This window comes from Carcharhinus amblyrhynchos, chromosome 21 (genome assembly GCF_965287045.1).
Source record: "Carcharhinus amblyrhynchos chromosome 21, sCarAmb.v2.hapA, whole genome shotgun sequence".
NCBI lineage: Eukaryota > Metazoa > Chordata > Chondrichthyes > Carcharhiniformes > Carcharhinidae > Carcharhinus > Carcharhinus amblyrhynchos.
This window is the reverse complement of record NC_137344.1, coordinates 7,394,702-7,618,381: the sequence shown is the minus strand read 5'-3', so window position 1 is coordinate 7,618,381 and position 223,680 is coordinate 7,394,702. Positions and strand designations below refer to the sequence as shown.

At 41.4% G+C, this 223,680-nt stretch overlaps 3 protein-coding genes and 2 non-coding genes across 27 annotated transcripts; 3 read left to right on the top strand and 2 right to left on the bottom strand.

The window, feature by feature from the left end:
* Positions 1-6,535: 6,535 nt before the first annotated feature.
* Positions 6,536-18,650, bottom strand: kpna2 (karyopherin alpha 2 (RAG cohort 1, importin alpha 1)). The gene is made up of 11 exons (XM_080209420.1): positions 18,591-18,650; positions 18,092-18,199; positions 17,875-18,012; positions 17,692-17,774; positions 15,239-15,507; positions 12,299-12,393; positions 11,647-11,910; positions 9,118-9,351; positions 8,063-8,245; positions 7,366-7,515; positions 6,536-7,110 (listed from the first exon to the last, which is right to left on the bottom strand). Exons 2-11 carry the CDS (start codon positions 18,161-18,163, stop codon positions 7,021-7,023), a joined length of 1,578 nt encoding a protein of 525 aa, XP_080065546.1. The 5' UTR covers positions 18,164-18,199; positions 18,591-18,650; the 3' UTR covers positions 6,536-7,020.
* A 12,085-nt stretch (positions 18,651-30,735) lies between these two features.
* trnar-ccg (transfer RNA arginine (anticodon CCG)) lies at positions 30,736-30,808 on the top strand. The gene has a single exon. It is a non-coding gene; the product is annotated as a tRNA-Arg (tRNA).
* Positions 30,809-30,863: 55 nt separating this feature from the next.
* LOC145356608 (UPF0450 protein C17orf58 homolog) lies at positions 30,864-49,481 on the top strand. Of its 2 annotated transcripts, none has more exons than XM_080209422.1 (6): positions 30,864-31,102; positions 31,778-32,040; positions 33,504-34,166; positions 41,069-41,137; positions 45,068-45,259; positions 47,495-49,481. In XM_080209422.1, the coding sequence occupies exons 2-6, from the start codon at positions 31,968-31,970 to the stop codon at positions 47,707-47,709; spliced, it is 1,212 nt and encodes a 403-aa protein (XP_080065548.1). In that variant the 5' UTR covers positions 30,864-31,102; positions 31,778-31,967; the 3' UTR covers positions 47,710-49,481. The 2 variants fall into 2 exon arrangements, with proteins under 2 accessions (XP_080065548.1, XP_080065547.1); XM_080209421.1 differs by having other exon boundaries at positions 30,866-31,102; positions 41,069-41,146; positions 47,495-49,480.
* Positions 49,482-55,241: 5,760 nt separating this feature from the next.
* bptf (bromodomain PHD finger transcription factor) lies at positions 55,242-215,624 on the bottom strand. Of its 22 annotated transcripts, none has more exons than XM_080209383.1 (33): positions 215,135-215,624; positions 197,541-198,366; positions 165,254-165,477; positions 159,420-159,500; positions 143,305-143,520; positions 141,751-141,960; positions 137,548-137,745; positions 135,406-135,599; positions 130,175-130,530; positions 125,996-126,127; positions 122,735-122,864; positions 122,249-122,384; positions 119,561-119,797; positions 115,362-117,945; positions 102,287-102,411; positions 99,617-99,745; positions 98,235-98,385; positions 95,467-95,590; positions 94,177-94,432; positions 93,060-93,224; positions 90,931-91,082; positions 88,532-88,667; positions 85,632-85,867; positions 84,526-84,751; positions 83,478-84,118; positions 81,238-81,323; positions 75,966-76,185; positions 73,553-73,803; positions 70,397-70,570; positions 68,564-68,756; positions 64,954-65,038; positions 59,992-60,178; positions 55,243-57,303 (listed from the first exon to the last, which is right to left on the bottom strand). In XM_080209383.1, exons 1-33 carry the CDS (start codon positions 215,622-215,624, stop codon positions 57,291-57,293), a joined length of 9,564 nt encoding a protein of 3,187 aa, XP_080065509.1. In that variant the 3' UTR covers positions 55,243-57,290. The 22 variants fall into 22 exon arrangements, with proteins under 22 accessions (XP_080065530.1, XP_080065509.1, XP_080065511.1 ...); XM_080209385.1 differs by having other exon boundaries at positions 75,960-76,185; positions 88,547-88,667; positions 90,937-91,082; XM_080209381.1 differs by having other exon boundaries at positions 55,244-57,303; positions 75,960-76,185.
* On the top strand, positions 71,324-71,523 carry LOC145356724 (U2 spliceosomal RNA). The gene has a single exon (XR_013889197.1). It is a non-coding gene; the product is annotated as a U2 spliceosomal RNA (small nuclear RNA).
* Positions 215,625-223,680: the final 8,056 nt, after the last annotated feature.

The window sequence follows — 223,680 nt, the reverse complement described above, 5'->3', positions numbered from 1 at the left end:
ACTGATGCTGTGGTAATTGGCCAGGTTGGATTTGTCCTGCTTTTTATATACTGGGCATGCATGGGCAGTTTTCCATGTTGCCAGATAAATGCCTGTGTTGTAGATGTACTGGAACACCTTGCCTAAGGCCACAGCTCTGGAGAAAAAGTTTTCAGTACTATTACTGGAATATTGTCAGGGCCCAAAACCTTTGCAGTACCTTCAGCTGTTTCTTGATATCAATGAAGTGAATCAAATTGTCTGAAGACTGGCATATGTGATATGTAACTGTCTTTATGATATGTCCTGGGCCCAACTATCTTTAGCTGCTTCACCAATGACAATTGCTTTAGTCTTGTCTTTTTCACGGATATGTTGGGATCCGCAATCATTGAGTTTGGGGTTATTTGTGGAACTCTTTCTCCAGTGAGTTGTTTAATTGTCCACCACCATTTTATAACAGGGTGTGGTTGGACTGCAGAACTTAGAACTGTTCTGTTGGTTGTGGGATCGCTAACTCTGTTTATCACATGTTGCTTTCACTGTTTGCCATGCAAGTTACCCTGTGTTGTAGCTTCACCAGGTTGACACCTTATTTTTAGCTGTGCCTGGTGCTGTTCCTGGTATGACCTCCTGCACTTCTTATCAAACCAAGGTTGATCCCCCAGTTTGCTGGTAATAGTAGAGTGGGAGGATATGCCAGGCCATGAGGTTGTTGATTGAGGTTGAATACAATTTTGTTGCTTGTAATGATGTGTAGAGCCTCATGAATGCCCAATTTTGAGTTGCTAGATCTATCCCATTTAGCAGGTGCCACAAAACATGGAGGGTTTTCTCAATATGAAGGTGGAACTTATCTCCACAAGAACCGTGTGATGGTCACTCCCATTTTGATACTGGGCTATTGATAAATTTTATGTTTGAGGGAGACTCCTTTAAGATTGAGTTTTTCTACAAGCAGTTGATTTCCCTGGTAGGAATTCAGCTGATACTGGAAAGCAGAATAATTACTGATTTCAGCCAAGTGTTGATTTTGCAGAGGACTTTTGTTTACCAAAGAAAAAGACCCTTTTTTTATTAAAAGTAATGGAAAAAAGGATCGTAGTCATGAGATACTAGAGATGAGAGGAGAGATAGGTAGCAGAAAAAAACAATTTGTTGTTCAGTTGGTGACTGGAACCGTGAAAAAAGAATCTCTCTCTGAAAGCTCCAAGGATGTTACCCAAGTCTGAGCAAGTGTATCTGTGTTTGCTAACTATTTTTAAAGTAAGATTTAAGTCTAGAAGAAAATATTGCTTAATTGTCATTTCTTTTCATGTTTAAAGATTGTGCAATAGTAAAGGATTAAACTATTTCATTTTGTTAGAGATACATTTAAACTGTTATGAATAAAACAGTCCCTAGTTTGTTAGTGGAATTACTCCTGAAATGAAGCATCCTTTCTGCGCATTTATGCCAAAATAGAAAAATTGTTGGGGTCTAGTCTGACTACCTTGAGGTTCTGGTCTGGTACCCTAACACTCCTACCAATACATCTGAACAGGTAATTTGTGATCATAATGTAAGTTCTTCCTTCTTGCTGGTACTCTCACCACTTACTGCAGACGTAGTTTATTAGTTACGTCCTGAAGGACTCTGTCTATTCAGTCAGTCATGGTGCTCCAGAGCCACTCTAGGTGATGGACATTAAGGTCCCCATCCAGACTATATTTTGCGTCCAGTTCTTACATGGAAGAGTGCAGATTCATCAGGAGGGTCGTAGGTGGTAATCAGATTTCCTGACCAAATGCCATGTGACTTAATGAGGTCCAGAGTTGATAGAACAAAGAACAAAAGCTGCCCGGAAACAGGCCCTTCGGCCCAACGATCCCGCGCCGCCATTTTAACATTATCAGTCCCCCCTCCACCCATGACCCTTATCTATGCTTATGACATTCCACATTGAGGGAAAACTAATTTAGGGACAATTTATTTCCTCCAGTCAGCCTAATAGCACACCTTTGGGGTGTGGGAGGAAACCGGAGCACCTGGAGAAAACCCACACAAGCACGGGGAGAATGCACAAACTCCCACAGACACTGGCCCAAATCTATGTGTCTGCACAGCAAACAGTGATAGTCACTGAGCTGTCGTCTTGCCCAGCATCTGGTCCAGTTTAAGCGTACACTATCGACATGAAGTACATAAGAACATAAGAAATAGGAGCAGGAGTAGGCCATCTAGCCCTTCAAGCCTGCCCCGCCATTCAATAAGATCATGGCTGATCTGTCGTGGCTCAGTTCCACATTCCCGCCCTCTCCCCATAACCCTTAATCCCCTCTCTTATCAAAAACCCATCAACCCGCGTCTTAAAAATATTTAGCAAGGTAGCCTCCACCACTTCAACTGGCAGAGAATTCCAGAGATTCACCACCCTTTGAGTGAAGAAGTTCTTCCTCAACTCCGTTCTAAACCGCCCCCCCCTTTATCTTGAGGCTGTGCCCCCTAGTCCTACTGCCCTTTCTGAGCGGGAAGAGTCTCTCCACCTCTATCCTATCCATCCCATTCATCATCTTATATGTCTCAATGAGATCTCCCCTCATTCTTCTAAACTCTAACGAGTACAAGCCTAGTTTATTCAGTCTCTCCTCATAGCTCAACCCCCTCAACTCCGGCATCAGCCTAGTAAACCTCCTCTGCACTCCCTCCAAGGCCAAAATATCCTTGTGTAAGTACGGTGCCCAAAACTGCACACAGTACTCCAGCTGCAGCCTCACCAATGCCCTATACAGCCGCAGCAAGACCTCCCTACTTTTATATTCAATCCCCCTCGCTATGAAGGCCAGCATCCCATTAGCCTTCCTGACCACCTGCTGCACCTGCAAGCTGGGTTTTTGCGACTCATACACAAGGACCCTGAGGTCCCTCTGCACCGTCGCCTGCTCTCGAACATCCAAGAGCAGCCCTTGTACACCCCATCGCGTGTATGCCCCTCGTTGGACAACAAGGCAGACCAACTTAAAACCTGTGAATTAAAAGAGAAAAACATTAGTATCATTCCACAACCTTATACATTACCAGGGACATCCCAATGCTAATGAACCTTATTTAAAACAATCTCCTATCTTCTTCCATCTCCAACCCACTCATGTGTCTGTCTAAGTAACTCTTAAACAAGTCCAACGTGCCTGCCTCCACCACCTTGCTTGATAGAGCATTCCATACCCCCACTACCCTCTGTGTGAAAAACCTCCCTCTAATAGCCGTGTTATACCTCTCCCCCCCACCCTAAGCCCGCGGCCCTTCGTACTGTGCATTTCTAACAGAGGAAATAGCTTACCACTGTTTACGCTATCTATACCCTTCATAATCTTACATACATCTATTAGATCCCCCCTTAGTTGCCATCTTTCAAGGGAAAACAGCCCCAATTTGCTCAATCTTTCCTCATAACCCAGTCCTTCCATACCAGGCAACATCCTGGTAAACCTCCTCTGCACTCTCTCCAGGGTCTCCATGTCCTTCCAGTAGTAAGGCAACCAGAACTGGACACAGTACTCCAGATGCGGTCTAACCAACATTCTATACAACTGCAACATTAGACTCCATCTCTATACCCCTTCCAATAAAGGCTAACATACCATAAGCTTTCTTCACAACCTTCTCCATTTGTACTGCCACCTTCAAAGACTTGTGCACTTGCACACCCAGGTCCCACTGTGTTTCTATATGCTTTATAGGCTTACCCTTTATCGTATAACTCCCCCCTACGTTATTCCGGCCAAAATGCATCACCTCACATTTATCAGGATTAAACTCCATTTGCTGTATATCTGCCCAATATACCAGCCTATCTATATCCCGTTGTATTGATGTTGAAAACTCCCCAGGCAACTTCCTTCTGACTCCATAGCACTGAGCTACCATCTCTGAATGGTTATGTCATGTCTGGGTCTGCCCTTTCATGATGTCTGAGAGTATGACTAGTCAGGGCACCTATCTCTGGATGTCAGTGAGGACTTTTGTAGGGTCAATGCTGTTTCCTGTGCCAAGATTAATACTGGGTGTTGTGTTGTGTTTGGTTTCATTCCTTTTTGCAATTTGAAACAGCAGAATGACTTGGTCAATTTCAGAGGGTATTTTAAAGGGTCAACTGCCTTACTGTGAATTTAAACTTGACTGGCTGATTTGGTGGGATTCAAATCTGTCTCCAGCTACACAACTTGTATGTATGCTTTGATAACAAGATCAAAACAAAAACACCATCAAGTAAGATGGAAGTAGCCATTAGATTACCTGCATATAAACAGGTATTTTGATCATTCCTTTAATGAACTTTTGGGTAGTGTTTTGTATCCTCCACAACTAATTACAGAATGAATTACTTTGAAAACTCCAAGTTAGAATGTAAAAAGCTTTAAGGCCCAATTTGGGCATGTTATTCATCATGCTTTGATAAATCTTAAGTGTAATAAAAAGTCAATGTAATTTGTTTGACAGCAATAGAGTATTATTGTTTATATGCTTTAGTTGTACAGGATATTGAGACCACATCTGAAATACTTCAGGAAGCAGTTCACAAGGTTTACTATATTAATATCTGGAATGGACCAGTTGTCTCATGAGAAAACATTGGCTACAGAGTTGTATTGGAATTTAGAATAGCAAGAGGCAATTTGATGTAACCTAGGGAATCACTTTTTCCTTTTAAAGAGGGCTGAAACTTTCCAGCTACCTATGCCAGCATGATGATCTGGTCCTTCCAACAGCACACCCTTCCATGGGTTTCCTAGCAGTGATGGTGCATTCAATGGGAAACCCTATTGTCAATGGACCACAAGATCCTGCCACTATCCATTAGTGGGCCACCTCTGAAACACATTGGCAGATTGTAGGGATATAGGGGTAGTGTCTGGATGGGATTGTGATCAGTGCAGACTCAATGGCCTTTGTGCTGTAGGGATTATATGATGAGATTGCACAGAAAAATCCCAGAGGGTTAAGACAAAAAAATATTCTCTCTACGCTGCCTTCCCCCTGCCACACCCCACCCCTTAGTGGAACAGTTTGGGCATCTACCCATTATAGTTTAAAAGGATGAGGAGATCTGAGCACAATGTATAAATACAAGGGATTGATAACAGACCAAATGTTTCCCTTATGGGAAATCTAGAAGAGGTCCCACATATTAGGTGGAGAGATCAATTTAAAACTGAGAGGAGGAACTACTTGAGGGTGGTGAATTTATGGAACACACTGCCCCATAGCATGATGGAGCAGGAATTGTTAAATGGTTTCAAATAGGTATTTTAATAACAGGTTAAAGGGGAATAGGTGGATTTGAAACCAAGGAAAGATCAGTCATGATGGAAAAGGGCTTAATTGTCTACTTCTACTCTGTTACTAGGCCTTCCCTTCCTTAAAGGCAAGGAAGCAGAATCTTTGGATGAGACTCCCACTAGTTCAAATGGACAAGTGCCTTCTAATCTTTCATTCTTATTGTAGAGGGAATCAAAATACAGAATTTTCTCCAAGGTTGAAGCAAAAGTCCTGAGTGTTCTATAATTTTGCACTAAATCTGACAGCAAAAGGCTGAGGATACAAATTTTGTATGTCAGTTGCCAGTATCTAGACTGAAGCAGCATTGAACACAGCTGGGGATGTGGAGGAAAGTCTCAGGACAACTGAAACTGAATAAAAGCAACATTTAACAATTGAGGGGAATGAAGAAAACAATGTTCTAATCAAAACAGTAGGGCATGTGAGCAGTTGACTAGTCAAAAATCTTACTGTAAAAAGATTTAATCCATATTGTAAACCTGCCCCCTTTTGACAAAAGTTCATCAAGTCAACTTGAGTTGCAAAATTCAAGATTGTTTGGAAGTACTGAGGCTGAATAAGGGAAGTCAGATAAGAGATCAGTTACACTTGATCAGTTAGTCTGTTCTATATCAATTAGTTTGTTGGCCATGTAGTGGATGATAATAGGAATGGAACATGCCACTAAAACCACAGATCCCACCCACACCACCTCAACTGTTTCTGCACTAGCCAATGTCTTTGTATAGCAATTGGCATAAGTGGGCTCTTGCAGGGAACCCAGACTGCATCCAAATCAATGACTCAAATCATTCAGACTGGCCTGAAAATTCAGCAGCACCTCAAGAGTTCCATCTACATTATTGCCTGGTGTGTGATACAGCACACAAAAGGAACAATTGATTGTAAAAATTAGTCAGAATAGTATTGATTTGAGTACTAATTGCAGAACACAATATAGTGCTTTTAATGTAGATAAAGTCTGTCTTATGATAATCTACTCATTCTCTCAAAATGGTGAGATGTTGTATTCAAGACAAAAAAGCCCTTGCCATTACCCATTTTCTTAAACACTTTTTCCAAGCTCATATTAGTATCAGATTGTGATACTAAGAATTCTGGAGCAGTCAATTTATTAGCTGCCCCTGGAGTTACGACAATACTTGCAGCTATGTTTAATATATTCAGACTCCACTCAGTGGAGAAGGGTGAAAGCTAGCTCATGTAAAAAGAGGCTCACTTAGGCCTGCAAACTATTTCCAACATTTTGTCATGCTTCATTTGCATCTGGTTGCACCCACAAAACCACTACCTTGCAGGCTAAAGTTTAACATTTATGTACCAAGCTATCCCTCATTCCACTTCCTACAGAATAACTTCTTACAAACCATTCAAGTTTATAATTTGAAAGTGTGAGCCAAAGCACCTATCACAGCATACAGGCAAGTCTGAAACAACTAGAAATGCCCTTCTGTTCTTGGTTGTCCATTACAAATTAAAAACTCAACATGAATAGTTCCCCCCAAAATGCTTTATTAATTTGATTTCAAACAAACAAATATCAACAAAAGGCCTACTGTATTCATGTCAGATGGCAAAGATCAAGTATTTACATCAAAAACTGAACAGAAATTTTATACAAAATTTACAGAAGAGTATATAGCATTGAAATGCAAGTTTGACAGTCAAAACTAAAAAACAGGACATTGATTGCATGTTAAAAACTATTGAGAGAGAAATCATTCAAAAGTCAAAGGTTACAACAGGATTCTCAGCCTGGAATGTAAAAGTTTCTTCAGTAGCATCTGGTACAACGCTTTGGTCTTCTTCCACCTAAAAGCACAAATGCTGGATTATCATTTTCAGCAGAAAACTTAGTTGCATTTAGATCCAATTATACAATGAAATAACATAAGTCTTTCTATAAAAAATTCACATGAAACAAATGGCAGCTAAGGAGCACTTCAGATGGCAGCATAAATTTGTAAATAGTAGATCCTTGATGAAAGCATGATCAGGGAGGTTTCAACCCCACAACCAAAGTAGGTTGAAATCCAGTCCCAGTTTCAAAGTATTTCACCCACTTACCTCCTCAGAGAAGTATTTTTCTATCAGGTTCAGGGAAGCTTTATACACCTGTTCATTTTCATGGGATTGGAGAGCTTCAATTTTGTCTAGACCTCCACATTCTTCTATCATTAGACAAAGTTTATCTATTTCATTAACCTTTTCTGCAGTCTGTGGAGCAAACAAATAAGAGCAATGAAAATGAGAATCAAGATGCACTATCAGCACATTTGGGTTGTGAATTATGGGTAGACATTTCCTAAATTACTATGCAACTGGATGTACACTTCCAGAACATCCTTTTGCTCATTTCTGCAAAATGTCCTCCAACCTCAAAGCACCACATCAGTCAATTAACTGATGCAACTTTACAAGATTCTGTAGCACTGACAAGAAACTAGCTTACTATGAAGCAAAGTGCTATACATACATGCTAAGTTTTGTATTTCCAGCCATCTTTCATAGATCTAGACAAAACAATTTGCAGTGAAACAATCTATTTAATATGGAAGCAACCATTGACCTCAACAAATTGTCTTCACAATTGTCCCAGCTAGGAAATTGCAAAATGCCAGTTCTTGTGATTTCACAAGACTCAGTACTTGGGTGCAATTCCCTGTATTGTCCACTAAGAAGTTAGACACTTTCTACTCCATTTGTACAATCCCAAAAGTGGTTAGTGTCAATATTAAACATTATATACTGAAAAGAACCTTACCAGAAATATATTAGTAATAGCATCTAAAATAACTTGGATAGTTTTGCAGTCTTTGACTGATAGCAAAGCCAATAATGGCTCCACAACTCCAGATTGAACAAGGTAGATAATTTGTTGAATTGTTCCACCACTTGTGTAGTTTGTTACAGCCCAGACAGCTTCCTTCTGAGATTTAAAGTCACCCTGTGAAATAAAGTAATGAAGTTAGATAAGTTGCTATAAATGCTTTGCAATAGAGGCAGCATCTTCCTACACTACTAAAGGCAAGAATGTGGAGGCCAATTCAACCTCTTGACTGCAGAGAGATCAGGTTTTAATTCATTTGAGTGTGACCCAGAGTGACAGCTCACAATACTTGGATCAGTTAAGCTGCTTGCATCTCCAAGCAATGCCATTGTAGATAGCATGCTATGCTGCTGATAGTTATTGCAGTTATACAATTTTTAGTGGCTGAGTCTTGATGTCATCTCAGTCCAATAGAGGATGCAAACTATCCTGGAGTGGAAGGTGGGCTCCTCTCAACCAAGTTCCTGACTGCTTGCCAGGCTCAAAACAAATCAGAAGTGTGAAGTACCCACTCTGCAACACAAGCTAGATGAACAGTGATAAAATCTATCAACAATTTGTCTTTAAGTGGTAGTTGAGGGATTAGTGGCACACAGCAACTTGATTTTACAAGATGCATTTTCAAAATCTAGACCAACTAGTGACTGACTAAACTAGATAAGCCAAACCAATGTGGAATCATACATGTGGCATGGCTAATTTGCCTGTCAGTTTATATTGTAGTTAGTCTGACTGCATCCCAGTAAAGTGCCTGTGTCTCATTTCAGTCAGGCTTTATAACCATTTAAATTTAGACAGATGGGTCTTTGGGCTCAAGGTACATTTGAGTGACAGGATACAGAATCCAAAAAGGACAGTGTGGAAAATTGAAAGCAATGACATTTTAGAAAATCAGCTTGGTTATAAAGATCTTCCATTGCTTGAACTAGTCTATTATATTCAGTCAAGGTTGAATCACATTACTGATTATTCTGATTTTCATTACTCACCTTTCTAAGCAATTGAATGAGAGGTGGAATTAATCCATTGTCAATAACTGCTTGGATTTGTTCAGGCTTCCCAGCTGTAATGTTTGAAATAGTCCAGGCAGCCTCCTTTTGGATGTTGCTCTTTGCATGGACAAGCAAAGCATCAAAGTAGTTCAATACACCAGAGTCAATCACAATCTGTGTCTGATCATCTGTACCAGTCACAATATTGCCCACTGCCCGGAGTCCAGGAGTCTGAAAAAAAAACACACAGGATTCATAAATGAATTGCTTATATGCAATGCTAAATACTTCTCTTCCCCCACCCCTCAGGAAGAATCAGATCCAGTATTAAATTTACATCCAGGTCAAATAATCAGGATGTACCCAGTATTGCCAGTTATAGTCCCAAGACTCATTCTCAACATCAGCAATCTAATTTGTTAAACTTCAGTGTCAGGAGTTGTCTATGACAAAACTGACTGCACAAGTTTAATTGCAAACTTTAAATTAAAAAAAATCACTATCAACAATTTGTCAGTTCACCTCCAAGTCACTTATTTAGTAGACTGACTTAAGGGCTGCCAGGTTCTAAAGGAAGAAAATGGCATCAACTCCCAGTGAAGTATGTTTGACAAGTTGGAGAAAGGACCACTGAATACTTCATATTCCCATTATAACTACAACACCTTGACAAGTGTCACAAATCCAGCTGGGAGTGTCCAAACTTTGGAAAAATGTAGAGTTTTGTTTACAGGAATGGTGTAAGAGTCAAGTGCAAGACCCAGTGAGAACAGTTGTTGCCACACTGGGTATCTCTCTTCTTGGATCAGCAAAGATGAGTTGTGACTGCCTCCACTGGGCTGCTGTCTAGAAATCAGCATACAGGTTGCTAGCTGGAAAACCTGCCCCATTTCCTTGAAAAGGTTGCCAATTATAATCATTGTTTCCCTGAAGATTCTCTGCCCTGCTTCAGCTGTTTCTAAAATGGTATCATAGGTTACACTTTGGGTAGACAATCAGCTTTTTGGTCCATCTACAGCTGCTAATTGTTATTGAGATTCACATCACATCATAAGCTGCCAGTACATTACTGTTGAGCCTTACATCAGTGGTAGGGAAATTATTAGAGAGGATTCTTTGAGACAAGATTTATTCCCACTTGGAAATAAGTGGGCATATTAGTGAGGTGCAACATGGTTTTGTTAAAGGGAGGTCATGTCTCAAACTTGAATTTTTCAATGAAGTGATAAAGATGATTGGGGTAGGGCATGGATGTTGTCTACATGGACTTCATTAAGGCCTTTGACAAGGTCCCTCATGGCAGACTGGTGCAGAAGGTGCTGGGATCACATGGGATCAGAAGTGAAATGGCAAGGTGGATACAGAATTGGCTTGGTCAAGTTTTGGTAGCAGTGGCAGGGTGCATTTCTGAATGAAGGGCTGTGATAAGTGGCATTCCTCAGGGTACAGGTACACAGGTGGAGAAAGTCAAGAAGTTATACAGCATGCTTGCCTTCATCAGCCAGGATATGGAGTTTAAAATTGGCAAATCACATTGCAGCTTTATAGAACCTTAGCAAGGCTGCACTTAGTATGGTGACCAGAATTGAATACAATTCCATCAGAAGGATGTTGAGGCTTTGGAGAGGGTACAGAAAAAAATTACCAGGATGTTGCCTGGTATGGAGGGCATTAGCTAGGCAGTTGGAGAAACTTGGGTTTGTTCTCACTGGAGAAATGGGGGTTGAGGGGAGACCTGACAGAAGGCTACAAGATTGGGAGGCATGGACAGAATGAATAGTCAGAAGCTTTCTCCCCCCCCAGGGTGAAGAGTCAATTATTAAGGGGCATAGGTTTAATGGAGATGTACAAGGCAGTTTTTTTTTAAAAACATAGTGGGTGCCTGAAACTCATTGCTGGGGAGGTGATGGAAGCAGATTCAGTAGTGACTTAAGGGCTGTCTTGACAAGTACATGAATAGGGTGGGAATGGAGGGATATATGGTCCCCAGTAGGGAGTTTTAGTTAAGTTGGGTGGCATGGGCTGTAAAAGCCAACAGGCCCTTTGGCCCTCCTAATTTTTTGTTCTTCCCGACAACCCAAGAGTGACTTCCTAGGCAATTTATGATTGTTAACAGCACTAACAAACTTCGGATTGGATTTAATTGTTGCCAGTGAACAAGTCACCTGAACCAAGTGCTGCAATGCTTAATGCACCCCAGTAGCACATTGTAGAATCAGTTATGTCAATTATTATAGTGATAATGTGAAGTTGCCAGCATTGGACTGGGATAGGCACAGTACATAGTCTCAGATCATCAAGTACAACAGGTTTATTTGTTAGCACAAGCTTTTAGAGCATTGCCTTTCATCAGGCAAATCTGAAAGCTTATGCTACCAAATAAACTGGTTGTACTTCAATCTGGTGTCGTGAGACTACTTACAATTGTAGCCACTGAACAACTTACTCCAGCCTGTGCTATTTAAATTTTGTCAATGGTTAACATAGCTTGGGAGTTAAATTTCTCATTCTAAAAATTGAACTTACTACTATTGACAGTTCACATGATGCCAGCAGCTGCACCAAGCGTGGCACTACCCCAGTATTAACCACCACTTCAATGCGATCATTTGAGCCATCTGTTAGATAAGAGATAGCCCAGCATGCGTCGGTAAGAACATCTTTGTCATCATAGTGTAGAAGGCGTACAAGGGCTGGAAGAATCTGCTTTACTGCTTCCAAAGGTGGAGATGGATTCTTGTTACGACAAAGATTTGACAACGTCCAAGTTACATTTCGCAGATAACTTGACTGGAATGAAAGGAGATAGATATTAAATACAGTATGATAGTTAATCCTATGCTTCCTTTTGTTAAGGTGTTCATTTTAATTCAGTTACTTCCCCAGTGGAAGCAAACTAGACTATCCAGACAAATATATTACTGTGTCAGTATCCTAGATTGTATTGTAGGTCCACATCCACCTACACCAAGAACTGTTGCAGTTCAGACTCACCAGCAGGGCAATTAGGTGAACAGTAATGGTAATCTTTCCAATCTGGAATCATTGCCACAGTGCCAACAAGTGCAAGACATAGAACACATCTGAGCAGAATAAACTCATTGCTGCTTCAAAGAACAAAATGCACAGTACATTACACTTGATTAAGATTGATGTTATCACCACTTGTTAGGCTCACCGATAATGCAGATAATTCAGGAACAGCCAGTAATGCAAGTAATGGGTCAAGGGCTCCACACTTGACAACCAAGTCTCTATAGTGTGATCCATCACCTGAAACAAAAACCAGGTCATTTTTCAGATAAAACTGACCACAAGTATACAAAGAAAAAAAATCAAGCTGTAGTGGAGAATAGCCAATGTTGTTCTTTTGTTTAAGGAGGGTAGTAAGAATAATCCAGGTAATTACAGGCCAGTGAACCTTACAGTAGTAGGGAAATTATTGGAGAGAATTCTTCTGAACAGGATTTATTCCCACTTGTATTTGAGGCAACATGGTTTTGTAATGGGGAGGTCTTGTCTCAAACTTGATTGAGTTTGAAGTGACAGATAATGATGAGGGTAGGGCAGTGGATGTTTTGTCTACATGGAATTCAGCAAGGTCTTTGACAAGGTTCCTCATGGCAGACTGGTGCACAAGGTGAAGTTGCATGGGATCAGAGTTAAGCTGGCAAAGTGGATATAAAACTGGCTCAGTCAAAGAAAGGGTAGCAGTGGAAGAGTGCATTTCTGAATGGCAGGTGGTGGCAAGTGGCATTCAGGGATCAGTGCTGGGACCTTTGCTGTTTGTAATTTTCTTTTTGATTGAGGGAATTGTAACTGGTTTGATTAGTAAGTTTGTGGACAAAGGTTGGTGAATTTATTGATAGTGATGAGGACCAGAGGATACACAGTTTGGCAACTTAGGCAGAGAGATGGCAGATGGAGTTTAATCAAGACAAGTGTGAGGTAATGTATTTTGGAAGGTCTAATACAGATAGGAAATACACAGTAAGTGGCAGAACCCTTAAGTATTGATAGGCAAAGGGATCTGGGTGTACAAGTACACAGGTCAGTGAAAGTAGCAATGCAGGTAGAGAAGGTAGTCAAGAAAGCATATGGCACTTTTCCCTGGGTGGAAGAGTCAATTACTAGGGAACATAGGTTTAAGGGAGATGTACGAGGTAGATTTTTTTTTTTTAAATAGAGTGATGGGTGCCTAGAACTTGCTGCCAGGAGGTAGTGGAAGCAGATATGGTAGTGGCTTTTAAGGGGCATCTTGACAAATACATGAATAGGATGGGAGTAGAGGGATGTGCTCCTTGGAAGGGTAAGGGTCAGGCAGCATGGTCAGTGCAGGCTTGGAGGGCTAGGCAAAAACTGTTCCCATGAACTGATGCGACAGTGAATAAGAACAGATGAAGGTTTTGGTCAATAAATAACTTAAAATGCAGCAAGTAGTTACATCTAGCCAGAACACTGCTTGAGGGCAGTGGGAGAATTGTTTGCAAAATTGGGTTAGGCATGGATGGGAATGTGCAGATTGCCATTGGGCCAATTGAGTCTGTACCAACTATCCAGAGCATTTTATCTAGGTCCATACCCAATGATTCCCTAACCTACACATCTTTGGACACTAAGGAGCAATTTAACATGGTCAATCCACCTAACTTGCATATCTTTGTATGATGGGGGAAACTGGAGTACTCAAAACCCCACAGACATTGGAAGAATGTGCAGTCACCTAAGGCCAGAATCAAACTCAGGTCCCTGGTACTGAGGCAGAAGTACCAATGACTGTGCCACTAATTTTAGACTGAAAACTATAGGGAATAGACCAGAGGAAATGGGACTGACTGGAATGCCAAGAGTTGCCACTTTAATTGATAGTGACCTTGTACCATGAGGATTATAGTCAATTAAACCTCTTGCCAGTTAAAATTCAAGATGCTAACATAAGAACATAAGAAATAGGAGCAGGAGTAGGAGTAGGCCAACTAGCCCTTTGAGCCTGCCCCACCATTCAATAAGATCATGGCTGATCTGTCGTGGCTCAGTTCCACATTCCCGCCCTCTCCCCATAACCCTTAATCCCCTCTTATCAAAAACCCATCAACCCGCATCTTAAATATTTAGCGAGGTAGCCTCCACCACTTCAACAGGCAGAGAATTCCAGAGATTCACCACCCTTTGAGTGAAGAAGTTCCTCCTCAACTCCATTCTAAAAGGGGGGGCAGTTTATCTTGAGGCTGTGCCCCCTAGTCCTACTATCCTTTGAGCAGGAAGAGTCTCTCCACTTCTATCCTATCCATCCCATTCATCATCTTGTACATCTCAATGAGATCTCCCCTCATTCTTCTAAACTCTAACGAGTACAAGCCTAATTTATTCAGCCTCTCCTCATTGCTCAACCCCTCAACTCCGGCATCATCCTAGTAAGCCTCCTCTGCACTCCCTCCAAGGCCAAAATATCCTTGCGTAAGTACGGCACCCAAAACTGCCCACTACTCCAGCTGCAGCCTCACCAATGCCCTATACAGCCGCAGCAAGACCTCCCTACTTTTATATTCAATCCCCCTCGTTATGAAGGCCAGCATCCCATTTGCCTTCCTGACCACCTGCTGCACCTGCAAGCTGGGTTTTTGCGACTCATGCACAAGGACCCCAACACCCTACACTCGGTTCCCTCCTCCAGATCATCTATATAAATGGTAAATAGCTGAGGCCCCAGCACCAACCCCTGGGGCACTCTAGTCACCATTCGCCAATCCGAATAGCACCCATTGACCCCCACTCTGCCTCCTATTTGACAACCAGTCCTCTATCCACACTAACACCCTACCCCCAATTCCATGCCCCCTGACCTTCTGCAATAACCTCTTGTTTGACAAGGTACCTCACATCTAATGTAGAAGATGGTACTGTAGCAATGGAATACATCTACCAACTCTAAGTGATTTTTCATGCATCAGGAGAACCAGAGATCAGTGAATAGCCAACAATAAACCCTAATTTTCTCTCAACTGGCACACCGCCCCATCCTAGTAGTTAGGATTTCAGTTATTTATGGTCAAGTTGTTTATGGCTAATTTATGAACAATCCTCCTGCCCTCAAGTGTAGTTATCACCCATCAGTTACCTGCAATGTTTCCTAAAGCCCATACTGCTTGTTCACTGATGTGGGGATGTGGAGAAGCTAATAAGTTGATAAACGCTGGAATGGCACCACCATCAACGACTGCTTTAGTCTGATCAGAGGTTCCAGAAGCTATGTTGGTGAGGGCCCAGGCAGCTTCAAACTGGATGGGGCTACAGTTAAAGTTCCCAAGGAATCCTACAAATTTGGGGATGAGTCCAGCTTGAATGATTTTGTCAATGGGAGGATGTTTCTCTCTAGAAAGTAGTTTCCTAGAAAGAAAAAATTTAGATACTTATCATTCAATGGGTTAAGCATATTAAAACACAAGTTCAATCTTAAAAGAGAAGCAATGGTCCTATAACCAGCAGCTCTGAAAAGCTAGGTGCTATAAACCCATTCAAGTATGGAGTTGCTTTTTGAAATCAGAAGTATTCCTGGTTTTATTCCCCATCTTCATGCAAGCCAACCCAAGCTGTTACCAGTCCACTTTGGCTATGTGAAGATGCTAGCATTGGACTGGAGTAAACACTAAGAAGACTCAACACCAGATTAAAGTTCAACAAGTTTTTGGTCACAAAAGCCACTAGCTTTCAGAGCACTGCACCTTTGTCAAGCAAGTGGGAGTTCTGTTGCCAAACTGGGCATCTTAAGACAAACTCAATTCACAAAATAATGGTTGAATTGAGAGTCTTTACAGGTAGTCAAGTCTTAAAAGGTACACAATGAGTGGAGAATGTTAAACACAAGGTAAGAGATGTGTATTGTCTCCAGCTGGGAGCATTAGTGAGATTTTGCAAGCCCAGGCAAGTCATGGGTTTACAGATAGTGTGACATCTACCCAAGATCCTGATTGAGGCTGGCCTTGTGTGCAGAATTTGGCCACACAAAACATAACATCTCAAAGTTTGCAGATGATACCAAGTTGGGTGGGAGGGTGAACTGTCATGATGATGCAGAGATCCTTCATGATCTGGACAGATGATTGGGTGAGTGGGCACATCAACGTGAATGCAGTATAATTTGGGTAAGTGTGAAGTTATTCACTTTGGAAGCAAATACAGGGCAGATTACTACCTGAATTGTAGTAAATTGGGAGAGGGGAGTGTGCACTGGGACCTGGGTGTCCTTATGCACCAGCCACAAAGTAAGCATGCAAGTGCAGCAGACAGAAAAGGTAAATGGTATGTTAACCTTCATTGAGAGAAGTTGTGTACAGGAGCAGGGATGTGTTGTTGCAATTATACAAGGCCTTGGTGAGTCAACACCTAGAATATTGGGAGCAGTTTTGATCTTTTCTGAAGGATATTCTTGCTCTCAAGGGAGTGCAGTGAAGATTTACCAGGCTGATTGCAGGGATAGTGGGACTGATGTACAAGGAGTGATTGACTTGATTAGTATTGTTTTTGCTGGAGTCCAGACAAGTGAAGGGAAAATCTGAGATATTTATAAGTTCAATAGTACTAGATAGGGTATATGGAGGGTGATATTCCTCAGGGTTGGTTTGGGGCCAGCAGTCCAGAACCAGGAGTCACAGTCTGAGGATCTGGGATAGGCCACTTAGGATAGAGAGGAGATATTTTTTCCACCCAGTAGTAGTGAGCCTGTGGATCAATGAGTAGTTGATGCCAAAACACAATGTGTTCAAGCAGCAGCTGGGGCAAAACAGGATCAAAGATTACAGGGAGAAAGCAGGATTAGGTTATTGAGTTGTACAATCAGCCATGATCATAATGAATGGTTAAAGGGGTAAATGGCCTCCTTCTGCCATCAATGTTTCCATGTTATCAAAACTAGCAGGGACTGTCTCATGGTCAGTCCTATCCAGTCTTTAGACAGTATTTCTTTGCTTTAATTCCACAGGTCATTAAATGAAGCCATAGAATTACATTGTCTCCACTCCCCTCATGTGGGCAGTAAACTGAATGAAATTACTACTGATCTGCATGTAAACCTCGTGACCAGCTGTCAGTAGTGGCATTCTCAGCTCTGACAGGCATTTGCTTCAACTGTAGAAGGACCCGAGGCAGCTAGTGTTTTGTCATGGTAAAGTTAACTCAAATCAGAAACAAGCAGCATGCGTAGCAGTATACAAAATTATCAGCGCTGTAGCCTCCTGGAAAGCTATAATGAAAAACTAGTCGAGTATTACCAGAAATGTAATTGAACAGACCCATGTTTTAATGTAGAACCCTGTGAGTCCTATAACGAGTGCCTGAACTGCAAGTGACACTTTTTAATTCGTCTGAATGCACAATGAGCAGATTAGTACCAATTTTACATTCAGTACATTGTTAACTATTTCCACAGCATAATGGCCAATTATAAGAGATTATATTTGTGACACCAACTGCTTACGTTGGAGCTTTGGGTTTCACGTTAACTATTAAAACTGTAACATTTTAAAAGGCTTCACATTCCAACTACGGAGCGGGAGACGGTCAATCCATTCTTACCTAGCAGCCTGAGTCGCTTGGAGTTGAGTTTCCAAATAATTGCTCTGGAGGCTTTGGATTATTTCTTCCAAACTCATGTGCACCTGATATTTAATTAATGAGAAAAATAAAACGTTGAGTAATCAAAAGCCGATCCATTTAAATTTAAGAAAGTAACACGATTCTTTTTCGAGAAGACGATACCTGGATACTGTTTTTCTCCTGAAGAGGAGATACATTTTCATCAGGGAAACTGCTCACATTCCTCCTTTTAAATAGCTGGTCATCTTTTTTAGCTTTCCGCAGCTCGACGTTTGTTTCGATCCTCCTGCGTCGTAATTCCTTTGGAGTAGGAATGGAATCAATTAATTCACATGTAATAATCACGAAATTGCTAAAACTGCTGCAAATTACAACTTACGTTGGCGTCTTTACCCTTGTTCTTAAACTTTGTCAGGCGGGTGCAAGCGTTCTCGTTGGCCGTGGTTGACATCTTTCAGCGTCAAGTAACTCAAATCAAAAATCAACTCTAGACAGTAAAATAGACGAGAGTTTGATACACTGGCTATGCTTCAACCGTCAGAGAAGTAAGTTTTTTTTAAAAAAAGTTAAAAGCACTTCTGCGTCCTTTTATAAATCCAGTAGCCATCCAGTTGCAACATCAGTTTAAAGAGTTGCTTAGTTTAGCAGCGAATAGTTCAAAGCTAAGTGAGTTTTATGTACTTGTTTAAATTACTAGACAAAGATCTACAGACAAGCCACGTTTGAAGGGACTGCCACTTGAGACACTTTTACGAGAGTTGCAGCTTCGCAAAAGATGCACATTACAAATATATATATGACATCCAAGAGCAATAACTGAGCTAATATTAACATCAACAAAATACTGCAAGTAAAAAGTATTAAATACCAACAGTGACCTTGTAGCGGTGTGTGTCCTGACTGCACAGATTTCGCTCCAACAGAAGTGTGGAGCCGGGCCGCCACTCCAGCTATTTAAATTTCCCGCCATACCCCACTCTCATTGGTTCATTCGATTCAAAGCAATTTCTCCATTGGCTGATTTGAAAGAAGCTCAGGACGCGGTTGGCTGGATTACCTTGCCAACCGCGCAGCCAATCAGCAGCAAGATCGTAAAAGATGTTACTCCGAGCATGGCACCATCCCTGGAGGGTGGGGCTTTTTCAGTCTCTGTTCAATCTGCTTCCCTTTTCTCTTGTTCTTTCACGTGGAACTTTAAAAAGAACTATTGGTTTAGGAATATATAAATATATTAAATGCTGGAGTTGCTCAGCAAGTCAAAGGCATCATCCGAAAACATATCAAGTTTAGGGTAGCCGTTCATTCACCCGGTTTTCTGCCGGATGGTTCAGGTTTTCAGCTGATCAGGTTTTAGGCTACTGTTTGGGCCTAAATAATTTTATGTGCGGTATTTTGTGCCTTAGTAAACTTACGCCAAAGAAGCAAAAACAGAAAATGCTGGAAAATCCAGCGTTTGCTTCAGATTAGAGCATCCTTGGTATTTTGCTTTTACTACAAAAGTACGGTCAGGGGCCTATCCTTGCTTATTTCCTGTCTGCAGCAGTCTCAAACTAACTGAGATGCAAAAAACCCAGGAGTTAGACTTACTACCAATAAACCACCCCTTATCCCTCAATTGCAATTCAGATTTTTCTATTTTCCATCGATTCCGTCCAATCCCAGATTTTGTGTTAGCATCATTTCTGTTGGGATTCCTCATCGGGGTGCTGTCCAGTATATTTGGCCTCCAGCTGTGCTCACCTAAAGGCATGCTAAGTATAACCAGCTCTACTTCATCCACATCTCTATCCACTCCTTTACTTCCTTAATAAAAGCAAATTACTGCAGATACTGGAATCTGGAATCAGCTTTGACAAAGGGTCCTCTGGACTCGAAATGTCAGCTCTTTTCTCTCCTTTACAGATGCTGCCAGACCTGCTGAGATTTTCCAGCATTTTCTCCTCTACTTCCTTGCATTTGTCATATTGTTTGTCCAATATCCAGTACTAAGTGGACAGAAACTTCCTTCAACTAAATATTGGGAAAACCAAAGTCAATTGTCATCAATCCCTGCCATTAATGTTGCTTCAGTTGTACAGACTTGATTTAATTTGATTTATTTTTGTCACATGTATTGGGATATAGTGAAAAGTGTTCTTTCTTGCATGTTGCATAGATGCAACTTGCTGGTCATAGATACATGGAGGAAAAGGAATGGAAAGGACGCAGAATATAGTGTTACAGTCATAGCAAGGGTGTAGAGGAGGATCAGCTTGATATATAGTAGGTCCATTCAAAAGCCTGATGGCAGCAGGGAAGAAGCTGTTCTTGAATCAGTTGGTACATGATCTCAGACTTCTGTATCTTTTTCCCGATGGAAGAAGGTGGGAGAGAGTTCGGGGTACGTGGGGTCCTTGATTGTGTCCTGCTTTTCTGCGACAGTGGGAAATGTAGACAGAGTCAATGCTTGGGAGGCTGGTTTGCGTCATGGACTGGGCTACATTCACAATCCTTTGGAGTTTCTTGCAGTCTTGGTCAGAGCAGGAGCCATATCAGGCTGTAATACATCCAGAAAGGAGGCTCTCTATGGTGCATCTGCAAAAATTGGTGAGGCTCATAGGGGACAGGCTGAATTTCCTTAGCCCCCTCAGAAAGTAGAGACGTTTAGTAAGCTCTTGTAACTATAGTGTCAGCGTAGAGGGACCAGGATAGGTTGTTGGTGATCTGGACACATAGAAACTTGAAACTCTCAACCATTTCCACTTGGCACCTTAGCACTGCAGCCTCACAGCACCAAAGACCTGGGTTTGATTTGCTTGGGTTACTGTCAGTGCGGAGTCTGCATGTTCTACCTGTGCCTGTGTGGGTTTCCTCTGGGTGCTCCAGTTTCGTCCCACAGATGGAAGTCTTAAAAATGTGCTGACTAGGTATATTTATCCGAACAGGCGCCGGAGTGTGGCGACTCAGAATTTCACAGTGACTTCATTGCAATGCAATGTAAGCCTTACTTGTGACTAATAAATGAACCTTAAACTTTCATTTACCATTGATGCAGACAGAGGCATGTCCTTCACTGCACTTCCTGAAGTCGATGACTATCTCCTTCATTTTACTGACATTGAGGGAAAGATTACTGTTGCTGCTCCAATTCACCAGATTCTCAGATATGTCCTTCCTGTACTCTGTTTCATCATTTTTGAGATCGGACCCACCACACTGCTGTCATCAGCAAACATGAAAATGGAGTTGGATCAGAATTTGGCTACACAGTCATCTGTGTATAAGGAGCGTAGTAAGAGGCTGAGAACACAGACGTGTGGAACATCAGTATTGAGGATAACCGTGGAGGATGTGTCGTTGCCTATCCTTACAGATTGTGGCCTGTGGGTTAGGAACTCTAGAGGGAGGAACCGAGCCCTAAACTACGGAGTTTGGAGATGAGTTTTGTTGGGATAATAGTGTTGAAGGCTGAGTTGTAGTCAATAAACAGGAGTTTAACATAAGTGTCCTTGTTATCCAGGTGTTCCAGAGTTGAGCATAGGGCCAGGGAGTTGACGGCTGCTGTGGATCTGTTGTGGCAATAGGCAAACTATAGTGGATCCAGGCAATCTGGGAGATTGGAGTTTAGGCGTGCCATGACTAACCTTTCAAAGCACTTCATAATGATGGATGTCGGAGCCACTGGGCAGTAGACATTAAGGCACACTGCCTCGCTTTTCTTTGGTACAGGGATGATGGTCATCTTCTTGAAGTAGGTAGGGACCTCAGTGTAAGGAGAGGTTAAAGATGTCTGTGAAAACCCCCTTATTTGATATAGGCACTAAATCTCAGAAATGATATTGGTTCTAGAGGTGCTTCAACACAAGACTTAAAGAGTTCAATTCTGAGTGTTGCATAAACTTAGTTTGTATTCCCTCGAATGAGGGGTGATCTAATCATGGTACTTAAAATGATTAAGGAATGAATAGGGCAGATGTAAAGAAACTATGTGAAATCATAAATAACTTTTAACACAAAAGGAGATGGAAACTTGAAACTTTCCCCCTCAGAAGAATCTAGGTAGGCCTCTGGTAGGAAACATTCCTGGGGTTTTGATCACATGATGTTCTGATAATGTGACGCATCTGATCAAATGACATCTGGCACAGTTAATATAAAGGCAAGGTCCCCACTAATTGAGTGTTTTTGCTTCTGGTTTTGTGCCCACAGCTGCCATGGGAGAAGTTTGAGAGTGGGTGAAGAAGGAAGACCAAAGATGGGGAAGAGGGGAACTGAAGATGGGAGAATGATTGCAGATAAGAAACTAGAGATGGAATAGCTCCAATGATAAATAACTCACTAATATTGCACAGATAACTAATAGTAAAACTAATAGAAACTCTGGCTACGTCAATATTAACAGCTTATAGAATTAATATTAGATACAAGTCAAGTTTCAGTAGATCCACCCATTATTGCCACTAATAGTAATACTATGACACTTAGGTTCCCCTCAGAACCAAAAGGAATCATTACTGATATCCTAAAATAGTGCTAATAATGAGTGGAACTGCCTGAAATTTGACTTATATTTGAAAGTAATACTATAAGCTGTTAATATTGACCTACCCGAAGCTTCCCTAAAACACATAAAATATAGGCTTGTCATTGTCACTTTTAATAGGCTGTTTTTACTCCCTATACCGTTGAAATGTGGTTTGGAATAAGATTCTGTGTCAAGGTAAAGATTCTGAAGTGGGAACCTCTCTCAGAGTAAATTTTAACTTGAACTTCACATACCAAAACTGACCGACAGCGACCAACCTATTTATTTATTAATGTCACAAGTAGGCTTACATTATTAATGAAGTTACTGTGAAAATCCCCTAGTTTCCACACTCCAACACCTGTTCGGTACACTGAGGGAGAATTTATCATGGCCAATGCACCTAATCAGCATGTTGTTTGGATTGTGAGAGGAAACCGGACCACTCGGAGGAAACCCACACAGACTTTAGGAGAATATGCAATTTCACACAGATATTGACCCAAGCCATGTCCCTGGTGCTGTGAGGCAGCTGTGCTAACCACTGTGCCACCCCATAACCTGATCCAACCTAAAAAATTGCATTGTCCTAAATATAACTAGCACTAACATTTCCAAATCACTCCCTATGCTAAGACTCAATAACGGAGAATTTCATAGAGTGACAGAAATTGCGGCACAGGAGGAGGCCATTTGGCCTATGTGCCAATGTTGGTACTTTCTTCTGTAACTACATTACCTTCCCAGATCTTTTTATATTGCTCCTTTTCAAGTATTTATCCCCTTCCAATCTCCACCCAAGTCACCTCATGGTGACAAAGCCTCCTAATGATGTAATAATCCTCTATACGAGAAGTTTCCTATTCTCTGCATTGTTCCCGTAGGAATTCTTGTTCCCCACTTGACCAATCATTCACTGTTTGCCTCAGCCGTGTTCTCAGGTTTCATTCACCTCTTTGCTCCTGTCTGAGTATTGCTCCCACCACACTCGTGCCACTACTCCCAACTCTCCAGAAAATGCTGGTTTCATATCCACCCCATTTCCCAATCTGCATTTCTCTACCTTCGAAGCTCAAATCCCAATACTCCTTACTAATCTTTGGTATCTGTTTCTTTAACCCCTTTTTTTCTCCTCTCTTCACAACCATTCCTGCCTCTGTCTCTCCAAGCCAGATTCTCCAATCTCTCTGCCTTGCCTATTCCCTGTTCCCCACTTTCTCTTCCCAACCTCTATTCCCCACAGTCACATGCAACCTATTTCCCTCTCTCCTGAACCTCCATTCTCTCTCTCACCCCTTCAATTCCTGATGCCATTCTTTGATTCTCAAACACTTCCCTTAACTCCCAGTTGTTCACAGCATCCAAGGTCTTTGTGGCGGCAGCTGGTGACATCATGGAGCTGTAGGGAAATTTGTTGTTGTGCTGGGAAATTTGGGAGATCTATGCCCCATTCTGGGAGACTCACAGGCATCTTTAGACTGAAGTTTGAGGTCCATGAATTTTTTTAAGGATATCAATAGATACAGAGCAAAGGTTAATAAATGATGCTGAAATACAGGTCATACATGATCGAATAGGATGGTCATTGAATAACCTACTCCAGTTCAACTTAATGTTTATTTATTAGTCACAAGTAGGCTTACATTAACACCGCAATGAAGTTACTGTGAAAATCTTGCCACACTCTGGTGCCTGTTCAGGTACACTGAGGGAGAATTTAGCACGGCCAATGCATCTGACCAACACGTTTTTCGGACTGTGGAAGGAAACCGGAGCAGCCGGAGGAAACCCACGCAGACACGGGGAAAACGTGCATACTCCGCACAGACAGTGATCCAAGCTGGGAATTGAAGCCAGGTCCCTGGAGCTGTGAGGCAGCAGTGCTAACCACTGTGCCACCATGCGGTTATTAAAACATACAAAATCCTGGACAATAGATTGGGTGGCCATTCATCAAGTTTTTGATTTGATTTGAATTATTATTATCACATGTACTGGAATACAGTGAGAAGTATTGTTTCTTACATACTACACAGGCAAAACAAACCATTCATAAAGTGCATAGGAGAAAAGGGAAAAGATAGTGTAGAATATAATGTTGCAGTTACAGGTAGGATGAAAAGAAAGATCAGCTTATTATAAGACCATTCAAAAGTCACGTGGCAGCAGGGAAGAAGCTGTTCTTGAGTCGCTTGGTACATGTTTTCAGACTTTGTGGGGCATGGTGGTAATCAGCACTGCTGCCTCACAGCACCAGGGACTTGGGTTCAATTCCTGCTTGAGCGGCTGTTTGGCGGAGTCTGCACATTCTCCCCTTGTTTGCATGGGTATCCTTTGGGTGCTCTGGTCTCCTCCCATAAGTCCAAAAGATTTGCTGGTTGCAGAAATTGGCCATGCTAAATTCTCCCTCGGTGTACCTGAACAGATGCAGGAGTATGGTGACTAAGGATTTTCACAGTAATTTCATTACACTATTAATGTAAGCCTACTTGTAACACTAATATCTAAACTAAATTTTGTACCTTTTTCCTGATGGAAGAAGGTGGAAGAGACCATGGACTACTCTCTGGAATTGGTTGCATTCTTGGACACACGCATCTCCATTAAGGACGGTCACCTCAGCACTTCACTGTACCGCAAGACCACAGATAACCTCACGATGCTCCACTTCTCCAGCTTCCACCCTAAACATGTTAAAGAAGCCATCCTCTGTAGACAAACACTCCATATGCGCAGGATCTGCTCAGATGAGGAGGATCACAACATTCACCTCCAGACGCTGAAAGATGCCCTCATAAGAATAGGATATGGCGCTCAACTCATCAATCGACAGTTCCGACATGCCACAGCGAAAAACCGCACTGACCTCCTCAGAAGATAAACCTGAGATACAGTGGACAGAGTACGCTTTGTCGTCCATTACTTCTCTGGAGCAGAGAAGCTACGAAATCTCCTCTGGAGCCTTCAACATATCATTGATGAAGACAAACATCTCGCCAAGGCCATCCCCACACCCCCACTTCTTGCCTTTAAACAACCGCACAACCTCAAACAGACCATTGTCCACAGCAAACTGCCCAGCCTTCAGAAGAACAGTGACTACAACACCACACAACCCTGCCACAGCAACCCCTGCAAGACATGCCAGATCATTGACACAGATGCCATCATCTCACCGGAGAACACCATCCACCAGGTACATGGTACATGTTCTTGCAACTCGACCAATGTGTCTACCTGATATGCTGCAGGAAAGGATGTCCTGAGGCATAGTACATTGGGGAGACCATACAGACGCTATGACAATGGATGAATGAACACCGCTCAACAATCACCAGGCAAAAGTGTTCTCTTCCTGTTGGGGAACATTTCAGCAGTCATGGGCATTCAGCCTCTGATCTTCGGATAAGTGTTCTCCAAGGTGGCCTTCATGACACACGACAGCACAGAGTCACTGAGCAGAGACTGATAGCCAAGTTTTGCAAACATGAGGACGGCCTCAACCGGGATCTTGGGTTCATGTCACACTACCTGTAACCCCCATGACTTGCCTGGACTTGCAAAATCTCACTAACTGTCCTGTCTGGAGACAATACACATCTCTTTAACTTGTGCTTAACGCCCTCTCCACTTACATTGTCTGTACCTTTAAGACTTGATTAGCTGTAAAGACTCACATTTCAATCATTATTCTGTAAATTCAGTTTGTGCCTTTATATGTCCTGTTTGTGAAAAGATCTCCCACTCACCTGATGTAGGAGCAGCAAGCGCTCCAAAAACTAGTGGCATTTGCTACCAAATAAACCTGTTGGATTTTAACCTGATGTTGTAAGACTTCTTACTGAAGAGAATATGTCCACACTGCGTGGGGTCCTTGATTTTACTGGCTGCTTCCAGAGGCAGCGGGAACTGTAAATGGAGTCAATGGATGGGAGTCTGGTTTGAATGATGGACTGGGCTACCTTGTCAACCCCTTCCAGTTTATTGTGGTCTTGGTCAGAGCAGGAGCCACACCAAGCTGATAGGGATGCTTTCTATAATGCATCCGTAAACATTGATGAGAGTCGTAGTGGATGTGCCAAATTTCTTTCCTCTCCTGAGAAAGCAGAGGTATTCATGAACTTTCTTAACTATAGCATTGCTGTGGAAGGTCCAGGACAAATTGTTAGTGATCTGAACACGTAGAAAACTTGAAGGTCTCGACCATCTCCTCTTCATTCCCATTGATGTAGACAGGGACATGCCCTCTACTACATTTCCTGAAGTTGATGAAGAGCTCCTTCACTTTACTGACATTGAGGGAAAGATCTTTGCGCCATTTCATAACACTCTCTACCTCTTTCCTGTATTCCGTGTCGTCATTGTTTGAGATCTGACACATTAGTGGTATCATTAGCAAACTTGAAAAGGTAGTTGGAGCCGAATTTGTTTCCAGACGGTCCGGTTTTCAGGCAGACTATTCCCTGCTTGGTAATGGATTTGAACCAGGTACTTTATTGTCCAGTATTTTTGCAACAATCCAGCTCCTGAAAGCATTTAAAATTGAATTAATTGCCTTTAGGACATTAAACCGGCCTTGCAAAGATCCACAGATCTATCCAGGCAGGCAGTGGGAGAGAGCAGGAATTGGCTATCTATGTGAGTGTCCTTTAGGACACCCTCACACTGTTACACTACATCATATAGACATAGCTTTCCTGATTGAGGAGCTGCAAAGATGTCTGAGGAGAAACTGGTGAGTGCATTGGTAGGCACTCATCTGATGAAGGAGCAGCACTCCGAAAGCTTGTGCTACCAAATAAGCCTGTTGGACTTTAACTTGATGTCGTGAGACATTCAAACCAGTCTCCCATCCCAGTCCAATGCTGGCATCTCCACATCATGAGGACAAACTGTGCAAGATTGCTTAACCTGCTTAAGCTCCTCCAAGGTTTGAAAGAAATGTACAATCTCCCCAAACTTAGTTCATTCTAAGACATCTAGTTCATTACGTTCTTTATTTTATTTTGCAAAGGGCATATTGGTACTTGCATGTGTGTTAGCAGGGGTAGCTGGTATTCCTGAGGTCTGTCAGTGGTCACTAGGTACAAAGAGCAAAGAAGTGGAGCTACGATAAACCTGTGCAAATCACTGATTGCTCCAAACCTGGAGTATTCTGTCATAGTTCAGGAAGGATGTGAAAGCACAGAAAGTGCAAGACAAGAGTCACTTCATGGTCAAGGAACTTTAGTTATGTAGATAGATTGGAGGAGCTTGGGGCTGTTCTCTTTGGAGGGGAGATTTGAAAGCGCATTCAGAATAATGAGGGATGGACAAATTAGATAGGGGGAAACAGTTCTCGTTAGTAGAAGGATTAAGTACTAGAGAACACGGATTTATAGCAGTTGACAATATAATCAACAGTGACTTGGGGATCAGGGATTATGGGGAAAAGAGAGGAAAATGGGGAAAAGAAAAGTCATGATGTGGGTATGCCGGCGTTGGACTGGCGTAAACACGGTAAAAAGTCTGACAACAAGTCTGAAAACTAAAACCTGGTGTTGTCAGACTTTTTACTGTGAAAAGTATCAGCCATAGTTGAATAGCGGAGCAGACTTGATGGGCCAAGTGGCCTAATTCTGCTCCTATGTCTTATGGTCTTATAGTCTTATGACCTGAGTCATAGAGTCACAGAGTCGTACAGCACAGAAAAGGCTCCTTGGCCTGTTGAGTCTGCATCGACAATAACTGCCACTAAAGCCACACTAATCTCATTTTCCAGCACATCGCATATGCTTGAATGATATGATATTTCAAGTGTTCATACAAATATTTTTTAAAGATTGTAAGGTTTGCAGCCTCCACAACTTTCCCAGTTTGTGCTTTCCAGATTCTCACTACCCTCTGAATGCTTTTTGTTTTCTCAAATACCCTCTGAATCTCCTACCCTCACCTTAAGTAATTGACCTCCCCTTGTGAACCTCCTTTCTATCTCCTCTCATGCAATCACATCCTTCCTCTAGTGAGCAGGAGTACTGCGCACAGTACTCCTGCTGTGGCTTAACCAACGTTCTGTACAGCTCCGACATAACCTCTTTACCCTCATACTTTGTGCCACAATTGACAAGTGCCCCATATGCCTTCTTCACTACCCTATTCATCTGCTCTGCCACCTTCAGGAATCTGTGAATAAACATCCCAACGTCCATCTGTTCCTCTAAGCTTCCTCATGTCCAGCCACTCATTAAGTACTCCCTTGTCTGTTACTCCTGCCAAAATGCATCACCTCACACTTATCAGGGGTAAATACCAGCTGCCACTGCTCTGCGCATCTGACCAACCTGTCTATAACTTCCTGCAATCTACAATTTTCTTCTTCACATTTGACCACCTTATCAATCTTGGTGTCATCTGCAAACTTACTTATCATTCCCCCATATTCTCATCTATATCATTTATGTATATAACAAACAATAAGGGACTCAGCTCTGTTCCTTGTGGTATGCCACAGGACACCGGCCTCCAGTCACTCAAACAGCCTTCTACCACCAGCCTTTGTGTCCTAATACTAATAACACCAGGTTAAAGTCCAACCAGTTTATTTGATAGTAAACCCACAAGCTTTCAGAAACGTTGTTCCTCCATCAGGAACAGACAAAGGAACAGCGTTTCCGAAAGCTTGTAGGTTTACTATCAAATAAACTGGTTGGACTTTAACCTAGTGTTGTGAGACTGCTTATTGTGTTTACCCCAGTCCAACGCCGGCATCTCCACATCCTAATACTAAGCCAGTTTTGGATCCATCTCGCCAAGTTTCCCTGAATTCCATATACTTTAGCCTTCTCAATCAGTCTCCCATGTAGGACCTTGTTAAAGGATTTGCTAAAATCTATATAAATTACATCAACAGCACTTCCTTCATCCACACACTCGATCACTTTTTCGAAAATGAGAAAAATGACACAGGAAACGATTAGGACCTGGAATGCACTGCTTGAGAGTGTGCTGTAACAAATTCAGTTGTGGATTTCAAAAGAGAATTGGGCTATGCAGATGCTTCACATAAAATATTAACTTATTAAGGCATTGGCTGGACCTGCAGTAGGATTGAAGTTTTTTGAAATGAACACTTTTCCTAAGCAAAAGACACTGGCTTACAGTGGCTATCATGTTGCATTTGTAAAGGACACAACTGCTTTTATGGAGTCACAATTGCTAGTGCTCTTAGTGAGAGGCCACGTGACCTACCTCTGTCTTATTCCGTATGTTTATATGACCAGCTCTTGGGTGAAAATATACTGGGTTTTGGATAGTCAGAGAAACTGCCACAAGCATAACAGCCCTACCCCATCTCTCTTTCTTCTAAAACCTCTCTTATAAAAGTTGAGCTATTTGTGATATGGAAAAACACATCAGAAGATCTCATTGCTGCAAACTGAGTATTTTTATAGGAGAATTCTGAATCAATGTCACTGCCTCCAGTGAGAAAGTCCAAGAGCCACAGACTACTGTGGACCATGACCCTTCAACTGTAAACAAGCATCTGGACGTGCTGTCAATGTTGTTTTTCTGACTTTTTATTTGGTCAAGGTTTTAATATTTGATACTCTGCAGAACATTACTTCTTTATTGTGTGCTTGAGGAGATTGTGAGTGTTTTTTTTTGCATTAGTGGGTAGTTGTACATATTTGTACAATTTAAATCTTTTCTTTATACTTGCTGCATCCTAACCTTAAGTGAGTTTTAGCAATAAAATTAACTCATTACTTGTTAGCTTAAGGAACCTGTCTTATTTCTTGCACTGAACTATACACAGCTGGTGCATTCTCCATGATAATACCTTTATCAATCAGAGACCACTTGCCAATTAATCAACACTTCTGTATGCAGTAAATCATTGTTCCCTTTACAACTGGTATTCTTGTGAATCTTTGGTGATGATGTAAGACAAAAAGCTTTAACCCATGTCTTTTTTCAGCAATATTCAAATATATATTAAATTAGCAATTCACCTCCATTTTAAAATCAAACTCAATTATAACCAACTCAGGAGTGAAACACAGGGAGGAGCCCTGTTAACCTGGTCATGACAATTGAATATTTATGTGTACAGAGAAACAAATGCAGGACTATAGGGAAAAAAGCAGGGAAGTGAGGGGAGGTGGGGGGGAACAAGTCATTTCTCTCCAAGAGCTAGGAGCCAATGGGCCAAATGACCTCCTTCCACGTTATTTCCAGGTTATGAATCTAGTTTTTATCAGTGCTACAAATCGGCTTACAATGAAGTTACTCATTCTGTCCTGCAAGTTATGCAAGTGCCAATGTTCTCTCACATATACAAACGTGTTAGTATACACACAGCATCTGTATTGTGTGCTGGAAATTACAATGTATGCTCCAAGCAGTATTATTTGTTCCAGGCCATCGTCACTGCTCCGTGCAATATTATTCGCCAAATATCTCTGGTTAGCCACCAGAAATTGTGTATATTAGCACTGCCACGTGTATATGTCGCCCTGTCGCTACACAGTTTTCGTGGTGACCCAGTGGCCTAATGGATAAGGCATCAGCCTCCGGAGCTGGGGATTGTGGGTTCGAGTCCCATCTGGGTCGCACGGCTGCACCTTTTTGTGCTGTCGGCCCGCGTCCGCCCGGGCTGCCGGGCACCGCTGACTGAGCCGCAGCCTGCCACTGCCGCTGGCACCGGACCGGAGCCCAGGCGCTGCCGCGGCCTCGCACAGCCTCAAAACCCGAAGCCAAGCGGCGCTCCGAACGGAGAGAGCGTCTGTTTCGGGACGAGTTTTACTTGCGGTTTGAGCCGGGTGCCAGCAGAGGGTGGTAGTGAAGAGCAGCAGAGCGCAGCCAGGCTCCGCTTCCCTTTAACACAATGATCTCTCCCAGAAATAGGTGCATTCATTTTGGGGAGTGGGGTTGGGGTGGGGGGCCGGGGGTGGTGGTGGGACGTGGGGAAAGGGTCGCTCACTTTACGGGCTGGAACGCCGCCGAATGGAGCAGGATTAACCTGTTTAAACCTGAAATTCCCACCCGATGCCTGCTAGGCATCTCCGTGGCATCCTTTGTATGGATATTGTTCCAGCTTTTGTCTCCAGATTTCATTTTTAACTAAATTCAAGTTACAATTTCTCTGGTATGTTTGGTCTTTGGATTATTAGACCAGACTTCTTCATTACTCGTAACATACACCCTTAGCGATACATCCTTTATTGCGCATCTCTGAAAATCAGGGTTGCTTTCCAATTGCCAGTGCAAACAGGCTAAATAATTGTCAAACAAAATGAGTTGATTATGATATTTGTATGTGGCGTTTTACTGGAAATAGATACGTAATATTCCCGAATACTGTCGGAAATATATTGAGAGTTAGTTTTGCTGTTTACTAACTCTGAACACGGAAGATAGTATGACTATCGCAATCATTTCTTATAATGCAGCATAAGACGAATTCGTGTAACAATTAAGCTACTTCCTGACTATCAAAAGCTATTGAAAATCTATGATGTTTTGCTTCGTTTCAATGTCCTTCGTCATAAATGAAAGGATGTTTTTTGCATTGTCCAATAGAAATGACAAAAATGAGACATTCCGGTCTCAGAAAATTACTTCTGAAGTGGAAAACAGTGAAATTGGATCTTTTGGCAGAGGTTCATCCTGGACTGCGTTGCTGTCCCTTATTAGCATAGCCCAAGAAGGGATATAAAACCAAGGAATTCTCTCTCCTCCTCAGTCACTTGGTTTCCGTCCCAGCTTCAGAATGAATGGGATGTTATTAATACAGCTCTTCTCCATCGTGGTGTTTTCAAAAACTATTAACGCAAAAACTAAAGGTGAGAATAATCTTAGCCAATTTTCCAGACAAAACAAATTTATATCAACTTTACGATTAATAAACGTTGCTTTGGATTTGATATGTTAAGATCCGCAAGGATCCGCAAGTCTATACTGAAATGTTTAAGCTTAATTTTCTATCGAGAGCATAGGAAAAGAGAATTACGCGAGGTTTTTGAATAGTTTGCGAGAAAGTGAGTTGTGAAGGAAACTTTATATTCAAGCGAAATAATCTTGAAAAAAATGTGACGATGCAAATTCAATCAAAATATGTGGCAGAATCATTATGAAAGTAACACTTCGGCTGGTTTCTCTGTCTTTGGCAATGAAAACAATGCATAGTTATACCAGTGATGTATTTGATCATTCGAACATCTTCAACATGATGTTCGTAATTCCCGAAAGTGAGATTTGTCCAACGTGGTGCTTATTCAGTGCAGGTTTAGGTATCTCTTAGGATCAATGCATGGTCGGCATGTGTTAGTTGATTCCAACTAATACAATTTGGGAAGGGCTCCTGGTGGTCAGAGTCCAAAAAAATCTGCCATAGTTTCTGCACCTGTTATTATCCACTGATATGCAGTTAGTTAAATAGTCTACCAATAAGCACTGTCCAGGTTGACAGTTGAATGGGCTATTGGAGAAATGGGCAGTGCATGAAAATGTGGATCTTAAAAGAGTTAGGTGCGATTTCGAGGGGTATATGTTATGGGTAATAAAGAAGTTTGGACTAATAACCCACCAGAGAAATTGTAATTTGAATTCAGTTAAAATGGATTCTGGAAACAAAAGCTGGAACAATATCCATACAAAGGAGGCCATGGAGATACCTAGATTATTGTAAACTAACTGCTTCACTGCTGTCTTTGACAAAAGAAGCTGGAATAGTTCTCAGAGACCAACAATCAAAGGAAGTGTTCATTGTTCCAAAGGAGTTTGACAGAGCTGAGTTGAGAGAAATTGTTTCCACTGGGAGAGGGGTTGGTACCCAACCCAAAGGATACAGATTTAAGGTAATTAGCAAAAAAGCTAGAGGATAAATAATAAGAATTAATGAATGAGTTGTTATGATATGAAATGCACTGCCTGAAAAAGTGCTGAAACTCAAAAGTAACTTTCAAGGGGAAATTCACAATATACTTGACAAGGAAAATGTAAGCTACAGAGCCTTGGTGTAGGGTTAACTGGACAGCTCTTTACAAGAGGCAGCACTGGCACCATGGGCCAAATGGCCTCCTCCTTGGCTGTTGGGAATGGGGGGAGAAAACAGTGACTAAACTAGAAGACATGGTTAGCCAAAAGGTGGAAAATAGCAGTGGTTGTGGGCATAGAGGAAAGTTTTTAAAAAGTTCAGTAAATTAACTGTAAAATCAAAGTATTTCATGAATTTCAAAGTGCAACTGATGGAGATATCTCTGCACTTGTGTCTTTTACTCAGTATCTTGGTGTTTTCTGCATGTAGAGCTCACACCACAATTTGGAAGAACAGGTAGAGGATCTTCCTCCATCGGAATCCATTCAGTAAATCTGACAAAACTGCCACACAGGAATCGCAGTCGTCCCGAGTCCAATTTGCCAGCTCTTGATGCATTTTTTAAGAGAGAAGAAGCTCCTGTCCAGCAATACAAGATAAAAAATGAAAACGCGCACGCAGAGGGCAAACTCAGTCCCCTGGTTTTCTTTGAAAAAAACAGCAAAAGGAATGAGAGCACAGAGAGGCAGAACTACAAGGCAACAGCAGGAGAACATCCTCAGAGACAGGGAAGATGGCAATCAAGTGACCTTCGAGACTTTGTGTCTTCATTTCATCCAGATAAGTCCAAACTGAACAGGTCACCAACATACTACAGCCTTCTGGCTAAGAGTCTGCAGTCAAGTTCTTCAATGTATCTGACCCACAATTATCACCAGGGTGCCCGGCTTTACCATCAGATCAGTGCCACTCATCCTGTAACAAAACAGGGAGAAGGAGCTACATCACACAATCTGGATCCAGAGGAGAACAGACCCAGAAAAACCATTCGATACAGAACAAGTGATACATTCATAAATGGCATTAATTCATCATTTGTAACCAACCGTCACCCTTCAAGTTTGCTCTATCATTTTAACATACTCCGAGAAGGTAATTATTATCTTGTTATTGATGCTGATGTTACCAAGACTTTTACTGTCGTTAACCTTTCCCTCCCTGAAGATACTAACACTCTTTGGTACCATGTCATTTATGAAGCTGATTTTGAATGTTAACAGATCATAAGTTCCTATGATATAGGAGCAGAATTATGCTATTTGGCCCATCGAGTCCGCTCCACTATTCAATCGTGGCTGATATGTGCCTCATCCCCCTTTTCCTGCCTTCTCCCCATAACCCTTCAACCCATTACCAATTAAAAAATCTGTTGAACGCCTCCTTAAATTTACTCACTGTCCTAGCATCACTGCACTTTGGGTTAGTGAATTCCACAGATTCACAGCCCTTTGGGAGAAGTAGTTTCCCCTCAACTCTGTTTTAAATTTACTACCCTTATCCTAAGACTATGACCTCTCATCCTAGAATTCCCCATAAAAGGGATCATCCACTCTACATCTACTTTATCCACACCTTTTATATATCGCAATTTGATGTCCCCTCATTCTTCTAAATTCCAGAGAGTATTGGCCTAAACTGTTCAATCGTTCTTCATTCGACAATATGATCAATATATTTCCGAATGTCAGATTGAGTCTCATTGCATTCTCATCCAATATTCATACACTGAAACTTTACAGTAGATCAGCATTCAGCTAGGAACCCCCTAACTGATCCATTTTTTCTCTTCTTAGCCCATTAACATCAAGGCCAATTTTATTTTATGCCACTGAGTGAGATCAGATGACTCAGCACAGTGCAGAGGTTAAAACCTAAACCTTCCCAAGCTGCCTTTTAAGCGAAGCTTTAATTTTAAAATGGTCACCTTGTTCAGCCTTCCATGGCCTCACCCCTCTCTATACAGCCTCCTCCAGCTCTACAACCCTCTGGGGTATATGCGCTCCCCAAATTCTGGCCTCTTGTGATTCTGATTTTAATTGTTTTACCACTGGCTGCCATGCCGTCAGCTGCCAAATTTGTTCCTTAAAACTTTAACCTCTCTGCTTCTCTACCTTCCCTCTTTTAAGATATACCTTAAAATCTAGCTCTTTGACCAAGCTTTTAGTCATCTGCCCTAATATCGCCATATGTGGCTCATCGTCAAATTTGGTTTGATTGTGTCCTGATAAAAGACCTTGGGACTTCCTGGACATTAAAAACACTATATAGATATAAGTTTGTTGTTGGTGAATAATAAATGGACTGTCTAAGCCACTTGGGGGCATGTGAAGAAAGATCTATCTCAAATACACTGTGCTAGCAGTCTCCCACATGACAGGTACAGCTGAGATGTGGGTGGTAGGTTTTAAAGGCATCAGTAATTATATAATCTGATTGGGAGGGGGTGATCTGCATGGAGAGCCTTTGGATGTTGGGGTAGATGTGTCTCCAAGTAGAATTGTAGTTGTAACTTAAAAGAAAGGAAAAGAGAACTGTTTAATTTCAGCTTCTGCCAATCACAGATTTGAGCTGCTATATGACAATAGCTGAGAAGAGAGTGGTATATGCTCCTCCCATGGATTCTTCACACAGATCCACCACCTAGTCTGGTGGTAGTTGTTGACACGTATTGACCACTTAAAAAGGAAAAACAATTAGTTAAAAATGTCATTGTGGCTGTTTTGGAATGTGAAGGGTCCTTGGGCAATATTTATTCTTTTTTAATAATTTGTTAATTTAAATGGAAGAATGGCGGTTCTGCTTCTGACTCAGAAGGTTTTTCAGTTGCTGCTCCTTGATACACTGGGATTCATTCTAACCTCTCTCTTTGGAAAGCCTGGAAAAGACTTAGAGGTTGATTCTCCGAAAAAGTTCTTTGTTGAATTTGCTTGAAAACTGGAGTAAATCACGCTGTTTTTTTTCAGTGGGAGTTTCAAAATGAATCTCCCAAACTGTGCACTGAGGAGGGTGATTCATGGTAAAAAATACAGGCCTGTTCCCACTAAAGAGGCTGAAACCAGCATGATGAGCGAGCCATAAGAACATAAGAACATAAGAAATAGGAGCAGGAGTAGGCCATCTCATATGCGCACATCTCTGGGAGATCGCTAAACAAATCCTCCCAGCTTAAACACTGCTGGCCTCAACCCCTCTCCCCATAAACATTGGTGGCCCCGTCGCTGACCACCCCCCCCTCCCCAAAAGACATTGCTGGCCTCTCATTTCCCCACCTCCACCCCATCCCTCCACCCGCAGTCAAGCCACACACCCCACCACCGCCAACACCCCCCCCCCCCACCTCCTCCGACCCATTTCCCTACATTCTTGTGTTCCCAACCCTTGTGACTATGTGGGCCCATGTGGAGAGCAGGTAGGAGTCAGACTTGAAGGGCACGAGGGGCAGGATCCTAGTGTGTACAACAGCGAGATGTCATCATCATCCTCCAGCCTTCACCAAAGACTTGCTACCAGTGCCAGCCCAGACCCATTAACCTGTTGTGATGTTTCTTGAGGTCAGGGGGTTGGGCTGAGAGAGGGTGGAGAAGGATTGGGTGGCGGGCTGGGATTGGGTGTTGAAGGGTGGGGGTAGGCTCACTGAGGGTGAAGGTGGCGGGGGGGAGGGGGGGCGGGGGGAGGCGGGCTGAGAGAGGATGGGGAAGAAGAAGGATTGTGCAGATTAAGTGGCCAGCTTTAGGTTGTAAGGGAGTGGTGGCTGCAGCAGTCCTGGGGTGTGGTGGAAGGGTGTTGGAATCAGTCACTGGACGTCACCAGCTACATCAAGCGGGCAGCTAACACGGCCTCCCTTGTTGCCCTGCCGTGCCAGGCACCAGCCATTGCTGCCTGCCCTGCATCTTCCACCTCCTCATATGGCAAGTCGTCGAGGTCTACCTGGTACCAATCCTACCCCCACCGCCCCCCCCTCAGTTGGTCTCCCCGCAGTAGATGGTTATAATGTGTGAGACTGCAGGGCACCCCCCAGAACGGTCCAGGCAGCAGAATAGGCCTATGCAATGCTCTATTACGGAGCAAGTAGCACTCATTGTAGTGGACTTCTATCTTGGTCTCAGGCCTCCGCACTGATGTCATCAGCCATGACTTCAGTGGGTAGCCCTTGTCCCCCATGAGCCATCCCAGCAGCCTGGGCTGGTCCTCAAAGAATCCAGGGATGTCCACCGTCTCAGCATAAAGCTGTCATGGACATTCCCTGGTGGTGTGTACAGACCTACATGATGTTCATCCGGCAGTCACATCGATTTGTACATTGAGGGAATGGAACCCCTTCCTGTTAATAAATGGCTGCCCCTCACCTGGCGAGGGGCATCTGATACCCTGGCAATGGTGGCGAAGCCTGGGCCTCCTGCTGACCCTGTCCAACATTAAAATGGATGTATTGGCCTATCTGGGCAAACAAGGCATCTGTCCCCTGGTGAACACAGCTGTGGACTGAGGCCTAAGAAACATCACAAAGGTTGCCATTGGGTGCCTGAAGCGACCTTGTTGCATAGAAATTCAGTCTCGCTGTCAACTTAACTTCTGCTGGCAGCGGGTGGCTGCCCGCCCCCCCACCCCCCCTCAGGTGCCTGGGTGCAAGCACCTCACACAGGTGCCGGACTGTGTCCATGGATAGGTGGAGCTGGCAATGGCACATGACCAACAGTCCCTCGAATGATATTCTGGTCCAATACTGCATCCTCTTTCTTCTGGCCACCCTTATGGGAGACTGCTCTCCCAGCTCATGGCCATCAGCGGCAGTCCCCTGCTCTCCTTCCCGAGGCCTGCCACTGGCTGCTCCTGGAGGGGCCTCCCCACGCCCTCCATCTCCTGAGTCGCCTCCTCCTCCTCCTCCCCTTCCACTATCATGATGATCAGCTGTAAATCAATGAGCCCAGGATCCATTCTGCATGGTGGGAGTTAGAGAGAGAGAGATTGATAGATCATGTCATTGTTTGCAACTGCCCCCCCATCCCTCACTGGGTCAGCACCCCCCCCTTGTGGATGCAGGCAACACAACACAATCTGTGGCGCCATGCGTCACCTGATCAGGGTGCCTGCCATTGGCATTGTTAATAGTCTCACAACACCAGGTTCAAGTCCAACAGGTTTATTTGGTTGCTCTCGGAGTGCTGCTCCTTCATCAGATGAGATCTTCTCACCTGATGAAGGGGCAGCGCTCCAAAAGCTTGTGCTGTCAAATAAACCTGTTGGACTTTAACCTGGTGTTGAGAGACTTCTTACTGTGCTTACCCCAGTCCAATGCCAGCAACTCCACATCACTGGCATCATTAACAGGGCTGGCAGAGACAGGTTGGCAATGTGGCGTGACCATTGTGCTCCTGTGAGCCATTGCCATGAGTGTTACTTCAGCATTCCCTTCCAGGCATGTGCTGCAGGTCAGGGACACGGGGCAGAGACAGACTTCCTTTTAATCACAAGATGAGTTCCCATTCACTGCAGAGTACACGCAGTATTAGTGCCTGCGTTCACCCAAAGCATTCCTGCTTGGAGCACCGGCTGCCTGAACTGATGAACCCTCAAGTACTTCCCCTTTACCTCCCTAAAACCCCTACCTCCAACCTCCCCTGCACCTGGGGGGCTGCAGCTCCATAAAATGTACCTCCTTACTCCTCTTCAGTGCTGCCATGCAGGGTCCTGACTTCTATGCAGCTGTTGTAATTCCTGCCAGTGTGATATCACACCGGAGTTGGGGAGAGACACTAGCAGGGGCACAGATTCTAGTTGCAGACCCGCTAATTAGCTGGTCAGGTATGTAAAGGCACGCTGATATCCATTACACTGATTTTCAGCGTGGATCCGTCGATGCAAAAAGTTTAGGCTGGGAGACATGCCCAGCACCGGACGCCCAGCTCGCTTCACACAAATCAGCCGCCACTTGGATCTCCCAGCCCACTGCACTAAAATACTCAGCTCAGAGGGATGGGAGAATCACCCCCTTTTTACAAACCTGATGGCAACAGAAGTGACTGCTCTCAAGCCACTAGTGCTCTCTCTGAATATTCAGATAGAGGAGGAAGGGGCCAGTTTGCTACTGTAACAAGACTTTAGTGGGGGAGCAGTGGTGGCTTTGCCAACAAGCTAGACCTGTTGGAAAAAGAGGCCAGAATTAGAAGAAGCATTATCTTTTTTACTGCTTCTTTGTAGCAGGCTTTTATTTGGAGTCTCTTTCACCCTACGAGGAAACCAGTGACCTCCCCCCATCCTGCACTCCCATCCCAACCAGCCTCCCATCCATTGACTCTGTCTACACTTCCTGCTGCCTCGGCAAAGCAGCCAGTATAATCAAGGACCCAGTGGTGGATTAACTGCCACCTGGACCCCTAGGCTGAGCTTTAGTAAGGCCTCCTGATCTTGACCCCTGCCCTACCTTTTGTTGAATAGAATAAAGTGACACTAAGTGACGTTGGATAACTTATATCATTGTACTATGTATAATGTACGACATGTATAATATAAAGTTATTTGAATCAATTACAGCCCTTTTATTCATTTATTTTTCATTTTCTTTACATTTGTATTTTAAAAAGCTTCCGTGTTTTTTGGTTTACAAAAGTGTTGATATCACTATGTAAATTAACAGATCAAAGCATGTCTGATTCAGTGTGTGTGAGTGCCAGATGATTAAGTTTCTCATCGCTCATTGTTGAGCACAAATAGATTTTGATCCTCTTCAGTGCCAAAAATGAACGCTCACCTGAACAGTTAGTGATCATTAAGGACAGATAAATTCTAAAGCAAATGCATTATTTGGATACACCTCGTACAGTCAATCTCTTGTCAGAGCTCGATACATCCCAGTGACATCATCATCGGATTGTCCTTGAATGTACTTCTGAAAGTGGGCTACAGGGTATAGTTACGAAAATTTATTCACCCTTAAAAGGATTAAACCAATTTTGTTTTGTTCTGGACCCCTAGCCTAATGGTTAGTCCACCACTGCAAGGTTCTCAGGCACTCCAGACATTCTCTCTTCCACCTTCTTCCTTCAGGAAAAAGATACAAAAGTCTAAGGTCACATGCCAACTGACTCAAGATCAGCTTCTTCCCTGTTGCCATCAGACTTTTGAATGGACCTACCTCGCATTAAGCTGATCTTTCTCTACACCCTAGCTATGACTGTAACATTACATTCTGCACTCTCTCCTTTCCTTCTCTATGAACAGGATGCTTTGTCTGTATAGCGTGCAAGAAACAATACTTATTACTGTATGTTCATACATGTGACAATAATAAATCAAGAAAAAACTTCCCTGACTGAAATATCCCTTCCAGAACACACCATTTCTGTGAAAACCATTCCCCTTGGATTCTAACCTCCCACCGATCTGCATGATCAGGCAACTGCTTCCTGGCTTTTATAGTTGGGAAGAAGATAAGTGTCACTTTGATGATCCTTAGCAGCTAAAAATAAGCAAATCTGTCTGTAGCCAGTCCTGGGCAGCCTGGCCACACAATAGATGGGAGTTAAAATGGAGTCCATTGTCGTCACCTTTGAATGTTCTTCACTTGCAACTAGGCCAAGAAGTTCTCTCAATGTCTTGGCCAACATTCAACCTTCAACAATCTATCATCAAAATTGGTGATCTTGGCCATTTGTGAGACTGCACTTTGCACAAATTGGCCACTGCATTTGCTTTCAAAAGAACAGCGACTGCAGTTCAGAAATAGTTGATTGGTTATAAAGCATTTTGAAACATGTTAAATGCATGTAAGGTGCTGAACAAACGTCTTTCTTTGTTTTTCTGTGATAACCACAGTTTATTATGTGTTTGGCACTGCCATAAACCGCATGAAACAGTTAACCATTATATTAAGGAAATAGGGATGAGTTACATGTATGATTTTATATATAAAATGAAAATTGCAGCTGTATTTTGCTGTTTGTGAACTCTTTACCAACTCATTAATGGATCTGTTTTTTTCTTTGCCTTTTTCAAAGATTACAACAAAGAATTATGTTCATTTGAATGCAGAAAGGAAAAGAATGAAAGGGAGTTCTACTGCAACAGTGAGTTTGGTAAGAATAGACTGAGATTTCTGTTAAATTTTGTATAAAACATATATAAATTGTTATGGGGAAAGAATCTGCAGGCAAGTGTTCCTGATGGTGTCATGGTGATTTGGAATTAGTATACTATAGATATCAGATTTGCTTTGGGAGCCCGGTAGGATAATATATTTCATGGACTATTTTGAGTTTTGCTTCTTTGACTGTAAAAGTTTCTATAGATATGTGAAGAGAAAAAGATTGACAAAAACAAATGTAGGCCTCTTACAGTCAAAAACGGAAGGATTCATAACGGGGAATAAAGAAATGGCTGAGGAATTAAATTTGTGCTTTGCTTCAGTCTTCACAAAGGAAGACATGAATAATGTACCAGAAGTGCTGAGAGAAACATGTCTTAGTGAAGAGCTGAAGTGAATTAGCCTTAGTAGAGAATAGTTTTGGGGAAATTGATGGGATTGAAGGTGGATAAATCCCCAGGTCCTGATAATCTTCATCCCAGAGTACTTAAGGAAGTGGCCCTGGAAATAGCAGATCCATTGATGGTTATTTTCTAAAATTCTTTGGACTCTGAAATAATTCCTACAGATTGGAGGGTGGGTAATGTAAGTCCGCTATGCAAAAAGGTAGTTAGAGATAAAATGGGGAACCATAGTCCAATGAGCCTAATGTCAGTACTGGGGAAGTTGTCAGAATCAATTTTCAAGGAGTCATAACTCAGCATTTGGAAGGCAGTGGTGTAATCAGACAAAGTCAGCTTGGATTTACAAAAGAGAAATCATGCTTGACGAATCTATTGGAATTTTGTGAGGATGTAATTAATAGAGATGACCGAGGAGAACCAGTGGATGTGCTTTATTTAGACTTTCAGAAGCTTTTGACAAGGTCTCAATTAACAGACTACAATGTAAAGTTAAAGCACATGGGATTGCAGGTAACATCTTGAGATGGACAGAAAGCTGGTTAGCAGATAGGAAGCAAAGAGTGAGCATAAATAGAGTCTTTTTCTGACTGGCAATCAGTGACTAGTGGGGTTCTGCATGGTCTGTGTTAGAACCCCAACTGTTTACATTATATATTAAGTTGGGTGGGAGGGTGAGCTATGAGGAGGATGCAGAGATGCTTGAGCGTGATTTGGATGTGCTGAGTGTGTGGGCATCTGCATGGCAGATGTAGTGTAATGTGGATAAATGTGAGGTTATCCACTTTGGTAGCAGTAATAGGAAGATAGATTATTACTTGAATGAGTGGAAATTGAGAGAGGTGCATACTCAACGAGACCTTGGAGTCCTCATGCATCAGTCGCTGACAGTAAATGCACAGGTACAGCAGACAATAAAGAAGGCAAATGGTATGTTGGCCTTCATAGTGAGAGGATTTGAGTGTAGGGATAGGGATTTTTTTTGATTTTGATGGTCAATTTATGGGCCATAAACTATCCATTCAATAGAGTTTTGGGTGGATATTTTCATTCCATCTTCTGATGGATTATAGAAACTAACTGGTCTTAATTTCCACTAAAATCAATGGAAACAGAACCAAGGATGTTTTCTCTAATGAACAGCTGATTTGCATCCAGGTGGCAAATTGAACACAAACTCTTGGTTCCTTGCTAGACTGCATGAATAATACTTAAGCATATGGGAGATGGGGGAGATTTTACGTACATAAAGTAGGGATGATGTATGAATGACAACTAAGCATAGTATGTAATGGCAATGGAAATTGTATGATCCGTATTAATTGTATACAGTGGGAATCATTTTAAATAGCCCAACAGCATATACAGCAACAATGCTTATTATTTTCTGATCAAGAAATCTTGCCCAACACATCCCTGAGTTTCGGATATCGATTGCTGGTATGGATAAAGGGAGCCAGTTATAAATGAAGGTTAAATGGTTTGTTTTTCTACATGAAAGATATGTTGATGAGAATTAGCTATTGCACGTTGAGTTGAATCCTCACTCACATATTGGCTCCAAAAATAGGAGATGGTATGCTACCAAAATATTCAAGTGTCCCATATCTATTCTGTCTTTTTAAAATTTATTTGTTCACTTGGTTTGACACCTATGGGTTAAGAAAGTGATGGCTGAATGCCTGGTTGCTGCTAATGCCCCTTCTTCTTCCAATTACCCCTTCCACTTGAACTCTACCAACAGACCAACAATCACCAGTCCTCTTTGCATCTGCCCCCAGATTGTTAGGTCACTAAGTAAAGTTTATTTATTAGTCGCAATATTAATAGGCTTGCATTAACACTGCAATGAAGTTACTGTGAAAAATCCCCTAGTTGCCACACTCTGGTGCCTATTCAGGCACACTGAGGGAGAATTTAGCATGGCCAATGCACTTAACCAGCATGTCTTTCAGATTTGAGGGTGGAAACCGGAGCATCCAGAGGAAACCCATGCAAACACGGGGAGAGAACATGCAAATTCCACACAGGCACCTGGGGGCTGGAATTGAACCAGAGTCCCTGATGCTGTGAGGCAGCAGTGCTAACCACTGTGCCAATGTGCTGCCCCACTAATGAATAAGGCCCATCTCACTTATAAACCTATCATGGAAAATTATTTTGACATCATGGTGTGAATGAAATTTACCTCCTGAGTGATGTTGCCCTTCCTCTTATTTAAATCTTTTCACTTGCTGTACTTCCTACTACTGTCGCTATCTGAACTACCGTGATGGTGCTGTGACTCTTAACAAAATGTCGCTTCTCTCTACCACAAAGGCAAATGTACGCTCGACTGAGCAAGTAGACATTTGGAGAGGTGAACACTAGTAAATTCTTTGACATCATTCATTGATTCTGTAGCCACAAACTTAATAACCAAATATATGAGCTTAACTTAAGAAAGAAAATGAATAGATAGCATAAGGTTAGCTCTGTCCCAGGGAGGACAGTAAGTATGTTGAGCAGATTGCTCAGAAATACTGCAGAGGCTCATGTCAGCCAATTTGGAATAGAGATTGGATAGCTTTGGTTAGGGAGATGATTGAGGAGCCTTAGAAAGAGCACGAGAGGGGAACTAAGACAGGAAGAATATAGTGGGTTATATAGTGAATATATGGGGTATGTAGACAAGGGAATTAAGAGTTGTGGGGAGAAAGCGGGAAAGTAGAACTGATCCACTTCAGATCAGCCATGATCTTATTGAATGGCAGGGCAGGCTCGAAGGGCTAGATGGCCTACTCCTGCTCCTATTTCTGATGTTCTTATGGTGTGGTGTGGTGTGTACAAGGGGAAGGAATGTTAATATAGCATACATTTTTAGCTCAGTGGCAGAATTTAGAGGAAGGACAAAGATTCATTTTTGCGGATCCAGAATTTGCAAATGTGTTACTGAGCAAGTGCCAGGTCTTCTCATTGTTCCACACTTTTGTCCCCACCTTGCATATTCTCACCCTGAAAGCAAAAAAAATGTGGAAATCTCATGGGGAAATTGTGGTTTCAGCCTGCAGTGTACTTCTCTGTAGTTCACCATATAGTGAAGAGGCTCAGTTTCAGATGAAGCTCAGAGAGATATGTAATGCTCATAAACTACTTCATTTTCATGTATTAGTTTACAACATATTCTAAATCTTATGCAGAGAGAATCATGCATAATTACAATAGCAGAATGCTGGAAATTCATAGGTCAGCCAGCATTGGAGACAGAAAAAGAAGTTATGTTTCATCAGACACCCAAAACACTACTTTTCAGATGTTGATTGGTTCTTGGTTTAACTGCAACTCTTTCTGGTTTTATGCCAGGTTTGCAACATTCCTGCTATATTTATATATTTTTAAAATTGCTATTATTCCTTAATACAGACATTATGTAATTACATTATGACATTAATGTAGACATTAGAATTGAAAGTGTCACTGTGTGGTACCTCCACTCAATACTGCTTTCATGCAATATATTCATCTTTCAACAGCAATTAGTGGCATAGTTCATGACATTGTGAGCCTTGGTAAAGGACTGCGTCTGGTAACATTACTGGTGGACAGCAACGGATTCTACCGCATGAGTCGACTGTATGTTACGCCTGATGGATTCTTCTTCAAAGTTCACATTCTTGTTGTTGACACTTTCAACTGTAGAAGATCATGTCCAGACTTGAAGTTTGGTGAGTCCAGTATTCATGATTATTGTTGCACCACCTTTCATAGGGGCAGGAAGGCGTAGGAGAACTAGTTGCTTCAACGAGTTAGGTATATTCAGCTCTGAGATCCAGGTTTAAAACCATCCTCTCCATTGATAATGAAAATGACATAAAGTAAATTTCAGCTGTGCCAGTTCATTTCCAAAACTTCCCTTAATTTAACTGTAACTGATTGACTGTATCACTTAGGTCTCAGGACAGTGGTTATGGGAAATGCAAGAATGGTGCTAAAAAGAACAAAGAACAAATAAAATTACAGGAACAGGCCCTTCGGCCCTCCGAGCCTGCACCGACCAACTTAACTAAATCCCCCTACCCTTCTGGGGACCAAATCTCTCTATTCCCATCCTATTCACATACTTGTCAAGATGCCCCTTAAAAGTCACTACTGTATTCGCTTCCACTAACTCCCCCGGCAACGAGTTCCAGGTACCCACTACTCTCTTTGTAAAAAATCTGCCTTGTACCTATCCTTTAAACCTTGCCACTCGCACCTTAAACTTATGTCCCCTAGTAATTGACTCTTCCATCCTGGGTGAAAGCTTCTGACTATCCACTGTGTCCATGCCTCTCAATCTTGTAGACTGCTATCAGATCTTCCCTCAACCTCCATCACTCCAGTGAGAACAAACCAAGTTTCTCCAACCTCTCCTCATAGCTAATGTCCTCCATACCAGGCAACATCCTGGTAAATTTTTGCTGTATCCTCTCCAAAGTCTCCACGTTCTTCTGGTAGTGTGGTGACCAGAATTGAACACTATATTCCAAGTATGGCTGATGAAGACAAGCATGTCATTTTTCTTCCTTGACTACCTTTTCCACCTGCAATGCCACTTTCAGTGACCTGTGTACCTGTTATCCCAGATCCCTCTGCCTATCAATACTCTTTAGGGTTCTGTCATTTACTGTATATTTCCTATCTGTATTAGACCTTCCAAAATGCATGACCTCACATTTATCCAGATTAAACTCCATCTGCCATCTCTCTGCCTAAGTATCCAACTGATCTAAATCCTGCTGTATCCTCTGATGGTCCTCATCGCTATCTGCAAATCCATCAACCTTTGTGTTATCCGCAAACTTACTAATCAATCCAGTTACATTTTCCTCCAAATCATTTATATATATTACAAACAGCAAAGATCCCAGCACTGATACCTGAGGAACATCACTTGTCACAGCCCTCTATTCAAAAACACACCCTTCCACTGCTACCCTCTGTCTTCTTTCACTGAGCCAATTCTGCATCCACCTAGTCAGCACACCTCTGATCCCATGCGACTTCACTTTCTGCACTAGTCTGCCATGAGGGATCTTGTCAAAGCCCTCACTGACGTCCATATAGACAACATCCACTTCCCTACCCTCATCAGTCATCTTTGTGACTTCCTTGACAAACCCAATCAAGATCATGAGACACACCCTCCCCTTCACTAAACCATGTTGCCTCTCACTAATACGTCCACTTATTTCCAAGTGGGAATAAAGCCTGTCTCAAAGAATCCTCTCCAATAGTTTCCTACCATTGATGTAAGGCTCACCGGCCTGTAATTACCTGGATTATTCTTGCTACCCTTCTTAAACAAAGGAACAACATTGGCTATTCTCCAATCCTCTGGGACCTCCCCTGTAGCCAGTGAGGATATAACGATTTCTCGCAGCTGCACTTCTAAGGATAAGATCTGCGGCCGATTATTGGAGGAGAGCAGGAGGAGCTTTATTTGGAATATAGGTTTGCTCTAAGTGACTTGGGAACTTTTGATGGTATGGTATGCCCAAAACAGAAAACACTTAGTTCTCCAACACAAAAAAATCTCGTATTCCAACAGATACATCATTAAGAAAAGAGCATTTCTTCTCCATTTTCCAAAATCTGTTTCCTATGAAGCAAAATCCCATTAAGCACGCCTGTCAAAGTTTTATTGGCAAGTGGTTGTATGTGGCTATCAAGAGTGATTTCCAGCTGCCTGTGACAATCTTTCTTGAAAGAATGGCCACTTGGGAAATACACGAGTGTTCGTGGAAGCATTCCCAGTATCAAGCAATGCCTTCAAGTGTGAACAAAGAAACAGCAGTAGGCCTTTCACAATTCAGTTAGATCACAATTAGGAGAAAACTTGGGTCAAAAATACAAATAAATAGTGTGGGGAAGATCACACCATTTCATTAATATTCTTTCTCCGCATTTCATCTTCTCAGGTGGTAGATACATCATGATGGGCCTGATTTATCACAGGAGATACTCCCTACCCACCTGGGTCCAGGAACGTGTCTCTGGGAGACTGAAGCCAGGAGATGGACTGGTTCGAAGCAGCAGCTACGTGAGACGATATAACAAAAAGAGGGACCAAAGAGTCCAATTAGTGCGTGATGAGAAATGTGGAGGTGCCTTTCTCAGATCTTGGCAGAAATGAAGTGGGCCAGTGTGTGCTTTATAACAATAATAAAAGTAGTGTAGAATTGTTTGTGACTTTTAAAGAATGAAGCTGATCCTTTGCTTTTTAAATGCAATTTGCATAATGTATATTGTTTCTTATTAGTCTGTGAAACTCATCAGTTGGGGTGTTGAAATTGGTTTTAGCAGCTAATGGTAGAGATAGAGCATCAGTGAGGTTTTCTCCTCCTCATGCCACCCAGTGCCATCTGCTGGGAAACAAAACAGTCATGCTTGTACAGATGTTGGGTGATTGGACTTCACTTATGACATGTAGCACCAAGGCTCACAAATGGAAATGACCATAAATGCCATTGGTGACAATGAAACTACAATCAGAAAGAATCAACACTTTCAGGAAGTAAAACAGTTATTGAACAAATGGTAATCCAGTCAAGTATCATAGCATTTTAGTATAGTTGCAACAAGGATTTTCAGAACATGTACTTGCATGGTTTGCTATCTGTTCTGCTGTCAGAAATCCATCCAATCAGTGTAATTGGAGACAATGTGGCTGGTTCAACACACACTTTGTAATTTGCAAATCTGAAATCGCTCAGCTTTCCACTGCCCTTTTGATAATTGCGCTTAAAAAAATAAGAAAGGAAAAAAAATTTCCCAGTGAAAGGAAGAAGACATGTAAAGTGGCGACTGTGAGAAAGAAAGAACCATTCCTCTTCCTCTGGGAAACTGCTGTTTCTAGGAGATCAAAGCAGCTGGGATGGGTGCAACACGACTGTCTTTTACACGGAGTTGTTTATCTAAAGGCTGAGGTTTCAGGGTCCTCCAGCAGGTCGAGATTGTAACTATTTCCCCCGAGTCCCTGGAGATCCACGAGCAAATTTTCTCCATATGGATTGGACACATGAAGAATGCAGACTGTCAAAGGAGTGACCATTACTCAAATGCCAAGCAACAATGCTTTTTATAAAGGAGACATTAAACAAAAACGTGGAAGGAACAGTCGTTTTGAAAAAATATCTGAAATCAAATGTTTTATTTTTTCTGCTTGCAGTTCAGCTTTATTTTAAAGCAGTTCAAGTAAAAAGCCAATGTTTGTTGTATTTCAACTTCCTCCTCACTGCTGTCGAGCTCCCTACTGTTAGCTCCCATCACCATCTTTCAGTTACCAATTGGGGCTCCTCTTGTTCACAGCTGCTGTTGTCTTTCTGGGATTAGCCACTGAGTTGCTATTGAATGGAGGAGTATTGGTTACCCCCTGCTTCTTCCTTTGCTACCCTGCTGCTGTGGAGCATTCCACACCTGCAGAGTTCTTCATCTGACGATACACACAAATCTAGAATGCATCTGATGTGAAGTTAGACACGAGTGGCCACAGAAGCTCTTTCCCACGCTTTATTCATTATTGTTTGCTGAAGATATTGCTCCACTGACCAAAGTGGAACAGCTGGAAGAAACAGACACATCCATATGGTGACTGGTTGGAGCAAGTTAGCACAGAACATACCCAAGAATTACAAAACCCTGAATAGCATAATGGAAGCTACTGTACATTTGTCAGTTGATTGTTCATTGTCACATTAACCTGTACTTCTCTTATAAAACATAAAACTGAATATTGTGTTCCCATAGTTGATGGCTTCTATTGTAAAGCACTTTATGTGCAGATTGAATGAGGATAAGACTGAGGGAAGAGGAGGAGGCCATTCAACTTCAAGCCATTCTATTAAACCATTTTTTCTATATCTCAACTTTACGTACTAGCATTCCATATTTTTTAATGTACTTATCAAAGAAAAATATGTTGATCTACCTTCTTAGTCCCATTTTTCAAACTCAAATTTTCACTCAGTTACTGACACAATTGTCCATCATAGAATCATAGAACCCTGACACTAAGGAGCAACTTAGCTAATCAATCTAACCAGCACGACTTTGACTGTGGGAGGAAAACGGAACACCCGAAGGAAACCCCACAAATATAGGGAGAATGTGCACACTTAACACAGTCACCCAAGGCCGGAATTAAATCTGGGTCCCTGGTGCTGTGCCACAAGCTGTTTGTGAAAAAGTCTTGATCTCCCTTCATCATAAAGCACTCAACCCACGTCATTTTAGTAAATCTCTTCAGTATTTTCTCCATGGACCTGACATACTTTCTAAAATGAATGTCAAACTGGACATAGTGTTTTTTTAATATATAGAGTTCAGGTTGAAGCAATTGATGGCAAGGCATAGCTTCCATAGCTACTAGTAAGATGTTTCAGATTATGATAGTGCTCTCTCCAAGCTACAAAGTAATCCACAATATACTGTGCAGTGCAAAGAGGATGTGCAGAACTTTCATTCTATTTAATACACACAGCGGTTAGCACTATTGCCTCTCGGTGCCAGGGACCCTGGTTTGATTCTCAGTTTCAGTCACTGTCAGTGGGGAGTTTGCATGTTCTCCCCTTGTCTGTGGGTTTCGTCCCACAAGTCTAAAAGACGTGCTGGTTAGGTGCACTGGCCATACTAAATTCTCCCTCAGCATACCCAAACAGAGACCGGAGTGTGTGGCGACTAGGGGATTGTCACAGTAAATTCAATCGCAGTGTGAAAAATAAACTTTAAATATATGCATTACCAAACAGCCAGATGGGTCATACAGTTCAAACAGGCCACACATATTATTATGACCCTGCAGAATGAATGAGGGGCAGCTAGTGGACAAAAGGTAACAGCACTGCTGTGTCCAATTGTCTTCATAAACATAGCTAGCGTACCAGAAGAGGGTCTGCATAGTGATCAACAGCAGGAATCTTCATCAATTTTCCTTTGAACTATGGCACAACTGTAAAAGTGTTGACCAAAGATTAATCCTTTATAGCTGGTTGGCCTGGATCAGATGACTGAGCACAGACCAAGAACTGAAACTGGGACTTTTCTGGCTCAGTACCCTGTCAGATGAAAAACTTACACATTCCCAACCGCTGGAAAGTTCATCAAATGTTTTGAACCTACAAGGATACCAGCAGCTTATGAAAGGCGAGTGGTATCCGTCTGGCCATTGTGGAAAATTGCCATCCTGTCCTGTCCTAGAGAAGAACAGGACAAATCCAAAACGGCCAATTACCATCCTGTCAGCCTCCTCTCAAACATCAGTGATGGAAGGGGTTTTAACAGAGCTATCAAGCAGCACTTACTCAAAAATAACTTGTTCATTGACAACTCAGTTTGCTCCCTGCCATAGCCATTCAGTTCCTGACCTTGTTATGGTCATTGTCCAAACATGAACAAAAGAGCTGAATGCAAAAAGGTGAGAGTTATACCTTTAAGCACAAAGGAAGATGGTTGTGTTAATTGGAGATCAATCATCTCAATCCTAGCATATCTCTACAAGAATTATTCACATTAGTTTCCTAGGCCCCACCACCTCAGTGCCTTTCCTCCATCACAAAGTCAGAAGTGGGATGTTGGCTCATGATTGCTCAACATCCAACCCCATTTGTGACTCCTCAGATACTGAAGCAGTCGTAGAGCAGGCCCTGGACAACATTCAGGCTTGGGTTAGAGATATACAGCATGTAAATAGGCCTTTAGGCCCAACACATCCATGCTGATGTACTGTACTGGTCCCATTTGCCAGCGTTTGGCCCATATTCTTCTAAAGCTTTCCTATCAATGAATGTGTCCAAATGTCTTTTAAGTGTTGCAATTGCACTCACCTCTACCACCTCCTCTGGCAGTTCATTCCATACATGCAGCACTCTGTAAAGTTCCCCCTGAGGTACCTTTTAAATCCTTCCCCTCTCACTGTAAGCCTATGCTCTCTAGTTTTGGATTCCCCTACTCTGGAGAAAAGACCATGGCTATTCACTTATCTATGCCATTCATGATTTTCTAAGTCTCTTAAGGTAACCCCTCATCCTTATATGCTCCAGGGGAAAAAGTCCCAGCCTCTCCCCATAATTTAAACCCTCCAGTGCTGGTAACATCCCTGCAAATCTTCTCACCACCAACACCTATTCAAGGGTAATTTGTAATGGGCAATAAATGTTGGCCTAGCCAGTGAAGCCACATCCTGTGAAAGAATGAAAAAAAACACAAGTTAATCGCACAGTTGTTCCACTTCATCCTAATTTCCTTCAGCTGTCACGTGATACAATTGGGTAAGTGGACTGTGTGTTCAAACAGCAATGCTGTACAATAAGAGAATCGGGGAATAATCATCTCTGGCTGAGGTGGCATTATCCATAAAGGAGTTACGCTATAGCTTATTAAAATATTTGGATGAGACTAGTAAACCAATGGGAGAAAAACAAATGCATACCATCATTTTATACAAAAACTGTATAAATGCAACTTACCTTTTAATTACAAAACTTAAAATTGGAGCAACCCAAGGTGGAGATGTGTACACCACAGGGTAAAAGGACAATCACCAGCTGCTTTGTAAAGGGCAGAAAGTGTCAATTAAATTCACTTCTTTTCCCTCTTTGTATTAATTCAGTCATTCTCACGCAGAAGTAGCTGGGCCAATAACTAAGTGTCCCATTACGAGTTATACCTGTGTACGTCAGATACCCAAAAATTCTAAACTAAGTAATTTTAATTTTATTGCTAGTCAATTTTACCTTCTGTGGACCACTAGCTCACTTACTTCCTTGCTACTATTTCCCATTCTGTCAGTTAACTAAAAGTTAGATTTCTCTTTAAATCTTTGTTGGCTCACAGTACTAATCCAGCAACAGGAGGATTTGGTTAGATTCTCAATTATCAGAAGGGAGCATTTGGGATCATGTTCCCTTAAATGCGTAGTTAGTGACCCTTACCATCACATCTAACCTTTGAATGGATAAAAAGCTTGAGGTTATGACCCCCATTTCCTCCATCACTATTAAAGTGATTTAAAACATTTGAGCAGTTACAGTCTTAGAAATTATTACACTTTATGGGATTCACCTTCAAGATCAAAGAAAATGATACCCAATATCTGTTTGGAAACAGTAGTTCAAGTCAAGTGAAAATTGACTCAATGAAGTATTTTTCAACTGAGGCTTGAAATCATTCATCATGGTCCTTGTGTGCATTCTTTATTACAATAAGAGCCAGAGTATAAAATATTTTCCTTGTAAATTTCTGTGGAAACAACCCTTATAATATTTAGTCACTTCTAATCCTTTGCCACATTCTCCCCCCTCCCACCCCAAACGGTGGCTCATTTAAATGGCGCAATTGGTCAATAACTTATCTGTGTGGGGAGGGGGGGAGGGTGGTGGATGTGATGGACAGTGTGGACAATGCTAGGCTCTTCACAGCTTGTCATAGCTCCAATGTTTTAAACTAGCAATTAATTTGAATGCATTTTCTGCACTACTAATAATATCTGGATAGTATCATGAGTGGAACTGTACCAGTTCTTGTATAGGCTCATTCTCTCTCCCTGGGCGTGTGTTCCCACGTGCACCCCAAGATCTGACTAGGTCTCGATCACTGTTGATTTGTGTGAACTATCCACTAATAGCCCACAATCCCTCTTGTTACATTCCACCTCTAAAACCATTTATTTTTCCTTCTCTTTGAACCATCAGGGCATTCACAAAGACAAGGCAACCCAGATGAGGGAGAATATTAGTGGAAAGATAATAGAAAAAGGCTCAGGGATATTTGATTAACATATTGATTTACGTTGGAGATTTTTTTTAATGGCTTACTAAGGAAGGGAAAATAAATTTGATTCTAACATCGGGCAGCCGAAGGAACAGCAGATGGACCAATGGTTGTTTCCAGCCAGGAGATTCTCTGACATACACTTGCTTCCATTTCTCAAGCAGTCAATCAAGGCTATAAATCAATAGTATCTTCATGTTTTTATTCCATGGTGGTCAAATTAACATGAGTCAACAGAGGCTAGGAACTGAACCTATGCACCTGTATGCTTATTTACATATATTGTAAACAGCAACAGCTATTAACGGAACATTGCAAGGGCATAAAATACATACCATGGAAGCAATGACACTAGGAAGATACTGATATGCAACCCACAAATAAATGTGGTGGTCTGGTTGTTATGGTACTGCACTTGTAATCCTCAAATCTCAATAGGGCAAGTTTATGAAACAGAATTAAATAAATCCATGAAGTTGTGGGATAGCAGCAGAAAATTACAATGAAAGCTGGCAATAGCTTAAAAATCCAGAACAAATGGTTCAATACCGTTTGGGGAAGAAACTGGCCACCTCACCAGGCCCAGACCAACCACCAGCGATTGACTCCTACATGTCCTCATGGCAAAGTGGGGTACAACAATACAGAGCACCTGCCAATGTCACTTCCTTGCCAAGAACGTACACATAAATTATAGATAGGAACAGGAATGGGCCATTCATGTCCATGTACCTAATCAGTCAGTCACTCTAACACCAGTTGAATTGTATCTCAATTCCATTTACCATCTTTGCTTCACATTCCTCACCTTTACCTGAAAAGTATCTATTGACCTTAGTCTTGAAATTTCAATTGATGACTTCCAGTGTTTTAAGGTCATGAAAATTCCAGATTTTCACTACACAGTGTAGTGTTCTTTTGATTTCATGCCAAAACTGTACTTTACATGGGGTTTTTGAGAAAGTAGCAGCAAATGTAGCCAAGCTCCCCACCACAGGGCTCACTTGCCAGGTTAGTGTATTCAGAAAAGCAGGTCAGTAATATACCAGTGAACCACACCTAGGGGTGATGTGAGTAAGTAAGTCAGGGATCAGACACTTTACCCTCCCATCTTGCCCATGACACCTTGGATGCAGAATAATGGTTTTAAGAAAGGTACCATTATATCTGGTCAACTTAAACTTTATTGGAAAATGGGCAGAATAAACTGCTCAGGCTTTAGCAGGCTTGGTGGAATTACTGAAAACTCCTTTTTAAAAATTTCTTCCAGTATGTAGGATTTGTCAGGAGCCTTTTAAAAAAAAAATCAATTTCCTTGTTAGGGTCTAAAAGAAAACAAGTGGGGATGGTGAATAGAAATGATAAAGGAGCAAAAAGTACTTTGAATAGAAGTTACAGCTAAGTTAGATCAGCACTAAGACTGGCAATCAATTATCTTGTCAGACCTTCCTCAATCAGCACACAGCACGGGCTGGATGACTGGGCTGGCTTGATATTTTGATTGGAATCAACAGAGCAATTGTGAGCATGGACACCAGAAAGGGATGTTGCTTACAAAGCAACAAAAACAATCTTCAAAATTAAAGCTACTCTTTTAGGTGGAATTGCTTACTTCTTAAAATATTTAAATGAGGTTGGGAAGTAGCTTTGTATTTTAAGTCCTTTGCTGCAAGCGACCATAAAATTCTCACCTCACGAAGATGCTGGCTTGAGCTGGAATGCAGTCCCCCGGGTTCACTGCCTAAATGGCCATTCGTGCATGAGCCTCACCAGCAAATAGTAACTGCTATTCATTCATAGAGCATATCACAGTCAAACCTGATGCCATCTCCATCCAGATACAAACATCTTGTTTCGATCATGTAATTGTAATCAGTACAGCTTCCCTCAACAGGGTCACATAGAAGTCCATTTGCTGCTGCTGTTGTTCTGTGTAGGCATGGTATTTAAGCTTAAATCTTGTGGCCTGCACAAATTAATATGACACCAGGCTGTTGGGCAAATTCAGGGAGAATATTTTAATGGAAATTTCAATCCACTTCTTTCATGAAATTAGAACTTCAAACAGAAGAACAGTGAAGCATACAGCCTGTAAAATTGTTTGGAAATTTAAATTACGAGTTACTTTAGTATCTGTCCTTCCAGGTATGGAGGGCACCATGTATTGCAATTATTCTCTTGTCTGAGAAGGTTTTCTAGAAAAATATAAATAGCCTACTCAAAGAAGCATGGATCTCTCAACATAATTGACAGAAATAACAAGGAAAATTATTTCTTTACCATTCTCAACTTGAGCACTTCAAGGTTAAACCAAAGAACTAGTCTCAATTTTTTTCAGACACAGTTTCTAACACCAAATCGAGGGTAAACTATTAACAGCCTTTCACCAAATTGCCATGAATAAAAATTAATGGCAAGTAGTCCCAGATTTACATATCCTTTTAAAGTGATAAAAAGATGACACCAAAGTTGATGTCAAAAACATTACTTTATTGTCTAGGATGAAATGTCCTATCAAGTACAAAAGAATTACTCTTCATAGTTGCCACAATCTGTTAAAAACATAGATAGCAATCTATTACCTACAGGTAGGAAAGAATTTTTTTGCAACATTACTCAAAACGAATAAATTCGTAGATATGAATAAATAGTACAGAAATACTGTGATGTGGTGATGAGATGTGCAGTATTTCACAACTCGGGTGTTAGTCCATAGTTTCCCCTTTTTAAAACTCAATACAAATGCATACAATATGCAGCATTTCAAATTTAAAGTGTCCTTGCACCTTTTCCAAATTTTTATTTCCTTTGTTAGAATTCTTGGGAGAGACCTGAAGTCTCACAATGGGTCATTTTAAGCACATACAGAAACACTTGTGGATTTTCTCAGTGGGAGATAATGGTTTCCTCCATTTATTGTTTTCATATACATCAATATTTCTGAACCTTAATACAAAAAAACAAAAAAAAATTCAGCATCTGACAAAATGTTTACATACAAGATAACTTCAGTACACACCGTTTATTTCAGTCTATCAAATTTCTGCAGAGTGATTGATAGTTTTCTGGTACTGCCCCATTGCCACTGTGGCAATCTAACTTGGAAACCAATGCTGCCAACTGCTCAGCCAGTGGTCACGTAGAGCTCCAGTTCAGTCTGATTGATTAGGAAAAGAAACTTCCTGTTGGATCCCATTCTGCTGTGCTGGCGTGTATCTGTATGTGCGTGCGTGCGTGCGCGTGCATGTGAAACAACTCCTTTCAAAGAAAGAAAGGATCAAGGGTTATCACTCACCGTTACCTACAGCAATTACATAAAAAAGACCAACTTATCTGCAAGTTGGGTCTTTTTATATCAATAAGAAAAAAAAGCACATAATTAGTTGACAAACAAGGGCAGCAGATTCTAAAAAAGAAAGCTTCATCTTTTCTCAGTAATAAATAAATACAGCTGTCAAATTTAAACATGTATGTTTCGTTACAGACAGCTTGCAGCCAGCTTCTTCACTGAAGAACTGTGGGATAAATTTTGCTGGGAAAACTGAAGCCAGCCCCTTGTCATAACAAGAGCGGACAGGATGCTTCGTGCTTCCCACCCCATGTCAGGCGAGGAGGATACGACAGTCAAACAGGGCTGGTAAAAGGTGGTTTCTTTTACATTTTTTAAAAAAATTTCCTTCCTTCTCCTCTTCTTTTAAACTCTCCCTTTTAGCTTCTAACAAACAGAATGGGGCTTTATCCAATTCAGTTAACTGATTGGTGCTTGAACAACAGTGCTGGTTAAGGTCAGTCAGTCAGGAAAACCCGACCAAGTATATCTGCCTCTGGTGCCATCAACTTCTTCTCGCTGCACTCTGAATGCGATTCCTGTTATTCCCGCTTTGTACGATTTTGTTCATTATTTGAAGTCTAGAGAGTGCTGCAATCTACGCAGTAGAGTGTAATCTGTTAGGAATGAGACCTACAGAGCAGAAAATGGTACATTTTAGTATCCTTACATTTATAAAATAATTCTGAACACCTCAGAAAATACCAGGAGGATCAACCAAGAAAACATACAAGTACATTTCAATGTCGTCAAAGAGTCTGCATTTCTATGATGATTCGAATACAATGAATGATAATCAAATGTAATTCTTATGTGTTTATAAATGGAAATCCATGGAACTGGTATTACTTTACAACAATCTGCATTTATTCACCATCTTTAATATAGGAAATTATATAAGATGCTTCACAAGACCACAATTAGACAGAATCTGACAGAGCGAAGGAAGATATTCTTGTAGGATTCCATATTTAACAGTGCAAAGGTGGGCAGAAGTCCCGCAAGAGATTCTCTGGCAATAAATGGATAGGCAAGAGAGGAACCAAAGTGGCACATGGTACGGCTGGACAATGGAGACAAGGGATAAGAGGACAACAAAGTCAATTGTGTCAAAGGCTTCAGAAAGGTAAAGAAGGATGGGGGAGGGGGGAATAGTTTATCATGATCACAGTCACAGAACCGTTGTTTATAACTGTGATGAGGACTGTTTCAGTACAGTTTGAAGGGTCAGAAACTTAATTGGACAGCTTCAAATATATTGTGGAAAAGTCAGGATGTAAAGTTAGAAGATGGAAACATGTTCAAGGACCTGAGAGAGGATAAAATCCGCAGAGAGATCTGGATAGGCTGAGCGAGTGGGCAAGGACCTGGCAGATGGGAGTATAATGTTAGCAAGTGTGAGGTTATCCACTTTGGCAGGAATAATAGTAGGAGGTTTTATTATTTAAAAGGTGAAAAGCTGCAGCATGCTACGGTACAGAAGGACCTGGGGGTCCTTCTGCACGAGTCGCAAAAACCCAGTCTGCAGGTGCAGCAGGTGATCAAGAAGGCGAATGGAATGTTGGCCTTTATAGCGAGGGGGATTGAATATAAAAGTAGGGAGGTCTTGCTGCAACTGTACAGGGCACCGGTGAGGCCGCAGCTGGAGTACTGTGTGCAGTTTTGGTCACCGCACTCACGGAAGGATATATTGACCTTGGAGGGAGCGCAGAGGGGGTTCACTAGGCTGATACCGGAGATGAGGAGATTGGCCTATGAAGACAGACCAAATAGACTGGGTCTGTACTCGGAGTTTACAAGGCTGAGGGGGGATCTTATAGAGATGTACAAGATAATGAAAGGGATGGACAGGGTAGAGGTAGAGAGATTCTTCCCGCTTAGAAAGGATAGCAGGATTAGAGGGCACAGCCTCAAGATAAGGGGGGGCAGTTTAGATCGGAGTTGAGGAGGAACTTCTTCACTCAAAGGGTGGTGAATCTCTGGAATTCTCTGCCCGTTGAAGTGGTGGAGGCTACCTCGCTAAATATATTTAAGTCATGGGTAGATAGGTTTTTGATAGGCAAGGGGATTAAGGGTTATGGGGAGAAAGCAGGAAAGTGGAACTGATACACTTCGGATCAGCCATGATCTTATTGAATGGCGGGGCAGGCTCGAAGGGCTAGATGGCCTACTCTTGCTCCTATTTCTTATGTTCTTATGCAGAGGTTGGAGATGGAGCAGTAATTTTGGGAGCTGCGGGGGGATGGGGGGTTGTGTTTAATAGCAGATTTGAGAGAGAAGGGGACACTATCAGAGGACAGAGCCATTTATAATGTCAGCTCTAATAGAGGGCAGGAAACAGTTGATGATTAGTAGTTTCATAGGAATGGGGTCAGAGCCAGGAGGTTGATGGCATGGTCAAGATGAGCTAGAGAAAGACGCAAGTTTAGGAAGGCAGGTAAAGCATGGCTTGATGAGTAAGCGGAAAATAGAGGTGATGCAGAGGTAGCTGAATGGATGGACTGGGGTTGCTGGAATGGCTAGTACAATGGTGGCAGAAGGCACTGGGAAAAGAAACTAACACCATCCCGCTACCAAGGGGTATTACTAGCAAGGGGCACCTCAGTGGTGTAGCTGACCACCAGGGAGTTGATTACGTCAATTAAGTACCCAATTGGGGCTACTTCTTGCCCTTGCTGCCGTGTGAGGAAACTGCCAGTAAACTCTGGCAGCTTTCTGGCAGGACAGCCTCCTTTATGACCACACTATGGCCCACAGAAGGCCCCTCTGGCAGCAATGGTTTCTGTGACACTGCTGATTGAGGTTGAGCCTACCACCCTTCCTGTTCCACCTGCAACCAATTGCTGGGCCTCAGTACCTGGTCCCTGTAACAAACAAAAACTCTATATTTCCCATCAAGGATGCTTCAACAGCGGAGGAGGGGCACCCTCGACTTGGCCCTCAATTGGACGTCATACCTGGCTGCGCTCTGGCCAGTGGTGGGATTTCTTAGCTGTTGACTTATTAGGACGGATGATAAGAAACGAAGATGTATTCTATGCCTAACACAGGCCAGTGCCCTCAAACTGCTTTTTATTACATCATTAATGTTATTAGAGACTACAATGAAAACATATTGACCCTTTAAACTGCCTTAGTAATATCAGAGAATGACAATGAAATAATAGCCATTTCCAAGTACAGTATCGTTCACACATGAAGGATGCCACTTGCAGTACTCACATTGCCTGTCATTAATAGCACCTTACCCACTTCACAGAGAAGATTTAAACAAGAACAACTGCTATGACGTGCCTACCATCAACACTCACTATCACTCACCTGTTTGCCTTGAAAGTTTTCAGTTTCTGTACAAAAAATGATTCTAGAACCTCTGCACATTGATAAAACGGCGAATCACTGGGATTATAGTAACGGCAGTTATCAAAGATTTTGGTCATATCACCAACAAAGTCTGTCAGTTTCTTGTAGAATCGATGATGTATCCTTTCTTCCATTGTAGCAAGATCTGTGTATTAAAATAGAAATACATGCTCATTAAATATCTGATGTTGGAACAAAATCCAAAAGCATCCTCTGATCAAAACTTCATTTCAGTACTGAAATGTTAAATTCATTTTGACATTTGATTGGTTTCTTCTTTCAAAGATGATGATGATGGTGGGAAAACAGCCTCAGGAACTTTGAGATCATCTACTGCTGAACAAATTGACTCTGCCACAAATGAAGTTGTGCCTTGCTTGGGTGTAAAATGATCAATGCTAAGACCTTACTTGCAGGGTTGGCATCTGCTTCGGGGCTTCTGAAACCATGTCATTCTGGTGGTGAATTCCTGGCCACAACTTGAGCTGATTGTCAACTAGATTTTGACATTTAAATCTCCATAATTTAAGCATGTTTGTTTTTGTGAGGTGTTATGGTGTGGATTCATATCAAATAACTGGAAAGAGAAGCACCTGCACTCTAAGAGCTCACTCTGAACCCAGATTTAGAAACTTTGAGAAGTACAAAGAAAATGCTGAGTGGGCAATGGAAATATTAAAAAACAATGCCCTTAAAATGTATGCAAGTTGAAAGCAATGGAAGTTCCATGAAATCAATGTCCTGAACCCATCCAGGCAAGTTTGAAGTATGCAAGTTGAAAGCAATGGAAGTTCCATGAAATCAATGTCCTGAAGTTGTATCCATCTTCAATTAAAAGTTATTGATCACAAGGCTAGCCACCATGTTCTTCACATAACCTGCATCATTTATGTCTAGTATGAGACAACAGCGTGATGGAATACTTCAAACTTGCCTGGATGGGTGCAGCTCCAACAACACTCAAGAAGCTCAACACCATCCAGGACGAAGTAGCCTGTTTGATTGGCACCACATCCACAAACATCCACTCCCTCCACCACCGACACTTAGTAGCAGCAGTGTGTACTATCGACAAGTTGCACTGCAGCAATTCACCAAAGACCCTTAGACAGCATCTTACAAACTCTCAACCACTTCCATCTAGAAGGACAAGGACAGCAGATACATGGGAACGCCACCACCTGCAAGTTCCCCTCCAAGCCACTCACCATTCTGACTTGGAAATATATCGCTGTTCCTTCAGTGTTGCTGGGTCAAAATCCTGGAATTCCCTCCCTATCAGCATTGTGGGTCAACTCACAGAACATGGACTGCAGCTCACTGCCACTTTCTCAAGGACAACTAGGGATGGATAATAAATACTGGACAGCAGCCCATGTCCCATGGATGAATTAAAAAAATGAAATCTACATCAACAAATTTGAAGAGGCTCCACAATGCTGAGGTGCATTCATAATGGTCTGCCATTAATTTCCTAAATATTGGGATGGGAAAACTGAAGGAACATAATATTGTTTTAGTTTTTATTAGGTACCGATGCTCCAGATCTTTTCATTTTAAAGATTCAGTGATTGCCATAAAGTTTTAGATGGAAGCAAAAGGAACTACCAGCAGAAAATAAATATACGTGACCATTAGCTGCACACATCCACATCAGTAATTCATTATGTGCTTAAACGACAGCTGTTGTTTTTACCACAGCTTTCCAGCTAATTACATCAGCTGGTTTCAAGAGCCAAAAAGGTAAACTTTAAACACAGTAATCATACTTCATAGACAGAAATCGCAAGAACAAAATGCTGAGAGAGAGAGCGATAGTGTGAGGAACATTTTCAGGAATCTCTGTTCTTTACCCTTTTAAGTGATTATTGATTTCATTCCTATTCAACACAGGTCATAAGAGGGATACAGAAACAGAATGATCTGAACCAAAACCTGCTTTTATTTGGATCTTTAACTTAGAAATACACTTCGACATGTCACAGAGTTGGGATAAAATTGACATTGACCAAGTTTTTAATCAATCCTCCTATCATCTTCCATGGCTCAGAAAGGTCTTAAAAAAGTAGTAAATGACAACCAATACGGCTGTCCATCAAGTCAACTGGAATTTTACATATACTACTCAGTCGCAGCTTTCCCTCCTCCTTGGGAAATATACTTCTAACCAAGCTTCCCTCACCAACCCACACTTAAATTTAACAATTATTCAAAAAGAATTTCAGATTTTTACTTCTCAGCTAAGCAACCTTGATAAAGGTAGAGGGATGGTGCATAAACTTCTACATTTAACCCTCAATTCAGGTGGCATACATTTCCCCATACGGAGGGCTGATTTTGCCTACACCTGACAGTTTAATGAAAAAGGCTGAGTCAAGGAAACCAATCACCTTTCTCAGATGAAAAAGAAAAGACTTAATGGACCCAAAGGCCTCCCACTGGGTCAAGGTGATGGCTTGAAATGAAGCCTAAATAGAAAATATCTGGCTGGTGGGAGCAGAAGGATAGCTTTACACTATGCTTAATATCTCACCAATCTTTGCTTCTTAGCATCACCAAGAGGACCATAAGGCTTACAGTCATGGAGGTTGAAAGCATGGAAACAGGCCCTTTGGCCCAACTTGTCCAAGCCACCCTTTAAACCCCAAAGCTAGTCCCAAATGTCCGCGTTTCACCCATATCTCTCTATACCCATCTTAACTGTATAACTATCTAAATGCTTTCTAAAAGACAAAATTGTACCCGCATCTACTACCACCTCTGACAGCTTGTTCCAGATACTCAAATTGCTCCTCTGGACCCTTTTGTATCTCTCCCCTCTCACCTTAAACCTATGCCCTCAGTTTTAGCCTCCCCTACCTTTGGGAAAAGATGTTGACTATCTAGCCAACCACACCCCTCCTTACTTTATGAAGGCTTCTTCATTTATTATCATGGTCATTACTTTCAAAATAGACAAACAGCAGGGACAGATACAATGATCCTGATATTTGATTCAGAGGCTGTCTGGTATTAGTTGATGGAACATTTAGCTTTGTAAGCTCACAATGAAGCAGAATGCTGTTGGATTTCAAAGCAGTGTCCATGAATAATTCCTAATGTGCTTTCTTGAGGTTTAACATGTTACCCAGTGTTCTACCTAGTACCAGTTTTTATTCCAGTACAAAAATGGAATTGAAGATTGTACTTTTCAAATTTTCTTTATTTGTTACTGATCTTCAAATTTCTCTCCACTGCAATTCCTGCCTAAAAGTGCCCATGTGGGAACACTGGATGAGAACATCAGCTGGTTTGGCTGTGAAGCTTCCACAGCTGAATAGCCTGCCAACATAGTGAACAGACTCGCAGCTCGGGAATAGTCACCTGGGTGTACCCAAATTGATAATTCACCAACAGGCAGCACCTTTTTGCGTGAGACGTTCCCTCAAGCCATCCTGTGAAAAAATACCTGCAGGAACTTTTAAGTCACATCTGAAGATTAAATTAGGCCTATGATTACACAGCAATGTTTTTAAAATGCAGTCTATAAAATTAATTATTTTTGTAATGTGCAAATTCTTTAATGTTCTTTTTTAAAAACGGGAAGTTATTTATGTGTCTAAAGTAATAAAATGCTTTGAAAAGCCCAGTAGATTGATTAAACCTATTGACTGTACAATGTTTTCCACGCCCCTCCTGCTAAATGGGAAATGTTAAAAACTTTGCCTTGTTTAATCTCTTGTGGAGGCAGATGGTTATCATTGCATGCCCTGGCCACTGCCTTCAAACACTCATCACCCATGAGACCAAAGTTACTTAAGTGTGAAAGGCCAAGTAAATAAGCCCCTTTCATCTCGATATTTATGCCCCTGATTTTTCATTAACACAAACACAAGCAGCTTTCCAAGTCTGTAACGTACAGTCTACTTTGCTGTTTTGATTACTCTTCTACTGATTAAATTCTGGAAGTAAATGGAGACAGAGGACAAGCATGATTAACTTCAAAAAAAAAGTCAAACTGCTGATCAGAATAGATACAATGGGATCAAAAGCCAGCCCTGTTGACCCTGCAAAGTTACTAACATCTGGGGGCTCGTGACAAAATTGGGAGAGCTATTTGACAGATTAGTCAGACACTTGCAATAACCCAATCATACCTTATAGACAATATCCCAGACACCACCATCAGCATCCCTGGTTAGGATGTCCCAACAGCAGGACAGACTCACTATAGGAGGTAGACTGCACAGTGGTCTACAGTTGGGAGGGAGTTGACTCCTGACCCCACGAAGGCACATGACATCAGGTCAAATATGCTTACCCTCCATGATGCACACCATTTGGAAAAAGCACTGAGACTGGCATGGGTGCAGAGTGACTTCAGTGTCCATCACCAAGAGTGGCTCAGTCACACCACCACTGATCAAGCCCTAAAGGACATAGTTGAGAGACTGGGTTTGTGGCAGGTGGTGAGGGAGTCAGCAAGACAGCATAACCTGCTTGAGTTTGTTCTCACCAATATATCGATCACACATGACAGCACTGATAGGGGTGACCACTGCACTGTCCTTCTGCTCACCTTGTAAGGTCTACCAGTATTTAAGTGAAGTAGCCATTCCTCATTTGCACACTCAGGCAATGAAGGGGGCAGCACAGTCTAGGCATAACAGGGTATATTGTTGACCCAGGCACTCCTTTTTCATATCTTAACACAATACATGGGAGGACAGGTAACCTTCTTGCACTCCTGTTAATATTGCTTTACAGTCAGTCTCAACAAAGAGTGCATGATAAGCATTAACACTCTTCATTGGCAAAGTGGTACAGCCAAGATTGGACCATGCATCCCACAGGGAATAATCTCAACAGTAGTGGAAAACATACATGTATATAAAACTACCTCACTAAATTAGTACAAGGCTAAAGTACAAAATGACTTACCCATTGGTTCTTTGATGATGCCATAATAATCTGGCGCATCATTGGGATCCACTGGTTCCAAGAAGGGCCAAGCCATTTTATGAGCCTATTGAAGAATTAAAGAGTTCACACTTCAAAATGCTTCACTGCAATCAAAGTATGGAGCTCCTACCTCAAGAATAGCATTAATTTTACAAGGAAACAAGGTCAACAACGTAAAATGGATAGACAAGGAACTTCACATTACTAATTCTGAGCATTACAGAGCGCGTGCGAGAGGGGGCAGGTGCATCTGAGAGCAGGCGTGGGTGGGGGGGGGGGGGTGCACAGAAAGGAAAGGGGGTGAGATAGTGCGTACCAGTGGGGAGGGCGGGCGCACGCAGCAGGGGGAAGGGCGATGGAGGGAGGGGGCATGCAGCTTTCGGGGAGGAAGGCATGCGCGGCATATGGGGAGGGAGACTCACGAGCACACCTGACAGAGGATGGGGGGTGAGGGCACATGCAGCAGGGAGGAGGGGGAAGTGGAAGGAAGGGGCATGAATGGCATGGGGACAGAAGAGGGGGGTGGGGGGGGAGGAGAGAGAAGCGGGGGGAGGGGGGAGAAGGAGGGTGTGTGCGGCATATGGGGTGGGGATGGGGGGGAGGGGGGTAGGGGGGGTAGGGGGGTGGGGGGGGGGACACACAGCGGAGGGAGAGAGGGAGGGGCACGCACAGCAGGGGGTGGCAGGGGAAGGTGATAAGGGAGGGGCAAGTGCAGCGTGTGGCAGCGATGGAGGGAGGGGGCACAAAGCGGGGGGAGGCAATCGAGGGAGGAAGGGTAGGCCTGCATGGTGCGGGGAGGGAGAAAAATGACACGCTTGGGGGTGAGGGGAAGTGGAAGGGAGGTCGGGGATGCGTGCAGCGGTGGGGAGGGTGATGGAGGACAGGAATGTGCAGCAGGGGCAGGACGATGGAGGGAGGGGGCACAAGCAGCATACGGGGGAGGGAAGGGGCGCGTGCGGCAGACAGGGAGGGAGGACGCGCACGTCGGGGGGAGGGAAGGAGTGCATGCATGGCAGAGGGGAAGGGGGCACGCGCAGCAGGGTAAGAAATGGAGGGCGGGGGGATGGTGCATGCGCCAGGATGGAGAGGGGCGATGGGGGGAGGGGAATGGACAAAGAGGGCAAGGCAGGGAGCGAAGGGCACACATGGCAGGTAGGGGAAGGGGAGAATGGTACGCACGAGGGAGGGCAATTGGGGTGGGCGCATGCGGTGGCGGGAGGGAGGGGAGGAGGGCACACGCGCGGAGGGAGGGAGGGGAGGAGAGAGGACGGTGGAGGGGAGGAGAGAGGGCAGGATGCACACCAGTGTGCGGAGTGAAGAGTGGCGCATGCACGAGCGTGCCAGGAGTGCGGAGCGAGGATGGGGGGCACACGCACGCCAGACCGGGCTTGGGTCACTGTTTGTGTGGATTTTCTACATTCTCCCTGTGTTTGCGTGTTTCCTCCCACATTCCCAAGATGTGCAGGTTAGGTGGGGATTGGCCATGCTAAGGGGCCATTGCCCCTTAGTGTCAGAGGGACTAGCTAGGGTAAATACGTGGGGTTATGAGGAAAGGGCCTGGATGAGATTGTAGTCAGTGCATACTCGATGGGCTCAATGGCCTCCTTCCGCACTGCAGGATTCTATTGAGTGTACTTGTGTGTGGCTCACTTGCAATTCAGGATACCTCTCAGTCACATCCCCACACACTAACACACAATGAGTATGTATGAATGAATGAATGAATGGGTTGGCATTTGGAGACAGAGCGAGTTAGACAACCAGGCTCTGTCCCCCTCACTCTCTAATACAGATCTTTATTGATTACTCTCTTTTAATTATCAACTTATCGCATTTTTTATTTTTGCTTAGTCTGTCGCTTCTTTGCTTCATACCTCAGCCACCACCTCCCCCTCAAGTGTAAATGTTGGGTAAGCCTGCGTTCCAAGTAGTTGATCCGCATTGCCAGTTTTCTTGAAATAAGTACTGGCACACAGCCAATGGTTGTGAAATCACACCCCAGCATAAGGCATTGCTTTCAGGAGCGCAGAGGAAATGTTTAAAAATTAAGAGTGCAAGGGGTGAGGTGGGGAGAGAATTAGGAACATACATCATACTTGCCAAATCTATTTGTCATACCATGGCTGCAACCTTTCCAAGGATTGAACAATATACTAACAGTTAAAGAACTAAACATGGGGAATGCGATCCCACATCTATCCCTCCAGTAGCAGCACATACTGTAGCTCCGAATTTTAATGCCTGCCAATGTTAAGTTTTTCGCAGGAATATAAAATCAATTTGGCAGCTTGGTAGGTGCAGCAATGAATAGCAATCTTTAAGTTTAAATTATACCTGTAGTGAATATACAACAATCATCTCAAAAAAAACCTGACATTTTGTCTGTTTTACAGACATTCTGATGTATCATGTGTGGGGACAGGAAATTGCGAGGCACTTAGTTAACACAATCCACCTTTGAGCAACCAGGCTTTAGACAATAAATGCTAGGTATCAGTTTAAAAATATGATCATGAAAGGTGACTAGTCAGCGTTTCACTGACCCAGTAAACCTCAATTCCAAAATCCCATTTCAAGATTCAAAAGCTAAGTTAATGTACACCTTCTGCAGATGTAACATTTATTGAACCATTGACGCATGACTCGTGTCAGTTAATAATTTCTCGGCTGCTTTAACTCACAGATGAGCGTGGGAGACACAGACTACAGATCCAAAATACTGTGCAAAATAAAACAGGATATATTTAAGTAGACTAAACATTGGCATCCCCAGATATTGGCACATGCTCGAGGTTCATAAAAAAAAGGTTTTAAATGGATCAGTTGTGGATAGAACTTGCAGCTCACATTTAATTGTTTTACATACCTCAAGTTTACTTATTATTTTAATTTGGCACTACCAAGGAGGGACTGAGTTTTAAATTTCTGAAAATTCTTTCAAAAATTCATCATCTTTCTGCAGATTTGCTTCAGGTTTGGATTATTCCATCAGCTTAAAGCTTATTTACTAGTGTCATAAGTAGGCTTACATTAACACTGCAATGAAGTTACTGTGAAAATCCCCTACTGGCCATACTCTGGTGTTTGTACAGGTAGACTGAGAGAGAAATTAGCATTGCCAATGACCTAACTAGAACGTCTTTCAGACTGTGGGAGGAAACTGGGGCACCTGGAGGAAACCCACACAAACACGGGGAGAACATGCAGACTCCGCAAAGACAGTGACCCAAACCGGGAATCAAACCTGGATCACTGGCGCTGAGGCAGTAATGCTAACCATTGTGCCACCATCTAACTGTGGTACTTGGTACAAAAGCTCTCAGATATGTTTAGCTCGCTGCTAGTTACCAGAGGTTATCCTGTCAGTTTAATTTTTGGGAGTCAAGGATAGAAATGTCAGTAGCATCACCCCCAGGTCACAGGATTGTTCAAGATACAACATCACTGGCCTAAGCTACAGCATCTGTCATCAAGCAGTGTTCTAGTCAGAGGCAGTTTGGGTGAAAGCAAAAGAAGTATAGATGAGAAAAAGCAGCACGGAACACAAAGTTAACAGAAACTGGATTAATTATCTTGTAAGATCTCTCACCTGTAAAGATCGCAGCACTCGTCGAAGACCTTCATAGTCTTTGTCTGAAAGTGGACTCAGCACAGTCATAGCATCTTCCGTGGACTGACATTGTGGGCAGACGTACTCATCAATGAGATCTGCCTCACTCTGTAGTATGCCAACACAGCGCCCATGGTACCAGTTCTGGCAGCGATCACAACCAATGTAAAATCTATGGGATTGAAAAATACAAATATTATTTGCTACTGAACTTTGCGGTTAAAACCATCAATAGCATAAACTAAATGAACCATGGATTAGTCCTTATTTTATCAGTTTCTCCTGATGACACCAATGTTAATTGAAAAACTCTGAATCAAGCAGACAAGATCATCCCAGGTTAAATCCCCAGTTTGTGTTGTGCTAACCAACGTAACAGTGCACTACAATTGGCCTCAGAATCCAGACTGACAAGCACCAGATTCTCATTCTGTCAGTTATCCATCAGCCTCAGGGCTACATAATTCGGCATTACTTTTTAATGAAGGTTAACACAAAGGATGGTCACCATATGAGGTACCTTTAGATTCAAGATACCTGTGGGCAGTAAACAATAAGTGAATTGAGAAGGGGAGGGGAGAAGCTTAACTTAAATCAAATTTGAAATCAATACCTAAATACATGCAAGGATTACGTACAACGTTGAAGGATTGGAGAATCCTAATTGTTGTACTGGGATGTCCTTGATTATAAAAACAATTTCCCCATTATCTTTTTGCTTTTCAACAAAGATTAAAAATTGCCACAAAAGAATTAGATGTGCATTACAATCACTGATAGAATTCACAATATACGTGTAACAAATATATATTCTTTGCAACTTTACTTTAGAGAGAACACTGCTTTTCTTTTGTCAAGTTAAACTTACAAACCACAACAGAACTTTATTAACAAAGCAAGAGACATGATATTTGAAACCTGTAAAAATCAAATCGCATGTTAGACACAAACCTTCGAAAATCCATCATTCTGAATCCCTCTTACAGAAATTGCACATTTTTTTTAAAGCCACTTTAACTTGTTTTATACAAAGTCAACAGTGTTTCTTCCTACCTGAACAGTCCCACTCCCCCACTCCCAAGTAAAATACGCGTCTACAAGTTCCCCCAGTACGTGAAAGATTATATACACTCTGCTGCAGCAAGTGGCTCAGACAATAAGTAACAGAAGCATACAGACTGGCAGGATTGATTTCTAGCCTTTGCAGTTGACTGATCTTAGCTTGGATAGTGATGAAAGTACTCTGAGTTGGTAAGCAGGAGATGGGGAACACTTAGGTCTTAACCCTGACAGTTATTCCTAATGAAAAGTGTTAGGATGGACAAGGACATGTTTAGGTTCGTTGTGATGCCTCACGTGGATCAACAGTCTTCCAACCTTCACTCCCTAAGCTCATAAATGAAGCATATTTGCTTGGTCAGGTCACCAAAATGTTCCAAGACACAGTGGGATTGTGCTCATTAGGAGTCAATGCCTTCAATAAACAAAGAGACAAAGAGGAAAGAAATTGGACAGTTTGGTGGTAACTTTAATAGTGGAGTGGAAGAGACTGTAGAATATCATATAGTGCATCAATCCTAATTTAAGGGAAAAAGCAAACACTAGAAACACCAAAAACAATGATCTGCAGATGGGAGCTTATCAAAAGCTGAGTAGTGGCAAATATTACAAGCAGGTTTAACAAGATTTCATGCAGTCTGCATCACAACTAGCGGGTAAGAAACATCCAAGGAGGCCAACAGTGCATGCCTATCACTCAAAAGGAAAACGATCACAGGGCAATAAAAAGTCTCTGTTGACGTTTCAGCTTACTGTGATTCGTCGTATGGTGTTCTACAGATACAGTAGAGCTCCTCGCTGCTGCCCTCCTGTGCTCGTTTACACTCATTGCAAATGTACTCATCCATTTTTTTAGCCTCTTTTTCTGTGATACCAACACATTCTCCATGATACCAGTTCGTACAGAGATCACAGCCAATGTAGAACCTGAAAAACGAACACACACATCAGAGTGTGTTTAAGTTTCTCTCTTCCTTCCTATTAGCCACAAACTTTTCATGTAGAAGCAGCCTGGTGGTGCAGCACACTGGTGTCGGGCCAGGGTAGGATGATATGGATTTATTTTCACAGCACTCCACAGAACAACATCCCAATCTCAGCCAGGCTGTTGGGGGGGTGTGGGGGCGGTACCACGTCCCTTGCAAGTGAAGGAGGATGGAAAACGGGTGAGAATCAGCTCAGGATGCACTGACACACCTATTGGTGATCAATAACAGGTGCACTGGAAAATGCCCTGAGTGTGTGTGTTTGGGAATGTTGCATGAAATACAGGAGCTGAAAGAGAAAGCAGGAAAAATGGTGTAGGCATGAGGAAGCAAATGAAGAAAGAAAACAAGAGAGAGGAAAGGGTCTTGAGCAATTATAGACCTTTGCCATTTTGGAAATGTGTGCAACTCCTATCCACAAATTATCCACACAATCACTGAAGCAAGTGGGTGGTCCTCACTGGTACTTCTCTCCATCTGCCTACTCAAAAGTGGAAAGCCCTTTTAAGGAAGACAAGAATGTTAGCTGCATAAAATTTGGACGTGGGAGACTTGCCAGAGGAAAGACTGAAGATATTGGTTAGCCTGTTAAGCTACAATCCTGAATAAGAGAGGATGTTCTGACATTTCGCACTATTTTATTTGCAGCTATCTTTCTTATTTTGGTGATAATCTTTTCTAAAGGATTATTCTCATTGCTTCTCAGCCTTTTGGCTAAGATCAAGTGCAGTTTTGGCATTCTGCACTTGGTTGAAGTCATGAGGTTACACTGAGGCTTCATTTGAAGCAATTTTTTAAAGCGGCATCTCAGCCTTTTGGCTAAGATGCAAATGAGATCAAGCCTTGGAGAAGGTGCAATGTTTACTCCAATCAGCTTGAATCATGTAAATCAAGCCCAAGAGAGGAAAAAGCTTGCCTGTCTTGTCAGCTTGGATCTGGAATGTCTCACTTGGAGACTCTGAATTGGACTTTGATTGGATTGCATTGGATATAAACAAAAATAAAAATTATCTTCCTGCACATTGCTTGGCCAGAGGAGTAGCTGAGCAACTTACCCCAATGGCAGTGTCACAAACCAGCAGGTAGAAAGTCTGATGATAATCAGAGACTTTCTTCTCCTTTCTGGCCTCTTTTCTCTTCAGTGTGGCAAATCCAAAATTGATAATACTACACTTTAGGAAGTCACTAGCACAGAGACTGTCCCACAGTTCTAAAGTTTTATTACATTGTTGTTTTCCAGAATTAAATTTAGGCATAATTTGTTTAAAAAGTCCTGAGAAGCAATAGTGGCTGAGAATGATATTGGGCAATAAAAAAAATCCAAGCAAATTCCTACAAGTTTGAATTCTCAACCTTGCTCTTCCTGGGCAGAGATAAATGCCTCCTCACAAAAAGGGAACTGTTGATACACAAAGCTCAAAATATAGACTTGAACCAGTGGGCTATGAACAGCACAGGTACAGCAGTTTCCAACATGAAGTCTTGCCTCGGAAACAGTATGCCTTATTTTTTTGGGGTGGTGGTGAGGCTGAATCAAGAAACAATCACATTAAAACTCAGAAGAGAATTGGATAAAATACTACAAGCAGAAAAAAACTGGGATATGAAAAAGTGGACAAGTGATTGGATTGCTCTCCGAAAGTGCTGGTACAGATTTGATAGGCTGAATCGCCTTCTTCTGTGCTCTACTACTCTACAAATGTGATCATAAATAATTCCAATTTCAGTATAGTAGAATATGCTCGCTGCTAACAGGATTAAACATTCATTACCCCCTTCTACCCACTGAAGTTTTACAGAATCAGAGAAGTACAGAGGTGTACATCATGAAACAGCAATGACTATTGCGACACTAATTCTGAAAGAATACAAAACAGGGGGATACTGTTTTTGGCCTCAGGACAGCCACAGGAAAACAGCTAGTGCATTCTCTCAAAAAGAACCTGTGCAACTAGGCTAGCTGAATGGTGCACAATCATTTTTCAATAAAATCTCATTTTCTGAAATGTTAGGTAGTATCAGTGAAATAGAAAATGGTGAAAAATAAATTTGATCTATTCAAAGCTGCTGCCTCATAAAATACGTGCAGCACAGGGACGCAGGATATCAACGTACAAAATCACCGTTGTGCTGTGGTCCTGCACGTTTGATTCTGCATGTCAAGTTCCTGACATTTGCGAAAAGTAATCAAAACGTGGCTTACAACACAGGAAGTGACTATTCAACTCATCATGTCTACTGGCTCATAGCTGGAGCAGTTCAAATCTAATCCCTTGTTCTGCTCTCTTGCCATGTCGCTGTATACTCCCATGCTTCAAATATAAACACTCTTTCCTTAAACTACTGCAACAGCCTGTGCCTCAATTAGCCTGTGGCAAATCATTCTATAATCTCAACAACTCTGGATAAACAATTTCCTCTCCTTACTTTCTGATAACAATTTCAAATTAATGAGCCTTCTTTACTGACCCCAAATCACTAAGTCATTCAACTTAACAGAGCTGGGGCTACTTATTTAGAGGGGCCTGGAAGTGAGTTGGAAGCATGTGGTGGAGGAGACACATGGGAAAGGACGAAACTGCATCCTCAAACAGATAGGGTGTGGAAGTTGGAGAAGAAAGGAAAATACAATCCTCTGATAAACACAAATTGAGACTCATTCCATTTCTCAGATTAATGGTAATTTTTAGCTCAATGTGTGCTTTCCCTTGCAACCTTTCAGAAAGAACTCCATTCTAGAGATTCCAGAGAGCTGCACTGCTGGGGATATATCTGAAGATCATGGCCTTATGTACCTATTAGAGCTGAATCAGCTGCTTGAAATAATGCATGGAACCCAAGGCAAATAGCCTTTATGGAACTGGGATAATTTCTTTGATAATAATGAAATACTGATAGAGGAAAATATTTGTCTATTACATACTTTGATTCATCATAAGGTGTCTTGCAGATACAGTAAAGCTTTGTGTCCTTCTTGGATTCTTTTGAGGTAGTAGAAATCATCTTTTTCTTCTTCACCTTTGCAGGCTCTTTCTCTTCGTCTCGTTTTCGTTTCTGTGTCACTGCAGCTTGCACGGCATTTGTGGCAGCAGCAATGGCTGCAGTCTGGATGGCTGCTGCCTGTGCTTTCTCTTTCTCCTTCCTTAATCTATTCCTGTCTTTTTTTAGCTCCTCCTACAAAAATGAACAAAAGTTTAGTCAACAGGAACAGATTAATGTGATAGCAACTGTACCAATGTGATCATTTATTGAGAGCCGTGAGCAACTCTATATAATGGAACACTGCTGCAAACGATATCCTGTGCATCAGATCAAAAAGATAACCCACAAAGATTTGATAAACTTGGAACAAAATATTGAACATAATTTTCTCAATTTTACATTTCACCTCCTGGTCTTGCAGCCACAAGACAAAGGACTCCATGGTGCTGATATTTATGCCCAGAATTCACACTTATCTGTCTTAAAGGATGATCCTGATAAAAATACCTAATCCCACCTTTTCTATTGCAAACGGCTAACTAACTTCTATCTCACCTACACTTTAACAGAGCTAGGTTTGATAGTGATGACATTGTCTACTAACAGAACTTATTTGCCTCAGTTCGATAAGCTGAATTTAGTTATAAGTTGAATTGCTGGATGGAGTGTTCCTGGAAAGCAATGCATTCCACTCTTTGGCAAGCAAGGGAAGAACCATCATCCTGTCTAGTCTGAATTGTACTACCATCTGTACACCAAGAACAAGGAAAATAAATCTATGCCTTAGGAAATCAACTGTAGAATTGAAGGTGGAAGGCAGTTTGAAAACAAAGGTATTCAAAGAAATAAAATCCTAACGGCAAGAATTTAATGAATTATTACACCAGTTTAAGAGATGACATGTTTAACAAAATTGAAGCTTGTGGAATTAAAACATGATGTATGAAATTGGTTAAAAGACAGAATACTAGTGAATGGTTATTTTTTCAGACTGGAAGTAAACAGCATTCCATTCACCTCCCCCCCACCCCCACCAGAGGTCAGCATTAGGACCACAGTAGCTTATGATGCATATGAAAGAGCAGGAGTTAGGCGGAGGAGGATGTGTAATTCCCAAATCTGCAAATGACACACAAAACTTGGAAACAAAGTGAACAGCAAGGAGGATGGCAGCAGACTTCAGGGCTTAGGCACAACTGGTGGAATGGGCAGACACTTAACTTTAATGCAGTGTGCTGTATTTTGAAAGGAAGAATGATAAGAAGGAAATGACAACTTTAAAGGTAATGCAGAAACAGAGACCTGCTGGAAAGTGAGATTGGGGAGGTTAGTTCACAAAGAAATATTGAAGATGGCAGGACAAGTTGATAAGGCTATTTCAAAAATAGCAGAAAATGATCAATGACTTTAAAAAGAGAGGCAAAAAGCACAAAAGCAAAGCAGTTACGCTAAGTTTTATGCCTGATCCCTTGTGGCCCTCTGGTTCTTCCAATTATGTTAAATTGGTGTCGCCTATTCACTTATCCACCCATCAATAAAAACTAGTTAGGCCTCACCTAAAATATTTTGCCAATGCTAGTTCTGTGCTTTAGGAAGGATGTCAAGACCTTGGAGAGGCTGCAGAGAACATTTACTAGAAGGGGCTTCAATTATGTGGAAAGTTGAGAAAATTGGAATTGATCTTGGAATGAAGAAAGTGAAGGACACTTAATCGAGGTGATCAAAATGATGAGGGCTTTTGGTAGAGTAAATAAGGAGAAACTATTCCACAGGCGAGTCAGTAACCAGAGACGACAGATCTAACATAATTGGTAGAGCAACTGGGGAGACGAGAAATGTTTTTACACAATGAGTTATGACCTTGAATATACTTCTTGAATGAGTGGTGGAAAACTGTTCAATAGTAAGTTGTAAGTAACTTTAGAAAGGAATTGGATATATACTTGGAAAGGAAAATATTCAACATTATGGGGTAAAGGCAGTGACTAACTGGATAGCTCCTTCAAAGAGCAAGTAGGCATGATGAGGTGAATTGTGCTTTAAGATTTTACAATTCTAAGAAATTCAGCGCAAGTTTTAAGCGTCTGAAACCATATAATTGGGCAAAGAATATGTTCTTCTGTATGTTCTTCTGATTCTGGCCAACATTTCTCCCTCACATTACAAAAGGTTAAAATCATTAATTTCTTTACTGAGATCTTGTTATGAAAAAAAAAATCACAGGTTCCATTTATGCTATTATATGCACTTCAAAGTAATGAGGCGATTTAATATGTTTGCGAAAGATCCAGTAACTTGAAAATTCATCATTAGAAAATAAATTAACTTAATGCTTATTTGTCACATACCTGTACCTCAATTTGAAGCTCTTTATCTAACAATGCCCTTTTCTTTAGGATCTCAGCCTTCAACTGTTCCTTGTGTTTGAACAACAATGCTGACAGCTTGGTGGCATTCTGTTTACTGCGCTTCTGCTCCACGTTCTCATCTCGTTTCCTTTTCTTTGCTGCTTGTTTTTCTTCCTTGTCAATTTTATCCAGAATATATTTCATAACCTGGTTACAGACAATCATTCTGGATCCAAAGAGAGAAAGAAATAACGAAGTTAAAACGACGTGTAACGCACTTTCCAATGATTGATCTTTTTCTTCATTTGCAACAACTTGCAAACATTTTGCAAGTTGTTGTCAATAGCAAAAACACAATTTCTTACAATGATAATCTCTTCCTTCATTACAAACCACCACAAATTGATGGTTGTGTTCAGAAAACACATCTTTGAATTCTGCCATATTGACATGAATATCCAGGCTCTTAGTTTGATTAAACTCCTTCTACAGAAATTATACTGCAGTGAAAGCATCAGAATTTCTGCTATAGGAGCAGCACTGTGGCGCAGTGGTTAGCACTGCTGCCTCAGAGCACCAGAGACCTGGGTTCAATTCTGGCCTTGGATGACTATGTGGAGTTTGCACATTCTCCCTATGTCTGTGTGGGTTTCCTCCTGGTGGTCCAGTTTCCCCTCACAGCAAAAAGATGTGTGGGTTAGGTTGATTGGCCATGCTAAAATGTCCCTTAATGTCAGGGGGATTAGAACTGTAAATATGTGGAGTTACGGGAATGGGATGTAGGTGGGATTGTCATCGGTGCAGGCTCGATGGGCTGAATGGTTTCCTGCACAGTAGGGATTCTATATTTCCATTAGCAAGAATATTAGCCAAATAATTCTGTGCTGATCTTGCAGTAATAGCTATTGCTTGGTTGGGAAACCTATACAATCACAATGAGGCTCCCAATTTCTGACCTTGAAAGCAGCATCAAAATGAATTTATTAATTTCTTAGGTATTCCAATTCAAGGTTCTGAGGATAGGTAAACAAATTAAATAGCTCTTGGGGGCGATCATCATAAGCAAGGAGCAAAATCAGGAAATTTCCTGGTCTGCAAATATATATTGCACCAACTGCACCACAAGCTAGTACTGCAATCAACAGGATGATGGTATTGCAGTTGCAGAATGATAGCTATTTTTGAATAAAACTCAATTAATGAATGTCAAACTTCTTAAAACAAGATCTCTGCAGGTTTAGGAATAAAACGTAGAAGGGGAAATCCATTCATTTGAAATGCCACAGAATTCCAAAGTTATTACTTAATGTTTTAAATGATAGACAGCTTCACGTATATTATGAGTTCCACTTGCAATGAGATCAAGTTTCACGAATGAATGGATTATTTCTCATTATCCAGTATCACTCGTGACGCCAATGCAGAGGGATGTATTCATAAAACAGCTGCCTACAAGTCACAATAACAGAATGTTTAAGTGTACATTCCACTTGTGCATTTATTTCACCAGTGCCTAACATTCACAAATTTCAGCCAGGGGTCAGTTTTCCCTTTGAAGCAGAAGGTTGGGGTTCATGTCCCATGCCAGAGACTTGGTCACAAATTTCTTGTTGACACTCCAGTGCCGTACTGAAGGAATGTTGCACCTTTGCAGACACCATCTCTGAACTCATCACGTTATGTGCAAAAGTGGCTGCTGGGTTTCCAGCATTACAAATAACAGCATTTCAAAATGACAGTAACCCTTTTGAGACGTCCTGTGATTGTGAAAACTTCTGTACAAATCAAATCTTTCAACAAGGCTTCTCAGGCAAAATCAGTGCTTAATACGAACACAAAGCTGACTTGTTCTTAAAAAAAACAATTAAAAGCTGCACAAGATAATTATTATCTGCAGGGGTACACAATGTAATTCAATCTCAGGATTTCAATAAATCTATTGCTGGCGAATTTGAACTCAAATTACATGTTTATAAATACAAACACTATGAGGGGGACAGTAACAGTGTAGAAATGCTACTGATAATCAAGAGGCTTAGACTAATGCTACAGATACACAAGTTCAAATCATGGCAGATAGGCCAGCGTGACTGCCCTGGACATTATAGTATTTGACTGAATGCTGTATCAAGGAGTCCTTGCAAAATAAAAGTCAATGAAAATCAGAGGAAAACTCTTCACTGGTCGATATTCTACCAAGCATGAAGCAAGATCATTGTGGATGTGGGAGATCCATCATCTCAGCACTTGCACATTTCAGCAGGAGATCCTCAGAGTAGTGTTCTAGACCAAACTATCATCAGATGCTTCATCAATGAGTTCTCTCCATCATAAGGTCAGAACTGAAGACACTTGCACAATGTTCATACCATTTGCAATTCCTCAGGTACAGAAGCAGTCCTTACCGATATACATCAAGACCTGGACAATATACTGATGCAGGCTGTTAAGGAACAAGTAGTATTCACACCACACAAGTATTAGGCAATTACTAACTTCATAACAAGAGAATTTAACCATGATCCCCTGCCTCCAAAAACATTCAACGGTGTTATCATAGCTGTATTTTACACCATCAACATCCTGGCAGTTACTATTGATCAGGAACTGAAATAAATCAGTCATCTAAGTACAGTGGTTATTATAACAGTGGGTCATAGGCTTTTAATTCTAAGGAGAGTAAATAAATTTCTGACTCCCCAAGGCTTGTTCATTATTTACAAGGCATAAGTCTTGTCTTGGAATACTCTACGCTTGCCTGGGTGAGCGCAGCTCCAACAACAGTCAAGATCATCAACACCTTCCAGGACAAAGTTGCCCATTTGTTTGATGCCCCATCAACCACCTTAAACATTCCCTCCCACCACCACCAACACACAGTGGCAGCAATGTGTCATATAAAGCAGGGCTCTTTTGATAGCACTTTCCAAACCTGTAACCTGTATCACTTAGAGGGACAAGAGCAGCAGATGGATAAGAACTCCATAGGAACTCCACAGTGGTTAGCACTGTTGCCTCACCACATCAGGGACTAGGGTTCAATTCCCAGCTTGGGTCACTGTCTGTATGGAGCTTGCATAATCTCCTCGTGTCTGTGTGGGTTTCCTCCAGATGCTCCAGTTTCCTCCCACAGTCTGAAAGACGTGCTGGTTAGGTACACTGACCTAACAGGCACTGGAGTGGGGTGACTAGGGGAATTTCACAGTAACTTCATTGCAGCATTAATGTGATCCTTATTTGTGACTAATAAATAAACTTTACCAGCACCTGTAGATTCCCCTCTAAATCTCTCACACTATCCTGACTTGCAATGATATCTCATTACTTCAGTTGTTTGATCTAAATTCTGGAGCTCCCTTCCAGACAGAACTGTCTACATGCAGCAGATGGACCGCAGGTGGTCAAAGGCAGCAGCTCACTATCTTCTCAAGGACAATCAGGGATGGGCAATAAATGCTGACCTTGCAAAGAATGCCAACATCCCACGAAAGAATAAACAAAATTAAACGCTCGTCTCAGTAACGATTATCCTGAAACAACTGGATTGTCATTAAAAACCTATCTGGTTCACTTGTGTCATTTAGAAAAGAAAATCTGCCAACCTTATCCAGTCTGGCCTACATGTGACTACATACCTATATATACATATGGTTGACACTTAACTGCCTTCTGAAATGGCCTAGAAAACCAATTAAGGATGGGCAATAAACGCAGGCCTTGCCAATGATGCTCATTCCCTAACAATGAAGGAGAAAAAGTGCCACCTAAAAGCAGATAGAACGGTAACAGCACAAAATGGATTTTTATATTAAAAAAATCCAAAGGCAATTTTTTTTGCACGTTTAAAATAACACTAACAGATAGAAATCCCTGTTATAAATGCTCATTGAGAAATTCTTTTACAATAGTTGACAAAAGAGGCTGAAACATTATAAAAAGAAGTAATTATTAAGGATCATGGTGAATAATCCACAAGTACATTTTGTTAGATTGAGAGCTAGGTTAATTAAAACATGTTAGAGCCAAGTACTTTAATTAGCTGTCTCCTCGACTTCACATGTAAACTTTCTACATCGTTCAAATCCAACCATTAATACGTGGTCCAGAATAAGGCATTTTGTTTCAGATAAACATTTTCGTTTTCATTTATCTCATCTCTTTCTCACGGCAATTAAGAATTTGGCATTTATTTGCAACAAAAGGGAACGTTAAGCTCTTTTACATAAATTATAAGATCCTGTTCTTCATTCCAAGTGTCTTGGCAAAATTGTGTTGGAAGGTTACGGAGGTTTGTAATCCAAGAAAGAGTATCCTTTGCTCAATGAAGAGTAGTTCATTTTTGAAAATTAAACCGATTTGGACATTTTGTGATTTTTTGCAAAAGTGACAATTCTCTTAGCCCACAGGCAGACTCACTTGAATTTGCCTGTCTGCTAGTTTGCCCCAGTGATGTCACTAACTACAACAGTTTGCACAGACAACAAACACTGAGGACTACAGCTTTAGATTGCATTAGTCACTCTGGTGCTGCATCATCTTGGAAACTCACAACATGCACCAGGTAGTCGGCATTACCTGCCAACCACTGCAACCACACAGCTCCACATCCAGTTCTCAGGCAGAAATTGCAAAGTTGTAGGCTCCAACGTTTTCTATAGAATAAACATCCATCAATAATCTCACAGGACAGGCCTAACAATGAAACGGGCCTGATTTAAGGACTTGCTTGTGGGTAAGAATGAAGTTATTACAAAAACGTCAAGCAAAAGTTTCTTCAATCTATGATTATACTTTGTATAGATCAGGAAGAACTGGGAGCAAATATATTTCTTTTCCTTTTAATTAACATTGGCCAGCTGATCAAAACTATCAATTTTAATGAAATATTAAATATATTTACTGTCTACAGAATAAAATAATAAAATGATATAATACATACGGCAGGGCACAAGCAAAAATATGGTAAAATGTAACATTTAAACTGTGAACATGTTAAAAAACAAAAATGCAAGACCAAGGTTGATAGCTTTCTGGAAGATTAGCAAAGAATAGGAAGAAAAAGCAGGTAAATGCAGTTGAAATTCGATCAGCCATGATCGAATAGAATGGCAAAATGGACTCAAGTGGCTGAAGTCTACATGTTCCTATATACAACACCAAACCATTCACACAATAATGTCAAGGTATAGATGATGATACTGAATTACACTTCTCAAACAATCTTTTACCATCTCATAGCCCCCCTCCAAATGACTATAGTTCTCTTAGCCAAATATACCTCTGGTTTTCTTCTCGTTCTGCAGGTGACATCATCCTACTCTTTGCTTTCAAGTGCTCAATCACAGCGTTTTGTTTCATTACCACCTTAATCACAAGAAAAAAAGTTAATGTGCGATGGTCAACTTTGACAAAAAAAATTTACTAAACACTTTCAAATTGCCATGAAGAGTTTTAAAAAAACTCCAGTGATGCGAACAACATGGAGACAAGGAGTGTTGATGGTTGTTTTTGTGGGGCAGGTAGGCAGGAGGAGGAAAATAAAAGTTGGCAAATTTGCTAAAGTAAGGGGAGGGGAAAGAAAACTAAAGAGGGAAATTCAATTAGCACTAGTAACATTCAAGTCTATAAAGCAAAACAAATCAGCAGGTATTTTATATCAGACGGTTCACTTCTTTGTGGCTACTTCTGCGGCAAAATACACTGTTCCACTAAGTTACAGTTGCAGCCCTTCCTGAAAAGTTGATTCAATTTACAGCTTCACTTAGTCGGTTCGTGGGGAAGCAGCACCAAATTCTGATCATTTGATTATGAACTTTAAGTCTCATTAGTTGTTTAAAAAAAAGCCTATGTTTTCAGTTTGCGATGATGACCTAATTTTCACTTGTTTTAAACATTTAATTTGAAAATCCACATTTAGTATCATGACTTGGAAGAGGGGGCTGAAGAGTGGGTTAGTAAATTTGCTTATGACACCAAGATTGGTGGAGTAGTGAATGAGATGGAGGGCTCTTTGTAGGCTGCATTGATAGGATGCAAAGCTGGGCAGAAAAGTGGCAGGTGGAGTTTAACCCTGATAAGCACGAGGTGATTCATTTTGGTAGGACAAACTTGAATGCGGATTACAGGGTCAACGACAGGGTTCTGAAGAATGTGGAGGAGCAGAGAGATCTCTGGGTTCATATCCACAGATCTCTGAAGGTTGCCACTCAAGTGGATAGAGCCGTGAAGGCGGCTTATAAAGAGTTAGCATTTATTAACAGGAGATTTGAGTTTAACAGCTGTGGAGTTATGCTGCAACTATACAGGACCTTGGTGAGACCACATTTGGAATACTGTGTGCAGTTCTGGTCACCTCACTACAAGGAGGATGTGGAAGCACTGGAGAGAGTGCAGAGGAGATTTACCAGGATGCCACCTGGTTTGCAGGGTAGGTCTTATGAGGAAAGGTTGAGGAGCTGAGGCTTTTCTCTTTAGAGCGGAACAGGATGAGAGATAACTTATAAGATGATGAGGGGGATAGACAAAGTGAACATGCAGAGATTATTTCCTCAGGTAGATGTAGCTGCTATTAGGGGGCACAACTATAAGGTTCATGGTGGGGGATACAGGAGGAATGTCCGAGGTAGATTCTTTACTCACAGAATGGCTGGGGTACAGAATGCACTGCTTGTTGTGATAGTGGAGTCGGACACTTTGGGAACTTGCAAGCGGTTTTGGATAGGCATATGCAGGACGCCAGAACTATAGGGAGTGGGATAGCTTGATCTTGGGTTCGGACATAGCTCAGCACAACATCGAGGGCCGAAGGGCCTGTACAGTGCTGTACTGTTCTATGTTCGAGTATGATCAGGCAGGCAGTCATTAAGCAGTGCGGTGACACACAGGGAAACCAGCTGTCATATTGAGATTATTACATGTGGTAAGGAGTGTACCTAAGAGAGAAGATACATAAATTCCACGCATGGTAGACTCATTCAGTATAAGAATAGGAAAAATAGTCAACCTAAGTGCTTGTAGAACACAGTATTATTGGCTATCCCTAACTTTATAATGTCCATTTTCTTCCAAGGATGTTTGTTTCAAAGCACCTTTCATAGGGAAATGAAGCACAAATTGGTAAATTGTGGGTTTGTAATTATTATCCTTTACAGAACAAAAGGCACCAGACAAAGGTTGTGAGTGGAGGGAATGATCTTTCTAAAACAAGACATCGCTGTTGCTAATGTGCACCTTCTAAGGGGCACAGGTGCCCTGGAAAAAAACTGACAAAATAAATTTAAGAATCAGAATTCCATAAGATGGACAGAATTCATTTTTATTATGACCTTTTTTCACTTGCCTTGAATCTCATGTAATGGCCGCAATTCCCAAATACTTGGCAGCCACACATATGGCAGATTGTGAAGGAATTGGTCGAATGCAATATTTCCTAAGTGGCAATAGTAATCAATGCACAATCTAAAAAAATCTTAACGCACCCAGTAAATAGAGTTATTCTCCACCACAGGATTTATTTACCTGTTTCTGAATAATTTCATTTTGGTTTGCAGTCTGTAGCATGTGCTCTCTCTTAGCTTCTATCTGCAGCTGTTTCTTATGCTGTTGCTGCTCGCGAATTTGCTGGATTCGCTGCAATTGTTCCTGGACACTGGCTGCTTGCACACTGACCACATTCTGGATCTGCTGAGCTGCAGTCAGACCTGGTTGCTGAATCTGAACAGGGACCTGGAGTTTGATTTGATGTTGAACTACACCCTGAGGGACCTGAGGCAGTGCCTGGGTGTCAGCGGTCATCTGAGTTGGAACTCGGGGTTGAAGTTGAGGCTGAGGAGCTATTGTCTGTACACTGGCCTGATGTTGCTGGGGTTGCAGCTGAGGTCGAGGAGGGGACTGTACAGTTAGCTGATTCCCAGTTTGGACAGGAGGAACTTGAGCTTGTGGTGGAGTTTGTACCTGGACAACAGGCTGAGCTTGAGGTGGAGCTTGTACTTGGACAACAGGTTGGGCTTGTGCTGGTTGTGTTTGGGCAGGTTGTATTGAAGGTAGCGGCTGAGAGGCAACTGAAGTCTGAACAGAAGGTGGCGGAGGCTGAGGTGATGGTTGGATTGGAGCTTGCATTTGTTGTACATGTGTCTGCACCTGTTTCTGTTCTGCTGCAACTGTAAAAGATTAAATAAAATATATATATATATATATATACACAGCATCTCACACATATGACACTGGTAATTTCATTAAGTAATAAAACCAGTGTTCAATTTATATAATAAATTGTAACATTAACTTCTCTAGATCACTACAATTTCCTACAGTGTGAAAATATTCAATGTTTTTGCATATATTGTACATGCTCAAATATAATGAGACGTTAGCTTTCAAGCATTAACTTGGTCCTGAGGGGCATATTTTCATTGGGTGTGTGAGGTCCAAGACTAACATTAATTCACTGATCGCTTGAAAATACAAATTAGTATTTGCGAAATTCCAGCATTTAGAAACTGACCTTTTAAAAATCCTATTCCCTAGTTATTTGTTGCCAAGCTTTTAGCTAAAATGTTGTAAATACCTGGTGCTGCTGTTGTTGCAGAAGCTACAGTTGTCGCAGCAGCTGATGCTGTTACTGTTGGCAGAGGTGTGAAGAGAAACCTCTGAATGGTCCCACTTGGCATGGCAGCCTGCATTAACTGTTGTCCTGGCCCAGGAATTACTGATACACCTTGTGGGATAAGTTGAAGCTGTCCAGTTGTTTGTCCCTGCCCTTGAATCACCACAGTTAATCCCTGACCTCCGCTCTACAAGGACAGGAGCATGATCATCAATTAGAAAAGTTCTGTCTGTATCTGTGTACACCTCTACCTTTAGAAAAACCCTGTTTGCTATTCTCAGCTGAAATTTTACAGAAGGAATTGCAAAGAGACAGTATGAGAGCAATGCTGGATTAACATGAGTACAGATTAAACCAAAAAAAAATAACAGCACCACCCATTCCCCCGTCTAATTTATTGCCAAGTTGAGAGAGAATTTGTGGTGTTATTTCTTCTGGTGATGGAGCCTGAATTTCAATACACTGTTGCTAAAAAAGCATACACTCCCAAATTTTATGACGCCTGAAGCTGATGAGCACTGAATCTAGCAACATAATGCTTTTGACAATTTCAAAATTACACTACTAGATATACACTTGGGTACGAATTTGAAGAATTCAACTCTCAAGACAGTGCTTTGGAAAATAAAATTATCTGCAAATATTGCCTGTTAAGACTGTTTTTATATAAATGACAACTTTAAAACAACATGGAACAATCCACTTATAGAAACATAGGACCAAAAAAATAGATCATCCGGCCTCTAAAGCTTGCTCTGTCATTTACTTGATAATGGCTAATCTTCTCCCTCAATAGCAAGCTCCTGCACTATCCTCATTAACCTTGAGAAATCTATTGACCTCTGCTTTGCAAATGTCCGCTCCCCCCACCGAAATTCACCCCCACCCCCCAAAACCCAGAATTAGTTGAAAGAAAACTTATTAAATGCTGTTCTTATGGGTTAGAAGCTACTGACTAATGGAATGGATAGTATTCAGAGTAAAATGGACTACTTGTTACTTGTCAAAACTTTTTTTAAATAACTCCAAAACTGAAGAATTCACGACCAAAACTCCTCCACACTTACCTGTCCTTGTGTGAGCTGGGTAAGCTGCGCCATGGTTAACCGGACTTGTCCCTGTTGTGGTCGCTGGGCTGGCTGCTGGCCTTGTGGTGTGGCAGGCCGACTTTGGATAGGTTGCATAGCTGCACTTGGTGCAGTCACCATCTTTTGTGTTGAACTTTGAACCAAATTACCTGTACTTGACACACTTGTTACTGGTTGTCCACGGATGATCTGAGTAACCACCTGTTGGTTTTGAGCTGGAAGGCAACCAAAGTATCTGCATTAATGTAGGTTATGATTTGCTTTGTCAGCCTTTTGTTATAACAAACATCTGCTTCCAATCTTGTTGTTAATGTTATCTAACAATCTAAAATTTCACAAATTTTCTTCAACTTTGAATTAATTTAAATTCCTACATTATAATAGTGACTACTTTATTGGTTGTAAAGAGCTTTGAGCCAGTTTATCATTTCTACTTTTAAATATACTTAATACACAGCTTTGGCTCGCACAGCACAGAAGAGTGTTGGCAAACCTGTGACATGTCAAACTATGAAGCAACATCAGAAAGACAGGAAAATAATTAAATACTTGAGAAATATAAAAAAAGGAAAATGGAGAAAGGATGAGGGAATTGAATTAAGTGCATAAGTCTTCACAGACTCAGTAAATACACAGTAGACTGGTTGGCTTTCTTCTGTATTGTGACATTCTATGATTCTAATGAGGTGGGCAAAGTGTGAACTCCCAAGTCCTTGTCACGAAAGGAGCGTTGATTTAAACTATAGGGCGCAAATGAATTAAATGGATACATGGAATTTTACCTAAAACAAAATCATATTTGCAATAATGAGACCATTAAAATTAGTACATCAATGACCAAAGAATAACGAGGTGGGCAAGAGAGCCTTTTGATCATTAATCGGTGACCCTTGAGGAAAATGCATAGATATGAATGACAGAGGACGAATCGAGTTTGGCCAGCATGCACCCAAAAGCCAAACAGATGTTGTATAAATCACATCTGAGCAGAGATGCTGTTTGTTAAAAGCGGATTAGAAACAGCTACTTGAAGATAAACCCATGTCAGAGCAGCCACAAGATTTCATGAAGAACCCAAAGAGGGTTGAAAGCAAATATGTTTTTGAAGAAAAATAGTCAACTCCCAAATGTAGACCCATCCATCCAGAGCCAAGAATATACAACAGTCAGATAAAGCAACATAAGCAGCTTATATTAGATACCAGGCTGATACTGGAGATGAGAGGGTTAGCTTATGAGGAGAGATTAAATAGACTGAGCCTGTATTTGTTAGCGTTTAGAAGGCTGAGGAGGGATCTTATAGAGGCATATAAGATAATGAAGGGGCTAGATAGGGTAGAGGTAGAGATTCTTCCCACTTAGAAAGGAAAACAGAACTAGAGGGCACAGTCTCAAAATAAGGCGGGGGGGCACTTTAGAACAGAGTTGAGGAGGAACTTCTTCAGTCAAAGAACATAAGAAATAGGAGCAGGAGTAGGCCATCCAGCCCCTCGAGCCCACCCCGCCATTCAACAAGATCATGGCTGATCTGAAGTGGCTCAGTTCCACTTTCCTGCTTTCTCCCCATAACCCTTAATCCCCTTGCCTACCAAAAACCTATCTACCTGCGTCTTAAATATATTTAGCGAGGTAGCCTCCACCACTTCAACGGGCAGAGAATTCCAGAGATTCACCACCCTTTGAGTGAAGACCGTTTGAGCAAAGGGTGGTGAATCTCTGGAATTCTCTCACCATTGAAGTGGTGGAGGCTACCTCATTGAATATATTTAAGTCACAGGTAGACAGATTTCTGATAGACAAGGGAATTAAGGGTTATGGGGAGAAAGCAGGAAAGTGGAACTGATCCACTTCAGATCAGCCATGATCTTATTGAATGGCGGGGCAGGCTCGAAGGGCTAGATGGCCTACTCCTGCTCCTATTTATGTTCTTATTCCAAAGGCTCAATACAGCAGAAAACAGAGGAATATAGACAGTGCAGGGATAAAACTAAAAAGGAAATTAGGAAAGCAAAGAGGGCGTGAGAAAATTGGTAAGTAAAATCAAGGAAAGCCTCAAAAAAAATGTTTTCTCAGTACATAAAGCATTAAAAAATAACCAAGGAAAGTTTAGAGCCTGTGAAGACCAAAAGGCAACTTGCATGTGGAGGCAGAAGACTTGGGCATGGTTCTGAAAGAATAAGCAAATCCCAATTTGTGCACAACTTGGATAGGTCAACTGATAGGTAATAGGGTTCTTAATCCCAAAGATATTGTCTCAAGCCCTACATGGGACTCCAGGAAAGTGATAAAGCTGATGAATTATGAAAACAAATTTCAAAGAAACAGTTGTGGCTATGACCACCTACAAGTGAATAAGGTGAAGATTGCGGAAGGAGGGACGGAGGAACATCAAATAGATGGTGCCTACACTGCCACGTTAACCAAGGACTGAACAACTGTTTGTGCCCATTGCTTCTCATGTCTCTAGGACAGGTTTCCTTGGAAAGGTGACGACTTCCTAATCCTTCTCTTCTCCCAGCCCTCCCACTAAGAGGAGAAACTTGTCTGTATATTTTGAAATAAGATGGTGCTACATTGCAGTGACAAGGGATTTCATGCTTATGGTTTGTCACATAGCTTATTTTACTCATTGTTAATTATTAGTTTGTGTGAATTTTTTAATGAGCAAGCAGTGTACCCACAATGAAATTTTCAAATAGAAAATAGAATTTGAATTGAAAGTAGAAGAGAACCATAAGGCTGTAATAGGAGATTCAGTACTATAAATCGAGGGTGACAAGACAAAAATAGAACAGATAGTTAAACCTACATAATAGATGGGAAGAATTAACGGATTGGTTGATACATCATACATTTGAGAAGTATAACGATGAACCTACTGGCTGGGAGTATACCTTGCTGTACCATCAAAGGCGTACGGATAATAGCTTTCCCAATGGCCGCTGCCTGTTGAAAAGGTGCTCTTATAACTGTAACACCAGGACGTATCTGTGTTGTTCCTCCTGTTGCGAGGACCTAGCGTAAAACATTACAATACATTAATTTCCAGATGGTAATGCAAATGCCAAGCATCGTATCAGAGGATGTACTTAAAACAAGTCTTCAGAATTCAGAGCCATTACAAAATAAAACTGATCAGTTTCACCTAACTTGTGAAATGCAACAGAATGTGTTGATTCCTCCGCCACCTCTCCTGCCCCAACATGAGCTATGAGGAGAGGCTGAATAAACTGGGCTTGTACTCGTTAGAGTTTAGAAGAATGAGGGGAGATCTCATTGAGACGTATAAGATGATGAATGGGATGGATAGGATAGAGGTGGAGAGACTCTTCCCGCTCAAAAAAGACAGTAGGACTAGGGGGCACAGCCTCAAGATAAAAGGGGGGTGGTTTAGAACGGAGTTGAGGAGGAACTTCTTCACTCAAAGGGTGGTGAATCTCTGGAATTCTCTGCCCGTTGAAGTGGTGGAGGCTGCCTCGCTAAATATTTTTAAGACGCGGGTTGATGGGTTTTTGATAAGAGAGGGGATTAAGGGTTATGGGGAGAAAGTGGGAAAGTGGAACTGAGCAGCGACAGATCAGCCATGATCTTATTGAATGGCGGGGCAGGCTCGAAGGGCTAGATGGCCTACTCCTGCTCCTATTTCTTATGTTCTTATGTTCTTATGATAAACGAGCTCAAAAGATCCCAATAACTATTTGGCTATGTGATAGGGTGAATAAGATTCTATTGACTGTAAAATTGCCCAAGAAACATCCAAAGAGACATTACGTTATATGCCATAGGAATCAACTTCAATTTACATATGCCTGGGAGACATGAAAAAATTTACTTCCGATCCCAGCCACAAACCTCTAAGAAAACCACAGGTCTGCAGTGGCGGAAATTGTAAATCTCAGATTTTCTTAAATTGGGAGGAAAGAGAGAACAGAAATAATAGACAATTGGTGCAGTCACTCTACTAGCTTCTTTGAGGTAGATTAGACCTATTGGCGCTTACAGCCATCGCAACAAGCATCAAACCCCATTTACTAGTGCAGTTGAAGAAGCCATCAGCTCTTTTCTACAATGAAGAAAATAATTTGATCAGCATCAAAAAAGCCTTTGTCGATATGGTGCCAAAACAATCATTGATTATTGATTTAAATGGTTGGATATTGAAAGTTGGTGGGGAGGAATGAAAAATGGGAACAACTATTGATTGAAGAGAGACACCAAAATAGAGGAGTTGTATCTGAAACAGCTATATAACAAGAAAGCGCAAACATATCTTCTTTCATGTACCATGGAAACTTATCACTAAGAGTAGTAAACATCGATAACAATCAACTATTTTTAAACCCAGTCATAATGCTAAACGGTTTAAAAACCAGTAGCAGCTTCATGTCCTAAGCCTAGATAGATACAACTGTTGAAGGATTTGGTCATTAGTCTCAGAGGTTACAGGCTTGTGAAAATCATTGAGCTCTATAATTCAAATTAAACAATTCTGCATGATTGGTTCAGTTATATGTATGACTGGTCGGTCCCTGTTGAATTGGGTCGTCAAGTTATCAGAATGCAGGAAGCCCCATATATTGTCCTCAGGAAATATTTACAGAAATTAAATCACACAAATCAGTGATATTCAATTTGGAGGTTGCAACAATTAGCTGGGAGCTGTGAACAGTGAGAAATGCAAACATCACTTTGTATATTAAATGCAAAAGTAAAAGAATAGCAAATTTCGTACCAAGATTCCAAATACTGTTTGTGTTCTTTGTCAAGAGCTAATTTAATTTCAGCTGCAACTGATGCATTAGTATTATTCATTGCCAGATTTATCTACTGTTAAGTAAATTTACTGCAGTCCAGAATGCGACAGCTTGATACAGTCCCCTACACTGCATCTTAGAGAGTCCACATTTTAAGCTGGCATTCACTAACACTGGTCAAAAATTACGTTGCCTCAGGTGTTGGGTTTATTTAAGCAGAAGAGTTGTGTAAATATAATTTGTTCAAGTGCAATGAATGCAAGGAGATGAGCTCACAGCACAGGAGGAGGACATTCTACTCATTATGCCTATTTACATTAGTAAATAACATTTTACTAAAGTTTGTGTAATTAAGCTCTTTTGCTCTTATCCAAATGGTGTGGAGTTTGTAAACTAACTGCAATTTAAATAAAAACTGCAGGTCAGGTGGAAGAAACATTTGCACAAACACCCAGACTATAATGTAATCAAAAGAAAATGGACATGTACTGTCTAAAATAATGTTAAATAAAAATAATAAATACCTGTACCTGCTGAGTTGTAGTTGTTGTACCTGGTGCATTCTGTCGAAGAGTTACAGTGGTGGCCCTTGGCTGGAATGAAGTAAAGGTTTGCTGGCTGGAAGTAGTGCCTGATGGAATGATTCCCAGAACCTTTTGCTGTACCTGAACTACACCTATAAAACAAAAAAGGCATAAATATTCAATATAGACAAGTGACAATTTGATTTATTATCACATGCATTGGTATACAGTGAAAAGTACTGTTTCTTGCGCACTATACAAAGCATACCATTCATAGAGTACATAGAGAAGTAGGAAAGGAGGGGGTGCAGAACGTGGTGTTACAGTCATAGCTAGGGTGTAGAGACAGATCAAAACATAAGATGGGTCCATTCAAAAGTCTGATGGCAGCAGGGAAGAAGCTGTTCTGGGGTTGTTTGGTACATGTTCTCAGCCTTCTGTATCTCTTTTCTGACGGAATTCTACAGTGTAAAACGGCAACACATACAGGTCACTGGGTTAAGACTAAACAAATATTGTAGAAACGGAAATACGTGAATATTGTGATGCTCCTGGTTTGACGTGTGTGGGGAATCTGCTATGGGGGACAGAGTGACAGAGTATTGGGCAAATATAAACTGGTAAGAGAATCAGCTTGGACTTTTTAAAAGCAAGTCACACATAACTAACCTTCTTGAATATTTGGAGGATACAAACAAGGTGGATAAGTAATTGTCAAATGTTAGTTAGGTGGATTTCCAGAAGACATTTTGGTAAGGTTCCACAACGTAACCATTACCAAAAATGAAAGTACACAGATTTGGTGGCCATCTGTTGATTTGGATAGGGAATTAGTTAGGAGACAGGACAGAGTTGTGATAATGGCTATGTACTCCAATTGGCCGGATAAAACTAGTGGCATCCTCCAGGGATCCATATGAGGATATCAGCCCTCTGCTATATTTATCAGATTAGTTGAATGCATAGAGAGCTATATATGCAAGTTCACTAATAACATCAATTTGTGTGGCAGGAAGTACTGTAGATGGAACATGCATGAGATGCTAGCATCACTTAAGGACTGGACATGCAATGGATCAATTCCGTTCCACTTCATTCATTTGACAGGACACATCTCTGACTGTTAGGTTGAAAATGTAACCTTCTCAGGCATGGTTTATTGAAAAATTCAGAAAGATTCTTTATGGCTTCTCCATTATAACAACCCAGCCTCAGGGTTCTGAATACTCAGTGAAACATGGGCACTGACCACTCATACACTACCTACTGTAATGATCCATCTGTGTTTTGAAAGTATAAATACAGGAACTCAACAAGGCTTCTTAGACAGCACCTTGCATACCAATGACTACACCTATTATCTAGATGAACAAAGTCAGCAGACACATCGGTACATCAATACCTGGAAAAGTGCTCTCCAAGCCACTCATCATGCTGATTTGGAAATATATCACGTTCCTTCACTGCCACTGGGTCAAAATCCTGGAGCTCTTTCCCTGTTGGCACAGTAGATGATGTACCTACACCACATGAGCTGTAGTGATTCAAGAGGCCACTCACCAACACCACTTTATCACGGTCAATTAGGGATGGACAACAAATGCTAACCTAGTCACTAAAGCCCATATCCCATGAATGAATTAAAAATCACCAGAATCAGGTTAATACTGATGAAGTGAGAACAACAAGATTATGATTTCTTGTGTGCACTGCTGAGAATCTCCAGATTTTCAACAATAGTTTCAAGATGAATTAAAGCACTACAATGGAAACTTGGAAGCTCAAGTTTAAAATACACCTGCTGATAAAGTCAAATGGAGATTCACCCTTCCTTCTCTTGTCAAAGTAGAACTGCCAATCTTTGATAAAGGAAGATCAGCAGACCTATCACACCATCCCACCCTGCCCCACTCACAGGGCTGCCAAAGGTTGCAAAAAAGTTTCCCCATCCAAAGCTTTTTGTATTAAACGTCAAAAACAAAACGGAACACACAATAATGAAGATAATCTCACAAGACATATTCAAAAGAACTACAGCCTTAGTTGTCTTCCAACAAACACTTGTGCACATATTCAACCACAGGGCTCTCCACAACATAACTTATGAAATAATACACTCTCCACCCTACCTCCTTGAGTGGTTGGCACATTGACGGTGAGGATTTTGCTGTTTGCAGCGAGTGGAAGCTTAGCAGTTATCACCTTGCCTGTCATGGTTACAGGACTGCCTGTGATCTGGAACGTCTGACCTGTGGTGGCAATGGTTGTACCTGTGGTGGCAACTGTGCTGGTGACTAGCAGAAAATGGACAAGAGATATAAAGAACACTTAGGCTTTCATTACTTTGTTCACACCTGAGGTTTGTATTCGAACAACTCTCAAATGGTGAGAGAAGCCAGTTGTTTAACTTGACATTACCAAATTAAAACTCAGCTAATACTAAAATTTCACATATTTAGTTTTAATCTAATTCCAAAGAGGCAAATAATTTACTGTAAAAGAGTGTTTGCATGAACACCTATCTAGTGAGTGAACAAAGAAATGTTTTTGTATATAGAACAAAGAGTTATTTAAATATACTGAACATGCATATTGAAAAAAAATCACATTTACTCAATACTTTAAAAAGTATAAGAAAAGTTGTGCGCATTTTCCAAGATTTATTTAATCCCAAGCAATAAAACAATCATATACGCAACAGCTGCCTGGGTGCACAGAAAGGTACACTTTTAATCAATGACAACTGGATTGTGATCAAGACAGCACTCTGTCCAATGTTCCCCTTCAGCCCCATGACAAATATATTCTCTCTACATCATGCCAGGTCAAATCAGTTAATTTAACTGTGACTGTGTGGCTCAGCAGCACATTGCATTCATTGTAATAGTTCATCTGGTTGCACTTCAAGTTCATCACTGAGTCATAAAGACAAATACACTGTTTTTTTATCAAACTATGAATGCAGAGAATATTGAATAACTGGATCAGTGATGTTCCCAAATCACAAAGGAGCAAAATGTGTAAAAATTCAAGTTTCTTTCCAACTTGTGTTCCTGTCATTATTACTATTAAAATATAAATATTTCACAGGAAAAATGTTATATTTTCCTCCCCAATTTTAGTGAAGAAATTAATTTCTGTTGGACATCACTGCTGATATTGGGAACTGTGCACTTGCACTCATGATCACCTTCCTTTATTACAAGCTCTCAAGTATCGATGCGTTGTATCCACAGAGGTACATACCTGACCCACTCTGGCCTTGTTTGATCCAAGTAGCAAAGCTCTGCTGAAAATTCTTGTTAGGCTGGAATGTCACTGTAGTTGGTGAACCCACTTTTGCTGTAGTAAATACCACTTTTGTTCCTGGAGAGACCTGTCCTGTCAAGGAGCCTACCATTAACTTCTGGGGAGTGGCAACAGTGGTAGCAGTACTGTTGATTGTAGAGGCAGTAGAAGAAGAACTTGGAGTGGCAGATAGTTTCTGCTGCTCAAGGCGCTTCTGTTAAGGTACAACGGAAGTTACAAAACATTTTCCCCACACAGAACCACTGAATATGTTTACAGAACACAAAGATAAGTGATGCATGGCAATATTCCTATTTTTGGGTGTCTTCTCAGAAGGTTGTGCAAATGAGATATTTCAATGTTTCCATTTTCTCTTCTCTCAACCTCGGTTTGTGTAAATTCACCCTTACCACTTACATAGATGGGTAACAGAATATTAAAATGCAATGTCATTACCATCTATAACATTCAAACAACTTTTCTTACTTTCAAAAACACAATACACCAACATAATATACAAGATACGTAACATTTCAGGAACACCACTCTCCTAATCACATTAGGATTTGAATTCTTTAGTTTGTGTAGGTGAAAACAAATCAATTTCAGTATTAATTAGTACCTACACTTTAGAAATATACAAGACACTGGGCTAATCTCCAAATTAATATCATGGAAGGAGGGAACAGAGATTTCCAATATTTATAAAAAGCCCCAAAATAATAAAATAGTTTAATACATTATCAAACTGAAGTAAAAGTGAAGGTCATTAAAATATTTTAATACTTTCTACTTAATTGCAAAACTCTGCAATTGAAAAAGCCTTCCACAGAACAACATTGATTGACTGAGAACATGGGTGACCGTAGGCCAGTCAAATTAGGTCTGTTTGGCAAAGGTGTATAATCACAAGACGGGCCATCAATTTTTCCCACAGTTGTTTAATGCAGGACATCATGTCGCCGACAACCTTAAGGAGACTTGGAACTGCAAAGGGACACTGATAGCACGTCATTTTTTTACCACTTTGTCAAAGGATGCAAAAATACAAATTCTGCACCATCAGAATTAATAAACTCAAAATATTTTGCAGCAGCATAAACATAAGTCAAAAATATCTCAACATATTTACATCAAAATAACTATATCTTTCCTTCATCCTCCTAAAAAAACTGTACATTCCTTTAAAAAGTTAAATTCAATGCAGTTTAATGACAGGTGGGACTAGGAAACTTCATGCCTTCCCACCTGCTGAGCAGCCAAGCGCTGCTGCTTAAGCTGGGCCTCCAGTTGGGCCTTGAACTCTTCGGACTTCTTCTGCTCACTAACCTTTGCTTGTTGCTCAGCAGCCTGCGCCTTCTCCTTTTCCACCCTGGAATAGACAAGGAAATATGTCACCAAATAGTCTTTAGAACAATGAATTAGCTAAACATCATGCTTCTACACAGTAATAATGGATGTGCAAAAATTTCCTCCAATTGAATACTGGGAAGATAGAACCCATTGTCTATGGTCATCACAAAAGTCCATTCATTGGGTACAAACTCTATCCCTCTCCCCGGTAATTGTCTGAGGCTGTAGCAGACTGTTTGCCATCTTGATGCCATTTGACCCAGAGATGAGCTTTTGACCACACATCTGTGCCACTTCGATTGCCAAACTCCATCTCTGTATCATTATCTGATCCTGTCCATCTTAGATCATCTGCTGTGAAAACCTTTCATCTATTTCTTTCCTCTAGATTTGGCTAATCTAATGCACGCCTTGTTGGCCTCTCATTTTATCCTTTTGTAAACTTGAGGTCACCCAAAACTCTGTTGCCCATATCCTAACACCCAAGCTCCATTCACCCATCACCCCTCTGGTGACTGACCTACACTGGCTTCAGTTAAGCCAAATCACAATTTTAATAGTCATCTGCCTTAATCTTGTCTTATATAGCTCCACATCAAAATTTTGGCAGATAACACTTAAGTGTCTTGCGATGTTTAATTACTTCAAAGATGCTTTCTAAATGCAAGTTGATGTTATACGTTGGATAGAAATTTTATTTTTCATTTGTTTACCTTTTCAATTTGCAGCTTTTCTCTAAAAATGTAGATAATCATGAAATGAATGGAGAAAATGGCCTTTTTTGCATTCATTAAAATCATTTAAAATAAAAGGAGTTGTGGGGTGCAGTGGGGAGGGGATTAGTCAGAATCCTGTTTGAAATCTGGAGTTTCAATACAGCCAAACTTGAAAAGGTTCATTGAAAAAAAATCTAATTGAGCAAAAGTTGGTGCTTCTGACTGGATCTTTTCCCACTTCAGGAACCCAGTGTCACTGTCACCTTGAGGCACTTCCAAATCAAGCACGGCGAGTTAGATGCTGAATAAAGTTTCCCCTGCTACACGAGTGAGCAACTCTGTGGCCTGGGCGGCAAGGCCAGTTGGTGCAGAGTTGTGCTGACCAGAAATTACATCAAGGCTGCCCAGTCTCAGTTCACAAGGAACATTTCCAACTAGAAAACTGAGGAGGAAGGGATTCCATTCTGCCTGGGCTGAGTTTGAACCTAGTGTTCAAAAGTGCAATTCACTTTGATGTCTAGTTCCCCAAATCTAATTTACTCTTAAACACAATAGGCACCTCAGTCAGGACATGACGAGTGTGAGAAACAGAGATATGAAAGAAAGAGCTCATGTCGATGTTGTTTTGAAGCTGACAATAAACATCTACATTTGTCTATGCTAACTTATTAATGGCCAATGCTGGCACTCCATGTCCAAGTACCTTCATACCTTGTCTATGAAAGGGAGAGCAAAACAAAATGCCAGGGAACAAATTCATTAATGTTAATGTACCAACTTATAATCTTGCAAGTATATTCACATTACTTTTTTTTAACCCAGTTTATCTATACACCTTTTCAATGCTTGCCTGCATTTTCTTAAAATAAACAGTTCCATATTTACATGGACTTATCAATATACATGTAATATATAAAGAGGTGCTTATATTGCTGAAAGTGCAACACAATTCAAATAATTGGAGTAGATTTCATTGGTAGAATTTCTATACAATAAACTCCCAATGATTTTAAGGGGAGTCTGTTACCCATAAAGATATGGGCATTTTTAATTTCCAATGTGAACTGCACCATTTTTGTTTACAATCTTTTACAACACAAATTGATGAATCTCACAAATTATTTTCTTCCAAGGCCAGGATGATTGGTGGATAACGGACTGTCTATCAAACTGTAGCCTGAAAATATATTCTTTATTAGTGTTTAAATGAAGTTTACTCTTCTACTCAAGTCAAAGCATACCCTGGGTCCTAGACAATTTCCCTTTAGAGGGCAATTAGTTTGGAGCATTTTTTAAAAATTGTTAGATAAATATCTTAAAAATCTCCTTAAAAATTTCTGTGGTAATATATATTGAGCACAGTGATCTCAGAATAAATCACTAGTCCAATTTTAAAACATTCCCAAATTCTGTACGTGTTGAAGTTTCTTCACCACTTCCCATCCATCCTAACTTTCAACTTAATGTCAACATATTAGATTCCATTGTAAAATTAACTGGCATCATTTCTGAAATATCCTACAACAGAAGTTTATTTTTTTGTTCCGAAGAAACTAGCACGCATGTAATTGAAACACAAAAGTGTTGAACATCTATAGCAACAATTAGCATTGAAGTGTTATTTCTGAACCATTTTACATTTTCCACTGTTATTTATGGAGGCACATTAAGTGCAAGTGTAGAACTTACATAGCCATTTCTTCGCTATTGCTGTGTCAAAATCCTGGAACTCCTTTACCTCACTGTGGGTGCACTGACAATAACAAGGACTGTAGTGATTCAAGAAGGCAGCTCGCCACCACCTTCTCAAGGGCAGTTAGTGATGGGCAATGCTGGCCTAGCCAGTGATACCCACAAAATCATGAAGAAATTTGAGAAATGTCAAGTGCTAATACTGCACTATATTGTCCACTGATTAAACTGAAATGTGCACCAAGTATGCTCTACCTCTCGGCAAAACTGCGAATTTCCCACAAATCCAGTTCTTCCTCTGGAACCCAGGTTTCAATTATTACTGGACCAGTCTGCTTTGGTGCCTCAATCTTCTTTGGCCGTAAAGCACTAGATCGAAGACCCTTCCTCTGTGGTGTTGGAGTTTCTTTGAAGAGGCAAGAAAAAGTCAAAAATCATTGAATAGTTAACCAATTAGTAATTTTAAGGGCTTTTTAGAAAACACGTACCATTGCCACTTCACTGATCATCATACATGACTGTTCTTTTTTCATTACTTATCAAGCCACATTGCCAAGGCATCAACATGAACAGCTGGTAGATAACATTTTCTTCAAGTCCCCACAGCCCCAAATAAAAGGACCTTAAAACAGGTTTCATCTGACATCCCAATTAAGAGTTAACAAAATGCAGTAAGTGCAAATTGCATGGGTTAAAATTTCAATCAAAATTACGATTCAAAAATTTGGGTAACACAAGCATTGTAGCCCAGCATTTATTCAAACAGTATTACTCTGCATCCTCAGTATCCCGGTTCTTTTTGTAGGCATTGCTGAAATAGACGACCATACCAGTGGGTAAATTGGGCAGTGGGAAATGATTTACACTTGGGGAAAGCCATATAGCTAAGTAAAAGGTACAGAAAACATCTGTGGATTGGTTAAAGATAGTTATTCCAATAACTGCTCTGTACAGAAATGTATACTGGGTAAGTAAGACAACGAAAACGGAAGCACAAAATCAGCATATAGGCAGAATGTAGTTGGCATTGAGGTCCAGTTACAATCGAGGCATGAGCAGGCACCAAATTTTTGTTGCTTTAGAAGGGGCAGGCAAACTGAGGAGGCGGAGAAGCAATACAAACAAAATATGCAAATAACTGACCCGAGAGCAGAAAGAAGACATTTCAGTAAGGGTGTTGAGGCACTGGAACAGTACAGGTAGAGTTAAGGAATAGCAAAGTGCATTTATTTAGAAAAGCAGACCACCAAGTTGTAGTAATATAGTGCAAGGCATGTTTAAATATTGGGGTCAAGGAACACTGATCTGGGAGATCTCGAAGAAGGGCAGTTGAAATAGTAAAAGCAATACATTTCTAGAAACAGGATATAGCAGATTTAATGATAATTAACAAACCAGGATGGGTTAACAATCTGAAGGAGGAGGATCATTGAGCATATACTGAGCACATGATGACTGGATCTGATACAAGCTTCAAGGGATGAGGGAGAGTCTCAAAACAAGGTCTTCAATTTAAGTTAACTTTAAAAGGGAAAATAATAAGTTTTTGTACCAAAATTAAAACAGAACCAGCATCACCTTGATACACTGAATATACCATATTCAAATGTAAATTTTCATCTCAAGATGAACTATACCTTTAGGGGTTTCAGGGACACCAATTGGACAGATAATCTTCCGAATGCAGTATTCAGAACGGATTCCATATGGACCAACATCTCTTCGCTTGATAATCTCAGTTGTAGTAATATCAGTTTCTGTTGTTTCTGCAAAGTTATAATATGGATGAGTTTATCTTTCCAATATCTACAAAACAGCAGATTTACGTCTTCCACTTAAAATTCTAAAACAGAACGATACTAAAATATTTTCTCTATATTTATGCTATTGTATAAATAGCTTTGTTATTAAAAATACCAGAATTGGCCTGGATCTGAAACAGATCTGGCAGTTTCAATTTTTGGTTCCCCTATCCAAATCCCCCCCCACCCACCCAGCTTACTGTTGGGGTTCAGTGCAATGTTGCAACACTTCAACATGGTGGCACAGTGGTTAGCACAGCTGCCTCAACGCCAGGTTCGATTCCCAGCTTGGATCACTGTCTGTGTGGAGTTTACACATTTTCCCCACGTCTGCATGGGTTTCCTACCACAGTCCAAAGGTGTACGCGTTGGATGGATTGGCTATGCTAAATTGCCCCTTGGTGTCACAGAGGCTTGCTAGGGTAAATGCATGGGGTTATGGGGATAGGACCCGGGTGGGGTTGTGGTCGCTACAGACTCAATGGGCTGAACGGCCGCCTTCTGTGCTGTGGGATTCTATATGACATGACCATGATTCTTGTATCAATCTATACTATGAATATTGGTAGGTTATTAGATCATGAAAGTCCCAGTGCTAATCTTATATTCGTATCAAAATATTTAGTGACAGGGATAACTTTTTATGCTAGGAACTACATTCTCTTCCAAACTATAAGCTAGGGCTGCAATTTGTGGCCCTATTACTGTTTCCATTGAGATTAGGCATGTTAATTTGATACTGTCCCTAGGTTAAATTCGGTATTTCCCTGAATTGAACATTTTCAATATCTCACCAAATAATGCATTTATAAATAGATTTGCCGTAAATATCAAAGTCGATATTGTTGACCTATCCAGTTTCACTAATTTCTAGTGGGATATTATATAGAGGAGATGAAATATAATGTTTGTGCTGACACATCGCATTCATCAGGATTCTGCTACTTAGGAATGAGACATATATGTGCTAAAGGGCACTATATAAATGCAAGTTCTCTCCTACTGCAAATCACTATTTTAATCACTTTTAATTTTAACAAACTTAATGACCAACTACATTATGTAAGCTTGTCATGTTTTGAAGGATATATGAACGAAGGCTTCTGACTTTTACTTTGATGCATCTAACGTACGTGCTAAAACACTTTTTTTACTCATTCAAGGAATGTGGGCATTACTGGCTAGGCCAGTATTTTCTGCCCATCTTTCACTGCCTCAAGGTGGTAGTGGTGAGCTGCTTTCTTGAACTGCTGCAGTCCATGTGGTGTAGGTACACCCAGAGGCCCTTCAGGAAGGGAGCTCCAGGATTTTGATGCAGCAACAGTGAAAGGCAATATATTTCTAAGTCAAGATGATGAGTGGCTGGGAGGGGAACATTCAGGGGGTGGTGGTTCCCCATGTATTTGCTGCCTTGTCCTTCTAGATGGTAGTTTTCGAGGATTTGGAAGGTGCTATCTGAGCAGCCTTGGTGATATCCTGCAGTGCATCTTGTAGATGGTACACGTTGCTGCCACTGTGCATCAGCAGTGCTCTCCTCCACAGAAGTACTCGATGAAACCCACTAAATTTACACCTTTTTTCTAACATTCATTGGTGACAGAGGAAATGAACCTATGGGAATCAAGTGGACTGCTTTATCCTGGATGGTATTGAGCTTCGAGTGTCACTGGTGCTACACTCACCCGGACCAGTGTATTGCATCACATTCCAAACTTGTGCCTTGTGGATGGTAGACAAGCTTTGGGGAGTCCCCAGGTAAATTGCTTGCTGCAGGACATCCTGCCTCTGGCCAGCTCTTGAAGCCACAGTGTTCATACAGCTGTGCCAGTTCAGTGCCTGCTCAACGGTAACCCCCAGCATGTAGATAGTGAGCAAGGGCCACAGTTAGATCACCTCCTGCTGTAGATGGTCATTGCCTGCCACTTGCACGCTGCCAATTTTACTTGCCACTGCTCAGCCCAAAGAAAAATTGTCCAGGTCTTGGCTTTATTTGAATATGGACTGCTTGAGTATCTGAGAAGTTACAAATACTGTTGAAAATTACGTAATCAGCAAACATCCACACTTGTGGGTGACATGGTAGCACAGTGGTTAGCTCTACTAGCTCACAGCACCAGGGACCTGGGTTCGATTCCCAGCTTGGGTGTTTGCACATTATTCGCATGTCTGTGTGGATTTCCTCCGGGTGCTCCAGTTTCCTCCCACAGTCCAAGAATGTGCGGGTTAGGTCGATTGGCCATGCTAAATTGCTCCTTAGTGCTAAGAGGATGTCAGGGGGATTAGGAGGGTAAATATTTGGGGTTATGGGGATAGGGCCTGGTGGGATTGTTGCCGGTGCAGGCTTGATGGGCTGAATGGCCTCTTCTGCACTGTAGTATTCTACGATTGTGATCTTACGATGGAAGGGAGGTCGTTGAAGAAACAGCAGCAGACCTTCTTTAGCTAAAAGTACCAAAAAATGCAACTTTTAAATCACAGCCACAGTTGACTTAGTGCCTCCCATACCTGTGCGTGCAGAGGTAACTCCTGATGGTGGTTTAACTGCCATGTCATCCCATCGTAAGCATGCCCACAACAACCGCAACATAAGACTTACACCAGCTAAGGATTTCACTGTTTGCAGTCGATATCTAGGCAAGAAGATATTGGAGTAACATACTACTAATTAACAGTAATAATAGGCTTTATGGAAAATCTAAAGATCATGTCATAAATGTGAGCATGTGCTTAATATAAAATTCAAACTTAATTTCACAAAAGCAATCCATCACTTGAATTCCTCAATGTGTTAATGTCATAGTCCCATTCATTTTGTTCTTTACAAAACAAATAAAAAACTGCAGAGTATTGTCACTGAATGGATAAAGATGAATAAATGAAAACAAACAATGAAATTTTATTTTTTCTTCCAATTTGAGAATTCTTCCTATAGCCAAAATAGAACCAAAAAGGTAGCTCTCTCCGTAGGTCAACCTTTCAAATGCTTGGGGCATAATCTTACCAGCCACTCGTGCCATGCTCCGCTGCAGTGAGCTCAGAATTTGGCAACCAGTCAAAACTCTCTTCACTGCAGCGGGATGGGCTAATCCTACTTGCGTGAACAGTGCTGACAAGGGGAGCGTGGTGGCACAGTAGTTAGCACTACTGCCTCACAGCACCAGAGACCCAGGTTCAATTCCCATTTTAAGTCACAGTCTGTATGGAGTTTGCACGTTCTCCCTGTGTCTGTGTGGGTTTCCTCCAGGTGCTCCAGTTTCCTCCCACAGTCCAAAGATGTGCGGATCTGGTGGATTGATTGTGCTAAGTTGCCCCTTTGTGTCAGGGGTACTAGCTCAGGTAAACACGAGGTTATGAGGATAGGGCCCAGACGGGATTGTAGTCGGTGCAGACTTGATGAGCCGAATAGCCTCCTTCTGCACTGTGGGAATCTATGATTCCAGCCTTCATAATTTGTCTTCTTGAAGACAAAAGGTAACATATTAATATGGGGATCTTTTACTTTCCATTCAATCCAGTAGTCTCCCTGACCATGGGGTCTTAATTTTTATATAAACAGGGCAAATCAGGTCGTCAAAAGTAGTGCTGAATTCGACTTCACTGAATTATTAGACAATTTCTTTGAACAGTATGTCATGGAGTCCACCAGGAAAGGCAGGTGTCATTTTAAATTATGCCTTGTATAATGAGTGGGTTATTTAGTAATCACTTAAGAAATTCTGTGGACAAGAGTGATCATAATGGGGTAGAATTTTACATTAAGTTTGAAAGTGACGCACATCGTTTAGAATAGGAAACTTAAATAAAGCCAATTACATTGGTACAAAGGGCAAATTGGTTAATGCAGATTGGGAAAATAGGTCAAATGGTATGACAGACATAAGCAATGGTGAACATTTAATCATAAAGAAATCACAGAATCATTGAAATTTACAGCACAGGAGGCCATTTAGTCCATCATGTGCATTCTGCTTAACATGCATCTATTCAGCCTAATCACACTTGCCAGCTCTTGGTCTATAGTTGTCTAGGTTACAACACTTGCAAGTGAACATCCAAACACTTAAATGTTTGGAGGGTTTCTACCTCTCTTACCCTTTCAGGTAGACAGTTTCAAATCACAGTAATTTCATCTTTAAAACATTTCCCCACAAATCTTCTCTAAACCTCTTACCACAAGTCTATGTATGCCCTCTGGTTATGAATTCCTCATTCAGGGGGATAGAGAGATTATCTGTCTAATCTAGCAAGACCCCTCTTAATTTTATACAATTCACTGAGGTCTCCTCTCAGCTTTCTCTATTCCAACAAACACAACCTGAGCCTATCCAATCTGCTCTTGAAACTGAAATTCTCCAGTCCAGAGGACACCCTCATAAAACCTCCTCTGTACCCTCCTTCGTGCAATTACATTTTCCCTACTGTACAATGAACAGAATTGCATGCATTACTCCAGTCATGGCCTAGTATTTTACACATTGCCAGCATTACCTCTGAACATGTGGCACAGTGATTAGCACTGCTGCCTCAGTGCCAGGAACGCGTGTCCAATTCCAATGTTGGATGACTGTCTGGAGTTTACACATTCTGCCGATGTCTGCATGGCTTTCCTGCCACAGCCCAAGGATGCATACGTTAGGTGGACTGACCACGCTAAATTGCCCCTTACTGTCCCAAGATGTGCAGTGAGGGGAATTAGAAGGGTAAATACGTGGTGTTACAAGGATAGGGCAGGGATGTGGATGTGGGTAAGATGCTCTGTTGAAGAGCTGGTGCAGGCTCAATGAGCTAAATGGTCTCCTTCTGTACTTAAGAATTCTATAATTCTAGAACATGCAATTAAGGTCACTATATTCCTTTACATTTCTCAGTATCCTATCATTTATTATATATTCTCTTGCACTGTTAGCCTATCAAATGCAATATCTTTTGATTTTCAACAAACATATTTGTCAGTTTAAAGTATAAACTCAATGGGAAAAGCATTCCCATCCATGCCTAATTAATAAGGTTATGGATGGGATTCAACTGAAAGAAGATTACGTTGCCAATAGTGTAGTAAACTTGAGGATTAGAAACCAGTAAAGGGTGACCAAAAAAAGCTGACAAGGGATAAAGTAGAATATGGGAGCTAACTATTAACAAATATTAAAACAAGTTTGTATGAGCTTCTATGAATATTTGAAAAGGAAACAAGGAGTGAAATAAACATAAGTATCTTAGATGCTGATGTAGGAGTACCTACAATGAGGAATAAGGAAATGTCAGAGGAACTATGTCAGAGGTGCTATTCAAGAAGCGAGGAGGACAGAAAACATAGAACAATTTACCCACTATGAAATTGTCATGTCATGAAATTGCTGGAATTCAGTATTAAGGAAGTTGCAAAAGGGCACCAAGCAAATTATAATATGATTTAGGCAGCCCATGGTTTTATGGAAGGGAAATTGCGTTTGACAAGTCTGTTGGAATACTTTACAGTGTATCTGAACTTTTGGACATTCAACAAGATGTTATGAGAGGTTGTTACGCGAGATAACCCCATGAACTCTTAGGCTAAATATTATCATGGATCGAGAATCAGTTAAATGGCAAAGAACTGGAATAAACAGCTGAGGTTGGGAGATGAGTTGCTGAGACAAATGATAATGGTTTCATGGTTACAATTAGATTTCTAATTCCAGATTTTTTTTGAATTCAAATTTCACTATCTGCAATGGCAGAATTTGAACCTGGGTCCCTAGAGCATTGTCCGGGATCTCAGGATTACTAGTCCAGTGACAATACCGCCATACCACCACCACCACCCCCTCCCCAGCTCAAAGCAGCTGTGAAATCTGAAACAGGCCAGAAAAATCTTTTTCAGGAAGCGGGTTGTTTCTGAACTTTGATTTCCACAATAAAGTGGAAGCGTTTGAGAAGTCATGTAGTATACCTTTATTAAAATGACAGCAGTTTCTGTATTGGGTATTACTGGATTTTTATAGTTAAAAATCTACAAAGGAGTAGTTTCTAACAGGTGTTTAGTTGTGGGTACTAACCAAGTGAATTTTTTGGGAGGATTTTTGTAAGACTGTTTTAACTGTGTGACTTCAATCTTGTGTTCTTCATTTTTTCTTACTAAACCTTTTAATTTTTACAATTCTAGAAACGCCACTGGAGTTCTGTGCCTTTGGGATCAGCGGTTTTTTCACATTTCTTTTAAATACAAAAAAAAGTTATGATCAGTAAGGCAAGTTTCCTTCTGGGATTCAGCTTGCTCAGAAAATAACATCTGCTTTGATTCACGAGCAAGGAAATTCAAATCCCTGTGCACACTGCAAGGACCAAAGTTAACATGCAGGAATAGCAAACAGCTCAGATGGTAAATTTTGTGTCATCTTCTATTGCAAGGAAGCTGAACCCTGCTACAATTATACATGATTTGGTGAAAATACACCTGGATACTATGTACAATTTTAGAGGCAATACCAAAGAAAGAAAATGCCTACTTTGGAGGGGTTCAACAGAAGTTCAAGATTGATCCCTGGGAGTAGGTTGTGCTACGGGGAGAGATTGAGTTGAATGAGCCTATACTCTATGGAGTTTAGAATGAGCTATGATTTCATTTAAATATAAAAGTCTTGGAGGGCCTCATAGATGCTGGAGGGTGTAGAACTAAAGATCATAGTCTCAGGATAGGATTGGTCATTTAGAACAGAGGATTAGAGAATGTTTTCACTCAGAGGGTTGTAACTCTTTGAAATTCTCTACTCCAGAAAGTTGTGGTTGGTCAACCCAAGTTGAGATTGACAGATCTTTGGACTCCAAGGAAATCAAGGGCAAGAGACAGTTGATGCTGAAGATCAACTACAATCTTACTAAATGGTAGAGAAGGTTCAAGGGCAACGTGTCCCATTTGTGCTCCTATTTCTTATGCTTTTAAAAGGACTCAAGAGTGATAAAAAGCCAATTAATGATGCAAGGAACAGAAAATTATTTAAATCAATACAGCAGTAGGAATGATGTCAAACCCAAAAGGCTTGCATATCGCAGGAAGAACCAAGGAAAGGAGCAAATCAGTGGTAAAAGTCACTCCACTTCAAACTAACACATTGTCTGAAGTGTTCAGACATACAAAGTTCAGCTTGAATGCATAACTGTCTTCCTTTTCGCCCATCCAACCTTACATTACTGCAACTTTGTTATGATTCTTCCTTTGCTTTCATGGAAGTGTTCAGCAAGTAAAATACTGTTTACAGTCTAGGTTGGTGTCTCTCATATGTGACATTAAGCCAAGTCTTCAGTTGCATAACCAATAGCAAATACCACACACAAAGTCAATGCTGGAGAGATGGATGGAAGCATTGACTTCGTGCCTCACTTATCCTCATTTTATCCTGGCCGTAGTATTAAATGTTAATTATGTTTCATTGTATGTAGGAAATGGACATTAACTGGAGATTCACTTGCACCCCCTTATATAGCAACAGACTGAAACTGTGGGTTGTTGGGTTAAGTGGTGCATGCTTGTAATGTGCAATTCTGTAAATAAACACTTGTAAACACTGTTTTTAATTGTATCCTCTACCAACTGGCTTTCTGGGTTAGAAAATGGAAACTCTAAGGCTCATGTCACTTTATTTGGATCTGACTGCAAATCACTAATTTATTCTGAAGGCAATAGTTAAGCTATTTTCCAGTGAAATAATTAACTACTAGGTTCAAATGAGTGAAAAAAGGCTAGTATCAATTTCACACATAAAACACTTGGAAATTTACTAACAGTTATGTAGACCATTTCTGTGAAAAGTAAGGTCCAGATACAGCAGATATAGTCAATTGACCTGGGGTGATGCTTAAAGGAAACGTGTTTGCCAGGACACAATTCAGTGCACTTCAACAAACAATGCCATGGGGTTTGCAATGTTCAGCCAAACAGGCAAGCAGCAGTTTATTATCTCATCCAAAGGTTGGCAATGTTAAACATTTTTAACTTCTAAATTTCCTTGTTTTCTATTGCAAAATCAAATTGTGAGCCCTTACTAGTGTGTGATTTCATATGCAAGGTGTCTAGTTATGCAGTTTTGACTGTGAACTAAACAGAAACCCTTATTCAGTAATAATTTATAGAATTCTTCATTGCTCTCAACCATCCAAAAACTGAGGGGATGTAATAATTATGTGAACTATAAATGTGAAATATGAACAGAAATCAGTTTTTTTTAAAAAAATGGTTGAACAGCAACATAAAAATCAATGCATTGCATTTTTATTTTGTTGCCCCATCTCAGCTCATCTGCTGCTGAAACACTCATCCATGGCTGTGTTAGCTCCTGACTTTACTGCAACACATTCCTTGCTGGCCTTCCATTTTCTACCACGCGTAAACTTGAGGTGCATCGGAAACCCTGCTGTCTTAACTCAACACCAAGCCCTGTTCACCGGTCACCCCTGTGCTTGAACTACACTGGTTCTTGGTCAAGCAAACTCCTAAGCCAAAATTCCCTTCCTCATTTTGAAATGCTTCCATGATCTTGTCCCTCCCCAACACTAATTTTTTTCCAGCTTCAAAAAACTCTACTCCATATTCATTTTATTCTGACCTTTTGAGATTCCCAATTTTAATCACTCCACTTTTGACTGCCATTTTTCAGGTATCTTGGACGTAAATGCTGGAATTTGTCCCCATATCTCTCTCCATCTTTCTACCTCACTTTTCTCCTTTCTTGTTCTTAAAAACCTCTTCATTCAATCTTTTGGTCAACTGACCTGTCTTACGTTGTTTGGTGTGGTCTAACCAGAGCTTTGTACAGTTGAGCATAATCTCTACCTTTCTTCTTGCATTCTAGTCATCTAGGCACAAATGCTAGCATTCTACTTGCCCTTCAGTTATCTTGTGTGTTTGTTCAGGACATCTCAATAATCTATATCAGCAGGCAAACAATTCAAAGTATTGAGGGAAGTCTGTCCCAGGCAAGTAAGAGGACTGCACATGTTCAGTGTTTTCATTAAACATTCCCATCCCTTTGCTTTCCACAGATATCCCTAATCCCTTGCTCATCCCCATTTAACATCCCCTGGCCCCTTTGAAAGCTAGCTCTTCCACTTGGGAAGATTTCTTGCTCTCTCCCTCTTGATTCCCCTCTCCCAAACTCTTGTTTGCAGCAAGCGCTAGCGAGGAGGGCAATGAACAGGAGGAAATTACAAACAGTAGTAAGTAATAATCCAAGAGATCTTGAAGGTATTGACTGATTGCTACTTTAACATTTGTGTGTCATTATACCAGTGCACCTAAAATCTGTCTAGTAGCTTACAAACAGTTCACACAATTATCATGAGCAACCTGGAATTTTTTATGAGAAATAAGATTCATTGTAAAGACTTCCCATTTGGTATTTGTGCTCTCTTATCTTACTAAAAGGGAGGAATAGTCCCTCCCCCCCACACACCTCAACTATCCCCCAAAAAGTCAACACATTAACAAGAAGGCAATGTTGTTTTGTGACTCCAACATCTGATAAACAAGCTAGTGAAAATAATAAAGGAGCCTCAAAATTAAAAAGTAGCCCCCCAAAAATTAAGCCAGTTTTTTCTCAAAGAAAATGCCCATTATTTTTATCAATCAGGTTCATCAGGCATGACCTACACTTGACAAATCTAAGCTGGCTTTCAAATCAGCTAATAATTTTCAAAGTGTACAGTCACCCTATCCTTAAGTAAAGGTAGCAATTTCAGAGCAACAGATGTTAGGCATTTTATCTTTAAATACCCTATTTCCCCCTCTTACCTTTCCTGAACAGCAGATGACATGCATATCCTTTTCAACCTAAAGGAATGGTTCCCAAATCAACAGGACTTCTGGAAAATTAATTGTTAGAGCATCTACTATATTGCCCTTTAAAATCCTGGGACGGAAACCATCTGGTCCTAGAGATTTGCCAGTCTTCAATCTCATTATTTTCTTCATTGTTTCGCTTACATTAATTTTGAGATTCCCTGTCCCAATTCAGTGTAAATTTCCATGGAATGTCTAGTAAGCTGACCTCTTTCTCAACTGTAAATACTGACAAGAACTATTCAACATGTCCTCCCTTTTCTTTATTTTCAACAGCAATATCACAGATATCAAAGGATCCATGTTGTTCTTGTTCATCCTCTTTTTCTTAAAAAGATGCTGGTGTTGCAAAGGGTTTGAACAATGACATTGAAATCGTCAACTCATTTGAAAGGCTGTAGGACATTTTCACGAGCCAGTCAATATTTTGCCTTGTATCCGCTAACATTTGAATTATCACAAAACCCTATTTATTACAGGCACCTCCAATAATGTACTTGTTACAAGTCATTCATTTTCTTCAATAAATGGTCAAGCATATTACACAACTTCTTCTGTGACTATAAGGATTTCATGGAAGTCAATAAAATATATGGCACAAGGCAACGCAATCACTTTTAGTCCTATTATGAAGTAGCCTGTCCTTTAAACGAATAATTCAACTTTGCCCTAGCAGTGGTCTTTAGTGTAAGCTTCACAAAAGCATGCTCTACTGTATGATTACAGTTTTTCCATATCCAACAAGAGATAATGAACCTAATCTTAGTTTATCTGCACAAAAATTGAAATTTCTTGAATTAATTTCACATACAAATCTATCATATGGAAAACAGAAAAAACTTAAATTCTGTCATTATGAGCTGAATTTGAATTCATATTTTCAATGATGAAAGGACAGGGTGCACAGCAGTGGACACAAAGGACTCCGCACCAAACAAGAGGAAGGTTTGCTAACCATCGCCTAGCGACTTGGGGTTGGGTTGAACATTACAAACGAGGTACACGCTAGCCAGGAAGACCAGCAACAGGCACAGATTCAAAAATTTGCAAAAACAGAACTGCAAATAAAAGGAGAAAAGATGTAGGCAAAAATGTGTTTGAAAGCTAGAAATAACCACAGGTGAGGAAAGAGGAGCCTAGATCTAATCATACATGCTCATATTCTGTTGGCAATGCAACAGTTTCATGCTGTGTTCGGATAAAAACGGAGTAGAGAAGAATCACCTTCCAGCGGACAGGTTCATTCATTGCAGAACTGTGAACAATTAGAGAATATACTTGTTTGACCTGCTGTTCTGCCACATGGGCTTTGCACCAACAATATACCTGATTCACCAAACAAAAAAAAATACACAAATGTTGAAGTTTGGGTTCCTAGATTACTAACAGATATAAGCCACGTCCACAGAGAGCTGCAGTACCATTCCATACAATTTGAGGGCAAAGGTTACAGAAAACTGGAAAAGAAAAATATTCTCACATTTCACGCAAACAGAATATGCACCGATATGGTACTGGGGAACAAAAATTGGCTGCATGGTTAATGGCAAGGAGAATATCTGTAGACTGCAGGAAGATATAAATGGAAAGGTGGGCAGAAAAGAATCCAGTCCAGAAAAGTGAGAGGTGATACATTTGGGAGATCAAACATGACAAGAGAACGAGACAAGGGTCCTGAAGGATAGCATTTATGACCATTTGGAAAGATGCAGTTTAATCCGGGATAGTCAGCATGGTTTTGTGAGAGGCAAGTCCTACCTCACAAATTTGATTGAATTCTTTGAGGAGGTAACTAAGTGTATAGACGAAGGTAGAGCAGTTGATGTTGTATACATGGATTTTAGTAAGGCGTTTGATAAGGTTCCCCATGGTAAGCTCATGAAGGTGGTAAGGAGGTATGGGATAGAAGGAAATCTGGCCGATTGGATAAGTAACTGGCTGTCTCATAGAAGACAGAGGGTGGTGGTGGAAGGTAAGTTTTCAGACTGGAGGCCAGTTACCAGCGGTGTACCACAGGGATCAGTGCTGGGTCCTCTGCTATTTGTGATTTTTATCAATGACTTGGAAGAGGGGGTTGAAGGGTGGGTTAGTAAATTTGCTGACGACACCAAGATTGGTGAAGTAGTAGATGAGGTGGAGGGCACTTGCAGATTGCAAGGAGACATTGATAGGACACAGAGCTGTGCCGAAAAGTGGCAGCTGGAGTTTAACACTGATGAGTGCGAGGTGATTCATTTTGGTAGGTCAAATTTGAATGTGGATTACAGGGTTAATGGCAGGGTTCTGAGGAACGTGGAGGAGAAGAGAGATCTTGGGATTCATATCCACAGGTCTCTGAAGGTTGCCACTCAAGTGAATAGAGCCGTGAAGAAGGCTTACAGTGCGTTAGCGTTTATTAACAGGGGGTTTGAGTTTAAGAGCTGTGGGTTTATGCTGCAACTATATCGGACGTTGGTGAGACCACATTTGGAATATTGTGTGCAGTTCTGGTCATCTCACTAAAAGGAGGATGTGAAAGCATTGGAGAGAGTGCAGAGGAGATTTACCAGGATGCTGCCTGGTTTGGAGGGTAGATCTAATGAGGAACAGTTGAGGGAGCTGGGGCTTTTCTCTTTGGAGAGAAAGAGAATGAGAGACAACTTAGTAAAGGTTTATAAGATGATGAAGGCGATAGATAGAGTGGACATGCAGAGACTATTTCCTCAAGTAGATGTAGCTGTTATTAGGGGGCATAACTATAAGGTTCATGATGGGAGACATAGGAGAGATGTCAAGGTAGATTCTTTACTCAGAGTGGTTGGGGTGTCGTATAGACTGCCTGCTGTGATTGAGAGTCGGACACTTTAGGAACTTTCAAGCGATTATTGGATAGGCACATGGAGCACACCAGAATGATAAGGAGTGGGATAGCTTGATCTTGGGTTTGGACATAGCTTGGCACAACATTGAGGGCTGAAGGGCCTATACTGTGCTGTACTGTCCTGTTTCTATGTAATACACAATGAATGGGAGGACGCAGAGGTGTAGAGGAAGTGAGACCTTAGAATGAATGTCCACAAAGGTGATGATCCCAAAGGTGGCTGGACAGGTCAATAAGGTTGTTAAGAAACATTCAGAATCCTTCATTTATTAGTTGAGGCACAAGAGTTTAGAACAGAGGTTATGCTAGAACTGTGTCAAGCTATACACAGTGGGTGGAGAGGGCCAATTTACTTCAGCAGGGAGGTCAGTGACTAGGGAGGTTTAGACAAATAATTGGTAGAAGGATATTGTGTGAGAGTGAGAGACAGAGTGAGAGACAGAGTGAGAGACAGAGTGAGAGACAGAGTGAGAGACAGAGTGAGAGACAGAGTGAGAGACAGAGTGAGAGACAGAGTGAGAGACAGAGTGAGAGACAGAGTGAGAGACAGAGTGAGAGACAGAGTGAGAGACAGAGTGAGAGACAGAGTGAGAGACAGAGTGAGAGACAGATGGTGGAAGGGCGGGGGGAGCAGGGTGAGCGAGAAAAATCTTTTCATCCAGACTGGGGTGGAGTGGCATCACAGTGGTTAGCAATGCTCCCTCTCAGATCCAAGGTCCCAGGTTCAATTCCAGCCTTCAATGACCCTGTGGAGTTGGCACATTTTTACCTGCGTCCCTCAAAGGACACTGTCACAAAGTTAAATTTGTGTGGGTTTTCTCCTGGTGCTCTGGTTTCCTCCCACAATCCAAAAACGTGCAGGTTACGTTGACTGGTCATGCCAAATTGTCTCTTAGTGCCCAAAGATGTGTAGGTTAGGGGAGTTAGTGGAGTAAATACGTGGGGTGAAAGGAGTTGAACTTGGGCTGGTGCAGATGGGCCGAATGGCCTCCTCCTGCGCTGTAGGACTTCTTTGATTTAGTCAATTGCAGGGGTCTGGAACCGATCATCTGAAACGGTACTCCAGGTAGAAATCCTCAACTCTTTTAAAAAAGGTGTTTGGATATGCAGATTGGTATTTGACATACTTTAACCCGCAGATCTATGGACCAAATGCTAGAAGGAGAGCTCAGGCTGGGTGACTCATTACTTGGCTGGTGCAGACACAATGGGTGAAGTGGCCTCTTTGCATAAAGTGTGCATAAACCTTCTACAATTTTAAAATAATGTGCAAAAGGGTACATGCCAGAATTTCAGAAAGCTCAATTGGATAGCCTGCTACCAGGATGAAGAGCAATGAAAACGAGGAATCAGCAAAACAACGAAGCTCAGAAAAGTTTGAGAACAGCTTGCAAAAAAACCTTTAAGTCAATTCTTTGCATTAGCTGCCAAATAGATAATTGATTCATTGACCATTTTAAGAATATTATTTCACAACAGTTTTATAAATTGGTAGTTACCAGCATGTAAAAGCAAGTGAGACTTGGCTAAATACAGCCAACTCATTAACTTAACATACACTGAATCTCAAAGCTCAAGAGATTTTTTTAATCATTTAGATTCCCAAATTAAAAACAAAACTTGCTTCATAAAGGCAGCAAACCAGCAACATAATGGCAAATTGGGGAATCGTTAGCATATGAAAGATCTATGCAACTCATATGAGGCTTCAGAACCCATGATAAAGCAGTTCCCTTGACTGCTGAAGACGTTAAATCAATATAGTTGAATCAGGCCGCAGGTGTGTCGGTCCACCTTGTTGTCTACCGAGGGGCAGGGACACGGTGGGTCGCTCTTGGATGTTTTGAGAGTGGCCTAGTACTTCACATCGTTTGTGTATGCTTAAAACTGGACCAGCAGATGGGCACCACAACAGCTCAGTGACTATCACTGCTAGCTGTGCAGATACATGGATTTGGGCCAGTGTCTGTGGGAATTTGCACATTCTCCCTGTGGTTGCGTGGGTTTCCTCCGGGTGCTCCGGTTTCCTCCCACACCCCAAAGATGTGCTCTTAGGCTGATTGGTGTAACAAATTGTCCCTAAACTATTCTCCCCTGAATCTGGTTTCCAATGGGGGTCCCATACGCATACACATGGGTTAAGGTAAGTGTAGGAAAATGCTTTGTTAAGATGGCGGCGCGGGCTCGTTGGGCCGAAGGGCCTGTTTCCCGTGCTGGGTTGTTCTTTGTTCAAAGATTTCAGGCTCAACCGACCAATCAACGTTGTGTTAACTGATGTTAGCTAGCAAGGATGAACACACATTAAAACTGGCCTGGAAACTATGCAACTAAGCAAAGAAAAATAATGGTCTTTACACTTTGGTTGAAAGTGTACCTGTGAGGGACATGCAATGATCAGATCAAGTTAAGTAATTAGCCATATCAAATATTCAAGACAGAAGTCAACAGTCTTTGATTAGCAAGGTAAGCTAAGAATGTGGAATAGGGTACAAAAATGAAGCTGAGGTAGATTATCAGCCAAGATCATAATAAATGGTGAAGCAGGCTAGCAGGCAGAATGGCTTACTCCTGCTGACAATTTTTATGTTCTTGTGCTTTTAGGACTGAGATTGCAAGATTCAAATAATCTGGCAGCTTTCACTATTTAAGCACACACCTGAATTAAGGCTATTTGAAAGAACCACTTTAAAGACTGCCAGCTTGAGGGACCATGTCTGTACAATAGTCACAGGGAAGGAGCACATTAAAAAAAAGGGGGCAAAAGTTGGCAAAATATTTAACCTGCGGTAGCCATCTCAGAATAGTGACTAACCAGGAATGGGAAGAAATCAACAAATTTTAATCGGAAAATCAATACTACCACTTTAGTAACTACTGTATCAACTTTAAGAGTTAATTTAGAATACCTCCACGCAATGCCAAATGTTGGTCTTGGTGATGGATATGGCCAGATGTCCAGGGCTGGTTTTGCATTGTAGTTAAATCCTGGGACCTCTCGAATTCCAGAACGCCTGGCCAATTTCCGCAGGTCATCATTCGGCAGGACAAATATGCTCTTCTTGCTGCTTTTCGTAATAAACTTACGGTATGAAGGCAGGGCTGTGCCAGACCTGGTCTTTTTTGGCCGACAAAAGCGCATCAGTTTAACTTTATCCTTGGTGGAATATTCTTTACTTACAGTCATGGTGGTTGTTGACATCCCACCTGGAGTGGCCACACAGTCAGTTACTGTGGTTGTGACAACAGTCTTTTCTGTGACTGTCACAGCATCTACTGTACTGTCTAGTTTTGGTGAAGTCACTTTTGTGAAAGTTGTGGTTGTGGTTGTTGTTGAAGAAACAGCACAGTTCTTAATACAGGACACCACCGATGGAATATTGTTCTGCATAGGAGAAGCCTCAGTTACACTGACAACAGTTTTGGATTCTGTGGAAATGGTTGTAGTTGTGGTGGTCATTTTAGTAATGACCGTTTTAACCTCATGATCCCCATTGATATCACCCACTTCACTTTCGGACTGAATCCCATTTTGCTCACTGAAGCTCTTACTCAAAGTTGAGTCTGCTACAGAAAGTAGGGGTGGGGAAGCAGCTTTTTTATGCAGTTGTCCACCTATTTCCAATGGTTTCAGTATACTTTCAGTCTCTGATGATTTATCCAAGGTGACATTTAAAAGGCCTGACCCTTTGGAAGAATTTACAACCTCAGAAATATTACCTAACCTAGATTCATTTACCTGTGATGGTACATGTTCTAATCTGGGTACATTCACCTTTGCAAGTGCCTCATCTATCTTGGGCATCTTTACCTGTGAATTAGCATCATCTAAGTTGGGTGCCTTTGCATGTGGGACTGCATCATCTAACCTGGGTGCCTTTGCCTGTGGGACTACATCATCTAACCTGGGTGTTTTTGCTTGTGGGACCGCATCATCTAACATGGGTGACTTTACCTGTGGGACTACATCATCTAACCTGGGTGTTTTTGCTTGTGGGACCGCATCATCTAACATGGGTGACTTTACTTGTGGGACTGCATCATCTAACCTGGGTGCCTTTACCTGTGGGGCTGCATCATCTAACCTGGGTATCTTTAACTGGGGCACTGCATTATTATCTAGTATTACATTTTCATGAACCTTTGAATGAGCAGCTGTTAAAATTTTCCCTTCTATTCTAACAGGCTTGTCCTCTAAATCATCCATGGTAATATCTCCATTCATAACTAGCTTAACCAGTGGGTCTTTTGCTGATGATTTTATTTCATTTTCAGAGTTTACTTTGGTGCTGCTCTTTTCCTTAAGGGGTTCAATGTTATTAACAGCAGTAACAGCATCAGAAGATTCAGATGGCACTAATTCAGAGTTCTTCATTACAACAGCTGATTTTGATTCTACAACATCTTTTCCATTAACCTGATCAACAGGGTACTGATGCTCTAGTTTATCCTCTGCTGCTTCAATTTCAGAAATCTTATTTTCTGTACAACCACCTGTGTCCATTTTTTCAAGGCATCTATTTTCAATGCTATTGCTTTCTTTGTGGTCAAGGAATTCTTTTATACCATTTTCCTCAACAACCATTGGTCCATCACATTTTTCAGAAATTGTTTCATTGGTTTGTGGGTCTATTTTTTCAGGACATATAATTCCAAGAATCTCTTTATTTCCCTTAATTTCGGAGTTGATTTTTTCACTGTTTTCATCTGTCTCCATTAGATCACCACCACCTTCAACCACAGCCTCTCGCATGTTCGTGTTTAGATCGCCATGGTTTCCTTCTGCTGCCAATGGCTCACATATACTCTCATTTTTCCGATCGGAACTATTATTTACAGAAATTTTTCCCATAACCAGCTGCGAAGCGCTGCCTTCAGCACCATTTTCCTTGCTTTTTAAATGCAGGTCCTTGGTTTCATCGTCCACTGATTCAATATTATTCTCAGTGGCCTTGTTATGTTTTTGGTTTGACTCTGCGACATTACTCAGATCCTTCAGTGGTGCTAAAACTGGATCTTTTTCTTGGGTCAAGACTTGATTTTTCTCAACAGCACTTTCCTCAACTGATGCCATCGCATTTTCAACTGCAATCTTTGGACAGGTCTGCCCCACATGTCCTTTTTCCTGCACTACTGATTCAGGCTTTTTCTGAAGACAGTTTCCAGCCTGATCAGACTTCTGTGGCTCAGTTAGACTTTTCTGTTCATTTTTCGGCAATTTCATTAAGGCCTCTTGTTTCAGTTTTTCTTGACGTTGTTTCTCTTCCATTGTAAACTGTTTTACTCGCCGATCCAACAGTCCATCTAATTTAGATGTTTTTACTCTCTTTTTATACCAAGTCCTCAGTTGAAAGGCCTCACTCACATTGATGAGATCAGTTGAGATAAACTTTTCCTGTTCTTGCGAACCAGATTCAGTTTTGGTCTCATCCAAGTTCATTGGTTCCTCCTTTATTAACTTATCACCATCAGTTCTGATATTTTCATTGCTCTCTAAAATAAAAATGGTACAGTTAACACAGGAGTTACGTAATGGGAAAGTGCCCTCTCTTGACATCTTTCTGACTGACATCTTCCAATCTGGTCATACACCAATCTAATGAAATTTAACAAGCCATTTCCATAGAGCAATCCATCAAGGTTGGCCCAGAGGCAAGGAAAATTGTGGAAAGGGCTAGAGGAATAAGAGGAGAGGGAGTGTCGACTTATTCCAAATCAGTGCCCTTTCGAGTCAAACTTAAAGAGATTATAGGCATAGCTTTTGAAGGGGTTTACCTGCCTGCTTGGTTAGACAGAAAACTGCATTCATTGACATGGTGTCAAATTTCTATTTTAGGTCTCAGTCCCACACCAAAAGTAAAATGCCAACATTAAGCTAATTCCCTAATCTCCAGAGCATTGAAATTTAATTTGAAAATTTTAAAGTAAAACGAAACACTGGGTTAAAAGGCCAACATATTCAAATGATTTGAAAATCTAATTTAAACTCCGAGTTTAAGCAAAATACGTCTACTTCAATCTAATGTATAAAAGTTAATATTGAAAATGTTACGGAAAACTAAACAAAGGCTCAGGGTGATGGCAAAATTTTCTTAGATATCTCAATCCAATCAACAACTTTGAGTGTTACTGAACTCTTGACATTACCATGCAGTCAATTTTATTTTTTTGTCTTCTTGATTTAATTGCAGATTTTCAGAATTCAAATAATATCCAATGTCCCAGTGTGCATTTTTTAAAAATTTTTTTCATTGGATTTGGGCATCTCTGCCTAGGTCAGGATTTGTTGCCCATCCCTCAGTTCCTTGTCAACTTAATTACTTTCATCTAACTTAGTTCAAAAAAATATTAATTTCAGATGTAACCTACACCAATGTGTGTCTTGAATGGTGGCTTCAGTGACATCGTACACAGGAACATACGTAGAAAATAGGAGCAGGAGTAGGCCATTTGGCCCTTTGAGCTTGCTCAGCCATTCATTTTGATCATGACTGGTCATCCAACTCAATTGCCTAATCTTGGCTGCCATCCCCACCCCCACACACACATATATATATATATATATATATATATATAATATATACACACTACTGTATTAAATTCACTGTTTATTATACATCCATTTTTCATGTACACATCATTGTGTTTAAATAAAATTTACACCACCACACAAATTATAAATATACCATTCAAACAGACAGGCATTCATTTAGAAAATTACATTTCTACATGTACTGGTTTTATTATTATGTATTCTGGAGAGTAGTATTTAGCTACATATTGGCATAGCTCCCTGGAGCTCTCCCAATCCAGCCCCCATATCTAAAAGACATTGAGCTGTCAGAGATTCCACAACTGGTACGTTGCCGAATGTGCACGTAATAGAAGGAAGGAATAATCCCATCCCCCTCCAGCACACCACACAAACATTTCTGAGAATAATCTGCAAATTCATCAAGGGTGTTGGTGCTCATGACATATGCAGGAGAGTCGATGAGAAATACCTAGAATGAAAATAACCTGTGTTCAAAAACAATATGCCTTTTGTTAGTAATGAATGAATGACTGGTGTCGCTAAGCGATATAATCCATGCATGTAAAGCATTACCTTTCTTTTCAGTTTGTTGTGAATCAGGATTTGTATCAATTTCCATTACTTCCTCCTTTTCTTCTACTTTCTCTTCTTCTTCTGATTTTATCTCAAATGACTTGTCTGTGACTGTGTCATTTTCGGGCAGATCCTTGGAGTCTTGTGATATTTGGTGTTTTGTACATGTTTCAGACTCCTTTTTTATTGTGGAAGAGCACTCAGTTTTATCTAGTTTTGAATCATCTTTCAGGTCACCTAAAACAAACACTTCAAATTTAGACAAATGAATCTATGTCTAGCTACCATCAAATTTAAACCAGCTTGAATCACAATAATAATCAGGATCAAATAGCAGCTGCGGAATAGCTGTGCTCAGAAAGAACGAGAATTTGTATCTATATACCATTATCACTTTAACTCAAAGGACTAGTAATTTTACATTAGCTGCAAGATGCTTAGCTCCAGCATAATCTTTGAACATTTGCATGCTGAAAAATAAACTTTTCTCACGCGAGAATTTCTCCACAGGAAATGGCCATAAACTAGCAATGGCAAATTCATTCTTCAAAATTCCTTTCTGCTACAAGATGGAAATTGTTTAAAATATTCAAGCGCATGGGATAGGTGATGGGAGTGGGATGAAAAACTATACATTTTTGGACTTTAAAACTTCTGTTCTGTGGCATATATTAAGAAAAAGTACTTGCAGTTCGACAATCATTTCTCTCAATCTAAGGATACCACTCTAGGCCAGTCAAGTACTTTTAAAGTAGTCACTACTTATAAAGTAGTCACTACTTATTACAACATAGGGCCTGAACCTCCATGGAATGGCAATTAGCATGGATTGCCACTCCATGCTCAACTGCTTGCCTCAATTTTTATCATAGAATTCCTACAGCGTAGGAGACTCTTTGACCCATTGAGCCTGCACCGACAACAATCCCACTAAGGCCTTATCCCCGTAACCCCACAGTCCCCTTGACACTAAGGAGCAATTTAGCATGGCCAATCAATCTAACCCTTTGGAGTGTGGGAGGATGCTAGAACACCCAGCTGAAATCTACATTGACACAGGGAGAATGTGCGAACTCCACACAGACAGACATCCAAGGCTGGGTTCCTGGCACTGTGAAGCAGCACTGCTAATCACAATGCCACCGTGACAATCCTATCTCACCCAACATTCTGACTCAGATCAGGTGAGATCCAGTGTAGTGCATCCCCCAGGGCCTCGCATTGAAGTCCAGGAGAGCTAAAGTGAAGGCCTCACCCCCTATTTTAATAGCACGTACAGAGATAAGTTGAAAGGTCCAGTGAAATTCTAAGGTCCTAGACAGGCTAGGGAGAATACAAATGTCCAAGGCAAGTGAGGCTTCGGAAATCAGAGGTCAGGATGGTGGTGGCAATTAGGCCTTGCATCAGGTTTGGCAGTTGCAGGTGAGGGGGGAATTTTGTTTGGGGAGGTGGGTGGGTAGTGGCTAGTAGTCCGAGACCTCTTAGGGTTCAGGGGCGTTCCATGAGGGTATCGGTGTGGGTATGCACGAAATTACTTAGACGTTGGCAGGAGAATGGGAACGAGAAAACTGTCAGCCTTGATTGAATGGTGGTGCAGACTCGATGAGCTGAGTGACCTAATTCTGCTCCTATGACTTATGGTCTAGGTTAGGAGTGCCATATATCCTTCTTACCAATTATCGGTGTAAGCCAGTCGGAACCACCCATTTGAGATTTACATCATATTTCCAGGCAGTTCTCAGTGCAGTACAATTACCATACAAACCTTATCTTGTGAAGCTCCAAAGGGGATTTCTCCGCACATATTTCAGGTACCTCCCCAATCCAAAACTGGGGGTGGGAGACAGCTCGAGAATAAAGCCCAGTGTAGAAATGTGGCAGACAATTTATGCACAGGAGTGCAACAATATAGTAGTGATATAACAAAATCAATGATATAATAGTGAGCAGATAATATCTATGGAGAAAGCTAGCACGAGGGGGCATAGCTTTAAATTAAGGGGTGGTAGTTATAGGACGGATGTCAGAGGTAGGTTCTTTACCCAGAGGGTGGTGAGGGATTGGAATGCCCTGCCTGCTGCAGTTGTAGATGCGCCTAGTTTGGGGGCGTTTAAGAGATCCGTGGATAGGTTTATGGATGGAAAGGGATTGGTTTAGGTTAGAGGGTCATTGCTTTTTTAATTGGTCGGCGCAACATTGTGGGCCGAAGGGCTTGTTCTGCGCTGTAATGTTCTATGTTCTATTAGCAATGCTGGATGACAGATAAATATTAGTTTGGACATGAGGGAGAATTCCTTGCTCCCCTTTGAAGAATGGAATTAGATCTTTTACACAAACCTAAAAAAGTACACTGCAGCACAGACAGCAGCACTCCTTCAGCAATGAAGTGTTTTGTGAGCCTACATTATATTTTCGAGTCTACAGAGTGGGAATAAATTTAAACTGATTTTGGTGAAACAAGCAAGCAGTGGTTATTTTTCTACAAATCCAATTACAGCAGCTTATGGACCTGCAGCTATGCGTCCAGTCAATTAAAATTTAAATTAACAAGGTATTAAAAACAAGATGTAGGAGCAGAAGGAGGCCATTTGTCACATCAACTCTACTCTACCAGTGAGAAAACGGTGCACGTTCAATAGTAAACAGAAGTGGATGGCACAATCAACCACAAATGGAACCAAAACATACCTTCTAGATCCTTCCGATAATGTATATTAGTATTTCCAGGTAAACGGGGCACAAAGCGATGGACATGGGTTTTACTAATCCACATCCAGCCACCATATCCTGTTACACGATATTCTTCTCCCTTTTGTTTCCATACCTGTATGAATATTTTGAGTTGTATTTATGTCATTTAAAAGAATGGCTTTCTCTTCCCTATCCCCCTAGTCCCAGACGATGCATCCTCCAACAGTCAGAGCAGTCAGCGGTTTGGATTCTACACCCATGATAATCAAACAGATCTATATAAACTTTCTAGCTTCTCCAAATTATGGTTGCTATTCCCTTAGCCAACTGACTGAACTCATCTCAAAAAAGTTGGACAGTTTTGGAATTCAACCTTATGAATCAATTCACCGGATTATTTAATGATTATATCCATGGAAAACTAGGCATTCTTGACAAGTTGCAGGCAAAACACACTTCACAGGTGGTAACCTAACAACCTACCTGGTGCTTTACAGGGAAGGTATATTTCACCCAGGTAGCTTGTTGCATAACTTCCTCTTCCTCCTGTTTTCGCTCTCGCTTTTTGATTTTCTCCTTTTCTTCTCTTTCAACAGATGTTAATCGGTAAAACCTGTGATCAATGGAGGAGAGCTAACTTAGCATCCTACAAATCCCATTAGAACCATGTGTCTCAGTGAACATCATTACAACAATGCCAAGGAAGCACTGGACACTCCCAACTTTTCACTTTCCCTTCCACAGGTGGTTAATACACCAGTGGTTGGTACTGCAGAGATTATGATTTGGAAGTCCAGTATACAATTCAAAAGAAATAGAAGCATGGAAATTACATTTCAATAGTGTACCAGTGCTGAACATCCCAGCATTATATGTCAGTGTCAATTATTTTAATTCTTTTGCACTATGGATTAATTGGTTCACTTCACACTAGGGCAATGGCTCCTTTCTCCCACTTTTGATCCCTTTTTACTGTGCATTTCCCTAGTCACAAGTCAGACGGGCTGCACAGTGGCACGGTAGTTAGCAATGCTGCCTCACAGCACAAGGGATCAGTATTCGATTCCCGACTTCGGTCACTGCGGAGTCTGCACATTCTCGTATTTGTGTGGGTTTCCTCCCAGTCTGAAAGATGTGCTGGTTAGGTGCATTGGCCATGCTAAATTGTCCCTCAATGTACCTGATCACGTGCCGGAGTGTGGCGACTAGGGGATTTTCATAGTAACTTCATTGCAGTGTTAATGTAACCCTACTTGTGACACTAATAAACAAACATTAAACTTGAAGACAAGTGGATAAAGTACACAAGAGATATGCACCAACTACTGTCAACTAACATGGGAAAACACCTTGCCTTTCTCAATATTCACCAAGGCAATGTAACCACATTCAGTAAATTAGTGCCTGCAGGGCAGCACGGTGGCACACTGGTTAGCACTGCTGCCTCACAGGTTCAATTCCAGCCTTGGGTCACTTGTATGGAGTTTGCACATTCTCCCTGTGTCTGGGTGCTCCAATTTCTTTTCCCATTGCCCAAAGATGTGGGGGTTCAGTTGACTGGCCATGCTAAATTGACCCTCGTGTCAGGGATATTAGCAGGATAAATGTGTGGTGTTGCAGGAAGACAGCCTGGGTGGGATTGTGGGTCAGCGCAGACTAATGGCCTCCTTCTGTAGTGTAGGGGTTCTATGATAACTCTCCAACAGTTTTGCTCTTGCCCTCGACCCCCATTCTGTTTAAAAGGTGAGTACCTCTAACCCTCTTCTATACTGCAATTCATTTACAGGTTGAGAAACTGACAAATAACTAATCTTGCACGAACTTTTTCTGCTTGATCAGCACCTAATCCACCACCTTAAACATTCACTTCCTGGATCCCCAACCCTAGGATATACCATACCCAGGATGCACAGCAACAACTCATTAAGCATCCTTTGACAGCACCTTTCAAACTTGCAACTTCTACCAAAATGGAACTGGATCAGCCACATTAATATAATGTCTATAAAAGCAAGTCAGAAACTGAATACTGTGGCAACTATCTCAGCTCCTGACTTTGCAAAGCCTGTCCACCACCTCCAAGGCGCAACTAAGGAGATGGAATATTCTCCATTTGCCCTCATGACTTCAGCTCAACTCCATCCAGACAACTCAGCCTGCTTGATTGGCACCCCAGCCACGACCTTCAAAATTGACTTTCTCCACCACCACAGTGCAGCAGTGTGTACCATCTACAAGATGCACTGCAGCAACTCACCAAGGCTCCTTCCAATGCACTGTACAAACCCATGACTTCTCCCTAGAAGGATAAGAGTAGCAGATGCATGGAACACCACAACCTGTAAGCTCCCCTCCAAGTCACACACCCTCCTGACTTGAAAACACATTGCCATTCCTTCATGGAATTAATTGCACTAAATTAAAATCATGGAACTTTATTTCATTCATGGGATGCGTAGGCTAGCCTTTGCTGACCATCACAATTGACCTTGAAGATGGTGAAGCTGCCTTCTTGAAAGAACATAACATAAGAACATAAGAAATAGGAGCAGGAGTAGGCCATCCAGCCCTTCGAGCCTGCCCCGCCATTCAATAAGATCATGGCTGATCTGTCGCTGCTCAGTTCCACTTTCCCGCTTTGGCTGTAGTTCATGCTGTATCGGTACACCCACAGTGCTGCTAAGGAAACTGACAACACCAGGTGCCTGTTGCGACTGATGGAACAGCTAATATAGTTCCAAGTCAGAATGGTGGGTGGGTGGGTGGAGAGAAGAGACACAGATGGGACGGGGCGACTTCCAGGGGGTGGGTTTCCATGAGACTATTTCTCTTGTCCTTTTTGATGGTAGTGATCATGGGTTTGTTTTTGTTTGGTTCTGTTTAAGGAGTGTTAGCACGTTTCTACTGTGCATAGAGTCCCTACAGTGCAGAAGGAGCCCATTTGGCCCATCGATCCTGCACCAACAAGCCCACCCAAGGCCCATCTCCATGACACACATATTTATCCTGCTAATCCGCCTGACATTAACGATCAATTTGGCATGGCCAATCAACCTAACCCACAGATCTTTGGAGTGTGAGAGGAAACCAGAGCACCTGGGGGAAACCAACACAGACATAGGGAGAACATGCAAACTCCACACAGACAGTTACCTGAGGCCGGAATTGAGCCTGGGCCCCTGGTGCTGAGGTAGCACTGCTAACCACTGTGCCACCCCGCTGCATCTTTTAGATATTACACACTGGTGCCACTACGTATTAGTGGCAAAATTAATACATGTTTGTTGACAGGGTGTCAATCAAGCAGACTGCTTTGTGCTGGATGGTGTCATCCTATTTTTTAAAACTGTCTACTAGGAGAAAACAATGATTAAGGCAGGCCTATCTTAAAATAATTTCTCCAAGAGGAACAACTTTTCATGATCCACGTCCATGAGCAATAATGCACAACACACTTCTTCATCCCACTTCTTAAATTGTATAGCAAATAGGTACATAAATGCAGATCAAACCAACCAAGAGGTACTAGATGACCTTGGAGTTATTTTGTATTTTTTTATGAAGGAACATGATTTTGTATTCAAACGAAGTTCTACATTGGAAATTCAATCTAACTGAAGATAAAAATTGACAGTAAACACTTGTTAACTGATATCTTCTTTTTGCAAAACCTGAGAGAAGAATAAAGGGTCAAGTGGAAGCTACGATAAAAGTAGGAATGACAACAAAATGACAGAAAATCACCTGGTGTGCCCTAACGAATCCCGCCAGACTGGAAGCATGACGACAGGTTTGATTGCACACTCGAGGATTGCAAGAGCTAGTGCAAATTCCCTTGGTTTACTGCACATCTGGACTGCTTTTATCCAATTAGATCTAAAACAATTTGTTTAACAAGGTTGATTATAATGCTTAACAAGGGTTGTACATACATCAATAACATGAACAATGCACATTTGTTTTGCCTCTGAAGTTGGCAATATCTGCTAATTCAATATTAAATATGGAGCTCCCTGCTGAATCAGTGAGTGAGCCATACAGATAAAAGGGTCTATGTTCCAGCTGGACTACCACCGGGAGCACAAATAGCCTCAGTGCACCTGGGTAAGCAAAGAGAAAAATATACACAACATTCCCAATTCAGTATCCGCTGACAAAAACATACATATGCATGTCAAATGATGTCAGAATCAGGTGCTTGTGGTGCTGATGGTCACTGCTCATAAATACAAATGAAGCAAGTCTACCTGGATGATGTAGCATACAATGCTGGCATCCAATAAAGGTCAGCAACTTCAGAAGGAGGAAAGAAAGATGTGGGGGCAGAGAGAAGGAAAGGAACATTAAAACAAAGCAACAAGTTACTGAACAAAAAAGCAGTAACTTATCAGACAAGCTATTTAACATGCAGGCATGCATCATACCTGAGCCTGACCCTGGACAATGATGGGGGTGGGTCTTACTTAATAATTCATTCTTCTTATAATGCTGAAACCAACTGTAACACCTCCACTACAATTCAGTAATTCAGCAGGACCACCTATCTCTGAACAGACTAGAGACAGGACCTCATCTATATGGCTCACTGCTTTATCAAACTTTATCATTTACCCAATAAGGGTGTTGAGGGTTTGCCAAACATTTGAGATGATAACCCCTTAAAATTGCAGTCATGCTTTTTTAAAGATGAAATAAAATGCATTTCCTCTTATGCTTAAGAAATGGCTAGGTACACTTTCTGCACTTCTTTCTTTTTTATAGGCATAAGTATTTCTTGAGCATTCAAAAGAGCCTGTATCCAGATACTAACTTAATTTTTATGTTCAAGGATAAGAAATGCAATATATTAATTTGCAAACATACTAACATGCATTGCAGCATTAAAAGAGTACAAACAAGGTGCTGAGAAGACAGAGACAGAGTTAGGAATACTATCCAATTAGGGGAAACATAGAAAATACAAACTGGTCTAAGATTGCAGAATACGCAGATGTGCGCGCGGATTGTGCGCAAATGCCCAAAGTCTGGTTAACAAGGTTGGTGAATTGCACATGATGAGAATATGATGCAATGGTGATAAGTTGAGAACTGTCTCAGATTTGCTAAAGCGATTCCAGGAATGAGGTCTTACAGTTATCTCAACAGACTAGGAAAATTGGGATTGTTCTTCTTAGAAGCAGAGAAGAGGTCTGAAGAAACTGTTAAACACAATGAAAGGCTTGGACAGAATCAACAGAAAGAAGCTATTTCCAATGGCTGAAGAATCGATAACCAGAGGGCACAGATTAAAGGTCATTAGCAAAACCACCAAAGGAAGATATGCAGCAGGTGATTTGAAATGCATTGATAGACAGTGCAAAAAAAATACAGGGATACAGGAGTGGAACCAACTGGATTGTTCTTTGAAACAGGTGGTATAGATATTATGGGCCAATTGGCCTCCTTTCATATTGTATGTCTATGATGTCTATTCCAAAAGTTAAAAGAGGAAATTTTGGAGCCAAGAAGTGATGTATATACAAGTGACTAAGTCCAGTATTAAATTAAATTAAATAAGATGGATTATTCAAAGGTGAACAGTAGCAAGAATGAAGACTGCGAGGTAATGAGAAAACGGATGATATACAGAACAAAGATGACTGAGAAAACCAATGCAGAAGATGACAGGAAGTAGTTGTCAGGTATAACTTATTTACCTGTAAATATTAACAATGCTTCCTAGACTAAACAGGGACTGATCAAGTTGAGTTCCATTACATGCATCAAGTATTCAGAAACAAAGCTATGAACAGATAGAGAAATTTCAAGCTGTGTATTTTGCACTTAGATTGGGACCTTGACACCATTCCCATCTTTAAAAAAAACCAGGAGAAGCAGATATAAAATTACATCTCAATTACCAGTCAAACCAAATGCTGATCAAAGATGAAGCATGAATAAAAGATAAATAAGCAGATCAAAGCTGCATTATCTCACGATTTTAAAACTACTTTCCAAGTAAATTAATGTACATAACTGGAAATGTTATTTATTCATTGTGATAGCAAAACATAAATGTTAGTTTAGTCACAAAAATTGTAGGGTAGTTTGTTTTTAACATGTAGTCAGATTAACCGCTCCAACTGAAAATAGATCCTGTGACTATCTTTGACCAAGAAGCAGTTCAGTAAGGAAAATCTGTCATTTCTTCAAAGGTCCATGGCATCTATAATTATTTTTAAGAATATTTTAAAAGGATAAGAGTTTGTATCAACTGTCAAGAAATTAATTCTAATTTCCTTGGACAATAAGAACACTGATCCATGTGATCTAGCAACCCTTGGTCAGGAAGCAATAACAGAAATCAAGTGAAGAATGAAGTTGTGTAGTTGGCAGAAACAAAGGAGATCTTCAGGCACAAAGGAAAGCCAAAAACAGAGGATCTGCAGGGCAAAAGGAATCAATGTACAGATATGAATACAAAGAAAAAGTGAGTAGGAACACACTTATTGTGAGAAGAAAATGACTTGGTCAGTTCCTCTGTTTTGCAGAAAATGATATCGCAGTTCGTGAAGGCGAGTTGGCTAAAACGGTGTAAAATCTAGAAACCTGTGTGAATAGCTAGGTGTTTTCCCAGAAGTGACCAAACCTCTACTTATTGGTTGAAATGGAACTCTGGAAAGCTACAAATATGTATTCAAACCTGCCTCTGGGTAAAAAAGGATCAATGAATTAACTCCCTATGTACCCTCTGTTTGGCCAGACATATCCCAGACTTGTGTTCCTTTCAGATAAGAAATGGATTGAAAGCCATTATGTAAACATACTTCAAAAAGGAGGATGAAGTAGCTTCAAGTGTTGAACCCTGGGTGGCGTGTGGCCTTACTCCAGTACACACAGCAAAAGAGTTTTTATCAAGTCCAATCTCATGTAACTATATTCTCTATGTTGGTGCTATATACATGGGGGAGGCAGTGGTGTACTGGCAACGTCACTGGATTAATAAAGTCAGACAACCACCAATGCTGATGGAATTTAAGCTTAATTAACAAATCTGGAATTTCATTTCATTCTAGATTTCTGATAGACAAGGGAATTAAGAGTTATGGGGAGAAAGCGGGAAAGTGAAACTGATCCACTTCAGATCAGCCACGATCTTATTGAATGGTGGGGCAGGTCTAAAGGGCTAAATGGCCTACTCCTATTTCTTATGTTCTTAATGCAATGTTAGCATTGCTGGCAAGACCAGCAGTTGTCTGCTTTTTTAATTGCCTTGAACTTAGTAACTTGCTAGGCTATTTCAGAGGGCAGCTAAAAGTCAACCACATTGCTGTGGGTCTGGAATCACATAGACAAGACTGGGCAAGCAAAACAGATATCCTTCGCCACAGGGCATTAATGAACTAGGTGGTTTTTATAACAATTGATAGTAGTTTTCTGATCACCATTACTGATAGTGGCTTTCAATTCCAGGTTTTTAATTGAATTTTTAAATTAGTCTCAGTAATAATGACAGTGCATCAATTCTTGTTAAAAACCCTTCTTGTTCATCAATGTCCTTTTTACAGAAGGAAATCTGTCCTCATTACCTGGTCTGGCTAACTGCTCTCTGAAATGACTTAGCCATTCAGTTCAAGGGCAATTAGGAATGTACAGTAAGTGCTGACTTTGCTAGTGATATCTGCATCCCATTAATTGATAAAAGGCTATTTCTCAATTTTTAAAAGCATTAGCATGCTGACCAAACAACAGCTTGCAAAATTGTACATTACACTTACTGGCTAGTTCTAAAAACGAGCATATCTGAAATGCCACTATTGTCTCACTGAATGTAAAGAGTTCATTATTCACCAACTCATTTCAAAATCAAAAGAAAATTAAGCAACATATATGATTATCAATATGATTAGTTTATAAATGTGCAAAGAAACTAATTCCATTCACCTATGTGAAGCCCAATTAGGATGCAGGAACGAGGATGGGATATTATTCTCCAGCTGGATAATAGTTAGTCGTAAAGTAGAGATTGTAAGAACTTTTGAGCCATGAACAGCACCATTCCATTTGAACTCGCCCGCTGGAGTCATGCAGAACTTGTGTGAAAGATGCCTTCGTTTGTCATGATCTTCTCGATGTTGATGCTTGTTGAGTGCCAAGGTGCTGGTGCTGTATTGGTTTTGGTAAACACGATACTTTCCCTCTTGACCCAACTTAAACAAGTTATTCACAATTCCCTTCATCACCAGATCTTTTCTTGTGCTCAGGCGAGAGATTTCCCCTTGTGAATTTACCACCAGGACCTGTAAAGCAAATAGTTTCAATATATTGTTTTCTATCAATACATTTCCCAAATTCCACATTACCTTTGCTAGCTCCATATGAATATCTTTAAATGGCAGATTTTAAAATGAATATTTTCGTACAAAAGACTTCCAAAGAAAGTAAATCACACGGAATAAATAAATTGACAACTGCAAAATATCTGTAAAAGGGTGGGTTAAAGATGGTGGTGATATTAATAGTGTTGCCTAGGGCAGCACAGTGGCAAGCGCTACTGCCTCACAGTGCCGGGACTCAGGTTCAATTCCTGGTTCGGGTCACAGTCCGTGTGGGGTCTGCACATTCTTCCCGTGTCTGTGTGGATTTCCTCCAGGTGCTCAGTTTCCTCCCACAGTCTGAAAGATGTGTTAGTTAGGTGCATTGGCCATGCTCAAGTCTCGCTCAGTGTACCCAAACAGGCAATGAAATGCAGGGATTAGGGGATTTTCACAGTAACTTCATTGCCATCTTAATGTCAGTCTACTTATGACACTAGCTGCAGTTTGATGACCTCTGTTTGGTCAGGGAGAGTGAGGAGATGATAGAGAGGAGTGACAGGCAGGTGGTCACACCAGGGCCACAGGAGGCGGACAAGTGGGTCATGGTTAGCAAGGGGAAGGGGAAAGGTCAGGTACTAGAGAATATGATGTGGATATGCCAGCGTTGGACTGGGGTAAACACAGTAAAAAAATCTGACAACACCAGGTTTAAGCCCAACCGATTTATTTGATAGTAAACTCACAAGCTTTTGGGGTTTGTCCCTTTGTCAGGTGAACGGAGAGTTCTGGCCTCGGACAGAGCGTATAAAGCACAGACAGTTTACAGATTACTGATCAGAATGCAAATCTTTACACCTAACCTGCTGTTCAAGTCCTAAAGTGGCCGACAATGTGAGTGGAAGGAGCACTGATCACAGATTAAAGAGATGTGTACTGTCTCCAGACAGTACAGTAAAACCTCACTTACTGTACTGTCTGGAGACAGTACACATCTCTTTAATCTGTGATCAGTGCTCCTTCCACTCACATTGTCGGCCACTTTAGGACTTGAACAGCAGGTTAGGTGTAAAGATTTGCATTCTAATCAGTAATCTGTAAACTGTCTGTGCTTTATACGCTCTGAGGCCAGAATTCTCCATTCACCTGACAAAGGGACAAACCCCAAAAGCTTGTGAGTTTACTATCAAATAAATCGGTTGGGCTTAAACCTGGTGTTGTCAGACTTTTTACTAGAGAATATGCCAGTGGCTGTGCCCCTTCTGATCGCATCAAAGATATCCTGAAGTGGGAGGGAGAGGAGCCAGAGGTCATGGTACATATTGGTGCCAATGACATAGGTAGGAAAAGGGAAGAGGTCCTGAAAGGAGGATATAGGGAGTCAGAAAGGGAGTTGAGAAGAAGGACTGCAAAAGGTACTACTCAGGATTGCTCCCTGTGCCACGAGAGAGTATAGGAATGGAATGAGGTGGAGGATAAACGCGTGACTGAGGGATTAGAGCAGGGGGCAGAGATTCAGGTTTCTGGATCATTGGGACCTCTTTTAGGGCAGGTGTGACCTGTACAAAAAGGGCGGGTTGCACTTGAATCCTAGGGAGACCAATATCCTGGCGGGGAGGTTTGCTGAGGCTACTGGGAAGAGTTTAAACTAGAAAGGGGCGGGGGCAGTGGCGGGTGCAGAAATCAAATTGAAGTGACTGGGAGAGAGGAAGTTAGCTCACAAATAGAGAAAGCTTGTCGACAGTGAGAGAGGGAGGATAGGCAGGTGATAGACAAGGGGAGTGCTCAGACCGGAGGTTTGAGATGTGTCTATTTTAACACAAGGAGTGTTGTGAACAAAATGGATGAGCTTAAGGTGTGGATCACTACTTGGAAATGTGATGCGCTGGCCATTACAGAGACAGGACTGGTTACTTCAAGTGTTGGGTTTCATATGTTTAAGAAAGGAGAGGGAGGGAGGCAAAAGAGGTGGGGGAGTGGCACTGTTGATCAAAGATAGTGTCACGGCTGCAGAAAAGACGGACGCCATGGAGGGATTGTTTACGGAGTCTGTGGGTGGACAAGGTTAGGAACAGGAAGGAGTCAATAACTTTACTGGGTGTTTTCTATAGGCCGCCCAATAGTAACAGGGATGTTGAGGAGCAGATTGCAAAGCAGATCCTGGAAAGGTGTAATAATAAGAGTTGTCGTAATGGGAGATTTTAATTTCCCAAATACTGATTGGGATCTCCCTAGGGTTAAGGGGTTTAGATAGGGAAGAGTTTGTTAGGTGTGTTCAGGAGGGTTTCTTGACACAGTATGTGGATAAACCTACAAGAGAGTCTGTACTTGATTTGGTATTGGGAAATGAACCTGGACAGGTGTCAGATCTCTCAGTGGGAGAGCATTTTGAAGATACTGATCATAATTCTATCTCCTTTACAATAGCATTGGAGAGAGATAGGATCAGACAAGTTAGGAAAATGTTTAATTGGAGTAAGGGGAATTATGAGGCTATCAGGCAGGAAATTGGAGGCTTAAATTGGAAAGTTTTCTCAGGGAAATGTACAGAAGAAATGTGGCAAATTTTCGGGGAATATTTGTCTGGAGTTCTGCTTAGCAACATTCCAATGTGGCAGGGAAGTTATGGTAGGTTACAGGAACCGTGGTGTACAAAAGGCTGTAATAAATTTAGTCAAAAAGAAAAGGTTACAAAAAGTTCAGAGAGCTAGGTAATGTTAGAGATCTAGAAGAGTATACAGCTAATATGAAGGATCTTAAGGAGGAAAGTAGGAGAGCCAGAAGGGATCATGAGAAGGCCTTGACAGGCAGGATTAAGGAAAACCCCAAGGTATTCTACAAGTATGTGAACAGCAAGAGGATAAGACATGAAAGAATAGGACCTATCAAGTGTGACGGTGGGAAATCTCATAAGGAACCGGAAAAATAGCAGAGGTACTTAATGAATACTTTACTTTAGTATTCACTATGGAAAAGGATCTTGGTGGTTGTAGTGCAAACTTGCAGCGGACTGAAAAGCTCGAGCATGTAGAAAGTAAGAGGATGTGTTGGAGCTTTTGAAAAGCATCATGTTAGATGTCGCCAGGACCAGATGGGATGTACCCCAGGCCACTGTGGAGGCGAGGGAGGAGATTGCTGAGCCTCTGGTGATGATCTGTGCATCATCAACGGAGACGGGAGAGGTTCCGGAGGATTGCAAATGTTGTTCCTTTATTCAAGGAAGGGAGTAGAGATAGCCCTGGAACTCATAGACCAGTGAGTCTAACCTCAATGGTTGGTAAGTTGATGGAGAAGATCCTGAGAGGCAGGATTTATGAACATTTGGAGAGGCATAGTATGATTAAGAATAGTCAGCACGGCTTTGTCAAAGGCAGATCATGCCTTACGAGCCTGATTGAATTTTTTGAAGATGTGACTAAACACATTGATGAAGGAAGAGCAGTAGATGTAGTATATATGGACTTCAGCAAGGCATTTGATAAGGTCCCCCAAGCAAGGCTTATTGAGAAAGTGAGGGGGCATGGGATCCAAGGGGACATTGCTTTGTGGATCCAGAACTGGCTTGCCCACAGAAGGCAAAGAATGGTTATAGATGGGTCATATGCTGCATGGAGGTCCGTCACCAGCAGAGTGCCCAGGGATCTGTTCTGGAACCCTTACTCTTTGTTATTTTTATAAATGACCTAGATGAGGAAATGGAGAGATGAGTTGGTAAGTTTGCTGATGACACAAAGATTGGAGGTGTTGTGGACATGTGGAGGGATATCAGAAGTTGCAGCGAGACATTGATAGGATGCAAGACTGGGTGGAAAAGTGGCAGATGGAGTTCAACCCAGATAAATGTGAAGTGGTTCATTTTGGCAGGTCAAATAGGATGGTAGAATATAATATTAATGGTAGGACTCTTGGCAGTGTGGAAGATCAGAAGGATCTTGGGGTCCAAGTTCATAGGACGCTCAAAGCAGCTGCGCAGGTTGAAGCTGTGGTTAAGAAGGTGTACGGTGTACTGACCTTCATCAATCAAGGAACTGAGATTAGGAGTCGAGAGATAATGTTGCAGCTATATAGGACCCCGGTCAGACCCCACTTGGAGTACTATGCTCAGTTCTGGTTGCCTCATTACAGGAAGGATGTGGAAGCCATAGAAAGGGTGCAGAGGAGATTTACAAGGATGTTGCCTGGATTGGGGAGCAAGCCTTATGAGGATAGGTTGAGGGAGTTCGGCCTTTTCTCCTTGGAGAGATGAAGGATGAGGGGTGACGTGATAGGGGTGTATAAGATGTTGAGAGGTATTGATCGAGTGGATAGTCAGAGACTCTTTCCCAGGGCTGAAGTGGTTGCCATAAGAGGACACAGGTTTAAGGTGCTGGGAAGTAGGTACAGAGGAGATGTCAGGGGTAAGTTTTTCACTCAGAGTGGTGGGTGCGTGGAATAGGCTGCCGGCAACAGTGGTGGAGGCAAATTCGATAGGGTCTTTTAAGAGACTTTTAGATAAGTACAAGGAACTTAGTAAGATAGAGGGTTATAAGTAAGCCTAGTAATCTCTAAAGGTAGGGACATGTTCAGCACAACTTTGTGGGCCGAAGGGCCTGTATTGTGCTGTAGTTTTTCTATGTTTCTCTATATAATTAAGTTGATGACCTAAAAGTTTTCCTTTCATGAAATGTGATAAGGAGATATAAACCTCAGACCTTTTGAGGTAGCAAGGTAAATTTTGGAAAGAAATTTTAAAATCATGGTGAGTTTAAAAAGCAAATTAATCAGTGCACATCATATTTCTGTAAACTGCAACATATTGCAAGTGCAATTCAATTTAAATCAACTGAAGAGTACGTTCTTACACACAAGCTTGTCTCTCACCTCTCTGCCTTCCTTAAACGATTTGTTTGCCTCATGCACTGCAGCAGCAGCCTGAGCACTCTTCAGCTGACTCAACTTGCTGTCAGGGTTCCGTAACCTCGTGACCATCCTAGTTGGGATAGATGATCCTTTACCAGCTCCAGTGGAATCACCATTTTCGTCATTTGCTTTATCACTGTCAAGTTCTCCTGGTTCTACAGCAAATAATCATTGCAGAGCTATCAATGGTTGTGCATAGCTCACTCAGAAAACAATCTTAGATATATTGTTGCACATCATTTCCCTTTCACATAAAGCATATCAAGTAGACAGGATATAAAAAAAACAAATTTTAATCTAAAGAAAATCTCTTCAAACTGACCTTTACTTAGTTTCTGGCTCCTAGTCTGCTTAAAGAGGGTGTATCATTTGACAGTAAAATGTGCATTGATATCATTACCTCACTGAACTGTTTTGGTCTGCATCTGTTGATTTGGGGAAGGAGTTACTTATTGCGCAGTTATCCTTGACAATACAACAAAGCTCCCATCTTAAACACTGCCTGTAAAGAAAATCCTTAAAATACATAGAAACTACTTTGTTTCATAGTACGACAATACTGGATTTTCATTTGATCTTTAACTACAACTGCCCATCTCTTTAGAGTTCTAAATGTGTTTAAACCTCTATAATTGAGCTTGGTAGCCATGTTTTTCTTCTAAAAAGTACAAGCCTGCAGAATTAAAAATAAACCTGGCACAATACCAATCCATTAATGTCTCTTAGAAATAATAGCACAACAAAAGTAGTGCATATAGAGGGGTGATTCAATAAAAGACGATGCATACTGTTTCTTAAAAGGTAAGAGAAATACATTAAATGCAGAAAATCTGCACTATTGTTTGAACATGGTGAAATAGTTGTGGAAATCCCTACAGTAATCAAATCTGTTGTCTTTCTGCTTTAGATTAGTTCCTTTAAATGCAACATTAACCACATGGTCTTTTTTTTTTCAGGAATGGGATGAGTAAGCAGCTACAGTTCCACAATATGAACACTTCAGCAAACAATGGCATATAATTGCAAACAGGTTTTAAATGCAAGTCGTAACATCAAACATGCACCAGAGAATTAGAGAAACTGTAGTAAACCAACTGATTCTCAATATCACTTGAGAACTTTTAGTATTTGATTTTTAAAAGTTTTAGAAAATATTTGTGAACAAACCATAAGGTGGTGCAAAATATTATTAAATTTATTACATTGTCCCTTTCAAATCTGCTTAATGGAATTAATCACTCCAAGATACAAGGCTTCAATGGTGAAGAATTAAATAATGGAGTTTTTACACTCCCAGAATTTGACTCCTATTTAGCCAATCTTGACCAACTGTGTTAAAATCTCAGAAATTCAGCAGTACATACCCAAGAAAAATGAGGAAAGCGATCATTCTGAAATCTATGAAGATATTTTCAACAGCCCAGTGTATCACAATATCAAAACATTAGGTCAGAGTGATAAATTGTAGTTTTGTGCTCCAAATTTCCCATAAATATAGATCCTAATCAGAAAGTGGACCAAAAAATTGACTGGGAGGGATGGAAGATACTTTGGGAGATGGTTTCAAGACAGGCAAAATGATTCTTCAAATTTCCCTCAGCCAGGCTTATCCAATCAGCATTTATTGCATTCTTTTGGGCAAGTGGCTGCAACTCAAACTCCATTCACTCTTTTAAATTGACTGCAGGCAAGTTTCAAGCGCATCTCCCTTTAGCCATGTCATCCCTAGCTGTAGAGAGGTGCTTTCCTCCACTTGGATTTAAGTGTAACCAGTTGTATGGCATCATGTGTGCCATGACATTTCTTTTGCGCCACCTATAAATAGTTTTTTTGTTACTCAGGGAAATTTGACTCTTGGGTAACCCACCTTCGTCCACACCCTTTAAAACTGCAACTATAAACTGCCAGACATAAATCAAGCAAGGGTTCATACTACTTAATGCAAAATTTGTGCATACTATTTTTTTGGCTGAAGTTGAATGAGCAATTAAAATCTTGAATAGCACTGGTCCTGCCACAAAAACACACATCCATGTTGTGTTTGGACTCGAATTATATGTCATGGTAACACTATATTTTTACAAGAAAATAATTAAAGTTCACCTGCATCTTCTTGGCCATTTCCTGAAGACTGTGAGGACCCCTCCACGTTCTCTAAATCCTCAGCTACCTTGAAACAAGAATCCTGAGTGGGTGTCTCATTGGGCAAATCCGCATTGCTGGTACTATCATCAACAGAAAGCGGTGATGGCATCGTTTTCATAGCAGTGGCAGCATCAGTAGAGTTCTCAACAGTATCTTCTAAAGTAGTAGAAAAAGTGAAATATTGTATTTTAGACATCAAAAGCAATATAAACATTTTCCTGCTGCACCAGTGGGAATAAATACATTACCACTGATTTGGACCAATCCCTATGCAGTCATGCACAAGAAGCTTCACAATGGATTGGTTAAACTGAGCTCAAGTTTTCTCATTATCATTGTCTATTTAAGTAACATTCAGCACTTCTTCATTTAAATTACGTTACCCCAAAAAACAATTTGTTTGAACGGTTATTCTTTAAAATGCCAAAGTACAGGTACTTGGGCGGCATGGTGGCGCAGTGGTTAGTACTGCTGCCTCAGTGTCAGGGGCCTGGGTTCAATTCCAGCCTTGGGTCATTGTGTAGAGTTTGCATGTTCTCCCCATGTCTGTGTGGGTTTCCTCCCATTGTCCAAAGATCTACAGGTTAGGTGGATTGGCCATGCTAAATTGACCCCAGTGTTAGGGGGTCAACAGGGTAAACGTGGGGTTACGGAGATAGGGGTTGGGTGGGATTGTCCGAACGGCCTCCTTCCATACTGTAGGATTCTATGATACCGTAAACAAGGACAACAATTGTTCTGTTTTCAGACAATTCTTGTTTAAATCACAACTTCAGATGGATATTTAACTCTGCCCAAACTTCCAAAGTTTTTAAAAAACATATTCTTAGATCAAATGCCCCTGAACTGAATGGCTTTCTGGGCTATTGGTGGACACACACACACACACACACAAACATACACACACACACCTCAGCAGTGTGCAAAGTTCCTTCCCTTCCCGATCACCACTCTGACAGAGTGCAGAGCTTCCCCTCTCCTCATACAATTATGGTGTCCTGTGGCCACTGCCAGGCTGGCACTACCCTTGTTCATCCAGGGGCTTCAATGGCCTCTGATCATCCCGGTGAGGCCATCATGCCTGGTCTCCCACTGATGGGCACCATCTGTGAGTCTCACAGGGCAGAATCTCAATTGACGAGCAGATAAGGGCAAGTGAATCTGGACAAAAATGTCCAGGGCTCATTAATAATGTCACTGAGCACAAAGCCAATTTCGCTGGCAAAACAGTCAGTACGATCGAGGAGACGACAAACTGAGTGCATTCTCATTTTTTGCCTCTCCTCGTTGAAGGTTGGATAGGACAAGGTCATAAGATCACACCCTAGGAGTCAAATTTGGAATTTCCAAGTCCACATGACTCAGTATTTACCCATTGAACCATCAGGAACAGAATCAACTTAGGACTTGCTTTCAATCTCTTCATATAGAAGACAAACAAATTCTGAAATGCTGCGTGCAAAAACAGATGAACAAGGAAGTGATTCAATCAAAAAAATGGAGCACAGGGAACAAGATAATTCAATGCCACGTGTCATGCAGCGAATTTAAACATATGCAATCATAAAAAGCAAGATACTTTAATCACAGACTCATGCATTAAGGAACAAGTAAGTTTCAAAGTTTTGCAGTCATGTAAACTCATTACAGTGCACAGAGCAACTCTTTGGGGATGAGGTAGCAAAGTTGAGGTCTGGCCAACAAGTTATGTCACCTTAGTAATCTGTAAAATACATCCTCAAGTTTGGTAAGTTTGCAATAGAAAATAAGTAATGGGTTACCCCACTCCAGAATAGTTTGAAGTGGGTTGCTGCCCATGATTTCCTGCACATTATGTTCTTGAGCTTAACCAAATGAGGGGACTGGTACCAAAAATGCAAACTGCGTAACTTTTCTAATCCAAAAAATATCTATTAGTTAGGGAACACAATTTATTTATTTGAAAATGTTTATTTACTTGAAATTTATTTGAACCTTACAAAACACTTCAAACCAAAACTTGATTAAATCTTCTTTGCTTATCCAGGATCAATGGAATTAGTTCCAGCATTTTGTATCACTGCTGTTCCAACCTCTGATATCATTCTGCTAAGTCTACAGTAAACTCTCTAGTTATTTCAATGTCCTTTCTATAAAATTACACACACCAGGATCTAATCATTAAATTTATCATGACCGAATTGCCCTTCCTCTTCATGCTCCCATTTGTAAAACTCAATGCTACTAATCTTTTTCAAAGAAGTTCTTCCTACGTTTACTCTTAGCAAACTTTTCCCACTGTCTAAAACACCCTTCATATACATTGGGATAATTACAATAAATTCCTAGTGCTCTTCTGAGGGATGTTATTGGGTCAGAGGTTTATTATTGCACCAGAGAAAGGGCACTTTACTGAATAATATCTGGCCAATGATGCTGATACAGAGCAAAAACACTTCAGTATCAAAAGCATTTTATTTCCAAGTATTACCTTTGAACAGAAATACTGTCAAAAAGAAATTTAATAGTATTCATGCTTAAAACAAAGTAAAAATGGAAACTGAAATTCACTGAAAATGTGCCGTGAAACATATTTTGCAGGTAAAGACATGCAGCAAATAGTGATCAAGCAAGACACTTTCACCATCTGCTTTGGTAGGATTTGAACCCAAGTTGCAGATCTTGCTCTGGTTCTCTGGATGACTAATCCAGTGGCAATACCACTACACCACTGTATATCCTTTATATATGTAGTACCACACCAGATTAGAATAAGCAAAAATTAAAATCTGATAAATTTGAAATCAATCTGGAGTATAAGTACAGCTGAGACAAAAACCACATTGCCAAAAATACCAATATCCACAAAAAACATTCATAATCCTTATCAAAACGGAATATTCTGCCACTGTGTTTTTCTTACTGTTTAGGAAATAAAAGCTCTGAGCAATGCTTCAAGCCACAAAGTTACAATTGGTGTCAAAAAAATTAACCAGAAATTTAAAATGCATTTAATTGGAAATGACAACTGTACGATTACTGAATGAAATGTCCACGTTAAAGGACTGCCAAAAAATTAACTGATAGGTACTAATTTAAGTCATTTGGGATTCATTTGATGGGATAGGATATAATGCATGCAAAAAATCTTCCCTTCTTTGGGTACCACAGCTCTACAGATCTAATTAAAAATCATAACAATAGATAAAAACAGTAGTCATCATCCATCATGCACCAAAATAAACACCTGGAGAAAGGTTTGTGTATGATGTGGACTGTACAACACAAAAGACCATCTGAAAAAAAATTATGCTCCCTCAATGACTCAACCTATTGCCTAATCTGGTATTGTGATATACAAACCAACTACGGATCTTGTCTGCAGTTAACAGACTTCAGATCAGCTGACAATAGGAGCAACTCCAGCCTTGGGTGACTCCATGTGGAGTTTGCATATTCTGCCCATGTCTGTATTGGTTTCCCCACGTGCTCTGGTTTCCTCCCATAGTCCAAAGATGTGCAGGTTAGACGGATTGGCCATGTTAAATTGATCCTTAGTGTCCCAAGATGTGTATGTTAACGGGATTAGTGGCGTAAATACGTGGGGTTATTGGAATAGGGCCTGGTTAATATGAACCGTCAGTGAGTCAGTGCACACTCAGTGGGCTGTATGGCCTCCTTCTGAATTGTAAAGATTCAATGATTCTAAAAAAGAATTGTTCATTACTATTCCTGCCCCTGTCCAGTAGCCAGACTGAAATTGTACATAGGCACATTGAGGGTTTTTTTTGGGTATTCAAGAGCAAAGAATAAAATATAAGTTTAATGAAGAAAAATATGAAGCAGCTCCAATCCAAACATGCATTTTAAGAAATTTGTTTTGATATGAAAGATAACAAAAATAAAGCACAAGACTTCAGACAGTGATATTACATTGTTAAAGTTTTAATTTAAAAGTTAGAAGATGTCAGTAAATTGTCATTTGTACTAACTATTAGGTTACTAACAAATCAATTTATCAAAAGACAGCCAGAAATATGAGCAAGAGCAAGAACATGAACACAGAAAAATAAAAATGATTGATGAATGATTCCAAAGATGGAGGAAGTTCATTCACTGAGAATAAAGACTGAGAAAACAACTGCTCTCCCCACTCCAGATATTGGGAGTCACCTTCTGTACCTGTTCTATCCAGGGGGAGCGGTACTGATTCGATTGCCAGTTTCTTCTCTTCCGTCAGCTTCTCAGTTTCAGATTGCGCCAGCTCTTTCTCTCCAGTGTCCTTTGACAGGCAATGCTTATTTTCCTCTGCCGAAGCATTTTGGCTGTTGCCATCACTCTTCAATGTCTCTGAATTTTCAGAGCTACAGTTATCGGCACTAGGTGTGGGGTCTACAGCAAAATGCAGAACACAAGCACTACCTTTTGAATATGCCCCTATGCGTAAGGAAATACCCAAGACATTTGGCACATCTCAGTCATGTTTTGAGATCAGAATTGAGAGTTAGCACTCATTTCACAACCTTGAACACAAGAATATAAACATATTTTTGCAATGTTTTTAAGAAATAGCACCCACAGCTCTCAATTGAGGTGAGCTTTCCAAAACAGCCTAACCATGGTATTTTTACTTCAAAGTTAAAACTGCTCTTCAGGGTCGATGAGGAGACACAGAAGAAGTGTTTCCAAAATGCAACAGCTCAAAAACTTTTACAACATGAGGAATTTTTAAACATGTTCACATGCAAACTGCTATTCCCTTCAAAAATATACAACTCAATACCACAATCTGTTGGGAATTTTGTTTTCTATTCAGAGTGATACTTACCGAGCAAACAAACAATGTCATCACCCAACTTGTTTTATCCATTGCTACCAATTCATGATAGATTAATTGGTATCAATTGCACGCAGGTTAAAGTTGTACTTAATCACATTTTAGTGTGGTGTTTGAAGTTTCATTTGTGATTTCTTTTTGTTGAAGGCAGTATCCCTTTAAGGGCCTGCCCTTTTTACTTTGTCTCTCAGATTTTTAGATTTGGTTTATACTGTTACTTTCAACACATCCCATTAAATTTCTTCCACTGCCATCACTGGGGAACATGGAAATACAAAATGCACTCTCCAAACACAAGGGTCGGAAGGACAAAAAAAAATTCAATACTGCCGCTCTCTTCTCCCCCAACCCCACAGCTCAAGTCAATGTACTTACAAACACAAGTACTGTAATGCTTCATCAAAATTCTACAGTTTCTATGTAGTTCCATCAGAACATCAAGATTAATCTAACTCAATGATACACAGAATGTGAGTCTCAGAGTCTTCATAGGAGGTAAATTAAAATAAAAATCAAATCCAGTACTTCTGCTAGGATTTGAAATTGAATCTATAAAAATGGCATGAAGCACATATCTTCACTGTTCTAAATAATCTTAAAACAGACTGATGCAAACATGGCATGGGTGGTTTTGAAAAATTTAGTGCTGTTATTTCTTGTTTCATTTGCACGTGTATAACCCATATCCAACTTCAGTACTACAGTTCACAAGTCTAGCTAAAAATTACCATCGTGGTCTTCAGAGTGAACATTGTCCAGGTGATATTTCAAACCCAAGTCTAGTTTTAAGATTAACAGGAACAAAGTGCCTCTGTTGCATGCAGTCAATTAAAATAACTCTGGTGACACTAGCTGATGGTTAACCCAATAAGAATTCACAGTGGGTAAACACCATTTACCTTCTGTGCCTTTTTCCTGAAGATTTTCTTCAGTCTCTTTACTATCTTTGTCCTTCTCTTCAGTTTGCTCTTCTGATGCTTCATTACTTTTCTCAATCTCCATCTGGCCATTATCCTCAGTTTCTCCCTTGGCCTTCTCTGCTTGTTCTGCTGCCTTTTGCTTAACTTCCTCCATCTCTGCTTCTTGCTTTGCTTTCTGGCGCTCCAAAATTTCCTCTGAGGAAAAGAATGGAGATTCCTTTTAGTTCTAGAGATGGACTAGCTGTGCTATTTTAGTTGGCATTAAAACCTAAGTGCGTGTTTCCAAACAGATGCCCAAAACCTCCATATCAGACTGGTGCTAGTTGAACATCATTCAACAGTGCTGATCTCAGTTTTAAAAACCTTGCCTTTAGAACTCTCTGTGTAATGTCAATTTATGTACAAACTGCAAAGAAGGGGAGAATAATATGCAAACCACATCAATTTGAGAAGCCAGAACTTATCTTTTCAAGCAGTGTGGCATACTTTATTAAAGATATTCAAATGCTTCAGTTTTTTTTAATTCAATTAAACACATGGCACCTCCTTAAAAAAAATTACTTTTCGAAAGACAGCATATCAAGCCTGAGGAAATAGATTTGTTGCTTCTCTCCCTGCACCCAATGGTGCGAAAGGCAAACTTTCTCATATTCCTGTCAGCAAGGTTTTTCCTAGAACAGGTCAGCAGCCTATCACCAGGGCCTTACAACTCCAGGGGTGTCAGTCCGCATCAAGCAGTTGTCAGAGAACAGTTGCTACTTAAGATAAATATTTGAAAGGATAATTTATTAAAATAGAAATGGGATTTGAGAGTACAAATGAATAAAAAACAAAATCATTGAGGCTAGATGTAATTCATCCCAGAATAGTGAAGGAAGCTCAAGAGGAAAGAGGCAGTTATAATGATTTCCTGAAACAAAATTTAGAAACAGAAATTCATTGTGCCCAAGGGTTGGAAAGACAAACATTCCACCCTTATTTACAATAAAGGAATAAGGCAGGAAATCATGGGCCTGTTAGCCTAACCCTAGCTATGGGGAAACATCAAAGGAGCAAAATGAGTTAGAGTGACATTTACTAGTCAGATGCAGTCAGAATGTATCTGTAAAAAGTAGCTGGTGGTGCCTACGATTTTTGATGCAATCAGTGTTTTGTTAAAGGGAGTGTAACATAGGATGGAATGCTATTGGGGTGCTATTTCACACGCGTACAAAAAGTTAACCTACATTAACCAAGTGAGCATGGTCAGATGGATAGATTGATTGTTGAGGGACGGAAGCAGAGAACAGGGATTAATGATAGATTTTCAAATTACAGGAGTTACGTGCCAGAGATCTCCAATGAGACATCTTAATTTCTACATTCAAATGGAAAGTGAAATATTATAATAATCTGTTAACAAGTGTGGTTTAAGAGGCCAACTGTGAAGGTGAACGCAGGTGACTGAATGACAGACAAGTAAGAATCAGCAAATCACAGAAATGTTTAGTAGTATGCTCTGTGGAAAACGTTCACTGAAGCAAGTCCATCCAAGTGGTAAATCACTGAACAGAATGTTAGAAGTGAAAGGTACTAAGAGTCCAGATGACGTTAAATTTGTACAAGATACTGGTTGGACCAGAGGCGAGTACAGAAACAAAACGTGAGATGTATGGAGTGGAGGTGACAACGTTGATGTGAGGAAGATTTCCGGGAAGCGTGACCATAAGAACGGTGGTTCAAACTGTAAAGAGAAGGATGCAATGAACCATGCAGAGGGCACTGTGATGAGTTGCTGAAATGCAAAAAAAAAAGGCCTTGGGGCTAGAAGGACTGAAATCTTATAGGAGTGCAGCTGATGCCCCAGGCTAAGCATGGAAGAAGTCAAACCACAATAGTAGCAATATTCAATCAAGACCTACATGTTCTAGAAGCAAGTTTACCAAAAACATGTCGCTTGCAAATTAACAATGTTTCTCAACATTTACCAAATTTCATTCATCAGCACTGCATTTCTTTTCAAGGCTTTTTTTAATAAAAGAAACTGTAAACATTAGTTACCAAAAAAACTAGGCTAGACAGCGGAATTAAGCAAAATCCACAAAATATGGAATTACGTGAAATAAAAATCACCATAAAAACAGCCCTGGTTATCTGTATAGGATACAGTCAAAAAGTCATTACTGTACAAGAGGTGGTAATTTAACCCATTAAGCCAGGCAATTCAATCAGTCCTGCTGGAGCCCCACTCTATCCCCCTGGCTCTCCAACTTTAGCTCCCTCAAGCGCTCATCCAATTTCACTGATGGTGTCTGCTTCTGCCACCCTTATAGGCAACAAGTTCCAAGTCATTTACCACTTTGCAGAAAAAAACCTCTGCATCAAAATCCCTTTGTTTCCTTGTCCCCAAAATGTTTGCATCAACTAACAGGAATAGCTTTTATCTATTTTCTATAGCCAGCAGCCCATTAGCTGATACTGCAGAAGATTAATTGCTACTAATTACTGGAGTGTTTGTTTTAATCCAAGCTAATGCATTATTGTTATTCTTAGACTTGTTCCCTGGGTTTCAGAGTAGGGTTTGATTAGGTTGATTGACAAAAAGAAGATCACGAGTGGGTGGAACTAGTCTTGCACATACAGAAAAAAAAATGCAGGTAGTTGCAGGTTGAATTTGAAAACAGCAAGACTCTTTTACTCTATTTCTCATTTTCTAGAATTTGTATACCTGCTAGAAATCCAAGAGGTTCAGAGGTCTGCAAAAGGCAAGAAATGTTTTCTCCCTCTCTCCCTCACTGGTGTAAAGACAAGTTTTCCTCTGGAGGCTGCTGTCTGTTCAAAAGGCACTCTGCATCTATGTCCAGAAGGGTTAAAAGGCTGGAGGACTGGGAATTCACATGAGCCTGCGTGCCTTGCTAACTGATTCTACTGAGGGGTTTACGGCTTTGCGGATATTGCATTAATTGGAGCTAATAAAAATAGCTAACAGTTAAGAATTATACTTTGTAATGTTGAAGCATTTCAATTGGTATAAGTTTGCTAATTTTTTATAGTTAAACTATTGTTAAATAAAGTTTGTTTTAATAAGGGTCCTAGTGGGTCAACAGGATCATACCTGGATTATGCTCACTAATTCCAATGTCAAAAATAATAGTTGCAGTCTAGGCTAACTTTATGTTGCATTGGAATTTCTGATTTGGTATGTCACAATACTTTTGCAATGTCTGCAATTCATTGCAGTCCCTTCATTAACCTTCTTTAATTTTTTTTTGGCTAAACAATTAGATCAGTCAAACACAATCTGCCAGCTCCCCTCAACTAACTCAAACTTCTGTACGTTCCTGTTCAGTCCTCCCACACCCCCACCGATTATTGTTTCTGAAACCATACCCACCACAGATGTTAAATTGAGCAGCATTCAGTTACTAAGAATGCCTTTGTACCCTTTCTAGTAAAGGTGTCAGACTTGCCACTCTAATCCTCTGGTACTTTCATTCATGCAGGGAAGATTGGAACATTATGGCAAGCCTTTCCATCACATCTTCCCTTTCTTTTCTAACCTAGGGGATGAAAGCTATCTGGAACAGATTCTTACCCACTGCACAGAGCCATCCTTTCCAGTACACCCTGCCCAACAATTTTCATTCTATCTACTGCCTCTACCACCTCTGCTTCTATCAATATTTGGTCAGCATTCTATTCTTTTTAGTAAACACTGATGCAAAGTACTCATTAGGTATTCTAGTCATGGCTGGAGCCTCTACACATACATTCTTTGACCTGAAAGGCCCTACCTTGTCTCTTATTTCCAACTTATCATCTACATTCAGTTAAAATTTGTGTTACTTTAATGTTAATTGTCATTGTAATCTCTCTTGACCAGTCTTATCTTCACCTTCACTTCCCCTCAACTTCTGCATTTTGCTGGTTGTTGCTCAAGAATTCACCTGACATGCACCATACATCCTCCTCTTGTTATTTCATCACCTTCGCTATTTTCCAGTCACTTCATTAAATTTAGTCCTCTTCCAACTCAAGTTCGACTTTAGATTGTTCCTTGCAGCTCTTCACTGCTAATCTAAACCTTTTGAAACCTTATAGATTACAAGCCCATTGCAGGTACTTTAACTGAAAACAGATTTATTTCAAAAAAAGATCAAGGAGTATTTTGCAATGTGGAGAGCCGAGGAATTAACCTGCATCTATACTCTTTAACAACCTGGTTATAGGTGCCGACATGCATCTTGAATTCATGGAACTGGATCTCACTTTCAAGATCTACACAAGCTAGTAGTTCACTCGTGATGTACCACTATGATTATTCCAGTGAAATACCTAGAACTAACATTCAATAACCTCCAAAAGGCATATATTACAGCAGATCTGCATATAAGAACATAAGAAATAGGAGCCGGAGTAGGCCATCTAGCCCTTCCTGAGTACAAGAGAAAAATCTTCATCTATAAATCTACCCTTTTTTTTAGTTAGTGTGACAACTTGTAAAAATCACCACTATGGGCATTATTTGTTACAGTCAAACAGAAAATCTTACATGGATCTTTCAATCTATCAAGGATATTATATTTCCTAAGGACAGAAAAAGTAAAGTTTATTGAATGCTTCACTCATTGTTCGTTACCAGGACAACTCCATTGATGCTTAAGAAAAATGAGGTAAGCCATATAAACTAGGAACTTTCCACCTCTGTTCCCAATCTGCTCTGTTAGCTGGCATCAGCCTATGCAGTAGTAGTACAACTGGCCTTGGCACTGCTGCCAAAGTTGTTCTCATTTGAGATAAATATCAAACTCTTTTTGGAACAATGCTTCTGAGATGTAGGATGAGGACAGGATTTGCTCAGACCATTTTTGTCCCTCATTTCAATAACATTCAGATTCATTACCAAAGCTTACACATGAAATTCAAAGATAATTGATTAGTTCTACCCCACCTCAACCTGTTTTTGTTTTTTTTTTAAAAACTGTTCTCTACCTTTTATTTCTTGGTTTTTTTTCTCCCACCCCCAACTCTTCCCCCCATCTGATCCCCCATTTTCTTACCTTTTCTCCCCCATTGCTTAATTTTACCTCTTTTCCACCCATCTGCCCCTCCCCCCACATCTTGGTTTGTCACAGCCTACCCTCTACTTCAGCTTCTCTGCTGTTTGTCCATTCACACCTTCTATTCTCGCTATGGACTGCCATTAGCACCTTTTAGCCTTTCCCCTTGTTTCTGTGGCTCTGACTCATCTTTCATTCCCTCACCCTACAGTATAAATATCTCTCATTTTCCATGCCTTTTAGCTTTGACAAAGGGTGATCTGGACTCAAAATGTCAGTTCTTTTCTCTCCTTATAGATGCTGCCAGATATGCTGAGATTTTCCAGCACTTTCTCTTTTGGAATTGAAAGAAAAGTTAAGCAAGACACTGGAGGGCTGTTACTGGCCATACACTGTGCCTCAAAGAAAGGAACGCATTCAGTATTGAACACTGAAATCGGCAAGGCAAATAACCTAGTGTTTAAAAAACGTCTGGTGAACATTTGAGTTTCTCAACCAAAGGATCAACACTCATGTGATTTCTTTTAACCCCATATCATTTTAATTCAGAATGCAGACAACGGGACTCAGTAAAAAAAACATTTCTATTGATCCAACAAGCACACTTAGGTTCTGTAATTACCCAGCAATTAATTCCACTTGGGAGAACAGTTATTACGCCATTCCATGGCTCCATTACAGAAGTTTTTGTATTCAGAGTTCACAAAATACAAACTTTTGTAAAAAAAAAATCACAGTGATCTGTAGTGTGGAAAAAGTATTTGTGGAAAGCTCAATACCATAAATATCCAACAAGTAGATGAATCAATTAAATTTACATGCTCAATCACAACCACACTTAAAGAATTCCAGTCATGTAACCTCTATGGAAGACAAGGAGTTAAAGTGAAATACGTTAAGAATATGCAATATAAAAAGGTTTCCAAGCGACAAATGACCAAGACGTATATGCTGTCTTCTTGCTTCAAAATTTGCAATTGCAAAAGTGGCAGCACATCACTACCTCATTTTCCAACCATTGATTTACATTAAATATGTGGCACTTCCAACATTTTGATTTTATTGTTACATGTATTAGTATACAGTGAAAAGCATTGTTTCTTGCGTGCTATACAGACAAAACATACCATTCGTAGAGGAGAGTGTGCAAAATGCAGTGTTACAGTCATAGCTAGGATGCAGAGAAACTTAATATAAAAGGTAGGTCCACTCAACAGTCTGATGGCTGGTACGTAACCTCAGGCTTTCATATCTTTTATCTGATGGAAAAGGCCCAGGGTGCACAGGGTCCTTGATTATGCTGGCTGCTTTTCTGAGGCAGTGGGAAGTGTGGACAGAGTCAACGGAAGGGAGGCTAGTTTGTGTGATGGACTGGGCTTCATTTGCAACCTTTTGTAATTTCTAGCAGCCTTGAACAGGGCAGGAGCCATACCAAACTGTGATACAACCAGAAAGAATGCTTTTTATGCTGCATCTGTGTAAGTTGGAGTTAAAGCAGACATGCCAAATTTCTTTAGCCTCCTGAGAAAGTAGAGGCATTGATGGGCTTTCTTAACTATAACCTCAACGTAGAGGGAGGATCAAGACAGGTTGTTGGTGATCTAAACACTTAGAAACCTGAAGCTCTCAACCATTTCCACTTGACCCATTGATGCAGGCAGGGGCATGTCCTCCACTACAGTTCCTGAAGTTGATGGCTATCTCCTTCATTTTACTGGCACTGAGGGGGAGATTGCCATTGCACCAGTTCACTACGTTCTCTATTTCTTTACTGTATTCCATCACATCATTGTTTACTATTTGGCCCCTTTTAGTGGTGTTACCAGCAAACTTGAAAATCAAGTTGGAGGGGAATTTGATCATACAGTCATAGGTTATGAGTATAGTTAAAGGCTGAAGGCAACAGCCTTGTGGGGCACAGGTGTTGAGCATAATCATGGAGGAAGAGGTAGTATGAGCTGACCTAGAAAATAGGGATCAAAACATTTATTCAGTTAGGATTGTTTTATTGCTCAGCCATCCTTCAACCAGGATATCAAGATAGTATTTTTTGAGATTGAACGCCAAAAGATCAGAACTGGGGAGTCCTGCTTGGTCACTGAAGCAACTGGAGAATCATGATAATTCAGTCTAATAATAGTTTGGATCTCTTTATGTAGGGTAGTTACATTTAGCTAGAATGGGCTAATATTTTTATCACTGGTATTCCCAGGACAAACCTATTTTTTTCAAAATGAATTCTGATAAATACTACCTGATGAGGGATGTTGATTCACAAGCAATTCCCTATGTGTTGCAATGCAACAGAGGAAAGGTCAGAGGTTAAGAACATTGAGACAGTACATAAATGGACTTTTGTATATTTTGCTTGTAAATGTTAAGGGAAAGCTTTAGTTAAGAATGCATTATATTATGACTGGGATGAGAGGAGAGCACAGTTTGACCAGCCCCACTACCACTGAGGTCATACCTTTAGTTTAAAGTTTAATTCACTCATCAAAATGGCCAATTGTTTCCATTTGCTTTTGTTAATCAAAGAGATCGTAACCGTGCTTCTTTCAATAAATAGCAAACTTTTTAGTTTATTATAAAACCAGGTCAAATGCAAAGCCAGAGTTTATTAATATACAGTATGAAATATGAAAGTATATTACTTACTGTTTTGAGATACCCCAGTCTCAGACACACTCCCAAGAGGGATTCTGGCAAAGGTTAAAAGTTAATAGTTCAAAAGGAAAAGGAAAGATCGTGCAGCCCTTGAAGTGGTGTCCGGGATATATGGTTTCTCAGTGCTGAATTGCAAAACAATTGATGATTCTTGCACTGCTTTTCAGACATGCTTGAGGAACATTTGCAGGCACTCTATTCCAACATGTATTCACTTCCAGATGCAAAGTGGCTCTGGACTCCCAAAATATTGTTTTCTTTTTTTCACAAAGATTTGGTCCTTCATAGATTCTACGGTATCAGCTCAAACTGCTCCATGCCGAATTCTTCTCAAACCAAAACCAACTTTTAAACACAAATTTTCTTTCCCCAGAACCATAAATTACAATGCGACCTCCTTTGCAGATGGTCCACCAGGGTGAAGAAGTTTCTAGCTTCTTCAAAAATGCATACCTTGTTTTGTAAAATGATCTTTAGAAATAGCAATCAGTTGTGCATGAACCCTTTGAGAAAGTGTCTTTTAATACACAAATTCTTCCAGAATACACTCAGTCCTCAAAAGGTGAAACATTTTCTCTGATCTTTCAAATTGTTGTGAACATTCTCCATTATTTTTATTATGGATGCGCACCAGCATTTCACTAACCTAAAAAGTGAGCGAGTTCTGTCTATTCTATACCAATTAAACTTTGTAGCTAGTCACCAAGTACATTGCAGCACCCAAGAGCAACTTACCTATTTGTGTGGAAATGCACAAAACCTTCCTCCATCCAGAAGCACTCCCTAGCTGCACTGAAGTAAAACTGCAAGCAAAATACAGACTAGCCAAAAAATCTTGATGTACCCACTTCATATTCTGATTGATTGCAGCCAGCAGACAATTGAAATGATTGACACGTTTTAAATTATTGACTCAGTTACATGGCAGCCAAATCAGTCCAGTAAAATCTGTAATTTTAATAATGCGTTAATGAGAACCACACTTAACAATGCTCCTTATCTTACTGAACATCCAGACATAATTGCATACAATTACATTCAATGCCATCTATTCTGTGGCAGAGATAGGAAGGTCAGTCCCACATACTTTCAAGCAGTTGGTTCAAAGCAGCATTACTGGCAGGCTGCCTGGTATGTGGCAACCGTTCTTGTCATTGGAATATAGTTCATAAAGTCCTTAACATGCAAAAGAAGGCCATTTGGTCCAAAGAGGTTAAAAGGCTTGTCTCAGAATATTAACCAAAACTGACCACTATAAGACCAAAAGCTTACCTAGCTTCTTCAATTCAAAGGAACAAGTACACAGAAGGGACTTAGACTTGTTTTAAGTGAACTTTGGTAACTTCTGCTCATTTACTAAAATCAATGGATTAACAAATTGAATTCCGATAAAACAGAGTTCAATAAAAATGCACTGAATTCACGAAATATAAAATCTAGATCCTTCAAGGCTTAGAAATAAATGTATTGCTAAAGGAGGTGAGAGTTTTTGCTGCTACACCATGTTACTAACCTCCAACCAACTTTCATATCTAAATTGGCATAGATGACACAGAGTTCTGGTATTTGACAACCTGAAAGAATTACCTTGAACATCTTTCTCTGAGAAGCTAACTGTCTTGCTGGCTCTGAGTTGACGGCCTGATGTTACCCATGCCGAGTGCAGGGTGTCGAAATTTGCTGATGACACCAAGATTGGGGGAAAGGCATATTGTGCGGAGGGTGTGGAGAGTCTGCAGAAGGATCTAGATAGGCTGGGCGAATGGGCCAGGAAATGGCAAATGGAATTTAATGTTGGCAAGTGTGAGGTGGTCCACTTTGGTAGGAAGAATGGTAGGAAGGACTATTACTTACAGGGCGAAAAACTGCAGCAGGCGACGGTGCAGAGGGACCTCGGGGTCCTTGTGCATGAGTCGCAAAAACCCAGCTTGCAGGTGCAGCAGGTGGTCAGGAAGGCGAATGGGATGCTGGCCTTCATAGCGAGGGGGATTGAATATAAAAGTAGGGAGGTCTTGCTGCAGCTGTATAGGGCATTGGTGAGGCCGCAGCTGGAGTACTGTGTGCAGTTTTGGGCGCCGCACCTGCGCAAGGATATTTTGGCCCTGGAGGGAGTGCAGAGGAGGTTTACTAGGCTGATACCGGAGTTGAGGGGATTGAGCTATGAGGAGAGGCTGAATAAACTAGGCTTGTACTCGTTAGAGTTTAGAAGAATGAGGGGAGATCTCATTGAGACGTATAAGATGATGAATGGGATGGATAGGATAGAGGTGGAGAGACTCTTCCCGCTCAAAAAAGACAGTAGGACTAGGGGGCACAGCCTCAAGATAAAGGGGAGGCGGTTTAGAACGGAGTTGAGGAGGAACTTCTTCACTCAAAGGGTGGTGAATCTCTGGAATTCTCTGCCCGTTGAAGTGGTGGAGGCTGCCTCGCTAAATATTTTTAAGAAGCTGGTTGATGGGTTCTTGATAAGAGAGGGGATTAAGGGTTATGGGGAGAGGGCGGGAAAGTGGAACTGAGCCACAACAGATCAGCCATGATCTTATTGAATGGCGGGGCAGGCTCGAAGGGCTAGATGGCCTACTCCTGCTCCTATTTCTTATGTTCTTATGTTCTTATTATACAGTTTCTCTTAGTTGCCTTTCCCCCAATAGTTCAGCTTTGCCCTTAAGCTTCCTTGCGTTGAAAACGTTACACTTGTCTTCTCACTTGAATTTCAGCCAGTGTCTCCTGGCAATACAAGATGGCAGGCAAGATGATTACCGATACCCATCCACACATGCAAATGCTTTGACAAAGGATCATCTGGACTTGAAACGTCAGCTCTTGTCCCTCCTTATTCTGCAGAAAAGTAGTTCACCTCCTACCTCCCCAAAACCTGTTCATCATTTAGAGCACAAGCTAGGAATGTGATGGAATACTTTCCAGTCACCAGGATGAGGTTGCTCCATCAACACTCAAGCAGCTCAACATCAACTAAGACAAAGCAGCCTGCTTGATCAGCAACTCATCCACCATAAGCATATGATGCAAGTTCCCTCCAAATCATATACCATCCTGATTTAGTAGTACTGCAGAAAAAGGTGATAGTTTTCCAGGTTAAAACACTGGAGCTCTCACCCAAACAGCAACGTGATCACATCTACACTCAGGGACTGCAGCAATTCATCAAGAGCTCACCAGTACCTTCTCGAGACCAATTAAAGATGGATAATGCCAGTGGTTTCCAAATCTCACGAATGGATATGGAAAAAAGTACAAGGATCTCGTGTATTTGTTGTTCATCCATCGTCATTGACGAGGGCCTCGATACCATTAGACATTTTGAGACTGGTTGTGGTGTGCCCGAAGATAACTGATCAGGCCAATTCGGGCACAGAATGTCCTGGCACATATTGGACAGACTTGTGTAGGCATTGTAGTTGTTGTGCTGGTGGCTCTGGATTTGTGCAGCTCATGCTCGAGTTGTGGTTCAGCAATACACATTGCTTCATGAGCTTGACAGCCTTTGTGGATGAGACAGCACCAGGTAGGGTGTTTTGTGCCAGCGTTTCCCAGGTGGTCACGTCAATGGCAAGCGACTTCAGGGAGGCCTCGAGTGTCTTTGAAATGTTTCTTCCGCTCTCCATGCAAGCGTCTTCCAGCAGAGAGTTCCCCAAAAAGGAGCTGCTTGGACATATGGGTGACATGACCTGATGTGGGTATGCCGGCGTTGGACTGGCATAAACACAGTAAAAAGTCTGACAACACCAGGTTTTAGTCCAACCGATTTATTTGATAATAGACTCACAAGCTTTCGAGGTTTCCCTCTACGTCACCTGAAGAGAGAAACCTCGAAAGCTTGTGAGTCTATTATCAAATAAATCGGTTGGACTAAAACCTGGTGTTGTCAGACTTTTTACTGTGACATGACCTGCCCAGTGGATCTGCGTTCTCAGCAACAGCGTGTGGATTGATGGAGACTTGCTCTAGAGAGAACTTCAGTGTCTGGTACTTTGTCTTGCCAACGGATGCGTAATATTCTGCGAAGACAAGTCTTGTGGAAATGATTAAACTGTCTTGCACGCCTTCGATACACAGTCCACATTTCACAGGCATACAGGAGGGTAGTGAGTACCGCAGCGCTGTAGACCTTCAGTTTTGTTGCTCGGCTGATTCCTCAACATTCCCAGACAGTGGAGCGCAGTCTACTGAAATCAGAACTTGCCTTTGCTATTCTGCAGTTAACTTCTGTATCAATAGTCACTGCTTGGGAGAGGGTGCTGCCAAGGTCAGTGAACTGGTCCACTGCCTGTAGTTTCTGCCCCTTGACTGTGATTATGGGTTGTGTACGGTGCATGACTTCAGTCCTTTTAATGTTGATGGTGAGTCCAAAGTTGTCACAAGCCATGGAAAATTTGTCCATACTGACTTGCATCTCTAGCTCTGAACCAGCATACAGGGCACAGTCATTGGCAAAAAGGAAATCTCTCAGAACAATCTCTTTCACTTTGGTAATAGCTTGAAGTCTCCTCAGGTTGAAGAGCTTTCCATCCACTCTATGCTTGAGGCTGATTCCAGCAACACTGTCCTGGAAGGCATCATTCAGCATGGCAGTAAGCATCATGCTGAACAGTGTGGGTGCGAGCACACAGCCCTGCGTGACGCCACTGGTGACTGGGAATGCCTCAGAGGATTCACCACCATCCAGTACTCTGGCAATCATGGAACTTGCATACCATCTGAATGAATTTGGGAGGACAGTCAAACTTTGACATGATCCTCCACAGGCCTTGTCGGCTTAGTGTCGAAGGCTTTCGCGAGGTCAAAGGTTGTATGGAGCTCTCAATTTTGGTCCTGGCACTTCTCCTGAAGTTGGCGCACCGCAAAAATCATGTCAGTAGTTCCATGACCTTTGCAGAAGCCACACTGATTCTGGAAGCAGGCCCAGCTCCAGATGAGTGACCAGACGATTTAGCAGGACTCTTGCAAGGGTTTTTCCTGTGACGGAGAGCAGCAAGGTTCCTCAGTGGTTGTCGCATACTTGCCGATTGCCCTTCCTCTTGTAGAGGTGTACGATGGAAGCATCTTTAAGTTCCTGAGGAATGGATTCTTGCTTCCAAAAGGACTGGAACAACTCGGTGAGCTTCTCAATAAGTGCAGAGCCACCAGCTTTATAGATCTTGCGAGTATGGAATCTCCCCTGGGGCTTTGCCACTGGATAGCTGGCTGATAGCTTTCGTGACTTCTGCTACTACCGGTGGATCATCCATGGCACCGTTGATATCAACCTGTGGAATCCTGTCTATTGCCTCATCGTTAATAGATGACGGTCGGTTGAGGACGGCTTTAAAGTGTTCAGCCCATCTCTGCAGGATCTGAGCCTCCTCTGTAATGAGGAATTGGACCATCTGTACTCAGGAGGTGGGAAGTCCCCAGAGACTGAGGTCTGTAGAGAGTGTTGAGGTCTTCATAGAACCATTTCAAGTTGCTTCTGTCAACGTATCCCTGTATTTCATCTGCCTTGGCGCTCAGCCAGGCATCCTGCATTTTACGCACTTTATTCTGGACTGTCCTGCGAGCACTGGTAAAAGCATTTTTCTTGGCAGCTGAAGATGGGTCACTCTGACAGGCCCAATGAAGACAGTGTTTTTCAACAAGTAGAGCCTGTATCTCCTCATCATTCTCATCAAACCAATCAAGCTGCTTGCGGGTAGAGGGCTTGAGCATCTTCAGCACAGACTGGATAGCATCCCTGAAGCGCTCCCAGTCGTTCTCAGCGCTGCCTGCAAGGCATAGGTCAACAAGCTTGATTTCTAAATCTTCAGCCAGTGCTGACACTATGCTGGGGTTCTTTAGCTTGGCCGTATTGATTCTTTTCATAACCTTGCTTCCTTGTGGTTGTCTCTTGGGTCTGATGCAGAGCCTCATTTTGGAGACAACATGCCTGTGATCTGTCCAGCAGTCAGCACCACACATGACCTTGGTTACTCTGACATCCTGCCTGTCTTTTCTCTTGACAATGACATAGTCGATAAGATGCCAATGCTTAGAGCGGGGTTGCATCCAGGAGGTCCTGTTATGGGTAGGCAGGCGGAAGGTTGGGTCAGTGATGAGGAGGTCGTGTGCTGCACAGGTCTTCAATAAGAGTAGGTCATTACTGTTCCACTTGCCCACTCCTTGTCTCCCAATGACTCCCTGCCAAATTGCACAGTCACACTCTTGCATTGAAATAGCTAAGCAAGATCAGCTTGTCGGTACTGCTCACTGCTGATTGTAGGGCAACTAGTTCTTCGTAGGACTTGTCTTTCATCTCTTCTGGGTTGTTCATTGTGGGGGCACAGGTGCTGATCAGGGTGGCTTGACTTCTGTTCTGTAGTGGAAGCTGTAATGTCATAAGCCGGTCGTTCACACCCTTGGGTGGACTATCAAGTTTCCGAACAAGGTGACTCCTGATGGCGAATCCAACTCCGGCATCACAACGCTCATCGCTGCCGCGACCGCTCCAGAGAAAAAGTATCCACCTCCAGTTTCAGTCAACTGATCTACGTTGGCTAGACAAGTTTTGCTCAGGGCTGCAATGTCAATGTTGTATCATGCAAGCTCTTTGGCAGCTAAGGCTGTTCTTCTCTGTCTGTCTGCTGTAGGGTTGTCCAAAAGCGTGCGCACGTTCCAAGTGCCAATGGTGAGTGGTGTCACCTTGCATTTTATTTTGTTTGTTCGACCACAAGATGAGATCCCACCAGCCGCAGTAAACTGGCCAGGGTGTAGTGAAGCAGGCGATGTTTAGGGCACCTTTTCTAGCCCCTTCCTCATTCTACACAGATGAGCAGTGCGCTCCTGAAGAGGACTGCTCAGTCGCCCAGGTAGACGCCGAGTTCCACTGTTGCTTCGGTCAGCAAAAGACAACCATTAGACCTGAGCTGCCTGCGTGCAGGTCCGTGACTACAGCTCCCAGTGTATCCACACCTGCTGCTTCGCCGCTCGCCCATTGCCACAGGACTTCAAGGGTTGAACAGGACACTGATAATGATGATGATGGTGTTGAAACTAGCGCTTGATTTAGATTGACGCGAGGGAGTTGTGCAGCATCAGCCTCACTCTCTCTTCCCAATTCCCATCTAGATCCAGTGGCAAGACAAGAGTCAAGACGGCTGGAGGTGGAACTAGGCACAGTGGATGACCAGGACATCATCTGTGTCTTGTCCTGCTCTTCACGTTCCACGACGCTTGCAGAGACCGCCTTCTTGACCGTTGGACCTTCATTGGTCTTGTCCACTCAATCCTCCAGACTCTGTCTTCACATGCTGGGATAGACAACTCCCTATCTCACCGAGGGTTGAGACCCGTCGGCTACCCTCACCTGGTTTAGCCAGCTTGTCGAGGCTGTTGCTGGGGTGTGGCCGCTGTTGCATGCAAACAGCTACAGGAAGCCACAGCTGAGAGCTGAGTGCCAGGTGCGGACAAAAGATGGACAAACCGCCTGAAAGGATGCAACATATTCCCCCACCAAAGGTACTACCCCTCCTTGCCACCCCATACACGCCATTTAGTCACTGGTGAAAAGGTTTTCTTTCACTACCTCTACCAGTTCCGACGTCTTTAGGGTATTAAGAGCACAAAGTTTAGCTAGAGGTCCTCACTCACTTCCATAAAACTTTCTCTGGGCTCAACTATGCCCCAATTGGTAGCACTTTCACCTGAATCAGAATATTTTAGTTAAAGCTGCACTCCAAAAGACTTGAGCACAAAAATTTAGGCTGACACTCCAACATAGCTCTGAAGGAGTGCTGCATTGTCAGAGATGATATCTTTTAACAATATAGTAAACAGAAGTCCATCTATCCTCTCACAGGTGGATGTAAAAGATTCAAAGATGCTGCCTTAATGATAAGGAGAGTTTTCCCCGTCTTCTGGTCAATACTTATCCCTCAATCAATCAATCAATCTCACTAAAACAGGTTACCTGATCATTTATCTCACTGTTGTTTGTGGAACTGTGCGCGCAAGCTGGCTGCCAATACACAGTGATGAAATTTCAACAAGTGCTTCATTGGCTCTGAAGCACTTTAGTACATCTTTAGATTGTGGAAACACTATATAAATGCAAGTTTATTTTTAAACTGAAATAGTGTTTACCCAATACTGCCCAGTTATCTACTTGACATGCTGGTGCAAGTCTCACTCTTGCTAAACACCTTTCCTTTCTTGGACTCCACTCATTCCTCATTTTAAAAAAGGCAAACAATGAAGCAATAAACTTAAATCACTCTTTGATGCTTCACCTTGGAAAATCACTGCATTCATTTTATGGCACATGTCCAAGTGCTTTCCCACCAAATTACTTATCATGCTGAAGTAGTTTGTAAGTAACACACTGCCCTCAAGATTAGTTTGTAGAGTGTTGCCTACCGCCTTGTTGCGTAGGAGCTTGTTTCAGAGTTCCCACAACCTGCAATTCTCCCTGGCCTGGCTCCATGGAGTCCCCATTTCCTATATGAACATGAAAAGGGGAGAAAAGAAAACGATTGAAGGAAAAACAAACTGGAAAACAAAAAAATAAATAAATCTATGGGGGGGACAAACAAAATATGAAAAATGGACAACACAAAGAAAACATAAGTAAAGATGCAGATTTGTGAAAAAATGAGGTGGAAAATACCTTCACTGTCTAGATAACCTACATCCAGGCTCCACTGAGTGAACTTTGGGCCAATCAGCAACATACTTTCATGAATCCTTCAAGACAATGCTCTTAAGACAAAGTTTGACCTTTAAATTCTATCAATATTTTTCAGTTCAATGGATAATAACTAACAACCCGCCTTTAATTTTAACTGAAGGCAAACTATCAATTTCTTAAAAAGATGACAAAATATGTTCAATTTCAATTCTAGGTCAAAAAATCCTTCACTTCACCTTTTTGAGCTAAAACTAAGTTTTCAGAGATTCTCTATGGAATCCATGTTTTAAAAGTAACTATTGCTCACAGGGCATTTGGCCAGCCAAATAAAAATTAATTTGGGTCTGGTTTATATCAGGATCAGAAATTGTGCATATACAATCTCCAGTCTGTATGCCAAACACTGCACATTACTGAAATACATAGTCAAAAATGAATGCTTTTCTCCTTCAATGTTCAATACATGACAACATTTGAATCAATCCACAGCAGCATCTGTGTGACATTTATGGCAGAATTTAAAATATGATAAGCTACCTTAGCTAAAGTGCTTGAGAAAGGACTGCTGAACTGTCTTAATTGGCAGGAGGTGCCTTAAGAGAACTCTGACACAAATCCCATTTGGTCTCACAAATGAGATAGCCAACCTCATGCCAAAACATAAAAATTAAAAACTCATCTATTACATATCATAGCGGCACGATGGTTAGCACAGCTAGCTCACAGGCCAGGGACCCAGGTTTGAATCTGCTTGAGTCACTATCTGTGAAGAGTTTGCACATTCTCCATGTCTGAGTGGGTTTCCTCCCACAGTCCAAAGACGTGCAGATTAAGTGGACTGGCCACGCTAAATTGCCCCTTAGTGTCAGGGGGACTAGCCAGGGCAAAATGCATGTGGTATGGGGATAGGGCTTACGTGGGATTGTGGTCGGTGCAGACTCCATGGGCCAAATGACCACCTTCTGCACTATAGGATTCTATGGTTCTACTTATGGGATTGAATAGCTCAATTGTGTACAAGACCAGTTCTTAGTTATGGCTGAGTTGACAGCATTCTCACTCAAGTTAAAAACTCATTGGTTAGGGTTTTACTGCAGAGACTCAACACAAAATTTAGCATGGGACTTGAGTGTTAAAAGGAATGCATTGTTGGAGATATCATACTTTAGCTGCGACAGTAAACCAAAGGCCCATATGCCCTCTCAAGAGAATGCAAAGATTCTACAGCACCATCTTGAAGAGCGGGGAAGTTTTCTCCAGTGTCTGGCCTGTAACACACAAACCTTACAGTGCAGGAGACCATTTGGCCCATTGAGTCTGGACTGACAACAATCCCACCCAGACCCCACGTAAACTGACATATTTGCCCCGCTAATACCACTAACCTATGCAACCCAGGAATAAGGGGCAATTTAGCATGGTCAATCCACCTAACCTGCACATCTTTGGTGTGTGGGAGGAAACCCACGCAGACACGGAAAAAACGTGCAAATTCCACACACACAGTGACCCAAGCCGGGAATCAAACTCAGATCCCTGAAGCTATGAGGCAGCAGTGCTAACCACTGTGCCATCTTAATAATAATTCCTCAACCAACATTACTATAAAGAACTCTCTGATCATGATCACGTTGCTTTTTGTGGAGCCTTGCTACATGGGAATACACTGTTGGATGTCCTAAGTTACAACAGTGACCGCACAAAATGCACTTTATTGGCTATAGAGCACTAAGATGAACAGAGGTGGTGTAAAGTGCTGCATTAATACAACTTCAGTTTCTTATTATTCACTCCTGGGATGTGAGCATGACTTCAGTATTTGCCCATCCCCAATTGTCTTTGGGAAAGTGGTGTCAGTACTTCTATAGTGCTACACTGGAGGGAGTTGTAGGATTTTGACCCAGTAACAGTGAAGGAAACGAAAGAGATCATTCCAAGTCAAGATGGTATGTGACTTGGAAAGGAATTTGCAGATGGTGGTATTCACACGCTGCCCTCATTCTTCCAGGTGGTAGAGTTCACAGGTTTGGAATATGCTGTCAAAGAAGCCTTGATGAGTTGCTGCAATGTAGATAGGACACATGACTACCCAAGCCTGAATGTTGCTGCATGTGGACACAGACTCCAGTTTCTGAAGAGTTCTGAATGGTACGGTACAATGTAATCATCAGCAAACATCCCCACTTCTAGTTGGCTGAGCCTAGGACATAACCCTGATGAACTCGTGCAGCAAATGTCTTGGTGCTGAGATTGGTTTCCAACAGCTACTATTGTTCTTTGTGCTTGGTATGACAAACCATTGATTTCAATTTTACTCTGAATCCTTGGTGTCACTTTCAGTCAAATGCTGCCTTGATGTCAAGTGCAGTCACACTCACCTCTGGACTCATCTCTTTTAGTCAAGTTTGGACCAAGGATGAAGGATGTCTGGAGCTGACTGGCCTTAGTGGAACCCAAACTGACTTGCTGACTAAGTGCTACTTGATAGCATGGTCAAGGACATCTCCCGTTACTTTGCTGTTGATTGAGAGTAGACTGATGGATGGCAATCTGCCAGTTTGGGGTTTTTTTGCACTTTTCTGTGGATAGAACATACAGCCAATATGGAAAAATACCAATGCAAGATATGGTTCAGTCAGCGGCTATGGACAGCTTTCCCAATTTTGGCACAAGTCTCCAGATGTTAGTGATGAGGATCTAGAAGGGTCAGCCTGGATAAGCCTTTGTCATTCGGGTGATTGATCTGGTATTTCAGCAACTTACTTTGAACATAGCCCAGATTGGTACGAAGGATTTCCCAGTTTCTTGTCATCTGAATCACACCTTAAAATAGTAGCATGTGAACAAACTTTCTTAACCCAGGAACTGAATGATGGCTGATAAATGAGACACCTTCAACCACAGAGCAGCAGGGGGAGCTCCTGACACTGGTCTCAAGGCATTTCTTGCAGCAGTTTCCAACGCATCTGCCCAATTCTGTACCTTAAATTGTGCAACTTAACAGTGATGAACATACCAAACAGGTGAAGCAACCCACTGCTTCACAATGACTTTTGTCTTAAATCATTTATTTCACTCCATCACCCATCCCAAATTAACTGTTGACAAAATACAGAATCAATTTTGCGCAAACAATTTTAGTACATTTCAGTTTCATCCTCCAATGACAATTATTTCTGAATAGCACAGATCCGAGAAAAATTAAAGGCAGAAGCACAAACTTGGAGTAAGGCAATGGATATCTTGGAAATTAATATAAATTTAACCCAAATTACCCAGCAGCTTTTAATGCAATTCTGTTCCACTGATTTTGCAGAAATTTAAAATAATCCATCGCAAGTTAGTAAAACTGACAGTAGTAACTCTGCTGGAATAATGCCATCCTCAAGTTGACATAATTGTGGATCCCTTTTTGACAGCATGTTTTGGAGGAGAAGGGAAGAAGAATATTAAGGCAATTGAACTACTTTGAGTGTTGTTGTAACGAACGTGGATATTAAAATGTGTATTTTGTATATTCCCCAATCAGTATCCATGTATGTAATAAATAATATACATATACATACAGTATCTGCAATGGAACAAACATATCAGAAAACAAAATTTAGCAAAATTTCACATTTCACTGTTTGCCTTCATTAATCCCATACTGTGCAACCATTTCCTCCAGCAACGACTTCTGTCTCCACTTAACAACCTCTTTACCACAGCAGACATACATGTCACATGAACTCATACCTATTGAAATCCCAATGGCACCGCATGTCCCAAGACATTTGTTTCACCTGTGCCAAGACTAACTTGCATGAGTAGCATTAGTGCTACAATAGGCAAAACAAGTTACTAAGATTGCTATGACAGCACAGCATGATGTACTAACAAGCTGCACCATGGAAAAAGGGGCGCATGGCTTTCCCCTCAACCTCCCCCCTCCCCACCCCCAAGATGGTTCCCATGTGGGCAATCATGGCAGGATTGTGTTATTTCATGTCGGGAAGGACAAGAGATAAGTGATGACTGATTAAGTGCTTGTGTGGAAGAAAAAGAGAAAACTGAAAGCTTCTCAAAAAAGACCCAACTCAACAAGTCTCGTTAAAATTGTCATTGACAGAAGGCCTGTAGAAATTTTTTGCTTGTTTTCTCTAAGTAGAATGCTACCTGGAACAGGAAACGAAATTGCAAACACATTTAAATACGGTCACCCGTAGTCATCCACTTCAAAATGCTGGATACCGGTCATAAATAGGAGGTTATTTTACACTAACAGAAACTTCCATTATTGTTTTGTAGAAGTGCAAGAAAACTACAGTATTTTATCACATAGTAGATTAGTGAATCACCCATTAGAATATCCAAAAGAGGAAACAACGTATGCATCTCAAACATTTGTATTAACACATTTTTTAAAGTTATTTATTAATGTGGGGACAGGTCTACTAAACCATACTGACCAAGAGTTGTAGAACACAGAACTAAGCAACAACAATGGGCATTAATATGCTGATGCATCACAACTGCACAACTTGGGGCTGAAATCAAGCTCAGCTACTGATTGAAATTTGATTTTTTTTTTAAATATTGCAACACTCTCAGGAGAATCAATGTACTGACTGCACTTAAAGGGATATGTATCTGAAAGAGAAAATTCTACATGTCCTGGATCCACCTGAGAATGGGGGTTAATATTTTGAGCCATTCTGAAGAAGAGTCGCCAGCTGAAATAAAACTGCCCTGCTATCCAGCAACTCCTACTGAGCCTATAGATATTGGGTCACCAAATAGCTTGACAGCACCGTATGAATGCTCACTCAAGACAGAGACAGAGGGTCATCCAACATCGATGAAGTCAACAAATTCATTGTAGCAGAGGGGGATTTGTTGAACAAAAAGACATAAAAGAAATGATTTTGTGAAAATATTCACTTGCACACAATCAAATTAGTTTGGGAACTAGACAACCAACTCTGTTTTCTTTCTTGATTGCAGAGGTGATAGGTGCACAACTATTTAAATTTTTTTAAAAAAAAAACAGGGCTGTACACACCTGTAACTTACGATCAACTTGTGCCTAACTTCTATGAAGACTTTCAGGCTTCAGTAAGTTGCATGGCTTACTGGGAAACCTGGATCCAAGGGTCTTAAATTTGCTGATGCCAATCAGTGATTACAACAGCTGAAAAACCGATGATTGGAACCTCTGGAAATTGCACACAAAATCAGAAAAGCAACATAAACTCCAAGACAAACAAAAATAAAATGTAGGAAAATACCGAGATCATTCAGCACCTGTAAAGAAAAACAGTATAAAAAGGTACACATGATCATATGATTATTTGCAGCATTTTCAACTTCTGCCCATGATTCAGTATTTCAGTCACTGCATACACAGCTTATCACAGACAAAGTTGGTTCGCCAATATACAACACATCTGATTTCAAAACCTGAACAGATCCTCTATCCTATAAGATTTGTCAGAAAAGCATCAACCTCCACTTTCAAATCTTGGCAGGGGGGGAGAACAGGTACAAGTCAAGCAATCCCTTTCAAGTCAATTTCACTTACCATTAGCTGCACTGAGACAAGATTTATTATTGCCACGAACTTTATTCGTCAAGTCTTCTGTAATATCCATATGTCGATGAATTTCATCACGCATTTCTTCCAGTATTCTGCAGAGGTCATATTCCCAGTATTCTTTGTCCAGAGATTCAATAAGTTCAGCCAGCTGCACCTTTGAGCTGTAATACCACACTCTCTTATCCTTTTCATCTTCTTTATCTTCCTCACTAAAAGTAAAACAAATCAATTTATATAAATAAGAGCACCACAGCATTCAGGCTGAGGTTAGTAAACAGAGCAAAAATATAGCGTGGGTTAAATTAGCACAGGAGGAAACAGCAGCCTCAAACTATACAATCTCATTAGGTTTTGTTCCCCCAAATTGCACTATGGTGTACAAAATCACATGGCTTGCTTACTCAAATTACATTGATGCACGTTTTGTTAAAAAAGTACATTTTGTCACAGCTTTTCATCTGGCACTCATCAGGACAATCACAAGAATGCCAGTGTCAGGAGAAACAAGAACTGTTGTATGTATGAAAAGTGTATTAAATGGTTGGCAAGTGGACTTAGAAAAGTTGCCACAGAGAAAGAACCAGTTATTGGTGGCTGACAGTTGACGGCCAAGCAATTAAATGCAATTAATATATTAATGAGAAATAAATTTACTGGTACACAGACACGATGCCACAGCATAAACAAAAATATTGTATCTAACATTCTTATTAAACTTAGCAGGGGATTGAACAGAACAAAATTCATACGAGAAAGCAGCTAATACAAAATACTTATTGGATTTAGCGCATCTCACACAACCCTACTTAGTCCTAAGAACTCCTGTTTCAAACTGTAGTCACTGGCAGACCAACAGCCCAAGGTGCTGTCCGTTTCACCTTTTCCTTCAGATTGCTTGACTTGGTTTATTTGATTTGCCAAAAAGATTGGCAGACAATCAGCCAATGTCTACCAAAGAGCTATTAGACAGCCATGGCCACTCGGATACAATTAAGTTATCCACTTATTATTTGAGAGCAACACAGGTTGCCAATAAATAATTGAGCTTTTCTGTGCTTAGCATAACTAATTTACAGTGCAATCTGTAACTTTCAAATAATACACTGAATTGACAAGTATGTCCAAACCCATAGTTGCCCTGATGAGCCTAAGAAGTATGCATTCAAGTAAAGCTCTCTTTCATTCACTGCAACATTTTCTCAAAGTCAGAAAAATAAGTTAAGTCATGGACATTGTAGGTATATCACGTATGTAATGGGTACATATTGTGGCCAATGTGCAGCTTTTTTTTCTGCTTCTCAAATATAGCTCTTTGATTTCCATTTGAATAGTATGAAAATACATCACAGATCAGCATGGTGGCACATTTGTTAGCGTTAGGTAGCATTAGGTTTTGTGAAGGGTAGGTCATGCCTCACAAACCTCATTAAGTTCTTTCAGAAGGTGACCAACGAGGTGGACGAGGGTAAAGCAGTTGATGTGGTGTACATAGATTTCGGTAAAGCGTTAGATAAGGTTCCCCATGGTATGCTATTGCGGAAGATACGGAGGCATGGGATTGAGGGTGATTTAGCAGTTTAGATCAGAAATTGGCTAGCTGCAAGAAGAGAGGGTGGCGGTTGATGGGAAATGTTCATCCTGGAGTTCAATTACTAGTGTTGTACCACAAGGATCTGTTTTGGGGTCACTGCTGTTTGTCATTTTTATAAATGACCTGGATGAGGGCATAGAAGTATGGGTTAGTAAATTTGTGTATGACACTAAAGTCAGTGGAGTTGTGGACCAGTGCAGAAGCATGTTGCAGGTTACAGAGGGACACAGATAAGCTGCAGCGCTGGGCTGAGAGGTAGCAAATGGAGTTTAATGCAGAAAAGTGACAGGTGATTCACTTTGGAAGGAGTAACAGAAATACAGAGTACTGGGCTAATGGTAAATTACTTGGTAGTATGGTTGAGCAGAGAGATCTCGGTGTCCATGTGTAAAGATCCCGGAAAGTTGGCACCCAGGTTGATAGGGTTGTTAAGAAGGTGTATAGTGTGTTAGCTTTTATTGGTAGAGGGATTGAGTTTAGGAGCCATGAAGTCATGTTGCAGCTGTACAAAACTCTGGTACGGCTGCACTTGGGAGTATTGCATACAGTTCTGGTCGCCGCATTACAGGAAGGATGTGGAAGCATTGGAAAGGGCGCAGAGGAGATTTCCCAGGATGTTGCCTGGTACGGTGGGAAGGTCTTATGAGGAAAGGCTGAGTGACTTGAAGCTGTTTTCGTTAGCGAGGAGGAGGTTAAGAGGTGACTTAATAGAGGCATAAGATGATCAGAGGATTAGATAGGGTGGACAGTGTGAACCTTCTTCCTCAGATGAAGATGGCTAGCACAAGAGGACATAACTTTAAATTGAGAGGCGATAGATATAGGACAGATGTCAGAGGTAGGTTCTTTACTCAGTAGTGAGAATGTGGAATACCCTGCCTGCAACAGTAGTGGATTCGCCAACATTAAGGACATTTAAATGGTCATTGGATAAAACATATGGATGATATTGGAATAGTGTAGTTAGGTGGGCTTTAGATTGGTCACAGGTTGACACAACATCAAGGGCCGAAGGGCCTGTACCATGCTGTAATGCTATGTTCACTGCTGCCTCTCAGCGCCAAGGACCCAGGTTCAATTCCATCCTCAGGTCACTGCGTATGTGGAGTGTGCACATTTTAGTGACTGCGTCGGTTTCCTCTAGATGCTCTGGTTTCTTCCTGCCGTCCAAACATGTATAGGTTAGGTTGATTGGCCATGCTAAATTGCCCTTAGTGAGGGACTAGCAGGACAAATACATGGTTACAAGGGTAGGACCTAGGTGAAGTTGTTGTCAGTGTACGTTCAATGGGCTGAATGGCTTCCTTCTGCACTGTGGAGTTTCTATGATTGTAACACCGGACAAAAGGTACTCCTTTTCATTCCAAATGTCCAGCATTGCTTTGAACAAAGAAGCCAATGTAATTAATTCAAGAATAATCCTATCTATCCTTCCCTAATCTCCACATCCCCAAACCAACTCGCTGACAAGTGATCCTGACTTTGGGAAAAAGGTCAGGGGCTAAAATCTTGTAGAAAAATATCCAGTCACAAGGGATGGAGTATTAGAGAAACTCAAGGGACTAAAGGCGGACAAGTTGCCAGGGCTCGAACTGCACACAAGAGTTTTAATGGAAGTGGCTGCAGAGATTGTGGGTCTAATGGTTGAAATTCCAGAGGGTACCAGAAGATTGAACAAGGGAGTCCCACTGGCTGTTTTCCAAAAATGAAAAAGGGCAGGACACAGGAAACCATAGGCCAGTTAGTTTAACATCTATTATTGGCAAGACACGAGAGTCAATAATCAAAGAGAACATAGCTAATCATTGAGAAAAGCTGAAGGTAATCAAGCCAAGCCAACATAATTTTATAAAAGGTAAATCACACTTGACAAATCTGCTAAAATTTTTAAGGATGTAACATGGAGAGTAAATGGGGGGAACCCGTAGCTGCAGTATACTTAGATTTCCAAAATTCATTTGACAAGGTGCCACATAAGGCTGGTGCATAACGTAAAAGTCCATGGAATTGAAAGGAGTAAGTTGACGTGAATTGAAAACTGTCATATACATTATAAAAAGTTGGAATAAATGGGTCCTTTTCAGAATGGAATGATGTAACTGGTGGAATACTGCAGGGATTAGTTCTTGGCCTGTCACTATTCACTATTTACAATAATGACTTGGAGGAAGAAACAGAATGCAAGGTTTCCAAATTTGCCAATGATACAAAGATAGGTGGAAGGATATATTGTGATGAGGATAATATACATAGATTGGATGACTGGACAAAAATCTAGCAAAAGCAGTTTAATGTGGGGAAACGTGAAGTCATGTACTCAGTAGAAATCAAAAAGCAGGTTATGAAAATGATGGGAGACAGCAGGTGAGTGAAGTCCAGAGGGATCTGAATGTTCTAGTGCATCTAGCACAAAAAGCTAGCAGGCAGCTCCAACAGTTATGAAGGCAAGAGGCATTTTGGCCTTCATTGCAAAGGGGTTGGAGTTTAAAAAGAGAGGTTTTGCTTCTATTGTACAAGTATTGGCAAGGCCTCATCTGAAACATTATGTACAATTTTGGTCCCTTTACCTAAATAAAAGGATACAGTGCCATTGAAGGTATCCAAAGGGAATTCATTAGCTTAATTCCTGGGATGAGGGGGTTGTCCAAGAGACTAAATAGTCTGGGTCAGTATTCCTTGGAGTTTAGAGGAATGAGGGGTGACCTTATTCAAACATTCAAGATTCTGAGAGGGTTTACAGGGTAGATGATGAGACATTTTGGTGGCAGAGTCTTGAACAAGGGGTTATAGCTACAAGGTAACGGGTTGGGCATTTAAAACTGTGATGTGTAGAAATTTCTTCTCGCAGAGGGTGCTGAATCTCAAATTCTGCACCCCAAAAGGATGGAGGAGGCTGGATCATTGTAAGCATTCAAAGTGGAGGTGGATAAATATTCAATAAATCAAGGAAATGGCACAGGAAAGGAGTTGAGACCAGCATAAATCAGCATTATTGTACCGAATAGCAGGACAGGCTTGAAGGGCCTGGTGGCCTACTCCTGCTTCTACTTCTTGTGTTGTAGATGGGGAAGTCATATCCTTTTAAAGATGTGGTGGGATTATGTAATAACAAAAACTCCAAAAGTACAATTGAACTTTATTCACTTGTCTTTTTCAACAATAAGCCATAGGCATCCTACAAAAATTCATAATTAAACACTGAACAACTTTTCTACAGTTTATGAGAACGGTAGAGACTGCAAAACACAGGCTGCAGGAATTTCCTCAAGTTTCTCCCATCAGAGCTGCAGTTTTGGCAAAAATTCTGGAAGCATATGAATAAGGGTTCAGTTGATTCTATGCTGACCAAACAGAAGAACTTGAGCTATGATTTGATAACTAATTCTCAGCAATGCTTTATTACATGTAGCACTCATGAATGCAGATGCTCTTAACTCTTGTAGAACACAAAACAGCAGAAGTTCACTAATTGGCATCACCCTCCCAGAACTCAAAACTGTCATATTCGTGGTGGGCAAATTGTTGGAAGGTATTTTGAGAAACACAATCTACAGGCATTTAGAGATGCAAGCACTGATTAGCGACAGTCCACGTGGCTTTGAGAGTGGAAAATCATGTCTCGCAATTTAATTGAGTTTTTTTGAAGGGGTAACTAAGAAGGTAGATGAGGGCAGTGCAGTTGATGTTGTCTGCATGGACTTTAGCAAGGCCTTTGACAAGGTACCGCATGGTAGGTTGTTGCGCAAAGTTAAATCTCACAGGATCTGGACTGAGGTATCTAAATGGATACAAAATTAGCTTCTTGACAGAAGCGAGAGGGTGGATGTAGAGAATTGTTTTTCAAACTGGAGGTCTGCGACCAGTGATGTGCCTCAGGTATCAGTGCTGGGCCCACTGTTTTGTCACTTACATTAATGATTTGGATGAGAATATAAAAGGGCATGGTTAATAAGTTTGCAGATGACATCAAGATTGGTGGCATAGTGGACAATGAATAAAGTTATCTCCAATTGCAACAGGATCTTGATTATTTGGGCCAGTGGGCTGACGAATGGCAGATGGAATTTAATTTTAGTACATTGAACCAGGGCAGGACTTACTCAGTTAATGGTAGGTCAGTGGGCAAGTTTCAGAACAAAGAGATCTAGGGGTACATGTTCATGGCTCCTTGAAAGTGGAATCACAGGTGGACAGAGTGGTGAAGAAGGCATTCGGCATGCTTGGTTTCATCAGCCAGAACACTGAATACAGGAGTTGGGATGTCTTGAAGTTGTACAAGACATTGTTAAGGCCACACTTGGAATACTGTGTGCAATTCTGGTCACCCTATTATAGAAAGGATATTATTGAACTAGAAAAAGCGTGTAGAAAAGATTTACTAGGATGCTACTGGGACTTGATGGATTGAGTTATAAGGAGAGGCTGAATAGACTGGGCCTTTTTCCTCTGGAGTGTAGGAGGCTGAGGGATGACCTTATATAAGTCTATTAAAATAATGAGGGACATAGACAAGGTAGATAGTTAATATCCTTTCTCAAAGATAGTGGAGTCTAAAACTAGAGGGCATAGGTTTAAGGTGAGAGGGGAGAGATACAAAAGTGTCCAGAGGAGCAATTTTTTCACACAGAGCATGGTGAGTGTCTGGAACAAGCTGCCAGAGATAGTAGTAGAGGTGGGTACAATTTTCTCTTTTATAAAGCATTTAGATAGTTACATGAGTACGATTGGTATGGAGAGATATGGGCCAAAATGTGGGCAATTGGGATTAGCTTAGGGGTTTTGAAAAAAAAAAGGGTGGCATGGACAAGTTGGGCCCAAAGGCCTGTTTCCATGTTGTAAACCTCTGACTCTATATAAAAGGGTGCAACAATCTGTGGATATCTTCCTGTAGCCTATAGGTATCCTCCTCTCTCAATCACTACACAACCAATTTTTAAAATGTCATCTGAAAACTTTTTGATCATTTCCCACCCTATATTTACATCCAAATTGTTAACTTATACCACAAAAAGCAGGGCACCTAGTACTGAGCCCTACAGAACCCCTGTGGAAACAGCCTTCCAGTTGCAAAAACACCTGTTATAACACCTTCTATTTTCTGCCATGAGCCATTTTTGTGTTCAATTTATCACATTCCTCTTGATCCAATCAGCTTTTTTCAAAAAGCATTCTACCACATGGGACCTTGCTAAAATCCATGCGATAACCACATCAACTACATGATCCACATCAAACTTCCTTGTTATTTCCTCAAAAAATTCAATCAAGTTGGTCAGACACAATCTTCCTTTAACAAATCCACACCAACTATCCTTGATAATCAGCAACAGGATTTTATCCCATCTCTCACAGCTTGGAGTGCATTTCATCCGGTCCTGGTAATTGATCCACTTTCAAGGATGCTAATCCTCTTAACACTTTCTCTCTCCCCAAGTTTATCACATCCAATGTGTCACATTCCTTCTCAACTACAATGCCTGCATCGTCCCCCTCTTCTGAGAAGGCAGAAACAAAGTATTCATTAGGGAGCATATCTAAACTTCTGTATCCACACAGAGGAAGATACTAGGGCCCATAAGAGACCAAAAAGATAATCTAATTATCTTCTTATTCCTAATGTATTGATAAAACATCTTTAGATTCTCCTCGCTTTTGCTTGCCAACATTCTTTCACGCCCTCTCCTTGCTTTCCTAATTTATTTCTTCATTTTACTGCTGCAATTTCTATACTCCTCTCAGCTTTCTGCAGAATTGAATTCTCTAGATTTTCTTTTCCTATCTTATTTTAACTGTAAGCACCTTGACATCCAGGGGGATCTATATTTGGTCATCACGCCCTTTTTCATGGTGGGATCATATTTGCTCTCAACTCCTCGAATCTCTCCTTTAAATGCTTCCTACTGCTGCGATATTGATTTACCTTCAAGTGCAATCTTGTAAAATCACTTCTCAGCTTAGTAAAATTAGTCTTAACCCAATTTAGAACTTCTGTTTTGTCCTTTTCCAAAAGGATGTTAAGACTTTGAACCACAAGCAAATATTTTACAACTGCAAAGCAAAAACAGTGTAACTACAGGAAACACTACACCAAGTGCAATGTATTAATTGCAGCAGCTCGAATTGCCAACACCTTATATTAAGGCCAGAGTTCTAATACAATTATTAAAAGCAGCAATGCAGTGTGTAATGCATTCACTTCTGAAGATTTTCTACACCTGTTGCATCAATTAATGTTTGATATGTGGTATCATACAACTGACATCTTCATTACAGAACAACTCACCTCAATTTTAAATTTTCAATGCGCTGTTCTATCAAACATCTTTCACATTGTAAAGTAGTGCTGTTACAAATGTCTAGCTAGAGTGAATATGTTTTATTTTTACTAGTTTCACAAGTAGGCTTACACTGCAAAGAATCCCCTAGTCACCACACTCCAGCACCTGTTCAGTTGCATTGAGAGAATTGAGTTTGATCAATGCACCTAACCAGAGAGTGTCTTTCTGACTGTGGGAGGAAACCAGAGCACCCAGAGGAAACCCATGCAGACATGGAGAGAATGCGCAGATTACACACAGAGAGCGACCCAAGCCAGGAACTGAACTCAGGTCCCTGGCCACCACCGTGCCACCCCAATGAATGAAACATATTCAACTATTTTGCCTTAATCATATTACATCAATGCTCCTTAGTTTAATCACCACTGTACCAAAAGCTTCATGATGTACATATCAGAGATTCTGTCTCACCAGAGGAACGTGCTCAACAAGTGTAACTTGGCTGTTTCAATGTTTTATCAGTCACGTTTCTATCAGTTGTATGTGTCAGATTTAGTACTACTACAACAACAACAACTTGCATTCAGACAAATGTGTTTAAAGTACAAGGTTCAAGGTTCTTTAGAGTTCAGAGTTACAAGAAAAAAAGTGGACGCTGAGTCATGGGGACATGGGACTACTGGGAAAACAGGTAACTGAAGTTTGGTCAAAGAGGAGGGTTTCAAAAGGGGTCTTATGCTGCCAAAATCACACATTCAAAGGACTATAGAAATGGAAATAAATATATATCTATAGCAGCACCATTAGAAAGCCTTGATATTTATTGAAACTTTCCATACTTGGAAGTGCTACAAAAGCATTTTGCATACAATTGATGCTATTATTTACAAGTGTGACAGCTATTTTGCACACAGCAAAATTCCACAAAGTAAATGCTCACAATCTATGTGATGGACTTGAGAGAGGATTATTAAAAAGATACAAAAAGCCAATACTATTTTGGTGCGAGGAGAAAACAGGATCGTGATCCAGAAACCCAAACTTGACTGTAATACCTTTGGTCAAATAACTTGCCAGTATCCAACAATCAAGTTTACACTTGAAGGATGGCCATTTGCTTTAGGTAACTGAAAGGTACAATTAGAATCCAAGATTTTCTAAATTCCAAGTCATTTCGTCTTCAAGCTCAGTGAGCAGATTTGTGCTACAACCAGCTTATGTAAACTTTAGACAAACGAACGCAGAATCATAGAATCACAACAATACAGAAGGAGGCTACTCAGCACAGAGCCTGCACTGACAATTTAGCCTGGTCAATCAACCTAACCTGCACATCTTTGGACTGTGGGAGGAAATCAGAGCACCTGGAGAAATCCATGCAGACCCGAAGAGAATTTACAAACTCCAAACATATAGTCATCCAAGACCGGAATTGAACCAGGGCCGCTGGCACTGAGGCAGCAGTGCTAATCACTGTGTCACCATGCATAGTTTCAATATGTCCACTGAAAAGCTTTTAGAAGGATAAATTTTTTATCCCCCATAATTCCAAAGCCAAAGGCTCTTAACAGCTCCACCAGTTCTGTACTTTCCTGGCACTTTACCCAAACAACCAGTCGGAGGCTCAAATTGCTACAGGAGGCTAATGAGCTGCAGTAAGCACTCGGTATCCCTAAATGCATTGGAGATAACAGTCAAGAGTAGAAAATATTGTTGACTTTCCCATCCTTTGTAGCCTCAGTGATCTTGACCAGATACTATAATTGATGTGGGTGCTCTATCTCACAGGGAAAATAGGCCTCAAGAATGGGTGGTGGAAAACTCCAACACACGAAAATGCCCAACAGAATCAACCTTTTGTTGATTTTTGCTTTGAACTAATGCTTTCGCATATGACATGCGCTGAAAATAATTTCAAGTGTAGTCAAAGATGAAAGAAAAGGCACCAACATAAACTCAAAACACACCAAGTTAAACGAAAATAGTATGTTTAAAATGAACTGCTTGTTCATTAACTATAATGATAAAATTGCTTTTTCATTAGTCAAACGTACAAAATGTTAAACTCAATCCTAGAACACCTAGATAACAAAGAGACTTGTCAGACTCCTTTTCATTGACAACAGTTTAGCTTTCAACACCATTATTCTGACAAAACTGATCTCCAAATGGTTTGGGACTCCTCCCTCTGCGACTGAATCCTCAACTTCCTAATCCACAAACTGCAAATCAGTAGGAAAGGCAACAACACCTCCTTCACGATTATCCTCAACACCGGTGTCCCACAAGGCTGTGTCCTCAGCCCTTTACTATACACCTCTGACTGTACAGCCAAATTCCCCTCCAACTTGATCTTCAAGTTTGCATTTGATACCACCGCAGAGGATCAGATCTCAAACAATGATGAGACAGAGTACAGGAAAGTGAGAATCTGGTGAACTGGTGCAACGACACTAATCTCTCCCTCAATGTCAACAAAATGAAGGAGATAGGTAATTAACTTCATGAAGCATGGTGGAGGACATGCCCCTGTCTACAGTAATAGGGACAAAGTGGAAATGGTCAAGAGCTTCAAGTTTCTGTGTCCAGATAACCAACAACTTGTCCTGGTTCCCCCCCGCTATGCAGATGCCATAGTTGAGAAAGCCCATCAACACCTCTACTTTTTCAGAAGGCTAAGGAAATTTGGCATGACTGCTACAACTCTCACCAACTTTTACAGATGCACCATAGACAACATTTTATCAAATTAATTTATTAGTCGCAAGTAAGGCTTACATCAACACTGCAAAGTAGTTACTGTGAAATTCCCCTAGTCTGGCACCTAACCGGCACATCTTTCAGAATGTGACAGGAAACTGGAATACCTGGAGGAATCCCATGCAGGCATGGGGAGAGTTGTATCACAGCTTGGTATGGCTCCTGTACAGCAAAAAATTACAAAGGGTTGTGAACAAAGCCCAATCCATCACGCAAACCAGCCTCCCATCCATTGACTCTGTCTACACTTCCTGCTGCCTCAGAAAAGCAGTCAGCATAATCAAGGATCCCACAAGCCTGGACATACTTTCTTCCACCTTCCTCAATCAGATACTTCTTTTTGGATACCAACCAAATAAACAAAAGTAAATTAACTTAGGGACAACTCAAAACAAAAGGGCAGCTTCTATTAGGTAATAGATACAAAAGTCTGAGGAAAGAAACTCAGGCCTGGTAACATCTGTGAAGTTAATGTTGAGACCACATGACAACTCGTTGACTAGATTAATGTATGCAAGTTTTGACTTCTTCGTGCTTCTGGCCCAAAAACACCAAATTTAACTTCTAATTTTTTTTAGATGCTCTCTTTTGGTTATTGATAGTTGTATCACACTATGGTGTTGGCTATTATTTGTATATCTCCCCACCCTACATTGTGTGCACACGCCTGTAAATGTAAAAGCAAACTACACAGTTGGTGGAAGGTTCCCTTCCTTGAACAATAGTAGTGAACTTGTTTAAAGTTTATTTTATTAGTCACAAGTAAGGCTTACATTAACAGTGCAACGAGGTTACTGGGAAAATCCTGTAGTCACTACACCAAGGCGCCTGTTTGGATCAATGCACCTAATCAGCACATCTTTCAGATTGCGGAAGGAAACTGCAGCATCTGGAGGAAACCCATGAAGACACAGGGAGAATGTACAAACTCCACACAGTGACCCAAGCTAGGAATCAAACCTGGGTCCCTGGCGCTGTGCGGCAGCAGTGCTAACCACTGTGCCGCCCGTAAAACACACCGTGTTTATGTCCATGTAGATTTCACATTCAAATCTGCAGCTGGCTGACAATCTTATTGAATTCAATTTCACCATTTAGCATGGTTAAATTTAAACTTGCACTCTCTCGGTTCCTCATTCACTATCATTACTAGGGCACCACACCATTGCATGCAGGCATGCTGATGAGGTGCGAATTGCCTTTCACTTCTCACAGTGTTTTGTAGACTTTCCTGGAAGAGTTCAGCAAAAGTGACATCAGGAAAAAACTGGAATAATCAGGTCTTTCCCCACCTTCTAGAAACCCTACCTCCTTAAAAATCATAGAACCCCTACAATGCAGGAGGTCATCATTCAGTCCATCGAGTCTGCACCGAGCACGATGCCACCTAGACTCTATTCTCATAACCCTTCATATTTACCCTGCTAATCCCCCTGACGCTAAGGTCATTTAGCATGGCCAATCAACCTAATCTGCAGATCTTTGGACTGTGGGAGGAAACCAGAGCATCCAGATGAAACCCACAAACAGGAGGAGAATGTACAAACTGCACACAGTCACCCGAGGCTGGATTTTAACCCAGGTCCCCGGCGCTGTGAGGCAGCAATATTAACCACTGTGTCACCATGCCATCCTACTTCAAAATATCTGGGCAGGTTAGATTGGATGGTGCTGACCAAGATGATGATTGGGGTGGCATCCTGCTGTATAATTTGATGAGAATAAATAATATACAGACTCCTCCTAATGAAGTTGTGAATTATGCTGATGTCTGAGAGAACAGCAGTACTCAGATTTACTTTAAAACGCTTTTTGACTGCATTTCCGGTTCGCGGGGTTTCTGTAAGTGCTTTTTACTTCTGTACTGGAAGTTAGGCGAGGGGCTAGTCGGGAAGGGAGAGCGCGGGGTATAAAAAGGCAGTGATAGACAGCGGGCAGTGGAGTGAGTGGGAGCTGAGTGAGAGGTATAAGGGCTTTGGCTCGCTGGGCTTAGGCGAGAGCAGGCTTAGACGAGGTGAGTTGCAGTTTCTATCTTTCCCGTGTTGCATTTCGGCACATACAAACCCAAGTGAGGTTGGGACATGGCAGGGGCTATGGGGAGGAGCGTTAGCTGTGTTAGGTGCTACATGTGGGAGTTCTTGGAGGCACCACGTCTCCTGAAGGCCCACATCTGCGTCAAGTGTTTAGAGCTGCAGCGCTTGAGGGCCCGGGTCAGGCAACTAGAGGTGCGTTTAGAGGATGCATTTCTGGTCAGGGAGAATGAGGAGTTAACGGCTAGGAACCATGAACAAGTGGAGGTCCCAGGGGCTGAGGAGCAGGATGGGTGGACAACTGTTAAGAGGAAGAAGAAGAAGAATAGTCCTGGTCCAAAGACCACCCCAGTGGCCCCCCAAAAGGCATCGACAGGGGTACAAAAGGAAAGACAGGAGGGCCAGAATGACTCAGAGGGAAGGAAGGGGGCTGGCAATGTGATAGTGGTGGGGGATGGGAGGGTCAAAGGAATTGACAGGAGGTTCTGTGGGCAGAAGCATGACTCCAGGATGGTAGTCTGCCTCCCTGGAGCAGGGGTACAGGACATATCGGAGAGGATAGAGGGAATTTTGAAAGGGGAGGGGACCCTGGCAGAAGTAATAATACACGTAGGTGAGAGGGACGTAGGAAGGCAGAGTAGGGCAGATGTACGCAGGCAATTTAGGGAGTTGGGGTCCAAACTGAAGAGCAGGACCTCCAGGATGGCATTCTCTGGGCTGCTGCCTAGTACAAGCAGGGCTAGGAATAACAAGATCATGCAGCTGAATGCATGGCTGAGGGATTGATGCAAGGTAGAGGGCTTTACTTTTGTAGACCACTGGGAAGTATTTATGAGAGAAGGGCAACTGTACAGGAGGGATGGGGAAAATTTGAATGGGAGAGGGACAAATGTCTTAGCAGGGAAATTAGCTGGAGTGTTTAGGCAGGGTTTAAACTAATAGGGAGGGGAGGTGGGGATGAGACTGATAGCTCATTAGACACTGGGGTCGGGAGTGAGTTGGGTGATAGGGTAGGTTTGGGTGAAAGGAAAATTATCCGGGGGAAGGAGGTTCTGAGTGGCCCTGGTGGGTTGGACTGCGTCTGTTTCAATGCGAGGAATGTGACAGGTAAAACGGATGAGCTTAGGGCCTGGATGTCTGTGACGAAGTTAGGTGTGGTGGCAGTGACGGAGACGTGGTTAAAGGAAGGGCAGGACTGGCAGCTGAATGTTCCTGGGTATAAGTGTTTTAGGTGTGACAGAGGAGGGTTGAAGAGAGGTGGTGGGGTGGCGCTGTTAGTAAAGGAGGACATCACAACAGTGCAGAGGGAGAATAATAGGGAGGAGTTAGGGATTGAGTCGCTGTGGGTGGAGTTGAGGAATAAAAAGGGAGAGATTACAATGCTAGGGGTATACTATAGGCCACCCAACAGCCCGAGGTCAGTGGAGGAAGGTATTTGCAGAGGCATTTTAGATAGGTGCAGGAAGAATAAGGTGGTTGTAGTGGGTGACTTTAATCTTCCTGGAGTGGATTGGAAGGTGCCTAGAGCTGGGGGTACGGATGGGGAGGAGTTTGTAAAATGTGTTGCAAGGGTCCTTGGAGCAGTACGTAACTAGCCCGACTAGGGAGGGGGCTATACTGGATTTAGTGTTGGGTAATGAGCCGGGGCAGGCGGTTGAGGTTGCAGTAGGCGAACATGTGGCTAACAGTGACCACAAGTCTGTCTACTTTAGGATAAAAATGGAAAGGGATGAGTGCCGTCCGAAGGGGAGGGTGCTGAACTGGGGGAAGGCGAGCTATAGCTGGATTAGGAGGCAGCTGAAGGACACTGATTGGGAGGGGTTGTTAGCTGGCAAGTCCACGGTTGGTAAGTGGAAGGCTTTCAAGGGCAAACTGATAATGTTGCAGGAAAGGCATGTGCCGGCAAAGAGGAAGGATGGGAAAGGCAGGATTAGAGAGCTGCGGATTACAGGGGGTATCGAAGACTTGGTCAGGAAGAAGAGGGAGGCATATGTTAGGTCGAAACAACTGGGAATGGCGAGTGTGCTGGAGGAATATAGAGAGAGTAGGAGGGAGCTTAAAAGGGGAGTTAGAAGGGCAAAAAGAGAGCATGAAATGGCTTTGGCTGATAGGATTAAGGAAAATCCAAAGGCATTTTACTCTTATATTAGGAGCAAGAGAGTGGTTAGAGGGAAAATTGATCCTGTCAGGGACAAAGGAGGGGAGCTATGCATCGAGTCTGAGGGAATTTGAGGTTTGAGTTTGAGTTTGAGGTTCTTGCTTCCAGGCTGGACGAGAACGAGGCAGGTGAGGTTGGTGAGCAAACTGCACACGGTACAGTGCTGCAGCAGGACATAGGCAAAGAGAAAGGGAAAAGGAACGTAGTAGTGATTGGGGATAGTGGGGTGAAGGGTATTGACACTGTCCTTTGTCACAATGACAAAGTGCACAGAAGGGTGTGTTGTCTGCCTGGTGCTCGGGTCCGGGATGTCGCATCTGGGCTGCAGAGGAACCTGGAGTGGGAGGGTGAGAATCCGGTCGTTGTGGTACATGTGGGTGCCAACGACGTAGGCAAAATGCGAACTGAGGATCTGGGGAGGGAGGATGAAAAGCTGGGAATGGAATTAAAAAGTAGAACCGACAAGGTGGTTATCTCTGGGCTACTGCCTGAACCGTGTGCAGATGGGCGTAGGGTTGACAGGATTAAGGAAGTGAATGGGTGGCTCAGGGATTGGTGTGGGAGGAATGAGTTTGAATTTATGGGGCATTGGCACCAGTATTGGGGTAGGTGGGACCTGTTCGGGCGGGATGGGGTTGGTCTGAACCGTGCTGGGACCAGAGTGCTGGCGAATCAAATAAAGAGGACTGTAGACAGGGCTTTTAAACTAATTAGCGGGGGGGAGGGTGCGAGGGTAGGTGACCTTACGAGGTCTAAAGTTAAGGAGAGTGTACATGTAAGGGAAGAGGCCGAGGATGTCCCAATAATAGAGGGAGTAGGGGGCGTGAGTATAGTTGGTGGCGTTGCGGCAAATAGGGTCCAGGTGAAGGCTGGGATGAAAGCACTTTATCTGAATGCACGAAGCATTCGGAATAAAGTGGATGAGCTGATGGCGCAGATCGACACAAATGGATACGATCTGGTGGCCATTACAGAGACATGGCTGCAGGGTGACAGGGACTGGGAGCTGAATGTACAGGGCTATCAAGTGTTTAGGAAGGATAGGCAGGAGGTAAAAGAGGGGGGGGGGGGTAGCTCTGCTGATTAAGGATAGCATCACGGTGGTAGCAAGGGATGATATTGGAGCAAAGGAGGAGAGGGTGGAATCGTTGTGGGTGGAGATTAGGAACAGCAAAGGGAGGAAGACACTGGTGGGTGTCGTCTATAGGCCCCCGAATAATGATCTGGAGGTGGGACGGGCTGTTAACGCGCAAATAAGTGCGGCGTGCAGGAATGGGACGGCCGTAGTTATGGGGGATTTCAATCTGCATATTGATTGGTCGACCCATGTTGGACGTGGGGGGCTCAAGGAAGAGTTCTTGGAATGCTGCCGGGATAGTTTCCTCGAACAGTGTGTGTTGGAGCCGACGAGGGAGCGAGCTATCTTGGATCTGGTGCTATGTAATGAAGCGGGTAGAATTAGGGACCTTGTGGTGAAGGATCCTCTTGGGGAGAGTGATCATTGTATGGTGGAGTTTCTGGTGCAGATGGAGGAGGAGAAAGTGGGTTCCCGGACACGCGTCCTTTGTTTGAATAGAGGGGAATACGGTAGGATGAGAGAAGAATTGGCGAATGTGGACTGGGAGAGCGCGTTGGAGGGAGGGTCTGTTGAGGAGCAGTGGAGGATCTTTAAGGAGATCTTTCTTGGTGCTCAACGGAAATTTATTCCGATGGTCAAAAAGGATAGTAGGAGGAGAGGTAATAAGCCGTGGATAACGAAGGAGGTGAAGGAAAGTGTTAAACTAAAAGCGGAGGAATTTAGAGTAGCTAAGAGTAGTGGGCGAGAAGAGGATTGGGAGAGGTTTAAATGTCAACAAAGATTGACAAAGAAGTTGATAAGGAAGGGTAGGAGAAACTATGAAGCTGGGCTAGTGCTTAATATAAAAAAGGATAGCAAGAGTTTTTATAAATATATAAAAAGGAAGAGGCTGGCTAGGGTGAATGTTGGTCCTTTAGAGGATGAGAAAGGGGACCTAGTGGTAGGGGATGGGGATATGGCTAAGGTATTGAATAACTTTTTTGTTTCTGTCTTCACGGAGGAGGACGTGAATAATTTGCCGGGTGTTAGCAATGGAAAGGTGGTAGGACTGGAGGGTCTTAATGACATTACTGTTACTAGAAAGGCGGTGCTCGACAGACTGGAGGGGCTGATTGTGGACAAGTCCCCAGGACCGGATGGAATGCATCCGAGGGTTCTGAAAGAAATGGCGGAGGTGATAGTGGATGCCTTGGTGGTTATTTTCCAAACGTCGCTGGATTCCGGGGAAGTGCCGGATGATTGGAAAACGGCTAATGTTACGCCGTTGTTTAAGAAAGGTGCCAGGCAAAAGGCGGGGAATTATAGGCCGGTTAGTTTAACGTCTGTGGTAGGTAAAATGTTAGAATCTGTCATTAAGGAGGAAATTGCGAGGCATCTTGAAGGGAATTGCTTGATAGAGCAGACGCAGCACGGTTTCATTAAAGGGAAGTCGTGTCTGACAAATTTACTGGAGTTCTATGAGGATGTGTCTAGGGTGGTGGATAGAGGAGAGCCGGTGGATGTGGTCTTTCTAGATTTTCAGAAGGCGTTTGACAAAGTGCCTCACAAGAGGTTATTGCAGAAGGTCGAAGGACATGGAGTTGGGGGTAGGGTGTTAGCGTGGATAGAGGATTGGTTGTCAAATAGGAGGCAGAGAGTGGGGGTCAACGGGTGCTATTCGGATTGGCGGATGGTGACTAGTGGAGTGCCCCAGGGGTCGGTGCTGGGGCCTCAGCTTTTTACCATTTATATAGATGATCTGGAGGAGGGAACCGAGTGTAGAGTGTCGAAATTTGCTGATGACACCAAGATTGGGGGAACGGCAAATTGTGCGGAGGGTGTGGAGAGTCTGCAGAAGGATCTAGATAGGCTGGGTGAATGGGCCAGGAAATGGCAAATGGAATTTAATGTTGGCAAGTGTGAGGTGGTCCACTTTGGTAGGAAGAATGGTAGGAAGGACTATTACTTACAGGGCGAAAAACTGCAGCAGGCGACGGTGCAGAGGGACCTCGGGGTCCTTGTGCATGAGTCGCAAAAACCCAGCTTGCAGGTGCAGCAGGTGGTCAGGAAGGCAAATGGGATGCTGGCCTTCATAGCGAGGGGGATTGAATATAGAAGTAGGGAGGTCTTGCTGCAGCTGTATAGGGCATTGGTGAGGCCGCAACTGGAATACTGTGTGCATTTTTGGGCGCCGCACCTGCGCAAAGATATTTTGGCCTTGGAGGGAGTGCAGAGGAGGTTTACTAGGCTGATACCGGAGTTGAGGGGGTTGAGCTATGAGGAGAGGCTGAATAAACTGGGCTTGTACTCGTTAGAGTTTAGAAGAATGAGAGGAGATCTCATTGAGACGTGTAAGATGATGAATGGGATGGATAGGATAGAGGTAGAGAGACTCTTCCCGCTCAAAAAAGACAATAGGACTAGGGGGCACAGCCTCAAGATAAAAGGGGGGCGGTTTAGAACGGAGTTGAGGAGGAACTTCTTCACTCAAAGGGTGGTGAATCTCTGGAATTCTCTGCCCGTTGAAGTGGTGGAGGCTGCCTCGCTAAATATTTTTAAGACGCGGGTTGATGGGTTTTTGATAGGAGAGGGGATTAAGGGTTATGGGGAGAGGGCGGGGAAGTGGAACTGAGCAGCAACAGATCAGCCATGATCTTATTGAATGGCGGGGCAGGCTCGAAGGGCTGGATGGCTTACTCCTGCTCCTATTTCTTATGTTCTTATGAATGGGGGAGATCCTGAATGAATACTTTGCATCGGTATTCACAAAGGAGAGGGGTTTGGTGTCGTGTAATGTCTTGGAGGGAGCTGTAGATCAGTGGAAGGAAATATCCATTACAAGGGAGGAAGTGCTAGGGTTTTTAGGTAGCATAAAAACGGATAAAGCTCCAGGGCCTGATGGTATTTATCCCAGGCTGCTTAGGGAGGTGAAAGATGAAATTGCTGGGCCTCTGACGCAAATCTTTGTCTCTTCCTTGGACACAGGTGAGGTCCCAGAGGACTGGCGGGTAGCTAATGTGGTACCGCTGTTTAAAAAGGGTAGTAGGGATAACCCTGGTAATTATAGACCAGTGAGTTTGACATCGGTGGTAGGAAAATTATTGGAAAAAATTCTCAGGGATAGGATGTATGAGCATTTGGAGCGTTGCGATCTGATTAGGGATACGCAACATGGCTTTGTTCAGGGGAAGTCTTGCCTTACGAATCTGGTGGAATTTTTTGAGGAGGTGACAAAAACGGTTGACGATGGGCGAGCCCTTGATGTCATCTATATGGATTTCAGTAAGGCGTTTGACAAAGTCCCTCACGGTAGGCTGGTAGAAAACGTTAAGGCACATGGGATACAAGGACAGGTAGCTAGATGGATTGAAAACCGGCTGGGCAATAGGAGACAGAGAGTAGTAGTGGAAGGGTCCTTTTCTGGCTGGAGGTCAGTCCAGTAAAAAGTCTGACAACACCAGGTTTTAGTCCAACCGATTTATTTGATAATAGACTCGCAAGCTTTCGGGGTCAGCCCCTTCGTCAGGTGAATGGAGAGTTCTGACCTCAGACAGAGCATAAAAAGCACAGACAGTTTAGAGATTGCTTTATATGCTCTGTCTGAGGCCAGAACTCTCCATTCACCTGACGAAGGGGCTAACCCCGAAAGCTTGTGAGTCTATTATCAAATAAATCGGTTGGACTAAAACCTGGTGTTGTCAGACTTTTTACTGTGTTTACGCCAGTCCAACGCCGGCATACCCACATCATGAAGGTCAGTCACCAGTGGTGTGCCACAGGGCTCAGTACTGGGACCTCTCCTCTTTGTAGTATATATAAACGACTTGGAAGAGGGCATATGTGGTGTGATCAGCAAGTTTGCAGATGACACCAAGATGGCAGGATTGGCAGATACTGAGGAAGACTGTCAGGTGACACAGCAGGATATAGATAGGTTGGTATATTGGGCAGATAGATGGCAGATGGAATTTAATCCTGACAAATGCGAGGTGATGCATTTTGGAAGGAATAATGCAGGGAGGAGTTACATGACAAAAGGTAGACCGATTAAGAGTATAGGAATACAGAGGGACCTGGGAGTGCAGGTGCACAAGTCTCTGAAGGTGTCAACACAGGTAGAGAAGGTTGTGAAGAAAGCTTACGGAATGCTAGCCTTTATAGGAAGGGGTATAGAGTATAAGAGCTGTCGTCTAATGCTTCAGTTGTACAGAACGTTGGTTAGACCGCATTTGGAGTACTGCATCCAGTTCTGGTCACCTTACTACCAGAGGACGTGGAGACCCTGGAGAGGGTGCAGAGGAGGTTTACCAGGATGTTGCCTGGCATGGAAGGACTGAGTTACGAGGAAAGGTTGGAAAAACTGGGGCTCTTCGCCTTAGAAAGACGGAGATTAAGGGGGGATCTGATAGAGGTGTATAAAACAATGAAGGGAATAGATAGAGTCAACAGTGGTAGGCTTTTCCCTAGATTGGGGACAACTATTACGAGAGGTCATGATCTAAGGGTGAGGGGTGAGAAGTATAATTTGGATACTAGAGGAAGGTTTTTCATGCAGAGGGTCGTGGGGGTATGGAACGCGCTACCAAGTAAGGTGGTGGAAGCAGGCACACTGGACTTGTTTAAGGTTTACTTAGATAGACTCATGAGCGAAACAGGGATGGAGGGTTATAGTAGACGGTATTAAAAAGGGTCAGAGCCTCGGGACGACACTGGAAATGTAGTATTACTTGTTAATGTTTTGTCTCTTTTAATCCACAGGTGTCAGTCCACCTTGTTGTCAAACGAGGGGCATGCACACGGTGGGTCGTGCGTGGGCTGCTCTTGGATGTTTCAAGAGTGGCCTAGTACTTCGTGTCGTTGTGTTGTTTAATCCTGGACCAGCAGACGGGCACCACAACAACTCAGTGACTATCACTGCCAGCTGTGCAGATACATGGATTTGGGCCTGTGTCTGTGGGAGTTTGCGCATTCTCCCTGTGGTTGCATGGGCTTCCTCTGGGTGCTCCGGTTTCCTCCCACACCCCCAAAGATGTGCTCTTAGGCTGACTGATGTACCAAATTGACCCTACACTATTCTCCCCTGAATCTGGCTACATTAGGGGTACCATTCACATACACACGGGGCAGGGTAGGTGTAGGAAAATGCTTTGCTGAAATGGCGGCGCGGGCTCGTTGAGCCGAAGGGCCTGTTTCCTGTGCTGGGATGTTCTTTGTTGTTTTTAAAACATAGCTTCTGCCTCGAGATTGGGAAAGAAAGGGTAGTTTAAGGTAATCATATGGAGAAATTTATATAAAACAAAGAGACAAAAAGAAACCATCAGATATATAGTGAGAATACACAATATACAGAAGAAATTAACTAACATCTATAGTTTAATGAATGTTTTTCCTTTTTATTCTAACCCCGAGGCTCCCCGGTGAAGGCACAATTCTACAAAATTTATAACCCTGCGTGCTATTTTGCTAAGATACCAGAAAGTTGCATTGGATATGTATCCCAACCTGAATATGGGGTATGACATGCATCATGGTTATGATGCTGGATTAGTAATCTAGAAGCCTGGATTAATTTCCAGCATATATAAATTTTAATCCCCTCCCAAGATAATTGAGGAATTTAAATTCAGTTAATTAAACAAATCTGCAGTAAAACAAAAAGCCAGTATGAGTAATAGTAACCATGAAATTACTGGACTATTGTTCAAGACTGGTTTGGGGAAGGAAACAGGCTGCCTTACCCAATCTGACCTACAAGACTCCTAACCTGCGGCAATGGGGTTGAACAAAGAACAAAAGAAGTGCAGCACAGGAACAAGCCCTTCAAACCCATGCCGATCATGATGCCCAAGCTTAAAAAACCTTCTGCTCTTACTCGGAACATATCCCTCTATTTCTTCAATATTCATGTACCCATTCAGATACCTCTTAAAATGTTGCTGATGTGCTTGCTCGCACTACTTCCTCTGGCAGCACGTTCCAGGCACCCACCATTCTGCATGAAAAACTTCCCCTGTACATCTCCCTTAAAATTTCCCCCTCAAAATTGACACTTCCACCCTTGGATAAAGCCTCTGACTATGCCTCTCAATTTTGTAGGCCTCTATCAGCTCCCCCCTCAACCTCTGTCTTTCCAGTGAAAACAATCCTAGTTTATTCAACCTCTCCTCATCACCAACACTGTTTAAAACCAGGCAACATCCTGGTGAACCTTTTTTGCATGCTTGCCAAATCTACATCCTTCTGATGGTGTGGTGACCAGATCTGCACACAATACTCCAAATATGGCCTAAGATTTTATATATCTGCAACGTGATTTCCCAACTCCTTTATTCAATGCTCCAAGTGATGAAGCAAGCATGCTATATACCGTCTTAATCACCTTGGCCACTTTTATGGAACTGTGGGCCTGCACACCCAGATTCCTCTATATGTTAATGTCCCAAAGGGTGCTGCCATTTACAGTATAATTCATACCTAAATTTGATCAGCCAAAATGCATCACCTTGCATTTGTCCAGACTAACCTCCATCTACCATTTCTGCCAAGTCTCCAATCTATATCCCTTGTATCCTCTGACAATCCCCAGCATTATCAGCAACTCCACCAATCTTCATATCATCTGCAAATTTATTAATCAGGCCACCCACATTTTCCTCCAGATATTTATATATACTACAAACAACAGAAGTCCTAGCACTGATCCCTGCAGAGCACCACTAGCTGCATTTTTTCCAGCTTTTTAAAAATAAGAGGCCACTCTATTAAAACAGAGATGAGGCAAAATTCTCCCTGGGTCATTAAACTTTAGAATTCTCTTCCTGAAAAAGCTGTGGAAGCAGTGCCTCAATTTATTTTTAAGGCAAAGGTCGCTTGGTAAAAAGGTGCTGATGGGTTATTGGGGGTAGGTAGGGTGAAGATTTGAGGTTACTATCAGACCTGCCATGATCTTATTAAATGGCAGAACAGGCTCCAGGGACTGAATGGCCTACTCCTGCTCCTTTGTCTTCCCAGAATATTTTGGGCAAAATTATGAACCCAATGTGTATAAAAGTCATAAAAAATACATCCAACCATTCCACTGCTTGGTACATTAAAGCAAAAATCTACCAAAATAGAAATGTGGAAATCTACAATGGCATATACACAACTGAAATTTAGTTTAAAAAGAGCAACACAATGATACACAAGATTGAAGCAAGAACGCATTGGTACTCAGAATAGCAAGGTATCAGCTCTGTAAAACATCAGCTACACAAAATTCTTTATCTTCTGAATAGAGATAAGCTTCCGCTGAATGTGAATTAGGCATATTCGCAACCTCAGACAAATGATATCATATAAATCACAATTAGTTTCAAATCTGGGGATTCCCTAGCAATACACCACAGGCCTGCAACGACAAAAGGTGTCTCAAAATTCTTGCCTGAAAAATAAGATCTAAGAGGTTGATTTTACAAAGTTTTGGGTTATAAAACTGCAAGCATATAAAACAAATTCCAGCATTCTCAGGGGGAAGTCAGAGAGAGGAAAACTCATCAACTTCAATGAAATGAGGTTAAGCACTTCCTTGTCCACCTGCAGTTTTGAACATTTTTATGCACACACATATATTTTTCAAAAACAGGACAAAGAATTGTTTTTTCAAAATTTATCCTGCAACAGGAGCAAAACAAAAATGCTAGTGCTTTGGTGTGGTTCCAAAATCCATGGTGGTTTCCAATACCTTGTTCAATTATTCATGTATGATCTCAGAGATGTAAGCATACCATCCAAAGGAGACCACGGTTTATTCTGTCCCAAGATCAAGATACTGCAATCCATTATGTCCATTATTCTTTACGACTGATCCGACTGAAATAAGCTAATTTAAGGGCAAGCTACAATTCTATAGTGGCTTACATTTTTGAGTTGTGTGAGTGACTCAAAGACAAAGGCTTTACTTTTGAGTCAACATCATGGAAGAAAAGTACATTTTACATCAATGTAGAATTAAGTTTAGTTACACCACCATAGGAACTGGCATTGAGCTTAACAAATTGAAGAAGCCAATATCACCTTATCAGGCATTTTCTTATTAAAACCAGCTAAGGTAATACAACGCTAATTATTCAACTCCGTTTTCTCACACTTGTTCTAACAAAGTCATTGGTACAACTCCAGGTGCAAACTGAAGATGCTTTAGAAAATAGACTGATTCAGAGATAGCCCAATGCCAAGTGTAAACCTTCCCTCAAAGGTGGGGAAAATTTGGTGCTGCGAGATTGCAGACTCCCAAACCCGATTTACTTGATTGAAAACATGTGCTCAAACAGATGTACAATTTCAAAATTGAGCCTTTGCATTTAAGCCCCCTCAAACAGTATGATTAATCTTAAGAAAAGTGCTGTAACAAATTTCCTTTGAGTGCCAAGACATCTGCTGGGTCCACTTACAGCTTCCAACATTTTCACGGAAGTGTAAAGTAAGCTGCTTCATCCACAAGTTTCATGAAAGTGACTTGGCAGAATTAACCTCCCAACCAAACTGTTCTCAAACAGTTGTGAAAAATATTGATAACTGAACAGCCTGCATTAATTCTGAAGATAATAACAGCAGTCTTGCCTTTGGTAATAAACCATCAGACCAAGGACTGCTAGTTTCACAATCAGTATTTGGCTAACAAAGTTGGAAAAATAAAAACAAAGTAAATTCAACTTTGAGAATATGCATCATGTGCAAATGAATGCGTTATGCCAAAAACCAGGAACAAAGGCAGGGGATATTAACAAAAGAAAGCAAAGTTCAAATAGGTCAGCAGCATTTCAATCCAAAGCAAAGCATTGTTAACTCACTGGTGTTGAAGACAGTATTAACACATCCAAACTCAAGAATAGGCATATCATTTTTTAAATGACAAACAGAAAAGCATGGCAGGCTCTTGTGAGCAGATAATGTGAATAAAATGCAATGATTGATCAGAACTGCAATGGTCTCCTGGTTAGCCTCCCATTTGACCTTCCACAAACTTCAGCCCATCAAAAGCTCTGCTGACTGTACCTTGACTTACTCCAAGGCCTCCCACTCATCTCTCCCAGTGCTTTGCTGATCAACGCTGGCTTCCAGTCCCACACTACAAGTGTTAAATTCTCACTTGCATTTCAAATCTGTGGCCTAGCTCATCTTCCTCAACCTAGAAAAACTTAAGTGTGGCTCCAACTCTGGTTTGTTAGCTCAGTATTCCTTGACCCTGTCCCCAGTGTCCATTCGTAAACTGGCTAGGTTCCAATTCTGGAATTCTCTCTTTAACATCAAAGCTTCTTTATCCGCCTTTAAGATATTCATTGAAACCTATATTTTCTGTCCTAAATTTCATGTGGTTCATGACAAATGAAAATTTGTCATGTTCTTACGAAATGTCTTGGGACATTTTACGTTAAAAGTGCTCTATAAATGCAAGTTGTTGTTGACTGAAAAACATTTTTGTATATATTTTGTGTCATTAAACTTGGTGTATTTAAAACACACTAAGATAAAGCATTGTACAAATGACAGTAGAAATATCTAATGAACCAGCCAACCAGAACTACGACGGATGAATCCACTCAAGGATACTCACAGTTTTAAGTGATATACAGATTGACTTCAATACTTTATGAATTCTCTTTTTAAACTTACATTTTGAAATTTAGTTTCAGACAGATCAATCACTACCAACGGGATTTTTTTCTCTCTCTGCACAGATGCTGTCAGACCTGCTGAGAGGTCCAGCACTTTGTTTTTGTTTCAGATTCCAATATCTGCAGTAATTTGCTTTTATATTAAGGATTTATTTAAACTAATATGGCAAAAAATAAAGTTTCTTAAACTTTTAATATAAAATTAAAATGTTGCAGATAAGTTTTGATATTTGAGATTTTAATGTGAAGAGATGCTTCACAGTGCTTCTGCTTTTTGCCTCACTAGATCCAAAATTAATTCTATTAATTAGAAAAGATGGATTCAACTGCTAAAACATACAATGTCTTCAATTCTGTGTCAAGTGCTGGCAAGTGGGATTAGTGGGCAGGTCAGGGCATTTCACACAACGGTGCAGACTCCATGAGCCGAAGGGCCTCTTTTGCACTGTAGTATTCTGTGAATTCTGTTAACATGAACAATTTAACTAAAAAGTTAATACAAAACACTATTGTGTCTCAAATGCAAAGCCACTAAGCGGTTAAGATTGGAGAGATTCAGCTTATTTCAACCAGCAATGTGGCAAAATTGATCGTTGGAAGCTGTATCATTGAATATATTCATGACTCTGATTTTTGAACTGTGGTTACCGGAAACAGGCAGGAAAGTAGGTTTGGGACCAAGATCTTATTGAATGACGGAGCAGGCTCCAGGTGTTCCTATTTATGTCCCTAATCTAAGGTTACCCCTTTCGATCACAATTTTGTTTATTAGACATAACGAGCAAGCAGTATCGCATAATGAGATAAATACCCAATCGTTAGCCCAGGTTTTGCAGTAGTAATGACAGACTCAAGGCTGGTTGTAAACTCTGTTTAAATCAATTGCTAACATTCAGGATCTCAGCTCACATAGAATAACATGCAGCCAAAAGAGAAAATGCTAGAAAATCTCAGCAGGTCTGGCAGCATCTGTAAAAGCTATCAGGTTTCAAAGCTGATAAAGGGTCACCTGGACTTGAAGCATCAGCTCTTTTCTCTCCTTACAGAGGCTGCCAGGCCTGCTGAGATTTTCCAGCATTTTCTCTTTTGGTTTCAGATTCCAGCATCCGCAGTAATTTGCTTTTGTATAATAACGTGTAGGCCTAGTTCTAAACGATTGTAAAACTCATGACAATATTAGGTGTCAAGGAGCAGTGATTGAAAGAAAATCAGAGGGGAAACAAGATAAAAACTAACAACTTATATTGTGCCTTTAATGTAAAAAAATCCAAGGCAATAAAATTCACAGAAGCACTACAAGGAGTACAAAACTGAAGCCACCTATGGAGATGTTCATTCAGACAGCCGAACGCTTGAACAAAAAGGTTTAAGGAGTGTCTTAAAGGAAACAAGCAAAGAGTAGAAGTAGTAGGTGTCATAAGGGGATTCCAGAGATCACATAAATAAATCAAGCCTCTAACTAGATTATCTCATTATTCAAAGTAAGAAATGCTGAAAGCCCAAAAAAAATGAGGACATTTTTCAGAGTTAAGAACTCCAACAATTAAACTGAAACTTTGATATCTAATTCAAGCTTGCAAACAGTATCCCATAAAAAGTAATGCATCAGTTTTTGGCCCAGATTTTACAGCGGTAATGACAACAGAGCTGTCAGTATTTACCATCATTACTGAAACTGCTAACAGCAGCAGCAGCAGCACTCTGCACATGGACAGAATAACACAGAAATCCTGGAGTTGCCAATGATTCAACACTTCTCCAGGGGGTGTGCTATTGAGGTTTCCACAGGCTTCAATGAATGAGAAATTTCTGGAATGAAGAAAACTACCACTTTCATACTGTGGTATCGCTGCAAAAACCTCAAAAATGTTACACCTTATTCAATGAGGTGCAACTGAGTTTTTAAACACTGAATTAACTTCATGATTACTGATGAATACGCTCACTGGTCCTGAAAAGCTAATTTTATATTTGTGGAATGTCAAATTTCAATATAAATATGATAAAATAAATTAACATTCATAACTTTAAGCTTCTATCTTAACTCAATCATTACTTCAAAGAACAAAGAACAAAGAACAACCCAGCACGGGAAACAGGCCCTTCGGCCCAACGAGCCCGCGCCGCCACATCGCCCTACACCTATTCTACCCTGCATGTCTACAAATGGGACCCTACTCGGTCAGATTCAGGGAAGAAATAGTGTCAATTTGGTGGAAACCAGTAAAGAACCTTCCTCTTACCTCCAAATTATACCTCCCCCCCCTCACCCTTAAGTGATGACCTCTTGTGTTCGTACCCAGTCTAGGGAGCAGTCTCTCACTATTAACTCTATCTATTCCCTTCAGTATCTTATATACCTCTATCATGTCCCCTCTCAATCTCCTTCTTTCCAAGGAGAATAGCCCCAGTCTCCTCAGTCTCTCCTCGTAACCCAGTCCCCCCATGCCAGGCAACATCCTGGTAAACCTCCTCTGCACCCTTTCCAGAGATTCCACGTCCTTCCGGTAATAAGGTGACCAGAACTGGACACAGTACTCCAAATGCGGTCTAACCAACGTTCTGTATAACTGAAGCATTAGACGGCAGCTTTTATACTCTAAGCCCCTTCCTATAAAGGCTAACATCCCATAAGCCTTCCTAACAACGTTCTCCACTTGTGACACAACCTTCATGGATTTGTGGACCTGCACTCCCAGGTCCCTCTGTACGTCTATACTCCTAATCGACCTACCTTTTATCACATAGCTCCTCTCTGCATTATTCCTTCCAAAATGCATCACCTCGCATTTGTCAGGATTAAATGCCATCTGCCACCTATCTGCCCACTGCACCAACCTATCTATATCCTGTTGTATCACCTGACAATCCAGTTCTGTACCCGCCAACCCTGCCATCTTGGTGTCATCAGCAAACTTGCTGATCACACCACCTACTCACTCTTCTAAGTCATTTATGTAGACTACAAAGAGGAGAGGTCCCAGTACCGAGCCCTGCGGCACACCACTGGTCACTGGCCTCCAGCCCGACAAGGTACCCTCCACAACTACCCTCTGTCTCCTATTTCCCAACCAGTTCTCAATCCACCTAACTACCTGGCCTCGTATCCCATGCGCCTTAACCTTTTCTACCAGCCTACCGTGAGGGACTTTGTCAAACGCCTTACTGAAATCCATATAGATGACATCAACGGCTCTCCCATCGTCAACCGTTTTTGTCACCTCCTCAAAGAATTCCACCAGATTCGTAAGGCAAGACCTCCCTCTAACAAAGCCATGTTGCGTATCCCTAATCAGATCGCAACGCTCCAAATGCTCATACATCCTACCCCTAAGTATTTTTTCCATTAACTTCCCTACCACCGACGTCAAACTCACCGGCCTATAATTCCCAGGGTTATCCCTACTACCTTTTTTGAACAATGGGACCACATTTGCTACCCTCCAGTCTTCTGGGACCTCACCTGTGTCCAAAGAAGAGACAAAGATGTGCGCCAGAGGCCCAGCAATTTCATCTTTCGCCTCCCTAAGCAGCCTGGGATAAATACCATCAGGCCCCGGAGCTTTATCCGTCCTTACGCTACCTAAAAGCCCTAGCACTTCCTCTCTCGTAATAACTATATCCTGCAACTGAAGCTCCGCTCCCTCCAAGAGACCGCACGATTCCGAACCCCTCTCCTTCGTGAATACCGACGCAAAGTATTCATTCAGGAGCTCCCCCATTCCCTCCGACTCAATACACAACTCTCCACTCTTGTCCCTAAGAGGACCAATTTTCCCTCTAACTACTCTCTTGCCTCTAATATAGGAATAAAATGCCTTAGGATTATCCTTAATCCTACCGGCCAAAGCCATCTCATGCCCTCTCTTCGCCCTTCTAATTCCCCTTTTTAGCTCCCTCCTACTCTCTCTATATTCCTCCAGCGCACACTCCGTACCCATTTGTTTGGACCTATCATACGCCTCCCTCTTCTTCCTGACCAAGTCTTCAATATCCCCCGTAATCCACTTGTCACTTCCAGGCAAATGAGAAAACATACTCAGTGATCCTGTGCTCTTAGGAGTGATGAATATGATTTTACGAAGATTTTGGAACTGTTACCTAATGTGAAAGCCCACTACTCCAGGAGATTGGAGCTGCAAGTACAGGTTGGGTACCTTTTATGGGGCCTCAGTGGTTTTTTGTCATCAGTGAGGAAATGTGATGTTAGAGAAATTACATGAAGGCCAGTGCGGAGTCATCCACATGAAGGAAATAGCAAGAAATTATTTCTGGTAGCCTGCATTTGGAATCAAGGTTTCAATATGGTAAATCTGCATCTGAGGCTACTAAGTTGTTCCAAAGATGTGGTGCCCAGAACTGTTCACAGTACTCCAGGTGTGGCGTTGCCGGCTTTGCATGGCTAGATTATGACATCCCTCCTTTAATCATTTTTGTCCACATTGAAACCCATTTGCCAAGGTTTTGCCCATTCAGTTCATCTATCATTGCTTACAATGCCAACGGCAAACTTACATGTTGCTTAACAAATAAGGGTGAATAGTTGTGACCCAAACAGCTATCCTTGTTGGACGGCACCTGTCTTCCAATTGAAGCCCCTACCCTTATCCTTAGCGTTGAAACCCCTGACCGTTATCCTGCTGCTCAATTGTGGACTATGAAGACATTATGAAAAAATACTTGCAAGGGACATCGAAATAAAGCACAAGGTCTATAGTTGTAAACCTGGACACCTTGTAAACCGATTTTGCCAAGGCAAGTTAAACGCGGGCTGATGATCGCGGTCGGCTGGCGGCCACGTGTTTGGCGAGTGCGGCTCCCGCCGAACTTCCGACTCCGTGTCTAAGGTGAAGATTTTAAACCGTTGCTCGTGGAGCGTCGGGCATTAAAAATACGTTAGGCGCTGAACGGGCGAAAGCCTCGAAGCTACGGGCGGCTGAACGCCCACACTGACAATCCGAACAAAATAAAATTGGAGAAAGGAAACGAAGTGCTAGAGACCACACTTTTCAACCAGGAGTGATGTTTTTCCTTTTGGGACATGTTTTCTCTAATTTCCCCTTCCCTTCCACTTACCCTGCTCCCTCGGTATCCGGACCACGCAGTCGATAATCCCTTTGTACCGCTGGTCGACCATGATCTGCTTGCTTGACGCCTGGACCTGCAGCAGCAATTTGACCCTCTCAATGGGCGCCACCGCTGTTTTGGACACAGCGGCGGCAACGCCGCCAGCCAAGAGGTCTTTGACGAAGGACGTTAGGTCAAAGAGATTCGGCGCCCCAGCCGCCATCGCTAGCGATCAAATGGGTGAGAAGAGATACAACAAGCACGCGGCCAAAACCAGATACTTCAGTGAAATAAAAAGTTAATAGATTCAGTGCTTACTGGATTGTGGCCTGCGAGAATACTTCAATATGAATGGCTGCTTACCCTGCTTGCTGCTGCATGCCAAGGGATAAGCATGACTCAACACCAGAGTTAAACGGGGCAAAAGAAACCATACCACAAACACAGCTGCATTTTTATGGTAGCTTTCTTTAGGTCAGTGGTGAGCACCATTGCTTATCAATAACTGCAAAACATGGGCTAATTTTTTTTTGTGATAACGGTCGAAGAAGAGTTGCCAAAAAAAATGGCAACTTCCCATTCTTCAAAAAATTCCAAAATTTACCAGAACTTTATCTACTTTAGTGTTGCAATGAGACTCAACATGCAGATGGCACAGTAGCACAGTGGTTAGCACTGCTGCCTCACAACACCAGGGACCCAGATTTGATTCCTGGCTTGATTCACTGTCTGTATTAAGTCTGCACATTCTCCCCGTGTCTGCGTGGGTTTCCTCCAGGTGCTCCAGTTTCCTCCCACATTCTGAAAGACACGCTGGTTAGGTGCATTGACCTTAACTGTGGCGACTAGAGGAATTTCACAGTAACTTACTGTCACAAATCTTACCTGTGGCTAAAGAAACTTTAAAACTTTAGCATCAGAATTGAAAGTTCAAAACGTAGCTTGGAGAGATACTGGAATTTACTTGCCATCCAAGGAAAATTTTTGGAGTCAACAAGGTTACCAGGTTGGGCATAACTTTGAGAACACTCCCTTGGCTTCAACAACAAACTAAATTAAACGATCAAAATTATATGTTTTATATTTAAAACTTTGAGGTTAAATTTAAACTTGGTCACTTTGACATAAGTTATTTGGGAATGTGTGCTAAAAGACATCTAATTTTGTGCAATTCATTTTGACACAATGTCTTCCCTAAGCTACATCTGTGCTGGAGCTTTTTGAAGTTGGACCCAATGGATTTCTGCTTCTCAGAAAAAATGCACAAGAATCAATGTAACACTATATGAAAAGACTCTTGGAAGGGCCCTCTGTCATTCACTCATCATGGTGCCTTTATTCCTTCTCCTGCCTGGGTTAGATACCTAGTGCGCCTCCCCCATTCCTCAATTAATGAAAATAAACAATTATTTCTCCCAACCCAATGCATCAAAAATGGCAACAAAACATGCTGCAACAAGTAACACATTTCTGCAGAAAAGTAATTAAAATCCACAGCCTGAAAAGGATAAAGATCAAAGTCAAAATCAACATTTTGAAAAATACTGAACTGTAATTTGTGACACACCAATGTTGATTTCACTTGGCCTACTTACACTGACCAAGACCAAATATTTTTCATCTGAATAAGCTTGTGCTCCTTTAATTATAATAAATTGTGACAAATTATACTTACATTATAATCCTTCTAGTCAAGAACCAATATTTTCTTCGGTGTCTGTCATATCCTATAGGCTCGTGGCGGACATATGGTTTATTTTTCTGGATTTCAGGCACGCAATCACAAACACCAAGCACTTTGTGTGCCACACAGATCTCACACTGCCACTCATCCTCCGGCACTTCTTCAAGTGGTGGCTTCACACATTCCAAATGGTACACAGCTGAGCAGGTTTCACAGCAAAGCAGATCACCAAGCTTGTGACAAACCCGACAGTGGTCATCATACTGGATCACACCCTCAGACATCAACTCCTCACGGGCAATGTTTGTAGTCAGGAACTGATCCACTAAAAATTGAAGCACTTTGATTTTATTTTCTATTGGTCCATATGGGTATTCATCCTTTTCCTGATAGGGTAGTACATGATGGTATTCCCGGTCGCTTTCGCAATAGGCCCGAACCAGTTCTGGCCACGTCATTCCATCTATAAGGTACAATGTGGAATTGATGCTATCTTTTAAGTCAGCAGGACCAAAGGTGGTGTTCGAGGAATCCTCTTCTCGCAAAATTGCTTTCAGTAAAGCAATGTGCATTTCTGCAATTAACGTGCACTGCTCCTGACCAACCAATGCAGCACAAAAGTCTTCAAAGCGAAAAGGTGAAAGGCGCAACACTGCTCCAAAATTATTCAACACCTCATAAATAGCGATAATGCTCAACAGCTCTTCACTGGGCACCAATAAGTCTTCTGAACATTTTGGAATATCAAGTGGAACAATATCCGTTTCTTCAAACAGCGGTGACCTTGTACGATGCACCCTAGTCTGTCGTCGTCTTCCTATAAATACGAAAACAGAAAAAATTCAAATCTATGTAACTTTCAAGAGCAACAAAAGAGAAAAAAATTACAAATGTACAAGTCTTTCAAAGAGATTCTCCCATCTTCATCCCAATATACTGGATGCTAATTATGTGGACGGTTTATGAATTTATTGTGCTGAGGGTACAACACATGGAAACATGAACATACCTATGTCAGAACAGAATGCAACTTCATTTTCTTGCTGACAGACAGTGTAATCACTTGCCTTCTATACAGTCAGATCATAAAAGCGAAGGCAGAGTTGCTAAAAACATACAATATAAAATGCGTTTTACGTAACAGCAAATTGTTGCTCCAAAGCAAATATCTTGTTTCAGGCTAGTCCTATCATGACTAGCGGGGTGCCCCATGGGTCGGTGCTGGGGCCTCAGCTATTTACCATTTATATAGATGATCTGGAGGAGGGAACCAAGTGTAGGGTGTCGAAATTTGCTGATGACACCAAGATTGGGGGAAAGGCAAATTGTGCGGAGGGTGTGGAGAGTCTGCAGAAGGATCTAGATAGGCTGAGCGAATGGGCCAGGAAATGGCAAATGGAATTTAATGTTGGCAAGTGTGAGGTGGTCCACTTTGGTAGGAAGAATGATAGGAAGGACTCTTACTTACGTGGCGAAAAACTGCAGCAGGCGACGGTGCAGAGGGACCTCGGGGTCCTTGTGCATGAGTCGCAAAAACCCAGCTTGCAGGTGGTCACAAAGGCGAATGGGATGCTGGCCTTCATAGCGAGGGGGATTGAATATAAAAGTAGGGAGGTCTTGCTGCAGCTGTATAGGGCATTGGTGAGGCCGCAGCTGGAGTACTGTGTGCAGTTTTGGGCGCCGCACCTGCGCAAGGATATTTTGGCCTTGGAGGGAGTGCAGAGGAGGTTTACTAGGCTGATACCGGAGTTGAGGGGGTTGAGCTATGAGGAGAGGCTGAATAAACTAGGCTTGTACTCGTTAGAGTTTAGAAGAATGAGGGGAGATCTCATTGAGACGTATATGATGATGAATGGGATGGATAGGATAGAGGTGGAGAGACTCTTCCTGCTCAAAAAAGACAGTAGGACTAGGGGGCACAGCCTCAAGATAAAGGGGAGGTGGTTTAGAACGGAGTTGAGGAGGAACTTCTTCACTCAAAGGGTGGTGAATCTCTGGAATTTTCTGCCCGTTGAAGTGGTGGAGGCTGCCTCGCTAAATATTTTTAAGAAGCTGGTTGATGGGTTCTTGATAAGAGAGGGGATTAAGGGTTATGGGGAGAGGGCGGGAAAGTGGAACTGAGCCACGACAGATCAGCCATGATCTTATTGAATGGCGGGGCAGGCTCGAAGGGCTAGATGGCCTACTCCTGCTCCTATTTCTTATGTTCTTATGAACTTCATTCTAACCATTTTATCTCCTTTCCAAATTAAAACAAATGTCTGTATTTAAAACATATTTAATATAGAAAAAAACCAAGATACTTCACATATGCCTAATCAAATAAAAATTGCCAGAGCCCAAAGTAGTTGTTACTAGGAGAGGCAATTAAACAAAAAAAAACTTGGCTTTTGGGAGAGAAGAGAGATTAAAAGCAGAGATATTTTGATGGGGAAATCTAGGGTCTGGATGTAGACACAACACACGGAGTGAAGAGTGTACAGGGATGGAGGAATGTAGAGTTTGCAGAGGGTGACAGGGCTGGGTATAGTTACAGAGACAGGAGCACTGAAGAATTTGAGCATGGGGATGAGAATTTTAAATGTGAGGAGAACTGGGAACCAACGTGAATCAGCAAGCACAGGGTGATCAGTGAACTTGACTTGATGTGGGATAGGATATGAGCAGCAATTTGAATGGATTAATTAATAGCCAGGCCAATTTTCAAGCTTGGCGATATTAATATTTATCCAAATATTTAATCCAGAGGTCAAGATTTAAATTTTATCATGGCAGAAAATGAAGTAAATAAATCTGATGCAGTCATTTTAAAAATTCACTAGAACAAATACCAGATGTATGCTAAACCTCATTTTACAAAGTTTAGCACATTGACAAAATAACTTACTGCATCTTCTCATTTTCAGCATTTTATTTCTGTTTTAGAATGGCCAATATTTGAAAAGGGCCATGTTGATTACAGGGAAAAAGCTCAAAGCTGGATGCTTGTATAATTATAAATTTTACTGAAAAAAAATACAAGGAACAAGTTTGGGATTTCTATTGCCAATTCTAATATATTCTCAAATTGCTTCACAGCTTTGCACATCACAATTCAATAAATTAGCCAAAGGAATTTAGACTCAGGAAACATAGGGTTGGCATTGTATTAACATTGCTCAAAAAAATTGAGCGGGTTGCTTCACCAACTGACAACTTACATCCTACAAGCATACATGCACAGGAAACTTTCATTTAAGAAAGACTGCTAATCAAAGCTTCATCAACAAGTCTGATGTGCCAGATAGAGAGCTAAAAGGGAGAAGCCAGGCGGGGGGGGTAAATGGGAGAAGAGGGGAACAGTGCAGACACAGAGGGAAAAAAAGTGAGAAGGCGAGATCGATCAATCACATCACAAAACACAGTTAAAGCTTTTGTGTTGTGCCTTCTTTGTGGCTCTAGCACCTTACCATACAAAAGATCGGTTACTCGCTACAAAGGTAATGTCATTTTCTGTGGGCACATAACAAGACATTGCTTCTCCCAATCACTTCTCTTAAATCAGTTTTTGACTCATGCCATTAGTTCAGAATCAATCATTTTCTTGAACCTTCCTTCTCTACTATAAGGCAGATAAATTAATAACTGACTAGCACAACAGGGGACTTCACTGATAGATTTTCTCAGATGTAATCTGACATGCAGGGGCATTCTTCTCTATTATTATTAGTCTCTTGGATTGCTTTTGTTATCCAGCAACACAATACAATACATTTCACCAAAGATCCTCCATGTTCTTGTGCTAAATCAATCTTAATAAAATGAAAGATATTAGCTATTCATTAACAAGGTTAAGATTTTTGCATATATTTAAAGAGCCTGGTAAAACCCTGGTCTGCAATTATCTGCTGAGACATCTAGTTGTATTGAAAACAATCTTAATTCAGTACAAATGTAAGTCTGATCTAATGCAAATGTGTAAACTGAGTAGAGGTTGGTCATTTGCTATCACACTACAAATACACTTAACAGGCATGATTATTAGGCCCAGTAACTGCTTTCTTCAAAAAAAGGGTAGATCACATATTGCTTAATTTAACGTGTTTGTGTCACTTTTAGTGCAAACCCACCCTGCAGACATTTTCAATCAGCAGGTTAACAGTAAGGAAACCAGATGTCAAAGATCCACAATAAAATATTCTAAAATTGCAAAATTTAGCTCAGAATAGTAATTTAAAACTGCGCAGTAATTCCATATACTAAAATCAATGCCAGATTACCATTATCACATGGTCAATGTTGAAGAAACACCAGTCTTCTTAACAACTGATTTTAAACTCAGATAGAAAAATGACTTTTCTCTTTGAGAAAATCCAATTGCAATCAGTCACAGTGGAATGGAAAAAATGCATTAAAATAAGTGCCCCTTCCTCTCTCACAACTCAATGACAAATTGACAACATGGCAGCATACAACTAATGTAATAACAGTTTTGATATCTGCCCTTATCATTTATCTACATTCCCACTGAAGTTCCATCTGCCATAAGAATGTGGGGACGGGGGAAGAATAACTATCCTACCTCAATTCTTTACATGCGAGGTAGACATTTTCAACTCATGCACAAAATGTTCAAGTATGTAATCACGCTTGCCCAAAATGGTTGCGGTTGTAACAGCATATAGTCAATAGCATGTTTACCCAATCTAGAAGCTGCCAGGCTGAAGTTACTGCAATTAATATAAATACACAGTCAGTGATGTCATTAAAAGTGCCTGGCATTAAGCAAGCAGAAATTAGCAAATTTCATCAGAAGGTTAAAAATCTTGATCAGCCTGGGTAAAAATACCCTTAATAAATTGGGTAGATAAACACTTAAGAGCACTCCTGGTATTTCCCTTCCTCTACAAGGCCACAGTAGCTCATGGGAATGGCACATTGTTAAACAAACCACCTCTGTCCCCAAAAAAGGTTCCTATTTTCAGAATACTAAAGAATATTTTGATCAGTGCCATTCTCTTCAGGTGACAGAGTGCCAGAGTATTGCAGTGTTTCTGCACTACAAAAGATCAGTAATAAACATCAACCGAAATGTGGCATATTAAATGGTCATTGAATGTTGCCAAAAGGATGGAAATATGGCACTTTCCATGTACTAATCTTAACTGTATTCAAGCCTGGTCTATTCGTGCTTTAAGTGTTACATTCTTCATGTAGTATTGCCAACGCCTCCTCATTGCTTTTCTATCCATTTAGTTTTCACCACACTTCTCCAAACCTACAAATCAAAACACTTCAGAAACTGGACTTCATTACTCAACATCAAATTCTTCATTAGGTTTCTTCAGTACTATATTTCAATGTTTTCAAAGAGTTGTGACCCACTGGTGGGTCATCAAATATGATCCCTAAAGATTGCCTAACCTTTTTTCTCCTGGGTAAATCCTCACTGCAGTACAGTATATGACCACATGAAGCAAGAACGGATCAGTGTACCCCGTATGTGCGTTTGGCACCAATTCACGTGGAAGAGGGGGCCACAGACAAGTACTAAGTGAACGCGGTGCGTGTCGCAAGGGACGACCATTTGGAAAAAGTAGCATGCTGGGAAAAAAGTTTGAAAAACACTGTTCTATTTAGTCGACAATCAACACCTTATTCCTTCTCCTAAATATAACTTCTCATTAAAAGTATAAGCAAAACCATTTATTTCAAAGCAATAGCTAAAAAAGGATGTTAACGACTGTGGAAATACAAAGAGTGTACAGTATTCAGGTAACACAAGTGTTTTAGATCTTAATGTATTTCTCTTGAATAAGTTAACTTCACAGAAATTAAAATGTGCATGTGTTGAACTTGCTCCTTACCATAGACCTGCATGACAATGAACTACAAAATTTGAGTTTGTGCCACACAAAAATTACAAGTATTTGCAGCATTTTCTTCTTTTATTTGTGTTGGTACATAGGTGTTCCATTTGGATCTTCAACATGAATTCTTCACATGATTGAAAACTGTTCCTCCAAAAAAAATTATATTTTTTAATGTCCTTGAACAGGCTACTGATGTCAATGGGGGAAGGTAGTAAATCTGTAAATGTTCTCAGGTACCATTTAACCACTTCAGGTTGTTGGAAATATGATATTTAAAAGTGTGCACATTAATTCTGTGACCTCATGCTAGCAAACTTAATGCTATCTTTCAGCTAGTCCTTCTAGTGTTAATGTTGTTCAAAGAGAATTAAGTCCAAAATATTTGTAAGCAAATGTTTAATCATAATTATTTTATGCATTTAAACATTATTCATATTGCTGGGAGTGTCTCAAAGTACATGACGTGCCTCCTCTATCAGGGAAGAACCTATTACTCAGTTTTGTAGATTATCTTAATGAAATCATTCAGCGTAAGTTTCCCTTGTTTTCAAGTAAAAATAGTGATCCTTAACACTGAAGACAGAGCAGACAGTTATGTTGGATAACTACCTCTTCTCATTCACAATGGCTCCTTCAACAAAAAGCAAAGCATCCAAATGCTGAAATAGTATTGCATTACATAATACTAACTTATAAAAAACAGGAAAGTTACATTTTCAAACTCCAGCCTAGAATTTACATAACTAAGATATCTACTGCAAATAGCACAACCAGCCTCAGCACGCTTAAGAGGATGGATGTGGGAAAAAAAGCAGCTTTCCCCTCTGTGATTGTTGAAAACGGTTTGAGGGGCTGCTGAGTAAGAACAGGATTGGGCACAATGTACAGCCACCAAGGCATTACAGTGCCGATCATGCATGAAGAATTGTCACTTGTTCAAATTATTAGACAGCTACCAAAACTGTAGAATTATACTTAACTATGAGTCAATGGCTTCAAGAACGCAAGACAAAGAATCAACTGCTGCGATTTCCCACACTGATTAGCATCAAAGCTTCAAAGAAGCCATGAATACAATTCAAAACACTGATAGACCAGAATTCCGGTGACATTGTAGTATTTTGGACTTTTTACAGATACCATTGTTACAATTTCTCCAGTACTGGGCGACATGGTGGCACAGTCGTTAGCATTGCTGTCTCAACTCCAGGAACCTGGGTTCAATTCCTGGCTTGAGTCATCGTGTGGATTCTGCACCTTCTCCCCATGTTTGTGGGTTTCCTCAGGGTGCTCCGGTTTTCTCCCACAGCGCAAAGATGTGCAAGTTAAGTGCAATGGTCATGCTAAATTGCCCCTTACAGTCCCAGGATGCATAGGTTAGAAGGGTTAGCAGGGTGAATACGTGGGGTTACAGGGATAGGGCCTCGATGGGACTGTTGACGGTGCAAACTTGATGGGTTCCTTCTGCCCATGATTCTACTGTACTGCAAGAAATAAAAACTTTTGAGTGGGTGGATACCAATTTTTTGTTTTTATTCCAATTCAATCAAATCAAGTCCTATTCAGAGTCTCAACAAGTTGAGACATTCCCGATCCAAGCTGACAAGACAGGGCTCTCACCTCCTGTCTTGGGCTTGATCTACATGATCCAAGCTGATTGGAGTCGACATAGCTCCTCCTCCAAAGCTGATTTCATTTGCATCTTAGCCAAAAGGCTGAGATGCTGCTTTTAAAAATTGCTTCAAATGAAGCTAAAATGTAACCTAACAACTTCAACCAAGCACAGCATGTTGATACTACACTTGATCTATTTCTCTTCACCTCCTAGGTCAAATCCAGCACCAGTTTCCACACCCTACCTATCACACAAAATCTTGAAGTTAGGCGATGTAAGCTCAACCAAAGTTCTTAGTGGCCACAAGACTACAACACAAATCCATTCATTATTCTCACAGAATATGTTAATTTGTTAAGAGTTCAAAATGTGGAGGGGGAAATAATTTACACCAGTGCAATCGGTATTGGATGCTTTTTTTTGGTGGTTGGAGTTGAGGTCATTATTGTTTAATATACCTTAACATTGTGGCCTAATGCAGTCTGGACTGTGGAGCAGTGAAAATCAAAAGAAAAACTCTGCACCAATTTTCTGCCTTTACATTTTGGTCTGCCAGGAAAGATCAATGCAATTCAAGGAGGTAGTTCCAGTCACAGATTTGACAATATCCACTAAACTGTGGACCTCCACTGCAGCTGGAACACGGTGGTACTGGTGATTTACAGTGGTGATTGCCATCAACAGCATGAATATAAACATCACAGCACCAGTGGGTTACTTAGCCAGTAGGGATCATTTCTATGATGATCTTAGCCAAAAGGATAAGAGGCAAAGTGTAGTATCGACATGCTGCACTTGGTTGAAGTCATTAGGTAACATTTCAGCTTCATTTGAAGCAATTTTTTAAAGCGGCATCTCAGCCTCTTGGCTAAGATGCAAATTAGATCACACCCTGGAGGAGGAGCTACACCTACTCCAATCAGCTTGGATCATGTAAATCAAGCCCAAAACAGGTGGTGAGAGCCCTGTCTTGTCAGCTTGGATCGGGAATGTCCCAACTTGTTGGGACTCTGAATTGGCTTTAATTTGACTTGATTGGATTGGAATAAAGTAAACAACAACAAAAATCGTGGCACCAGTAAAGGAGAAATACCACCATTCTCCACCTATGTTACGCCAAACTTCTTGGTCACTGCAAATCCTTTCTTCAAAAAAAAAACGCTAAATGCAAGTATATACTTATTTTACTATAATTTGTACATGCTTAATCACATATCCACAATACAGTATCTTTCCATTCAGGCCACAAGTTGTAATAAATCATGTAGTACAATTCACTTCTGTTTAAGGTGCTATCATATTATGCATCATTTCACAACCAAGCAGCATGACCAATTCCTTAGCATCACCAATACCATTCTAGAACCAACTATTATGATATACGCAATGAAACAGCTGTCTCCAAATTCTCTTCCATTATGGACAGTAAATTTTCTTTCTAAAATAAATATGTCCCACCCAACTGAAACGAAGGATCCACCATAGACCAATAAAAGTATTCCCAAAAAGAAATAATTTCCTACCTCTACCTGAAGCAGCCCTTTGGTTTTCCTATATTCTATGTCATCAACTAAGGTACTACATACAAACTGATTGTAATTCCAAGTTATCTATTAACAGTTTTGTATTAAACCTATTGAGATGGAACAATGGTTAGCACTGCTGCCTCAGTGCCAGGGGTCCAGGTTCAATTCAGGCCTTGGGTGACTGTGTAGAGTTTGCATGATCTCCCCATGTCTGTGAGGGTTTCCTCCCAAAGTCTAAACATGTGCAGGTTTGGTGCACTGACCATGCTAAATTACCCTTCCAAATATATGTCAGTTATGTGGATTAGCCATAGTAAATGGGCGATGTTACAGGGATAGGGTGGAGGTGAGGGCCTGAGTGAGATTTGCTTTCGCAGAGTTGGTGCAGATTTGATGGGCCAAATTGCTTCTTTCTGCACTGTGATTCTATGAAACTACCAACAAGTCACTAAACTTCCATTAATCTTTGTGTAAGGATGATGACATTCTAATGTAAAGCTTCATGCAGAGTGACCCATGGTCCCAGTGTCAAGATAATTCTTGAGTAATATGCCCACCCCTTTTCAGGGAAGTAAAAAAAAAAATCGCAAGTTATTCCAGAATGTTAGAATGTCTAATGATAATGATTTTGGTGTGGGAAAGCCCTACTACTCTGACAAGCAAATTAAAAAACAAAGACAAAATAAACAAACATGATCCAATTCCTTTCCCCAAATTAAGTCAGAAGGTATCTAATGCATGCCTGACCAAGGTTAACTAAAGAATTGCAACCAGCACAACATTAACATACTTTGAGGTAAATACTTATCTTGTAATTGATCAGTCAAGATCAGGATGGATGGGGGATATCAAACCAAGATGCTTACAAAATCAATTTCCCAGGGATGTATTATTTACAGATTTCAGTTGCATGAGTGTTTAAAAGATTCAATCCTTTTTTTAAAATTAACTACACAATTTGTCTATAGGAAAACAGGGAAAGGATTATTGTGCCTCATTTGGTCTAATTCTCACCGATTCTTTAGGAGCATTAAGAAAGCAAAATTTCTGAGAAGCAAGTTATCAGTCTTGGGTCAGCGGTAGCATTCACCCAAATCAGAGAGCTGTGCATTCGAGCTCTGCATCAGATATTTGAACATATAATCCAGGCTCCCACTTCAGTGTTGACTTTCGGTTGAGACATTAATATAGGCTCCCGTCTCCCCTCCCAGGTGGGTATAAACGATCCTGAGCTACTAATCAAGGGCAGCAAGGGAACTGTCCAAAGTCTGGTCAACATTTCTCCTCAGCCATCATTAAAATACATAAATTGCCATTTATCTCAGTGCTGTTTATGGGAACAAACTGGTCAGTGCATTTTCCTGTAAAACAGCTCAGAAATACTTGATTAACTGTAAAATACTCAGACATCCTGATGTCATGAATGACACCTGTATAGCATTTGGCACCCATTAATCAGTACTATTCAATCCTCATACCTATAAGCCAGATGAAAAAAAAATCACAATACTTCATGTTAGATATGTTCAGGATTTTAAACCCACTACTGATTGGCTTCCAATAGCTACAAGCAGAAGCCCAAGAACAGGTCAGCTGGCTATCGAACTGCTGATGCAAAAACTTTTTATTTGTTAAAAATCACATCTTCAACTAAAGAATCTGGATAGCATTTCTTCAATCCAGTTGTCCGGTTGCTCTGTTGTCTATGTCATTTCCTAGTTTCGGTTAGTGACTGCACTGCCCTCACATTGCTTGGAAATATGATCAGATAGATAGTTTCCCGTGTTTTGCTTGCAAAACAAATGGCAATCTTGTCAAGGAAGGTAGATGTCTTCCACACTTTAATTTCGTTTTATTTATAGCTGACAAAATGTCACATACAGTTTGTGAATTTATAGATGGTGCAATTCAGACACTTAAAAATAACTCATCTGCAGTATATGTTGCTTTCTCAAAAGGGCATCACAGGCGCTACTGTAGAAGAGCAAAACTGAGTATACAGTTGGGCCAGAGCCTTCAATGCAGTACCAGTGCATTGTAGGAAGTGACATATTTCAGGTGAGACGTTAAGTTTGAGCTCCGTTTATCTGTTCAGGTGCATGGAAAAGACCAAGCGAGTTCCCCCAATGTCTGTCAATACTTGCTCCTCAACTATCATCATCACAACAGATTAACTAGTCAGTTACTTTATTTGCTGTTTGAGGACCAGTTAAAAATATACTTCATAAAGCATATGGGATCCTTGGCTTTTTACCAGATTTGCCTGAACAACAATGAAATACATCCAATTTCAGTTCTGGTACAGGTTGCCGCCAGCCCCTTCTGAAGTCAAGTTTTGATATGCAGAGAATAATCAGAAGTAAAATTTCTAACATCATTGGTGACTGTCAACCTAAAGTCAACTTTGGCCTGTGAGTGGAACATTGTATATCACTTGCCTGAGTCTGCAATGGCCTGTAATATTCAAAGTCCATACAGAGGTGTGACATATTGGTACAAAGTACAGCTGTCAAATGTAAATATCATTAAAGCAACTGCCACACACCACCTCCAACTACTTTTGCTCATATTTGTAAACATTTACTTAATGAAAAGTATCAGAGTTTCCATTGTTTTTGAATTCACACACAACTTGCGTATGCTTGTAGCAGACCTGTGCTCATACCAAGTTTCTTAGCAACATAGAATAATGGTCCAAGATTCTGTTTCTGTACTTGTCAAAATTTTCACTTGGGATTGCAGTAGTAAAGTTGAAAGACCATTGGCCAGAAAATAAAATACAAGACAAAAAAGAAAATAAATGGGGAAATATAAAGAGATTGGTACAATTAAAAAGCCATTCTCTTCCTGCTATTATACTGTCCAATTAGTAACTTTGAGATTCGGGACCATGACTTCACTGCACATCTGGCACAAGAACAAGAATTTTAGAAAAGGAGCATTTTAGTTCCACAAGATTAAACTACTTTCATTTCTAAAATAAACTTTTGTTCTCTGACCATGGCAATATAACACTAGTCAATCCACAAGTGTGCGGCTTATGTGGCAAAGAATAAATCTAGGTAATTTAATCTTCGTTGCACTCCCAAGGATTTTATTGCAATAACCAAATTGAAGGTGATTCAAGACATATATGTTGACTGGCAAGTTGGAAATACCATTGTCGAATTCCCGTCCAATCAATTTACACATTTTATAACCACCTGCACCCCCCCCACAATTAATTATCCTGTGGGCAAGTCATCAGTAAACAACGTGCCCATCAATGAGACATATAAAAGTGCAGTTTGTTGCCCTCCAATTGTTTTCACACTTCCATAATTTCAACTTTTACAGTTCCAAACACAAGTTTCAACGTCGAGAAATAACAGTTGAGAACTCATCTTCACCTCCTTTAAAAAAAATTGTATTTATTCCATGTGCAATATTTACACAACTGGAAGCGAATGATAAATTGTACAGCAAGTCTGCTGAGTTCTTGGAATATAACTTAGTGAGTACATGGTTGTTCTTCATAGCATTTTGAAGGGTGCAAGTAGTATTATGTGAGAGGGTCGACGTATAGTTGATAGTTTAAAGTTTGGAAGTGTTTTTAAGGGAGAATTTGTGGGATTGTAAATTCAATGAATATATTTGGACATTTTACTTAACCTATCACAGGATGCAATTTTAAATGGAAACATTGATGTATTACACGTAATCACACTGCAGTGCAATCCAGCTGGAGTGAGATGACAGAAACCAGTGAATGGAGTACTAACCTGTAGGGATCAGGAAAGCAACTTAATCTCTGGCATGCCCAAATCATCTAACTGACACTGGCACTTATAGAAGAAGCATCACATTGAGTGTTTGTGTACAAATCTTTTGAAGGTGGCAGGAGCAGTTAAAAATACACTTAATAAAGCATATGGGATCCTTGGCTTTTCAGTTTGCATATAAAAAAGGGAGGTTATGCTAGAACAAATTTTTTAAAACTCCTTGAGCCCCTACTCTGGGCACCACACTTACATGAAGGTTTTGGAGAAGGAATACAGAAGAGATTTACTGAATGCTTCCAGGAATAAGGGATTACAGATACATGAATAAACTGGAGAAGCTGGGTTATTCTATTTCAAACAGCAAAGGCCTGCAAGAGTTTTGAGAGAGGCGTTTAATATTAGATTTGTAGACAGACCAAAAAAAAGAAACAATTTCTAACAGATGATGGATCAATGACTAGAGGCACTGATTTCAGGTTCTGAACCAACAGAAACACAAGCAAATCTTTTTAACACAATTAATAAATACAATTTGGAACCGATTGTCCCCTTGAGTGACGAATACAGATCCAATAAAAGCCTTCAAAAGTTAATTGGATAAATATTTGGAGAAAAAATGCATGGAAATATGGAGGGAATGGTGAAGAGAAAATAAAATGAGTCTAAGTTGACTGTTCTCCAAAATCAGTAGAGCTTCTGTAGAACAACAACACAAACAGAAGCAGAAGTAGACCACTGGTCCTTCAAATCTGCCCCACCATTCAATACAATCATGGCTGTTCTAAGCCGGCCTCAACTCTTTTTCTGCACCATTTCCCCACAACCCTAAATTCTTCAATCAAATATTTATCCAGCTCCACCTTAAATGCTTCTAATAATCCAGTCTCCACCACCCTTTGGAGCAGACAACTCCAGAAATTTATCACCATGGTTTACCTCAGTTTTAAATGACTGACCTTTTACCACATAGCTATGTCTCCTTGTTCCACTAATGAAAATATATCATCTACCCTGTCAAGCCCCCTTGAACCTTGTATATTCGAATAAGGTCACCCCTTCATTCTTTTAAACTCCAAGAAATACAGAGCCAGATTTTGCAATCTTCCTTGTTAGGACAATCCGTTCATCCCAGGAATTAGCCTGGTCAATCTCCTTTGGATTGCCTCCAACATTACTATATCCTTTCTAAGGTCAAGGAACCAAAATTGCACACAGTATTCTAGGTGAGGCCTTGCCAACACCCTTTAAAATTGCAACAAAATCTCCCTATTTTTAAACTCCAGTGCCTTTGCAATAAAGGCCAAAATGTCTTTTGCCTTGTTGACTACTTGCTGGGCCTGCCTGTAGCTTTTTTTTGTGATTCATACACTAGAACACCTAGATCCCGCTTGACTTCACTCACCTGCATTTCTAAGTGTACTACATCTACAGATTCCCCTCTATCTCCATTTAGATAATAATCTGCCTTTTGACTTCTACCGAAGTGCATGACCTCACATTTCCTCACACTAAATTCCTTTTGCCAGGTTTTCATCTAATCACCTAATCTATATCTCATTGCAGAATCATAGTATCCTCATCACAACATGCCCATCCACAAACCTTCATATCATTGGCAAATTTGGAAACCTACTTCATCCAAGTCATTAATGTAAATAAGTGAACAATTGCGGGCCAAGAACTGATCCGTCCGGTACTCCACTAGTTACATCCTTTCATTCTGAAACCTTTGTTTCCTATGTGAAAGCCAGTTTTCAATCCAAGGGCTTTTGCTTTATGCACCAGCTTGTCAAATCCTATTTGGAAATCTAAATACACTAGGTCTACAGGTTCCCCTCTAGCTACTCTCCCTGTTACATCCTCAAAGATTTTGAGCAAATTTGTCAAATACAATTTACCTCTCATAAAACCACATTTACTATGTTCGATTAAGCCATATGGCCTCCTTCTGTGGGCAGCTATTTTTTTAAACTATGCCACAATCCAACTTTTAAAAGGAAAAAAAAGTTATGCGCAAAGATGATGCTGGCTTCAGTACTTCTCATTTCTTTCTCCGTGCTTCAAGTGTATCTATGTGGTGTACAACATTTGCTATGTTTAATCCCAGGTTAATTTCCTCCTCACATTAGATCAGTCACCAAAATGGAGGCTTCCATCTCCAGAATGTTGTCTGTCTGCTCATGCTACTGAAACCCAAATTCACATAATAACCAGCTCCAGAATCGCTTGTTTAATGCTCCCCTCCCTGACATACCCTGCTTCACCAACTCCAGCTAATTCAGAACTCAACTTGAGGCACCTCTTCAACAGCATTTTACAAATCCATTGCCAGATGAAACGATTGAGCAGTTAGCTTGTCCGGATGCTGTTCAGCTACACCATAAATATGTGGAATCAGGTCACAAATCAGCCATGATCTTATTGAATAGAAAAACTGACGCAAGGGGCTAAATGGCCTATCTTGTTCCAATATCCTTTTAAAAACAGCTTAATATTAATAAATTGACTGTCCATTTATAAACACACCAGAAGTGCACCAAGTCCATTAAACAATCCAACAGTTATCACTTTTTGAAGTCAATTCACAAATACCATTAAAAAAAAGACAGTCTAGACTAACTTACTAACATCTTACAAAACATCTTTTGAACTCTTGACATCTCCACAAGCAGATATGAGAAACATCACTGACTAATCAGTAGTTTCTTCCAAGCACCAAAACAAAATTTGATTGGGAATAATAAGGAGCATGACGTTTTAAAGAAATTTGGAATAATAATTTGTTTTTTAACAAAGCAGTTATTGATATCCAAATGGTTGTGGTTTAAAAGTGACACTGAACTCAAGACCGGAGAGTGCAGTGGAAGGGTTATGGGGGGGGGGGGAAGTGAGCAAGTTGGGAATGCAGTTTTTAAAAGGACAGAAGAAAAATAATAAACATTTCAGGGACAGAGTCAAAGATCAGGGATATTGTGATTGAAGGAACAGCTAGTGAAGATGGGACAGAAGGTGTATGGAAAAAGTAGCATTGAAATATCAAAGAAATGCAGGTTACAACTGGGACATACAAATGGCGATGATTACTTCAACATAGATATCACGGTGGGATTGGACTTTAAATCTACTCAATTATTTTCAATGTGATGGAGTACAGATTTTAACTTGGCAAGGAAATCAATAACGGATTTCGAAAATGCTGTTGCAGAGGTGTCTCTGTTTGAGTTCTGAATTAGCTTGCATTCTTGGAGAAGTGTATGTCAGAGAGGAGAGCATTAAACAAGTGATTCTGAAGCTGGTTATTGCATGGATTTGGGTTTCAACATCATGAAATAACCAGCACAAGCAAGCAGACAACATTCTGGTGACTGAACCAACGTGGGAGGAAGTTAACCTGAGATCAGTTAGTAGAAATGTTGCACACTACCTGGATGCACATGAAGCATGAAAAAAAAAGCAGAAGTACTGAAGCCAGCATCATTTGTGTTGGCAAGAAACAGAACCCAAAGATAGGTATCTGCATGCAGGATGGCAGTAGAACAACGCACAAAAAGAGTCCTTAATTAAAAAATCAAGAGGATTAGGTCTCCATAATCAAAATATTCAACATTAAAAATTGTAAAACCGTGTCAATATTAATGTACCAGTCAACCATTATTTTCATAAGTAATTGTGGCTAGATGATTACAGAGAAAAAAATACCGTGACCTACATTTATAGTTCGAGTCAATTTGATTCACAAGGGAAGTTGTACCTTTACTTACCTTTCACATTACCAACAATACAAGGTTGCTTTGTATATCATAAATCTGCAACTTTTCAGAGCAGTTTGCCATTTGCAAATTTCAATGCACTAAAAATAAACAACCCTAGGAAAATATGCCTCAGCGATCACTTGAAGGGTCAAAACTGATTCGCCTTATTAACTAAATTATTTGAAAATAAATATTTGAAAAAATTCATTGGGCAGACTGAATTTGATCTAATTCTGACAATAGAGACAAAAAAACTTGCTAATCTGTCAGTTCTATTCCAAAGTACAGGGCTATTTAACCCTCCAAACAACTATAATCAAACTTCTTTCAAATTATGAAATCTAGTATGAATTAGTAGAGAACACATCAGTGTTGCTTTTTTTTATTGGAAAGGACAAAACAGGTTTAAGGGAAAACTTCAAACTATCGTTACAAAAAGGCTTTATTTATTATGGTCTTATTTGAAAGATTAATCTATTTCTTTCCAGGTAAAATAAAATGGATCAATCCCTTTATATTGGGTTGTTGAGGATTTCCAGAATTCTATTTCAAATTTAGAACAATTGTTTCCGTTTTTTAATCAAAACAACAATGACCAAACAAATAAGGGCTTCGTTTAGAAGTAAAAACCATGAAGTTGAAAACCCCAGTATCAGGCCAAAAAGTTATTTATCTGATGTCAGAAGCAATTGGACTGTCAAGATTGTCATTGAGGTCCTTCCGCCCCCCAACCAAGTTCTGTAACAGGACAAGCAGCAAGCAAACTATGTGCAATTTGAGCACATCCCAACCATTCAGCAACAAATTACTCTCCCTGATCAAACGAATGCAACTTCAGATGATCATGACAGTGTAGGTCAGATTAAATGTTCCAACAGTTAAGTCGCACTTTGGCAAATGCCATGGCAACTGTTGCATGCAGGCTCTCAAAAGAAGTTTGACGAGTTTTGCATGTGCCATTACCTGACAAAGTGGGATCTCCAAACAATACAGCCAAATATGGCGTGAGGCATTGATCAGACAACATATTTCAAAATAAAAAGGGGACGGAAGAAGCTGCCACTGTTGAAGTGTATTACCTGGAGTACTGCTGTAAGTGCTGTGACTCCTGAAGCTGCTCTCTGTGCAATAACTAGCATCATCGTCCTCGTCCTCCTCTTCCTCCTCCTCAGTGGCCTGGTGATAATCCGAATCTTGCTCGTCCTCCTCTTCGTTCTCCCGCTCATCCTCATCGTCGTCCTCGTCCTCCTCGGACACCAGGCTCTCATCCTCCTCCTCCTCGCTCTCGTGGTCGTCGTAGATGACTTTGTTGACGGTCAGCCTGCGGGAGCGGCCGCCCTGCCGCTGCTGCTGAGCCGCGGCCTTGGCCCTGCCCCGGCTCCCTGCCTTGCCACCTCTCGGCGTCCGGCTCCCCCTGCCGCCAGCTTCAACATGATTGAGCCGCCGGTCGGCCCCTCTGCCTCTGCCTACCCCGGTGGCCCGATACCTCAGACTCCCGGCCGGTCCCCCGCCACCTCCCGCCGGCGAAGCATCGAGCGTCTTGGGCGGCCTACCTCTCCGTCCTCTCATGGTGATTCCCCCCCCCCCCGCCCCGCCTCACTTTATGTTTAGCCCCCCCCCCGCTCCCTCCTTCCCCCCAAAAAATCACCTCAAGCCTCTTCCCTCCCCCAGAGGGGAATTAAACAGATTTGGATTTATTATTATTCTTATTTTCAGACTCTCCCTCCCGCCTCCCTTTTCCGCAGTCTCCGGGAGGGAGTCGCCGAGCCTCGAGCACTCTGATTATTGTTATTTTATTTCTTTTCCTCGCTCCCTCCCTCTCTCTCTCTTTGCTCTCCTCCCTCCTCCTCCTCCTCCTTCTCCGTCGCCTCCTGCTTCACTCCAACCTTCCGGCATCCATGTTGTATTCGGGAATCGCCGCCATTTTTGTCAACCAGTCAACTGGTCACGTGACCCGCCTCCCCCACCACCTTCCCCTCGCGCGCGCCGCCTCCCGGGACCCGGCACGAGCAACAACAAGGAACCCCCGGCCTGGCCTGCACTGCTCACACACACACACCTAAAAATAATGTGTATTTACAGAACTACTACATGTGGTCAAATGACATGCAAAATTGGTAAAATTCAAAATCGCAATGTCAACCGAAATTCTATATCATATACAAAAACTAGTTAAAGGAAAAAGTGTAATGCTTGATGGATCGTCCTTCCAATATAAATTTTATATGAAAAATTCTAGTTAGTCAAAAGAAAAAAAAGTAATGTTTTTACACATTACACATCCAGTAGAAATGTTACATGCAAAACTAGTCAGTCAAAGGAAAAATGCAATGATTTATATATATGTCAAATTATTTATGAAAAACTAGTCAAAGGAAAAAATGCAACACTTTATAGATTATCTATCCTATAGAAATTTTATATGCAAAACTAGTTGGTTAAAGAGAAAATGCACTGCTTTATATATATTATGTATCCAATATAAATTTTATATGAAAATCTCTAGTTGGTCAAAGGAAAATGCAATGCTTTATACTATATCCAATAAAAATTCTATATTGTATGCAAAACTAGTTAAAGGAAAAAAGAATAATGCAAAGTTTCTTATATCCAGCCAAAATGTTCTATGTGAGACTAGTACATTTCAAAATTGTAATTTTTAAAATTCATTCATGGGACATGGGCATCACTGGCTGGCCAGCATTTATTGCCCATTCCACTTGCTTAAAGGCAGTTGAGAATCAACCACATTACGATGGGTCTGGAGTCACACATAGGCCAGACCAAGTAAAAACAGCAGATTTCGTTCCCTAAAGGACATTAGTGAACCATTGACAATCAACAATGGTTTCATGGTCATCAGTTGATTCTTAATTCCAGATTTTTTTTATTGATTTTTTTTAATTGAATCCCTTCCATACTGTCGGGATTCTGTGAAATTCTATCATCTATCATCAGGATTACAACCCAGGCCCCCAGAACATTAGCTGGGTTTCTGGATTACTTAATCTAGCAATAATACCACGAGGCCATCACCTCCCCATGCTTTATATTTCTCCCAACAGGAATTAAATCAGATGCAAACTAGTTAGTCAGATGAACCTGGTGAACTGGTTCAACGACAACACTCTCTCCCTCAATGTCAGTGAAATAAAGGAGATAGCCATTGACTTCAGGAAGCGTAGCAGAGGATATGGCCCTGTCTACATCAACAGGGAAGTGGTCGAGAACGTCATGTTTCTTGGTGTTCAGATCACCATGTCCTGGTCTCTCCATGCCAATGCTACAGTTAAGAAAGCTCACCAATGCCACTACTTTCTCAGGTGGCTAAAGAAATTTGGCATATCAACTACGACTCTCACCAACCTTTACAGATGCATCATTAGAAAGTATCTTTTCTGGTTGTATCACGGTTTGGTATGGCTCCTGTTCTGTCCAAGACCACAAGAAACTACAAACGGCTGTGAACAAAGCCCCTGTCCAACACGCAAACCACCCTCCCATCCATTGACTGTCAATATTCCAGCTGCTTCAGAAAAACAGCCAGCATAATTAAGCACCTCACGCACCCCATTCATACTTTCTTAAAATCCCTACAGTGCAGAAGGAGGCCATTTGGCTCATCAAGTCTGCACCAACCACAATCCCACCCAGACCCTATATCCAGAACCCCTCATATTGATGCTGCTAATTCCCTGACACTAGAATTAATTTAGCATGGCCAATCAACCTAACCCACTCATCTTTGGACTGTGGGAGGAAACAAGAGCATCGGGAGAGAAAACCCACGTAGGAAGAACGTGCAAACTCCACACAGACAGTGACCGGAGGTCAGAACTGAACCCTGGTCCCTGGCACAGTGAGGCAACAGCAAAAACAAAATATAATAAAACAATGGGAAATCCTATATATATTTCTAACTGATATTTGTAAAATGAAATGCAAAAGAAAAAAACAACCTCTAATAACATGAGGCAGTGCAACGTTTTATAAATATTTAACAGAAATTAGTAACAAAGGGAAAACACGATGTTATCACAAAACCAAGATACTGCGAATGATGGAAATGTGACGAGTCATGTTCGACTGGAAACTAGATGTTCCCCGAGATTTTCAGCACTTTCTGTTTTTTTATTGAGGCAATGTCATATTTGACGAGTAAAATGCAAAAATAATGAGGTAATAAACCTTGTGCAATGCAAAAAATGCAATTGTTTTCTACAAAACTCTAAACAAAAAATTAAAATGCGAAGTTACATCTCAGAACCATGGACAATTGAAAACAGAGAAGTCATTTATATTAGAATAAAAACTTGTAAAATACAACAAGGACAATGCAGTTTATATTATGTATTTAGCTGGAAAAATACAAAGTAAAATCCACGCGCTGGGCATTTCACGCACTTTTATTTTTGCAATGGGATTTTTTTTTACAAAAATGTGACAGGTTGGACAACTGTTTAAAAGAAAACTTTGCTCCAAAGCCCAACATCAGAAAGGGGACGGAAACTTGTTCCTTTTTTTGCAACAAACGCGAGAAGCTGTTCGCCTTTCGCCATTGGTTACTTTCTGTTGTCTCCAGCCGGAGGTAGCGATTGGACGGGGCGGGACTGATGAACATTTCCCCCCATCCAATTCCAAATTCCAGCCCGGAGAGAAATTAATGATGTGGGGGGGACATTTGGATCTCTTGCGGGGGGCGGGGGGGTGGAAATAAATCCGGGGGGGGGAAAGGGGGGGGTCTGGGGAAAGGCAGCAGGAACCCCCCCCCCCAGCCAATCAACCTTCCCATAACATCCCGCCCCAAGGCAACAACCAATGAAAAGAGCCCTTACAGAGAAACAAAGCAACAAATTCCGCAAAAGCAAAAGCTTTTAAAGATAAAAGTTCTGCTCTTTGCTTTGTTTCCACTGCCTGCACCGTTTCCTGCCACACTTTGCAATGGCTGTAGAAAATACTCTTCTTTTTGATCCCCCAACCTCGCTTCCCCCATGGAAATCTTTTCACGTATTAAATGTGTACACAAATCTCTAATGTCCTGGATGAAAAGTTCATTGACCTGGCGGATAAACAATTGCAACCAACCCGACCACAGTCTGAAATTGACAAGAGTGTAACTGCTTGTCTGTCTGCACCCCCCCCCCACCCCTTGCACACACACCTGAGACCATCCCTCACTCCCCAAAACCTTTATTGTTTCACAGGAAACCTATGAATGCCAGTCAAGAGCAGGTTGTTTGTTTAATCTCCCCCGAACATCTGCTATACAATTCTTGAGGCGAGACCCATCTCCACCCCCGCCCCTCTCCCCCAGGAATCAGCCTCCAGGGTGCCCCAGCCCTGGGATCAGCTTTCTGTCTTAACTAGGGTTACAGCAACAATGTGTTTCTGCCATGGGACAGAACAGGAATAAAAGATTCAGCTGGAGGATATGCTGTTGACAGCTTGTAAAAAGCTGCCTCGCTCTGGCAGCCTACTTTAAATGTTTTTTTTCAAAAAAGGGGTCAGTAAGTTTATTTCATTTGTGTCACAAGTAGGTTTACATTAACACCACAAAGAAGTCACTGTGAAACTCCCCTAGTCGCCACACTCCAGTTCCTGTTTGGGTACACTGAGGGAGAACTTAGCATGGCCAATGCACCTAACCAGTATTTCAGACTGTGGGAGGAAATCCATGCAGACATAGGGTGAACGTGCAGACTCCACACTGACATTAACTCAAGCCAAGAATTGAACATGGTTCCCTAACGCTGTGAGACAGCAGTGCAAACCACTGTGCCAGCCCCTAGTGTGATGAACAATTGAACAATTTAGGGTTTAGAGGATAAATTTTTAAAATCCATTTTCATGGATGTTTTGATAAATGCAACTATTCCACATTCATTACTGTGAAAAAGTGTTGCCAGTACTAGTGTTTGGGGCTATTATTGGCTATGAAATCCATCAAAGGCATGGCTAAACTGTGAGTGAACAATAGGTTATCAACCTAAAATATGAACTTTGTTTCTCTCTCCACTGATGCTGTCTGACCTGTATTTCCAGCATTTTAACTTTTTTTAACTTCAGTTCAAAGTCTATTTTTCCTGAAGTAAAATCTTCTCCTGATCAAAATCTCACAATTTCTTCCTCTAAATGTAAATATCAGACAAAGGAGGGGTGGGGTTGAGCTTCCATTTATTTGTGAATAGACAGCTCACAGATATGCAAATGTTCAAGCTCACTCATCAAAAAGGAATTTTGGGGCCAACACTATCTCTGGAATTGTATCTAAAAAGAACCATGGTCTTCAGAGAAGAGATAAGTCAGAAATCAAAGAGCTAGATGTTCATTAAATGCATTTAATCCTGAGCAATCAACTATCAGCAAGTAATAGACATCTAAGTGATGCTACAACCAACAGATCAGACCAAAGCTCTGCAGTCCTGCCACATCCAACCATGAATGGTGGTGGACAATTAAATAACTCACTGGAGGCAGAGACTCCTCAAATATCCCCATTGTGAATGACAGGGGGATCCAGCACATCAATGCAAAAGATAACGCTGAGGCATTTGCTACAATCATCAGCCAGAAGTACCGAGTGGATGATCCATCCTGGCCTCCTCCAGTGGTCCCAGCATCACAGATGCCAGTCTTCAGCCAATTCTAAACACTCCATGTGATAACAGGAAATGGCTGAAGGCACCGGGTACTACAAAGGCTCTGACAATATTCTAGCAATAATACTGAAGGCTTGTGCTTCAGAATTTGTTGCATCCCTTGCCAACCTGTTCCAGTACAGCTACAACTCTGGCATCTACCCGGCAATGTGGAAAATTGCCCATGTATGTCCTGGACACAAAAAGCAGGACAAATCCAACCTAGCCAATTGCCACCCCATCAATCTACTTTCAATCGTCAGTAAAGTGATGGAAGGGGTCATCAACAGTGCTATCAAGCTGCATTTACTTAGCAATAACCTGCTCACTGACACACAGTTTGGGTTCTGCCAGGACCATTCAGCTCCTGATCTTATTACAGCCTTGGCCAAAACTTGAACAAAAGAATTGCTCAAAGAGGTGAAGCGAGAGTGATTGCTCTTGACACCAAGGCAGCATTTGACCAAATGTGGCATCAAGGATTCTGAGAAAAACTGGAGTCAATGGAAATCAGGGAGAAAATTCTCTGTGGGTTGGAGTCATACCTGGCACAAAGAAAGATGGTTGTTCTTGTTGGACATCCACCATCTCAGTCCTAGATATCACTGAAGGAGTTTTTCAGGATCGTATCCTAGCTCCAACTATCTTCAGCTGTTTCATTATTGTCCGCTCCTCCATCATAAGGTCAGGAATGAGAATGTTTGCTGATGACTGCACAATGTTCAGTACCATTTGCAACTCCTCAAATACTGAAACAGTCTGTCCATATGCAGTGAGACCCAGGCAAAGCTAAATGGCGAATAACATAGATGCCAGACAAGTGCCAGGCAATGACCATATCCAACAAGAAATAATCTGACCAGTTCCCCTTGACATTCAGTAGTATTACTATCACTTTAACCACCATTATCAACCCCTGGGGGCTATCATTGACCAGAAACTGAACTGAATTGGAGCAGCTAGAGCAGCACAGTGGCACAGTTGTTGGCACTGCTGCCTCACAGCGCTGTGGACCCAGGTTCAATTCTGACCTTGAATTATTGTCTATGTAGAGTTTGCATGTTATCCCCAAATCTGCATTGGTTTCCTCCGGGTGCTCCTGTTTCCTCCCACAGCCCTAAGATGTGTGGGTTAGGTTGATTAGCCATGCAAAATTGCCCCTTAGTGTCAGGGGGTCTGGCAGAGTAAATACATGGGGTTACATGAATAGGGCCTAGGTGGGATTGTTGTCAGTGCAGGCTTGATGGGCCAAATGACCTCTGTCTGCACAGTGTGGATTCTATGGGTTCTAGTCTATAGATAAATATTGTGACTCCATGAGCAGGTCAGAGGCTGTGAATTCTGTGGTGAATAACTCATCTCCTGATTCTCCAAAGCCTATTTACCACCTGCAAAGCACAAGCAAGGGATGTGATGGAATATTCCCCACCTGCCTGGATCAGTAAAGCTCCAACAACACTCAAGAAGCTCCTCGCCATCCAGGACAAAACAACAACTTGAATGACACCCATCCACCACTTTAGACATTCACTCCCTCCACCATTTTCACACAGCAGATCAGCGTGCACCATCTACTAGATGCACTACAGCAACTCACCAAGACTCCTTCAACAGCACCCTCCAAATCTCTGATCTCTGTCACCTAGAAGGACACGAGTAGCATGCACCTGTAAGTTCCCCTCCAAGTCACACACCATCCTGACTTGGAATTATATCACTGTTCCTTTAGTGTTGATTGTTAAAATCTTGGAACTCCTTCTGTATCAGCACCCTGAGTGTTCCTACACCACACGAACTGCAGCAGTTCAAGAATGCACCTCATCACTACCTTCTCAAGGACAATTAGGGATGGACAACAGATGCTGGCCTTGCTACACCCTGTGGAAGGAGAATAAAAAATACAATTTGCAACTGGCTCCCATACTCCAAAGTCATGTAATCTTCTGAAGAAGCCCAAAAAACAGGGGAAAAGCAGAAAAATTCTCTCATTTCAAATGGATGAAAATTAAAGGCAGATCAGGTTTTATATCAGGAGAGACTATGTATCATATGAGAAGACACTAAGTCGGTTAGGATAATATTCACTGGAGTTTAGAAGAGTGAGGAGATCACATGGAAACTTATAAAATTTGAGCAGGCTCAAACAGGGTAGATTCAGATAAAATGTTCCCAGTGGCGGGGAACTAGGGCTGATAGTTTGAGGATAAAGGGTAAATCTTTTAGAACTGAACCATTGAACCCTACAGTGCAGAATTTCAAATGTATTTCCCATTCACTAACTGCCGTGGGGAGAAATGTCATTACCCAGAAGGTGGTGAATTTGTGGAATTCACTATCACAGAATATATTTGAGGCCAAAACATTGTGTGATTTCAATTAGAAGTTAGATATAGCTCTTGGGGGCAAAGAGATCAGGAATTTGGGGGGAAGGGGGATTAAGATATTGAATTTGATGATCAGCCATGATCAAAATGAATGGTGTGGCAGGCTCAAAGGGCTGAATGGCCTACTCCTGCTTCTAGTTTCTATGTTTCTGTATGTTAAAACAGTCAATATATTTTCATAAAACTCAATTAAATATAAAATATTTAGTGAAATGCTAAGGAGTAAGAATTAAAAGTGCAGATAGGAAAATCTGCAATGGTTTGAAAGTTTTAAATAAAAATACTTCTTTCACGCAAACAGAAAATCTCGAATGGCAAGCAGATCTTGTCTTCTGACAATGCATTCTGTAACATTTTCAAATCTTACCTTTCAAGTGGATAATTAAATGTAAGTTCTCTGAATGACAAGAATTTTGGAAGAAGATTTGAGCTGATCCATTCCATTTTCTCTCAAGCAACATTAGTCACTGCTTTTGTGAGACTGTGACATTAGTGTGCCTTTAAGAATTTTTTATTTAAAAATCATATTCTCTGTCGCTTATAAACAGTTATTTTCATTGTGGCACCGGCTGCCTGATTAGTCTTTTTATTGCTGCTTCAATG

Excerpts from the sequence above, each read along its gene's own strand:
- kpna2 (XM_080209420.1), bottom strand. The coding sequence starts at position 18,163 with ATGTCAACCACGGCCAACGAGAACGCTTGCACCCGCCTGACAAAGTTT. Across the intron at positions 17,775-17,874 it reads AGGAGAAAAACAGTATCCAG|GTGCACATGAGTTTGGAAGA; the intron begins GTATCGTCTTCT and ends ATTAAATATCAG. Across the intron at positions 12,394-15,238 it reads GGCTTTAGGAAACATTGCAG|GTGATGGATCACACTATAGA; the intron begins GTAACTGATGGG and ends TTTTTGTTTCAG.
- bptf (XM_080209381.1), bottom strand. The coding sequence starts at position 215,624 with ATGAGAGGACGGAGAGGTAGGCCGCCCAAGACGCTCGATGCTTCGCCG. Across the intron at positions 159,501-165,253 it reads TTGTCTCAGTGCAGCTAATG|GAAATGGGGACTCCATGGAG; the intron begins GTAAGTGAAATT and ends ATGTTCATATAG. Across the intron at positions 117,946-119,560 it reads ACAACAAACTGAAAAGAAAG|AGAGCAATGAAAATATCAGA; the intron begins GTAATGCTTTAC and ends TTTTTATTTTAG.
- LOC145356608 (XM_080209421.1), top strand. The coding sequence starts at position 31,968 with ATGAATGGGATGTTATTAATACAGCTCTTCTCCATCGTGGTGTTTTCA. Across the intron at positions 34,167-41,068 it reads TTTTAACATACTCCGAGAAG|ATTACAACAAAGAATTATGT; the intron begins GTAATTATTATC and ends CCTTTTTCAAAG. Across the intron at positions 41,147-45,067 it reads CTACTGCAACAGTGAGTTTG|CAATTAGTGGCATAGTTCAT; the intron begins GTAAGAATAGAC and ends ATCTTTCAACAG.